The sequence below is a fragment of the Clytia hemisphaerica genome, unplaced genomic scaffold, assembly GCF_902728285.1.
Source record: "Clytia hemisphaerica strain Z4C2 unplaced genomic scaffold, Clytia hemisphaerica genome assembly, whole genome shotgun sequence".
In the NCBI taxonomy this organism is placed as follows: domain Eukaryota; kingdom Metazoa; phylum Cnidaria; class Hydrozoa; order Leptothecata; family Clytiidae; genus Clytia; species Clytia hemisphaerica.
The window spans coordinates 1,742,186-2,001,473 of NW_027104389.1; the positions used below are offsets into that span (position 1 = coordinate 1,742,186).

Here is a 259,288-nt window from a genome sequence, read left to right on the forward strand (position 1 = left end):
TTTTTCGAAAATCCTTTTCAAACAATCAAACAAATAAAACAGTTAGTTTAGCTTATTGCTAAATAGAATAAATGCCCTAAGAAATAAGAGATATTCCAGAGTGAAGTTTATGATGAAAGAAAAACAAGTTCAGAAAAAAATCACCAAACATAGAATCTAGCCCCCAGGTCCATCTGAAAAAATTTAGGTGACCCCTAACATGGTTAGTCCCCCCCCCCTAGCCACAGGCTAAAATCAGGTACCAATTGCTGCTTGACCGTTTAGCTCCCCTCCTTTTAGCTTTTGGACCTTGGAAAATTGCTTTATTTAGTTTTTATGATTTTTGGCATAAAGATAGAGCATAAGGTGACTGAAAAGTGACTGAAGCTATCCGCTGTTTTTCCGTTTTTTCGCCATAAAAATCTGTTTTTTTTATTTGAAAATAAATTCCCTGTTCTGTCATTTTTAGGGAAGATGAGCACCTCTCACGATCAGCTTGGTATTTTTTCTATTTCTTGACACAATCATGTAAAAATTAAAATGAGAATATTTAAAATCTGATGGAGTCCAATTTTAGAAAAAATAATTTTTAGGCTATGGGCAAATTTCGGCCAAAAAGTGCCTATTATGTACTTTTGTGTGAAATTGCTTCATTAGCTTTTTCTGATTTTTGGCAAACTAGCTAAAGCCGTTTTTTGCCGCAAAGTTGGTTTTTCTTATTTGGTTGGGGAAACTGAACGTTTCCCTCAAATTTAGGCCAAAAAGTCCCTAAAAGCTAAAGTTTTTTATCGGTTTTTTGTAATTTTTGCGAAACTTGCTTCGTAAGTTTTTTTTCGATATTTTGCATAAAGACAGAGAGCAAAGTTTTCTAAGAATAAGTTGCTGATAAGCCGTTTTCTCTGGGGAAATTTATTTTGACGGTAAAAATCGGATTTTCTTGTTAGGAAAGTCTTTTTTTTTATTTTAGTCAATTTCAAGGGAAAAGTAGCATTTTTTGCGATTAGCTTGTTATTTTCTTCTGATTTTTCGGTTTGTCAGGTTTTTGTCGGTTTTTGTTTCCATTTGTCACCTTAGCAGAAACACCTAACAGAGGTATGCTCATTGAGTTTCAAGCCCGAAGGGCTAGAGGTCAATCTCTAACCTTTCTCAGGCAAGAAAAATTGAAGCCTTAAAATATGCGCCGTATTTTTGATGACGGATTGAATCTAGCAATTCCTTTGTCTTCGAGTGATATATTTTTCGAAATTAAGCGGTAAGTTTTAGTTTCAATCTGTCATTTGTGTAAAAACCAGGCGGGTCGCTCAAGGCCGCGCAACTTTGGTAGGATTTGTTGGCTTCAAATCCTACCAAAGAGATTGACCTCTAGCCTTCGGCTTGAAACTCAATGGGTATGCTTAGTTAAATCATGAAACCATATTTAGATTGCTAAACTGATTCCAGGCTGTAAAAATAACTCGAGAATGTAAAAGAAGGAAAAAAATCGAGTTAAAACACGAAATAACTCGAAACTTTAAAGGAACGAAAAAATAACTCGAGAAACTACAGGATGCAAAATAACTCGAAAATTTACACAAGAAGAAAAAAAACCGAGTGAAAGTTAAGAAATATAACTACGACATTTGAAGGGGAAAAAATAACTCAAAAATTTAAAGGAAACGCCAAAATAACTAGAGAATCTAAATACAGAAAGGAAAATTTAAAAGAACGAAAATAAACCGAGTTAAAAAACGAAATAACTCGAAATAAAAGAAGGAAAAATACTCGAGTTAAAATTCCAGAAAGAACTCGACATTTTAAAAAGGTTATGGAAAAAAACCGAGTTACAAAATCGAGAATGATGTCATACTCATCATAGAGATAGAAGGTACAAAAAAAGTGACGTTAAAATTTCCGAAAAATGACGTCATTACATTAATCGGTTTTTCCGTAACTCGGTTTTTTAACTCAAAAAATAACTCGGGATTTCCGAGCCTCTCCATTAACGGTTTCGTGCTCTTTTTTAAAATCTCTGTTTTGACGTCATCTTCGGGACGAAGACGGTTAAGGAAGAGTACAATAGTTTTAAGTAAATTATATGAATCCCACGAGAAATTATAACGTTATTTTTAGTTCTTACAAAGGCTTTCCTGCATTTAAAATCAAAAATTTGTCCATGTGGTATTAAATGTAGATAAAATCGCATAAAATTTGCCATTTGCTTTTAAGGGGGTAGTCATATGAGAAATTTGAAATGTCATTTTTTAAACTTTTTGTTATATCTTCTGAAGTAGTAAATATTTTTCAATGAAACTTTCCACAATTGTAGCACAACTATAAAGGATTTGAAAAATTAAAAAAAAATTCTAAAAATAGCAAAGACGGGGGTAATATCGTCCAGGGGGTAAAAGCTATAAAAATATTGTGTCAACCTTTTAAGAAAAGCTAAGAAAGCTATTCAAAAAATTTCTTTTGGTGAAGGTTAGTATTATGAAAGTCTCCAGAATGAGTGGAAAATTTTTTCAAAATTTCAAGCCAGGGGGTCTGGAACCTAAAATTTGTACTTTTTCAGTTTAAAAGTCAAAAAATGATTATTTTAAAAAACTGCTTCATTCATCCTGAGGCTCACCATAATGGAAAACTACCCTGAAAATTTCAAGTTGATAGCTTTTCTCAATCCTGAGAAAAGGCTGACAAGGTGCGCGAAAACCCCCTAAAACGTGTTTTGAGAAAACGGCGCAGAAAGTTGAAAATAGTGGTTTTTCTCAATTTTTCTGCGATACATAGACCGTTTTACAAAATTTTTGCTGTGGTTGACTAAAATGGATTGACACATTACTTTTAATGTTGAATAGGTACTGGAAATACTAAAATAGTCCAAATTTTTTGAAAAAAATGGCCTTCCCCGTGCTCCGGGAATCTCCAAGTATTTTGCGTCAACTCTGCGTACGACGCGTAAACATGGCTTTAAAGTCAATAAAAGTGCATTTTCTCATCAAAAAACATATTGCCAACAAAATATATCATCCTTGTGCTCTCTCGAATCTGTTTATATCATTTACATGTGAATTTCAGTGTTGATCTTAGGGAAACGTGTCTTCGGGTTGAACGTCAATCATGATGCAATGCATAGTTTTACTCAATTTTCCAGGATCGCCTCTGGCGCCATGATTCATCAAAGACTAGATTTCCACTGGATTTAAGACTCACAATGGATACATCATTGAATACGTTTGGTTCCTTTTATTCATAGTCTATAGTCCATCACTTTGAAAAGTTTTTTTCGGTGTACAAGTTTTACTGCTCGAAAACATCAGTTCGCAGAATCAAATTGTTGCTTTCACTCAAATTATAGGCTTCCAAAGCTTTCCAAGATGTGAGAAATTAAATGAAACATTCAATAATATCATAATTCAATCCAAAATAAAACATAAGCTCAGTTTCCATGTCAAAAACACAGCTGATTGCCTCCAAAATGTGAATGTTTTGAAGATACCAATTCTTTGGTTACCATCTTTAATTACGTCATATTTAGAAATCCCGGGGAAAAAAGGCGGTATTGACTTAGACGCCCGAAAAGGGCGTAAAAAGAGCTTTCATTTGATATGTCATGATGCTATGTTTAGAGCAGCCATACGGAAATGAGGCCCTAGCAACGGATGCGATTTCCCGTTGCTAAGGAGAAAATTGTATACCAGGGCTCATAAGAAACCCAATATCTCGGCAGATATTTATGCTACTGTCTTGAAATTTTCAGGGTATGTTCAGGAAGGATAAAGGATCCTAAAAAGCTCTAAATCCCGAAATTGATAAATTTTTCACCAAATTTCAAAATCTCATATGACTACCCCCTTAAGATTTACTTCGCGTCTTGCGTTCAAGTCGCCGTCCTAGATGCTTAAGGGCTCTGGTCATAGTGAAAAATCAATTTCAGAGTTATTACCGTGTTTCCGGGCGAGGGGTCTGGCACTAGCAAACTTTTTTGGAGGGAAAAAAATTAAAGCGAGCGCCGAATCTTTGTCCTTGGATTGTCCTTACTGAAACTATCTTCCTACTTTGAAACATTCTAACTGCCTTCATCTGCTGCCCTTGACTTCCTTCTGATTTTTGCGAAGCATAATATTTGAATTGTTCACTGGTGATGTTTGGATATGAACCATGATTACTGGACCACTTTGCAGTAGAAGGAGGAATTTCCAAAGGGTTCAAACTGGACGAAAACTTGTAATGTCTCTTAGCTTTATTCTTCAGCTTTTTTACAAGTTTTGGGTAGCGAATAAAACGTTTGATTCGATTGATCAGCTCATCTTTGGAGCCTGTTGAAGAAAGACCAATGTCTTTTAACCACTCTAATGCTTCTTCTTTGGTAAATTTAGATACATTTTCAACTAACTTCTTCGCGCTCATTCTACCTTCCTATATTCTTTATTTACTTTCGCTTTTGTATTTGGCTGTCGCTACCGATTTGTTTACATTTTAGCTACCATTTTGATTTTTTTTCCCCCCAAGAATTTCCAAGAATCTCTGACCGCGTCACGGGAAACTGGGTAATAAAGAATATATTTTATCTTTAAAAAAAAAAAAAAAAAAAAAAAAAAAAAAAAAAAAAAAAAAATTCTTCTAAGCCCGATTCTTAAAATCGGGGAAAGTAAACAAAAAACGAAAGTGACGCTAGTGGTTACTGGCAGTCGGGGTTAGCTTGGCAACCTAATTTTTGACCTCATGTCCACAGATATCTAAGCCCGAAGGGCTAGATTTGCAGCTTTAAGCTTTCTCCAGCAAAAAAAAGTGAAGCTAAAATTTGACTTTTTAAATTTCGTGCCGATGGATAGGATCTAGCATTTTGATTGTTTTCGGAGCGCGATATCAAAAAAGTTAGGTGGCAAACGCTATTTCACATCTCTCAAACCGGTGAAATTGCATATTTTAGTCACGTGACTCTGGTAGGAAATCCTTCCAAAGATGAGCTTCACTTTTTGAACAAAGCTGCAAATCTAGCCCTTCGGGCTTTACAGATATCTGTGCTCATGTCTGAGGTCTATTATAGCATTGCGCGATGTAGCAGTCAAGTTGAATCCGACTGTTGAACGAGCTGCTGCGCCATCATTGTGTGTCACTTGGTTGGCTTCCTAATGCTTATATTTGATTCAAATTCAGCAGTTCAGTGCCTTAGTGAAAGGAACTCCTCTACTATAGCCTCTGGTGAGTTAACTGGCAAGTCTCAAAAAGCAATTACAGTAAAACTTTCATTTGAATGTGTTTTTCTTTTTTTTACCGTCAACTGCCAAAAGAGCAGCCACTGACTAGGAAGTATGAAATATCTGTTCTTGAGAATTATTGCAGGGCTCGAAATAATGGTCGGACATCGAACATTGTCCGACCCAAATAGCTTCATGTCCGCACAAGTGTTACGTGTAAGCCAAATCGCGTATTACGAACAACCTCTAAGGGGTCAGTCACAAATCGATTCTAGGTTAGAAGAACGTCAATCGACGTTTTAATTGCTGACCCACCCAACCAACCTTGAAAACGTCAAACGCCTAAAATCAACGAAAATCGATTAAAACTGCCTTCATCGCTGTTTTGTCAGCCATCTTGATTTTCACTACGGCTTGCATAGTTTATATTTGAAAAAAAAAAGAAACGGAGATAGTTTCTAAACTTGTTCACAAAATTCCCGTAATTAATTATCTCTGTAATATATACAATATAGCGACAGGCAGAAAGAACGGCCATCTGCAAAAATTCAAGGGCCGTCACGACCCTCGACATGGCCCGAGAATTCTCGGGCCTCTTCAGGCCATGTTCGGGCCGAGAGACCCTATCAATTCTTTTGGCCCGAACTTGACCCGAATCATTCGGGCCACGTTCGGGCTACGACTTAAGACGTAAACTGTTCAACCTATACCTTTGTGCCTGTGTCAGAAGATTCCATTGATTAATCCAGCTTGTCCAGTCATAATGAAATTAAAACGTGAAACTGAAAATGACGTTGAAAATGTGTGAAAATGTTAATTTTAATTTATTTCGTCGCGTTTCATCCAGTTCATCTTGCTAAATGAACTTAACAAACTCCTCGTGGACCACGCTTCAAAGTTTAAAAACAGGACCAGTTTAATAGCAAATATTTAAGTGAAATCAAGTTTTTTTAGAGAAAATATTGAAAAAATACAGTCCTGAAATTACACGCCGGTTTAAATCATGATTTCAAAAGTTAGCCCGCGTGTGGCCCGCGTGAGGCCCGCCCGCGGCCCGAAAACTCGGGCCATGCTCGGGCCATGCTCGGGCTTTATGCGCATTCCAATAAAAGTTTTGGCCCGAGAATTCTCGGGCCATGTTGAGGGTCGTGGGCCGTCCGGGCCGTTAAACAAAGAAAAGACATAAACATCGGGCCGTTTGTTTTGGTTTTCAAAACAAACGAAGCGATCAAACAGAAACATGGCGAGAAGTAATATTTGGCATGGAATGAAAAATCGATGTTTCTGAAAAACGTCAACAACCTTTAACCCACCCACCCATATACGTCAATTGACGTTCTTCTAACCTAGAATCGATTTGTGAAAAATAATCGAAATTCAAAATGGCGGCCAAGCCCACGATGATAACTATTAAAAATCTTTGTTTTTCAATCAGCTATTGCATCTCAATAAATCAATGAAATAATTTGAAATAAAAAGTAAACAAACCTTGAACCTTTCAGAAATCCAAAAAAATAAAAGTATTCATCTAAAGTGAAGATTACATTTCAAAATAAAACGATTTCCAAACCAACCTAAAGTTAGTGTCTGCCAACTAAAAATTTCTCTGCGGGGTCACTGGCAAGGAGTTGCGACTTCAGACTTTAGATTCCAATTCTTGTATAGGCTGCAACTACACTGCCAAATGATCTGTATTACAAATATATACTTCCAAATGGGTCCATAAGTTAAGAAAATGAACTTATCATATAGCAGGGGGTTTTGTTTTTAAAAACAAACTTCAAAATAAAATTGTTAATGAACTTGTTACTTAAAATATCACTTACTTACATAATTTATTTATGATATAACACCCCTTTCTTAAATAAATGGCCTCTTAAAGTCTTTTATGTTTGCCGCAAGAAGGGAGAAAAATTTAATATGACCCCCGGTTTTTTCTTTCGTTTTCTAGCTAGTTCCCGCGTGTTAGTGTAGACACAACTTTAATCCGGGGAAATGAAGCGTTTTCATTGGTCTAAAATCACGGATGGTCATGTGACCAGAATTTTTATCCAGGGAAATGCCGTGGCCGTAATGTTTTGCTTTAGTGAGATTGACCATTTTGTTGTTTAGATTTGAGCGGGCGAAATTTCTGTACAAACCAAAATATGGCTTCGTTGGAAAACCGGTTGAAACACTTGTGTTCGACCCAAATAGCTTCATGTCCGACCCAAAAATCATAATTTTCAAGCTAAGGCGACAATAGACCTTTTCGCCTTTCCATCTGCCATATTGAATTGTATGCAAAAATTATGGTGGCCAAATTGCCGTGGTGAAATTCCCTTAGAAAGTATGCAAAACATATGCAAAAAGAAAGTATTAATTTAAAACTTACATACATAATTGGCATTATATTGAAATGTAATCTTGTAGAAGAAAGATTAAATTTGCTTCTTTTGAAAACTAGAAATAATAAAATTCGCTCATGTCTTAGAACAAGCACTTCAAAAAACTATAACATTAGACATAAACTCAAGCTGAAAAATCACCCACGAAGGTACAAAAATAATCCTTATTCGGCTGACGGTAAATTATTCTCCTGGGAATAGAACCGCCAAACGAACAAATCAAAACATTGAACTGAACCCGCTGAATGTGTGACGTCATAATTACTGCTTTCAGTTTGTGTGTTTTGAAAATTGATGTGTGTACTCCGTCTTCGTGGGATTTTTCAATGGCATGAAAACAGAATATGCTATGTCTTTAAGAACAACTTTCTAAAAGGCTTTTGTTGTTCTGTAAATATTTCTTTTTGGATTAAGAAATTTCATCTTTTATTGTTCTAATGATTATAATATTTTTTTATAAGATGCTTTGTTGGCTTTTTAATCTTTGTGTAAACTTGCATATGTTTTGCATATTTCCCAACTAAATCCAACCACGGCTTTTTCGTTCCTGTATTTTTGCATACAATTCAAGATGGCGGATGGAAAGGCGAAAAGGTCTATCTAAAATATGTTCTGTTCGCGTCATAAAACATCTTCGTATCCAGTCGGTCAGTCGGTCGGTCGGTAGTAAATTTTGTCAGGTTTCTTAATTCTAGTAAAAATAGGGAGGTCGAATTTGCGCGTATTTTCGGCACGAAAAAAAGAAAAATAGTCTTCGAGTGAATTTTTTGACCCATAACTTACCCAATACTTTGAGTTTTGCACCCAAACTTTTTTCCAAATAGTAGAGATTTATCAGAGATAAGAATTTAAAAAAAATCACTTCGATATCTTTTCTCTATGGAAAGTTACATTAAATTTCCCCATCACGCGTTGCCATCTTGAGAAAGAAATGTCACGGCACCAAAAGATTTTTTGATCAAGAAGTAAGCAAACGGCGTCACTATTGAAGCGATGGTCAGTTCGTTCCCATTTCTTTTTTACTGAACGCGGAAAGTTTCAAGCTTTCTTTTGAAGTCTGCTGATGCAGGGTTTAGTCGAAAAGTGACAGAGAAAAATCAAAGTAAGGCGGCAATCACAAATATCTTCATTTTGCGTCCTCGTTGGGTCTAAAAGTGAGTCGGTCGGTCGTAAAAATTTTCAGGTTTTCTTACCTCCATCATCCATTTTTGGAGTGTATTCTTGAAGGAAACTGCCAGCCAGCCAGGAGCCAAAATAACTGCGTGTTATGGGTGGTTTCAAATTATGACCTTTGATTACTGTGACCTCCGACCAAAAATGGCACATGTACTGATAAACAAAGTCAAAATGCTGCGAATGCGCTAGAAATCGCTCGCAAAAAATCGGCAATAATAAAATTTTTGAACGAAGGAGAGAAAAAGTCCGACAAATTTACCGACTCAATTGTACTCAATTTTCGAGAGTCGGTCGGGCGACGCGAAACGAAGATATTTGTGATCCTCCAAGCGATTTTAAGTACATAAAAATCTTTCCGGCAAACATCGGAAAATGATCCGCCAATTTGCCGGCAATAGTCGATAATCGTCCGCTCACTCATAGAATTAAGCCGGTAATTTATCGGTTCACGAAATCAAGCAATTTTTTCTTTCTTAAACCTATAGGCGGGAACTTTGCGGTTACCAGCCGTGACGTCTATTTTTAGAAGGGTGTTTGATACCGGTAATTTGCCGACAATTTGCCGACAATTTGCCGGCCTTATGGATGCCGGTAGACGAAGAATAAAAACATTCTAACATTACGTAATCAATATATGGTAGATATTCCTATATATCTATGTATCTACATATCCACGTATCTATGTATCTATGTATCTACATATCTACGCATCCATGTATCTATGTATCTACACATCTATGTATCCATGTATCTATGTATCTATGTATCTAAATATCCATGTATCTATGTATCTATGTATCTACGCATCCATGTATCTATGTATCCATGTATCTATGTATCTACATATCTACGCATCCATGTATCTATGTATCCATGTATCTATGTATCTACATATCTACGCATCCATGTATCTATGTATCCATGTATCTATGAATCTACATATCTACGCATCCATGTATCTATGTATCCATGTATCTATGTATCTACATATCCACGCATCCATGTATCTATGTATCTACATATCTAAATATCCATGTATCTATATATCTATGCATCCATGTATCCATGCATCCATGTATCTATGTATCTACGCATCCATGTATCTATGTATCTACGCATCCATGTATCTATGTATCCATGTATCTATGTATCTACATATCTACGCATCCATGTATCTATGTATCCATGTATCTATGTATCTACATATCTACGCATCCATGTATCTATGTATCTATGTATCTATATATCTACGCATCCATGTATCCATGCATCCATGTATCTATGTATCTACGCATCCATGTATCTATGTATCCATGTATCTATGTATCTACATATCTACGCATCCATGTATCTATGTATCCATGTATCTATGTATCTACATATCTACGCATCCATGTATCTATGTATCTATATATCTACATATCCATGTATCTATATATCTATGTATCTATGTGTCTACATATCCATGTATCTATGTATCTATGTATCTATATATCTATGTATCTATGTATCTACATATCCATGTATCTATGTATCTATGTATCTACATATCTACGCATCTATGTATCTATGTATCTATATATCTACATATCCATGTATCTATGTATCTACATATCTACGCATCCATGTATCTATGTATCTATGTATCTACGCATCCATGTATCTATGTATCTATATATCCACGCATCCATGTATCCATGTATCTATGCATCTATGTATCTATGTATATACGCATCCATGTATCTATGTATCTATATATCTACGCATCCATGTATCCATGTATCTATGTATCTTTGCATCCATGTATCTATGTATCTATGTATCTACGCATCCATGTATCTATGTATCCATGTATCTATGTATCTACGCATCCATGTATCTATGTATCCATGTATCTATGGCGGGAGGCGGGAGGCGGGAGGCGGGAGGCTGAAAACGAAAGTGGGAGGCGGGAGGCTAAAATCGAAAGTGGGAGGCGGGAGGCTAAAAATGAAAGTGGGAGGCGGGAGGCTAAAATCGAAAGTGGGAGGCGGGAGGCTGAAAACGAAAGTGGGAGGTGGGATGCTAAAATTGAAAGTGGGAGGCGGGAGGCTGAAAACAAAAGTGGGAGGCGGGAGGCTGAAAACAAAAGTGAGAGGCTCATTTATGAGGTCACGCACAAACGTTTTTGGTCAAGGGATAGGTAACAAAGAGCTAAGAAAAATCAGACCATTTATTTTTTATAAACACACACAATCCATCAAAAAAACTATTTCAAATAGTATGTTTATTGAAACCAAGTGTTTTCCTAGGAAGCGTTTCTCTTTATAAAAATAATTTTACATAAAAATATAGCAAGCTTTGTTTCGAAACTGCTGATGCAAGATTTAATTACAAAAAAATATAACATGATAGTTTTCGAGTGTTATATATATTTAGTGCAATCGGCTCTTGCATGTTGGAAATAATCTAAAATCATTTCTTTAAGAAGTCAATACCTTGACAGGGTAAAATTATACAAGTCATGGTAAAATAAAGGTTCAATTATAATCATTGTTCACTTCACATGATATCACCTGCGTGGCCGAGTGGATAAGTCGATGAAACGGCAACTCAACTGTAGTGGTTTTAGAGAGTTTGAATCCTACACGGTGCGACGAAAATTGTGTTATTTTGTCTGTTTTGTCAACATTGATCAAACTTTTTCTGGTTTTATGAGCTCTTGTTGATATTTTTGAAACTTTTTGTTAAAATTTTAAGAAACAAATTGGGGGGAGGGGGCAGTCAGGCAAATTGACCGATGCCGCGACGGGTATCTGCGACGGTTAAGGGTATGTTTTCCAATTTATCAGAAATGCACTGTAAGGGTGGAAATTTCAGCAAATCTATGGGAAAAATTATTGCTCAAAAAATCTTGATTTGATTTTATTTCTACCGACTGAGCTAATTGGACGAATGTACAATGTTTTTGAACGGAAACGGATGATGGAAAGAGCCGATTTGAAAGCTCAGCGGGCTGACCAAAAAGTAATATACTTGTGGAAAGCCCACTTATTCTACTTTTTCGAATGCTGTGTCATGGAATTCTTTAAACAATTAAATAGAACGGGGTTTCCTCTGATGTAAACAAACCTCGAGTCCTATCCTGAAAATTGACATTGAGCGTAGAAAAAAAGACAAATGAAAGTATTTTCCTTTTTAATTCATATTTCCAATGATTAAAGACTAACTTGAAAACACCAAGAGTGAATGGAATGTAGCTAAATGCTTGGAACGCCTTGCGACTTTTTTGCAAAACTGAAAATTTGACCCCGGCTCGAACTACTACCAAAGTCTCTTGACATTGATTCTGAGTCCGGCACGCTAGCAATGTACTATCGAGCCGTTACAAAATTACTCAATTTAAAACTCCTTATAAAAAACACTACTGCATATACGGGCGAACTGACCTCATGGGCTAGGCTAACTGTTTAGATCAATAACATACTCCAGGCTCCGTAAGGTTCCTTATTATAATTGAAAAAGCGTATACTACCAAACGATACGGAACTCGTGAGAGTGCTTTTTAAACCGTTGTCTTTGTTTATCTTCACAAGATTTTCTTTATCTTTGCAACTTAGTTCTCGCTTTCGGCCTTTCGTCTTTTCGTTTTCCGCCTCCCACTTTCAATGTCAGCCTCCCGCCTCCCACTTTCGTTTTCAGCCTCCCGCCTCCCACTTTTGTTTTCAGCCTCCCGCCTCCCACTTTCGTTTTCAGCCTCCCGCCTCCCACTTTTGTTTTCAGCCTCCCGCCTCCCACTTTTGTTTTCAGCCTCCCGCCTCCCACTTTCAATTTTAGCATCCCACCTCCCACTTTCGTTTTCAGCCTCCCGCCTCCCACTTTCGATTTTAGCCTCCCGCCTCCCACTTTCATTTTCAGCCTCCCGCCTCCCACTTTCGTTTTCAGCCTCCCGCCTCCCACTTTCGTTTTCAGCCTCCCGCCTCCCACTTTCGTTTTCAGCCACCCGCCTCCCACTTTTAATTTCAGCCTCCCGCCTCCCACTTTCGTTTTCAGCCTCCCGCCTCCCACTTTTGTTTTCAGCCTCCCGCCTCCCACTTTCGTTTTCAGCCTCCCGCCTCCCACTTTTGTTTTCAGCCTCCCGCCTCCCACTTTGTTTTCAGCCTCCCGCCTCCCACTTTCAATTTTAGCATCCCACCTCCCACTTTCGTTTTCAGCCTCCCGCCTCCCACTTTCGATTTTAGCCTCCCGCCTCCCACTTTCATTTTCAGCCTCCCGCCTCCCACTTTCGTTTTCAGCCTCCCGCCTCCCACTTTCGTTTTCAGCCTCCCGCCTCCCACTTTCGTTTTCAGCCACCCGCCTCCCACTTTTAATTTCAGCCTCCCGCCTCCCACTTTCAATTTCAGCTTCCCGCCTCCCACTTTCGTTTTCAGCCTCCCGCCTCCCACTTTCGTTTTCAGCCTCCCGCCTCCCGCCTCCCACTTTCGATTTCAGCCTCCCGACTCCCGGTTCAGCCTCCCGCCTCCCGGCTCCCAGTTTTCCTGTATGGCTAGATACATAGATACATGGATACATGGATGCGTAGATACATAGATACATAGATACATGGATGCGTAGATATGTAGATACATAGATACATAGATACGTGGATACATAGATGTGTAGATGTGTAGATATGTAGATACATAGATACATGGATGCGTAGATATGTAGATTATATAGATACATAGATACATAGATACATGGATATTTAGATACATACATACATGGATGCGTAGATATATAGATACATAGATACATAGATACGTGGATATGTAGATACATAGATACATGGATGCGTAGATACATAGATACATAGATACATGGATGTAGATATATAGATACATAAACATAGATACATGGATGCGTAGATATGTAGATACATAGATACATAGATATATAGATACATAGATACATGGATGCGTAGATACATAGATACATAGATACATGGATGCATAGATACACGGATGCGTAGATACATAGATACATGGATGCATAGATACATAGATACATGGATACATAGATGCGTAGATATATAGATACATAGATACATGGATGCGTAGATACATAGATACAAAGATACATGGATGCGTAGATATGTAGATACATAGATACATAGATATATAGATACATAGATACATGGATGCGTAGATACATAGATACATAGATACATGGATGCATAGATACACGGATGCGTAGATACATAGATACATGGATGCATAGATACATAGATACATGGATACATAGATGCGTAGATATATAGATACATAGATACATGGATGCGTAGATACATAGATACAAAGATACATGGATGCGTAGATATGTAGATACATAGATACATAGATACGTGGATACATAGATGTGTAGATATGTAGATACATAGATACATGGATGCGTAGATATGTAGATATATAGATACATAGATACATAAATACATAGATACATAGATACATGGATGCGTAGATACATAGATACATGGATGCATAGATACATAGATATGTAGATACATAGATACATAGATATATAGATACATAGATACATGGATATGTAGACACATAGATACATAGATATATAGATACATGGATATGTAGATATATAGATACATAGATACATGGATGCGTAGATATGTAGATACATAGATACATGGATACATAGATACATGGATGCGTAGATATGTAGATACATAGATACATGGATACATAGATACATGGATGCGTAGATACATAGATACATGGATGCATAGATACATAGATATGTAGATATGTAGATACATAGATACATGGATGCGTAGATATATAGATACATAGATACATGGATGCATAGATGTCTAAAATGGCTACTTTTCGTGAGAACGAGGCAAACTATTCTCACGGCAGCCGAAATAAGTGACGCAATCAGCTCGTGCCGATATTTTGCCGCTGTCAAAAATCTGAAGTCGTGCTGAAGATCGGCAATTTAGCCGGCAGATTGCCGGTCTACCATTGAGCGGTAATTTGCCGGTAATTTGCCGGTGATGATTTAAACCAGATCGGCAAGATCGGTAAATTATACGCCAATTTGCCGGCAATAATGTTACCGCTTCGTTGCCGGTAACAATTTCGTGTCTTTGATATCGCTTGGAGGGTCACATTTGTGATTGTCGCCTAAAGAAGAATCCTTAAAGCTTGGGCTTTCTGTTGGTAACATTTGTTTTTCTTCAAATGAATTACTTCAATAGCGATTGCTATTTAAAACATGATGGTTGAGAAGTTTTTAACCTCGCGCAAGCAGACCGTGTGTGTGTGACGTCATCTTTGTAGTCTGCTTCTGCACCCCATTTCGGAATATTTTGGTGTGCGCAGCACTTTCGATTTGGCTTGGAAGAGGTTGGACGAGTTTTGACCAAAACAGTGAGTTCTTTACAATCCATTTTTCTTATATCTTTTGAAGTACTTTATCATTTCTCAAAGGTAACCCCGAATTTTTTTTCTTATGCTTAGGGCTATTATCAGATGAGCCTACTTTTGTTTCTTCTGATTAAGTTTGAAAATTTGGCTGACTCCCCTACTAGTAAATCCCGAAGAATCTAGTTGGCAATCAACAAAATCTCTTGGTCTTGCCGCCATCTTTGATTTGCCAAGTTAAATGTGTGCGCGCATGTGGGAACCTTAAAAGCGGACCTTATTTTCGGCTCTCAGGGGTATTGGCGTTTCCCGAATTTCGACTTGAAAATTTCAATAAGGGTACATGAAAAAACTCAAACGGGACTCAATGTGGGTTAAGTAAACAAAAACTCGTAGCGAATGATGATTCAAAGAAGTGCTTGGCTATCAAAAACCTTTTCTGACATTTTTCCGACTTGTCCGACTCGGGATTTATGTTTTGAAGGTGAGTCGGTCGGGCGACGCGAACGGAACTAATTTTAGATTGCCGCCTAAAGCAACCCTGATTGGACATTTTGTCCGACCCACTTGAAATCGTTATTTCGAGCCTTGATTATTGCCGAAAACAGCAATTTTTACAACGATGAAATGCTGAATCAGCAAAATATGTTGTACTTATATATAAGGGCAAAGATGTCAGAGGTGTTTGAAAATTGTAAAATTGCATCGAGAAGAAGGTTTTTCGGAGTTTCAAAAGTGATTTTTTCGATTTTTCGTTGCTCAATAACATGAAAAGTTCTAAAATAATATGTAAAAAGATCCTGCATCGATGCCAAAACACAGCCAGAAAGAGATCACAAAACCTGACAAAACCCCCGTTGTAAGTTTGTTTACATGTGACTCGATTTTGCTAACTGTATCTCCAACAAAAATGACTTGAAAACAAAACTGAACAAGGCACAGTGGGCTTACTTATCGTGAGGGTGTCAAATACCACGTGTTCAATAATAAAATCAACTTTTCTTTCCAAAACGGCAATATTTTTCATTTATTTACTTTTTTTATTTTTCTGCTGATTCAGCATTTCATCGCTGAAAAAATTGCAGTTTTCGGCAATAATTGCCGAAAAGAGAAATAATTGCCGCTTTTATCTTAAACACCCAACTGTTGAGGTCTGTTCTGTATCCTGGGCTGTACTGACGTACATTGTACGGTGGGTAGTCGATTGTAGTAATTCCGTGTACGGTGTGGAATTTTGTACAGTGGTGTTGTACGGTGTTTTTGGTCTAACCGTACACCCACCAGACGTCTACCGGACTCCACCGTGCAATGTACGACGGTGTCCAGGGTCGTCTGGAAAATTGTATGTGTTTTTTCCTTAAAATGTGCTCCTGAATTTTAAGAACAGATGTCTTTAAGGCGACGCCTGGATTTTACCTGGGTGTTTTGAGGAAAGTCTCTCCTAGATTTATCCATAAAATTTATTCTCCTGGAAATAAAGAACAGATATTTCAAAAAAATCTGCCGGTGACTGCTCTTGAACTGCTCTCGAACTGCTCTAACTTGGGACTATCTGACAAAACATGGAACGGCAATTCGGCCACCATTTCACCGAACCTCCAAAGTCATTTGATTTGAGTTATATAATGGAAACGACGTATTGAAAATACATGATTTCTCTTTCGCACAGAGTTAGGATTTTAAATCGAAATATAAAAAAAATCTGTAGTGGAACACACTCGAATGTCTGGAACAAAGAAGACCAAATTAGTGGCAAACCACGGAGCATTTTATGTCACTTGCGCGGCAAGTTACACACTCGTTATTTGTTTATCCCATTGGGCAATAGGCAGTTAGGCGGCGGGCGTTCTCTAACAGTTAGTTACACTAAAAAATCAAGCTTTCAGAAAAACCAACATCAGTCATCTACAGGATGTATTTGCAACAACAAGAATGAAAGTTTACCTGAGTCAAGTTCGCAAGACAATTAATTAAAACTTGAAAGTTTGAAACAAAATAAAACGTGCAGCAGCCAAAATCAACCAACCAAAATTTGTCATTCAATTCCCGAGACAGCGCTTCGATTTTTAAGGCCTTTTTATACGCTAAAGTAAAAGCAATTCTGCACATGTAAATGTGTCATTGTTTGAGCAAAATTTCCAGGAAATAGCCTATCCGGCAGTGCGCGGATCCAGGTGGGTTCCGTCTCCCCCGTAGATCTTTTTCTTGGGAAGTTGATCTTCAAATTAGTTCTCAAGGTTTGCTTGGCTCAAATTTTTTCATTTATGGCTCAAATTTTAGGCAATTTCTCATAGTTTTTGACTATGTTAATTTCATTATAAAGCGCCAGGCTATTTTTTCATGAATCCCTGAAGTTTTGCGGCGCATTTTTTGCTTGAGAGTCAGGTAAACGATATAGCTTTTTTGCAGCATTAAGCTTTGATACGTATTTCAGCGGGACGCTAGTGTGACTAACTGTCTAATTCTCCAATCGGTGTCCGGTCATTTTGAATGAAAACAAAAGGGCGTGCTATCAGTGAAAGTTACCGTGACATGTTATGACAGAAAGTATGATTGATAAACTTGGTGGAGTTATGAAAACAAATTTGTTGTCGAAAAGAGATTTAACAGTAAGTGAGTGAAAATACAGGCCAGATATCAACAGTCCCATGTTTCGACCAATTGTCCTAAATTAGAGCAGTTGACGGTAATTATTGCATGGCACTTTTGTGATTTATTGGGCAAAATGCAACAATTTAGACATTTTTTCCTGGGGTAAATTTGCAGAAAAGTCATAAGTATAAGTAATAAGGAATTTTCCAAGAAACTATCCCAACTTAAATTTAGGGAGAACTGTTGTAATTTCGGGTGAGTAGGAAAAATCATTTAAAAAATTGAATTTGGTAAGGAACAAGATTTTTCAAATTGATACAAATGAATATACCGATGATATGTGATGGTCAAAAGTTTGTAAATCCAGCCAAAAATTATTAGCATTTAATGGATTCTAATCAACCACAATTTACATTAAATTTGTTAAAATCAACAAAAGGGCACATATTATAGTTGTTTTGGAAAACGTGGCAGCCTATTGAAGAACAAATTACTCCACATACATTACTTTCTCTTAGCCAATAAAAACGTGATAAATTATCTTGTCTCTAGGTAACTGTTGTGGAGTAATTACTTATTCAATAGGCTGTCGTGTTCTCCAAACCAACTATTCTAATGGATAAGGAACGTTCAATCAAGCAACTGACTTTTAATGATGATAATATATTTCAATGAGAGGAAGGCCAGTGAGAACTCTTCTTGACCAGGTCTTAGATAATATTTCCATTAATCAATTTTGCACTCTTGCTCTTGAAAGCAAGTTTTAGAGTTCTGTTTGAGGTTTCTTTTTCTATTTGTTGATTAGCAAAAACCTTAACAAAGTTAACAAATTATAGTTAATGAAATGAAAAGTATTAAAAAATGTAGCCTAAGTTCATAAATAAATATTAAAGCAACAAATAGTAAAAATCAATTTATTCTATATATTTCTAATCTGTGAATAGGAAACCAAGCCATATTCTACAAAGGGTATATATCACAAATGGCCTGGAAACAGGGACACTTCCAGGTTTTGTTCCTTCACACATCTCCCCATCCCACCTAGTATAAAGTTACATTCATCCTTTAAGGATGCAGTAAATTTTATATATTGTATGTGACCTATCTATCTATAAGATAGTTTAGGTAGCATAAGGTCTGGAAATTGTTAGTCTCTGAATCTATTCATTCATCATTTTGAACCAGTTGCCAGTTTTAAATGAGGCACATCCGGGTCTCATCTGTATAATATTGTTGAAAATGATAACATAGATTTTCACTAAGTGTGACAGGGTTATATCAGATCTTCTTTTCATTACGCTTTTCTAAGGAGTGTTCTTCAAAAGATCCTTCGGGACCATTCAAAAATCAGTTCGTACGTACTTTTTGAATGGTGGAGGAGGGGGAGGGTACTACCAAAAGCGTACGAAAGCGTACGAGGGGGAGGGGGAGGTCAGGTAGAAAGGTACGTACGCTTTGACATTTTTCAATACAACGAAATTTCAGTCAAAGTTTGGTTAGCTCTTCTGATTATATCGTCAACAAAGACAAACAGAAGTTGAACTTATTTTAATTTTTCTCCAAATCTCCTAATTTATCTTTGTATAGACTGTTTAATACGATCTAAATTTTTTTGAGGGGGGGGGGTCATTTCAAAAGCCTACGTACGCGAAAGGGGGGAGGTAATGCCAAAGCGTACGAGAGCGTACAAGGGGGGAGGGGGTGGTCAATTTTCACCAATTTTGAGCGTACGTACTTTTTGAATGGTCGAATAATTTTCAATAAAAAGAATAGCAAAAAAGTAAAATCTGAACAACAGCTCTTTGATAAAAGTAACTAGCAAAAATACTTTCTACACTTTAACAATAGTTTTACCAGTACTTTACCAATAGGTTACTGATAGAACTTTCTTACCGATACCAAACAATTCATTGGTAATATTTCAAGCTCTATCAGTAAAAATCAATCAATCACTCTATCGATGATGTATTCATGATATGCACCATTGCAATGTCTTCTGACATTACATCACGGACCCAACAGCTGATTGGTTGTAAGTGACGTAAAATCTGTCAATACATCACTTTCAACCAATCAGCTGTTAGGTCCGTGGAAGACATTGCAATGGTTCATATCATGAATTAGTGAATAAATGGATCGATCCATTTTCTGCAGAAAACAAAAGTGATCCTTTTCCCATGGATGGTCACATTTTCTTTATATGCATAAAATTAAATTGCTTTAATTCTATGATAGTGAATATACAAAAATACAAGACTCTAACATTTTCATTTATTTAAAGTATTTTCAGACCATTATAATTGCAAAAACATTTAAATCCATTTTTATTGCCACTTTATTTCTGCTGTTTTTATTTAAAGCTTGAATCAGCTTGAATGGTTATGCCTCATATCCTAAGTTGGTATGTCTACTTTCGAAATATAAAAACAAATAGGTCGCTTCAAGACCTTATATCCTAGCAAGTTTCTGTGCAAAAATTACATATAGATGTAACCCTCATCATCTTCTTTCTAAGGTAACAATCAACATGAACGATTCATTGCAACTTTTTGAGAAAGAACTATCTCTTGTCACAAAGCCCATTCCAAAAGTCACCAATGCTGATGATGTTTTGATTCGTGTTGCATATTCTGGAATTTGTGGAACAGATCTTCACATTATTGCTGGAGAGTTTCCATCCTCAACAAAAGCGTTGACTCTTGGTCATGAATTCTCTGGAATTATTGAAAAAGTCGGTTCATCTGTGACAACTTTTAAGCCAGGTGATCGCGTTGTTGTGAATCCCAACAATAATTGTCATGTTTGTTCCTATTGTATCCAAGGACAAATTCATTTTTGCAAGACAGGAGGATTAAGATCTACGGTTGGTATTTGGAGAAATGGAGGCTGGTCACAATTTTGCAGAGTTCCCTCTTGTCTTGTTCATAAAGTACCCGATAATCTTCCATTACGCTTAGCAGCTTTAGTTGAGCCATACTCTTGTATCTGTCGTGGTTTCCATCAATTAGGAGAAGTCAACCCTGAAGCTAAAATTCTCATTTGTGGTGCTGGAATTATTGGTCTTTTATGGTCGACATTGTTGCATTTTAAAGGGTTTCGAAATATCGTTGTCAGTGAAATATCTGAAAAACGACGCAACATGGTGTCAGCTTTGAATTTAGGTTTCACAGTCGCTTTACCTGATTATTTGGTCAGTCAACAAAGAGAATCGATTCGAAACGGTGATGACGATTGGGGTTTTGATGTTATCATTGATTGCACAGGTGTTCCAAAAGCCATCGAGCAAGCTTTCAACTGGCTTAGAAGAGGAGCCAAGTTTGTTATCTTTGGCTGCTGCCCAAAAGATTCTAAAATTGAGTTGAATCCTTTTGATATTTTCAACAAAGAGTTAAAAATTATTGGATCACTTATCAATCCATTTACCTTTCCAACCGCAATTCGGTTAACAGAAGATATGGCTGGTGCATATTTGGATTTTGGAAAGCTAGGAATCCAATCCTTTCCATTACACGAGTACTCGTCAGCTCTCACTGCACTGAAAAATGGGGTTGTCTCCAAGGCACTGTTCGTTATTGATGACTCCCTTGATTCAAAGGTTTAACATTTCCCTCGCCACTGAAATTTTTGCTATTCATTGTTTTTGTATTATTTTATGTTGTATTTTTTATTGTATTTTTATTGTATTAATGTCTTCTGATCTCTTACAAAATGGTTAATTTATTTATTAATTTTTAGAGAGATAAACAGTTCGTTTGAGGTCATTGACCTATAAAGATCAGTTATTTGGTGGTGAAAAATTTAATTTTCCTTGACTTTAGAAATAAAAAAGGTCAAAAGATTTGGTTGTTTTACTCAGACCAATTAAAATTTTAAGCCTATGAAATAGCTCAAATCAACTCCCTTTGAGGATAGTTTAAAATCAAGGTTCAGGTTTTATCTAAATATCCCAGAAAAGTGTTTTTACAACATGTTTGTTTTGATTTTAGAGGTATGAGAAAACGAAATGAACGATTCTCTCCAATTATATAATAATGAACTCTCCATCATCACAAAGCCCATTCCAAAAGTCAACAATCCTGATGATGTTTTGATTCGTGTTGCATATTCAGGAATTTGTGGAACAGATCTTCATATTATTGCTGGAGAGTTTCCATCCTCAACAAAAGCGTTGACTCTTGGTCATGAATTCTCCGGAGTTATTGAAAAAGTTGGTTCATCTGTGACAACTTTTAAGCCTGGTGATCGCGTTGTTGTGAATCCAAACAATAATTGCAATAAATGTTCATGGTGTCGTAAAGGGAATCCTCATTTTTGTACCAAAGGAAGAAACCAAACTGCAATCGGTGTATGGAAAAATGGTGGTTGGGCAAATTATTGTCGTGTCCCAGAAAACCTTGTCTATCATCTTCCTCATCAAATACCGTTCAGAAATGGGATTTTCATTGAGCCAATTTCTTGTGTATTGAGGGGATGGAACCAGATTGAATTTGTTTCCCAACAAGCCAGAATCCTTGTCATTGGGGCTGGTATCATTGGTTTGTTGTGGTCCTCCTTCCTCCATTACAAAGGTTTTCGCAAAATGAACTTGAGCGAGATAAGCAAAGACAGAGGAGAAATAGCAAAAAATATGGAGTTAGGTTTAGAAGTGTTTTCCCCTGATCAACTTCTACAGCAATTTGAAGATGGTGGAGATGGGTTTGATTTGATTATTGATTGCTCAGGTTCCCCCAAAGCTATTGAAGAAGCATTTAACATGACAAACTCTGGTGCAACTCTCCTTTTATTTGGTGTGTGTCCTAAAGAAAGCAAAATAAACATCAACCCTTTTGAAGTGTTCATTAAAGAGTTGAAAATTGTTGGTTCGCTCATCAACCCTTTCACCTTTGAAGCAAGTATCAGTGCCGTACAGGCTATGGAGAGATATTTGTCTTACGAGAAACTAGGTGTTGATATTTTCACCCTTCAAGATTATACTGTTGCTTTAGAGAAATTGAAAAATGGACAAGTTTCTAAATCGGTTTTTAAGTTGGATTTTAATGTTGAATAATTAGAAAAGTTTTTAGATTTTACTTTTTTTGTTGTAGAGGTTTGTAACTAGTTTTTTTGATTAGAGTTTTCTATACATGTATGTTTTGTAACGAAATATTTGAATTTCTCGTATTTTTGTATTTTTTGTAATTCCTGAGACTTTTTGTAATGTTCTATTTAAAATGTTTTTCAAAATTAAATTTTATTGGGGAAATGTTGAAGTTTTGTCCGAGGTTATTTTGCTTATCAAAACAAGTTAAAAAATTGAATGATATCTGATACTCTTACTCTTACTCTTTACCCTTTCCAACTTTGTTGGGTTTTTTCAAAATTCGATCTTCGGTGGTTTTGAAATGAAAGCAATTTGCTCTGACTTTTTTTGCTGACTCACTCAGTATAATAAATACATTTGTTTTGTTTTTCCTTTAACAGATGAAGGAAAATAAATAAACATGGGAGCTTCAGAGAGCTCATTAGTTTTGGAACAAAAAGTTACGGAATACGAAAAGTGTATCCTGGTCAACTCGCATTCCACATCACAATATGAAGATGTTTTTCGTTTGTATAATGTTCCACGGGTTGAGAATGAAGAGAAAACAGAAGAACATTTCTTAGAGGATAATTTGTTAAATAACTATGCGACTGAGAAAGATTGCTATGTCTTTGTGCTGGTCAACCAAAGCAAGCCAGAGTATTTGTTGAACTTTGCAAGATTTGATGGTGCTGTCAAAGAAGCTGAACAGAAATTCAAGTTAGAATTTATTTTTCATCAATAGAAAAGACAACCTAAGAAATACAACCCCTAACTCATAGTTCTAGATAATTCAACCTTGTTTTGATGGTTTTACCATTGTTTAAAAGTCTTTCAACCTTTGAAAAAATTCAGTTTTGTTATATTGTCTAAAGTTCTGTCTTGCTGTATGTCTGCATTTTATAAAAATGTTAATTCCCTCGTTCTTTTACAGTGAATTAGTTGACATTCTGTTTCCGTTCGTGGAAGACTACCCAAGCGTTCAAACTCCAGAAAATCTGAAGAATTACTTGAAGTTGAACAAGCAGAATCGTGAATGGGATGATGGTAGAATAGCACAATATCTGAATCTCCCTAATGTCAAAACAAAACAAAACACAACCAAGAAGATACCCTTCAATCGACAGAAGGTATGTTATGTGAACCCTCCTCATGCATTTCTTGGGCTATGGATGAGATAACCTAGCAATCATCTAGCATCTCATAATTTACTTAAACATGTTTTACATTGAAGGTTTTTATGTCAAGAAATGTTAAAGATGTTTATTAACTGTTTCTACACTCGCTTTAAGTGAAAACGGTGTATCTTGAACCTATTTTCTTAACTTAGAAAGATTGGGCGTCAGTGCAGCATGTACCTTCCTTATTTTTCATTTAAGTTTTGAATTTAAAAAAGGGTTTCTGACATTTTTGAACACATTATTTCTAGAGCCATCATCAAGAGGAGACGATTGGTTTGGTGTTGAAAGAACAACCCAGTTTTGCAAGAGATTTGTTAGGGACGTTACCGGTCCAATTTTTCACTGAAAAACATCCGGAACTCTTCGAAAGTGTCGCTGCTGCCGTCGATTCAATCCATAAAACAGGTGACAGGATATTTGATGCTTACTAAGTTATAGTTGCTTTCAGGTTTTAATGATGTTTGGTTCTGTTCGTCTTTTCAAAACTACTACTTTATATTCTACTACTACTTCTACTACAAAACTACTTTATATTCATATGAATTTGGTTCAGTTCCTTGCTTCAAATCTCCCACAGCTACGAAAGTTTGCTCTTCGATGACGATTCATTTTGTGGTTTTTTATATCAAACAACTAGCCTATCAGTTATCAGCCCGCATGGGTTGCGTGTCGTGTATTGAATTCCCGTCCGTGAGTTACTCCAAATTTGGGGTATCCAAATTTCGTTACATCCAATGAAAGAAAGGAAAAAATGAAGTCATTGTGTTGATGTTTTCATAATTCTGAATTTTCATTCATTGAACAAAGAAAAAAAGGAAGTTGTTTATTTGCTATGACGCATAATCAAAAAGGGAAAAAATAGCGCAGCCCTTATATCAAAACATATCAGAGGGGATGTTAGACGATGTTATCGTCCGTTACAGTGATAGTAAAGGCGCGAAAAAATGGCGGTATGGCGTTATGGCGGTATACGGAAAAAAATCGGCGGGAGAGTTTCGAAGAAACGGACGATAACTCTTTTTCTAGATTTTGTGATTTTGCTTCAAGTGCAAAGTAGGACAATGATCAGTCACATTTTTGGACCTACCTGGAGGTCCTATAAATTAACCTGCGTTCGTTCGTCCGTCCGTCAGTTCGTCTGTTACCAACTTTTCTCTAAAACTTTCTCTAGACTAAATTATTTAAAAATCGGTTAAAAAATTACACTTTAGGAGACTATTTTGAAATTATCAATAAGCATCAATACGAAAGATGCTCAATCAATATTAGATACCTTATCGGGAAAAAACTTCGTCGAAGAAAAGTGACAAAATTTTGGCCAAGTGACGAATATTTTTCCCCGACGAAGTTTTCCCCGATAAGGTAGCTATTCTTCTGCAGCTATTTAGACAGGGATGACTTTGTTGTTTATAAAAAAAGTTCAAAGCTTTAGCTACCATTTCGCATTCGAAAAGTTGTATGTATTGCTACACACTCGTATCTATTAAAAAAAAACGGGGGTTTGGTAAATTGTTAGTGTTTTTGACAATGTTGTATTTATAGTAAAAATAATTTCTAAATCGTATTCTGATGTCTGATGAGTTCAAATTCTTTTGATTTTAAGAATTAATATCAGAGTGCCTTTTGAGTTTTACGTGCGTTTAATAAGTATTAAAATTGATTTTTTGTGTGATTTTTTACCCCCGTCTAAGAATTCGAACGTTTTAATATTTACATTCTATTCTATTACAAACACAAAGAGGGAAGACAACATGGCGTCAGAAAGTTCACTGTCAACACTAAGAGTATTTCTTGTAAAACTTTTCTCTATAACTTTGGATAAAGGTATTATTAGAATGTCCAGTAAAGGGAAATGATTTGAGTAAAGTATTAAGAATAAAATGTGCATTAAATTAGATTCTTCGCAGTGAGGTTAACTAAACTTGAAATTTTTGAGGTCCAGCAACCTGACTATTTGGCATAAAAAAGATTTTGCGGTTTTGCTTGGACTAACCAGTGAGACTGGTTAGTCGCTCCGTGGTGAAAACCGCCTAAGTTTAAAGGCCGAGCTTGGTTCAAACGATCAAAAACACGCTGGTCACTGGGAAGAGACACAAGGACAAGATGGATCTATGGTTTTTCTGTGAAAATCCAGCTCATTATGGATTTTTTCTTCCTGGTTCATTTTTTTTATTGAGACTACAAGATAACTTAGTTTAAGGGAGTACTTATTCCTCAAGTATGCTTCTGTAGAAGCTGTTTTAAAATGATTTTTCAACAAGTCTACATACAGCAAAAAGACACAGAAGAACTAAGTAGGTAAGTCAGTTTGTATATTTCTTATGAATCCTATGAATGACAGGCAGTGTTTCATTAGATATGTGAATACCCTCATATCTCCACTCTTAAAAAGTTATTTCCATCTGGTGTTAGCAGTTCTTTGACAACTTTGAAAAATGTCAAACAAAGTACTTAATTTCAATTGTGGACTTTAAAAGACTGCTTTTAACATACTTCTTGTTCGAAAACTTTCACATTTTGATTTGAATTGTCGAGAAGCAGGGGGGGGTCAAGCAGTTAGTACAAGACATCATGCCGGTTAGTACCGTGGTGGTATACCTACAAAATTTTCAAAATCAGTTAGTACTTGATGGTACTAAGTGACTGCTAGGGTGGTGTCAAGTAAAAAATCTAGGAAAACAGTTAGTACAAATGAATACTAAGTGCTACTTTTTTACCTTTTCTAGAAAAATGTTAAAAATAAATACTAAAAGCAATCAGGGAAATCCCCCTCCATAAGAGAAATCAAAGAACCTAAGACATTTAAGTCTTCCCCTTTGGAGTTTGTTTGGTATTACCCTTTAGTTAAACACTATATCAGGGGAATTCCCTAACTATAGATTGATAAATAAAAGAAAAAAGTCAGTTGATTTTCCCCTGTAGAACATTGAAGCTACTATTTTCTTGACTTAGATCGATTTTGAAATTGTAAAAGTTCGTAATCTTGTTCTTTATAAATCATGAAAAAGTATTTTTTTCTGCCTTGATTGAACGCTACATATTATGTTTATGTTTTTGGTTTACGGTGTTTCATTATTGTATCAATTGAGAAGTACTTCGTTATTTGAAACTCTTGTACATATATCGCTGTACAGCGTTGTGTTAAAATAAAATTTTTGATTCATTTTAATTCATCATACCAAATCAATAACTGTTTCAAAACAATTTTGGGAACATGGTTTGACAAAAAGTAAATATCACACTCTCGTTTGATAGGTTTTAAGGGGTGGTCCTTAGTGAATTTCCTTTGAAATCACTTAGTATATTTCATACTAACTGTCAAAGGGTGGTGGTGTGGCCTCTTTCCTCCAAAGAATCACTTAGTAGGCATGATGTCTTGTACTAACTGCTTGACCCCCCCCCCCCTTGCGAGAAGTTCAGTCACCTAGTCGTACCTGTAAAAATTATCAGATTATTATTCTAAATTTTCTAGGTAAATATCAGAAATTCAGAAATTGGATGCATGGGAAAATATGGCAGTAATTTGCAGAGAGCACAATACAGAAATGAAATATTTGGCACAACATCCTGGTTTATTATTGAGATTAAGACTTGCAATATTTCACGACGTCCTGGTATAATTTGAGATTATAAATTGCAATATTTCACTTCACGTCCTGGTTTAATTTGGGATTATAACTTGGAATATTTCACTTGACGTTCTGGTACAATTTGAGATTATGACTTGGAATATTTCACTTGACGTCCTGGTACAATTTGAGATTATGACTTGCAATATTTCACTTCACGTCGTGGTTTAATTTGAGATTATAACTTATTTCACTTGACGTTCTGGTACAATTTGAGATTATGACTTGGAATATTTCACATGACGTCCTGGTACAATTTGAGATTATTTCTTGGAATATTTCACTTCACGTCGCGGTTTAATTTGGGATTATAACTTGGAATATTTCACTTGACGTTCTGGTACTATTTGAGATTATGACTTGCAATATTTCACTTCATGTCCTGGTACAATTTGAGATTATGACTTGCAATATTTCACTTCACGTCCTGGTTTAATTTGAGATTATAACTTATTTCACTTTGATGTTCTGGTACAATTTGAGATTATGACTTGGAATATTTCACTTGACGTCCTTGTACAATTTGAGATTATAACTTGGAATATTTTACCAATGTCCTGGTATAAATTGAGACTGTTACTGAAATATGTTATCATGACTTGCAATTTTTCACTTGACGTTCTGATATAATTTGAGATTATGACCTGGAAAAATTTACACCAGTCTTCTGGAGTTATCATAAGATTTTTCATCCACTACTGTATATTTTTTTATCAAAAAGGAAAGTCACAAATTGCAAGTATTTAAACTGTCAATAATTTTTATACGTTTCCTTTGTCTTTGAGCAATGGTGGTGGGGAGAATATACTATAGCTTTTTATTTACATGGAATTTTATATATAAAAGGGGTAAATATAAAGATATAATCCTCAGGCAAAAAAAAACAAACAAACTTACATGATTTGATGTTTTTAAGAAATTTATAACGTAAAAGTTTAGATAGATATCCTTGTTGCAAAGAAATTACAAACTTATTAAAAAAATGACTGTTCATAAAAATTTGTTTTCTAAGAAAAGAGAGTGTAGTTCCAAGAATATATAAAGGGAATAAAAGGGAGAGGGTCTCCAAAGAGAACTATAATATTTCTTGGAACTGCACTCTCTTTTTTATCTCAGTTTCTCTCCCGCCTCTTTTTTTTTGTTTTGATTTTTTCGAATACCGAACACAGTTGGCCTCGCATACGGAAACTCGAATTTGTACGATTTGGGCTGTTTTTGTATTTTGTGCCAAAATCGTATAGTCTAAGACTGGCAACTCTACCGACTGTTAACTCCTTTCGGCAAAAAAACCCGTTTGCGCGAATTCTCTTCGGCTTTGGGCTTTTTTCTTAGATAGTGATTCGTCTTAGACTATAACATAGTCTAAGGGGATGTGTGCAGCCTAAACAACTGAATATTTCACGCATTTTTTTTTGCAGGACTTGATTTGAAGGAGAGTATTGAAGGGATCACCAGATACACCGAATCTCCCATCCACGTCGCCATCCGTTTGTCGCAAGAAAGTGTTCTTAAGATGTTGTTAGAAAAAGGTGCCAATCATCTCATCCCGTGTGGGCATGCTTATCCCGCACATTTAGCCCTGCAACATGAAAGTTTAGGCTGTTTAAGGATTCTTTTGAAGCACGATGAAAACTGTTTGAAGCTGCAAGATAAGAAGTACTCTGGTTCCTTGTTGCATTGGGCCAAAAATACGGATGTGAGTTTTTTATGTTGTACTGTATTTGTAGATTCAATTGAGATGTGCTTGAATAACCAGTATGCGAGTTTGTGTCGTTAGAGTGCTTCCAAGCTGTTCTATAAGTGAGTTTCAAAACTAACTTTAAAAGCAACTGAATAATTTAAATGACGAAATATCCGAGCTCAGCCTTTTAAAATGCTTCTTCAAAGTCAATAATATATGATTTAAGCTTACCGCACTGACATCCTAATAGTTTGGTATCTTACTATTTTTACATTTTACTGGATAGCTTTCTAGTCAGGCGGCTCAGTAAACCGCCCTATTTTCCATCTTCAGCAAATCGACGTGTTAACAGCATATGATATGATCGACCTGAACGCCCGCAACACCGCCAAAGAAACCGCCCTTCACATAATGATCAAACGACAACGCCTTTCACCCGTCATCTCTCTCATCAGCCATGGGGTGAACATTGATGCACAAAACAAAGACGGGGACACACCTTTGCATTTTTCCGTCAAGGTATGTAGCTCTTATAATGTTCGGAATTCATTCTTTAAAAGAGTTAGATTTTTCTCACCAAAAGTCTTTTCTTCCCAACCCCAAAATTTCTAGCATGTGATTTCTGTAAACAAAATTTCAGTAAAAACAGATAAAAAAAGACAATTTTCTTTTCCAACAACTTTTAAAAGATAAAGCCTTTTGTTGAGATACACATTGTTATCTGTTTCAGGAGAAAGACCTGGACTTGACGAGAGCTTTGTTAATATTGGGCGCCGATCCTTCCTTGAAAAACAAAAATGGTCAAACACCCCTGGAATCCGTGGACACTTCTTCTACAAATTATTCTGATCTGAACGAACTTTTTGGCATGTTTGATTATGAAGGGAAAGGTATCAATGGAAGTTGCTTCTTTCTTGATAGGAAGCCATTTGTCAACGTATCTTACCCTCTTGTTCTGTTATGTTCAATCTAAGAGTTGTTTTAAAGGGATAATCAGATGGTATGAAATATTTGACATGTGGGGAATCCTTCTATTGTTCTGAGCAAAACGTCAAAATATTTTTGTCTAACTATTTCCCAAAGTCAAGATATTTCAGTTGCAAGTTTTTTACTTTTAGTAAAAAACATTAGAATTTAAACGTAAGAACCGTGTGAGAACCCATTTTCAGAAATTTCAAATTGTGACATCTCGACTTTAAAATATAATTAGACAAAAATACTTAGGCAATTTTACTCAAAACCATAGAGAGTTTATTCAGGCGAAAAATCTCAAACAATCTGATTATGCCTTTAATTATTCACGTATAACCGTCCTGTTTCAATTTTCTAATAGATTTCCAGAAAGTGCATGTTTTAGGTTAATGTTCTTGCAAAAATGAATTTTTTTCAGCCTTTCAGACTTGCAAATGTGATGTATTACGATAGCTTTTTAGCCGCTAAACTGACCTTTCGGTCTCAACAACGAATATTTTTCTGTAGAAAATCTAACATTTCATAGTCCACTGAATTTTTATTCATTACAGCCGTACCTGGGTGTCTGGCGCAAACGGAAGAGCGGACACAATCCATCTACCGTGAGAAAACCGGTCATCTTTCACTATTGACGTTAGACGGTGGAGGTATCAGGGGGTTGATTTTGACGGAAATTCTTCTCATGATTGAACACCTCGCACAAGAACCCATTTACAACTTGTTCGATTGGATTTCTGGAACCAGCACCGGTTCATATTTGTCCACCAGTTTATGTAGGGGTATGTGAAGAATTCTAACTTAGGTGTTTTCAGGCCCATTTTCCAGGGTTTATAGGCAATATTTCTGGAGAGATTTGAAGTGCCAAGGTGTGCGAGATTTTTCAAATTTTCTAAAGCTAAGTTTTATGTGTTTTGACTGCATACCACTCCCAATTTTAGTCTAAAAATTTTAATCGAATTATTCCTCCTTTGGAAGTACTTTAAAGCTTTCAATTTTTGGGATCTGGGGACGAGTTTATAGTAGCCTAAACAAACCACAATGCTTTCTTTTGAATTAACTCCGTTTTTGACTTAGACCATACCCATTTCATCAACCCTAGGACTTTTATAACTGCTATTTTCTTCATAGGGAGAAACATCCGACATTGTCAACGAGCCTATTTACGTCTTGGAAGGAGTTGTTTCACAGGAATCCGCCCTTATTCTACTGAACTTATGGATGATTTCCTTCTCAAAGAATTCGGTGAAAACACGCGAATGGATAGCTTCTCTTACCCTAGGTTTGTTATCATATTTGTCCCGAACTATCTAATAGTTTCAGGTGAATGTCATTAACGATTGGCCATTATGCATATTTGTCGCCCTTTCCTTTGCCCTTACAGTCATTCTAATTCGCGTCAGCATTCGGATATTACCGACACAAATGCCGACGTCAATATGGCTTTTGCCGACGTAAAAGTGCTTACTTACTATAGAACCAAGAATTTTGTGCCGACGCTAATGAGTCTGAATAATGAAGCCTTTCTTCAGGTGTATCTATTTTCGCGGGTACTCGCGACTCGCAAAATTCTTTCAATTTCATGTTTTTGCGAGTACTAAATTTTGCGATTGTCACTTTCTGGAATTTTTCGCCTATATTAAATTTCTCAATTCACTTAATTGGATGTTTTAAAGAAAAGGTTTAAAACAAGAAAACGGCTGATTTTGCTTGAAACGTATTAGGCGAAAAAAAGTATCAAAACTGCAACAAAATGGTGACAAAATAGTAACACAATGTAAAAAGAATTTTTGACCTATTTTAAAAATATTTCGCGTGTATTTAATTTACAGATTTTGTGTTTTAGAAAAATTTGAACAGTACTAAATTTCGCGAAATTTTTCTTAAAAACTCGCGAAATTAAGTACACGCAAAAATTTAGGACCCGCGAAAATATACACTAAAGGAAAGTAGTTTAAGGGTATTTCGATGATACCTGCAAGTCATTCATAAGGTCATGACCAACATAAAATTGAGGTTTGCTAAGAAAGCCAATCACCTTCATTTGTTGCAGACTCCTGATACCTGCTGTGATGGCGGACAGGCGGCCCGCCATGTTACATTTCTTTCGAAATTATGACGCCCCGTACGATACTCATTATCAAATGAGAGATGCCAGATTTCCAAGACCTCCACAATGTTCAGGTGATCTCAATATCTCTTCCTCCTTGGGTCTTTTGTAGACAAGCAATGAATGAATAAATATTAATTCACTCATTCATTCATTAATGCACTTTATTCATTAATTCACTCATTCATCCATTCATCCATTCATCAATATTTTCATTCATTCTCCTTATATCATCAGATCAGAAGATGTGGTTAGCTGTTAGAAGCTCATGTTCAGCACCATCATACTTTCGTTCCACGGGGCGGTATCTTGATGGCGGGCTCATCTCAAACAACCCCACCCTTGACGCCATGGCGGAAATCAATAAATATCACAAACACCAGAAAGAAGAAAACAAACTCAAACTTGTCTTCTCTATCGGTAAAAAGGTTTCAATTTTCCTTTTTTTAGAGTACGCATATACAACTCTTTGTCTTTTGATGGACAACGTTTTTTAACGAACAACTATCTTAAAGGAAGAAATTTTGGCAGATTTTGACCAAATCCGCCTAATTAAGTTTCCGCCAAAATTTCAGTCCCTTAAGATAGCACCTTGGGATGAAAACACTTTATGGTCAAAATATTTCAAACCTTGTTCATGTATAAACAACTCAAGTTTTAAGTTTATAGTGTTAAATAGTTCTAATTTCTTACTCTTCTGTGCTTTGATTGTATGGGGTAGAATAAGCAGGGCAGGTGGAACTATGAAAAAAATCATAAAATGGGGGGGGGGTCATAATTACGTGATATTGAAATGATTTTAGTGAATTTCCCATGGAAAATAAAGGTTTTTGACACTTTTTGGCAAAAAGTCATATAAAATCATTGGTTTTCCAACGGTTCTGGTGGCTAGAAGTGGTGGGAAGAGGTGGTTAGAAGACAACACGAGAGCAACTGTATTCACTTCATTGTAATACAAAGAGAAAAATTCATCACTATAAAGTGATTGGGGTTGAAAAAATCGAAAACAATGGAAAATAACCCCCCCCCCCCCCACTTACCACTTACAATAAGCACAGAATAGTATTTCAGTCTATTTCATTTTCTTTCAACGCCATTTCATATTTCAGGCACGGGGCGTTTACCATTGAAAGTATTGCGACCTATCGACCTCTACCGCCCTTCTTCTGTGTGGGACACGCCCGAAGTGGTGGATAATTTGAGAGGTTTCGTTGACCTCCTTATCGACCAGGTAACCATGGCGACATCATCTTGTATCTTTCAAAATTTTGAGAAATGACATCTTCCCCAGGTGACCTTAGCACGAAGACTTAAAACATTTTGGTGAAAACACGATAGTTTCCAATAGCAACAACGCCTTAACAATACTCGCTACTCTGGTATTCAAGATACCAGATCGCGCAATATACTGAGCATTTAATGTAGAATCCGAGAAATTTATTCATTTCATGATGTGCACCACATCCATGTGGCTTTGTAATGACGAAATTGTTTTATTTAAATTAGTTATCTACCCAAAATATCTATTGCCACCGATCAGATTTTGTATATGTGTCAGAAGACGTTGCAGGGTTGTATATTCTGAATTTCTGTTTTAGGTCGCTGCGTGTGATTTTCATGTCTCCGACCGCGCGAACAATTGGTGTGATATGATTGGTGCGAAATACGTTCGCTTCAACCCAATCCTCCAATCAGAAATCGAGTTGAATGAAAAAGATGATCGAATCCTTTTGAGCATGATTATCGAAGCCAGACGGTTTATTTTCAAACACACCGTAGAACTTCAGTCTTTAGCCGACATTTTAACGTGTCGAAAAGTTTCGTAATTTTTACACTTGCAAACAACAGTGTTAGATATAGAGGTTAGACGATGCTAGCGTCCGTTTAGAGGTCAGCAAACGCGGGAAAGAGTTAGGGCGTCAGGGCGGTTCACAGGAAAAAAGTGGCGGCAGAGTTTTGAAACAACAATGTAAACATCTCCGCCACTGCTTAGCTTACTCCATCCCGAATTTATCACGCCTCTCCTAAACTACTCCCTTTTTTAGTGATCTTGTGTAGACGATAGGATTGTCTAAATAGAGGTCTGAAAACTTTGTCCATTGGCTTTCTTGAAGACGATTAGAGATCGCTTTTTAGTGTCCTGTTTACACGAGGCTTCAGTTTAGTTCAGAGTTGTGTTTTATACGACGAGAATTTTTGTAAATTTGATATTAAATTATAATGACGCATTTTGAATGTTACAATATTGTTATGACGATTATAATTCGCAGATGTTTTGCAGAGGGTTGTGCAGGTCACACCACAGTTATCTTGAAAATGGATAATTTTCTCCCGCTAATTTTTTGTCGAGTTAGTACCCTTAACCCTGATTTTTCCGACTCCCTATCTATTAGGTACCCGAGAGTACTTTGTAGTTAGGGACATATTTTTCCCGTGTGAAACCAACTTTTAATATTTTCATTGAGATTAAATTTTTCACTGATAAGTAGCATCTCACCTGAAGAATTCCTCGTCACGTCACTGATTTTAAAGATTTTTGCTAAATGAATTTCTATTTTTTTCAGAGAAATAAATAAAAAGTTAAAAAAATGTCACGAAAACTTGCACTTGAAAGTCTGCAATTATCTTTGGGTTTGGATGGAGACATGAAACAAAAAACGAAAAATGAAAAGAACAATAGAAAGAAGAACAAATCACTAAAGAAGAACACAAGCATCGTTAAGAAGCAAATTTCATGTAAGACTTACTTCGCCCGATCACTATGTAAAACCTGCCTGTTTTTTATTGCCCCCGGACAATATTAGAATCTCCTATTTATCTTTCAAATATCAAAGGTTTGAGTGATATCATTTGTTTACTCTTCAATTTTAATTTACAAGCTTTTTCACATTGAATTGACACGGACGCGGATTTGATTGGTCAGAAAGAGGAAAAGAAAATAATTTAACAAAATAACAATAGGGAGACACCGTCCTGATATGAAATATGTGTCTGATATGAAACGAGAACACTTGTGTAGAAATAAAACCTTTAAAGCGAAAGAGCCATATTTTTTACCGATCTCAACCTTCATTTATCTTTCATTTCCTGGTTTATTTTTAAGACACTCGCCTACACTTAACCCCTGAATTGCTCGATTTCCCAACTTTTCTTTGTTTAATTTGAACAGTGAACAAGAAGAAACAATTGGAGAAAAATGTGAAGAATTACCAACAATCGCTAGCCATTCCCAAAAATAAGCGCTCTGTTGATCAAAGAAAGGTAGACACTTCTTGTGTGAACATTGCTTCCCTTCCCTGGTTTTAAATCCCATATTTTTGTGGATAATCCTGACACTGAGGATCAGAACAATCCAAATTTTTGATTAAATTACAGTGAATTAGAATTCTTGTCGAACTATTATTTGAAGTAAACATTTGAGTATTTTTGTATCATTCTAAGTTATTCCGCCCCTGGGTGCCATGCATGTGTCAATGAACGCATATGAAATTATTCCCCCCCCCCCTGGGTGCCATGCATGTGCCAATGAACTCTATGAAGTTATTCCGCCCCCGTGCCATGTGTTTGTAAATGAACTCGTATGAAGTTATCCCCCCCCCCCCCCCTGGGTGCCATGTGTGTGCCAATTAACTCGATGAAGTTATCCCGCCCCCTGGGTGCAATGTGTGTGCCAATGAAAATTTTTATTGGGTACCAACAAGTGAAACGAAATTAGGTTTGAAATAGTCATGGAAAACAGGGATATTCTATTTGCCTAATACTTATACGAAAAGCTTGAACCATCTTACATCTACATGGTTGAATCACAACTAATGACTAATGACTACTGTGCATTTCAAACTCCTTGAGACAACGTTGAAATGCACTACTTTCTCATTCATCATCTTCCAAGGCGAACATTGATGAGGTTTCGGTAGCATCCACCAGGGGTTTGAACCTGTATTGTCACTGAACATGGTATTGCACAAATAGCCAACTGAGATATCCAAGCTGCTTGAATATAGTTACCTTTTATTGCAGTTTTAGTAACAGTTAGCTAGAGCAAAATTGTTATCTTTCATACTCAAATGTCGCAGTCACCAAAAACTTACTTTCTTTTTTCAGTTATTGGATTTGTTGATGGGTGGTGACACCAAACGAAAACAAAACGCCTCCAACGGCGAGATGGATGATGACATGGATTTCACCAAGTCTATCCTCTTTGATGATGACGTCATCGGTAAAAATACCGGCGCCGACAATGAAGAGGAGGAAGAAGGGGCAGCTTTTGGGGAATGGAATAAACAAAGTCGGAAGAAAGAGAAGACCATTTTTGTTCGCACGAAGTGAGAAACAGGGAAGATGATTTGGTCGCTTGTGAAAGTGTAAGCACATCTTTCACAACGTTTCAAATGTAATAAAATGATGATACATGTTGGATGAATGTCAGTTCCATTGCAGAAGTCTGAATCGTTATTTCATACCTCTAGAAATCGTTTCAAGAGATTTAATTAACACTCAAAGACAATGTCAAAATACTTACGTCGAAATGGAAAATTTTCGCAGGAAGACGCTGGTTTTCTTGAGTAGTAGTGCTTCTTTTCATATTTAGTTTTTTCAGCCTTCATTTATACACCTCTGTCTCAGTGCCCGATACAATTCAGCCTCAGCTCAAAAATGTCAGTGGGGTGGGTTTGAAGTGCAATTTTTCCATTATTTGCCAACTGGGATAAAATCACTGAGGTTGGAATTTCTGGATATTTTTCCACTGGCAACGATTTTCTGTTAATTTTTTGATGGAGAATGGGTGGGACCCGACCGGATCTGTGACCAAGATGTTACCATAGAAAGATGGAGAATGAAAGACGAAACGAAAATTGTATGAGGTAGAAATGAAGGGCATAATATTTTTTTAGTAACTTGATTATTACTTTAATGGGATAAATTTTCGCGGGGATTAAATTTCGCGGTTGAGCTCATCCGCGAAATTTTAAGATTTCGCGGGGATTAATTTTCGCGGATGAGGGATTTCCTGATTTTTCGCGGGGATTTAATTTCGCGGATTGGGGTACAAATTAAAATTTTTGAAAAGGGTCAAAACATTGAAATAAAATTTTTCCAGGAAAATTAAGAATTTTTTTTTCAAGTAATAAGAGGGTGTTTTGGAATAGGGCGAAGAGATATGTATTACAACTATCAAAAGTTGAATTTGAACTTCCATGGTGCGGAGCTAAATTTTCACAGCCTATTTGGGAAAAAATCTTACATATCCTTTTAAATGTTTAATTTCAAGCCAGTTGGATTACCCTCTTGAATTGAAAAGCTTTTAACAATAAGCGATCACTTTAGATAAAAAATTTTCCAATACCTCTTCCAAGTTTGTAAATTTGTGAAGAAAATTTTGAGGAAAACGATTTTTTGCTAACAAGCATATCGAGGATTTGACCTTTTTCGAGGGCTGCCTCATGTAGAAAAAAAAATAAAAAACGATAAAAATAGAAATTTCGCGGATTGCAAAAAAAATTCAAATTTTTCGCGGAAACTAATTTTCGCGGATGGACCTTTTTCAAATTTCCAATGGGACTTATTTTCGCGGATGACACCCAAATCCGCGAAAATTAATCCCCGCGAAAATTTATCCCATTAAAGTATAAATGCTATACAATTTTTGAACTTTTACCGTCAAAAATATGAGTGAAGCTGTAAGAAAAAAATATGTTTCCAATTTCTTCGTTATGCCAGAGAAATGAGATGGAATAGAAAACCAGCTTCTCTGGTTACCCCAACAGTAAAATAAATCCATTAACCGAGCCCTCTTTTCAGAGCGAAAGACCTCTGTTACATGACAAGCCGTATTTCCATTTTTTTCAAGTAGCTGTTTTTCCATCACTTTACACTCATCTGGTCATACTTTGAAGAAACGATAAAAATGTGTTTAGAGGAAATTTTTCTAATTCCCTTGATCTGGGGAGCATGTCGTCAGAGTCGAAGAGCTATTTTTTGTACTTTTTGTGTTGGTGAAAACGTTTATTCTGCTTCTGGCGAAGGGAACTTCCATTCCGAACAAACGAAGTCGTATGCATACTGTCGTTGTTCTGCATTCGAAATTTTTCGTTCTTATGCGGTTAACAAGCCAGCCGACTTCACTTAATAACAATTTATAATCGAATCGATCCTGTTTGGTTGAATCTTAAAATTATGATGTATGTAAATGACCTTGCCTCGTATTCAAACAATTACCATGGTGATCATGACCCTTGAAACATTAAATGATTTTTTCATGAATAGAAAGTAGTTTTAATAAAATCCGCTTGGAGTTGATCATCATGCCAATAATTTCAAAACGAGGCAAGTGATTTTCGTGACGTAATTTATGAGAAGGTCTATTGTTGAGCCAGATAAACCAAGCAAGACTCAGAAAAGGATTTGATTCTTGAGCAGACTTTTGGATAGTTAGCCGTAGGAAGTTTCTTGTCACTTTTACGGAATCTTCCTGCTTTTTTCCCCGTGATAACCGGCATGAGATTGGAAAGCATTAGTTTCTAAAGGTACGAAAAATCTCGTTATTGCTCACGAAACTATCTGACTTTCCGAGCCTCATTTTTCAACTACCCTACTACTCTATTACTTTAGATAGGCGTACAAACCTTCGCGAATACACTCTTCTCGAGATGCATAAATTTATTGTTGTCCTCGTTTTCAAACAGATTTCATTGCTATGAAATTACATATTCACAATGATAATTGTGTTGTTTACACCTCATGAGACATTTTGAACTTCAAGTACTTTTGTTTTAGAGTTAATGTTTGCCTTTTGGGGATTTAAATTGGTTTAAATGTATGATTTCATAGCAATGAAATCTGTTTGAAAACGAGGACAACAATAAATTTATGCATCTCGAGAAGAGTGTATTGCCCTCTCAAGAATTTCCAAAGACATTTAATTTCGCAAAAAGGGCTAAAACTCGCGAAAATCGCGAAAGTTTGTACCCTAAAGTATACCAAACGACGATACGAACTTAATCGGGAAGTCTAATTTGTTTGGCTTACATAGATATTCGAAATAAATAGTGAAAATATTTTACATGGATTTATCCTTGACAGGAAGGAACCAGTGTCAATTGAATAACGTATTCGTCGAGTGATATTCTAGTGACTATGGAACTGAGAATTATCAGTTCATCTGAAAATATTTCGTTTGGACCCAACAATCCCCGAAAACGAGGCTGGAGTGTTCAAGCAAACCTCGTCCCCCACCTGTGTATTCGAGACTTTATTTACGTTACTGATGGACGCGGATGGACGCTAAACTAGAACATTATCTGGCGCTATACTATATAGGCTCTGATAATACGCAGGGAACGATGGGTCCAGGCCTCCCACTGCAGAATCCTTGACGCTGTCTATAGCGGAATTCCGTAATGTAATTTTCACGACTTTTGAAGCTTTAGCATGTGCTTGGATAAAGACTTCTACCTCGAATGCCAAAGAAGAAGAGTGCACTCATCTCACGTTACCACGTACCACCCACACGTACGTCGTATTTTTTCGGATATGAACTATTAATCCACATTTTTGCGGCTCTTGTATCCTGTATTCCGATCGGGAAATTCGGGGAAATCTTCGGGCTCAAATGAAAACAAAGTTGGATAGATAGGTAGGCAGACAGACAAGCAACAACGGACAGGCAGGACTGCAGGCAGCAAGAGAAGAAACTTTGAAGAGATTTTCTTCATTTACCAAATCAAAGCCAGCAACAACTCAATACGAAAATGGAACTGCCTGATAGACTCTACAGCAAAGCTGAGTTCATTGAAACGGTATTATCTTTTAGTAGAGGGCATTTTGTAAAATCGCTCGACTGTTTTGTTAGAAGCACTTGTTATACATTTTTGGAAAGCTAAGGGGTAGGGGAATCGAAATTACTATGTTTCCAATTTTTTTTCGGACACTTTGGTGTGATTTTCGGACAAATATGACGGTCTCAGGCAAAAATCATAGGGTTAAAAATTAATGAAAATTTTAGCTCGAGAAAACGGAGACCTGTTGTATATTTTTGGAAAGCTCTTAAAAAATTAAGATTAGAGATATATTGCAAGTATAGGTGATTTCTGTACCTAACTCGAGATATTAACCCTTGAAAACCGTGTTTTTCAGCCAGAAACAGCTATTTTGTCCAGTTTTTGCGCTTTTTGAAGCTCAATATCTCGAGTTAGGTACTGAAATCACCTATACTTGCAATATATCTCTAATCCTAATTTTTTGAGAGCTTTCCAAAAATATACAACAGGTCTCCGTTTTCTCGAGCTAAAATTTTCATTAATTTTTAACCCTATGATTTTTGCCTGAGACCGTCATATTTGTCCGAAAATCACACCAAAGTGTCCGAAAAAAAAATTGGAAACATAGTAATTTCGATTCCCCTACCCCTTAGCTTTCCAAAAATGTATAACAAGTGCTTCTAACAAAACAGTCAAGCGATTCCAAAAAATCGAACAAAATTCCCCCTACTATTTTACTCTTTTATATTCCAGGCTCTTCCCACCACACTCTCTTTTTTTATCCAGAGTACCCACTGACCTTTATATAACCCTGGACAAAGCTTCTCAATCCCAGCCAAGCAAAAGCTTTGATCGGAGTTTTTTGAAAATTGGTACCCTAATGTCGGCACTACTCGATAGCGGTGTAAATGCATCGAGAGAGCTAGGTCTACTTTCTCTCAAATTCTTTTGATGATGTAGCGGCGTTAGACGTTAATTTTTAGCATTGCAATGGCTTCTCCTTGGGTACCAATTCTAAAAAAACTCCAATCAAAGATGGCAGATATTGTTTGGTCCAGGGTTATATAAAGGTCAGTGAGAGTACCAGACGTACAGTCGCCAGTTTTCATAGTATGGCAGAAATCATCGAGATTTCAAGGGCAGAGATTGCTCACTTTTCAAGGACAGGGACAAAATTTTGATAATATCTACAGTTCAGGGGCAAAATCATTGAAAACTGGCCTGTTTTTCTGGCTTTTTTTAGAGAGGTCCGGTTGCCTCGCGTGCCACAATTTGTGTTTCAACCAGTATTCCAACGAAGCCATATTTTGGTGACCTTTTGGTTTGTACAGAAATTTCGCCTGCTCAAATCAAAACAACAAAATGGTCAATCTCACTAAAGCAAAACATTGCCGCCACAGCATTTCCCTGGATAAAAATTCTGGTCACGTGACCATCCGTGATTTTAGACCAATGAAAACGCTTTATTTCCCCGGATTAAAGTTGTGTCTACACTAACACGCGGGAAGTAGCTAGAAAAAGAGAGAAAAAACCGGGGGTCAAATTAAATTTTTCTCCCTTCTTGGGGCAAACATAAAAGACTTTAACAGTTCCTAAACCAGCATCTAATAACATGAAAACCAGAATATGATTCTTCAATGGGAATCAAAACTATAAAGTGCACTTACAAACATCAATTTGTCAGATCCAACAAAATTAATAACCACACTGTCATCATTGACAATAAAACAAACGATTTTCTGTCAAGAGCCTTGTAAACATTCTAACGACGTCCATCGAAATGATCTATCACAGTTCAGTCTACCATTTTTAGCGCGGTCCGAGGATTGAGCCGAGAACGCTCCGCGAACTCCTGCGCGGGTGGAAAACTTCAATCTGTCAATCATTTTCTCAAGCGAAGTGTACGCGAAACGATTCTAGCTTTACTATAGTGCCGCGGGTCATCAATGGATAGTATTCAATTATCATTATCCCTTTATTTTCATTCCAAGTACTTTTGCAAAAAAAAGGAAAAATAGAAAAGTTGTATTTTTTACTGCTCTATTCACATATATACTGAATTTGAAAGATCTTCTATGTGGCGTTTTTTTGCAAACTTCAAAAAACTGATTTTTGTCCCGCCTTTGCGGGACTTTGGCTTAAGTGCTTGAGTGCAGCATAGGGTACAAAGTCCAAACATGCGTTTTCCGTAATTTTTGTGTGAAGAGTTAGGTCTACACTGTTTTAAGAGGCCATTTATTTAAGAAAGGGGTGTTATATCATAAATAAATTATGTAAGTAAGTGATATTTTAAGTAACAAGTTCATTTAACAATTTTATTTTGAAGTTTGTTTTCAAAAACAAAACCCCCGTGCTAGATGATAATTTCATCTTCTTAACTTATGGACCCATTTGGAAGTATTTGTAATACAGATCATTTGGCAGTGTAGTTGCAGCCTATACAAGAATTGGAATCTAAAAAGTCTGAAGTCCTTGCCAGTGACCCCGCAGAGAAATTTTTAGTTGGCAGACACTGACTTTAGGTTGGTTTGGAAATCGTTTTATTTTGAAATGTAATCTTCACTTTTCATGAATACTTTTATTTATTTGGATTCATGAAAGGTTCAAGGTTTGTTTACTTTTTATTTCAAATTATTTCATTGATTTATTGAGCTGCAATAGCTGATTGAAAAACGAAGATTTTTGATAGTTATCAGCGTGGGCTTGGCCGCCATTTTGAATTTCGATTTTTTTTCTCCTTTACTCAGCAATTTAGAGGTGTTGTTCGTAATACGCGATTTGGCTTGCGAAAGATTGACACTGCAACAACTTCTCCCTCAAAACGCTAATTTTCACACTCTTCCCCTGACCACTTTCGGTTTCGTTTTCAACCACCCACCCACCCATCCAAACAGTCGATCACGTAACTCTGGAACCCCCATCTCAAAAATCCATAATGGCTCCCCCACGGCTCATAGAGAATTCTGCGTTTAGTATATCGAGTCAGCCAAAAATTCTTTCAAAAAACAACTCGATCAATTTCTCCAAGATGTTCCCGACCAGCCACTGCTCCCTTACTCTCCCTTACAGGATGGCTGACTCGAATTCAATTGTTGACATGGTCAAACACTGGACCCCACGGGTTGAGTGAGCAGAGAATTTGCTGAAACACATCAAAGGTAATCAAAGGTAAGGTAGGTATTACAGAAATAGAACCCTAATACTGTGAAATTGGGTAACTTGTATCAGTGGAGGGAAACTTGCATAGCCATCAAATACCTGACCAACCAAAGGAGCAAAATTTCAAAACAAATGTACAATAACAGTGCAAGAACCATGCAGCTCTGCCAGTATAGCCTTTTTTCCCTTTTTTAAACTTTTTTCTTTAATTTCCATAGGTTTACGACAGAATTTCTCTGAAGTAAACAAAAGAAAAACAGGGTTATGTTGCGTGAATACCTTTTTGCATTTCCACCCATCATCTATGCAAATACAATTCTTTTTTGGCTAATGCTAGGAATATAGCACGAAAAAATAAGATCATGTTTAAAATGAAAACATTTATTTGATGGAATGAATGAATTGAAATTAAAGGTTATAGATCATCACAGACTTGTTACATCATTAAAGAACTGTCGAGTTGGGGACAAGTCTTGAACAAAGTGGGGATGTATGTGAGGAAGCTAAATAACAGACCAAGTTTGATATTACTATTACTATATTATTTAGGTTATATTGATGTTATTTTTCTATGCTATTTATCTTGTACATCATGTATTATGCCTTTAGTGTTATACATTACATGTATATTATATTTGTTGATAAAAAGAATAACCAGAGCAGAAGCTTCATGTTTTTGATTTATAGCTAGTTTACTATCATCCCTGGCAGTAGCGATCATTGTTTATACGAGGCTAGTCTTGATCTCTACTGGCCCCCAGTGCACTTCATCTTAGAGTTCCTTGCTGGGAGAATGGGTAGAGTGAGCCCTCCTCCTTTTCCAGAGTTCATTCTCTCCAGCAAGAGAATTTGAGCCTTGAGGCCTGACCATCAACCAGGAAGCAGCATGTGATAAGTTCTTCACACTTTTCTCCTCTGATTGACTAGATATCTCCCAGCTCTTAAGCAAGTTATTATTATCAGGCATAGTATAATTTGTAGTCAATATGTAAAATGGATTATATAAACATCACATGTAATCATTTCATTGTTACCCAATGACCTACTTTCTCACATTTTAGATCAATAATCTTTTCTTTGTTAACTTCAATGATTTAACCTATTTTGACTAAACTGTACTTTTCACTTGAGAAAATGGTTGCTTTTAAAAATATCTGAATGGTAGCACTTAGTTGTGACAGATAATTTTGATGGAAGTTAGACCACACTATAGTAAAAATAATTCTGTACCTGTAAATGAATAATGAACAGCAAGATTTCCAGGAAGAGCCCATTGGGTTGTGTTTTCTCACCTGTAGATCTTTTTCTTGTGAAGTTTTTCTTCAAATTAGTTTTCAAGGTTGGCATGGGCCAAATCTTCTCATCTATCCACAGCTCAAAAGTTACAAGAATTAAAAGAAACACCATCATTCTAAACTCTAGTTGAGTATAGGAAATATATGATTTTTAGCTCAAAATTTAGGTAATTTCTCAAAGTTTTTTAAAATGTTAATTTCATTGAAAAGCACTGGTTTTATTTTCTAAATCCCTTTAAAGTTTAGCGGCAAATTCTATTGCCTACATATCATACAAATTAGATAGTGCTTCTGCAGCATTGATCTTTGGTATACATTTCAGTGGGATACTGGTGTGGCTAACTGACGATGGCCTGTGCTCAAGAGCTGCACTTTAAGGGTCCGATTTTGAAAGTCAATTTTTTTGGCAGCACATGCCGTCGTTTAAAAATTGATTTCTCCCAGGTGTTTTCCTACCCCTTCCACAATAAGTCCCCCTGTTTCTTAGAGTCTAAAAATTTTCACAACCCACCTCCCCCTCCTCTCTCTTCATCGTGATTGTTGAAAGGAAATTAGTAGAACATTTTTAATTTCTTATTTCAGGCTTCTGGAAACAAAGTGAGCCGGCAATCTGTTCTTTGTGGAAGCCAAAACATTGTCCTCAATGGAAAGGTATTACTTTTTCACATAATTAGTTTCTACAGAATTCCAATCATGAATTTATTTAACATAGCAGCAGTCTACATATCGGTCCCAGGTAAAAAATAGGCCTCCTAAGATTTAGGAAGTCTCCCTGACAAGTTAACTCCAGTAATACTTTAAATAACCAACAAGACTTCTAACAATATGAAATATCCTGAATATGTGTTCTGGGAATTCACAAATGTTGAAAACATTTCCAATTATAAACTTCTTGTTTTTTTAAACTTCTTTATTTAATTATAAACCTGCTCTTTGCATTCCCAAAGAACTGGTTTTGACCCAAAGTGGTACAGTACAGAGAGACGTGAAAAAGATGACTCAAAACTGACTCAAAACTGACACAAAAAATGGGGTCTTAAAACTACTTCTGGTCCTGGCCACGGCTTATTTTTCTAAATGAAGAAATTTTCGAATTCTGACTTGATCTTTCTTCAGACCATCATCATGTCAGAGTGTATCGTACGTGGTGACCTGGCGAATGTTCGCATCGGACGCTTTTGTGTTTTGAGCAGCAGGAGTGTCATTCGACCGCCTTTCAAACGATTCAGCAAAGGGTAAGGCTCTTTTTCAACCAGCAAAAAGATTACTTCATTTTACAGAACTACTTATTCTCTACTATTGCATTGAACTGACGTCCATTTTTCTTGACCTCTTTTGAGGTCCTATGAATGAATCGTCCCTCTGCCAGCTTTGCTGTTTTCTTCTCGCCATCTAATTCATGATATTCATGACGTAATGTTTTTGGCAGTAGTGGCAAATTTCATGCAACTTTTGTCTAGCTTAAATTTGCCACTACTGGCTAAAACAGGGGTATTTCCGTAGAAATCATTATGTCATGAATATCATGAATGATGTTCCTCCCCGGGAAAATGTCGATGAAATAATTACTTCAAAAATGGTGCTTATAACAGAACTGCTACTTAAAGTCTCTTTAGTTTCATCTGGATAATGGTTCTTTACACATACTCTTGTGTGCTTAATTGTAGAGGGGGTCATTTTGCAATTAAAAAAAAAAATCGCCCCCATATCACTTTATAATGTCCCCCCTCCTATTTTATGACCTTTACTGTATGCTACGAAGTGCCTAAATTGGCCAAAAACCTTCATTTTCCTAGGGATTTTTAACTAAATCAGGTCAATAGCACTTAATTATGTAATTATGTTTTTTATCTGGAGTACTCACCCCCCCCCCCTACAATTAAGCACACGAGAGTATTCAAGTTTAATTGTTTTTGATAGTGAAAAGTTGAGCACACTTTTCTGCTACTTAATAATTTTCAAAAGTGACGTCACTCACAATGTGATGTGTTTTAATTAAAAAATTTGAAATCAAAATATTGTGCATGATAATATTCCAGGAAACTGAGCGGTCAAGTGAAGGATCGAATTTAATTATTCTCAGCTCTGTTTTATCTCTTTATACCTTATTACTTCGAATAAAAGCCTCCCTTCTTTTAAACGCCCCCCTCGAATAAACGCCCCTCCTAAAAGAAAAATGATTTAATGAACGCCCCCTCAAATAAACGCCCCCTCAAACAAACGCCCCATTCGAATAATCGCCCCTTTAGGAGAGGGGCGTTTAAATTAGAAACTTGTGACTTTAATACTTTACTACCAGAGTTAACTGGGTTTGAAAAGAAAGATTTTACTCATTTCTTGTAACCAAAGAAATTTTGCACTAAAATCCTGATAAAGAACTAGAAAGGGAATATTTGCTCTAAATATTCGACTATAGACCAAAATAATTTAATAAACGCCCCCTTCTTTTAAACGCCCCTCCTGAAATCGAAAAAATTAGATAAAAGCCCCGGGCGTTTATTCGAAGTAATACGATAGTACTTTTCAGTTGTTGACTTTCTCATGTGTAAATTGTAACTTTTCCTCACAATACGTCTTTGACATTGGTTCCCTTATTCCCCTTTTTTCTATTATACAACTGTTGCTTTGTAAGAAAAGCTTTCAGTTTAACCTTCTTAAGAACATAATCCCCTTTCTTCTCGTGCTCATCAGAACGTGGGCAATTTTCTCATCCCTCAAGCGGTGATACATTTCCCACACTTTTCCTCTCATCAATACTAGCGAGTTTATGTATTTGCACTTTTGAGGACGGTAGAGTAACTGAAGCGATTAGGAATAACCCGCAGTTCTGACCCGCAAAATCGAATACGGTAAAAGTGCTGATTTACCTTCGTCCTCAGCTGGTCAGGATCTAGCCAAATTAGAACCTTACCCTCTCCGTCGCTGAAAAACACACATACAAAAACTCGGTACTGTCACAGGGCCAAGGGAAACTGTCTCTCTGATAACAATAAATTTGTATTTGGGATCGAATCTGGAACCCAACGTTGGCAGAAGGGGAGAGCCTTTTAGGCATTGTAGAATTCAGGGCACAAGCATAAACTGACATTAGATGTAATTAGCGACAAATCCGTGGTTGACTTCTTCAGTAATTAAAACTTAACAATTAGAGATTGAAAATGCATTCAAATACAATGTTTTCGCCTTCGAAATCATTGAACAAACGATCGACTTAGAATGTCGAGAGATGCCTGTAGCTTCCTCGATACGATTGTTAAGCTTTGCTTTACACGCTTTTCACTAAAAAAACAAAGAAGTGTTTCAAATTCATTCACTAAGCATCATATCATTTATATTGCTGAATAAGATGGCTACTATCATAGATTTATAAAGCCCGAAGCCCGTGCTTTTGCTGAAAAGTGTGCCGAGGTTAGGTAAGAAATCCTACCAAATTCACGTGACATTACAATGAAATTTCAGCGCTTGACCAATCAGAAACTTCGCGGATTTTCGAAAACAATAGCAGCAATATTTTTTGCGATATTCACTTTTTTATTGCTTGGAAGAGCTTAAAGCACTCCATCTAACCCTTTGGACTTTATAAATCTATGGCTACTATAGCAATAGTTATAAAATGGTAGATCATAAATCCACCATGACAATACTTCATACAATTAGGGGGGGATTGCCCTCTTAATAAGACTTGTTCACTGAGACAGGGGTGTATGAGGGTGTGAAGTTAAATTTGGAACACTTAGAAGTCACTTTCGTTTTAGCCTAGGGCGAGAACATAATTAAATATTTCCCGTTTTCCAAAAGGGAAATATTTATTAAAACGGGCTTTCTCCATAATTTCCCGTGTCAAAACGCCTTCCGTACGCCCTGACTGACGCCCGTTTTTAATTTCACAGCGAAAAATGCACCCAGTGAAGTATAAGTAATGTATCATGATTCGAGTCGACTGATAAACTATATATATAATATATGTTACAAGTTCCTTACGGATTCTCAAGCCCGGTTATAATAAAACTATTACATGTTAGTAGCAGACCCGACTGGCAATTGTTATGTAGCAGGTTGAAACATGAGTTTTTGCTAGAAAGATGCAGTTTGTTTTCACCAAGTTAAATCTTTAAAATAAATCAAACTGTGTGGGTTTCTTTACTTCCAAACAACCTACCAATAGTTTTGGAACACTCCATAATAAAGGAAGATGGCTGTTCTTGTGGATTGACTTTCTGGTTACCCCATATAAACACGATGTGACATGAAATAAAGTGAAGAGACATGATTTGTTGGTTATTGTTTGATTTCTTGACTTGTATATCTCATGGCAAATGGGATAGCAAATGACTTTTCATGTATTGATTGGCTCTACATATGATACCTCTAACTTTGAACACCTCCAGAATGTTGAAAAAAGCATTTTATGAGATAAAGTTTCGATTGTAATTTTCATGGAAATTTTTAAGCGACAGATTTGACTTGGCGTCAGTTTTGTTTGGTTGATAAATCTTTAGCTTCACCATGACCGTGGGATGATTTTCAATAAACTTTTGTTGTTATACACAGTCACTCTTACACATGATGACTCCAGCCATGATTGGTATCAGACGGTCAGAATGTTGGAAATAAAACATTTTACGAGAAATTGTTGATAGAAATTATATTGACTTATTTTTACAATTTTGGTGGTGTGGGTTTTGTTGGTTGATTGTTGTTTGTTGGAATACACCGTTTAACAGTCTCGCCATCTCCACTGTAGAGGCGGTAGGTAAAAATAAATGCTCACTTTAGTGTTCATACGCGTGCGCAACAGACACCTGTTAAACGGTGTATTGATTACCAAAAAAAAGAGAACCTTTTTTTGATAAATACTTTATTTTTTTCATGAACCGTGTGGATGGTTGACATCTTTCTCTAGTCTAGTCTTGTAAACCAATGCAGTGTCTGTTTTCAAATCTTGAATTCTCTATACCTACTGAATTTTTAAAATATGCATGATACAGTAATTATGCATGGCTGTATCATTGTTATGCTGGAGTACATAACTATTCAATATGGCTGCCTCTTTAAAAAAAGGTCTACTGTTTACAACCTATTTAAATGCTTTAAAACTTTGAGCCACATTTTTTTCTTTGTTGCTATTAAAGATAGATTTTTACTTTGTCGTAATGTAAATTTATTGTAAAGTTTTAGTTTTTGAGTTTAGTTCATCTGCAGTAGTATTTTTTCAGTAATCCTTAAATCGTTAAATCTTGTGAATAAAGTAACATTTAACCAGACTTATTGCCCTCATTATATTCAAATTTGTATTTTTTTTAGGACTGATAAGTACATATTTTTAAACACCAAATCAAAGCAAACAACATGCCAGTTCTTTCTGGACAAATATATATGTATACTTTATTATGTGTGCTTTTTTATATATGTCAATAATGACCTTCATTTTTAAGGAAATATTTAGTCGCAATTTTGCGATTCTTGTTTACACCCTTATACACCTTAGGGTGATAGAATAGGGTCCACCCCCAGAAATTTGAGGTTACCAAAATGATTGGGGGTACCTAGATTTTTTGGGGGTACCTGAACCCTGGAGGACCCTATGGGTGAGAGTTCGTTTGTTAAAGGGGATAAATAGAAGGACGTCATGTCATATCTCACGTTTTTATTGAGTGCGGGATTTCAAATTTCAATTAACTACTTACAGCTTTAAAATCTAGCAAGGATTCTCAAAATGACAGTCATAAAAAATTGATTTCAGTGTAATTTTCAAGGGGAAGGAATTTCAGTGTGTTAGACGACTAATTCAGACATAGTAGAAATAAAGCAAAACGTTATGGAGGGAACAAATTTTAGTTAGTTTATACAAACCAAATCCCTTAACTATAATCGTATTATCATATAACGCCTATACTACTGTATTACACGCATTTTAAACGACTCCAGTCTAGATTGGACGATATTTTGACGATATTTTGACGTGATTTTGCAGTCATGATTTCCTTTCCATCTTTCAGTGGAGCGTTCTTTCCCTTACACATTGGTGATCACGTTTTCGTTAAAGAAGACTCCATCATCAACGCCGCTCAAATTGGATCACATGTCTACATTGGAAAGAATTGCGTCATCGTAAGACTTTTCTTTGTCTGCTCCTCCATATCACATTTTCTCTCGTCTCTTCTCGATGGTACAAGAATTTCAGTTAAGTTTCTTGAATTGTTTACAAGGTAACAAAATAGTGAGGCTTTGTTTTGACTTCTGTACAGATCCTCAAGCGAAAAGAGTTTCTCATAGGAAATATATCTGTAGAGGTCTGCGATTCAGACTAGAGTTCGTTTTGTTTTAAACTTCTTAATGTACGTACCTCCTCTCAAACAACTTTCTTGTTGGACCTACCCCGGTGGGGTGGAGGTCCTATAAATTAACCTGTGTCCGTTCGTTCGTCTGTTCGTTCGTTATTAGCTTTCCTCGTGATTGGCTCATTAGTTGTTTCTGATTTTTTGCACAAAGATGTGTAACTATAAACCCTCGAATGTGACGGAGCCCGATTTTCGAAAAAAAAAGTTTTTGGGCAAATTTGGGCAAAAAAACGGCTAAAAAACGGGTTTTTTGGACTTTGTGAAAAATTAAATCATTAACTTTCTCTGATTCTTTGCATGCAAGTTACCATCATAGGTAAAAGATTGCTCAAGCAGACTTTTTCAAAAAAATTTTGTTTTTCAAAAAACGCAGGTTTATCTATAAGAATCACTATTAATAAGCATACATCAATGTTCTTAGTTAAATTACTCAATTTTTTTATGAGATAGATGTTTTTTTTGCTCATGAGGGCTTACTTTTGAAGAATGTGTGTGTTTAGACATGAAATTTTGGTTTCTTGGCGTGTTTTTATAGAAAAACTGGTCAAATTCGATAATTATTCATAAGCACATTATCAATTACTTAGGTATTAGCTTTTCTCGAGATTGGCTCTTTGATTTTTTATGATTTTTTGTATAAAGATGCATAACTATAAACCCTCGAATGTGACGGAGCCCGACTTTCGAAAAAAATATTTTTGGGCCAATTTGGGCCAAAAAACGGCTAAAAACGGGTTTTTTGGACTTTGTGAAAAATTGATATTTTTAACTTTTTCTGACTTTTTGCATGAAAGTAGGGTAAAAGATGGCTAAGCAGATTTTTTCAAAAAAAATTTGTTGGCTCAAAAAACGCATGTTTATCTATAAGAATCACTATTAATAAGCATACATCAATGTTCTTAGCCAAATTACTCAAATTTTTGATGAGATAGATGTTTTTTTTGCTCACAAAGTCTTGAATATGAAAGAATATCGTTTTTTTAATAAGAAACAAATGACTAATTTTAATAGATCGTCACTATTTGTGTTCTGAATGAATTTTTAATGGTCACGCTCACGTAGATATCAATTATATATGTGTTAAATGCATAACCAGGTAGGTCCATAAAAGTATCACTTGTATTTTTCTTCAATCATCCTTTGTTTTTTTTTAGGGTCGTCGTTCAGTGTTGAAAGACTGTTGTGTTATAGCTGACAACACTGTCATTCCGCCCGAAACTGTTGTCCCGCCCTTCACTATAATGGCGGGCTCTCCCGGTAAGTTACCAAGCCCTGCAAACTCTGAATACTGAATACTGTCAACTTTTTCCGAAGTTTGTAAAAAAAATAAGAATCAACTCACCATAAGAAAGCCTGTCCATCTTTATCTTTTCTCAAGCGGAGATTGAAACGTATATTTAAAGGCAAAATATTTGGTCAGCATTTTTCAAGGAAGGAACAAACAACGCTGAGCTCTTTAGAAATTCCTTACTTTGTTCGACCATTCGGCAAGTCTACTGGAGGCACTGTGAAAGTACAGTGGTCGTTGACCTTGGTTGCTGCACAGGCTGCATTTAGAGGATTTTCACCCCTGTGTTCTTATAAGCATTTTCCTTATAAAAGAAAAGCGTGTATGTAGGAATCGGAAACACTTGCTCTCTATGTAAAGGTTGAATATTCCTTAATAGCCTTCGTCAACTCTTTTAGCTGTGTTTTGATCTGACTTGTCCTAGTGTAATTGTTTTTACTCTGCCAACGCGAATCCAGTCACAACGTTTTCTTATTTATGCTCGTTTTTTCCTCACCGTAGCGCGAGTTGTGGGCGAACTACCTGAATGTACTCAAGACAACATGGTAGAGATGACCAAAAGCTTCTTCAACCATTTCAAGGTGGACCCCGCCACTGTCAAAGCTAACACGCCCACGCGGAGGTGAATCGTGACGCCACTCGGAAGATTACACCCACTTTGACGTTTAATGTGGAGTGTGCTCGAAGTTTTTGATGCGAGAGAGACAAAGACACGGCTAGCTTTCAGGGAGATGTCATTTCATTACTTATTCTCAATGAAAAAAAAACAATCTTTAAAAAAAGGTTGAAGTTTTTTTGATAGCACTTGTACTGAAAGCTGATTTTCATCTCTTTTGATCAAAAATTTTGAGCACCTCTTTATGATTCACTAGTGAGAGTACGAAATTCGGGCGACATTTCAGATGAATTTTGCTGGATAAGGTGATGTTTTCGACCACAGAGAGGCTAGCACACTCCAAAGAGAGGCTAGCACACTCCAAAGAGAGGTTTAGCACACTCCAAAGAGGGGCTTAGCACACTCCAAAGAGCTCGAGCTTATCATTATAAACTGACTCTCCATTGAAGATGTGGATACTGTGATTAATTTGGTGGAATGTGTCATTAGTTAGATACATTACCGTTGAAAATAAATGCAAACTTTATGCGTTTGAAATATTCATCACTTATTTATGGTGATCCTCTTTGGACGCGTGAAAAGGAGGAGAAAAGAAAACTTGATTATTTCGTTGCCAGAATATTGTGTTACGAAAACAATGTAAATATGATGAAATATTAATATTCTGAAAAATAAATTCAGATTGCTTAGTTTATTAGGCCCCGTTCTCAACAAATGCAGAAAGCTTTTGTTCATGATATGCACCAATAATAACATCGCATCACGGACCCAACAGCAGGTTGTTTGCAAGTGACGTATTGACTGATTTTACGTCACTTGGGACCAATCAGCTGTTTGGTCTATGGACTATAGTTTGATGTCGAAGACATTGCAGTGATGTATATCATGAATTTCCCTTTTTCTCCCGCGCATACTCACAGGTTTTTTGATGATGATTCCATCCTCACAACAACACCAACTGAGTGATGATGCGCTCCTCTCCTTTCATAAGTCACGCGTGTCTGCTAAAGTGGGCACCCCCCCCCTTGAAAAAGGAGTTGTTTGAGAATTCTACTGAATTTAAAAGAAGGGGGAGGCTTGTGAACATTTCAAATAAAAGGGGTGGCTTGGGCAAAAAGAGGGGGTTAATTTTTTGAGAGGGACAAAAGAGTGTTGTCCATTCATTTTTAAATTTCTCAACAATTATTATATTTCCATTTATATTATTGTATTTTTCATTTTAAAAACCTTGGAATATAGTAAGATTATAAGAGTTTGTGCGTAAAATGTCGAAAAAAGAGAGGAGCTGAACTTAAACCTGGGAAAAAGGTCGAGGAATTTTCACTTTTAAGAGGGGGTTGAGCTAAAAGTAAGTAAGTAAGTAAGTAAGTAAATCATTTATTTGTCAACGAAAGCGAGACTAGCGACCACACTCATAGACATAATGCTAAACTAAGGAGGTGGCCGCACGATATAATTACAACAACAAGTGAAAAAAAAATACTAAGTTTATAAAACGATCATACTAGGGTAATAAAGTGAAATAATTTTCGTTTTTTAATTTCGTTTTTAATAAAAACAGAAAAAAAAAGAAAAAAAAAAACAGATTTAAAAAAGAAGAGAATCAAAAGAGGAGTGTGCCATTTTTAAGGGGGGGGGTCTTGATACCCCTCTGCCCACTATATCTGCTACTACATATATTTTTAACAATTGTAGGTAGATTTTATTTTTGAATTGAAATATAATCAGTATTTATTTCTAATAGTTTTGTTTTGTGAATTCTCTTTGTGTATACCTTTTTTGCCTTTTTGAGGCTCTGCGGATACTGCATCGCAAAAAATATCATTTTAACAACAGCATGATGGATTGGCTGAATTTTGATAAGATTGAAATGAGCCATTTTAGGGTATTTGTATCCGCGACCTCGAAGCCTTGACGAATTCTACCTATACTGCACTTGCGGTCCTCCCGAGATGTAAGGAAGCCCTTGAAGTACTTGAAGTCTTCCCTTCCACCATAGACATACGACATGGTTTTACGTTTTACTCTCGTACTCTTATGTCTATGCGCTCCCACTCACGGACACGCACCTTCTCTATAATACAATCTGTTGTGGCGCAAGATTGAATAAAAACGCCAAACGCCATTTGCGTCTTTTACTCCATGCTAGCCATAATACCATTACGTAATGTCTCTATTTTTACCCCATTTGTTTGCTTATTTTTGGTGAAAAGGTCAGATTTTCGCTTAGTCGGCAGCCCGAGTTTAACCTTCAAAACATTTGAGTAGAGTTTGTAAAATAATGGAGGCGGAAAGTTGGTAAAAAGATAAAAAATTAAAAAAGACACTCATTTATTTGTCAATATCTTGGATAAAATATGGACGAGAATGTTTATGTTTGTGGGTGATTTATCTAGTATTCAGATGTATGATTTTTCGTGTTTTGAATTAGCTTATAATGGAACAGAATCCATACCACAATAGTTTGTCAATAAATATCGATGTTGACCAGCCAACTGCATTTCTGGATACAAGATTATTACAACAGCCTCCACAAGATAGTAGTTTTCAACAAGATATGGGGATTGCTCGCTTCACCCAGAAAAGACATTCACCATCGCTTGATAATTTATTTAGCAATAGAGATGGTTTGTTCATTTTCAAATTTTCTTTCACTTTTCCCTCTTGATACTTGAATTTAATAGAATTTTGCATCATCACGTGGAATGTATTCAATGTCATTACTTAGTTTGAGTAAATCTTAATACATAACAATTTTCACTATGGCTATTCATAAAAAACTCCTAGGTTCCCGTCTCTCCAAAATAACAAAGATTGAGGGTCAGTCATCGGGCGGAAGGCCTGTCTGACACGGTTAGGAAAATGTGAACTCAATTAAACTGAGAGAGTTCAGGTAACATTGGATTTATTGGACCAGCATTCAACTGCGTTTGATTTCTGCTCTAATTCTTTCAGTTGTTCTTTGAATTGTGTTCCATCATCATCACAAAAGACAACTTTTTCATGAAAAGTTACAATTAAGATCAAGAATCACTTTTGTCCCCTTTACTTCAGTTACCATCAATTGCTCTAACTTGGGACAATTAGGCGAAACATGGGATTTGTTGATATCTGACCTGTACTTTCACTTACTATTTAATCTCTATGACAACAAATTTGTTTTGATAACTCTACCAAGTTTATCAATCATACTTTCATAATCATAACTTTCACCGATAGCGCGCCCTTTTTAACTTTTTTGGTTTCATTCAAAATGATCGGACGCCAATTGGAGAATAGAGAACGCCTGCCGCCTATCGCCCAATGGGATTAACAAATGCTGAGTGTGTAACTTGCCGCTGTCAGGGGGCGTTAAAAGAACATGAGAGCCTACTTATTATCATAGACAAAACACACGGATTTTAACAAGCTGTTTGGTATGATTGTTGATTTCTTTTCAATAGAGACTATCTGGAATGCAGTAAATTCCATCTTTTGTTGAATTTTAAAGCTTTTGGTAGGCGCAATACTATTTTGACTAAATAATAAAATAGCTATGAAAACAATTCCGTAATGACTTCACAATCATGATATTCTGAAAGTAGATTGATTTCCACTCTTAATTTTTATCTCACTGTTTTTCATATAATTTTAATAACAAGTGTCTGTGCACGTAGCTTGAAAGTACACAGACAAACATTTTAGTCCAAAAATCTTAAATAGCCTAGCGATTGTATAATTTTTAGCCCAGGCACAGACACTATTACATACCGTGAGAGGTCCTAAATCCGACACCACTGCCTAAATCCGATGGGGTCTTTCAAAGATACAAACTAAAATAAAAACAAACCTTTCGCTGTGATGCAACGAAGATACCAAAGTGTCAACTAAACTGAGAGATTTGATACACTGAACCAAATAACAATAATTGCTTCTTATAACAAAACATATTTTTTTATTGCAATATGCACAACGTCATAAATGACAACAGTAGTAACAGCATCATAAAAAGTAACGAGATGTTTTGATTTTCCAAACCACACGAAAATATAAAAGAGGTCTGTAATCAAGCCTGGTTTTTATTACTCTACACTGACACTTGGCTTGATTGCGGGCCTTCCGTAAATAAACATCCGGACTTATGGGTGGTAAAGAGGGTGGTGATAGTTGCCGCCTCATTGATTCGATGTTTGTTATTCAAATTAAGTGCTACCGCATCCGCCCTTTTTTCAACTTCGTGCCATTTTTGCAATTTAGTCTGTTTGTTTTTTTATGGAAACCAGCCCAAGTTGTTTCGTATTTTTCCCGCACAGGTCACTTTTATTACAAAACTGTTATCGTTTTAAACATGAGCAACTGATTCAGAATAAAAGGTAATTATTTTTACAACTCACACTTTTTAATTACATTAATTGACATCTTCACATTACAGCTATCTTGTTAGATGTTTTATTTCGAGAGTTCTAGCAATAGTTTATCGTTCAACTTGGAGAGGGAATGTTTGTAAACATAGAATTTTTTTTCATAACAGTTATTTGGGGGTCGGAATTAGGCAGTGGTGTCGGATTTAGGACCTCTCACGATAATAGCCATATAGCAAAATCAATATAGATAAAAATCAAGTCCTAAGAAGTTGATCTACTATCAGTCTATTGTGTTGAGTCATTACGTAATGTTTTCACTGCTGGAGCTGGCTGGAGTCAAAATGGTATCGCGCCTAGCAAAAGATCTATCTACTTTAATCAGATTAAATTTCGCAAGATTAAATTTCGCGAGCGATCAAAGTTTTGAAAAATTTCGCGTGGATTTAATTACGCAAATAAGCCTGAAAACAGCTGAAAATAGCCATTTTTTGCCACAAATGGAGACTTTGGACTGGTTTCTCCACTGAAAATGCGATTTTAAAGATTTTGTGGTGGATTTAGTTTCGCGAGTCAGGAATCTCACGCGTTTTCGCGAGTTTTAATTTCGCGAAAATGGCAAAAATTCGCGAAATCACGAAATTTAATCTTGCGAAAGTTAATCAGATTAAAGTACCATAAGTTTTCTAATGTTAACATCCCAACTCTATCTAATTTTTAAGCAAGAAAAAGTGAAGCTTTAAGATTTATGCCTTAATAACAATGATGGAATCTAAACCTTTGTTTGTTTTTGGGAGACATATTATTTTGAAATCTGGGGATAGGTTTTACTTTTAATCTGGCATTTGTGTGAAAGCTACATGAGCAATGCATTTTCAATTTAGCCTCTTGGGGACTTTGAAGTCCATGTTTCCAACAACTTATTTCAAAATGATCTCCTGCATCTAAGTTTAAAAAACAACACGCATGATTCAAGGATTTGGCTGAGAGAGGTGAAAAAGCTTTAATTTGCCAATCATTAATTCTCGAGTGAAGATTACACGAAAGAATTATAGCTTAACAATAAAACTACAGATTATCAGTGGATAGTATTCATTTATTATTATTATTATAATGTAACGAAGTTCTAGGCGCACGAGGGCCTCTGGAACTGATCGTGATTATACGTATTTTACAATTGTCTTGTGTTGAATCTTTTCGGGTGTTTACTCCATGCAGTGTTGAGTCTTTCTTTGAAGACTTTGACTGTCTTTGCCTCAGCGACATCTTTTGGCAATTTATTCCAGGTTGGTATAGTTCGATAAAAGAAGGAATTCGTTTGTACACCACGGAGTCCATCTTTTTATCATTATCCCTTTATTTTCATTTCTGGAACTTTTACAAAAATAATTGGATGAATACATTAATTATATTTTTCACTGCTCTATTCACATACTGAATTTGAAAGATCTTCTATGTGGCGTTTTTTTGTAAACTTCAAACAAACTGATTTTTTGTCTTACTTTTGCAGCAATTTAGATTAAATTCTTGTGCACAGCATTGGGTACAAAGTTAGAGTTAGTGCTATACTGAGAGAGGAGTTATGTTTACATTAGACCAAATTATGGTACCATCCTTACTTTCTACATTTTACAGACCTTAAAATACTGCATTGAAAATTGAAATTATTAATGTTGAAATTAAAATTTTAATCTACTTCTATCACTCTGTTCAAACTTTGTACGGTCAACCAGTAATTAACATTCTTTGAAAGTTTCGTCACTGAAGATTGTTGTAAAAAATTTAATGTGATCTTGACATGGGGATAGAACTTTACAAGTCAGAATTTCGACTCTAATTTTGTATAAAACTATGAATGCATTACATAGAATTTACCATGACATTACACCATCCATTTACGAGGAAATTAGAGAGGACTTTGGGAAGAAATGTTTTCAGGGATTTTGACTTAAACCCAAGTCAGAATACATGGCTCAAAGACAATAATTTCATGCTCAAAATGCCATTCAACTCTATAAAATATGGGAGGCTTAGAAGAAGAAGGTGTTTCTTGACTAATTTTTCAACCAAGGTAACTTTGATAAAGTGAATGGGAACCTTATTCTTTTGTTTTCATTATTATTTCAGTCCAGGGGGTAGAAATGCATAGTTAGTCTCATATTATAGGTCAGGTCAAACTGATCCCAGAAAATCTGTTAAGTAAAAATATGTACCATCAAAACGCGAAAGTGAATCATGTTGATAAAAACACTAATTATATTTTTGGCTTGGAACTTTATAAATTTTGTACTCTTTCATCACTATGACAGTGCAGAGCGCAAATTTGGTGAAGTTCTGAGAGCAATTCGGCAGAGTCAACTGTGTATTTGAAGAACTCTGCTGGTACTTAGGTCAATCAAGGCTTTTCAGTTTTTGAGTGTTTGCAATACTTTTTCGATTTCTGGGATGTCTGGTGGGGCATGATTTATATGAACATTTGCATTTTGAAGAATTTGAATATCTCCAGTATTTCGTCTGTAGCGTCATTGAGATCAGTCATTTAATTGAAGTTTGAAGTTTGATTGAAGTGATCATAAAAGTTGTTTCAGTTTATCTGCATTACATTTATTGCTTCTTTATTTATTGCTTCTTGTTTATCTTTAAATTCTGATTCGTTAAATTTCATTTGTCTGAATATTTCTACCAAGACACACAATTTACTAAGAGGTCAAATTTCAATAAAACTGCCAAAAAACCTTGATTTTTGGCAGTTATTTCACAAAATTAGTTAGTACAGTGTTAGTACACCACCTGTTTTTGCACTCAGTTCACACTGGGTGTAAAAACTGCATTTTGTCAATTTTGAAAGTTGACCGTACCACCGTATAAGTCATAGGTGTCATTAACTGCTTGACCAACCTGGGGATTTAACAATGAATTCAATGTTTCAATAAAAGAAAGCAAAATGAAAAATTATTGACATTTTGAAAGCCTCTTATTCAGTCTACATTAATTCTTGTGTCCTTTTATCCTGAGAAATATTGAAATTCTCATTTTTTCAAACTATTTCAAAATCAGATAGAGATAGAGGTCGAACAAGTGAGCTGGTAAGTTTAAACAAGCAGAGAATCCTCTTTTGAAGTATTTGCATGGTTACTATAGCTTCAAAAGGGAAGAAAATTTCCTTTTTCTTTTAAAAAATGAAGATTTTCAATTTGCTGTTTGCAAGACTATATTACAGATGCTTATCCTTTTTTGTTCTAAGGTTTTATATTTGTTGTCAATGCGTTTTTGTGTGATCTTTTCATTCCTAAATACTCAAAACTTTGGTTTTCATAACATAAGATGAGTTTGTATTGGCTGAAAGTGCAATCAAGACACACAAATTCTCTTTTGGCTCGATGTTTTTTTTTCTACTTCAAAATAGATCAATATGATGAGGAACCTTTTTAAATGCCACCTTTTTAAATTAGTTAGCATTTCAAGAATATATGATTTATGTGAATTTTGTCACTGATCTAAGAGCATTTTGCGTAAAAATATCTCAAAAGCCTTTTAAACTACAGAGCTCTTTTTAAATGGTGATTGATAAATCTATAACAGGACTTGCCCTCCCCCTTTCACAACTTATCAGATTTGAAATATGTTTATAAAACTTCTCAATTATAACTTGTTAGTGAGAAATTTTAAAGGAATAGATTTTACAGTCTCCAGACAGACTATTTGTCTGATAGTTGTCTATAGCTTAAGTTACAAAGATTTGCAGAGAAGAATTAAACTAATCTATTTTTTTAAAGGTTTTATTCTAGATTTGGCCTGATATATATCTTGAACAAAAATTACAAATTAGTATCTGAGAGTAGAGAAATTAGTTTGAGATGTTTAATATTTTATAAATTGTGTTGCCTACTGTGCTGTCATAAGACTGTTTATAAAAACAAGATTTTAGTATACACGAAAGTGGTCTTTTCAGAAAACCAACAATGACGCAATTGCATGGTAAATCACCTCTTTCTAATCCAATCAATTCGATTCATTTGAAAAGGATTTTCAGACAAATTATTTTTCTTTTATCTTTTAAAAAATGTCTGAAACCCCATAATGACAGTTTGATTTGACAGGACTGAAACTTCGAAAAGAGGACATTTGAATTTAGCGACCGAAAATGTTACTTAAGTGTTACTCTTTCTTCCCAAGACTTTTAATTCACAAGTGACAGCAGACGCTAGACAGGCAATAAGAATGGTCTTCTCATACTTGTATTATGTTATTTTTAATGTGAAACTACCTTCGTTGATCGATCCTTAAAAGTCTCGTTTTTTCCACCATTGATTGCTGCGTCCTATAAATTCGGTTGTTGTCTATTCACCTCTCCATATTGCCCTAATTAACTGCTGAAATGACTTCTTCTCTTCTTAAAACTCTTCCTTTTCTATTTTATAGTTTTGGCGCGTCGTTTAAAGAATCGTCCTGACCGCGATGATTTGGTGGATCGCAACATTATTCCAGGTAAGTTTGAACACGACTTTTTCATCCTTTTATCTACCGGACTGCCGTAAGTGGATCAATTCACGTGAGGATTCGTGAACTTCGGGAGTCTCGCGAAAATTTATCCACTTACGGTATAAGATATATTTGGTGTTCGATTTCTATTGAAAATGAAGCCACTCTGTTTTTCAAAATGGTAGACATGTTATGTTCGAGAGACATGTTGCTCCATCTAAAAAGGATAGTTAGAGCTGTTGCATTTGTTGTTAATTACTCTCTTCACAAATTTCAGTCACACTTTTTCTGGAACAATTCAGGGGAAGACATGGAAAAGGTTTTCTGAACACTATTATTTTACCATTCACTTTTTTTACACCTCAGTCTTCTCTCTAGAAACTTTTGTTTACTGATTTAATAATAAGCTCTCCAATTTATGAAATTAGTGATGCGTTTCCAGCTCACTTTTTTGGGACCTTCACGAAGCGGCCCTGCGACGGCAATGTGCCTTAAGAATGTGCCTCGAACGCTGTCTTTTAATGACGGCTCATCATTAAAGAAAGAAAGAAAATTTTCTGCAAATGTCATCAAAATCATTTCCTTGTACGTGCACTCTTTCTCTTATTAGAATAATTTTATTTGAACAAGTCACTACCAAAACTCTTAAAAAAAAAATTAAAACAACGATCTTTATAGGTTAAAGTTTGATCAACGTTAGGAGGCAAGGCATTCGTTATTCATCCATACAGCATACAGGTGTAACAACAAATTCCCGATATTCCAATGAAATTTTTAAAGCTTCATGAGTCCACTTTGAGAGCCGACAATGGAGCAATTAGTACTAGAATATTGTATTGTTTCTAATAAAAAAAGAATGTCTTGGCATGCTTTGCAAGGGGAAATAAGTTGAGCTGGCCACCTCTCCTTGCATGCCCAATTATAGGATGATAAAATGATGAGAGTTTTCAGTATAGCGTGCGTCGACGGAAACGAAGAGGAAATATTCTAATGCGATCTAATTAATGAACGAAATCTTTTCACACTATTCGACATTTGTAATAATGATAGGAAATTTCCTCCTCTAAATGCCAACATCATCACATTTTGTTGATATGTACGTTGAAACGCATTTTTTGCATGACGAGAAAAGCTTTTTAAAGGTTTTTTTGCTCATCCTGGTTTGTTTTGATTCTAGCATTCATCTCCACTTTGAAATCCTAATCTCGTTTGTATTGTAACAGCACTCTATCTTCTCTGCATCTATTTATTTTGACCGCCCACCCGCCATTGCTACACCCGCTAATGCTAAACCTATCATTTTGTCCGACCTTTTAGTTAATTGCATGACTCCCTTTAATGTATTATCTTTGATTTTCATTATTTGGTCAATCAATCAATCAATCAGCATTGATACACGTTTCTTTTATAAGAACATCCACAATTTTTGAAGCCATCGGATGTTCTTAAGTTTCAAGCCTAAAAATGTTCTTAATTTGACCATTTTGTGAGTATTTTTGACCATTTTCTTAAGAAATAGGGTGTTTTTGAGTCTGCAAAGCCTGATTAAAATGTTCTTAACGTGTTCTTAACATTTTGGCCATCGAAGCCTGATGTTCTTATATAGTTTGTTCTTATAAAAAACGTATATACAGTTCTCCCACAGTGCTAATTCTTTCACTTTGTGTACCTACAGTAGTATCTACTCTGTTTCAATTCAATGATTACTTATTAATCGCAAAACTTTTCAATGATTCTAATCATACCCCTTCACAAAAGAACGCCTTACAAAATACTTAATCATTATTGATAAATAACAATGACCAATTAATTTCAAAAAAGATCTCTAATCCCGTTTTCAAGCATAATCTCGTGACATCATTTTGAACCATTTTGATTCTTGATGCGTTGCTAAGCAACTGATGATTCGACAGCCGTTGTTATGAAGGATGACACAAGGCTTACTACGAATTTGTGATTTCTCATCTTAAACAAACTTGGTGGGGAAATCTCACTAATCGCTCGTTTATTTCCCTTAAAAACATCACTCGCTCACTTTCAAAATGATGTTTTCTTCTTTAATAACTCCCTTCGATCATTTCGTAATTATCTCGTGGCTTGGAATTCATTGAATCTGCAGAATTTCACTAAATCAAACAAATCCTCCTCTATTTAAAGATTTTTCTCATGGAAATTCGATTCCAATCGATTTCTACCTGAGCTTGGGTTACTCTTTAAGCGTTTTTCTCCCTTCGTGTGTTTACGAATTGTTCCCGTCACAAATTTGCAGGCGTAATGCTAGCCTATTGTAGACGTCACGGCTATCTTTCTACGTGGTAACGCCTATTCCACTTTGTGACCTTTCGTCGACCATTTGCCGTCTCTTTAATCTTTCTACTGTAGTGAAAATCATCAAAGTGGCACTCACCAAGAAACGAAATGAAATGGCTATATGTTGGCTCTCTCGCTTTTCATTTTTATAGCACTCGGAAGGCCTCCATCAGCATCAAGCCACTATGACGTAAAAGATACCAAATAAAACTTTTTCATAAATTACACCCCGAGCAACACTGACTTTCTTTTCTAGCGATTAAAAAATGCCTCAAATATCTCATTGGAAACACTTCGTACTGGTGATATATTTGCAGATGACAATTAACTTCATCTCGTAAATAAGAATTAATTAGATGTTTCGAAGTATGAGTAGTGATTTGTCATAATATTAATTCAAAAACGACATCATGAACAAAAATTGCGTTCATTTTTTCTGTGATTTTATTAAACAATCGTCGCAAAAAAAAACCCGCGCGGGCGTGCATTCATTGTTGCGTGGTCTAAATAAGAATCCATCCATTTTTCTCTTCATGTTTCCCTCTGGCTTTGCAACCTGATGTACATCACCTCAAAGTTGAACACAAAAAAATGTGTTTTGATTTCATCGTTCGTCACCCGTTGTCTTTTCTAAAAGCGTATCACCGCACGCTGCGACGAACAATGATCTCCTTTCCCGTCATAAGTTTAATTTGTTTAAACACAAAATTCGTTTATTATCTAAGAAAGATTCGTTTTCTTTTGAATGAAACGCAGTCTCCATCTTTCGCCTTCCAATGCAATGGCTTCTCGTCCTAATCACACACATGTGTCGTCTTATTAAAGAAATTGATCGTCTCATAAACGGCTCAATCCCTCTGATAGTCTATTACAACGGATTTCACTCAGTCTCTTAGGTTTTCTGCAGAATGAATGTCATGAATGGTGTCTAGAAGGAGGATTGAGTTGAGCTTAAGAATAACTGCAAAGTGGTTATGCTTTCCCGCAGACTTTTCTTTCGGGAATAAGCATACATGGATGACTTGGGAAAAACACTTATATTGATTCGTGGTTGCAAATGACCTCAACTTTATGGCATTTGTCTTTGATTCGAGGGAGGATAGAAAATTATAGAATCACTTTTTGGATACCATCATAACTTTGGCTAAAGACTTTCAGTGATGATTAACTCGACTTGAAATCAATTCATCTTTCATTTGAAAAAAGAGTAGTCGCCTTATATTCTTTAGCTTCTATCAACAAATGGAGTATTTCAATTTTTTTTCAATCCTTTCTTGAAGCTTTTTTTTAGAAACCGCATAATCCTTTATCCAGTCAACAAAATTGACTGTCAATTCTTTCTGGTTTTTTAGAATCATAAAAAATGTTTTTGGATATCATTATTTTAACGACTGTTTGTTGAATAGCAATTATTGAGTTTATTAGTTGGTTTAACATCGCTGAGATTTTTTATATCCATTTTAGTCTTAAAAGACATTTTGGTTGTTCGAATCTTGACCCTACTCCCGAGGGACTTTAAATAAAACAGTCTCTTTTGTTTAAGTTTCTTGCTACTCCTGATATGTATAAACAACCAGATTTTTTAAAGCTTTGTCGAGTTAATATTTCTTTAGTATCATCGCATTTGTGATGACACTGGACGTTATACTATTTACAAATTGTCTTTCGGTACGTCGTCCGTCCTGTTCAAACAGCGTCTACTAAAAAGAAGTTTTTTTTTCGTATATGTGAAAATGAAAGTTAGATTTAGAATTATTAAATTGATTATTTGTTTTGATTTGAGTGACTTGTGATAGGTTTCCATCTTGTGAGATGCTTGCTGTATGTTATGCAATAAGGATGACGTGTTTTGTGGCAAAGATAAATTTCCTTACTCTTATTTCCAATGCTTGCCAAAATGTTTTATTTTAAGATCTCCCTCCTCGACATTGGAAGTTGGAATATTTAGCAATGTTAACTTTCACTTCTTGATTGACATCAGTTGTCCCCATTTTTCAAATCGGATTCGATCGGGGCATTATCGGGAAACCACCAATTTTCTCAATTCAAATATACCACGCTCACTTCTTTAGAACAATGAGCAAAACAAACTTTCACTTTTTGATCAATATTATTGTTATCAAATCAGATACCAACGGGGAGAGCTCCAATTCCAAATCTTCTCTAGTGACTACAGCGATTTTCCGAAGCATTTTTATGTGCCAAAATACTAAATCTAAGATCGAGCTTTCCAAACTCAATCCAAAATAGAAATGATTTTTCTAGCAAAATTAAATTTTTTTGTTGTTTACAGGCAAAAATAACTAGTATTGTCTACATTTTAAATTTTTTTTGGAAGCTTTGCCCTCTGAACCCCCAGGCGCAGAACCCGAAGCTTCATCAATACACAGTTTTGCTTATATACAGATACCCTTTGGGTATAATAAAATATCAATATTAATTAACAAAGACGGTCCAAGCTCAAAGTGCTTAAAGAAAAATCCCTGGATTTCATTCAGTCATTTCATTGAGCCAATCAGGCCTCGGTTTTACTCTCACAAGGCTTTTGCACTACTACTACGAGTGCGGCTATGGTAGCGACATTTTTGCATTGATAGTGAGTTGTTTGCTTGTGTTTGTTTGCTCCCAGCGGAAGAAGTTTGCGGGTGCTTGTCTATCTATTTGTCGATTTGAATTGTTGCAGAGCTGCTCTTTACATGTTTGGCAGTTTGTTTTGACCATTTGACCATTTGGACGTGTCTTCGAATACTCTTGATTGAACATCATTAGGAGTTTTATCGTCTGATCATTCAGTGGTTTCCATAACCCTGCTGCTGTATGTTTTAAGATGTGTTACTTTAATGCTGAATCATGTCGGATTTTGGACTTGCCTGTTGGTGTTTTCTTAATCTTTGAATGTTCCACCTGTTATGTACACTAATACACCTACCTGCCCCCCGAGTGCGGTGTGTATTAGCTTGAGTACGGTGTGTATTAGCGTGAGTACGGTGTGTATCAACGTGAATACGGTATGTATTAACGCGAGTACTGTGTGTATTAACGTGAGTTAACGCGAGTACGGTGTGTATTAACGCGAGTACGGTGTGTATTAACGCGAGTACGGTGTGTATTAACGCGAGTACGGTGTGTATTAACGCGAGTACTGTGTGTATTAACGCGAGTACTGTGTGTATTAACGCGAGTGCGGTGTGTATTAACGCGAGTGCGGTATGTATTAACGCGAGTACTGTGTGTATTAACGCGAGTACGGTGTGTATTAATGCGAGTACGGTGTGTATTAACGCGAGTACGGTGTGTATTAACGCGAGTACGGTGTGTATTAATGCGAGTACGGTGTGTATTAACGCGAGTACGGTGTGTATTAACGCGAGTACGGTGTGTATTAACGCGAGTACGGCGTGTATTAACGCGAGAACGGTGTGAATTAACGCGAGTACGGTGTGTATTAACGCGAGTATAGTGTGAATTAACGCGAGTACGGTGTGTATCAACGCGAGTACGGTGTGTATTAACGCGAGTACGGTGTGTATTAACGCGAGTACGGTGTTAAAACCTTGGATATCGACCTATGTCAGTATCATAAGCTCCGGCAAATACCTTCTGACATTTTTTACGGACAGTTAGTAAAAGATTAATAACATTTGACTTTGGATTGATAACCGTGATCCTTCAGTGTAAATCTTAATGCAAACTCTGACTCAAGTTATTTTATCAACTGCAATGAATGAGTGAGCTGGTTTGTCGTCAGATGCCAAAAAATATAGTGCAAAGTTTAACTAAAGAATTTGAAATCAATTTTGTTTTATTTATGTCAATTGGTAGTTCAAGTTTTCTTTATACCTCTCCGATTGTATTGTATAAGATGTAGGGTTGTTTGTGTATATCTTTCGTTTAGTCGAGTTACTTACTCCGACGGTTTGACCAGGCATGCTGAGTTAAACTCCTTAATATTATTATGAGTCAACATTTACACTGAAGGTGCAGGTTATGAATCTAATTAATAATATCCATGCGCATGCGTAATTTGAGTGAACTCTATATATTTAGGATAATATCACGCGTCTTAAATTTCACCATTCCAACTCCCAACTCATTGAAATATCCACCAGTTTCGAGTTACTTACTCCATTAAGAGTAGTTAAGCCACGATCGCGTGAAAAGAAGTTTGTTTTTAACATGATTTCTCAAAACAGACTCTCTTAATCTATAAGTTAGCTCAGTCATTTCTATTTGACATTTTTATAAAAAAAGGGACCTTTAGCCGTCTGAGACTGTCGAAGCTTGAAAAGGACTTCCTTTACTTTGATTGTCTTCTACTGTGTTTATTTGAGTCCCGTTTTTTTGCTTTTGTTTTGTTTTCAAACCATCAGACCTGTTATTACTAACTCCGCCATTTATCTTTGTAAGTTTGGTCTGAGTGGTGTGTTTGTTTACCATATGTCATTGATAGAGATTGAAAGAAAGAGGAGAGAGAGAGGGCCTTCAAAACGGTTTGTGGAAAGTTATACAAAAATCTTTAAGCGATTGAAGAAAAAATCTTGAGTTGATTGAAGAGATTGTGATTGTGATTGATTGATGGCAATATAATACTTCTGAACTTTTATTTCGCTGGCAGTTGTTTCGGTTCATTGGTAGAATTCGGAAGCCCTGCTTTATTCTGAATTTTTTGCCGATGGTGGATTTTGTTAATTTGAACCTCGTCGATTGGTCAAAAGTTTCCATAACTCTCTTCTGATTGGTTCAATATTTCCGATCCTTTGCTGTGATTGGTGGATATTTTAAGATGATGGCGACTTTACAAATTCTTCTTCCAGTAGCAGGTATGATATGAACCCATCATAGCATTTCTCTGCTAATTGTCTTTGTTAAGATGAATTAAAGTATTTTCCATTGTACTTTGGGCAAAGTCATCACACTGGTCAGAGAGACCTGACTTCCTTCTTCACTTTTTGAGCTAACCATTTGAAACAGTGACTCATTAAACCTCTCAGCCGAGTAGGATTTAAGGTTAGCCAGGTTTGCCAAAGTCTTGTAACTTCACCAAAATCCATCATTATGGAAGAAAATGTTCGAATTTGTAAAGAATTCGTTTTCAGTAATGGAGGTACTTACGCAATTCAGTCAATCTACAAACATCAAGAGAAAGGAATGAGTTTCAAAAATGTGTATTTTTTTAGTTTGAAGAATGACTGACTAGTGGACATTGAATCTCTTCTATATTGTAAACTTCTCAATAAGATATATTGGTTCAGTAATCAACATGTATCTTTAGGAAATGTTAGTTTTATTGTTATATCCTCTGAGCTTCGAAATATTTGATCTAAATTTATATCTCATATTCCTTCCTTTCCAAATATTGAAAAGGTTCAGGCATTTTCAGAAATCATTGTTGACAGGTTTTGCATAACGTCTGATTGATGGGTGGTGATTTTTTGGAGAGAATAAACATCGAGATGACTTCCACCCTGTATTATTACTATCTTGAAAGTTATGTTAAATTTTTGAATCTCTGGTGTTGTCATTTTCGTGGTTTTCACTTTGTCATAATCTGAAGTTTTGTAAAATAGTCTGATTTGTTTTTTTGAATGAGGCTGATCGCACAAAAAAAACGTGGAATGTTTCAGATTATACCTTTAAAGTTCTTAAGTTGGTCAAAATTGAGACTTTTGTTCTTATATATAAAATTGATCTTTATAAATTAATATTTTGTTACTGGTCTAAATATGACGTCATCTTTATTTACCTTTTATGCTGACTTCGCAAATCTCTTGCACAGTGACGTCAGTGGACCACGTCTAATCTCTTCATCTTAAATTAAGACGGTTGTCAAGGGAACACATTGTTTCTAGGGAGGGAGAATTTCTTGGCACAGATTTTCTAAACACAAGAATTCGTAGAGCAATCCACTTAACTACATAAATAGCGAACAACTTGTCTGTTACAACGAACAACTTTCGTCTTTACTATCAATTTCTTTTACAACTATCAGGAAAACCACTTCTTTAAGGCTTTCATTCGAAGCTTATGTTTGAGGCATTTCATGACCGGGTCATTCAGTAATCTGTTTTATTACAACATATGTTACGATCTAACATAGCATGACTTCTTTATTTTCGTCACATTCATTGGGCTATTCCTGAAAAAAATTGTAACCACCCCTAGTGTTGAGGACTGCCCTGGATTTTTTTTTACAATTTTCAGGACCCCTTTGGGTGTTTTGTTCATTTTTTTGGACCACCCTAGATTTTCCACCTCATTATACTGACCACCCTGGATTTTTAGTCTCGAAAAATCGAACCCCATGGATTTTCTATTTTCCAGACCACTCTGGACGTCACACCTCCTCAACATAGGGGGTACAGACAAAATTCTTATTCAATTTCAAGACTTAGCCCAAATTAAGACGTCTAATAAAAAGCCGTGTAATATAATGATTAGAATGCGTACACCGAGCTGAGTTAAAAAAACAACATGTTTACAATCCAATAAGAATGTCAAAATGATGAAATTTTATATTATTCCTAGGAGCATTTATAAAAGTCAAGCGTTCTCCCTTTGTTTAGCATTCTGGTCGTTTACAAAGTAAAAATTGCCGCTTTAATTAAAGTGTGAAGTTCTCAAATCTGATTGTGAGTGTCAGAACGAAAGTTGATTGAAATCAGGCTCCCGTGTTACGATAACGTCCGCCAGACTTTGGTTCCATTTTGAGGTGAATTGTGGTTAGAATGTTTTTTTTTGGTCCTCCATGTCTTTTTTTTAACATTGTGGAGATAATAATTAAGGAGATGAATGTTTGACTTTTAAATGTTTTCTTACATGGAGAGCTAATGAGTAAAAAATAAACATCTTTATCTTAACATATTCAGTATAAACAAATATGACGTCATCTTATGCATCTATGACGTCACCATGTCATCGAATCAACAACCATTTTGAAATAACAGAAAAAAATTCTTCTTTTTCGCTTGAATTTTCCTTTGAGGTGCAAGCATGAAAAAGCTTGATAACGCTTTTCGTTTCTTTTGCTTTATTTGGCGTTTCGGAGAAAAGATGACATCAAATTTCTAAAAATACACACATAAATTTGTTTGCTGATGGACTCGTTGTAGTAAATACAAAAAAAAACGCGAAACAAAAAGTTTTAAAATGTTTTAAAAGATTAGTATGTCGTGTATGTGCGAAGTGAAATTTCATCAAAAATTTTATGTTTTGTTGTGTTGGACTGTTTGAAATGTTTCCTCAACTTTGTGTGAAAAAGAGTACTCGTTTTACTTCCACACTTTTCTCATCGTTTCTAACTTGGATGGTTCGTCGATAAGCCAGTCATGGGTAGAAGGGTACCGTTGGACTTTGCTTGTTTACTGCCAGCTTTCTGAAGAAGTTTTATTTGGTAAAGAAAGGGTGTGCGAATGAATTTGAGAGACTGGTAGGAAATGAGAGGGTGGTGTTTTGGGAGGAGGGCGGTGGCGCTTTTATACAGGGTATGCAGGGTAAGTAAAGATTTTACATACGAGTCAAGCAGGGAGAGAGAAGGGTAGCGTTGGGCTTTTTGACTTTGCTTGTTTAATGCCAGCTTTTGGATTCGGTTTCATTTGGTAAAGAAATTATAAAGAAGTCTGTTGAATGTTTTGGTAGAAAAAGAGAAAGTGGTTTGTGGGGTCATACAAGGTCTGCTGGATAATTTAAGATTTTACAGCCAGCCAAATTTTTTTCAAGGAAAACGCAAATTGTAAAGAAATATCTGCAAATCGAAGGTCTTGGAGTATTTGCACACCCCACTCCAAAAATAAAGGACCGAAGCTCGATGGGGATTGATCGCCTCGTGTTTTTTATTGCTGACGATTTGAAATATTGATTGGAGTAAATAACATGATATTTTGCAGTGAGGATTTGTTTATTTAATCATTTTAGCTGGGGCAAAAGTTGGACTATAACTTTCCACTTGAAACGATATTTTGGCCAATTTTTCCAGTTGGAGGGAGGTCCCAGCCGGTCTTCGAGAAGGGGGTATCTTTATTTTGTTGAAAATGAACTTTGTACAAGGATCATAAGAAAGTTTCGATTTCGTTATTTGTTGTCAGGTTTTGTGAGGAATAAGCATAACTTTGGCGAAATGTTTGGAAATGGGATTGATATGGTATCTTGTTTTGAATGGCACTTTGATTTTGGAAATACAAAAACAGCTCGAAGAAAATATTTTAAAAAACTTCAAAAATTGATCTCAATCACAGAGATGCATGCAAAGTTTCCAAATATAAGTGTTTAGTTTTGCATCATCTGAAAAGACTGTGTGCTCTTCAATGCACTCTCCACCTCTCACTGGATACAGTTTATCTGTTTCGTTTGAAGATTCTTTCTCGATCAATATTGACGGAAAAATGAATCTACTAAAGTATCCCATAAATCATTGCAAAGAGGAAGGAATATTTTGATCTGTTTCTCTCTTGTCTCGACTGAGAGAAAACGAAAGTGAAAGTCGTTTTCTCGCCTTCTTTTTTGATCAAGCGAATCACACGCACCAACTATCATCAAATCGTTAACCTTCTTATCTCAAATAAACCTCTTTAAAGATTACTGAAATATCTTATTATAAAGCGAACTTAATTCTCAGTTTACTGTTAAACAAATTGCGTGCATTTTAAGTTTGATAACTTTTTTAACGTGTTTCGTTAAGTGCTTCTTTCTTATCCACTTAACCTTTCGTTGAGAACTTTTTCAAGTGCAGTGCTAGATGCAGTGTTGAAAGCTCTTCCAAAGTTCTCAGCGAAGTTTAAGGAGAGGCTTTTCCGTCCCAAAACGTTTCATAATTCATCAAAGTTTCAAGAATACGTGCTAGTTTGCTGTGTAAACCCATTTTCCTTTCTCCTACGAAAAACTTTCCTTTGACCAAATAGACTTCGCTCATAGCTCAGAAAAACATGACACTGGGTGTACAAGCACCTTCTACGAAGACTAGGCTGTAAACTGAAAATATCACAAATAAAGATCTAATAGCCATGAAATAAGATGCTATAAGACCAGTGCGATTCGTCTGAGCTTGTTTGCAGTCACCAGAAATTCATGTTTGGACGCTCTTGAACTGATTTTAAGGTATGATTGACCAGTAGTTTGTCGTTTAATTCTTTGTTCACGGCACCAAATTATTTCAATTCAAAAGTTAATTGCCGACGCATCAATTGATATCGTTCATAATTACCTTTCTTGCTTTGTTTCAAAGGCGAGAATAGAGAAAGCAAATTACTCATAAAAAAGATACATTTTTCTTCTCGGTAACATATGTTGTTGAGATGAGAGACTTTTGATTGAACGAGCTCGAACACGTATGTTGCAAGAAAGAAGATAGATCGGTTTTGTTTGTTCGAAAGTGTCCGAGAAAATAATGTTGGATATCTTGCGTCCGGTCTGTAAGTAACTTTTATCTCTTTGACTCTATTTGGAAAGATTATATCTTTAACTCCATCCACAAAGACACACTTTGGGATGTTATTCCCATACTTGTGACACCTGCTGACAACACTGTATGTATGTATAGAGGAGTTTGCAACTTTTGGACAAGTAACATCTCTTTTGTTACTTTAATCGGATTAATTTTTGCAACATTTTCGGATGAGTATTTTGAAAACTTTTTCGTGGATTTCAATCTTGGCAAATTCTCGATATTCATGACATAAATTTTTATACGGAAACAACCGAAAAACACCGGATGTTTGCCACCAGTTTTATTGTTTAAATTTATAACTGGTGGCAAACGCCCGATGTTTTTCGGGTGTTTCTGTATAAAAGATTACGTTGTGAATATAAAAGATCAGCCAGAAATTTGTGAAGAGTTGCCCAGTAAACGCTAAAAATAGCATATTTACATTGTATTTTACGCTGGAAATCTGATTTTGAAAATTTCACGTAGATTTAATACCCCGAGTCGATGGTAAAAATTCGTGATAATGCGAAATAAGATCTAGCCAAAATTTATTCAACTAAAATAATGCAAGTCCATCGGTATTTGTCGCTTAAATGGTAACTCTCTGTAATTCGATTTCGAGCTAATTGAAAATACTTTAATGGGATAAACTTTCGCGGGGACTTTATTTCGCGGGTGGCACTATTCGGTGACAATATTTTCACGATTTTGTGACTTTTCCTGTCAAATCTTGCATGTTGGTTTCTGAAATACACATTATTTGCGTCTCTTTGATGCAAGTAACCATTCAAATAGTATTTATTTGACATGTTTTGAGTTTTGTTTAGAAATATTTCGCGGATGAGGCCCTTCCAAATTTCCATTGGGACTTGTCCCGAAATCTGTGAAATTTAATCCCCGCGAAAGTTTATCCCATTAAAGTAGTCAATTATTCGAATTGCAGACTTATTTTGCGAGCTTAGGAGTTTAGCTTTATTGTGGATTACGGGTTAAATGCTATTAGCAATACTCTCCACTATTTTTTAAATGCCCTGTATCGTCTCTCGTTTCCCTACAATTGCTGACCTTAAAAAATGAAGCTCTTGTTTAACTGCCACAATTATGACGTAACCTGATGACGTATGAATGAAGAGAGAGATTCGTCTCTTCGTCATTTTACTCGGAGGTCATATTATCGAGAAAATGGTTACACCGCGTATCTTGTATTTCAAATTTATGACTTTCAAGTGAAATCATCACAAAAAAAGGTCAAATATGACAAAAGAAGTCTTGTGGCCTACACGATTTTTTGGATGCACTTTTCTCTTACACAAAACTTGATCCATCCCTCAGTCATGTTTTTGCACTTTGTTTACATTCAATAACATAAGGCAGTTCATTTAATCCTTCTACCGGATTGAATTTAAGTCAACAATAGTTGGCTTGTATGTCAATCTAATGCACCAACAATTCTACATATCTTGTTGATCTTATTATTCGCAAATATATCTGATATTCTCCTACCACGCTGGAACATGATACGGAAAAGTCTCCGTGGAGGAGTCCTCCTTGCCCCTGACACACTACTGAATGACGCTCCGAAGTCTCTCCTTCACAGTGTTTGACTTTCACTTCGAGCTTTCAGTGTTGACTTAACAAGCTATAGCTTAACTTTTTAAAGATATTTTCTTCCCGTTTTTTATCTGCCGTCAACATTATTAACTTTTCTAAAGTTTACCATTCTTTATAATGCAAAATGACTTTCGTTGTTTTTCCAGCACATGCTCACGCTGCTACGCCCGCCATCTTTAATAAAGTTGCCCAGTTGGAAAGAAAAAAGGTACGTGTAATTTTGACTTTATTATGCTTTCTTGGAGCCCCACTTACGAACAGAACAGAAAGTCTCGAACGGAAAATCTCAAATTATAAAAGGTATTTTATGAAGGTTTTAGTTAGCTGAAAATTTAAAACAATCCCTCCTCACAGACTTGGTAGGATTTTTTCAGCCCTTGGGTCTAAAAAATAACGAACTGGATTGATCGCCAGTTAAATAGCCACACAAGTTTTGATTACAGAAACTCAATTGCTAGGCTTTCTTCTTTCTTTTAGACCGGAGACTTTTTAACGAAAAAGATACGCGCACGACCTAGTCGACAGCAGTTAATACAAAGACACATCCTCTCTGCAGGTAAGCACCCCATTTTTTTTTGCTCCCTTTATTTCAGTGTCTTGCTAATTGTGAGTGATTCTATAAGACGTTTTCTTACTTAGGTGCCCATGCTGTTCTCAAGTTGAACCCAACAAACATATCTCATCGCTAGTCGACACATCGAAATTAAAAAGACTTATTATATTTTCAATTTTCTCATGATGGAAGGTTCAGGGTGACTTATCGGAACTAAAGGTAACATTCTTTACCATTAAAAAAGCTGGTAAAGAATGTTACCTAAGAGTGGTTTTATTCAAATTACTGACCAGATTTCACTGGTAAAGAATGCTACCTTGGGTACCGATAAGTGCACTTGATCCTCTTCTTCACTTATGTATGATATTGTCTGTCTGTCTGTCTGTCTGTCTGTCTGTCTGTCTGTCTGTCTGTCTGTCTGTCTATTGATCTGTAGGTTATTGTTTTTTCTGGTCAAGTGGTGCGGGTTGAACAGCCTAACCTGAAGAAATAGTTGGCAGTTAAAAGTACGGAGTGGAAGTTTCATATTAAAGATTATGAGTTCGAATGCTATTTGAGTGTGTTCAGAGAGTGGTGTATATGAAATTAATTGTCATTATAACAACCAGTTAAAAGAAGTAAATGGATTGACGTCACATAGGAAAAAGGGTTTTAAACAATATTTTGCATCGTTTTCATTGACCACAAGATTTGTATTGGAAAAACCTTTTTGGTTGCACAGCGTTTCGTCACAGGAAGAGACTGCTTTTTCGATGTTTGTGAAATTTCAAGAAAATGTGCGGAAATTGTCTGCCCTCCTCTTTTTATAACTTACAAGAGATGATTGGTGATTTCCGCTTATTGAGGTGACCGCAAATGAATTGACCGGTTTCCTTCGTATCCTTCTGATGACGTCAATTCGATTTTGAGGGGGCTCACTTTTTTTATATTATCTTAACGTTCCTTTACAAAAACTTTGAAATGTCATTTTTGACAATTTTGTTTTGATTTTGGAGTGACGCTTTATCCATACCTGTTTATAGATTACTTAACCTCTGATCACATCTCTTAAGTCTGAATCGACATCACAACGCTTGCCTTGTTTCCATGGTAACATATAGATTAAGTCAATTGGTAATTAATGTTAGCTATAGCCATTTTGACTAATGACTGTCCACAAAAAAGCTATTAATATCAACCCCAACCGATAATCAGAGAGTTCTTAGTCTCCTCACCTTCCTTCACTTTTGAAAATTCCATTGAAAGTTCCATTGAAAGTTCCATTGAAAGTTCCATTGAAAGTTCCATTGAAAGTTCCATTGAAAGTTCCATTGAAAGTTCCATTGAAAGTTCCATTGAAAGTTCCATTGAAAGTTCAATTGAAAGTTCCATTGAAAGTTCCATTGAAAGTTCCATTGAAAGTTCCTAAAGTAGCAAGAGAGATACCACACCTGATCTCAGACTTCAATTCCATTGAAAGTTCCATTGAAAGTTCCATTGAAAGTTCCATTGAAAGTTCCATTGAAAGTTCCATTGAAAGTTCCATTGAAAGTTCCATTGAAGTTCCATTGAAAGTTCCATTGAAAGTTCCATTGAAAGTTCCATTGAAAGTTCCATTGAAAGTTCCATTGAAAGTTCCATTGAAAGTTCAATTGAAAGTTCCATTGAAAGTTCCATTGAAAGTTCCATTGAAAGTTCCATTGAAAGTTCCATTGAAAGTTCCATTGAAAGTTCCATTGAAAGTTCCATTGAAAGTTCCATTGAAAATTCCATTGAAAGTTCCTAAAGTAGCAAGAGAGATACCACACCTGATCTCAGACTTCAATTCCATTGAAAGTTCCATTGAAAATTCCATTGAAAGTTCCATTGAAAGTAGCAAGAGAGGTACCACACCTGATCTCAGACTTCGGTTCCATTGAAAGTTCCATTGAAAGTTCCATTGAAAGTTCCATTGAAAATTCCATTGAAAGTTCCTAAAGTAGCAAGAGAGATACCACACCTGATCTCAGACTTCAATTCCATTGAAAGTTCCATTGAAAATTCCATTGAAAGTTCCTCAAGAGTAGCAAGAGAGGTACCACACCTGATCTCAGACTTCGGTTTTCAGCTTATCGCTTCCTTTTGTGTTTTGTGCATTCCTTTTGTCATTTATTCTCTGTTCTGTTAAATGCACATCGGGGTTTTTTGAAGTACAGATGGTCATGGTTAGTCTATTTGTATTTTCTTCAGTCCATATAACTTCATTACGCGCTTTTTTTATAAGAATACACTTTATAAGAATGTCCATGATGAAAATGGCCAAAACATTAAGAATAATGCTGAAAATATCACCATGGTTAGTCTATTTGTATTTTCTTCAGTCCATATAACTTCATTACGCGCTTTTTTTATAAGAATACACTTTATAAGAATGTCCATGATGAAAATGGCCAAAACATTAAGAATAATGCTGAAAATATCACCATGGTTAGTGTATTTGTATTTTCTTCAGTCCATATAACTTCATTACGTTCTACTAACCACAGAAACGCATTTCTGCCGTGATTCAAATGCGATCTCCAGTCGCGAAAGGGAAGTCCTTTTCCTCCAAATGAAAAAAATTGTATGAGTATTTCAAACGTATCTAGAGCAGTTTTGTACATTTCGCCAAAGAAAGGCATGGGACGACTCGATGCAAAGGTGTGGCAAAGAAGGTAATTGTGAGACGACGTTAAGTAAATCTAGCTGACACACATCTCTTGCCTTGTCATAAAAGTTTTTAAAAAATCCTCATTTTTCTGAAATACGGGGAAACTCGAAAAATACATTGGCAAATATCTAATAGGTAATTCAGGCTTTCAATATTTATTCAATAGATTAAGTAATTAATAAATTCTGGTCTAATTTTTCCCGTAATTATCAAATTCAATATTGATAATGAGACGGAGTTACTTCGCAAATTTGAATCGATTGAAAAATGATTAAAAAACTCGCTCCGCATATTGACGTTTTTCCTGAAATCTCCAATTTCATAGTGTTTCCTGATGGATAGATACTGTGGTGGAGCAATCCCTCTCATCAAACAAAAGGGGAAAATATAATCGGATGTTATTAATCATAGCCTTGATTAGCACGTACAATGATGGCATTTTGTGTTCTCTTATTTTGTTCAAGTGTTTTGATACGTACACACATACAAACATATATGGTAGGAGAAAGTCACTTCGAGGAGTGAGAGAGAACTTTTGTTTGAAAGAAATTTCATTGATGTCTTTAATGGAAGCTTACTATTGCTGAGCATCGTCATGACTGTCAGAATATTGCGAAAAAACTCCAAAAACTCTCTGTGTAGGTTCTTATTGGTGATGTTAAGATCTGATTTTTATCATGAACTATTTCTGTTGCTAAAAAGAATTGTTGGTTAATTTATTCATTTCTTGTGTTCATAATTTCCTTTTAGAATACCAAAGAATACACAAGAGATTTCTATTGTAATACACTCGAAACAATCCCACAATGCATCGCCTTTTTAGAAAAATCAAAAACTCCGATAAGGTCAATTTCAAAATGTTCATTTTATTTTATGCAAGTTTTTTCGACCCCGTCACAATCTTTTTATTTCTTCTTGCTTCTTTTTTCAGATTCGCGTGTCGATCCGTCCCTGCTTGAGAAGGTTGGCAAACTCGAACGTCAACGCATCGCTGATCAACTTAACGAGCGTCTTCTTCAACGCCCAGGTCCCATCGAGCTTATACAAGATCGAATCCTTCCTGTCGAATCACCCATACAAAATGCTATCGACCAAGGCAGTGTAGACTATCAACAGACCGTTTCCCCCGCTTCCTCACACGCGGATTCGCCATCCGTCTCCGAATTAGAGACAGGAATTCACACTTTGAATTGTACTTCACCTTCACCGCCCCCTCCGCCACATTCAACGCCACAAGTTCCGCCCTTACCGAACAATTTCTCTGATGTATCCTTCAAAAATCAACTTAAAACCGTTTCCGAATCGGGGAAAACTTCAAACCCGTTATTCGTTTCGGATTCGTTTAAATCTGCACACTCTATATCACTCTCACAACGTGAAAACGAACGTCTCGTCAAATCGGTCAATAAAAAAACACGTCAACAGAAACCGAAAGTAAAAAAATTGAAATTCCACGAATGTCTACCGGGGTCCGGTACCGTGAAAAAAGTGGAGGCGGAAAGTGAGGTCGTAGATGAGCGATACCAGAGACTTTTGGAGCAACAGACTTTATATTTACGCTTACAGGTGATGCAACAGAATGCTGTTATGAACGCTCTGCAGGGCAACCCAGAATCCATGGATCAAGTGAACGAAGAAATTGAACACATGATGCAAAAAGAAAATAATAAAACGAACGATACCAATATTAAATCAATAGACGGTAAAAAATTGGACGATTTACGAGTTGTCGATTTAAGAGCGCAACTCAAACATCGTGGACTCTTAGTATCGGGGGCAAAAGCCAAATTGATTGAAAGACTTCTAGCGTTTGAAGAAGGGAAGTCAACTCCCGCCGATTTCGCTTATTCGGGAAGTAATTTATCTCACGATGCCAGTATTGTGGCTAGTAAGACCACGTCCACTATGGTCCCTTCAACCACAGTGATGCAAGTAGCAACTTACGCTACAAACAGTGGTCAAACATACCAAGTGGTACAAACCGTCCCACAATCCTCTCCCAGCATCATGCAATACCAGGTCGTCCCTGCTACATCTTCTTCCGACGAACAACTCTCTAGACTGGATCAAGTCAACACGGTTCCTGTGATGGCCCTCACACAGCCTAGTGTAATGTCAGTTCAAGAGAGAGTAAGCGACAAGCCACTTCGCGCCCAAGCAACGCCCTCACCATCGCACATCCAATTCCATATCACTCCTCCGCCTCAACCACAAACGCCCACCATCGTTCTCCACTCGGGGCCGCCCCTACAACAAGCTTCCCTCTACCAACGACAGCGACAACAAAAGGTCAAAGTTCAAAAATTACCTGTTATCAGTCAAGGCCAGTGTTTCGATCTTTCGGAAAGCAACGCGCAACCGTTCGGCCTCTCACAGTCCGTACCACCCATGCAACTGAACAATAATTACTTGATGGAAGCGAACCAATGCAACCTCAACTACAACACGTCTCTCAGTAATTCTTCCCTTCACAAAGACGTCAGTGCAGACAACGACCTCTTTAACAACCCCTCAACGCAATTTCGTGGTCGTGCATCCAGTGAACCAGCTTCTCAGTTGAAGAAAATGCATCCACTGAAATCAGATAGTACTAAATCAGTGTTTAGTCACCAACAACAAGACCTTTCCCTTCAATTCCCTAAAATGTCACCCTCCCCGTCACCGAGCCTCAAAGATCATCACCAACTACCCGTAAGTTCAACATTCCCGCATCTACAATATATTGAGAATTTCAGTTTTTTAATGTTTTTTAAGATTTAAAGTCCCGGCGAGAAAGTCGATTTTGGGCTATCTCTTTAATCTAATTGAATATTTCAATTTTGGAGGGGTCGTCAGACTTCCAGGTTATATTCTGAGCCTTATTGGACTATCTTTGAACTTTTGGATCTTCAGATCCTAAAGTCGTAAATGTTAAGTCTAGCGTTAAAACTCAGAGTTAAAACTCTACCCTTCGAACCTACTTTAGAGCACTTTCAAATCGATTGTGGTTCACTTCCCGGTGAATTTCCCTTTTTTCTCAAATATTATGACCTTGATTGTATTTCTGTGTTTTCATCGTCGTTAAATATTGATGACTCTGCTACAATGTTCAACGAGAAGTTGGGTGGGTTTGTTCAACGAGTGAAATCGTTTATCTGTCTGGTCTGAAGTGAATTTACGACTAACAGTTAGAGTGTAGCTTTTAAAATATGTAAAAAGATGACTGTACCACATCTTGCAGATGTTGTATAACTCTGCTGATAACAGAAGACCATTATCTCAAATATTGCCATTCTCTCCATCATAACTTATCTCCACAATATTTTGCTTTTTAGAATTCCATCAAGTCTGAGAATATGGATGACATTATGGACATTATTGGAGGTCAGCTTTTTTTTTTCATCGCTCTATTTTCTCCTGTTGTGTCAAATTTGTACACGTGAACACCAAACTTAGTCTTCTGAGCCCAAACCACCTTTTTCCCCATTCCACAAAATCTACATGAGTGAAGAATCAGTATGGTGATGACATTGAGTGATTTCAATTTAAATGCTTTTGAAAATCGTCCAATCACAAGACTAGAAAGACCTTTCAATCACCAATTTGAATGTTTTTGAAAATCGTCCAATCACAAGACTAGAAAGACCTGTCAATCGCCCGATTCGTTAGTCGACAGGTTACCATCAATTCTAGCGCCGCCAGGGGATTGGGTTCAAGTTTTTTAGCGTCTGTTGTCTTCAAGCGAGTTTATTCTCCAGACATATGACGACATCCGACCATGTTAAATTTGGACTCAACCCCCTTGATGGCTTAGGGCTTGATGTGTGGATCGCATGACATCAATTTTCAATTTATTGAAGAGTTCTTTCTTGTCTGGTTAACAGGAGATGTGTTCAAATTAGTCACGCTTGAACGACTCGCGTTTTTTGTGATCAAAACCTTTTAGCCACTGACATGTTCGGTCAACACACCTGTAGGTGATCAAGCCCCCTAAAATGGACCGACTTTCGCTATGAGCTCACTACTAACTTTCCATGTATTAATTTTTCAGAACTCTCCTCGTCACCAGGCCTTATGAAAGAACCGCCACCTCCTTACAACTCGTGTTACTATGACAACAAGAAATTACTGACGGAGCAAAAACCGTTCAACACTCCGGACGCGCACGATTTGAACCTTTTATCAGGTTCGCCTTCACAGAACTTTTTGAACAATTCTTTTTATAACACGGCTGGTTTTAACACCTCTTCCTCCACCGGAAGCATCCCGCAACAAACCTCACCTACGCCTTTCCGTGGAACCTCTCCCTCACATTTCATGAACACGGCGGCGCTTTCACCCACCAACGCCACCACGGATGACCCAATGGAGTTGGACCGCTTTCCCTCACCAAACATGATGGCGTCCAACAATTCTTTAAGCTGGCTCGACCTTAATATGGAACCAAATTCTCCTAATATGAATTTTCAGACAATAAAAGACAATAATACTGCGAATACCACAAATTCAATGAATATGGATCTTCAGAATGGGATGTTTAGCAACGAGCTGAACAACCAACAACAAACTTTATATAATAATCAAAACAGACAATCGCAGAATTCTCTGTTTTACGGTAGCAGTCCTCGACAGCAAGATGGTTTTATTTCACTTTTTGATCTCGAGGGAGGCGAATACTAACTTAACAATTTTTCTTCACACGCAAAAAATCAAAAAATTCTGTTCTTTCTTTCTCATGTAATGAAAATGTTGTATAAATTTTTTTTAATTTAATATTTTTTTCTCAAGAAATAGTCTTTTGTTTAATTTTCGTAATTTTCACTTCTTTACGGTAAAAAACTTGTTTTAAAAGTTATTGAAAATTAATTAATAAGCTGTTTGTTTCCCTTCCAATCTCCCATTAAACTACTATTATGGCTTAGATGAGTTACAGCAAGCTAGAGAAAATAACTCTAAAGTCATTTCACTCACGCCCTGCCATGTTAATAAAATGTCTTCACCAATTACACAATTACACGCCCTTCTTTATAAAAAGCAGTAATTTTTGGCTGAGGCTACTGGGCTGTTGTTAATTTTTGAAAGTTTGAGTCTTGAATGTTCTTACGATGTTCTTTACTAAAAAAAAAGTTTAAAATCTGTTAAAATCAATAATTTCAGAAATCTTAGGATTGTTCTTAATTTGTCCTTAGGTTTTAGCCAATTTTCACTCTCGTGTTCTTGTGGAAGCCATAAGGGTTTTTTAAAACCTTGAGAGTTGTCTCAAAGGGGTACAAAAAACAATAAAGATTATAGCAATAGATTTTCTTAAAGGGTCCCCAAATTACGAAATTTAAAATCTCATAAAATCTGTAATTTTGAGCTAAAAGTTGGAAAAATAATCTCCGGACCGTCTTGGGGCGTTATTTAGGTGGAATTTCAGTCCCCACAAACACAAAAAAGGGTCGATTTTCGAACTTACAGAACATTATAATTAAAGTGTACATATGTACTTTCCTTTATTTATCCCCTCCCCCTTTCCCCCACATCGACGTACACTTTTTTCGAAGGACCCTCTTCGTCCGAGCAGCAACAAAGAAATATAGCTCCGAGAACGTACTTTGAATAATGGCCCTAGTATAGACCGGTCCTTCTTATGACTTCTAAAAATAGTCTTCTGTAGTGGTTTTGCTGTCGGTGTATGGAGGGGTTTATGTCGAAGAAGCAAAAGAGAATAGTCGGGCTCACTTGTAAAAGATACTAAATACTACAGATACTATAAAGAGCTATTGCGTTCGCTACCCCGGGCTATGCCTATGGTGTATCAGTGTGGGATCAGTCCCGGGGGGGGGGGTACTAGGTTTGCGAGGTGACGGGTATGTCCGAGCCGAAAATCGAAAATCGACCCTTTGAGAGACAAAATTCGGGTTATTTTGGGACCCTTTGAGAGACTTTTTCCTAAATTTTGGTCCATTTTTTCCAAATTTTGGTTTGATTTTCACCAAATTTTGCTCCAAATTTTTGGAAATCGTGACCCTTTGAGAGAGAAATTTTTGATTTTCGTGATTTTGGGACCCTTTCAGAGACTAACTTTTGAATTTGTACCCCTTTGAGAGACTTTTGAGGAATGAGAAAAGGTACCCTTATGGCTCGCACATACCCGGCACCCATTTTGCCTAAGTAACCCCCCCGGGGGATCAGTGTATCAGCAGTATCAGTGATGTGATTGTTATGGACAATATTTCCCAGAATTTTCTCAACTTTAAAAAGTGAAGCTACACTTAAAAGAAATTATTTTTACTAGACTAGTTAGTATTTTTTGTTTTTTTCTGATGATTTTGTTTGGCTTGTCGTAATCCCCATTTGGATTTTCGAAACCTTTTGTAAGATAAAAAATCTGGACCCGACTGTACAAGTAAAAGCACGTTTAAAAAAACGAGACACGAGAAAAAGAAAAGACACAAAAATGGATCCCAAGATTGAAGAGATAGATGATGCAGCTGTAAGTAAATTTCACTGCCAGTTTATTTTTGAGAGTTAGGCCAAACAGATTTCTCAAAAGCAGAAATGTTAGCTGTGAACCTTTGCAGGTCAGTTTGGCAAATTGCATAGATCTTTCGGTTTTTCGCAGCGTTTCCGCAGGGTTGCGCTGCTATTTTACGCAACGCTTCCAATTGAAGCTTATGATTTTAAAAATTATGAGCACCTACCAATTTTCTTCTAAACACATGCAAAATCAGGCAAAAACTTGCTTTCTTGAACAAAGTAGCGCTTTTTTGAACGAAGTAGCCTTACTGTCAAGAATGATGATTGTGAAAGATCGCTAGCTAGGTAGGAAATTAAAATGCTAGGGTGAAAAGTTTAATTTTGATCTGTTCTGCAAAATGCACATTATTTTGGGACCCCGGTCCAGGCCCTGCAATGCCGGTTTTGGTCCATAGCATAGGCCAGGGTAGTCTGGAGATCCATACTCTCTATTCAAACTTACACCACATAAGCAAAAATCCCATCAGAAACTACTCATTGAGAGTATGGTATTTTTGACCCAGTTTGAATTTGTTTACATTTGCTTTGAATTTCGTGCCGAAAAAGCGGTTGATAAGGTTGGCCAATCAGGTTCACGCACTTCCAATCAAAACAATAATATCGCGTGATTTCAACAATTGTTTGACAGCCAATAGAATTCTGCGACCAGATTTGGCATCTACAAAAATACCCGGCTACTCTGTTATTTCTATATTTTTATTCGTTTTAACTAAATGCTATACTCACACGAACAGAGTAGACGGGTCTCCCAGCTAAGGCCAGGGCTGCGGCGAAATTATGCAGTGAGGTTTTCAAAAACAGCAAAAAAAAAAGAAATTTGAATATCCTTTTTAAAAATAACTCTTTTCGAACGAAACTTCACAATATTAATCCTAAAGTAGGTTGAAAAAATTTTTTTTGTAAAATGGGCCAAAATTGCGGAAAATCAAGAAAAACACTATGTTGATAAAATAGCCCACAAAATCATTTTTTTCAGATGAAACTCGTACCAAAAGGGTTTATCCACAAAATATCAAAAATGGAACCAAAATTATTGGGTCATTGGGCTAGAATTGCGGCTCAAAGTTGACGATTTTTTTCATATATGCTTTGATTGAAGCCACATTTCCAGACGGTGTCAATCGAACGAAGCCACATTGAGTTTGTTATTTTTCGTTCCCCTTGGAGACAGATGGACTGTATTCTAAGAATTAAGCTTTGCGGGAAAATTCTATCACCAAGCAGTTAGTCACACTAGCGTCCCGCCAAAATGCGTATCAAAGATTAATGCTGCGAAAACGCTATATCGTTTACTTGACTCTCAAGCAAAAAAATGCGCCGCAAAACTTCTAAAGGGATTCATGAAAAAATAACCCGGCGCTTTTTAATGAAATTAACATTTTCAAAAACTTTGAGAAATTGCCTAAAATTTGAGCCATAGATGAAAAAATTTGAGCCAAGCCAACCTTGAAAACTAATTTGAAGATCAACTTCCCAAGAAAAAGATCTACGGGGGAGGCGGAACCCACCTAGATCTGCGCACCACCGGATAGGCTGTTTCCCGGAAATTTTGCCGGACCTGAAACAATGACCCATTTACATGTGCGGAATTATTTTTACTTTAGCGTATAAACAAGGCCTTAAAAATTGAAGCGCTGTCTCGGGAATTGAATGACAAATTTTGGTTGGTTGATTTTGGCTGCTGCACGTTTTATTTTGTTTCAAACTTTCAAGTTTTAATTAATTGTCTTGCGAACTTGATTCATGTAACTCTCATCCTTGTTGTGCAAATACATCCTGTAGATGACTGATGTTGTTTTTTCTGAAAGCTAGATTTCCTAGTGTGACTAACTGCCAAGTAAGAGTGTGAAGTATATTTGGGTGTTCACCTTGACAATCATCTAAACTGGAAGGTTCATACTTCTTTCGTTGCTCCCACATTGAGAAGGGCAAATGGGGCAATATCCAAACTTCGTCACTATGTTCCAATGCACATCCTTCTAAACATTTATCATGCAATTTTTGCTTCTCATGTTCGCTATGCTAGTCAACTCTTGGGACTGTGTGACAATACTGTCACACATAGGATTCTTACTCTTCAAACACTGCACTAAGACTCATGACCTTTATTGAGCCAAGAACTTCTGCCACTCCCCTGTTTGCTGAGCTTAAATTACTCAAAATCTTTGATCAGGTGAAAGTAATGAATATCTTATTTATTCAAAAATACCTCCAGGGTTATCTTCCATCTGATGTCGAAATTGATCACAAAACTGGCACCAGGGGCAAAGCTATTAAACTACTAAAACTTTCAACGGTCAAAACCACAAATTTTGGACTTAACTCTTTCTCTCGTCTTTCGTCAAAACAATGGAATGAGTTACTAATAAATCATCCTGACACTGATTTTCACAACCTTGATACTGATGAACTAAAATCTTTAGCTACAAAATTCTATTTAGACAAATACAAAGCTGAAGATGAATAATCTTTGTGTGTGTGTGTCTGTGTGTGCGTGTATTGTGTGTGCGTGAACTTAGTGTGTTTGCCCAGGGTGGGAGGGGTGGGTGTTGTAACAGGAAGAACTTTATAGATAAATCTACTCAAAGAAATTGTCATAAAATAAAAGTAAAAATATTTCTTATATTCACTATTTTGTTGTCACTATTAATATTATGATAATAGTTTATTCATTTTTTCTTTAGTTCTGTAATAATTTTTCAGTTTCTTCTAGGTTCCCCATTGTATTAGAGAAATCTATTTTTTTTTTGTAAGGGGTTATCCTGCTGTGTTGCAGCGAAAATATATTCAATTCAATTCAATTCAATTCTAATCGAACGCCAAATCAATTGAACGCAATTGAACGCAATCGAATAATTGCAATTCGATTGTCGAACGCAATCGAATCACAATCGAATATTACCCAGGATTTGCCGTTCGATTGCTTCGATTTCGTTCGATTGCTTCGATTTCGTTCGATTGTATTCGATTATGTTTGATTACGTTCGATTGATTCAATTGCATTAGATTTTATTCGCTTTCGTACGGCACGGTACTTAAGTACTCGGCCGCACACGCTGGAAAGCTCTAACGGAGTGATCCAATTTAATTCAATCGCAATCAAACTCATCGAACATAATTGTAATAGAACGAAATCGAATATTAATCGAATGTAATTGACAATCAATTGAACCAATCTAACCTTACTTAAAAGCAATCGAACACAATCGAATTTTACCCAGGAATCGGCCGTTCGATTGAGATTCGATTACGTTCAACAATCGAATCACAATTATTCGATCGCGTTCGATTACGTTCGATTAATTCGATTGGGATTTTTGTTCGAAGTTGTTCGATTGACATCGTCTGGACATTTTAAGCCCATTGAAAACCCTGCAGCCACAAATTAAACCCATAAGTATCTTAAGACCTTTACCTACCTTTGATTACCTTTGATGTGTTTCAGCAAATTCTCTGCTCACTCAACCCGTGGGGTCCGGTGTTTGACCATTTCAACAATTGAATTCGAGTCAGCCATCCTGTAAGGGAGATAGGCAGGGAGCAGGGCTGGTCGGGAACATCTTGCAGAAATTGATCAAGTTGTTTTTTGAAGGAATTTTTGTAACATTTGGTCATGTCACGTATTTTTCTTGGTAACACATTGAATAGTCTTGGACCGGTGTCTGAAAGGCAGCTCTTCCAAATGTTCTTGTTTGTTGTATTCACTGGTTTGAGGTGGCATTTTCTTCCCAGGCGTTGGTTTGTATATGAATAAATACCGCCTTCCCCTTCACCATAGTTAAAATTTGGCACCAGTTGTTCGATTATACACCATGTATATATAATTTGGTATCTTTCGCGTCTTCTCTCGAGACTGTACACATTGAGGTGTTTGAGCTTCTCCCAATAATTCAAATTGGGTGGAAGTTGGATCCCTTTTAAAAAGGATTTTTGTAGATACTCCAGTTCTTGCATCAGGGATCGCTTTGTAGGAGACCATAGCTGGGAGCAGTATTCCAGATGTTGAAGTACCAATGTCTTCCAAAGAGTGATCATTACTGATTTATCTCTGGACTTGAAGGTTCTGTATATCCAGGCACTTATACCCTTGACTCTGTCAGTGATCGTTTGAATGTGCATTTCATATGACAGGTTGTTTGAGAGTAGGATACCCAGGTCTATCACTGCACTTTTTATTTCGATTGGCTGCTGTACATCTGATTTGTAGACTGAGTGTACTTTCAGTTGTTCATTTTTTCCGTATGCAATGTGTTCGAACTTTTTTCCATTGAGCTCCATATTGTTGATGGATGTCCAGTCATAGACAACGTCTAGATCATCTTGAAGCAGACTCACATCTGCAGCGCAAGATATTGCCTTCATAAGTCTTGTGTCGTCAGCAAAAGATGAGAGGATGGAATGTTTAATCTTTTCGTTTATGTCACTAATCATTACCAGAAACAAGAGCCTTGTGGAACTCCGCTTGTAACTTTCGCTTCATCTGATAGGAACGTGTTTATGGAAACTTTTTGGTATCTCTCAGTAAGGAAGGATTGTATCCAGTTCAATAGTTGTCCTTTGATTCCATTGATTTTTAGCTTGTGTAGCAAGATGTTATGGTCCACCTTGTCAAAGGCCTTGCTGAAGTCAAGGTAGATTACATCAACATTTTCATTGTTTTGTAGGTGAGATATCAGTCTTTCTACATGAGCCAATAGTTGACTCAAGCAAGATCGCCCTGATCTGAAACCGTGTTGTGTTGGATTGTATGTTGTTTTCTCGGTTTTTGTAAACCGCAGGTTACAGGTCGCAGGTTACAGGTTACAGGTCACAGGTTACAGCTCACAGGTTACAGGTCAACAAAGTGCAGACCGGAAAAAAGATAATAAGATCATAACATATACATAACATAACATCAATACATAACGCATTAAATTACAAAAAAGTAATATAATATACATGTTATTTAGATATTATAAAATGACAATTGAATAGAATAACAACCTAGGGACACTTATTTACAAAAATAATGACAAAATCATAAAATATGATGCCTAACAAGACAAAAGCACGAAAAATATTTATTATACAAAATGTGATGTGGATGGTGTGAATGGATAAAAAATGGCACCAAACAGAAGCTTGCAAGGTCCCTAAGAGAGTGGTTTTAGAAGGATGGAACTAATTAATTATTCAGTTATTATTTTAATGTCTTAATGACAATTTTTGACAAAAATATTAACAGAATCATAAAATCTGATGCAAGAAAAGACAAAAACACGAAAAATATTTATAATACAGAATGTGATGTTGATAGTGTGAATGGATATAAAACGGCACCAATCAGAAGCTTGTTAGGTCCCTAAGAGAGTGGTTTTAGAAGGATAAAACTAATTAATCATTCAATTGTTATTTTAATGACTTAATGACAATTTTTGATAAAAATATTGACAGAATCACATAATATCATGTCTTACAAGAGAAAAACACCAAAAATATTTAGCATACTGAATGTGATGATAACAATATGGCTGGATATAAAATTACACCAATCAGAAGCTCGTGAGTTCTCTGAGAAGGTAGTTTTAGAGCGATGTGTTTTATTATATGTAACCATCATATAACATTACAAACATTACAATATGTAATATACCTGTTATTCAAACAGTACGCCTCGCAACCGCTTCGGAATTCAAACAGATGATGGAATCCGCCGAGCGTAGATTGAAACTCATCCAAGAGGATATTGAAGATTTCATAGACGAGAACCCCATCATTGACTTGGTCGACATTAACGAGATAAGCGATTCCCTTAACACCATCGGGACACTCAAGGCATCATTTAAGCAACTGCATGCCGACCTTCATACTGATGACGATCAAAGCTACCAGACCACCTTGCAAATCATCAAAGCATATACCAAAGACGGTCTAGCCAAGAAACGTACCATGAAAAGAGCTATCGCTCAAACCACCCAATCGGCACAAGTTAAATCTATCGAATTTGCTACCAAGAGTATTCAACAAAAACTCAAACTCGTTGAAAGCAAGACATCCTTTGTTCCATCTCAAGCAACAAATACTGAACTCAAAACTGCTCAAAAAGAAACAAGTGACCTCTCCAAATCACTCGAATGTATATCTAAAGATCTTCAACCACTCATTAAAGAATCCTTTGGAACCGCAAGTCAATCCGAAGTTTCTAATCTTCGTACACTCATCTCCCTTATAGACAAAGAAGTCTCATCTCGTGAACTTGAGAAACATTCAAAATTCGAGGACTCTATCCTCAAAATCAAGCTTCCAAAATTCAGTGGATTTGAATCAACCATGGACATCTACAAAAACGATGTCGATCCTGTAAATTCATTTGAAGTAATTTCGCCCAAAATTGGTATGAAACTGTCCAATTCTCAATCATTGCTCTCAATAGTTTTCTCAGACATTCTTATCAAATACTGGTGTTGTCACATTTCTTGCTGCTCAAAGTTCTTTTCAATGCTGAGTCATGAAAGCATTTCAAGCACTTATGTGGTCAATGCTCGTCCTCATTTTACAATGGCATCATTCTTATTCAGAAGCTCAAGGAACATTTTGAACTATTCTATAAACTGCGATTCAAATTCCTATCTCATGGTTTTGCAATGTTATGGATTTTCATCTTCATCAAAATTGTCTCAAGAAACTTGAACTCGATTGTGGCGGGGAGTGTAACGTCATCAGACGTTATATTCATATTCCCATTGAAACGATTTTTTATATTCCCAACGGACTTGCATTTATAACAATCATATTTCTCTTATTATCAAGGGAGCGTCATTATATTTTACGATCTCAATTTTCATAGCATAAAAATGCGTTCAGAAATTTTTACTTGTCAGACTTCATAGAGAGAGTCAAGGATGTTGTCAAATTCAATTTTCAAGCTTTTTCAAGCATTCAAATAAACATTCGAATTAAGATCTTCAACGCAATTCAAGCTTCAATTTATTCAAGTTTTCCAAGTTTTACACCTGCATTTAGCTGTTCACACACTTTTCTCAACACTTACATAGGCTTACCTGGTAGGTTAATTTACATTCATTTTTATATATTTTCAACTTTAAGTTCAATTTTTCAATAATTTTTTCCCAATTATTGACTTTTGTCAATTTTTCCAATCAATAATTTTTCTTCAAATTTTCAATCATATTGTGAGCCTCTTACGACTTTCGTAGGTCACATTTTGTCACATATTTCAATATTATTTCAATAATTTTTCTTCAAATTTTCAATCATATTGTGAGCCTCTTACGACTTTCGTAGGTCACATTTTGTCACACATTCAATATCATTTCAATTTCAATTTCAGTTTGAACGTGTTTCAATACAACCGTTACGAACAATTTGCTTGTGTCAAATTTTCTGTGTGTGATCGCTACAACGTATAATATGGTTTCAAATATTTTCTGGTCTGCGTTATACACGGCGCAAACTGCGAAAGATCGATAAAAGCACATGGTTAAATTTTGATGTTTGAAATGGTTTTATATGGCAGGGTGGCCAGCGATACTGGAAATACTTGAAAATACTTGAATATACTGGAAAAAAAAATTGATACTTGATTATACTTGAAATTTTGATAAAAATGTTATTTTACAAGTATATACTGGAAATGAAAATCTCTAGTACTGGAATATACTTGATTTTATCATTCATGATGCCGCGGAGGTCAAATCCTGGATTGGTGTCCAGCGCGGGATAACTCACCACCCTTTTTCTTTATATTGTTTGTGAAATTTTAGTCGAGTATGTACTTGAATATACTTATTTTTCTTAGTCCAAGATACTTGAAAATTTTGAAAATATACTTGAAAAATGGAAAAAATGTGTAAAAATGTACTTGATTATACTGGAAATTGGATTCCCGAAATCGCTGGCCACCCTGTAATGGATGAAATTGCTTGAGAATTATGTTTTTGATAATTCTTTGTGTTTTCCAAACATTTTCCTCTGCAATGACATTGATTAGAGTCAACCTGTCATCACTGACCTGTGACTTGTAACCTGTGACCTGTAACCTGCGGTTTACACAAACCGTTGTTTTCTTCAAGGTGGGTTTGCAATTTCTCTCTTAAACTACCAATTTCAAGAAAAACGGTTAAAACATATTGATGTCTTAAAGCAGGACAGCACATAAGCCAACCCTAAAAATGCCAACTAATACTTATATGTAACAGCTCAGAAGGTTATAGTTACAAAAAATGATATTTGCAGCCACAAAATGTACACTCTTTCTTAAAATAACACTGTATTGTGTCAGATTGTGTTTGTTTTGCTTTAGGCTTTGCAAATATTCATGTATCGAAAACAAAACCCAACCTGGAATGTACGTAAATTGATAAATTAGTGATTGAAGTATGATTGAGACCACATTTTAAGCCCATTGAAAACTCTGCAGCCACAAATTAAACCCATGAAGTATCTTTATCAGACCTTAAACTACCAATTTCAAGAAAAACGGTTAAAAAATATTGAAGTTTTAAAGCAGGACAGCACATATAAGCCAACTTGTTGAGTGAGCCATAGTGACATACAGCCACAAAGCCTGCCCTCACTTTGCCATCTTATATTTCAAGACTGAATCACTCAACTTCAAAGAGGGCCACATTTTTGGAAAGCTCGTCAATTTCCTTATTTTATAGGATTTTGTACTACACAGCAGCCACAAGAATGTCAACGCTGTGGGCTAAAAAGTGGTTGTGATTGAAAACCTCACTTTTTGGGGTTCTATTTTTGAATGCAATCAACAGTAAAGCTGCGGAATTTCGCAGCGCTGCGAAATATGACAACGCAAAAATTGCAAAATTTCGCAACGTTGCGAATCTGTGCAATTTCCCGAACTGAGGTTTTTTCAGGCAGTTTGCATTGCATGCAAACTGCATCATAGTGAGGTCTGTTAGCACAAAAATACTTCAGATGGTGATAAAAGCACAAAATTTGGCACAGATGATCCTTAGAGGGTCTAAAACTTAATTTTAAACAGTAACACCAAATTTTGCCACCTGGCCACCTGCCAGATGACGTCATCAGGTGGCTGGGCAAAATTTATTTTTTTGAAAATATTCAAAATCTGATGGTTTCAGCGGAAAGAGCATGAAATGCTGATGAAAATCGAGGTATAAAACATGCCGCGAAAAAATCTTTCTATCAAAAGTTATGAAGGTTTGTGATGACGTCATCATAAGCCTTTCCAGGCAAAACCTAAAAACCCCGTAATAACGGAACTTGTTGACCGAATTTGGTGTTTTATACATGAATCCATGTCAAAATTTGAAGTTCCATCTGATGCTTGGGTCTAAACGACATAGGAAGGCTTAAAACATCCAAAAAAATTAGTTGGTTATACACTGTGCTCCTGAAGGGAGAGCGCTGTGTTGATTTGCCTTGTAAATCTCAAAATCTAAGTTTTAGTATTCTGTAGGATTTAAAGCTTTTAATTCACTTTGAACATCAGAATCGGAAAAAGCAATGAATTTTGATATAAATTCATGTATATGTTAGCTCTGCTAGCGGATATCAACACACATTGAGCATCATTATGCGCAAGATTGTTGATATAGCTATCAGCTCCTTGAAGGAATTAGTGGTATATAGGAGCTCATAGAATAAAGACAGAAGAAAACCGTACACACAAATTCTTAGATTTATCGCACCCCCAGAACAACACTTTGTTAGCTCACAAGGCTAACAAATGGAGGTTCTACCGAGATCTTAAAGGATTTGGTATTTGCTGTGTTGTTCTGGGGATTCGAGATTTAGCTTGAGAGCTATAAAGATAAACAAAACAGTGAAACATTTGCATGGAATATTTGAGATGTTTTATGATTGAAATAGTCAAATTATACATCGAGTTGATATGGCTATTCGAAGTTTCTTGGCATTGGTTCATTGACATTGTTTATGTTATTGATATGATTTATTGAAGTCGTAACGTCCAGAACATGACGCTAAACTGATCCCGGGCTCCCTTGAGCAAGGTCAGTACCCGGAAGCTTCCCATGTCAGGGTTACGATGAAGAAATTGTATTGTTATACACGTCCTGAATCCTGAAAGTATGTCTTTAAACTTGTCCTGAGAGATACACAAGAACATTATTGAATAACTATGGTTAAAAATGTCCTGAGAGACATAATTTGATGGTCAAGGTTATCTGAAGTGAAGAAAGGCATGGTTTCACTGAGAAAACAGAATAACATAACGAAACATTATGAAGAAGCTGCCCATGGTTACATCGCAGTAAAAACGATTGCATCGACAGAGGAATGCTAAGTTGATCCATGGTTGTAAGACGCAACGCAGTAATAGTTTTCCGAGATAGTAATGCGTTATCAGATTCCTAAGAAGTAAGGTGAAACATGCATTTAATTCAACAAAAGACATTTAACCTATGGTCAGGAAACCATAGCATCGAAATTTGATGTGATGCTGTTCTAAAAATCGGGGAAAATCAAAAAGGGCATGATAAAGAAATTCTTATATCGTCAAAAGAGCGTGAAAGAAACAGTATCTACCATCTATGCAGCAAAGGAGTTAAATGGCATATTATAAATCATCAACAAACAGAAGAAATAAGCCAAAACAAAGCAACAAGCAATGCAGCATGTGAGCCAAACAAGCAATAAACAAATGAAATTACCACAATATACCCAAGATGGGGTAAACACAAGCTATGAGAAAAAAACCTCAACAAAGGTTAAAAAACAAAGCAATTGTTTTTAAACAAACAGACATTTTCAAACCGATCATTCAATCATACAGAAGTTACGTATAGTAAAATGAGTAATCGAAGAAGCTGAGAGCTCAACAGAAAGTTTATCCAAAATCAACAACAGCGGCAATCAACGGAAGGAAATCAAACTGTTGCAGCTTTCAAGAAAATGTTTGCTGATCAATTAAAAGTGCATATTTTATTTCTAGGAAACATTGAACCATTAGGGAACCAGTAAAAAAAAAAAAAAATTATTTAATATTTATTTTAGAGAATTTTATTAGGAGTAAATGTGGAACATTTTTTTTTTCAACGGGGTTGTTAGCTCTGCTAGCGGATATCAACACACATTGAGCATCATTATGCGCAAGATTGTTGATATAGCTATCAGCTCCTTGAAGGAATTAGTGGTATATAGGAGCTCATAGAATAAAGACAGAAGAAAACCGTACACACAAATTCTTAGATTTATCGCACCCCCAGAACAACACTTTGTTAGCTCACAAGGCTAACAGTATAAAACACCAAATTTGGTCAATTTGTTCCAAAATTACGAGGCTTTCAATTTTTGCCTGGAAAGGCTTATGATGACGTCATCACTAAACTTTCAACCTCCATAACTTTTAATAAGAAGATTTTCAAGGCATGTTTTATACCTCAATTTTCATCAGCATTTCATGCTCTTTCCGCTGGAACCATCAGATTTTGAATATTTTCAAAAAAATAATTTTTTGCCTAGCCACCTGATGACGTCATCTGGCAGGTGGCCAGGTGACAAAATTTGGTGTTACTGTTTAAAATTAAGTTTTAGACCCCCTAAGGATCATTGGTGCCAAATTTCATGCTTTTATCACCATCTGAAGTATTTTTACGTTTTTATACGTGCTACCAGACCTCACTATCCGACTAATTTAGCAGTACGGCAAAACAGAAACAGATTTGAAGCAAAAACCTTCACAAGCTCTACAATCCCTATTTGGTATAATCTACCCAGGGAATGCCGTGATGCTGAATCAATAGTGTGTCTTTCAAGAGTAGCTCCAGAAAACACTTTTTCACCTGATTCTCTAATTATTTATCCAATTATTTATTCAATTTTCCAGTTTCTTTTTGTTACTGTTCCTGACTGTTCTCTTGTTCTGTTCGTAGTGGCCCTTCGTGGAAACAATTCTTGAGCTGTCTAAAAGCTCGAGGATTTTTCGGAGCCAGCCACTTAAAACATTCGTCATTATTATTATTGTTATGCTAGCTACCTTTAATTTAAAAAAAAAAGACAGGCCAACAACCCACAGCACAGTATGACCCGAAGATTTTTGGGTCATGTCCAGGCCAAAATATCAAGGCATTCTTTTGGCCCAAACAATGATGCTCAGGTCAAGTTTGGGCTACAAAAATTAGGATGCTCAAACATGCGGGCTATTCAGCTCGATCATGTGTGTCTTCAGGCGGCAATCAAAAATATGTTCCATTCGGGTCCTAAAACATCTTCAAATCCAGTCGGTTGGTCGGTCGGTTGGTAGTAAATTTTGTCGGATTTTTAAGATCTAGTAACTCCTGATGAATCAAGTTGGCAATCAACAGAATCTTATGCCGCCATCTTTAATTTGCCAAACTAAATGTGCGCGCGCAAGTGTTAACCTTATTTTATCTATCTATATATTTCATATAAAAGGTCCTAGGACCCATTATCCGTACATTTGTTTGTTTAAAAAAAATGAAATATGAATAAATAAATAAATGAAATGTTACAGTAAGAGCAATAAAATATTTAAAAATTTTAATTAATGCTTGATGAAGTGGCCCTTATTTTCGGCCCCTAGAATATTGGCCCTACCGCGTTGCTGAATTTTGACATGAAAATTTCAATAAGGGTACATGAAAAAACTTGAATGGGACTCAATGTGGGTTAAGTAAACAAAGAATAATGATTCAAAGACATGCTCCGTTCGCCCGTGCCCGCCATTATGGGAAAGATCCGAACCTGCGAACAGCGTCCAAAAAAACCCGACGATTTTACCGACTTTCCGAATCGGGTTTTCTTGTAAATAAACAGTCGGTCGGACGACCCGAACGCAACACATTTTTTATTGCCGCCTCAGGACTTTTTCGAGTTCACTCATCAACAGTGTTAGTCACACTAGGAAATCAAGCTTTCAAAAAAAACATCAGTCATCAATCATCAACAGGACTTATTTACATCAATAAGAAGATGAGGTTGCCGTCAACTGATCTAACTTGGGACTATCTGACAAAACATGGGACGGCAATTCGGTGACCATATCACCGAGCTTCCAAAGTCATTTGACATTTGATTTGAGTTAATGAACGGCGTATTAAAAAATACACAATTTCTCTTTCGCATTGAGTAGGCTTTTAAATCAAATATGAAAAATCCGTAGTGAACGAACGAACGACATTTCACAATTATAAGAATGTCTTATGTGCTTTAATTCTATTTGACTTTGAGAGCTTCATTGAAAATGAAGAAGTAGAAAGATAAAAAATGCGCTGGTTAATTTTGTTTAGATAGGTGTGTTCTATCATTGTTGAAAGTTGGAGAAATTTCTACCAACGCAGAAATTGTTTACATTAGCTAATTTAAAGACACAGTCTGAAAAAAAAAATGGTAAAGAAAGACACAAACGTAATTTTTTTATGAATGCGGTTATGATTTTTTTGATTGCAGCCGCGTACAGGAACTTGCCAAATGGTCCGAACTGTGATGGTTCAGCCATTATTCATTAATGAAATTAAATTTGTCACATTATATTCGATAGCATCACTGTTTGAAATATCGAAACTACCATGAGTCAGCTGATTTTTTAAAAATATGGGCGTGGGCAGTTAGTTTTCACATGATTAGCACAGCGAGTCCTATCGTAATTATATCCCAGATATCTTGCTCCGGAACACCGGAACGTTCCGGTGCAGACCAATCAAGGGTTCGAATTATAAATTTAAGGAGCTTCGCTATTTTTCGAGCGAAGCAAGGTAAAAAAGGGAGCACCGCAGGCGAAATTTTTCACTGTTTGCGAAGCATTTTTAGTATTTGCGAAGTTGTTTGGAAGAAAATGCGAAAGTTTATTCAATGCATTTCTTGAGAAAAGCGAAGTAAGACTTGAAATAAGTGGTTGTAGACAAAGCAAAGTATAGTGAACTTTGAAGTAGCGAGTAGATAAGTAGTTAAAGCAATAGATTAACGAATGAAGAAAGTTGCGAGGTGGCGAGTAGATTAAGCAATAGATAAACGAATGAAGAAAGTTGCGAGGCAGCAATTTGATAAAGCAATAGATAAACGAATGAAGAAAGTTGCGAGGCAGCAATTTGATAAAGCAATAGATAAACAAATAGGTGAGTTGTCTTATAATTTTTCAGCTTCGCATTTTTGAGTTGGGAAATCTTTTTTGGTCGCTAAATCTAAAATTCACTTCGCATTTTGCAAAGTGCAAAGCTATAATTCGAACCCTTCGAACCCCTGAAATTTCGTGCTCTAAAAACAAAAAAATGGCACTTGCATTTTTGCCCTGGGAACTCAAAGTTCAGGTGGCCCTAGACTGGGAATCCAGTCGTTTATAACGTTTTTGTTGAAAGCGGGAAATTTTTATGTCGGGATATGGTTAAAATAAACGACTGGGCTAAGATGGTTTCCGTAGCTTACGGGAGTTCCAGCAGGGCCCGCAGATTTCTGCGGGGTGAGAAAACAATCATATACAACAAAATATATAGACAAATAAAAATTTCAGCCAATGAGAGTTTCTAAGTGAAAGAAAATTTTTTATGAAAAGTTTGTTGTGCACAAAATATTCTAGACGACTATATTGATGCTCCTGTCAAGTTTTCACTTCCTATTTTTTACTGAGTTAAGTCGTCTAGCATGCTAGACTAAGGTGGCCCGAAAAAATACATGACTTTTTGGAAAAAAGTTTCCCTGATTTAAATACATACAGTATTAGTCGAAAAAAGTTTCCCGGATTTAAATACATACAGTATTAGTGGAAAAAAGTTTCCCGGATTTAAATACATACAGTATTAGTGGAAAAAAGTTTCCCGGATTTATATACATACAGTATTAGTGGAAAAAAGTTTACCTGATTTATACATACAGTATTAGTCGAAAAAAGTTTCCCTGATTTAAATACATACAGTATTAGTGGAAAAAAGTTTCCCGGATTTAAATACATACAGTATTAGTGGAAAAAAGTTTCCCGGATTTATATACATACAGTATTAGTGGAAACAAGTTTACCTGATTTATACATACAGTATTAGTCGAAAAAAGTTTCCCTGATTTAAATACATACAGTATTAGTCGAAAAAAGTTTCCCGGATTTAAATACATACAGTATTAGTGGAAAAAAGTTTCCCGGATTTAAATACATACAGTATTAGTGGAAAAAAGTTTCCCTGATTTAAATACATACAGTATTAGTGGAAAAAAGTTTCCCGGATTTAAATACATACAGTATTAGTGGAAAAAAGTTTCCCTGATTTAAATACATACAGTATTAGTCGAAAAAAGTTTCCCGGATTTAAATACATACAGTATTAGTGGAAAAAAGTTTCCCGGATTTAAATACATACAGTATTAGTGGAAAAAAGTTTCCCTGATTTAAATACATACAGTATTAGTCGAAAAAAGTTTCCCGGATTTAAATACATACAGTATTAGTGGAAAAAAGTTTCCCGGATTTATATACATACAGTATTAGTGGAAAAAAGTTTACCAGATTTAAATACATACAGTATTAGTGGAAAAAAGTTTCCCGGATTTAAATACATACAGTATTAGTGGAAAAAAGTTTCCCGGATTTATACATACAGTATTAGTGGAAAAAAGTTTCCCTGATTTATACATACAGTATTAGTGGAAAAAAGTTTCCCGGATTTATATACATACAGTATTAGTGGAAAAAAGTTTCCCGGATTTATATACATACAGTATTAGTGGAAAAAAGTTTCCCGGATTTATATACATACAGTATTAGTGGAAAAAGTTTCCCTGATTTATATACATACAGTATTAGTGGAAAAAAGTTTACCGGATTTTAAGATTTTCAGAAAATTTCACACAAAATAAACATCTAGCTACCATAGTTGGCATGTCTGACAGCCAGGAGGTTTCTGCATCATTGTAAATTTTTTGTTGCTCTCCATTGCACAGTGGGCCCAGAGAAAATTTGAATAATCTCAATGAATGGAATCAAAGGAAAAAATATCAAAGGTCCCATTTTAGCAGAATCTGAAATTTAGAGGCCATCCACTAAATGAAATGAACTACCCCAAATTTAACAAAATCCTTTTAAGGATAGAAATTTTATATGAAATCAGCATTTTTAAGTCAAAACTGTTAAAATATCTAAAAATGTCCCATCCGCCAAATTATACAAATTTTGCCATACACCAAATTTAATACCTGTCAAAAATTGCGTTTTGGCCAACCTCCAAAATTAATACATTGTATTTGTCAAAACAAGGATTGAGGACAGTCTGGAGACCTGAAAATGACACAGTTGATTTTCAGCGAGTGTGCTTTTCTTTTTAGAATAAATTGAATTTCTTGAGGCCTGTACTTTTTCCCTGCGTGAAATATTGGTTGCTTTCTTTGTTTTTCAAAACATTAGACAATGATTCGAGTCAAGCGTCATTATCTTTTTCAATTTTTTTTTCAGATCGAAACTCTGCAAGGAAGCGAACAGATTAAGGTGACGTCATCAGTGGAAAACTTCGATGATGTCGAAGACGAAACACTTTCCGAACGTTTGTGGGGTTTGACTGAAATGTTTCCGGAACCTTTACGCAACGGAACTTTGCAAGCAGCCAATCTTTCTGTGACTGGCGTCAAGAAAGCGTACCGATTCACGCGCTCCTCGCTTTGGATCCTGGGGACGTCGTTTGTGATCCTGGGACTTCCGGTCATATTTGAAGTTGAGCGCGTACAAACTGAAGAAGCTGCTCTAATGCAACAGAGACAGGTACTTTTATTATCAAGTTAAAGCAAATGCTCTCCATGTTAAGAAAAATATTCTTTAAATCCGCTAAAAGCGGTTGCTTTTCGACTTTAATAGGCATTAAAGGACAATAATGTGCCGAAAATTTGATATTTATTACAACTTTCGCGAATTGCCCTGTTAAGAAGTTTCAAAGACATTTATTTTTGCGAAAAAGGCAAAAATTCGATATGGCTGTTCGAGTCATGAAGACTCCACGGTGCTTGACTTAAAGAAGAAGGTCATCTTTTGTCTAAATTTCAGAAGAACAAAGGTCAGAAAAGGATGTGCAAAAGATAGTTGATATAATGATTGCACTAAAATTATTCTAGCTTTTTTCGATTGGGAAAATGGATTAAACAGCGCCTCAAAACAGGGATTCGCGTTTCGAATCCTCGCTCCTTCCAATGTTCTGTTCAGTTCATAGATAGCCGATCCAGCAGCTTTTTATGGACCCTGTAAAAACAATTGAGAGGCTGTCTAAAAGTCTCATATCATTGACCGAATCCACGTGAAATATCCCGATATATGTACCTATCAAACTGTGAAACTGTTTTAGCAGTCGCTATGGACCTAAAAGGACTATGCAGATATCGTAGTTTAAATTAGTGCATCCCTCTTGCACAAATACAGAAATCACAAGACATACAAAATAAAAAAGCTTTTGATTAAAAACATTGTCTTTCTCTTTTTTCAGATTTTGTTAGGTCCTGGAGGCGGTGGCCAACAACCGCCCCTCAACCTTCAGCCTCAAATGAGATGACGTCATCAAGAGTAAACATTTTTATATCAAACCTTAAGTTGTATTATAATATCCAAAACTTATTTTTTAGAAATCAATATCACACGATAAAATCGAACCAAAGTTTTTCCCTCTTGTTTCGTTCAGTCAACTTTGAAAAAGATTTCTGGAAAATTTTACCTATAGACTCAATACTTTCAAGGAACATGATTTTTATAAGAATTTAGAAGTATTCTCCCTTCTTCACTGATGCCTTAAAGCAAGATTTTAAATCCTAAAAATGTTCCTAACTTCACCTTTTTGCGAGTATTTTTGTGCAATCTCTTAAGAAATTGGGTGTCCTTGAAGCATTCAAATTTTCTCTACTTGTTCTTGATATTTTTGCGAACGAAGCCTTTTGTTCTTATTATAATCCAACATTCGACCATTTCTTTCGCTTTCGACAACAACGTCATTCTACAAACGTGATTAATCCTTGGTTGCATTTTGATTTTATCAGACGAAAAATGCCTTCTCAAAAAAATAAGCCCTGAGAAGGAGTGCTTTTGTAGTTTAAAGCATTCATAATCAGCACTTCTTCTTTGAAGGTTTTTTTTTCACGAACCCATAATCTGTTTAATCTTTTAAAATACCATTCTCTATTTTCAGGTCGTATAAATTGACTTCCAAATTTTTTATAATGCCTACTTTTTACTTTTGATGACTGCTAGAAGATTGAAGTCACAATTTTTAGTTTTTTGGTCCTCATTTCTTACCTTGGATAGTGATTGTATACAAAGGTTACATTTTTTGTTCAAATTTAATGCGAATTAGTTTGAGCCAACTTTAGCTTAGATGTCTGTTAATCATGAAAAAGTCGCAATACTTCAGACTTCAATCTCACTCTATTCTATGTTATGTAACAATAGTGTGAGAGTCGATAGTTGAAACATGAAGTCAAAGTTCTTTTAACCAACATTGGGCTCTTCCAGAAAAGATTCGTTCATGGGGAGTGGAGGATATATTATTTTTTTCATGAATTACCCCTGGACATTTTGATTTTTAACCCTCTGGACACGGGTTATACCCCCTGGACAAACATCAAATCAACCCCGTGGACACAAAAAATTACCCCTGGACATTGCAATTTTTTGGTATTTTTTCAATACCCCTGGACAATTCATCCTCCACCCCCCATGAACGGATTTTTTCTGGAAGAGCCCATTTCTCGGTATCAATAGAAAGGTTCGATACATAATTTTATGTAAATCAGAGTGTTTGTTTTTGTGAAGTACAAACGTTTGTTGTCACTTTTGTATTTTCGAGTGGGCCCCTTTTTCGCTAAGGTGGGTGTTTTCGTGGAGACTTCTGTGAAACACTGAAATATTTTTGATGACGAGATTGTAATTTGACTCGCATTTTATTACAAATGATATCTCTTAGTTAGTTGTCTCTTGAAAAGTAAGAGATTTTATTTGTCTTTGCACTTTCTCTTAAGCAATGTTAAGCTTTCAGAATTTGTAAAAGTTTGTTGTTGTCGTGTTGTTTAATTAGCACAGAAAGTATATTTCATCTTTTTTCATGTTATCGTATAAACATAATACATTATAAAAGTTGAGAGAGCTCTCAGAATATTTTGCAGGTAAGAAATATTAGTTCGATATCGTTTTCTATGATAAGATCTTCCAAAGAACTCATGATATTAATTGCGGAACGTACGTTTGAGAATGCGCAGACTTCTTCTCTTTCAAGACCTTTTTGTCGTTGCAATGCAAGGGCAGGTTGCTTTTAGATGGTTGTAAGCCAATTTTTAATGGCGTTTTCCTGTTTCGTCCAGGTTGCTTTCAGATGGCTGTACGCCAATTTTTAATGGTGTTTTCCTGTTTTGTCATGGAAATTCTTAATTTCTTTCAAAAAATTTATCTTAAAATTTTCTTAAAGAATTCCTAGGTTTGGAACCTTCTACCAACTCCAAATGTTCTCGTGGAATTCTTCAGATTTCTTGAGCACTGGGAGATAATTCGTAATTCATAGGTGAATACAGCTCCAAAAAGGCAATATCGGGTTCCTTTGTCAAATTCTGTGCTGGTATTCTTAGCCTATTCTCATTTTGTTGGCCTATTTGATAATGATGACGTTCCTAAAACCTAGTATAAAATGTACTTAATTTTATCCTTTTAAGATTGCTCATATTGTTATATTGCGCTGATATAAACAAAAAATGTTTTTCTTTTCCTCTTTCTGATCAATCTTACTCCAAATCGGTATCAATTCAATGTCAAAAAAACTTGTATAGATTAAATTTGATGAGTAAGCAAACGATATCACTCTTATTTAAAAACAAAACCTTAAAGAACTCACAATCCCAGAAAGTGTAATCAAAAAAAGGTAAGTAGGTCGAGGTCAACTTTAAGTGGCATGTAAAGAGCGTCCTCTTTAAGTGACGTTCGCGTTACGGTCACGTTGAATGACGGCATTTGATAGAAGCACGTGCATTATGTTTTGATTTCTCTTCAAATTAAAATGAGTAATTATCAGAACTAATCCACTTAAACGGCACCTCTTTTCAATGAACTCATTAAATTAATCTTCACAATGAAATTTCCGAAGCCTATATTCAATTAGATTCGTCAAAATAGAAAACACGATTAATTGGGTTGCATGCAGATTAATGCTATTGTGAGGGTCAGGGTATTCTTTTTCTCTAAGAGTTGTATCTTAGACACGGAGCAAAGTTTAGTTAGGGTTTGGTATTAAGAACGTACCATTTTTCATGCGATTTGTGAGAATAAAAGTGCGATTGATGACAACTGGTCCCAGCTAGAGATTTGTTTACGTTAGTTAGTTAGATGAAGAGGCGTCAAGGAGACATTCGAGTTATGGAGGTTCGAGTTATGGAGGTTCGAGTTATGGAGGTCCTTGGTTCTACTATATATCAACTTCGCTTCAACACAAAATTAATTTTAGTTTTTTTTATAAATTTCGCCTTACAACGAAAGCTGATTTGTGAGTCAAGTCAATAACGCACTGCCCCTTTAGGTGATCTACAGTCAAAGATTTATTATACACTGGATAGACGACTCATAAAACGATGGTGTACGATCATTGTATTTTCATTGTTCCAGAAAACAACTGATGTTCAAGCTTTGTCCGCAAAGGACAACTGTCATGGCGGCTCGAAGATGTCTGATTTAAAAAATGTTTATCAGTCTTATTTAAAAAAAGTTCTCTAGCTCCTCCTTAAGTTTGAAAGTAAGGCTAGCATACCAAGCTGGATACATTTGTGAAATCTTGTGTGAGAAAATCATCATTAGACAAGAAATTCAGACAAAATGCTTATAGTGACACGAAATTTTCTATTGGAAATATCTTTCCAAGACTGTCCCCAGAAGAGCTGAAATTAGCATACATAAGATTGAGTGTCTTGGCTCCATTGTGGTATGAAAATCCTTTGTAGGCACGTGGTGGCAAGGTGGTTTTTTGAGGTTAAAGTTTGAAAATTTCCGGTGTCAACATTCAATTTCTTATACACAACACGTCTTTTGCATCTTTCTCACAGCTTGAAACGTCATAACGACTTATAATTATCAATTAAGTGGAAGAATCTAACTCTCACAGGAAAGTTTCAAGTCTCTTTTGGGAATTGGATGAGTGGTTTTCGATAAGAAATGCAATAAAAATGCCTCGAAAAAACATTTATTTAATGAGGGAAGGAGAGTGAACAATAATATCATTACTGCGGACATATCTTGTACACGAGAAATCGGCAAAAATCTGTTACTTGTATATCCAGTGTATAATAAATCCTTGCTACAGTCATTCTCGAAATATATTGAGAGATTTTAGTGTATTTTCACGTTTTTCAGAATTTAAAGCTCGGGCGAGAATTGCTATTTTAGGGCTTATGAAAATATTAATTGGTTGGAAAGATATTAGCAAATTCCGTAGATTAGTAATTTGTGGAATGAGACTTTCTTTCATTGAATAATTTGATTTTGGAGGGGTTCGGTGGCTTCTGAGCTATATTACAAGCCTTATTGATTGGAGCAAATTTAAGCTTTTAAATCCTCAGATCCTAAGGTGCCAAGCCTTAAGTCTCGTGTTAAAACTCTACTTTTCAACTGTAGTTTAACAGTCTTAAAAATCATTTGTGGTGTTTTAAAATTTTACAGGGATGTCTCCTTTGTTTCAAATATTTTGTCCATGATCTAGAGTTTACTTCAAATTTTCTTTCGCCTTAAATATTCGGCGAAATTCTCGAATTTAAATCGTTTGTTTATTATGGAAAGTCACGCATTCGCTTTCAATTTCAAAAGGGAACAAAACGTAAATAAATAAACAAACAAGATGGCGGGTACGTTCAAAGCTAGATCACAACATCCCATGGGATCACTGAGAACATTATCAGGACTCATCATGATGGTCAATTTCGTAAGTTCTTCATTCTTGACTATTCTTTATTGATGTTAATGTCACTTCGTCTGAAAAGAATTAGAAATGCTTAAAAAAGCTTAACTAACTGGTTAACAATCTAATTTCCCTAAACTATGGTAAGTTCACTTTTATTCTACGGTAAAATAAATTCGTAATATCTTTTCTTCCGTTAAAACGGCAATCCGTGATCTAATAACATCACCACTAAAACATTTCTCCAGATGCAATGACAAATTCCTTACCCTCTCTTTTAGCTTCTTCTCTTGATGTCGGCGCTCATTTCACTAACATGGCGTACGAACGCGCGGCATTACCCTGAACGATATTTCGACGATTTAAAAGACAAATGGGCGTACCACATTGCAGCATTGGCGGTACCAGTGGGCGGCTATCTTCTTATTCAATTCATTTCGACGTGTTGTTGTGATTGCAAAAATTTTCGAGGATTGGCGGATATTTTGGTAAGTCAGGAGACGATGCATATTGGGTACTCTGGGATGTCTAATAAAAGGGAAAATGGGGGCTTTTTTGATGGCCGGACTGGATGGCACGATGAAATAACTTGGGAGTACAGTACAAAACATAAAAAGCACTATCAATGAGGTCGTTTAAATGCTATAAATCTGGCCAGGTTGTTGGCGCACCACCTTGAATCTTTCTTATCCAGACATTTTGCATGAACATTAAATGATCTTTTGAGGGCAGTGATTAGCTAAAGCAAAACAATGGCACCAAAATCAAAAGTCAATCCATAGTATTGAGGCCAATCATAACCATAATATTAGAACCCAGTCGCTTTCGCTTTCGATTTCGATTTCAAGTAAAAAGCAACGTGGTTTTAAATGTTTTGGCTGAACAACCTGGTCAGATCATCACATTCGCTATATCCCTTTTCAGAGCAGAACGTGGATAAGCAGAGGATGTCTGTTATGAGATTTAGGTTCGCGCCACTCAAACGTGCATCGTTGCCTGCCAAGAGCTCTGTGAACAGAGAACATGTCATTCTTGGATCCTTCAGTAAAGCTTTCTTTGTGGTAAAAAACCTCTAATGTGACCTCTTCCTTCCTTTAAGACGGTTTTCCGTTTCTCTCTAGATGATGTTGCTTTGTTTGGTGTTTGGCGCCTTAATCATCGTCAGCGGAGTTTTTCTACAAATGGCGCTCCATGATAGAGATTGCTTTCAACAACGAAATTGTCAACAACTCAGGGCATCTATTGTGAGTCATTAAATTATTACGTCCAAAATATTAATAAATCATTTGACCATTGTCTTAAGCGTATATATTTTCGTGGGTATTAAATTTTGCGTGTTTTAAGGCAAAATTTCGCTTAATACACACGAAAAATTTTCAAAATAGAAGAGAGAATTAATTTTTTAAGGGATCAGTGATATTTTGTTACAATTTGGATACTATTTTTGCATGTAATATTGTGTGCTTCAAGTGAAATAAGTCTTTTTCTTGTTTTGACCATTTTCTTGAAAGATATCCAATTAAGTGGATCGCGAAATTTAATTTTAACACACGCAAAAATTTCCAGGAAGAAGCGATCACAAATTTAGTACTAAAAAATTTCACGATTCGTGAAAACTTAGTACCTGCGAAAATATATACATTTAAGGTAGAATGCTCTTAGAATTGGTTTAGTGGTGGTCTGCCATTCAGGCTAGGGGACGCGTTCAACGAAAAAAAATTGACAGACTAGAAAAACAAGCCTATTGTTGGGAACGTTTACTTGGGACAAGCTGGAGTTTTTACAAGCTCTTATTTGATTCGGTTGGTCGTTAAGATGTAATAAAAGAATCTATCACTTTAAATGACCAATTAGTGAAGTATCTTGTAAAAACTCCAGCTCATCCCTTAGTTTGATCATAGCGAGTAACTTCAGCCTTGCTAAAATGTCGTGAAATTTTCTTTTTCATTTTAGATAATTGGTTACGTATCGTCGGCTTTTCTTTTTGCAGAATCTTTCTTCCATTTATCAGAAAAAAACATCGTAATGAACGTCGTATGATATCTGTTCGCTTCCGCTAAGCACGCACAAAATGAAAGACTCATAAATAAAGAGGTGTTTTCTATTTATCTCAGAGAGGGTGAAAGGGTGCTGAGTATGTGTGCGTGTGCCTAAAGGATCGAATTTTCATTTTGCTTAATCTCAAGTCAAAGCAAGATCTTCGTCAGAAAAGTAAAATGTATATGGTACATCAAATGAGCGTAAGTTCTAGAAATTTTGATGAATTATACGGAATTTCGAAACGGAAGAGACCGTCTCACCGGATCGGAAGATAGCTTCATTCTGTCCGTAAGGGTTAACAGAACGATAAAAAGCAGTATCTCTTCTCTTTTTTTTTTTTTGCTTTTGCAAGTAAAAATGACATATCTTCAAGAAAAGGATTTTTTTAAATGGTAGAAATCTTTCAAAAACAAAGAACGTTTTGAGAAAAAGTCTCTGGTCAGGGGTTGGAGATTCGGCACGCACATTAACATCCCCATCCCGTTAACCCCCGGGTAATTCTCACGTTGGTGAACTTTGAATTTTCTTTTCGCGAAAGTGAACAGATATTTCATTCGAGTGCTCATGTTTTTCTGATGAATGGATATCCCGTTCAGCCCTGGTTTGAAAATAATACACTTGGGTTGACAATCGAATTTTTTGTAGGACAAAAAAAACATCTTTTATAATTAGTTGATTTATATGTACATTAATTATTATTATCGCTGTTGATATAAAGCCGAATACAAAACTATTTCACAGAGTTTGAAAATGAAAATGTTACGTGTCAAAAGCCGGACTTTGAAAAGCCAGAGGACCTGGCTGCTCTGACCTTCTTCGTTGTTGATGAGAGAGCCAAATAACGCCTCTTCTATCAACATTACAAAATTATCAGGTTTTAAATTGATGAATAATAAACTCTATTGAGCGCCGCACCCAAAAGGCCTATGTGACCTGAATAGATTCTCTAACTATAATGGACCATTCTATACAAGGGGGTGGAGAAACTTTTCCAGGGTTTTATTATTCCAGGGGGTAAAGATCATTTTAAATTTCCAGGAGGTAAAAGATTTTAGTTCATCTAGGCTACGTCATATCTTCCTTCGTTTCGAGCGTAAGACTAGGGCCTAAATGGCCTAAAAGCCTGGAGCTGTCTATTGTGTAGACTAAGTTCGTCCACCCTCACTCTAAGGTATGAAGAATTTTTACAAGGTTTCTTTTGTAAATTTTGCCATGTTCCAAGGGGTAACCACACATTTTCAAATTATTTTTTTCTTGAAAAGGTTCGTATTGATTTTAATAATACACGTCAAACCAGATGTTTTCCGTTGAAATTGGATTAATTTTTAGCATGAGAAGTGGCAAAGAAACAAAACTATGACAGTAAAAATAGCGTTGTTTGGTAGAACTCAAGGGGTTTGCCCTCAAAAGATCGCCCCACCTAAAACCTTGAAAATATAATGATCTTATTTGAGGAAATACGTTAAGCAGTTTATAAAAAAATAATCATCAAGTCGACCATTAAAACCGCACTGAACCTTATTTTCTAGTAACTGATTTTTCGTAACCATGTAGGCACAGTAAGCGTAAGCGAGGTAATAAGAGTCAGTGTATGAAAACAACGGGCTAAAGTAACCTATCATTAAATTTCTAGTATCACCTCTCTGATCAAACCCAAACACTGCTTTTCTCTTGACCACTAAACAATAAAAAGTAAAGTTTAAGTTTGTCTCGCTTTCCCAGCTAGCGTCATATCTTTCACTTCAGTAGTCTGGCTGAACAAGTCCAACGTGACGGCCGACAAAAATGCCGGGATCGAATCTCCTTTTTGAATATAGTCGTTGAACAAGGGGCGCCATTCCCGGGCGTATTCCGTCTCTGCCATCCCTGCTTCGATCACGCCCTCTTTGTTTTTGGCACACTGAAAAGAAGAAAGAGGGTTTTAATTTAAATACTGAAAAGATAATACTCATGTAATTCTTTTGTTAAAGCGAGCATCTCGTGCTACGTAAACAATATACATCGTATGAATATTTAACCTGTACCAAACTCTTTTTCGCTGACTGAAAAGATAACGCGAAATTCGGTTTGTTACGGCTAGGCAACATACTGTGTCTCACACTTTTTTCCACAAATCTCTGAATATCTCTATAGTGGGGCGTAGCTATCTTTAGCATTCAATCTAGCTCAACTAAAGTGACGTCACACCTTTCAATTTTCAAAAGAGCACTCCTACGCTTGTGTTTTCTCGGAATTTGTCCCAGAAAATTGGGACAAACTGAGAAGAACACAAAATCTCGCTAACCGAAACAGACCGACACACGGCACGTTTTTTTCAAACATACACCCCCGTGAGCACAGGCTAATGAATATTGCGCTGTAATGATAAGACTCGTTTCAGGCCTGTTTCCATCGATCGCGCGAGCGTGCACGCTAACACTCCGCGCGATTAATGATTAATCTGTATGTTTACATTTTTTTGTTTACTCAGCAGTTTTTCTCTTTCTTGATTGGTTGAAAAATTATCAATTGAGATGTGCGCTCCTGTACGCTCAAAAAAGTTGAACATTTTCAGCTTAAGGTGTGTTTCCATCGATCGCGCGAGCGTGCACGCTAGGCCAAAATTCTTAAAATAGATTTGGCCGCACACTCCGCGCGATCAATGTTTGATTTCCATAAAAAACATACACAATCTGTATGTTTACATTTTTTTGTTTACTCAGCAGTTTTTCGCTTTCTTGATTGGTTAAAAAATTGTCAATTGAGATGTGCGCTCCTGTACGCTCAAAAAAGTTTAAAATTTTCAGCGTAGAAAACAGCACAAAAGCGTACAAGAGCGTACACTTTTTGTGTACAAGAAAATTTAATTCGTGACGTCAATAGGCTATTTTAGGAAATTTTGCCCTAGCGTGCACGCTCGCGCGATCGATGGAAACAGGCCTTTAGAAAAAAGCACAAAAGCGTACAAGAGCGTACACTTTTGTGTACAAGAAAATTTTAATTCTTGACGTCAATAGGCTATTTTAGGAAATTTTGCCCTAGCGTGCACGCTCGCGCGATCGATGGAAACAGGCCTTTCTACTCAACGCGCACTCAGCGAAAGAAGTAAAGTGACCACACGTCAATCAAATCACAAGTAGGAAACGTAGAAAAGAAGGATCATCTCAACGGGTGTTCTTCCACTGGCGGCTTAAGCTAACAGGATTAACGAAACGTCTAATAAAACGCTGAAAGCCCAAAACTATTCATATAATTTGTTTTCTTCTGAAAAAAACAATTCCTTTCCCCCCAGCAACACAGAAGAAAATCGAAAAATCTTTTGCATTTCCTGATCCGCTTATATTTGCTCTTTTATTCTCTCATACGAGCCCTCGACCATGTATCTAGTGGGTTAGAAAATGCGATGTAGCGGTTTCTCTCCTGTGTTGCTTTGGGAAATAGAATATTTTTCTGAAAAGAAAAAATTAACGTGCAACCATCTCTTCTCATCCAATAATTATATGAATAGTTTGGGCTATTCATCGTTATATCAAAAGTTTAGTTTATCCTGTTAGTTTATTAAGCTGTCAGTGGAAAAACACCCAACATAAAACACTCGATTAATTAACGTTAGAATCGAATATTTATCTGCAAGTGGGTAATTACTGTTACACACTTGGGGATCAGTGAAAACAAATTTCTTTTGAAGGAAACTCATTTCATCGACATTTTCAGAAGAATTGTAAAAAAACCAGATGTAATGATATGATTCTAAGAAACACGAACAGATTTCTATGTTCGGTTCCACTTTACTACCTCTTCGCTAAAGAAAAAAAAACGTATACTCACAGTAAAGAGAAAGAAGTCATCCGGTCGACTGGAGTAAATGCTTTGTACTCGATAAAACCCATCTCGATCGTTCATCTGTTTGAAGCTGAATCCAAAAATGTTGTATACAGCTTCCCGAAAGTCCTTCACCTTCTTCTTGAAGCCCTGGAAAAGAAAACGAGTAGAACCTTAAGTATTGAAGTCAAATAAATTGACCGTGATGAAACAGAGTTTATTTTGTTTGTTTTGGTTTATCAAATAAGTGACATAATTGGAAAGAGTCAGTGCTGATAAATAAATCCCTTGTTAATAAGCGGCGAAGAAAAGAAACCAAGAAAAAGTTCGAAACTGGAAACTTTGACAGCCACGCAAGTACGTTTCAAGCGGAAAACAGTACAATTTCGTTGTCCCTTATGACTGAATGAAATACGTAAAATAATAGTTTGGAAGGAAAGTGACTTTCGAGAAATGTTCCTCTTATGTAGTTTGGAAGCCTGAGATTATTAGTCACACGGTCTTCTCGAGGTGGGATACGGGATATACAGGGTCAGTAAAAACCGTATTGGTGGCGAGGCTTGCCGCGTCCCAATACAGTTTTTACTGATCCCTGTATATCCCGTATCCCACCTCGAGACGACCGTGCAACGGATTTATCCCGTTGAAGTCTCTTTGCATGTGTTCCAAAAGCACGAAAATTTTTCGTTTCCAAGCAGATACTTACAATAAAGAGCAAACTGTAAAAGCGGGATATGTGAAAGTGACATTTTATAGCATCGCAATATCGCACTGTTTTCCACTTGTTTTATTGTCTTTTCAAAACAAAACATTCGAATTTTGACCAAAACATTCGAAAGCGCATTCGTCAATATGCAATGTGTTCTTTTTTTTTCTCAATCGAATGCGAGGAAGACAGATACGGTTTATATCCCACCTCCACGTGATGTCTTTCGACCAATGAAATCGCGAGAATCTTACTGATGCGGGATAAAAAAAATTATCTTACAGCGAGAAGTCTTTGGTTGTTTTTCTTTTCCTCCTCGTATAGTCTTTGAATTTCTAAAGAAAGATTCGACAGCTGATGATCCACTACAAACACCTTCCGAAAAAATTAAGAAGGGAGATCAGAAATTTTCAATAAGGGGAAAAAAGAGGGAGAGTTTAAGAAGGGGGGCTTTCATATATATTGTAGATTATTTTCAAGCACTGTTATGAAATTTGGTCTTCATGAAAGGAAGTTTTCCGTTAGAGTAGTCGAGTCAAAGAGAAGAAAGAAGTTTATTATTTCGCTTTCCCTCTATAAAGATATTTTTGTTAGCTTTATTTGTCCAAAATCCTTGGGGGACAGGCAATTTTAAAGGTTGGGGATGCCAAGAAGGGGGGTCATTTAAGAAGCAGGGGGGGGAGATCTTAGCCTGTACCATCCAGATCAAGACATTATTAGCGAAAAATAGCGTGGTACTGGCTATAGGGACAAATGAGCGAAATTTCGACGATTCGAATTGAATTGAGCCACTTACCGACCATGGGTTTAGAAGTTTTAATGATTTTGGACATGTTCATTGTTTCGTCAATGAAAGAAGTTTGTTCGTTTTCTTGTTGAAGTTTCATCACTTTCTTTCGTAACTTTTCATTCTCTTCGCGTATTTTTTCGTTCTCCTGTTCGTAATCATCGTAAGCGCGTTGCATTAAATTGTTCTTGAGGTGCAGAACTCTCGTCTTCATTGGGTTAAACTCTCCCTTAAAACAAGCAGATGAAACTCTCCCTTAAAACAAGCAGATGAAATTCCCTTAAAACAAGCAGATGAAACTCTCCCTTAAAACAAGCAGATGAAATTTCATAAATCAGCAACATCAATTTATTCTACGGAAAATGATGTCGATAGTGTCAGTGCTCTCATATTGTAAAGAATTTGAAAAATATTACAGGATTTTCAGAATTAATTTCAGCCTGGCAAAAGATTTGAAACATAACACCTTTAGTTTCAGTAGGTTAAATTAATATCTGTTAGCCAAAGACTGTCCCAGGGTTGGAGAAAAACCGTGAAATTTCGCCCCAAGTCAGAGAAAAACCATAAAATTTCGTTCTCGGTTGGAGAAAAACTATGAAATTTTGCCCAAGTTAAAAAAAAACATAAAATTTCATGACTATTCCAAGTTTTTTCATTTTGGTTTTTAAAAAGTTAAAAATAACCCCCTACAATTAAGCACACAAGAGTTTGGAAAAGTAGGTACCTGTAATTCTCGTTTTCTGAGTAACATGTCGACCGTTTCTTTCTCTTCGCGTAGTTGATCCATTTCTTTGCGTAACTCATTCAGTTGTTTCCTGAAGCGCAGAAAGGAGAAAACATTTCAGTATACACTTACCAACCCTTAGCGTGGAGGAGACTGGTAACGAAAATACAAGAAAAATCTTTTCGACGACGGTATCGATAACACAAGTAGTAGAAGTGCTCTCGTGAAAATGTAAGATACCCCTGCATTGAAGCGACGGCCATTCCACAGGCGAAAGTATCATTGGTAATCAGAATCACTGCGCTGTGATAACCATTTCCTATTGGTATAAATTTTTGGATGTTTTGCGTCTAGCCAACGGGAAGCCATTATGGAGGCACAATCAGTCATGATTACCCATGATTCATTTTGATTGTTAAATTGTCTATACTAAAAATAGTTTGCACTTTACCGCAGAGAGACCCGTGAAAATACCTCTAGAGTTTTAAAGGGAGTTCGCTTGGTTTGATTTAGTTGTACCCTAAAAATGCCGTGCACCGAGAACAAGTCTTCCTTGTAAATTCATTACCAGCCCCCAAAAAAGCCGACCGCGTCGCTAAGGTTTGAAAGGTGTGTTGAATCAATTGAGAATGAGAAATGAAGAAAGGAGAGTGATGTCAAACAAGAAGTAAAATGAAACAAACAAATTTGGAAACACAGCAAACGTATCGGTACGAAATTAAAGTTCGATCACTTCTCACTGGATGCAATTAAGCCGGCCGATCTCAAAATCAAAGAACGAAAGCTCACTTCGACTCTTGCAATTGGATGGTTTCGGAAATATTCATTGTGCTCGCATCGTGTTCTGTAGCCTGGCAATAAAAAAGAAACTTAAAACATTATCCATAATTTGCCAACTTTAAAGACATTCTCCTTAGTAACATCTTCAAATTCCTTAGACTTTTTTAGCTCATATATTCACGAATTCTCAAAATTGTTTTCGAAGAAGTATAAGTATATATAAGCTATATTTTTTACAAAGAAAATTGAAAGCTAGTGAACATTACCTTCAGGGAAGAAATTTTGGCGGAACTTAATTTGGCGGATTCGGTCAAAATCCGCCAAATTAAGTTCCCGTCATATACTTCCCTTAAGTTATCTAAAAGGTATAACTAATTGAAAAACACTTAGGCCTCCCTACAGTTAAAGATACGTCACAATTTTCTCCTCACCTTTTATAGCCCTCTTTTGAGAAATCTTTCAGCCCTCGTCACAGTGTCCCCCCTGGACACTAAGTTTACGTTCGGTGGCCCAGAAGACCCCTTTAAAAAGTTTTATTCAGGATTAGCACTGCTGCAATGACATAATTTATGAGCCTGATGATGGGTTGAACACCGAAAAGCTTCCAGAAAAAAAGGGTTTGATGAAATCGTAATACATGTTGTAATTCAATACATGTTTTTCAATATATATTTTCTTTTATAAGCAAGTGTCTGCCCAGACAAGTGTCTGCCCGGCTCGCATTATGCTTAGCATTCTATTGTTCTCAAACAATAGAGCAATTGTTTAGGTACCAAAAACTGAGCCTGCATATGCTTATAAACGTTATGCTTATAAAAGAAGAAACATGTATGACATGGCACAAAGATTGCATGATTCCGTAAAGACATTTACGGATATCGTATATATCTTAGCTACACTTTTTCATAAGAACAAACTATATAAGAACATAAGGCCTCGATGGCCCAAGAATTAAGAACAAGTTAAGAACGTTAAGGCTTTGTGGGCTCTAAAACACCCGATTCCTTAGGAAAATGAAAAAATTACTCACAAAATAGTGAAAATAAGAACTTTTTAGGCTTAAAAACGAAAAAGTTAAGAAAACCCGAGGGCTTCAAAATTTTTGGATATTCTTAAAACAAGCTAGATGCTGAATGGACCTACCTGATGATGAAAGTTAGATAGCAATGCGAGGAGAAAAATGAAAAAAATCAGTCAGAAAATATAGCGTTTAGCGAAAATGCATAACGCAAAAAATTCATCATTGATTGTTGATGGGGGGGAGAGGAAAGGGTTGTAAGGAAAAAATAAATAAAAAGTTCTGGTCGCAAAAATTAGTTGAATTGACAATTGAATCATGCTTGATGGTGAGCATTGTTATCAATAATGTTTTTGAGTGAAAAAAATTGGAAATATAAGGAAAAAATCCAATGAAAATCTGCAAAAACGGCGATTTCCGGCATTTTCCACCGGAAGAAATTTTTCTCAAAAATCGAACTCGGCCATGTTTTGAGCATTGCGAATACGCATATCTCTGCAAAATATCAGAAAAAACAAAAGATGAAAATTCGAGGAAATGTCAAAAAACCGGTTTTTCCGGCATATTCCCGGCATTTTTGGCCGGAAAAAAATGTTTTTCGAAAATCGAGCTCCGTCACATTTTAGGTATTGTCATTTTGCATCAGTGTGAAAAATTTCATAAACTAATATAAAGTACAGCTCGAGAAATTCCAGCGAAAATAGGTTGTTCAGGAGATTTTTAAATAGTTCCGGTGTCACAGGAAATAAGTACTCCCTGAAAAAAGTACTCCCCAGTACTTATTTCCGGGAAATAAGTACTCCCCAGTACAAATTTCCCAGGAGATAGGTACTCCTAGGGGTACTTATTTCCTAGGAAATTCGTACCCTCCTCAGGAAAAAAGTACCCCCTGTTCTCAACTTCAGTTGAGCTACAATTTGACAATGTAGTATGTCCTAAATCTTTGAGGTAGCCTGGAGACTTCAAAAATGGTCGGATTTGGCTGAAATTTTGTACGCTTGATCCTTGGGTGAATATCTGGGGGTGTTTATTTCATCTTTTGAAAACTTTGATTTTTGGGGCCTGGGGACGAGTTTTTCGCCAAAACGAGGCTAAAACAGCCTGGAGACGTCGAAAATGGTTGGATTTTGCTGAAATTTGGGACACTTGTTCCTTGGGTGTGTTTGTATGTTCATTGTTTTGTCGCCATCATGACTTCACTAACTGAAGATATTTTCCACGAGGTTATAGTACTATTTTCAAAACATTCAAATTTTTTTTGAAACATTCGAATAGTCATTAAGGTGCAATGCATAATCTTCTTTTTTCAGATTCAGCAGGAGGGGAACCTTATTTCCTAGGAGATAAGTACTCCCTTACTGGGGGTAAAAATTTCCCAGAGGGGGTATCAATTTCCTAGGAAAAAAGTACTGGGGAGTATATTTTTCCTGGGAGTACTTATTTTTCGTTACACCGGCTTCAAAATTCAATTTTATTGAAAATTGAAACATGCTTGATGGTGGGCATTGCTATTAATAATGTGTTTGAATGAAAAAACAACCATTTAAAAGGAAACAGCCCAATGAAAACCCAGAAAACGGCGATGTCCGGCATATTTCCGGCATTTTCCGTCGGAAAAAATTTTTTCTCATAAATCGGACTCGGCCAAGTTTTGGGCATTGCTAATACGCATCTTTTTGCAAAAAATCAGAAAAAACTAATGATGAAATCTTGAGAAAATGCCAAAAAACCGGTTTTTCCGGCATATTTCCGGCATTTTCGGCCGGAAATAGATTTTTTTCGAAAATCGGGCTCCGTCACATTTTGGGCATTACCATTTTGCATCATTGTGCCAAAAATAAAAAAAAACTAATGAGCCAATCCTGAGAAAAGCTGGTAACAGACGGACGGACGGACGGACGGACGAACGAACGGACATGGGTTAATTCATAGGACCTCCACCGGGGCACCCGGAGGTAGGTCCAAAAAAACGTGTATTATGCATTTTCTGATATTTTCTCTCGATACGTCTTTTTTAGAAGTGATGGTTGGAAAGGTACCTTTCGCTTGAGTTGGTAGTTCTCCTCCCTCAACTTGTTGTGGTTGTCCTGGCAAAGAAAACATAATAAACATACGTTCCTTAATCCACCTCAAACAACTATTCATGATATGCACCATTGCAATGTCTTCCACATCTAACAGCTGATTGGTTGAAAGTTACTTATTGACTGTGTTTTTACGTCACTTATATTGGGTCCGATAATGTAACGAATTTCTCCCCATTCCATCAACACAACGAAACTTGAGAAAGGGACTGCTTTGATAATCATAAAAAGCCACGTCTTTAAAAAGTGTCATGAACTATGACAAATTTCTCTCATGTAGTGAAGATATCAAGAAATTTGAACAAGAAAGGATTTCTTACGCTTAGCTCGTCATATTGTTTTTGCAGTGTATTGATCCGATGTTCCGCCTGTAATGCAAAAAGCGAAACAGTTGAAATTTTAGTTGCTTAAATAAATAACACCCTTTTTACATCTGGACGAAACCTGATTCTTGGCGTACCTTACTTTATTAAAAAAAAGGAATTGCTTAGGCTACATGCATCCGAAATAAAGTTTTTATGATGGATGCAGATCAGATTGTTCCGTTTGGCAATTTTCTTCCAAACCAAGTTTGCGGTGTAACCCATTTCATTAGAATGGGACAAAAAACAAATTTATGACCTTTATGACTGAAACTTGAATGACACTCAGGATTTCTGCATTAAAAAATAGTTGATGATTGTTAAGTGTGTTTTCAGGTCGATCTGGCCGAAATTGAAAAACAACAACGAACCTCTTCAATTTTCAGTTTGATGGCTCGACCATCCTCAACTTCATAACTCGATAAGACACGTCTCAAGCCATCCCTCTCCTACAGACAAAAGAAAGAAAGTTTCCAAGCTTTTTTGTGGTTTATGTACGAGACTTTCCGAAGCTTTTTGACAAGAAGTGGCTTATACGGAATATGAATAACGTTTAATAAAGACCTTGCAGTAAGCATATTACGTATCAAGATTTGGGAAATAATACGAGGATCTCCCTAAATGCAGTAGCTACTATGTGGCTGTCCAATGCGTTTTGATTAAATAACCTAAATAAACAAGATTAAACAAGTTCGCACATTTCCCGATCAAGTTCTTTGTTCTAATGACATTGGAAGGAAGACACATAAGAAAGCAGACTATGGGTGTGGAATGTGGAACTCACCCCAGATACTAACGTCAATCTTCGTTGTAACTTCGTGTGTTTTTCTGTCAATTGTGAATTAGCACTCTGTGGAAAGAAAACAGTGAGTGGAATGTCAGAAAGCGATCTCACTACCTTTTCCAATTGCTATTACTGGCAAATTGGTTGCCAAGCTTCAAAGTCAATTTGGTATAATCTTTCCTTTTAAGTTTCCATGAGAAATGTCAATAGACCTTAAATCGGAGTTATTGATTTTTCTAAAAAAGCGATGCATTTTGGAATTGTTTCGAGTGTATTACAATAGAAATCTCTTAGGAATTTCTCGAGAGATTTCTATTGTAATACACTCGAAATGATCCTACAATGCATCACTTTTCTAGAAAAATCAAAAACTCCGATAAGGTCTATTGCTCGTTACCATAGTAACCAATCAACAATTTACCGAGGCAGATTTTTTCTTTCTAAAAAGTGTCAAGGGACCTAATACAAATATGTGTTATCAAATGGAAAATTACTAGCCTACTTTCTGATTGTGGCCAGACCCTTAAGCTACGTTTAAAGAGAGTCAGAGAGAGAAGGAAGCCTTTGTAGAGAAATTCTTTTCTCCAAACCACAAACCTACTACACAAACATGAGCAAAAATATAAAGATGTTGAACCTCGATTTGAAGTTTTGAATGTTCGACGTCTTTCAGCTCATCCAACTTTCGAAGCAGAGTGGCATCAAGGATGGAAACACTGTACGCAAAAAAAACTTTAATCAACATCAAATTAACAGTTTATACAACTACCGGCCCTAGACGGCATGGTTGACCTTCATAAACCCTGGACTAAGCTATATCCGCCATCTTTGATCGCAGTTATTTTTTAGTAGTACCCGTAAAGAAGCCATTATAATGTTGAAAATTTGCCTTACGACAAAGGGGCTACACCACTAGTGTGCAAGCGGAGTAGATCTTGCGCTCTCGATGCGGGTAACACTTTAAAAAAACTCCGATCAAAATATTTTGCTTGGCCGGAATGGAAAAACAGGATCTATAATAAAGGTCAGTGCTGTAAAGGCTCGGTAATTGTCTTACGCATAAAATAGGGTTCGGCTTGGCACGTACGAGGAAGAAAAATCACACGTACTCGCTTGCAAGTCCAATACACGTTTGTTTATAAGAACATCCAACATTTTTGAAGCCTTTGGATGTTTTTAACTTTTCGAGTTTTAAGTCAAAAAATTTTCTTAAAATGTATCTATTTTACCATTTTTTTAGTATTTTTGTCTTTTTTCCTAAGAAATCTGGTGTTTTGGAGTCGGCAAAGCTTTAAAATGTTCTTAACTTATTGTTCTAAATATTTTGGCCATCGAAGCCTTATGTTCTTAAATAGTTTGTTCATCTTTCAGATGAAAAGCAAATAAGATATTACCTGACTTCAAGCTCGCTATTTCGCTCAGTATTGTTAAGGTTGGTTTTTTGCAACTCAGAGATCATTTGGGTAAGCTCTCCTTCTGACCTGCACGAAAATACAATACAAGGGTCTGAAAGCTCGTTGAGGTGAAGTGTGACAAATCTTATCAGGGAGTTGGAGAAAAAGTGGTAAAAAAGGGTTCTTATAATATAACAAGAACAACGCACCAATGGATGTGGAGCAAGATTCGTCAGAAAGACGAAAAGAAAAACTTTTTTGCTTATATCAGCACAATATAACAATAGGCAGACACTGTCCTGATATGAAACATGTGTCTGATATGAAGACGGGAACACTTATGTAAAAATAAAACCTTGAAAATGATTACGATATTTTAAAAGACAAAATGAAGAAAGCATCACCTTGGACGTTGATTGATGTTCTGTAGCTTTTCTTTCAAGACCTGCAAAATAAAAACAATAAAAGAGAAGAAATTCGAAGAGATTATCCATTACGCCTTCCATACATCTTCATATGCAACAGTCAATAACCTGAGTATAACATTTTTATACTTTTCAACTTTTACTTTTAACACAGACGGCAAAGCTGGAGTTTTTACAAGCTCTTATTTGATTTGGTTGGTCGTTAACCAGTAATAAAACAACTTTGTTACTTTTTCTAAAGAACGCGCCATCTCTATCACTTCAAATGACCAATTAGTGAAGTATCTTGTAAAAACTCCAGCTTATTCCGCAAAGATACCACTTCGACATGAGGAATTAAAGGGACATAAAAGTACTGGCAAAATCTGTAAACAAACCGTATGCAGCGGGATACAAAATCAAAACAAATGTCACATGTCAAAATAAAAGATATGGCTGATTTTGATTATTTTAATTGTTTTACAAGTTTGTTTTGAACACGTGATTTTAATTGTTCTCTTTAATGACACGGGGTTCGCGCAATGTTTACATTTTACTACTTTTATGTCCCTTTAAGGCCATCTCATGACAACATATGTTCCATCTTCTCGATTAAAAAGAAGGGTTGAGCGAGCCATGAAAAAGGGGAAGGAAAATATTTGTTGATGAGTAACCTCGTTTTCGATTTGACATTTTTGTAGACGTTGTGAGGTGCTTTCACTCTGTTGTAATTTCTTCTTCAAATTATTCAACCGTTCTTCGAGGATCAACATGTTTTGTTCACCGTCTCTGTCAAAGAAACAGAAAGAGAGGAAGTGTTCGCTTGTGTTGGACATTTAGAAGTATTTCATTGTACAGGTCACGTATCAAAATCCCCTATCCTTTCATCCTTTTAGTAGTAAAGCAAGTCTGCGACCGCAATCAGAGGCGACTCCTCTTTCTATAGCTATCTACCCGAAGATAGGGGAGGGCGCCACTCTTTATCCCTGGATTGCTCCACTTACCCCTGATCCTTCTCTTAATTGCTGAGCATCAACCAGAGAGGCTACAAGTACCAATTTGGAAATCTTTGTTATGACTAGGCTGGGGGTTGAACCCATAACCTTGCGCACGTTAGCCGGATGCTGTACCACTGCACTACGGTCGCTTCATCCTTTTAGTTTCACTAGCAACTTACTACAAAAGAGTCTGCTTGATGGATGTTTGTGTTCATCTATATACTAACAGAGACAAGGAAACTTTCAAACATGAAAATTACAAACCAGCTTTTTGAAAAGGATTGCGTCAAGACCATGTAAGCAAAATATCAAAAACTATCATCTGACAATCCCTTTCAATTTCACTGGCAACTTACTTCAAAAGTTGATTTTCGTCCATTAGCAGTTTATTTTGACGTTCCATTTCTCGATAGTTGGACAATTCTTTGCGACATTTCTCGTTGATGAGGGTCGTTTCGTCGCGTTGTGATAACCTCTCTTCTAAAGCCTGGCCGAAAGTGAAAGTAAAGTCAAGCTAATAAACTATTGTCTAGTCGAATGCGTAAAGTTATCAGTTCTAGGAAATTTGCCCCCTAGGAAAATTGCCCCCCCCCGGAAATTATAATTGATCTTTGATGTTTTCTTCTTTTCAACACCGAGTTATCGAATTTATCTGCCCTCTCCACCGTAGAGTCTTTCTCTTATGATCATTTATTTATCGAATTGAAGAGTAAAGCTCACTCCTGTCTCACCTGCAGTGATTATGTATGTGATTATAAAGTCACGTGCAAAACGTGTAGAGCAGCCATTTCAACGCTCTTGGAGCTTGAATTGAGTGTCAATTTCTATCCTTTTGTATTTTCGTCATCAAATTAATTAGTGGCAAAATTTGTGCTGGAATTTATATTTAGTAAGCTTTATATTTGATCATCAGATCATTATTTTGTCAAAATAAGTCATTTTGACAATGTACGGACAATAGAATATTTGATGAGATTGATATCTCTAAAACTGGCCTTCCCTGCTTTTGGCTACTGACAATTTCTATCTTTTTATACTAAAGGCATCTCATTCGGTAAAATTAAAATATTTGGTGTAATAAAGTTTACAGGCATCACACTTATTTGCCCTGTCAATATTTTTGTCAAAAAGTGTCACTTGGTCGAGAAAATAACTGGTAACGTCAAAGGTCACTTTTAGTATTCTCAGTTAGAGTAATTCTCAGCCACGTGCTCAGTGGTTCATTTAAAAGCCGCATCAGGACTCGATTTGGACATTCTCTACGGTGGAGAGGGCAGATAAATTCGATAACCCAAATTTATCTGGTCGCCGGTCGTGGTCGCCGGTCGTGGTCGCTGGTCGTGGTCGCTGGTCGTGGTCGATGTTTAGAAACTCCCAGTGTGAGGACACTTAAAAACCGAAAAATAATTTTCTTTTTGTAGCTACATGACATTGTTCTTGTAAAGGAAATCAAAGTAGTCTCTTTTCTTTACAGCGCGACCACATTACATGATCAATTAGAATCCAAATTTAAACCTCCCGAATGTTGAAAATTGTTTTGATTTTCAGAGCTTTTAGAGTTTTGAAATTAAGGGAGGGGTAATCCTCGAAGGACAATTTTCCATGGGGGGGGGGACAAATTTCTATGCTGTGATCTTATTTATAAAATAGATATTGCATCCCTTTTACCTTGACTTTTTGCTCGGAACTCTGACATCGATATTTGAGCTCGCTATAATCACAACATAATCTGTTTGCTTCTTCGTATCGACTGCAAATAAAACAAGACAAAAGGTAGCGAGTTACCTCACAAAAAAACCGGGATTTTTCATTCCGTTTCTTGGTGAGTCCCACTTTGATGATTAAAAAAAAAGGCTTTAAGTGTTCTGACGCAAATTCGATTATTTTGCTATTGTAAGAGCTTAGAAAAATCGAATGTTTGGAGACCGAATCTATTACAAGGATCGGGAAAATCAAACTCCCTGAGCTTTTTCCTAAAGCTTTCATTTTCCAGTATCTGTCTTGAACCCTGCAAGGCACTTCTCTATAGTTTAGATATCTACTCATACAATGGCACGTCAGAGACAGTTAGGTTTGACTCTCCAGAATACTTTTTGCACGGTCGTTTAAAAAAATGAGGCTGCTTTGGTAACTGAAAGAAGAAAATCATTTTTGTGTTCGAAATTGGAAACATTGTTCGCTGAAAAGGAACAAAGACATTGCAGAAAATAATGCAAAAGCTTGGAAAATTCAGTATATTATAAGATAAAGGTACCTTTTAAAGTTACGTAATTGGACATCTACTTCATCCAGTTTGCTTTTGTAGGTCATCAACTCCATGGATTGTCTGAAATAGAAAACACACTTTCTTAAGGCCGGTCTCCACTTCGAGCAAAGCTTCCACGCTATTGGTCAAAAGAAAAATGAAGCAACTCCATTGGCGCGAACCGGCGTAACGGTTGAAAAAAGTTGAAATATGTTCAACTTTTTTTTTCAAGCGCGCGCTACATTTTTATGACGTAATCTTTTTTCCAAGCAAAAAGGATTGAAGCCCAAAAGTGCGATCGTAGCGCGCGCAAGTGGAAACCGGCCTTTACTTGAAAAATAACCAAAGGGAACCAACAATAGTAAACCAAAGAAAATCTAACAAAGACATCAAGAACAAGGGATAGAAGATCTACTGTTTAAGGGAACTGTCTTGGCGACGCCGACGTCGTATTTGGGCGATTAGCCTGGTATAGCGCATTTATAGTGAACTCTGTTAGCTCATAAAAAAACGTAAGAAAACTTTAGATGATGATAAAAAAGCATTAAATCTAGTACAGATGATGATCCTTAGAGAATCCAAACCCTAATTTAAAACAGTAACACCTGATTATGTCAACGCCTGGCCACCCGGTAGAGGACGTCATTAGGTGGCAGCACAAAAAGTAGAAATTCTGATTAAAATTAAGGTGTAAAACATGCCTACAAGCATTTTGATGACGTCATCGTAAGCCTTTCCAGACAAAACTGAAACAGCTTGTAAAGAACAAGTTGACCAAATTTGATGTTTTATTCATATGAAAATTCAATATTCTTTCTCATTTTGATGATCAAATTGATTCAAAAACTTTAAAAAAAATCTTACAAAATAGAAAAGCTTAGATTTTGGTAACTTACAAGGCAAATATTTTACAGTGTTGCCCCTAAAGTTACACATTGTATAACGGCTTAAATCTCTTCGGATGTTTGAAACGTTTTAACGTTAAATGTAAACGCAACAATCAGAAGGGGAGTCAAATTCCGATACGAGTCCATAATATATAAAACATCAAATTTAGTAGTTCCAAACTTACGAGCTTTTTTAGTTTTTGCTAGAAAGGCAGGCTCACAATGACGTTATCAAAAAAAACTTTACTTAAGTTTGGAAGAATTGGCGAGAAATTATTTGGTGAAAAATCAAAAAGTAAGTAAGTAAGTTTACTTTTGGTAAGGCTGAGCTGAGCTGAGTAAACATCTGTTAAGGAGCCGATAATTTAAAGTCCGTTCATTTTCCTTTCGACAACGACTTTCAAGTGCAGCTATATCGGATTATGGCCATGTCCAGGCGTTACGGTTTCGTATCGCTCCGATATGGCTTCCGTTACGAATCGAGTGTTTTCATAATGGTTTCGGAACGTTTCGGAGCAAGAAAACGGAGCAGTTTCGTATGAAAATAGTGTAGCGAAACCGTTTCGATCCGTTTTGCTTTGTAAAGTCTTCTTTTTTGAAGTTTCGAATTTTGACGTTCACACTTGTTTTGGAACCATTTCCTTTCGGAACGGAACAGAACCGTAACGTCTGAAAAGGCCCATAGCTGTAGTTGCAATGAAAAACTGAATCAGAAGGGGATATTTTCTACCTCTGAGATTTCTCCTTCAAATTGATTGATTCGTCTTGGAAAGATGATTTGCACTGCAAAAGACAAAACGATCAGACATTACCGAAAAGACATTTTGAGGCAACATTTCAAGGGAGTCACTAAAATAATCCTTTGAAATAATTACCGGCTTATCAGTATTGTGGGTTCTGATTTATGTGCACAAAATGTTTAGGAGGTTTCAAAGGGGCAAAAATCTGCAGAAATATATAATCAATGTAAAGTTTTGAAAGTTGCAGAACTTTAAATCTGCAATCTTAACATCCACAGACATTGTGTTTTATATTTTAATAACTTTTTCTGTGCCTTCAGGTAGACAATTGTTGATTTAAAGTGATTTGAACTCTAAAATTTGGACTAAGTAAATGCTTCTACCTCGTTCAATTGATCAGTAAGGAAAGTCTTCTCTGTCGACCACGTTTGTTTTGCTTCACTGAACTCTCCATTCAAACCTTCGTATTTGTTCTTCCAATGTTCGAGTTCTGAAGCAAAGGACTCTTTATCACCCAAAACCTGCTTGAACCTTATAGAAAAAAAAACAAAGTAAGCGACATTAACTGCAGTTCGTATTTTTTAAGGGTTCGACCTATTTGCCACGGAAAAAAATGAATATTGGAAGCAACCACAGAGTTTACATTCACAATTAGCTTTATTTTCTGAAAAATATCAGAGTTATAAGTGATATGTATTTACTTTGAGTTGAAAAATGTATAATAATTATGAAAAACATCTTTGAAATATATATTTTAATTATTCAACTGTGCTATTTAATGAAATCTAGTTCAAAATCGAACTTTTAATAAACTTGAATAAACTCTGGCAACTAGGTCGCCATCTCTCTTGTCGGCATAAAACAGTAGATAGAGATGCTCTCTTCGTCTAACTGGCAAAATAACGCGCCATCTTTGGTGAGTAGACCACAATAGTAGACCTCAGTTCAGTACCAGCAATTTGCTCAATCACAACAAATAAATAACTGACATGGCGGGAAACGGCAAGAGAATAGTTTTGTTTGATCAAATTGCCTGGAAAAGACTTATACAGGTGACATAGATGGATATTTTGCTACAACCTGGGGCAGAGTAGCTCTCTAGTGTTTTAGATCAGATTTTTGTTGATGAAACATAGATTTCACTTTTGCTTAAAATATGAAAGATGCTTTTACCTCGGCATAGTGAATGCCATTAGGAGCCCCCTCCCCTCTAGGAGACCTCTACACACAGAAATAAAAAAAAACACACACTTCCCAAAACGTTAACCTTTTTGGAATTTTCTGAAAGCTTAGGTAAAACAAGAGGGGAGGAACCATGCTCAGCCTAAATGAACGATCTCCATCACAACAATGGTTTGCAAATCGGGTGAGTTTAGAGAGTGGCAAAATGAAAATGAAAAGAATCCGCCATCATACCTCAATTCCCTTAATTTTTGCGCGCTTTTTATTTTTCGCGCCTTTTAATTTTCGCGCAGCTCGTAAAATAGAATATTCGCGCATCCTTTAAATTTCGCGCATCTTGCAATTTCTGGGATATTTTCTGAGTGTTTTTAACGATTTTAATTGAGTTTTACTCACTTTCAGCATGTATTCAAGCTAGATTTTACATCCCAGAGGCATATTTACCATGAATCGAGGTCCCATTTTATCAAAAAAGTCCTAAGACGAGATTTCCACACGTTTAAAACAATTACTAGTTCACGCACCCTTAGCTTTAATTTTCCCACGACCAAGTGCGCGAAAATAAAAGGCGCGCGAAAATTAATGGAATTAAGGTAATAAAAAATATTGTGATCAATTCTTTTTGGGCTGAGCTGAGCCCTAATGACTGATTTGAAATCTTAAAATATTCGATTTTCATTGCTTCCTGAAGATCTATCTATAGGATTTCTAAAATGTTAATGAAGCTTTCAATATTCCTATAGCTGTAAAGTCAAAGAACTCATTCTTCAAAGGTTTAATGTATCATTAAGCTGTTCACAATCCCCTCTGATATGTTTTGATATAGGGGCTGGGTATCGTGTATAAAATTTTCGTCCGAGAATTACCCCCTTCTTTGTGTTTTTGAATTTTAGAAACTTGATTAGCTTGATTCGTAAGTGAGAGATCTTTAAATTTCATTAAATTTTACTTAAAAATTTGAATAGCTAGAGGTTTTAATATAATTAGTGGTTTCTGAAGCTTTTTGAGAACATTAAAATAGGTTACTCGGACGGGAAAAATCAATTATGGGGATAAGTGCAGCTTAATCTATCACCAACTAATTGTAAGTAAAAAGGTTTGTGGAGATGTCACTCACTTTCGCCTCAGTTGGTCAGCTTCTTCCACATCAACTGCATGCTTGGAGGAGTTCAGCCTCCGTTGTGTTTCGGATTCGATTTGTTTTTTCTTGTCCTCAAACTCATATTGTTTCAACTCATTCTCTAACCGTACCACTTTGGACTTGGTGGCTAACATCTCAGCACGTTCGTTCTGTGTAAGTTTGGATGTCTCGTTGTGTAAAGGACGCTTTCTAGTGCTGGAGTCTAGTGACTTGGTTCGGTTTAGAGATGAGAAAAGATCTGAAGAAGATGTGTCTGAAATGAAGAAAGAAAAACAAAGTTAGAGTAAAAGGGAAAATGGCAACCCAACAATTCTGATACAGAAAACACCTAGGTTACTCACTTTCACCTGACAATTTCAATTTGTTACTAAAAAAGCTTTGGTTCCGGTAAAAACAAACAGATTTTCATGCTCAGGAGGAGCGTCACAAAATGAATTAAGTACACTCTGTACATTCATAATCATAATCATAATCAAATTTAAAACATCTCTAGAATTGTGTCCATGCTAATTTTGGACTGAAAAAGACGATATATTTTTCTCTGAAAAGTTGACTTCAGCATTATCACTAGCAAGTACTACAATCGAAAAGTCGCAAATAGAATAGACGTTACTCTAACGCGTGGTAAAGGCTAAAATACACAAATTTTCCTGCACTTTAATTCTGAGATTTATAAAATTATTGTAATGGCATTAAGCAGTAAATGTTCACAAAACAACAAAATTGCAATATTATTGAGTATTTCATCTCTTTTGATTGCAAATTCCATTGTTAAAATAAGATCCTAGATTGTCTTTCACCTTTCTTGGGAGAAAATAGATCAAGGTTGAAACCGGTGTCATTTTTCGATGAGGATTTGCTGACAAAGCGTTTATAGTCTTTGACCATTCGGATAACTGAAGTGATGTCATCTGAACTTGATGGGCTGTCCGATAAATTCATTTTTTTTTCTTTATTTAGTCTCCTGTAAAGAAAACAGATGAAAGAAAGTTTAGCTCTGTGCTTCATCGCTCTCTCAGGAGGGGAGACAGACCAAGCGTGCACGTCTGGCTCTAGGACCTTATTAAACGAAAATAACCAAGATATTTTATTAGTTAACAAAAACTGAAAATTAAATAAGCTTTGAGGGTGAAAAAGAGTAAAAGAGTAGTATAGTAAAAACTCGCTTACACTATATTTAAAAAATGTTACGATTGAAAGTCATCAACAGAAATAGTTTTCTCTAGAGAAAAATAATCTCAGAGTCCCCTTTTCTTTTTGGTTTTTGGTTTCTTTTTGGTTGACAAAAACTGACGATATAAATCGGTTGAAAAGCTTCATTTTAGGTTTTATACTATTAGTTACAGTCTTGTCGAGGTGAAGTATTATATGTATGCAAGGTAATGAAAAACCAGCTAGCTTTAAACTCATTTTTCTGTATCTTTATAAAACACAATTCTGAGTTTTCAAAAACTTTAAAATATTCAAATTTGAACAAGACATTCAATTGAATGTGAGGATGGCAGATACGGTATCCCACCTCCACGTGATGTCTTTTGACCAATGAAAACACGAGAATCTTACTATTTAAGAAAAAAGTGAATTCATATTTCATGCTTTCATGTGCATGTTTTTAATGCTCTCATTTTCTAACTTTTAATTGCAATATTTTTTAGAAATAGTGCATGCAGGGTTTTTCTTAGAAGTGACTGCTCAAGAACTGACTGGAATAATAACTGTTATCCTCATTCTTCAACTTAATTTCCTTCGACTAGACAGTCTAAAAAGTAATTTGTTTTTATTCAATCCGCCAAATTCTTTTACATTTTTCACATTTAAACAATGTCAAGAAAAAACCAGAAAAAAAACCATAGATTTATTTCTCATTTTCTAAATTACAATGCTAAATTAATGCTAAAATAAAGTCAAGTGTTTATATATATTAAAATTTGAATGATTTTCTACTTACAAAGTAATGCAGTGATTTCAGTTTTAAACAAAATGCAAGGGTTATAATAGAATACATTATAAAATTAAAGAATAAAAAAGCAATAATTTAAAAAGTCCTCAGTCTTGATAAAATTCAAAATTTGAAACCTTGTATAAATAATGCTACAAACTGAAGTAGTTGAAATTTGAAATTTGTGACATTAGAATTTCATGAAGATTCTATTCATTTTAATTTGACAAGAATAATCCTAGTAAACAAAATAAGAGGCTAAGAAAGAAAAATCTAAGGATTTTAAAATCAAGTTAACAGATAATTTTTCTCAAATTTGAAAGTGTACTTTAAAATCAGACAGTGTTGTTATATTTCTCAGCCTTTCGTTTTTCCACAGCTTCAGAGAGTTCAAGAAATCGTTTGTTGAGAACTGCATGTTCTTGTTGTCCTTCTTTGACATGATTTTCATAATACATTCGAATATGCTCACGGGAATATTGATCAGCTAAGCGAACAGGCTCAGGTATGCGATATAAACAGCAATTATTTACGAGGCGAACAGCTGTTTTCAGTGTAATTCTATTTCCAACTGAGATGAAGACAGGATTAGAGCTATGATCAGTGCTTCGTAAAGCAGTACCATAAACAAAATTGGACTCACCAACCAAATCATAAGTATCGCCTTTCCTTAGAAGCCTACTTTTAAATGCATTTTTCATGACTACACTTTTCTCAAGGCCATCAACATGAAACAGCTTTTTAGCAATTCCAACAGTGGGTACATTCAAAACAACTCCAAGATGGCATGCTAGGCCAAATTTCATTGGGTGTAATAGACCATTTCCATCGACAAAAATAATTTGCGGATAGAGCTCTGGGTTTTGCTGTAGCAATTCCTCGCATAATTTCTGAATTGGCTCAACTTCACGAAAAGCTAAGTAGCCTGGAATATAAATAGATGTCAAATGTACCATTTCACATTTCCTGTACTTCAGTTTTAAGTCAGGATAAGATAGAACAACAAGACATACACATGCACTGACCAGATCATTCTTATCCTTAGGGAAAGAAATATCAACACCTCCTACCAGATGGACTTTCTCTAGAAATTTGGCATCTTCTGTAAATAACATTCTGGATTTGAGAAATCTTTGTTCTGCTTTCCATTTATTGATCAGCAAATCACATTCACGGTCAATACTTGCCAAAATATCTGCCACGCTTTCTTCCTCAGACTGGAGAAGTGTTCTATTTATATCATTTATGGAGATTTCAAAAAATTCATCCTTCTCTTCATGATTGGTGTATGTGTAATTCAAGTCCTCATGGACTCCATTGCCAAAAAAATTCCCCATAAGTGCCCATAACATGAACATGTTATTTTGACGTTTGTTTTATTCCATTTTGTGTTTCAGCCTGGAATGAGAAATAAACAGGCTAGAATAATAGTTTGTAGTAAAGGAGTCTATATATAAGGAGTTAGACAAGGTAGTTCACAGCTTTAATAATTGGTGGGCTTGAAAACAATGATCTATCATTTTGAGGACAATAAAAATTTATCCTATGAATCCTATGAAAGAAGCAAAGGATGAGCAATTAAGTTGTTGTGGGATTTACATAAATACAAAAAAACGAATTTTGCTCATGAAAAGAATGAACGAAAACATTTTCAAAACCACAATTTTTCATAAAAGTATACCCTAAGTAAAAATATTAAAAAGCAATCGTTCTGATAATATAAAAGTACCCCTCCCATCAAATTACATCTCAAATTGGGAGTGGGAAACTTTTCAGTGTTTCTTTTAGTTCTGAGTACAAGTCTTCGTAGTCTTCGTCTTTTTTGATCATGACAACACAAGTCGCACGTTTTGTTTGACTTGCAAGACCAAGGTCAATCCTGGCCGGAACATAACAATATGGAATATTGCTTTCCTCGCACAAAATTGGCATATGTGAATATACATCAAGCGGAGAAACATCTCCAGCCAAAATGACCAGTCCCTTTTCCTTTTTGCGCAAAGCTTTCCCGACTTCTTTGACACCACGTCTCAACTTTTTCTTATTAGCTGCTTTCTTGACAACTTTGTAGATGCGTTTTGTGACTTTTTTGTTTGCTAATGGTTTAGAGATCAAGTTCAGCATGGGCAAAAGTTCATCATAACTTGGTCGCTCAACTTTGATTTCTGACAGTGTGATATCTCCATTACTCTCATCAGCTGTGCTTTCTTTTTTACCCATTTTTTATGTTGTTATTTGTTGTGCAAGCTAAAACATAATCAACAATTACAAAGTATCTGAATTTTCGATGGAGAATGAAGCACTCTTAATTAGGTATATCATACAAAAACAGTCTGCCTAACCATAATAAAACTAGATTAGAGAGAAATTCTTTACCAGTTTTATTGCAAAAGGGAACTTTATGAGCAAAGCAGTTTTGCTACATTGTATGGTCGCACTTTTAACAACATAAGCGAAAATTTTAAAATAAGGCAAATGTGACCTTCCATATGAAAAGGATCACTATCGTTTTCTACAGAAAGGTGTATCCATAGCAAAATTATCAATAGCTTGATCGATTTTATTGTAACTTTAGATTCTTCATCGATGGTTAGTATCGCTAAGGAAGTTCTATCAATAATTCTATCGCTATAAAGGATTATCGATAAAATCTATCTTTGGAAAGTCTTTATTGATAAAGTTTTATTGTTAAAAAATCATATCAGTAAATTCTATCGCTAAAAGCAATGAGGCTTTCTTGCTGAAAATGTAAAATTTGCGTTTCTATTTGATTGGTATTATTTCTGAAATTAGTCTAAAAACAAGTTGATAAAATCAAACAATCGTGAAAACTACGAGGAAAGCGGGTTGTTAAACTAAGCATAAAAGACGTTTGTAAAAGTTACCAAGAAATCGAGTTGACCAGAGTTGACCAAGCAAGGCCCTTTTTTCACTTCAGAATGAAGTATTTTTCAAAGATTTCTTTAAGACTGGGGCGTTTTCCACTGAGGCCTAGGAAGATTTTTTAGAACTCAACAAGACATCATAGTTAGACCCATATCATTATTCATGCCCCTGTTTCATACACAATGTCTAAGTAGAAGAAGGAATAGGAGTTAGTAAGTTATTTTGTCTTCTCCTTATTTCCTTCTGCTGTTGTTTATGAGTGGATAAAATTAAATATTGGGTGCATCTTTTCTCTTATCCACAATCACGAAACATTACTGTGTTTAATTTGGATTTTATGGGTTTTTTCCCAGTTGAAAGAAACTCAACTTTGACCCCTTTCCTGTGTGAACTGGAATTTAATCAGCTCATTATCTGCGTACATAAAATTTCGATTTTGATTGCTGTAATTTTCGTTTAAGTTCCCATTCGGGACATTAGGTACCGTTTTAAATCCAGGTCTAACTGCTGTCTTTCTTGCCTTTCAATGGCAAATTGGCCTCTTTAGAGAATACAGCAATCAAACACAGATGAAACCCAATTGAACACTACCCAGTATTTTGATGTTCTATTGAGATTCAATTGCGTTTGACAATGGAATTTCAGTTGTTCGATTGCGCTTGATTTGGTTTGATTATCAATTCCATTTGATTGTCTGGGCATACAGTATTTTCTTACTAAAACTAAATTTCACCATGGCTTTTTTTTCTCCTGTATTTTTGCATATATACTGTAAGATTACGGATGGAAAGGCAAGAAAGGTCTATTGATTTGTCTTCTACAAGACAGCTGTTGCCTTGAAACAAAATAACTCATCCCATTTTTGCTGCTTGGAGTATTAATTAATTTATGCTGTTATTGGTGATTAGTTGTTCAACAGTGTCTCGTTTTCCTAAAGGTCTACAGCATATTTTCAATACATCTTTCCTGTAACTCGCAAAAAACATATGCGAGCCCATGGACTTGATGCAGCGTTTGCTCTCAAGAGTTAAACAAAAACCTGTTTTTACCTGTATTTCCTTAAGGAAAAGTTTTTTTAGCTTTTCTTAAGTTCTGTCAATCGAAATCCTCTCAAATTTTAAGTACGTTCTTTCTATTCATGATATTATACCACAATGAAGATTTTTTCCCAAAAAAAATATCACTGTCAAAAGTTAGAAGCTGAAAACCCAACTTCCCTTTAACCTTGCAAGCAAAAACATGTACCTTTACTTCTCAAACAATTTTATACACAACGGTGGAGTGAACATAAAACCCCTGGAAATCTTTAGGTTTTGATAAGCAAGATACTTACATACTTATTGTTTACTTTTCAGGTATTCATCCAATCAGAATTCACGCTCAGAAACTTTCAACTAATAAAAATTCAGTGATTTCCATATATTAGAACAGAAAGAAATGCCAATTTGTTAAAGATTTGTTTAAAGCCACCTTATTTTTTGTTAAATATCCCCGGGGCTCAACGTCGAAAGGAAAATAACCATGTAGAACCGCCCTCGTAGTTTAATCCCGGGATTGAAAAAATCTGGAGAAAAACCTTTTCTGTACATAAAATGTAGCTGAGGAATTTTAAAACGCGGCATTTAAATTGAAACTAGATGGCGGAGAAGTTGTGATTGGAAGTTTTTCTATCTATCTATCGATCTCTGCCATGATCTGAGAAAAGGAAGTAACTACATTTTTCTTATTTTGAGATAATTGCATAAACAAGTTGACCTTATTCAAGATTAATGGATTTGTTTTAAGATCAAAACTTTTGCTGATTGTGAAAGACCAAACCCTAGAATAGTATAATTTTTAAAAGAAAGGAGTTAAAAAAGGAGTTTAACATCTTGATTTTGGAAAAACTTACACAAGTTTTACTCTACTCAAGCTCTTTCAAGCTAAAAATTTTAAAGTTACTTCTTTTTGTCAGAAATTAAACTGCAAAATAAAACTTTAGTCCAAAAAAATTGATAAAAAGAAGTCTTTTACTAGAAATCAACTACTGGAAAACACAAGCTGGACTCTTAGGAGTTGATTTTTGTCAAAAATTGATGGTTACTTCCTTTCGTCAGATCACGGCAGATCTGGGCGACTGGTGTTGCGTCGCTGTGGTTTGTGTGGTGTGTTTGGGGTATTATAAGGCTTAACACCCTGTCCCTTTTGTAGGGTGGACAGGCCAAAATCTTTCCCTCTATTTTTAGAAACCAAACAAATTTTATTTGAAAGTCCTTACCTTTGTGAGAAAAATGAGGGGTCATTTATTATAATTAATTTAGGGAAACCATCCAGGATCCTGCCATTCTATAAGCCAGAAAAAACTAAATGACACTTGTAAACTTAAGTTTCTTACTATTTTCCATCAAAAACAACCAAAAACATTGCTACTTCCCAAAGCTGGAGACCAAAACAAATTATCTTCCAAGATTATGGCGCCCTTTTAGATCTATTGTTATGGCCATCTAAAATGGTGGAAAGAGTTGCGGAAAGACAGGGGCGCCCGCTAGCTTCGAGGGTGGTAACGCCAAAACGCCCAATACGATCTTCCAACAAAAGGCGAGTTATTTACCGCGCGAGTTACGTCATACACTCCACTGCAGCACACAACGAACGGTGTTTCAGTGAATATCAATAATTATAAGAATATTTTATGTGCTTAAATTCAGTAAACTTTGAGTTCTTCATTGAAGATTAAGAAGATAAGAAGATAAAAAATGCGCTGGATAATTTTCATTGTAACAGTTTGGTCAATCATAGCTGAAAGTTTGAAAAAGTTTTTCCGACGCAAAAAAAAATTTCAGCCAATTAAAAGCAGTGTGCTTATATTTACTATGTTTGCTACATCGTCTAGGCTAAAAAAAGTGCGAAAAGACACGACATCATTTTTTAATGAGTGTTGCTATGATTTTTTAGATTGTGGTAGCGTACAGGAACTCGCCAAATGTTCCTAACTGGAATTGGTTAAGTATTCCCAAAGTTATTCCATTTTCTAAACACAAAAAAATTACCTTTTCAAAGAATTGCTTCCTTACACCACGCCAGCAAGAAATAATTTTCGGAAGCACCAAAATCGTGCCAAAAATGGTAGATGAAATCTAGTCTTCCGTGTGGCGGGGTGTGGGGAGTTTTGCCGGTGCGGTCTGAAAATCGGCCCGATGACTGTTAAACTTTAGCATATTGCTAATGAGCTGGAAATGATAGCTAAAAACAAATTTCACCACTAGAAAGCTGAAATGTTCAGCTTTCAGATGGTGTATGGCTTAAATGAAAAAATCCGCAATCTTGTTAAAAAATCGCAATTTCTTCTATTTTTCGAAATTCCAGACAGCCTGTAGATTTTCAAATAAAGCGTATTGTGATAAATTGTAGCCTAATAGACCTTTTTTCAAAGAGCAGGCTTCGGCATATTAGGCGTGCGATCGCACGCGCACGCCTCCGCACACGCCTAAAAGCCTTTTAGGCGTGCAATTTATCACACGCCATAAATCATGAAAACCTAGCGAGGCGTGCGATCAATCGCACGTGCAAAAACTTATTCTAGAAATATTTTTTCTGCTTGTTGAAAGAAGATCAAATATCATTTTCTACTTTAATCATAAGAACCAAATAGATGAAAGATAAATTTCCTTTACTCTTTCAAACTGCTATATGTATACAAAATTTCTTATAAAAAAGTTACTCTAATGGATACACATCTTCTCTCTCCTCTTTCTCTCATACTATGCTTTGGTCTTCAATAAACAAGCCTTTCTCAAAAATAACTTTTGCTGCACGATTTTCCATCTCTCTAAAACCTTTTTAAAAAAATCACTTTTGCTGTATGATTTTTCCTCTCTCAAATCTTTTTCCTTCCCTCTCGCATGCTATGTTTATGAGGTCCTTGGTTTATGACAATAAACTAGCTCTTCTTAAAAGTTGCTTTTGCTGCATGATTCTTCTTCTCATTTGTTTTCCTAAAGTAAAGTATTCTCCTTCTTGATTATTCAGTGCTCTTTTGGTTTCTGTTTTTGTTTTTCAAATATGAAGATTGAATATACACTTTCTTCAATTTCCTGTTGTCTAGTTTTTATGTAGATAAAAGAAAGATCATTCTTAGGAATTGTTCAAAAGTTTGTGCCTCATCATTGTTAATGATGTTTATAAAATAAAAGAAAAAAACAATCGCACGCGATCGCACGTCTAAAGAAAATGAGGCGTGCCATGATTCGCACGCCTAAATTACTAAAAATTACTATGTAGGCGTGCGATGATCACACGCCTTCTTTTTTCTTATGCCGAAGCCTGAAAGAGGACGTCCTGTTGAATAATTATGTAGTCCAGCCATAAAAACAATGATAGAGCCATGCATAATTACTGTATCATGCATATTGTAATAATTATGAATGGTTTTATCATTGTTTTTCTGCTGGACTACACTAAGTAAGTAAGTAAGTAACTATTTATTTACCATTTGAACACTTAAAATACATGAGACGGTATCCACAAAATAAAAAAGGAAGGAGACCGCCTTATAGCCTGGACTAATCATAAAGATGCGGCCACCTAAGTGCAAGTAACAATTGTAAAATACATAAATTATTTCAGTAGATTAATTTGATTTTTTTATTTTATTTACGGATTAAAGATAAGCTGTGGGTAGGGGGTGTGCTCAGTATTCCCCAAGACAGTGAGTAAAGGCAAGAGATTTGACAAAGCTAGAATCAGATGAGCTCAGAGTAATATTTGGATAAGATCGCTGAATACTATTCCATTGTATTATGCAGATTTTAGAAAAAGATTTGTTACCAAAAGTAATGGTATTGTAGGAAGGAACAAAAAGGAGCTTCAATCTTGCTCCTCTGGTACCTTGATTATCGTCACCTTCAGCTTCAAGCTGAACCAATTCAAAAAAATTAAGAAGATCTTGGGGTAATCTATTGTTCAGGAATTTGAGAACAAATGAAATATTAAGAGATCTGACTAGGTCAAAGATTTTAAGAATTTTAAGATCAGAAAAGAGTGGAGAAGAAGGACATTGAAAGGAATTAAAAGTCATGAGACGTAAGGCTTTCTTTTGAAGAATAAATATAGGTTTAAATGTGGTGTTTTCAGTGAGGCCCCAGAGCTGACAACCATATTGGAGATGAGAGTGAAATAGAGCGAAGTAGATGTTGACTAGAGTTTTTGTTGGAACGTAGTGCCTGAGCTTAGATAAGATACCATTTGCTCGAGCAAGTTTGGCTGACAAAAAAGTGGTGTGAGCTTTCCAATTGAGATGCGAATCAATCAAAATACCAAGATATTTAATATAGGAGCTTTGAAAGATTTTCTTACCTCCAATTTTAAGAAAAGGGATGAAAGGAAGAGGTTTGCGACAATGTCTAAAGATTAAAAATTCTGTTTTCCCTGCATTAAGGGAAATTTTATTCGCTTTCAACCATGTTTGGAGGGATCTCAAGTCACGATTGACTCTGTTGCATAATGAAAGCAGATCAGGGTTAAAATGTAAGAGGTGGGTATCATCAGCAAAATGAAAAGTTTCACTTGAAAAGATGGCATTGGGAAGATCGTTTATATAAATTAAAAATAAAAGGGGTTCAAGAACAGAGCCTTGTGGAACTCCATGAGGAATTATTTTAATAGAAGACTCAGTGGAGGAGATGGAAACAAACTGAGATCTATTGGATAGATACGATCTAAACCATTCATTAGCTTTGCCTCTGATTCCATAATGATTTAATTTTGAAATCAGAATAGAGTGATCAACAGTGTCAAAAGCCTTTTGCAAATCAACAAACACACCACATGCAAAGTCACCACTATCAAGAGATTTACGAATACGTTCAACAATGTTAAGCAAAGTGTGGATTGTTGAGTGAGATCTACCGGGTGACCCACGAAAAAGTTCGGACAGTTTTCGGCGTCTCGAGGCCGAGCAAATGTCTCAAAGTGCTTGAAATTTTAATATGTAGAAAGTAGATATTCTAACTTAAAGTTTGAGCTATTACTTTTTAAAATTGACCGACAAGTTCCCTACTTATGAGCTTTTAAAGTCAAAATTCACTTTTCGGAAAGAGCGAAATTACGTCAAAAAAGAGGTATCAAATTTTTTTATTATCAATCAATCAAGCAAGGTCGTTAAATCGTTAGAAAAGAGCATGTTAGATATTTTTATTCAATTTTAAAACTTTTTTAGATTCTTTACTTTCCCAAAATTTATTAACAAGTTATTCGTTCAGAAAAGAACCACTATACACTTTCTAGCATATTCCAGGCAAACCCACCCTCTCTGTTCTTTCATAAGACGCGACATTTTCATAAAGAAGGCAAACTTTGCCTATTTGCTAAATATTTTTGATAAAAATATTTACAAAAATTTATATAAATCTACTTCGTTGTTAATTTATTATTTTACAAACTTTAATTACCTACAACACTAATTAACGAGGTCGTAAAACATCAGCTCACTCGAAAAACACAATGTAAAAGATAAAGAAAACAATTATAATTTGATACCTCATTTTTGACGTGTTTTTGCACTTTCCGATAATTGAATTTTGACTTTGAAAGCTCATGAATGAAGAACCACTGAACCAAATTTAAAAAGTAATAGCTCAAAGTTTAAGTTAGAGCATCCTCTATCTTTTAAAAAAAAGATTGAGTTTATATTACTTTTATTTCAGACCCTAGCCAACGAAAACTGTCCGAACTTTTTCGTGGGTCACCCGGTACGAAAACCAAATTGACGTTCAAAAAATACGCCATGAGAATCTAGAAAAGTAATGATACGAGAATACATAAGTTTTTCAAGAATTTTTTCGATGTTGGAAAGTAAAGAAATTGGGCGGTAATTAGAGATCTCAAGAGGGGAGTCTTTGTTTTTGAAAACAGGAATTACTTTGCAAAGTTTAAGCATTGTGGGGGAAAGAGCCACATTCAAAAGAAAGGTTAAAAAGAAAAGATAGCGGTCCAGAAAGATCAAATTTTAAAAGGCGAAGGATTTTTTGGGGGATGCTATTGGGACCAGATGATTTATTTAGGGGAAGGGATTTAATAATTAATAAAACTTCAGCTGGGTTGACACGGTCAAGAAAGATAGAATTTCTGATGCGGTTCTTAAGATAATGGGAAAAGTGATGGTTGGTTGGACCAATTTTGGAGCGAACAGTCTCTGCAATGGATGTAAAAAAGTCATTGAAGCCATTGGCAACAACTTTTGGATCTGAGGTAAGATGACCATTAACACAACATAGTGTCCTCCCCCCCCTTTATAAAGGGGGGGGATTCTGATTTTGGCCCTTTTTTCAAAGTGTGGGGGAAAATAAAAAATTTGAAATTTGCTGGGGGAAAATAAAGAGGGGGGAAAACCATAGATTTAGGAGATTTTGACTGGGGGAACTTCACTGATCTCAAGGTGATCTTGTTGCAAAACCTGTTTAAGCAATAAAATCAGCAAATCTTTTGGGATAAACCAACTTTTCAATACAATTTCATTTTTCCAGCACTTTCAAGGCTATTTTTTCAAGCTTTCCAAAATTTCAAACTTGATTCAAGGCATTTTTATGTTAACCATATGGGGGAACCGCAAAATCTTCAAATAGCTGGGGGAATTCAAAAAAGAGGGGGGAACCGAAAAATTTTGAAATATGGTGGGGGAAATAAAAGAGGGGGGAATGGAGAAAAATTTTAATTTTTAGCGGGGGGAACCAACCCAGGAGGACACTATGCACAAATAGACGAGGGAGATGATTTAGAATTTGAGCCAATGATCTCTCTGATACCTTCCCAGACTTTCAAAATATTAGTAGCATGGACAGAGAAAAATCTGGAATAATGATTATTTTTGCTCTTACGTGTAAGAGTAACTATGAGGTTTTTGTAAGTTTTGTATCGTTGATAATAAAAAGTTTTCATAATTGGGTCTTTGGTTTTGATATATTTTCTTGAGTAATATTGACGTTGAGAAATTGATTTGATAATCCCAGGGGTGATCCATGGTTTAGCTCTGGTTTTTTGTTGGCGTTTTGTCACAATTACAGTTGGAACATGTTGATCAATTAGGTTTTGAATTAGATCATAGAATGTTTTGAAAAGCTTGATCAACATCTGTTATGTGATATAATTTGTTTGCCCAATCAGTGCCAAGAAAGTCTAGAATAAAATTATTTTGGTCAAAATTTTTCCAATCTTTCCTAGAAGATTTACCAGGCTTTGGTTTGTTAGGAGAACCACAGATAAGGTGAAATTGGGGAAGATGATCAGAGATGGAATAAAGCAGATTACCTGAAAAACTGTGTTTTTCAGAAATTGAGGAAAAGATATTATCAATAAGTGTCATAGAGTGGTCAGTAATACGAGTAGGAAGGAAAATATTAGGTATAAGAAAGTGTGATCCAAAGTTGTTCAGGTAAGATAATATGTTAGAATTGGAAGGAGCATTGAGAAGATTAATGTTGAAATCACCAAGAAGAATAATTTGTTTATTTTCTTTGTTAATTTTATTTAAAAATGATTCTATGAGTTTGTTGAATTCATCAAGAGAGAGAAGTGGGTGTTTATAGATTGATCCAACGATGGTGTTAGTGGAATTCGGACAAGATATTTCTGCAAAAGTGGATTCAAGAAGAGTTGGGTAATAGAGCATAGAATCAAGATCTTTGCGAGGTTCATAGTCTAGATTTTTTGAGATGTATAACATAGTGCCACCAACAGAAGCCTCCGTAGGAGTATGAATTGGTACATGAAAGTTCTCAAGATTGAAGTTAAACGAAGGTTTTTTGCCTTTCAAAAGACGGGTCTCGGTAATAGCCATTACGTCAAAATTGTAGTTAAGTTTAGAAAGAAGAGTAGTTAAGTCATCAAAATGTAGAGCTAAGGAAGCAATATTCAGGTGAAAAGAAGAAAAGGAAAAGGGTCCGTTTTCACGAACAAGTTTTTGAAAATCAGAGGTTTTGTAATACTTACAGTCGGCAGTCATCACATTGTCAAGGTCAAGACAATTATTTGAGCAATGATCAGAGATAAGACTAAGATTGCGAGCAATCTCGAGAATTTTAGGGTTCAGAGCACCAGAGGAGGAAGGTTGAATTTCAGGTTTGAAAGGAAGTGAGCCAAGGAGGCATTTAGGACAGTACCAATCTTTGGTACTGTTTGATAAAAAATGGAATTCAGCAAGAGATAACCCTGAGCATTTAAAATGAGTCCAAAGTTTACAGGAATCACAAAAAATAGAGTTGCCTGTCATTAACTGATTTAGAGCATACTGAGCAAGGATATTGTGTGGGCATAAAGTGAAACTTACCAATCTTTATAGAGCCAAAACAAGGTCAAAAACAGAAAAACCATGGAGAAACACCATAATGAGCTGTGAAAGAAAACTTTAAAACAAAAAAGTAAAAAAGTACGCATGCAGTTCTCTGTCAGCAATTATGAATTTTGCGGACCGAGAGAGAGCAACACAAAATCAAAACAAAGCACGCGTACGGGTTGTAATTTAAACTAAAATGAGAAATCACAGCACAACGCGAAATATAGAAATTAGGGGAGTGTCCCCGAGAAGGAAAAAAAATATATATATTTTGACAAAATAAGATCTAAAATATGTAGAAATTTATGATGGAACCTTGGTCTTAAAATCGTATCCTGGAAAAGTACCTTCTAACACACTCAAGTGTTCGATTTTTGACTTTACATCAATCCCGTTTTCTTTGTTTGAAATGAAAATAGTACCATTATATACCCAAAAACGATCAATTAGTTTCTCGTCAAAGAGTTTTTTACATGAGCTCCATAGGAATTTTGTATAAGGAGCCAGATTACAGTTAATGAAAATGTTATTATTAATACCAATTCTTGCCAGTTTCTCTTTCGCAGCTTTTCCCTTAAAATTATTTTTGTTTTGATGTAAGATATCACATTTCTTTCTATTGACAAATCTAATTATTGTTCGTGAGTTTTTGTCTTTTTTATTTTTTTTCAATCTATGACAAGCTTCTATGTCGGATTTGTGGATAACAATGCCAATGCTGTCGGCTATCGATATGATTTTTGATTCCAGATCTTCGTCCTCTTCGTCTGGGATTACGTGAATTTCTACGTTATTTCGCCTTACATATTGCTGTAGGTTTCATATTCTCAATTTCAATCTTTGTCAGTCTCTTTTTTGTTTCTTTCAATTCCTCTTTTAATAATTCATTCTCACTTTTTAGTTGCTTGATAATTTCTGCACTAGCATTAGAGATTTCTTCTGAGAGAGAAGCATGTAGTTTAGCGATCTCTTCAGTAAACATTTCCTGGGTAATTGCTAACTTTAAACGACATAATACATAATAACTACATAATTATTCAACAGGGTGGCCTCTTTGAAAAAAGGTCTATCTTACCCTGGGTTTACTAAAAAAAACGCGATTGAAAAAATGAACCAGCTCAATAGCGACAGCCATTTGTTTTAATGTGGGTCGAGAATTTTCCGGTGCAGTGGTCAGTGCTAAGTCGTGTGGTCAGTGGGGAGACGATAATTACAAGGTCTCAAAAGAAGGTTGTCTATTGCTCATTCCGACATTTTAAATTTTCCGGGGGTTTTGTTGTTTGGAATTGATTAACTAACAGTTAGGTAGGGTCAGGGTTGCTAGTAACGGCTTGTCACTGTGCCGGGTGCATACTCGGCGCCTTGGGCCCCGCAGGGTTGCTAGTAACGGCTCGAATTTCAGTCAGGTGTAAAGTCGATGTCGGAATGAGCAATAGACAACCTTCTTTTGAGACCTTGTAATTATCCTTTTCCTGGTCAGTGCTAAGTCGTGTTTTCACCTTAACGTCAAAAAACATCAATATCTTTGGAAAGAAAATAGATATCGCTACTTTAATTCAAAAGGGGCCTAAGTCCAGGTACCCCCCATTTCAAAAGGGGCCTAAGTCCATTTTTATGAAATTTGAGATCTTTAGTTTTTCTCAATCTCTGGCTCATTTGCTCTTTTTTGATGTATATAACAAGTAGTTTTTGAAGTTAAAACGGTTCATAACTTCATACTGAAGCTCTGATAAAAGTGATGTTTAATTCAAAAGAGGCCTAAGTCCATCATCTTTTTACAATTAAGGGCCTAAGTCCATCATCTTTTTACAATAGAAGGGCCTAAGTCCATCATCTCTTTACAATAAAGGGCCTAAGTCCACCAAAATAAGTTTGTTAAGTTTTAAAGAGGCCTAAGTCCAATTAAATTGCAAATGGGCCTAAGTCCATGCATCCTAAAAAGTTTAATTGATTTTTTCTTTATCTTACTGAGATTGTCTTTCCTCTTTATCTTAAATCTAGGTGTAAGTGGCTTTATTTTGGTGTGTCCTATGTGCAGGTTTTGAACTTTTAAAGACAGAAATTAACCCTCACACATTTTTCAAAATTCATGTTTAATTCAAAAAAGGCCTAAGTCCACTCTGTAAGATTTACTAAGTTGCACCTAGTACGTACAAAAATATCTACTTTCCAAAAGAATGCTTTTTTATTGAAAAAACAAGTTCAAGCTATGGCTTTCAGAAAACATTTACTTCAAAGCTTTACCATCAAAAATGGTTTCAGAATAAAGGAAAAACTTTAATCGAAATTTTCTCAAAATGACCAAAATGGACTTAGGCCCCTTTTGAATTAAGGCTCACAGGACTTAGGCCCCTTTTGAATTAAGGTAGCGATATATACCTGGATGCAGTTTTTTATTGTTTCCCGGATAATACACCGTTTAGGAGTCTCGCCATTTCACGGTACTCCATTGCCAGTGTAGACCTAAAGCTCTAAAACAGCATCTAATAACATGAAAACCAGAATATGATTCTTCAATGGGAATTAAAACTATAAAGTGCACTTACAAACATCAATTTGTCAGATCTAACAAAATTAATAACCGCACTGTCATCATTGACAATAAAACAAACGATTTTCTGTCAAGAGCCTTGTAAACATTCCAACAACTTCCATCGAAATTATCTATCACAGCTCAGTCTACCATTTTTAGCGCGGTCCGAGGATTGAGCCGAGAATGCTCCGCGAACTCCTGCGCGGGTGAAGATTTCAATCTGTCAATCATTTTCTCAAGCGAAGAGTACGCGAAGCGATTTTAGCTTTTACGATAGTGCCGCGGGACATCAATGGATAGTATTCAATTATCATAATCCCTTTATTTTCATTCCTAGAACTTTTGCAAAAAAAAAGGAAAAATAGAAAAGTTGTATTTTTTACTGCTCTATTCACATACTGAATTTGAAAGATCTTCTATGTGGCGTTTTTTTGCAAACTTCAAAAAACTGATTTTTGTCCCGCTTTTGCGGGACTTTGGCTTAAGTGCTTGAGTGCAACATAGGGTACAAAGTCCAAACATGCGTTTTCCGTAATTTTTGTATGAAGAGTTAGGTCTATACTGATTGCAGAGGCCCGGTAAAAATGGTAGGTAAAAATGCGCACTTTAGTACTGTGAAAGGTTAGAGGAATGTAACCATTGTGAATTTTTGTCTCTCCTTTAAAGAGAATGATTTAGATATTTGAACATGATATCAATGATAATTCTATAAGTCTCTCCTGAAAATTTCACAAAAATTCATGAAGAGGAAAAGAAGTTATGATTAAAAGGAGTTCTTTACCTACCGTTTTTCTGCTATGTTTCCTTATGAGAACCAGATGTTTACCTACCGTTTTTTTACGGAGGAGAGTGAATTTTCCGTGATCGCTAAAATCAAAACAATGGAAAATTGGATTGGCGCGTGCGCAGTCGACACTCCTAAACGGTGTATTCCTCTGATTGATTTAAAAAAAGAATGAACAGATTTGGATAATTTAAAGGTAAGTACTAATGCATTGAAGTTCATTTAGGACCCTGCCGACGCACCGCACTGTCCGGTGTATTTGTCCGGTGGTAAAAAGTATCCTTTCGCTACATCGGACGCAATAAGTCCGGTGTCAGTCCGGTGTTGCATGCAGGGAATTGTGGACGCCGGACATTTATAAAACAAAAAATTAAGAAACACCGGACGCACCGGAATGGTCATGTCCGGTGTTTTGATTGTCCGGTGGGAAAAAATATCCTTCTCCGACACCGGACATCCGACTTCCTTAAGTCCGGTGTAGAAATTGTCCGGTGGTAAAAAAATTCTCGTTTTACACTGGACTTTCGCTTGTCCGGTGTTCGTTAAGTCCGGTGCGTCGTCAGGGTCCTGTTCATTTTTGTAAATTCTTCCTCGTTCCACGCAAAACATCCCGACGAGTGCACACCCTATCTTTCTGGGTTTTATCAGAGTGGCCTATTTGTGGTCAAAAACTGATAGAAAACAGGGAATTTCTCCACAATCTCAATCTGCATAATTTATGCAAAATTAAACACCTTTTTGCGAAGCGAATTTATGAGCGAAGCAGTTTTGCTATATTGTGCACGTACCTTTAACTTCTATCCCAAGCGAAAATTTGCTATAAAATTTGCTATATAAATCACATCTTCGAACCGACGATTCTGTCAAAATGACCTTGAATGGTTTGGCTTGAAGCCACGAAAATTTTCTCGGTTTGGTAGCTAGGACTGCGAAAAATGTCGTTTTAAAATGGTGTACCCTAGCAGTGAAAAGCAAAAAAATTACCGGAAGCCGAAACACGGATCTGAAGTTGATCAAGTTGCCGGGCAGGCGGGGGGCGGCACGTATCTAAGCAATCTAAGCAGTGGTGCTTCGGTTTTAAATGTTTATTTTGCTGTTAAATGGAAAAAAATTAGTTTGAACAGTGACAGAAAGGATCTTCATCATTCCTTGACTTTTAACAGCAAGTATCAAAGTATCAAATAAGGTCAATCATTGAGAGGTTTTTTCAAGTCGCAAGGGCGGGTGGGCGGGTGGGGTGCTCATTTAGTGAACGAAACTTACCTTGCAAAACCAAGTGGATATTCTATGATAAAGAAGTACGGAGGTAATCAAATTTGTCGAATTTGTCAAGAAATAAATCGAAACTGTCCAAGAACCAACAAGCCATATTTGTACATTTTTGCTTTGTTTTTTTGTTTTATTTTTATGTTTTGATGATTTCGACAGACGATTCGAATAAAAATGTTCGGTCGTTCGACGAATATCGTTCGATTTTACTAAGGCACCATTTACACTAGAATAACTAGAAAAAGAAAAGAGCGATGCGGGCAGCGGTGGGGCAAGTTTTTTTTCCGTAGACGGGCCTTTAATGGTCAGAACAATTTCAATTGAATTCTCTAGAGAATTAGGTATTTCTTCTATTGACTATGGTTGGAAATATCATAGCCAATCAAATGATATTTCCGACCATCAAATGACATTTCCGACCACTACGCTATATGATATTTCCGACGATTAAAAATACGGAAAAATTTTTTGCGGCGGTGGGTGTTGTGCCGCCGTGGATTATGTGGTGGTGTTTGGGGCATTTAGGCTTACGACCCTGTTTCTTTAGCGGCTTTAGAGGGATTTTTAGAGTGTCTCTTATTTTGCTAGCAACTTGCGAATTAAGGTGGAGTCTGGATCGCTTCGCAACCCTTATACAATACGGCTAGTTCGACCACAAATATGTCCAAAACGCAAAAAATCTAACATTATGCAAAAAAGTGCGGGTTTTTTAAGCTTTATAACATTCAAATTCCAAATCAGCACCCTCTCAAATTGACCCGCCGCACTTTTGGTACCAAAATCAATTCAAAAGCTTGGTCTTGGACATTTTGAATAAAAAGTCTTAAAAAAGTTTAAAGTAGAGATTCTTAGCACATTCTACAATAAAGAAAACCTATTCTTACCGATGATATGCTCACATGAGTAAAGATATAAGATAGATACACCATTGAAACTCCACACCAGCAACACAAAAGTAAAAAGCCGTCGAAAGCACGGAAAATGTTATATCGGATGGCCAAAAGTCACCTCACCTTCTTTTCTTTTCTTTCCTATCTCTTATCCTATTTTTCTCTTTTCTGACTGCCTGAGTTTCTGAGACTTAGTTCCTCATTTCTGACTGAGTTTTCATACCTGTCAATCATTTGTCCATCAATTTCGACCTGTCTAATTTTCGCTCCGAGTGGGGTTCGAACCACCACCAAAGAAAGACCTTCAGATTCGGAAGCCAGCGCTCTATCCGTTGAGCCATCGCCGCACAGCAAAACCACGCAATTCATAACATATTATACCGAACTGGCAAAAGACGGGGGTAATATTATTATAATATGGGTAACAGTACCCCTTTTTTAAACCTGACTGAAATTCGAGCCGTTACTAGCAACCCTGCGGGGCCCAAGGCGCCGAGTATGCACCCGACACAGTGACAAGCCGTTACTAGCAACCCTGACCCTACCTAACCCCCGGAAAAGTGACTATCAGCGATCCGTGGATAAAAAAATAAAATTAAAAAATGAAAGTGACTATTGGCCATCCGATATAAGAGCATCCTCGAAAGCACATTGTCTCCCTACTGTGGCTACCATTTTCAAATGTTTGTCTCGCTCATTTGCCTTTCCTTCCCGCCCACTATCAACTCCACCATCACATACACCGCGGGCGTGCGTTTGCCCCAGGGGGTGCGAGCCATAAAAGCACTCTTTTTGACCTCAAAAGACTAAGTCGGTAAGTACCTCAAATCAAAATGTGTATTAGTTCACAGGTTCAAACTTTGAAAGCCTTTGAAAGGGTCCACGTCGTTGTATTTCGGTGGGGGGGGGGGTTTCAGGGTTACCTTATTTCGCAATTCCGTCAATTTTTCCCCGATTTCCGTCCGTCAAACTGTCCGCATCCGAACAATTTTTTCAAAATTTCCAGAATTTCTCTAAACTTTTAGCTAAGCTCTTCCCGCCTTGAAATTACCTAATTTTCCGTCTCCGACAGAGATATATTTCATTCAGCGAAAACTTTGTAAGAATCAAATCAACCTCTGTTCATATAGATGACACCATACACACCTTTTTTATATATAAGAATGGTGTTTTTTTTTTCATTTCATGACGGTTATTCATAACTTTTTTGGAATAATCATACTAAAATATTCTTAGAGTATATTCTTAGGTTAGGGTTCAATCCAGCCTAATTCTCTATGTAAAATACATGGCCCCCGGCGTGCGTATCGAATTGAGGGGGCCAAAAAAATATGTCGCCCACCATGGTTGGACGATGAAGAAAATTTTCGACTTTTTGCCCTTATTTCACCCCTCTAAACGGTATATATAAGATTTTTCAAAGTAAAAAAAAAATACTTTGCAAAATATTGGGGGGGGCCATGCCCACAGATCTGTAAAGCCCGAAGGGCTAGATTTGCGGCTTTTATCGAAAAGTGAAGCCTAGGTTTGGAAGGATTTCCTACCAAAATCACGTGACTAAAATATGCAATTTCACCGGTTTGAGAGATGTGAAATAGCGTTTGCCGCCTACTTTTTTTGATCTCGCGCTCCGAAAACAATTAAAATGCTAGATCCTATCCATCGGCACGAAATTTAAAAAGTCAAATTTTTGCTTCACTTTTTTTTGCTGGAGAAAGCTTAAAGTTGCCTATCTAGCCCTTCGGGCTTTACAGATATCTGTGGCCATGCCCCCCTGGCCGTGACGGGGGCCATGAAATATACTTCAAGCAAAGATTTGGCATTTTTGTGAAGGCATTGATGCTGGGAGATAATTGGCAATCAACAGGTGAAATGCTCTAGAAAATTGGCATTCTTAGGTCCATAAGACCTCGTTTCTTTTTTAATCAGCCGCAATCAAAAAGAAGAAAAACTTTTGATTTTTGTATCTGTTTTTCCGTGTGTAATGTAAATATATTCGATGTTCAATGGTTTCAATGGAATGAGGAAAGCGTTAATGCGGCCTTATAATTTGCTTACGGTTTTTAACTTTTAAATTTGGCATAAACCGGTGCTGACAAAATGTTGAGATTGGCCAAAACCTAAGATCAAATTAAGAACGATCCGAGGTTCAACTTCAGTGAATATTTATGAACAAACTAAATAAGACTAAGACTGAATTAAGATTATAGAGAAACACTAGACACTGCTAGAGTTACACACAGGGGTTTATTTTTGTAAACTCAAGAGTTATTTAGGCAAAATACCAAAAATTTTAATTTTGGCGAGAACTTATTTTGGCGTATCAACAATTTTTTTAATTTTGGCGAATGACCTAAAAAATTACTTTTGGCGAGAACTAAATTTGGCGAATTTCAAGTTCGCTTGTCAATTTCGCCAAAATTAGTTCTCGCCAAAATAAGTTCCCTTAAGGTAATTGTACCCTCCTTTACATAAAGAATGGCCATTTGAACATGAAAGATATCCACCTCTGTTTTTCGAACACGTTGTAACAGGCCTTACATATCACGATTGTTTCTTTATTTATTTGTTCTAATTATAATAATAATATCAGATTATGGATAATATATAATGATTATATAAAACAATGTACAACACTAAAATATATTGGATGTCATCAATATGAAGGATGACATCTGACATCAAAATGGAGAATCGTTTAATTGATATAAGGAGCTCGAAAAATCGCGTAATGTAAATCCAGTACAAATAATAAAAAAATTTTTCTCGAGTGATTTACCCCTTGAGTAGAAAGTAGATGATTCACTTGTTTTTCCCTCCAGAGAACGCTATCTTATTTACTTTGGCAAAACGACCGACCGACCGACCGAATACCTGAAAAACTTTTTAGTTTGTCAGTAAAATAAATTACAAAAAAAAATTAGCAAAGATATAAATAGGACTCATGTGAAATGAATTAGGTTGAAAAGACAGAAGCCAAAGTGAAAGCAGCAGACAACAAACAGAAAATATCTTTCAAAACTAATGAGTAAGTTGGTCTAATTCCGACACCCTTCTTTAGAGAAAGGAATAATATGAAAGCTTGAATCACTGATTGAAAAAGGATTATTCCTCTCTGACCACTAAGCAAAGAAAAACAGTTTCAACCTTTCTATCAATTTCAGCTGATAAAAAGGGTGTCGGAATTAGAGGAGGGGTGTCGACATTAGACCAAGTTACGGTAATGAGTACGCTTGTACGCTAAGGAAACGTTCAATTATTGCCACAATTGACTTTTCGAAAGTAAAACATCGATGTATCGAAAGACGGAAGCAATGAAACAGGAACAAACGATTTTATAGCAAAAAAATGATTTGTGTGATTGTCCTTTCTGTGTGAAAAATAACTTTAAAGGTAGTGCATACTCCTTATTAATGCTCTACTCTTTCTTTTCAGCAATCTTCATTTCCCATACCACTAGAGTCTAGTTTCGCACTGATATCGATCAAGTATGTTGCATTATAGACTAAAAGGTCTGCTGGCAACGCTTCCAAACCTTATTCAACGGACGTATAAGTGATGAACTCATCAATACGGTTGGACTTGTTTATGGGTAGCTTTCTTCTTTCGTGCTTGCAACATATCGTAAAAAGGATCTCGCGTGATGCTGTTCCTACAATATGGAAAGAATACGAAAAATGTAAACCATCAAAGGGGGAGGAGAGTGAAAAAAGTATTTAGTGAGAAAATGGGGGCGGTGATCCAGATTTAGAACGCCATTGGGCGGTGCACTGACCTTTATATATACCATGGACCAAGTTTCTCAACCCCGGTCAAGCAAAATCTTTGATCGGAGTTTTTTTTGAAAAGTGGTACCCTAATGGTAGCACCCTAATGGTAGCACTACTCAATAGCGGTGAAATGTATCGAGAGCATAGATCTACTTTTGATGATGAAGCGCCGTTAGAATGGCTTCTTTGCGGGCAACGCAAAAAAAACTACGATCAAAGATGGTTGATATAGCTTGGTCTAGGGTGTATAAAGGTCAGTGGGGCGGTGTCACTGTCCACGGTTTCTGATTTAAAGTCGCAAATTTCCGGGAAAGTATTAACAAGCAGAACGGAAGTTTTACCTTAAGTGGATTAAATTTTGCGTGGATTAATTTTCGCGGTTTTCGCGATTTTTGGCCGTTTTCGCGAAATTTTGTCCACGCGAAATATTTAAAATCTAAAAATTGGCCAAAACCTCTAGGAAAATGAAAGAAATCGGGTGAAAAAGAGGCTGATTCGCGAAATTTTGTCCACGCGAAATTTTTAGATTCTTGATTCGCGAAAAAAAGTCCACGCGAAAATTTATCCACTTAAGGTAGTCACACAATAATACCTTGCTTTGCAAAATTCATTGTGCCGAAAAGTTGTGGTGAAAGCACTCTCGTATGATTTTCTGAATTTTTCACTTATTTTATTATTATCAATGTTCCTATTATCAAAAGGGGGGCTATTTTCCACCACTCTTGCATAATATTTGTTTATTAGGTTGTAATTACATCATATATTTGTTATGTTTGCAATCGTAAAAATGAGCTCAAACATTTCTGAACTCAAACCGAACGTTTTGACAAAAGGGTTGATAGATCGGATATTCTAATTTCACCGTACTATTTTAGTTTATACCGAGTCTATGTATGTGTGCTTTTCAGCGACGGAGACGGTAAAGTTCTAATTTGAATAGATCCTGACCAACTGAGGACGACGGTAATTCAGCATTTTTACTGTCCTCGAATTTGCGGGTCAGAAGTGCGGGTTTTTCCAAAACGCTTTAGTCACTTTACCGTCCTCAAAAGTGCAAATATATAATTTCGCTTATGACAACATGAAGAATGGAGAAGTTTTAAGAGCAAGTTAAACATTGTAATGAAAACAGACGGAGATGAGGACAGATTTTGAGTAATTAGCGAGATTATGTATCGGAGATATTCTACGGCTACGGTTGCGGGGCTGCCTTTAAGGGTCGTCAACAAAGGCGACATGTCGTTGTCTACTTTGCTCTGTACGGGAAAAACACCAAAACACCGTATAAGCAAAGTCGACATAATGCCGTACGTCAAATATCGAACTTGCTTTCACCCGCCATTACTTGCCTTACTCGCCATTTCCCTCGCCACTTTAGCAGTAGCCGTAGAGAATTCCAGATACATAATCTCGCTATTGATGATGAAGGACAACGTGACTTACTTGATACTTTTAATCCATTCACCCCTCTCCTCTGCCGATGACGCACAAATCCGATAAATATCATGATGACCTGTCAATCAAACAGAAAAAGAAAGAGTTAATTTCGGAGTTTACATTCAAAGACTTAAAAGACAAAAACATTGAAACTAACAAACGAGCAACCATAGTCCGTATAAAAAACCCCGGTCTGGAAACCTTTTGTTTCTTTCCATTGTTTCGAATTTGAACTTGCGTTGAGAAATTAGTTTGTTTTGTTAACTTTTTGATCACGTGATTAAATTTTAAACCAATCCCAAGAGGAATAATTGGGAAGATTTTTATAATTGTTACTAACAAAGGAAAAAGTTAACAAAAAGTTAAATAACCAGGGTTTTTATACGGACTATGGTGCAACATTTCAAAAAAGGCGATAGACTGTTTACCTGTCACCACTTTTCCATCAGACTCAGTTTTGCAGGCTTTAATGATAGCCCCTCCTGGAGCGTAAATTTCAAAACAGTGCTGAAATAAATTGAGAGAGAAAAGGTTTTATTGAGCTGCTCGTATACTTCAATAAGATGAGTTATCTGTTAACGTTTATATACTCGACACCATGTTTTATCCGTCATCTTTAATCGGAGTTTTTTTAAATATTTTGCGAGGGTCTTGGCATTTTGAAACATTTCGGGGGGGGGGTCTGTTTGGAAAAAATTATACACGTAAATATCTTTCAACTAATAATAATGGCTGCCAGTCAATGTTACGGTAGCTATAACGATTAAATCATGAATACAGCTTGATTCGAACTCGAACGGAAATCTAATTTGTTCGAATAACAGAGAGATTCGAATTAAAGAGAATATTTTACGAGGGTGTACCTTTAGCGAGAGCTGAGAAAAAGTTCTAATTATAGGAGGATTCAAGTAAAAGAAGTTCGAATTAGAGAGAGTATCTATCCCTACCTTGCGCCGAATATCGTTATTCTCACGAACTTGCAAATTCTCCAAAGGGATGATGCCAGTTGGTTCTTTGTCCTACCAGAAAAAAAGAGACAGAATTCGAACATGGATGCTTAAAAGGAGCTGGGTTCGAACCAGACAAAAATAATTATTCCTCTTACTCTCGGGTACCAAATAAACAGGCGCGGTTTAGATAAACCGGGGTTGGTGAAAAAATTCTCTAAACTTAATAAGCAGGGGGTTCGGAATAAAAATGTCCTGGGTGGAAATTTTTGAAAAAGAGGCTAATACAGCAGAATTAGGGCAAAACTTTCAAAACCATTTCCCTACTATTAATAAGCGGGGGGGGGGGGGGGTGGTTGGAATGAGGATGTCGCCCCTCCTTGAGGAGAGGCGTTTATTCGAGGGGGCGTTCTTTAAAAATTTTTCTTTCAAGGAGGGGCGTTCATTCGAACAGTAATACGGTATCTACTAAGCGCAACGATAAAAATGAAAAATGAGAATGTGGCCACACCACTTACGCCTTTGTTTCGGAAATAGAAAAGACAATTATCTTTCAAAATGAAATATCTCGGTTTCCAAGTACGATGAATTCCACCTATGATGAACAACAATAATCGCACGATGGGTTATTTTTTCTCATGGCGTCCTCTCAAAGAGAACAGTAGCGCGGTGGCAGGGGGCAGTACCCCCCCCCCAGCGGCCGATTTTTTTTTTTGGGGGGGGGGATGCGCTGAAATACAAAAGGCGCAAAAAGATGCCTCCAATTACTAATCTCGGCGCCCCATTGCTCTTTTAGACGTTAGATATGGCCGTATTAGGCCAAAAAGAAAAAAAAGTACCCTAAAATTTCCGTGGCTCGCTTCGGTCGCGTAATTTTTATTACGATATTTACTTCTCGTCCTAGGGGGCGCTAAAATTAAAATCTTCTTATATTGCCAATACCCAGTTTGCCCAAATTTTCCTCGACCCACCACGCTACTGAAAGAGAGCAATTAATCCTTACACAAACCCTTCAATGAGGCGCCAATGTTTACAAAACAGAAAAATTGAAAAAAACAATAAAATCACTCGTGCAATTTTCGAAATGCATGAGTTATCATGTCATTACGAGCTAATCGCACAATGGGTTTCGCTACTTTTTTTCTGTTGTGAAAGAAAATTACACTGAAAGTGAGCATGTCGGATAAAAATTTCTGCATCTGGTTGCCAGAGAACACTTACCTTCTTTGGTGAGCATTCCTTCGCGTTCAGGATTGAAAAAGGTTTTTACCAAGTCATTCTCATCGTTGCCAGAGATTTCAAAAGGTTGGTTTGCAATACTGCTGAATAATTCCTGGAATGTCAAACGAAGTGTTGGTCAAATATCAATTAACTTGTCCCATAATAATGCGAGCATTTGGTAATAATAAGTTGCAAAAGATGTTAAATTTGAAATCTTAATCAAATCGTTTTAATCTCTTTTTGCCAAAGTTTACCAAGGTTTACCTCTGAATTTTGGTTTAGATTGGTGAATGCGTGCACAATATTATTTACATTCAACTCAAACTCTTGTAGGAACAGTAGGACACTTTGATACTGCTACTTATCATTGTTAACGACTAGAGCAAAGTAAACTAATGTATCAAGCAATCATGCTTCTCTTTATTTTGATAGGTCGGTTTTTAGCGTTTTGATTAAAGCACTTTCTGAAGGTACCGTACTCATTAATTTGAGTATCTCTTTCGAGCCAACCAAATCAAGGAAAGTCAAAAAAACTAGGAGTTGTCATCAAACGTAAAGGTTTACAAAAATTCAACCCTTAATTTATTCATGACTCAAATCAAAATGAATTCATGATATTCGTGATGTAATCTTTGCGCCTAAACAATAGATGTGACGTAACAACTTTACCGCCATTATTGGTGGCAAAAAATTTGGCCCGCTTACCTATTTTGTATTGAAACCGGGGGTTTACGAAAAAGAAAGCTTAATATCTTGTGACGTAATATAATAGAATTAAATATATTTTGGAAATCTATTGTAGATAATTAAAGACTTTCAATATAAGAATTTTTTCTTTGATTTGGAGTATTTGGACTTCTGTATTAATCTTTTCTTATTTTTTCCGGGGGTCCTTGCTTGGAAAACATTGGGGAACGCATTTGTTTTGTCACCAATAATGGCGGCTAAATGTTTTGATTTGGAGTGTCAATCAACGAAAAGATTACATCATGAATATCAAGAATTGAAATTCCATTCGTAGCACTCTTCATATGAAAGTACTTTAAGCGTAAAAACTTTCGCGCGCAGAAACTTTTGCGATGTCGAAAAATCGCGAAATCTACGACATTTATAATGAAGCGAATATAGTCGCTCTCATGTTGTCTTCTGACCAGCCACCAGAACCGTTGGAAAATCAACAGATCGGGCGAGACTCGACATTTATATTCGCGAATTGACAAAAAAAGATTTTTCGCGAGCATAAACTTTCGCGAATGAGGTATATTTTCACTAGAAAATTCAAATTTTCGGTGCATAAAACTGATGTTTTGATCGTTCACATGTATTCAAACCACAATTGATGGACTTCAGAGATTTCAGAGAGGAAAAAGAGGAAAATTTGAGTAAATTTTCTTTTCAGACTTTTTTTTCACGAGCAATAAGCTTTCGCGAGCAATAAGTTTTTGCGAATTACCCTCTCCAGAATTTTCACAGACATTTACTTTCGAGAAAAGGGCTAAAATTCTGCTCGCGAAAGTTTGTACGTCTAAAGTATTTCATTGTAGATTTACCTCTCAAAAGGACCTCCAAACGGTATCTCATTACATGAAACATTGGAACTTATATGAAAATTTTTAAAAATTGCCAAAATCTGTTCCTAACGATAAAACATAAATTAAAACTTGGCCTTTTAAGGCTTTTTAAGCATCTCAATATGGGACTCTTGATCAAAGTAATCACAGTAGCAATAAAAAACAAAATAAACCAGCTGCGCTGGAAGCTCCGGCTTAAGAGATTAAAAGATGTGAAAGATGAGCTTGCCCACAAACTGCTAATCAGAACAGATCAGAAAGCAAAGTAATAATTCTATTGCAGAGCGAGTATGAGAAATAATCTTAACGAATAAATAAACCAGCTGGAAGTTTAGCTCTTCTAAGTGATTACACATGCACTTTCTTGCCTAAAGAACCAACACCACCCCCGCCCACTCATCCTCGACTAAAAAGTTCAAAATTGGAGCTACATGAGATAAACATTTAGAAGTCAATATTTCCAAGTTCTTGATTTGATTGTCCAGATAAAATTTCGGGGAGAAAAATAGCCTAAATTAGAGGCCACGGGCTTTTAGCTAAGCATTATTTTTTCTGTTGGGATAATACTTGAGGGAGAGTAGGACAAACCAAATAAAATGGTACAATAGTGTGTATGTAATAAATAGTGGTATATTTGGAAAAAACCTGTTTCTGGTTTGAAAAATCTTCAAAAGTAACGGTCGCCCCAGCCAATGAAATTACGACAAAGTCCAAAAAATATAATTTTCAGTTATAACACTGTGAAGATTTCTCCGATCTTGTTCAAATTTACACAGGAATTGTGTTTTAGTATCCTTTACTGAATTCTCATAGTGATATTCTTCTTTGAAATTTTGCCATTCCAAAAGTAAATTTAAAGAAAAACATATAGTGATATGTTTGTAAAAAATCTGTGTCGGGTTTGAAAAATCAAAGAAACGGTCGCCAGCCGCGATGAAATTAAGACCAAGTCCAAAAACGATCATTTTCAGCCATAATACTGTGAAAATTTCTCCAATCTTGTTCAAATTTACACAGGAATTGTTTTTTTGTATCCTTTACTGAATTCTCATAGTGATTTGTTTGTAAAAAATCTGTGTCGAGTTTGAAAAATCAAAAGGAACGGTCGCCAGCAGTGATGAAATTAAGACCAAGTCCAAAAACGATCATTTTCAGCCATACTGTGAAAATGTCTCCAATCTTGTTCAAATTTACACAGGAATTGTTTTTTTTGTATCCTTTACTGAATTCTCATAGTGATATGTTTGTAAAAAACCTGTTTCGGGTTTGAAAAATCTTCAAAAGGAACGGTCGCCCCAGCCAATGAAATTACGACAAAGTCCAAAAAATATCACTTTCAGTTATAACACTGTGAAGATTTCTCCGATCTTGTTCAAATTTACACAGGAATTGTGTTTTAGTATCCTTTACTGAATTCTCATAGTGATATGTTTGTAAAAAATCTGTGCCGGGTTTGAAAAATCAAAGGAACGATCGCCAGCCGCGATGAAATTAAGACCAAGTCCAAAAACGATCATTTTCAGCCATACTGTGAAAACTTCTCCAATCTTGTTCAAATTTACACAGGAATTGTGTTTTAGTATCCGTTATTGAATTCTCATAGTGATATGTTTGTAAAATATCTGTGTCGGGTTTGAAAAATCAAAAGGAACGGTGGCCCAAATAATTATGAATACAAAACAGGATCATATTTAGCCATACACATAACACCACAAAAACTGCTCAGATCGTTTTCAAATTTGCACTGTAATGTTGTAATTTTAGTATTCTCTTTCAAATTCCAATGGATGTGTGTTTGAAAGTTTCATTCCATTGTCAAGTTACAGAGTTTTATGGTTTTGTGCGTCCATAAAACTAGAGAAGTTAGCCATATGCAAGATTTAAGCACTCTAGCAGCTTCATTGACGATTCATGGCCAAAACTTCTCCAAAGTCATTGTTATAGACCAGTATGCATCAAAATTCTCATAAATCATGTCCAAAACATCATGAATAATGATGAAAATGATCACTATCTTTCACTGAGATTTGCAGCTAAGCCCACACAGCCATCTTTATACTTTCGCAATATTATCGAAATCCAGATAATCCGTTTTTATTAAATCGGAATAGATCATCGGATTAGATAACAAAAAAAAAATGTCTTGACCTTGACCGTCGTTGTCGGAAGAGAGAATTAAAGGCTCCTAGGCCGGAGCAAAAATAAGAAAAAGAAACAGGCCAAAAATCAACGACCAGGTGAATCAGGGTGAATAGATGAGGGGGTGGGGTTTCAAAACACGGAAAAAAGATATGGTCAGTATGGTCACACACCTCAAGCATTTCACTTGGTATATCTCCACCATCGTTTATCCCTTTGTTCATTTTGATGAAACCTTCAACAGTAATCTACAAACAAAACAAAAAAAACGAAATCGTAAGTGCTCAATATCACGGATAAGCTATTATGCGGATAAGCTATATTCTACTTTGAATATAAAATGAGTGCCAACATCAGAAATTTCCTTCGCTGCTATTAAATGGTACACCAGATGAAATAAATAGTAATGAGAGGGAACTAGATGAGAAGGCCTTCCCGGTCAAGGAAATAGAGATAAGTGAAATTACCTTATCTTTGACGTTTGGGTTGTGAAGGCTCGTATTCAGCATGATGGTTGAGAAACTCAACACGTAACATGTATCTGAAACATAAGTGAAGTTGTTTATTATCAGCATGATGGTTGAGAAACTCAACACGTAACATGTATCTGAAATATAAGTGAAGTTGTTTATTAAAAATTCTTTCCTGTTTGTACTAAATAATCGTGTATTCCCCAACCAATGAGATTTATATTTACAGTTTCACTAAAGGGAGCATTAAAGTGGGCTTAGTAAAGCTCAAATTGTAGATCTGTATAACGATAAACTTGGTATACACGCACTCACTATCTGGATAATGCTATCACTTTATCTTACTAACATTCTGTTAATTGGTAGTATGAAGGTTTCGATCATAGACTTGCACCGCAATGGACTGTGTTCGAATCCCAAGCACTTCAAGGCAGGGATACGGTGATGATTGAGAGAGAGAGAGATATATGAGTGAATGTAGAGTCACTCATATATTATTCTCAATCCGGCTGATAATGGAATGGAATCGATTGGCGTCAAATGTGCTTAGTAAAGGTCAAATTGCAGATGTAGAACGATAAAACTTGGTATACAAAGCTCAATGAGCACTGATTCAAGCCGAAATGAAAAGCAATGAAACAAATTTTTTTTTGCTTTACATGGTGTCCTGAATAAATGTCGTGTGTCACAACATGACTAAAAATAGAAAATATTTATGTGTGTATGCCAAAAATTAGTTTGAGTGTGTTTTAATATGCTTTACATGGTGTCCTGAATAAATGTCGTGTGTCACAACATGACTAAAAATAGAAAATATTTATGTGTGTATGCCAAAAATTAGTTTGAGTGTGTTTTAATATGCTTTACATGGTGTCCTGAATAAATGTCGTGTGTCACAACAACAAGTGTGTTTTAATATGATGCATTTGTTAATGTCTTTTTAAATCGTTTGAAAGAAACATTTTACTACACAATTGATATTTCATTTTTAATCCATTTCTGCTTCATTGTAACCAGTGTGGCATTAGACATAATACACAAAATTTTTTGTGCTCTTCAGGACACCGTGTCCTTTTTTAACCACCCTTATTTCTCTATTCAAAGAAACCGAAATATAATATTTGATAGTACCTGCAGTTTTGAATTTCCCCGGGTTGAGTAAACAATACTGTTCGGCAAAAGATTCCATCATGCGATCAATCTTTTGAGCTTCTCCTGGCAACCGGAAACTCCACAAAAAATCTCTAAAAGTTGAAAAATTTTGTGGATTTTACGGGCTGTATTAAGTGCGTTTTGTTCATGATACTGAAGGAAAGCTGCGATCACAACTATCAACGGTAAAACGCAAAATTCTGGAGTTGATTCAATTAATCATTCCATTAAACAAAGTTCAATTTAAGTTTTGATATCTTCCACTTTTGGCTTTGTTATCATAACAGACAGACGGACGGACTGACTTACAAAGGTTAATTTAATAGAGGGGGCCTTAAAAGAATGTCTAAAAGTTAGATTACTGGGTTATCCACCCAAAATATTATATACTCTCTAACATACCTGAGTGCAGCATCCAATGTTTTATTTTCGAAATCATGAAGTTGAACAAATTCCTTTAAAACTTTCAACTGTAGGTCCAAACTGAAAGAAAACAAATGTTCCAAAGTCAACGTCCTCTTAACTTCAAGATATCTAAGATCCAGTAGTAACATCAAAGGGTCCCTTTACCCTTAATAAAAAGTCAACAGTCAATTCACACATTTCAAAGTTTATGCTGCTATTATAGGGCAACCCTTAACCCAAGGGTCCCAATAAAATCCCAAAACATTAAAAAATCTCAAAGCAAAGGGGGTTTAAAATTTTAGAGATAGATTAGCACTGCAACGACTTTGAAGTAACTTTAAAGTTACAGTGGTAATTTTCAAGAAGGAGCCATATGAAGATTTAGCGCCAAAAGCGGAGCAATCAGAGGAAACACAGAAATTTGGCTCACATAATCATGCAGAAAACATTGTATTTTCAAAATGGTCAATTCATATAGATAGGGATTTAGAAGACTGCCAGCAAATTTTACCTAACAAGACTGTGAGTTCTCTTACTCCAAGCGAATTATGACAAGAAGTTACTTAATCGTATCACTAAATTGCTCTCCAATTGATTGAAAATCACTGACTACACTATTGAAAATTTTACTTTTAAGAAAAGGCAGGTTAGAAAAGAGTGTGTTTTTGGTGACATGTAAAGTCATTAATTTACAAATTTAAAAATTTATTTATTTATTTTTCTCAGGATCTCGACTCCAATAGGGACGCTTTTTTTTGAAACACCGTGTATTTCCTGAAGAATACCGTAACGTCTTACTTTTCACCCAAATATTCACCAATTTTGACTTTATTTAGACCATCATTTTTGTACAAGAACTTTGCAATGTCTTCAGGTGTTTCATTGATCAAACCATTCTTCGTAATATATTCCAAACCCTGATAATAACAGAATAATAATAATTGATGAAAAATTTATCACTAATTTTGTAGACGTTGGTCAGTAATCGAGAAATCTATTATTCTTCTAAGCAAAGGTAGAGAGTTTATCGCTAACTTCCCTAACACCTTGCCCGGATGTGCATTATTACATTACACAATATCGATGCTTCTTATTATTGTAATGAGAGTTGATTAAATTAAACTAGCCGGTACCCGGCGTCGCACGCCGGTTTAGCTGTTGCTGAACGCATTTTAAAGTCCTTTGGATGTTGGGAAGCTGGCTTAAAATACGATGAAGTCAAAATTAAAGGGAAAACTTCTCTTCAAAGTTTGACTCTGTCCCTCCCAGGCCACGTATCTTTTAACCATATTTTGAAAAAGATTTTTAAATTGTTGCAAAATAAATCAGAAAGGGCGTTATTCAAACTATACCATACCGGCGACCTGCGACGTCCGAAACAACTTTGCAATTAGATTTTTTTCTCGCTTCGCTCGCTTTACATTTGCCGTAGTTGTTAAGGATTAGGAAAACTTTGATGTCAAGATAAGAGGAGTGAAATTATAGACATGACACGAGAATTGTCGAAAAAAGGCAGCCCGTGGGTACTTAGGCAAGAGAAGGATACGGGCATGAGCCGTTCTTAAGGATGCCTTTTTAAAAATGGCAGTCCCTGTAAGGGTTAGAAAAATTAGGAAATCAAACTTCAGTCCCACTAAGAGTCGGTAAAAATAGGGAAAAAAATTCAACTTTTTACCCCCAGAAAGATAGAAATTTAATCAAATTAGTCCCAATAAGGGAAGCAAACTTCACAAAATTTCGCTTGTTTCTTCTTCTCTTTAGTCTCGCTAAGGATCAGTCAGGCAGCTAGGACACACAGCTAGAAAAGCGTGATAGCGAAATTTTATGTTGCTTTTTATAAACTTTTTGAATTCAACAATGAATGATTTAGATTTACAGCAATATAATTATCGACATAGATGTTTATAAGTCCCTTTTTACGAAGAAAGATCTCTTTTTTATACCACCTTTCGAATGTATTGTTAATGTTGCTGTTTAGTTGTTCCAACAAACTTGTCTTGTGATTCTTATGTTTTAACAAATGTTTTAAATTTGTTCTTTTCTATAACAGGTTTTGTTTGAAAGATTTTCTTTTGTTTTGTTTTGAAACGAATTCGAATTTCTCAAATCAAATAAGGTCGTTAATTACATTCGAAAACATAAAACAAAAGAATAGAGAGAAAAAAAGAAAAAAACATAAGAGGCGGCCTCGGGCACGTCTGGGCAGAAATTATAATCTATCAATCAAAACAAACCCTTATCGAACAACTCAAAGTCTTTATAAAACGGCGCGAATCTGATTTAACACATTTGTGGAGCAAGAACTAAAAGTTATATTTTGGAAGAACAAAAACATTGCGTGCGAAAACGAAAGTATAACAGACAAACATACAAAACGACATACAGACTACCGCTATTAATATATAGATTCTTATTTCAAACTCAGAGTTTCAAATCTATGTATAAGAATTGTTAAGCAATCCAGGCAGGTCAGTCAGTTTGTAAGAAAAAATATCTGAAGGATCCAGGCGCAGGGTTCAAAGTATAGCCTCAAACTACTTCATTCATTAAATTATAAGTCTTGCCTCTCAAGTCGTTTGCCACTGTGGTTGGAAACTTACTGATTTGGAAAAATAAATGATAGTAAAGGGAATGCTGAAGGGGAATTTCTTTATTCAACCTGTTCAATAGAACCCCTTTACCTTTTTCACGTTGATATTGAACTTTTTCACTCCCACTGCCAACAGCTTTTCCTTGGAGCTTGCAGGACTAAAAATGAAGCCATCATGTTTTGAATATTGCCCTTTTTAATAATTTTCAATCTTATTAAAACTGATTAAAACAATTTTCAATAAACAAAAACATTTATGATGAGGATGTAAGAAACGTTGAATAAAGCCCAAAAATGCAAAGATTTGATGACTCATTTCAGAATTACAGTTTATTATTATGAGTGAGGAGTAAGACGATTTCTAACCTTTCATCCTGTTGATCCATAATCTCCAGCTCTTTGGATATTTCTGTAATCTCATCATTAATTTGCTGTTGATGGAATAAGTATAAATAATTTATATATATTCATGAGGTGAAATAGAATAAAATTCATGATATGCACCACTGGAGAGTCTTCGAGCTGTTCTGAGAATTTTTTAAATTTTCAACCCAATACGTCACTTAAACAATAGAAAAAGTGATCTATTGGGTGGAACAAAAACAGAAAAGCTACATAATTTCGTGAAGTCATTGCAGTGGTGCATATCATGAATAGTTTGAATAATTTAAATCTGAAATACCCTTGTTTTGAAGTAATTATTCTAGATTTTGGGAACTGTATTGTAAGCATCATTGTGGATTTAATAAAGCCCCCCCCAAAAAAAAAACAATTCAGGGGAGAGGTAAGACAAAATAATGAGGTGTGTCCACTTCTTACCTGTATTTCCTTTAAGACTGTTTCTTTTCTTTTTTGAAGCTCTTGCAAAATGATTTTCTCTCTTGCTGTTAATTCTAAATCGATTTAAAAAAAATGCTGCAGTCTTAAATCTCATCATTGTATTCATGATATGCCATCACTGCAATGACACAATAGATCCAACAGCTGATTTGTTGTAAGTGACGTAAAATCAGTCAATGCGTCACTTGCAACCAATCAGCTGTTGGGTCTGTCATGTAATGGTAGGACATTGCAATGGTGCATATTATGAATTGTGGTTTTTTGCCAAACAAAAGTGAGTGGGCCATAGTAAAGGCCTGCTCAAATTATGGTTTTCGGTTCCTAATTTTTAAAGAACGTTTTCTTTGGCTTTATTTAGGGGAAAATTTCCTTAGCATTTAAGAAAATCTGTTCATAACATTTTATTCCTCTCTAAAATTTAACTCCCATTATAAAAAAAATCAACATACCTTTCTTTGTCATTTTGCCACACAGTTATATGGAAATAGTATTTTGTTTGTTTAATACTTCTCAAGTCATCTCTGTTTTTTTTTACCTGAAATAGTTTAACATTAAAAAAAATGTTTGATTAACAGTATTGCTGTAACCAAATTTAAGTTTAGGTAAAAGCATATTAGTGATATGGAGGAAGAATGGAATGGGGACGCACAAAAATCAAACACCACACACAAGTGTCTTTCTAATCGAGTAGAAACCTGATAAATGTTTTGCTTGTATTATTGTATCCGTACTCTATTCATTATATATATAAAAAGATCTGCTTCAAAAAAGTCTCAAATCAATGACCCAAATTTTTTATAAGACAGGCTTTTTCTTTTACTTTTTATTTATGGTAAAATATTTTCCACCTCTTATTGCAGTCTTGAAAAGCATAAAATAAGAACAACAGGAAGAGGTGACTTTTTTTTGCACTTGAAAACATAGTCTTTTTTACTAAAAAATATATAACGCAAATCTCTTGTTTGTTTTTGGCTGGCTACACTTCTTTTTTTTTTTAAGAAACACACTTTTAAGAAACATGAGGCTCACAATGCCTAAAAACTAAAAAACATCTAAGAAACATGCTGAGGCTGAGAATGAGAAAATAACATTTTTAAAACGGTTAATTTTTAGAACCTTCCAATCTTTGCATGAAAAATAGGCTGATTATGTCAAAAAGTTTAGAAACATGTAAGAAACATTTAAGGCTCAAAAGGCCGATTTCTTAAGAAACATTGAGGCTGCTTGGTAAAACTAGTTTCTTAAAAAAAAAAAAAACGTGTAGTCTATTCTTTTCCTTCGCTAAGTAGAATATTAGTAAGTAGTATAATGGGACTCCCCAAGCAATTTTAAGTACCTGAAAAGCAGATCAGCTAAAAGACTGCACTTTCTTTCACTGGTCTGTGACCAGCATTCTGCCTGTCTGTACATTTTTTTAAATAGAAACAAAAAGAAATGACAAAGTAAAGGAAGAAGAAAAGAATTCAAAGCGTGGTGATGGGTTTTATCTTTTTTGTATATCTACAGTGGGACTTCTAGAAAACCAGTTATTTGCTAGCTTCAAATGCGAGGTAAATAAACACAGAGGAGGTTGCATTGGGACCATTGAGTTTCAAGCCTGAAGGGCTAGAGGCCAGACTCCTGGATGGGAAATAATTTTTGAAGTTAGATCGCCGCCAAAATTCGATCCTTCAAGTCATCCCGTCGTACTAGAAGTTTTCAGAGATTGTTCTGCAATAAAGTTTCCAAAAAGTTTGTATTTATTCTTTCATTGCCGACAAACGCATAGGCCGCAAAGGCTACTTAAAATTGCTTGAGGAGTCACATATAAGACAGGGGATGGAGACAGAAACACCATTAAATACTAGAATTTTTATGTAAATTTAGTAAGTAGTAGGTATAAGTAGTTAGTTAGTTAGTAGTTGAAAAGTTGAACGAAGTAACTTTATATTATTGTTCTCATCATCTTCATTTCTCAAACTTTGTATATGAAATGTCTTTCAAACAGTATATAATCAATTAAAACTTTTAGAAATTGGAAAACAACAAAAGGATTATTGCACACTTAATTTAAGCTAATTGATTTTACAATCTTTAAACCCCACACAAAACTACTTTAATCGAATTAACTTTCGAGAGATTAAATTTTGCAATTTCGCAAATTTTTGCCATTTTTTGCAAAATTAAAACACGCGAGATTTTTGACTCGCCAAATTAAATTCACTATAAAAACCTTTTTAAATTCACATTTTTGGCATACAAACCAGTCTAGAGTCTCCATTTGTGGCAACAAAATGGCCCTTTTTCAACTGTTTTCAGGCTTATTCATGAAATTTAAATCCACGCAAAAATTTTCAAAACTCTTGACTCCAGAAAATTTTGCAATTTTTTTTGCTTGCAAAATTTAATCTCGCGAAGTATGTGATCACTCAAAAAGGCTTTTGAACAAGTATACATACATAACTTTTTAAATGTTATATTTCTATAAAAGATTTGTTATATACTATCAATAATATGGTAGGGATAATTCTTTTATATTCAAAAATGTGCAGAAAACTATACAATTATCATTTGAAAAGTATATTTTATATACATTAATATCAAAAAACCAAAACTTCAAAAGAGGGAAAACTTATCACTAAACATTGATACCAGAGTGCGGGACAAGGTTGGTATTACTGTAACACAAGTATTTCCATTTGATTGGTTCTACAGTGGTAGCACTGTAGTGGTAGATCATTTGGCTAACAGTGCAGTTAAGATTGGGTTCCACCTAAGCTGTTCAAAATGGTACTTGATACCTCTCCACACAATGTTTAGCAATTAAGAGAAGGATCGAGGGTAAATGGAACAATCCAGGGCGCCTTCCCCTACCTTCAGGTAGATAGCTATTGAAAGAGAAGCCTTTGGGTTGTCTCCAACTTTTTTCACCTTAACTTATGGTTTTAACAAGAAACATTTGCTATGACCCTAATTTCACACAAATTCATTGATTTAGACTACTTTCAGCTTCTCCAATGCCTCCCCAACATAGTTTTTAAAAAATCTTTGAACTGAAAATTCTCAAAAATATCAAGAAAACTTTTTTTACTGAGCTTCAGCTTCAGGTCCTGAAAGTACTCCCAGATATGGCTGGTCATATGCAGCAAAATTCAATACTACCATATTTATATTCAATTTTCCATATTTACATTAAATAGCAGGGTTTGATTTTTATTTGCTTAAAAGTACTGCTCTAACTTGGGACTATCTGACAAAACATGGGACGGCAATTCGGCCCCCATTTCACCGATTTTCATTTTCTTTGATTTGAGTTAATGAACAGCATATTAAAAAATACATGATTTCTCTTTTACGTCTCCCCGTTTATCAAAATCTCGAAAATTTTCCAACCCCACCCTCGTTTATTCGAGCCCCCCCCCCTTTATTTGGAACCTAAGAGAATCAAAATATGAAAAAAAATTCGTAGTGGAACACACACGAATGTCTGGGGAACAACGAAGAAGAAGAACAAGTTAGTGGCAAAACGATGATGGAGCGTTTGACGTCATTCTAATTCCTTTAGACAGACATTATGGCTCTTATGTAACAATAATAAATTATTATCCATCCAAATGGATGGCTCTGTGGTATAGTGGTCATTGGACCTTGGTTGCTGCACGAGACTGAGGTTCGATTCCTACTCGCTGCAGTTCACTTGGCAAGTGAATGAACCTTCGCCCGGGTCAACCCATGTCATGTGAGGAGAATTGGGTAATCAGTTCAAAGTGCTAGAAGGGGCGCTAATTGAAGGCGTCTATATTGCGAAAATGGGCCTCAAAAAGCCTCTTGCTTGCTAGAAAACATGTTAATCTATAAAAATCTTATAAACACACAATTATGGACATCAAAGTTTGGTATCATCTACGGCTGAAGACAGAGCTTCATTTTCATTTTCATCCACTTCAATCAAGTCTTCGTAATAAACATCATCTTCCTGCTCAGTTTTAATTTTATTAATCATGCCACCCAAGTTAATAAACTGTCTTGTTAAATCTTTGTCCATTGCTTTTACATCTTGAATATCATTCTTCAATTTGGCCAGCATTTCATCCATTCGGTTCTTTTGTTCATTCCAACTTTCATTTTTTTTGCTGTTTTCATCCTGCTTGTTTTTACTCATAATTTCTAATTTTTCGAGTCTGGGTGCCTTTTTCCCTATCTAAAGTTAAACCAAAGTTGCATACATGTTACAAATGAATCATACTAGCTAAAATTACTATAATACCTTTCATGTTGGCCATGTTATGGAATAGACCTTTTTTCAAAGAGGACGTCCTGTTGAATAATTGTCTAGTCCAGCCATAAAAACATTGATACAGCCATGCATAATTACTGTATCATGCATATTGTAATAATTATGCATGGTTTTATCATTGTTTTTCTGCTGGACTACATAATTATTCAACAGGGTGGCCTCTTTGAAAAAAGGTCTATCAAATAAAAACCCAAAGCACCCAGCAAAACGTTTCTTCGATTTGATTTGCTTTCTTTTTCAACTTTTTTTTCAAAATTCTAGTCTGCTAATGACCGATGGCTTTTACCATTGTTCTCGCTGCGGAAAGGCATGAGCACAGACTATAAAAACGTCTATTATCAGGACGTAACAAAAGACAAAAGTTTATTCATTTTGTTTCAATAAAAGACAAACAGATATACATTTGCTAACAAAAATTTTTAAATAAATATTAAAATTATTATTTAATTCATAATTTTGAGCAATAGATCCAAAAATGTTCCAAATGTTCAAGCAACCAAAGTCTTGTATATTGTAAACTTTGATGAAAACTTTCGGCAGACGGAGGTTTTGGAAAAAGGAAAACGAAAGCACGTGTTTGACGTAAACAAAAATTTATAAGGGCGACGTTGTCAGTTAGTTTGAATTTTGGAACCTTTGGGTGTCTGGGTCTTCATTTCGTTTGCAAAAATGGCAGAAGAGAAGGTTCCTTTCAAGAGAGCACAGGTAAGCAGATTTAATGACGATCGGGTAAGCTAATGAGAAGAGATCTACAGAATAGTTTTATACTTTAAATCGTTCACTAATATAATTATAAGTATTCTAATACCAAAGCTTTTATACGGTTTGGAACTATCAGAGATGACCAAATCTTTCGAATCATTGTAAACACTCAGTTCAGAAATTCTATCAAATCTCTCTGGGGAATATCAAAGCACTCCAACAAAGGACTATCTGTTAACCAACTTGTCCACAGAAAACTTTTCCCCTACGCTGTCACACTTTGTAAACGTATGTAACGAATGTGAAATAAACATTTGTGATGTCCTGCGCTGCTTAGGAAAAAGATAGACTAGAAATAACAAAAGAAAATGTACTGGAAAGTGAATCTAAAGAGAACATACCGTGAAAAAGGGTAACTTGCATCAGTGGAGGCTAACATGCATATACCCTAATTCACAGACCAACTAGAGCAGTATTACTTCTCTTCAAAGTGTTGACATGGAAACATTATGACAAAATTACTTGACAATAGAAAAACGTACCTTTGATCAGAATCACTTTTCTTTTCCCACAACAACATGTCACAAGTTTTGAAGAGCGTGATTGTAAATGTCTTTTGCCTACTCTCCTCTGCACACTCTCCCCCGTTTTCGCCACTTGTTTAAAAAAAATGTCAAAATGGGGTGGTGTCCATAAGGTTGCGTACTTACTTTTTTTTGCCGCCCCTGTCTCTCAAGGGTGGCTGAAGGGTGGTGGATATTTTACCGAGTGGATGGGGAAACCAGGCTCATATCTATCAGCCAATCATATTTTGGACTAATGACGTAATCGCGACTTATTCTTTTGAAAATTCTAAATAACAAGATGTCAGATTACAAAGCGTGTAAAAGTGAGGTCATTTGGAAAATGCAATTCATGGTAATTATAATTATCTTTCCTCAATTAATTACATGTTTCTTAAATTTGATTTTCATATTACAAGGTGAGAAAACCATGACCAGACAAGTCTGTGAATTGGGGTATATGCATGTTAGCCTCCACTGATGCAAGTTACCCTTTTTCACGGTAGTTTATGGCGCGCCAAAGCGGAAATAAATACTATCTTTCATTTCGCGACACTATCTTTCATTTCGCGACACTATCTTTCATTTCGCGACACTATCTTTCATCTTGCGACACTATCTTTCATCTCGCGACACTATCTTTCATCTCGCGACACTATCTTTCATTTCGCGACATTATCTTTCATCTCGCAACACTATCTTTTATTTCACGACACATTTCGCGACACTATCTTTATTAAAACGACACTATCTTTTTTAAAACGACACTATCTTTTTTTAAACGATACTATCTTTCCAAAAAAACATTATCTTAATTGAAACGATACTATCTTTTTTACGGGATACTATCTTTTTTTATGGAAGCCGAGAAGTGCCATCGACAAAAAAATATTTATTCATTTTAGAAAAATAAATTTAAATCTTGAAAAAAAATATTTAGTTTTAGAAAAAAGTATTCAATCTTAGTAAAAAAAATTAAATTTAGAAAAGTTATCAATTTAGAGAAAAAAAATTAATTTTAGAAAAAAAAATTAATACATTTCTTGAAGAGTTAGTCATTTAGTTAAGAACATTGAGTAGTTATGCTTATAAAAAGGGTAATAAAAAGAGTTTGTTATGTAGATTAATTTTTGTTACCGAAATCTAACTCAACCGTTACCTATGATATGATAATCTACTTTTTTATGCAAAAAATCAGAAAACATTTTACCTACTGTACTTTATTCAATATTGAGCAAATCCTGAAAAACCGCATTTGCCCAAAATAATTTTTTTTCTTCAACAAAATTTGGTTCTGTCAACTTTGCATTGTTTGTGGATTGACATCTATGTGCAAAAAATCATCTGATGGTCTTCACAAAGTCACAAATCCAGGAAGTATGGAAACGAAAGTTTACTTTAGAATTTTTTTTCGGACGGTGGACTTTGTGTATGCACGCACGGAATCGGGCAAAAAAAATTTCTCTTTTTTCTCTTTTTTTTTCTGGAATGGAAAAAAAAAATGTTTTCTAAAATTAAATGTTTTTCCTAAAATTAATTTTTTTTCTATATCCAAATTTGTCTCTAAATTTAATTTTTTTTACTAAAATGAAATATTTTTTTGTCGATGGCACTTCTCGACTTCCACAATAAAGATAGTACCCTGTAAAAAAGATAGTGTCGCTTCAATTAAGATAATGTTTTTTGGGAAAATAGTGTCGCGAAATGAAAGATAGTGTCGCAAAATGAAACGCACTCAAAAGAAAAGTTGAACACATTTCAACTTTTTTCAACCGTTACGTCAGATCGCGCCAATGGAGTTGCTTCATTTATCTTTTGACCAATAGCATGGAAGCTCTGCTCGAAAAAGTGCGATCAAAGCGCGCGCAAGTGGAGACCGGTCTTAAGGAAACCAGGTTCTTTTAATTATTTTCGGTTCACGGTAAAAAGGTCTACTAAAAAATTCCTCGCATGCCAAATGTTGTTGTGATTTGGGCATCTTCGTTGAAAGCATGCTAATTAGTTTTTTAGTGATTACTACATCGTTAAAGTGTTCTTTTCAAATATAAGTAATAACAGTTCACATTTCTCATATTATATTAACAATCTGTGACGTGATAGAGAGAGAGTACAATTTAGTGATTGATTGATAATTTTGGTATGTATTTGTTTATGTTTGATTTTTTATTTCGAAGACCAGCCTACAGCTATGTCGAGATTAATGTCGATATTAGACGATCCTACGGTACTGCACTGAATTGGAATAAGAGTCACTCTTCAACTAAAGAGTGATTGGCTCTCGCATGTTGGGAATAATCTAAAATCATTTTTTAAGAATTTTCTTGCTTGACAGGGTAGAATTATACAGGTCATGCATAGCTGTCAACTCTCCCGCATTGGGCGGGAGACTCCCGCATACCAACGTTTTCTCCAGCGGGAAAAAAATTCAGCCAAATCTCCCGCATTTTCAGGATTTTCTCCCGCATTCCCAAAAATTTTCCGATTTCCCGAAAAAAAATTCAGGTTTTGAAAAAATAAAATTGCAAAATTTCCTAATTTTGGAAAATTGGGACAAAAAATTCACCAATTTCCCTGATTTCCCAAAAGAAGTTTCCAATAAAATCGAATTTCGCGGGAAAATTCCTCTGATTTACCGATCTTCCAGTTTGGAAAAATTGGATTATCGGACAAAATTTTTCCGACATGGAGCTCTCCCAGGCTCTCCCGCATTTTTGTTAGGCGAAGTTGACAGCTATGGTCATGGCAAATAAAATTAGTCTATGGTGTGCTAATTATTATTATTATAGAAGTGTATTTCGCAGGTCTATTGACCTCTATGAAACAATCTCATTTAAATTTACAGTTTATCGTTATAATGTAACAAAGTTCTAGGCACAAGGGCCTCAGTAACTGGTCGTGATTATTCTCATTGTACAAGTACTTTTTTCATATAAAGTCGAGTTCTTGGGCTTCCACGGACTTTCCACTGGAAGCTGTCATCGTTCTTCTTCATATTTCGTTCTTTTGCCTTTTGGCACCATTCCTTAACGAGGTTTCGTTCGTTTTTTGACAGATCGTCTGTTAAATTCCGTTAAATTCGTAACGGCGTCTTGAATTGCAGATCCCCTTTAGCACCTTTTCTTTATCTTCCTCACTTTGAAATGTAAGTTTCAATGGACGGTAATGTTTTTTCTCTTCGTTTTCAAGTGTTAGGGTACCGATTATGGCTGGCCGCATGTAGCAAAATTCAATACTTTTTTATTTTTATTCAATATCCATATTTATATTCAATTTTCGATATTCATGTTCAATTTTCTATATTTATATTCAATTTTCAATATTCATATTCAATTATTTCATATTTTCATTCAATAATTATTGTCAATAAAAAAGTATTTGCCAATAAAAAAAATATTTGCCAATAAAAAAAATATTGCCAATAAAAAAGTATTGGCCGTAAAAAATTATTGCCAATAAATTTTCTCATTCAATAAGTTTTCAGTAAAGGTTGAATGAAGGTCTCCACAATAGATATATCACGTGATCACTTAAGGAATTCGTGATTGTTTACTTGGAACCTCAGCCATACAACAATGATTGAAAAACACACAGCGCGCTAGATAAAGCGTAATAAAATGCGCCAAAGTGAATTTTCTACCTCATTTCATTGCTGGGTCCGCATGGTTTTCACACAACCGACGGATTGAAGGTAAAATCGACTATTAATTTGAAATATGTGCTACTGGAAAAGAATGAAACCACCAGATTCAATCCGTCGTCATTTGGTGCACACATTGAGGTTGATTTCACTACCTTATAACCCTGGGGCACTTCATCATTTTATCATCACTGTACTGGTGCTGGCTGTCTGAACAGCATTACCTACTGCACTGGAGGAGACAGATACTTACCCCTGGAGGGTCAAGAAAAGTACCCAATCTAAACTGTTAAATTGCATTACAGAAGGTTATCAAGCAAGTTTACCAACAGCCCGACAGCCAACCAGTCAACTTCCTTCAGTCCTTTTCTCAAGTTTTGCTTTGCAAGAAACTCACATGTTTATTTTTCGTGCGAAAGAATCACAAATTATATCACGTGACCGGTGTAAAAAATGTTGAAATGTTGTCACGTGATTTTTTTGAAGAGACAAAATACATTCAACGTTTGCTAAAAACTTATTGAACGAGAAAAAAATTATTGGCAATATTTTTTTATTGACAATATTTTTTTTATTGGCAATATCTTTTTTATTGGCAATAATCTTTTTTATTGGCAATATTTTTTTTATTGGCAATATTTTTTTTATTGGCAATAATTATTGAATGGAAATATAGAAAATTGAACATGAATATAGAAAATTGAATATAAGTATGGATATTGAATAAAAATAAAAAAGTATTGAATTTTGCTACATGCAGCCAGCCATAACCGATTCTTTCTGATTTTTTTACCTTGATTTCTCCTATATTCAGTTTTGAAATTACATGCTTTTCTATGTAGTCGATATCTTTCTTATCCGCTATCTCTTCCGTGTCTTCCGTAGTTTCATATAGGTGATGTATCATGAGATTACACGAAGTTGCTTCAATCCATTTTTTATCCTTATTTTCTTTTTCAAGGAACTGCTTTATCGTTTTCTTTTGCGACTCAAGATGTTTCTTTGTTATTTCTGAATAACTTGATTTTTCACAAGCAATTTCATTCACAGACGAAGAAAATTACAGAAATTACATGTTTTTCTATGTAGTCAATATCTTTCTTATCCGCTATCTCTTCCGTGTCTTCCGTAGTTTCATATAGGTGATGTATCATGAGATTACACGAAGTTGCTTCAATCCATTTTTTATCCTTATTTTCTTTTTCAAGGAACTGCTTTATCGTTTTCTTTTGCGACTCAAGATGTTTCTTTGTTATTTCTGAATAACTTGATTTTTCACAAGCAATTTCATTCACAGACGAAGATTTCTTGTTTGCGATTTTATTTATTTTGCCTTCCAGCACGTCAATTCTTTTATTGAAGGTGTTTTCAATTTCTGCGACTGCTTTATTCACATTGTTAGTTGACACTTTAGCCTTCAAATTTGAAATATCCTCCCGTTGTGCTTTTATTATGTTCTCACATGCATCGATATCTTTTTGTAAATCTCCAACAGACTTGAAGTTCAATTTCTTTTTCAATTCTGGTGTTATGATCACACAGCTCATGCATTGATAGCTTCTAGATTTGTGTTGAAGATAAAGCTGGATTTGATAAGGAGGAAGCTCAGAGCAAGCCAAATGAACTTGACGTTCGCATTTCTTGCATTGTAAAGTGTCCTTTTTATTTGTGTTTGCATGGATGAGGCAGCTTGATGGGGTACAAGAACCAATTTTCTCGAATTCATTGTCAAACTTTGTGTGGCCGAGTGGATAAGGCTGTGAACTGATAATAGGATGACAGTCATTTTCGAGAGTTTGAATCCTATACGGTGCGTTAAAATTTGTGTTATTTTGTCAACATTGACCAAACTTTTTCTGGTTTTACGAGCTCTTATTGATATTTTTGAAAATTTCCATTAAAATTTTAACCCTTCTCTTAATAATCCAGTATTCCAAAACTTTCAACTAAAAAAATGCATAAAAATCAATATTTTCGTGTCCTCTTTTTATTTTACAAACACTTTTTTTCCAAACCACAAGTGAAAAGAAATGCAAAACTGACTGATATTATACTGCTAAAGAATACAGGTGCCAGTTTGCTTGCGAGGGTTAGAAATTCCCGTGAGCAATCTCGTTATTTATCAGAATGTAAAACAATTAAAATCTGCCATTTTGATGAAGACCCCCCAAAATATTGAATTTTTAGGGCTTACAATTTTGCCTGAAAAATAATATAGATTATAATTTCTGCCCAGGCTTGCTTGTTTTTTTTTCTATTTTCTTTTGTTTTATGTTTTCAAACAGGGGGGGGGGTCAACATTTATAATACCAACCCATAGCCCAAAAACCTGACTTTTGACCTTTTGAGCTAAGTTAACACCACCACCCATGGCGTTCTAAATTCAAGGCCTAGCAAGCGTGCTTTGACGTCAAAATCCTGTGGACCTAATTAATGATGTCATTGCAGTGTTGACGTCAAAAGAAAGAAAAAAAGTCAAGGTTTTACGATGAAACTTCAAATCTTTCAGAGAGATAGCTACGGAAAATGTTTATCTAGACAATATGATTTAGGAATAAGTTAGTTTATCATTTCTGTTATTTTCACTACGATATCCTAAGTACAATGAAATCTGAACACTTTATTTAAAAAAATAGACTATAGAAAATTGAAAGAATTGGATGCACTCAGAGTGTGATGATAGAAAAAGATGTTTCATTTTTCTTTTAGCTTAAGAACTTTCTGGCTCGCTCAGGAACGAGGCGTCTGCGATTTGCAGAAATTGTTCAGAAAGATGTTCGATAATATCATAGCATTATTTTTAGTGATAGAGTCAAAAACGTATGTGTGAGCGATAGACATCAAGACATCAGACAGTGATGTTCGGCAGACGAGATGTCGGATATGATTGAACATTATGTATGAAAACATCGTCCATTGACAAATCGTATCAGTCGGAATTTTCAAACCACCACGGTCAAGCTCGTGAAGATATTTCCCGTACTTTTGAGCGTAAAACATCGTAGCATCGAATAACTCCTGCTCACTCATCTCATCTTTACGAGCTACATAACCGGCCATATATATAAGAGACATTTTTGTTTCGACCGGGATGGACATCTCTTCCTCTTCTAACTGGTTGAGCAAACTTATTCCATCACGATCAAGAGCAAAAAAACACTTGTCACAACAATGACCCGGTTCAGCTCGTAAAACGGACAGGTCGACATTCAACTTTAGCAAAAGTTTGGTTTTCTTGATATCGAGTTTTTCGAGTACTTGTTGAGCAGTGATAAAATACGTTCCTGTAGATGAAGATAAAAGGAAAATTTTGAATTTTTGGTGTAAACTTGTAAGTAATCGAAAAACGCATCGCAAACTAATAATTACGTGGGTAAACAATTCAAGCCGTAAAATGATTAACAATGTTTAAAATGAAGACCTCATTTCAATTAGAAGAAATTAAAAAGTGTTCTCACCTCCGGAACCTTGTCTCAGCTTTCCAAATTCTTTTTCCAATGGATCTGAGCAAAATTCTCCAATCATAACATATTTTTGGTGAGGTGACATAAGAAGATGTTTCGTCAGCTCCACAAGACCATTTAGAGTATGGTGGAGTGCATTTGATGTATCTTTAGTCAATGTTTTCATGCGCTTTCCTCCCGATTTTTTTCCGATTGAGAGAAACCAATCAGCATAATCAATAAGTTGTTGCAAACGAGAATCTTGAGGAGAGTTGATAACGGCTTCTAACGGGTTGTTGTGTCGGATGTCTTTCCCAACGGTTCGAACATTTAAGATCTTCCACATAGTGTTGACTTTTTCGATGAATTTGACAGTGCCGGTGACATTCATGTTTTGCATCTGTGGGTGAACTTTAAGTGCTGCTAACGTCTCTTCACAAAAAACACGGAGACATGTCGATACACGTTGCCGTTCGACCGGTTTGGGGCGTACGGCGACTTCGGTCAACTTTGATAAGCCACGAACTCCGCAGAAGTTTGACATGTTTTCAACTTCGTGTAATCGGATAAGGTCAGACCACTTGGCAACGAATGTATCATCATCTTCTTTGAATGTGAGTTGGCCAGTCTTCTCTGTTAACCAATTATTTCGAATACTTTTAATCAGGTGAACAAAATCGAACAGAAGGAAAATACCATCAGTTGTCAACCAGGGTTTGTCTGTGACCGTATCAAACTGCTTGAAGAAATTCTGGTTCGTTCGATTTCCATCGACGATTATTGATTTGATATCGGCACCAGCGCCACGCAACAGAGCAATAGTTTGCTGAATTTGATCGAACAAAAAAGCAGCAGTCATAGCTTTCACAGGAATCATTTTGAATAAAAACGTTGGACCACCGAATAAGCATTTCACCATAATTCCGAGTACGGAAGTTGCTAAACTGGATGGGTTGTTTTCTGCCTGACCAAAGACGGTTCCGCCATGATAGAGTAGGCACTGTTTTACATACACTTCGTCTGCCATGACTATACACTTTCTCTGGTCAGGTTTTACAGCTTTGATGATTTCGTTGATAAATGTCCTGTCGGATGTGTTGTTGACTTTGGACGAGATGTTGGTTAGCGTCTTGATTGAGGGGAGTTTGAAATCGGATCGGAGCCTTGAGTAGAGTGAACGAGATTGAGAAAAGTAGCCGAATGCTCGCATCAGTACTTGCGGAGAATAGAGTTTTTTTCCGACTTGAGGTGGTTTCATAGATTCTATTTGTTCTTGTAAAATGGTTTGATGCCGAGTGAATTCACTATTTTTCAAAAAGCAAAGTGCTTCCTCAAGACACGACCATGAATCGAGATGAGTGATACGATTTTTCGAAAGGGATTTTATGGTACATTGAACACCCATTTTGTACGCAATGAATCTCAAATCTTTCGATATTTTCAGCGAAAATGATGGTATTCCTGATATATATTCACCAGATTGAATCCACTGTTCACCATTGACTTGAAATGCGACAATAGGCAAACCGAGTAATGTCAATCGATCGGAGTTGGCGATGTCCTCAAATTTTAGTTTGTCGCGATTTCTAAACTCTTCCATCTCATCCTCCTGCTGGCTGCGAGTTTCGAAAGACGTGCGTTTTGTTGGTCTTGGAGGTGGAAGAGGTGTTGGAATGGAACTGGACGGTATATTATCAAAGATTGATGGTGGTTCGATTGGTCGAGGAAGGATGTTCTGACCTAAAGAAAGAAATAAACATAGCGTTTAAGAGTTAATTGAACTTTGTGTTGTAGATTTGTATCTTATGGGCCTATGAGTGAATTATAAATACAAATTTTCAACAAAAACAAGCATCAGATTTGGATTTTTTATAATATCGAAAATATGTTAATGGATAAGCTATGAACAGAGAAAAACTTATCCGAAGACTTTATTTAGCTTGTTCAAATATTCCACGAAAGCAATAAGGTTACACACCTGTTTCAAAAGTAGTGTTTTCTGGCCAATGTTTACGGCAAACCGCTGGTGTATTGTTATTATTGACGATCTCTTCGGTAAGGTACGGAATGGATTTGATCCAGCGCTGCCTTTCATAGAGTCTTTTCTTCTTGCTTGGGAAACCATACATTGGAATTTTACGAAAATCGGCTAATTTTTCTTCATTCCTGATTCGTATATTATCATTTTGCGACGCTTTACTTTTGTTATAATTAGATTTGCAGCCACGCACAATGCATTTTCTACCCATTTTTTCGGTGTTGTTTTTCTTGCACGACGTCAAAAATGGGTGTGAACGTTAGATTTTTTTCTTTCTTTTGACGTCAACACTGCAATGACATCATTAATTAGGTCCACAGGATTTTGACGTCAAAGCACGCTTGCTAGGCCTTGAATTTAGAACGCCATGCCACCACCCCAAAATTGGTATCAATACCAACTTGAAAATCATAATTTTCAGAAAAAGGGGGGACCCACCCCCTTATTTTGGTATCGATACCAACTTGAAAATCATAATTTTCAGAAAAAGGGGGGCTCACGCCCTTAATTTGGTATCGACACCAACATGACTTTTTGAATTTGACAAAATATCATGGGACCCACCCCCTAATTTAGTACCAATACCAATCTGACAAATTTGAGTTTAAAGCTGTTTAAAGGGAACCCACCCCCTGTGGGGTCAGAGATGAGCAAACAGGAGTCAAGAAGGTAGGCGGAAGCCGTGTTCGTAACGGTTAACACTGTAAAGTGCATTGGATATGTTCAAACTGAAATAGAAAATTGAACAAAAACTAAGTCTAATGTATAAATGAAAATAAAGTAAAATTGAAGTTTGAATGACAAAGTTCTATGTGTAAGCTAAGTATAATTGAATGCTAGTAGAAAAATAAGTAATGAAAAATGTATCTTAAACCTAATAGCCACTGTAAGAAAGCAAAAGGCAAAGGAAGGGAAAGCAAAAAGAGAAAAACTCACCAGCTGGCCTGAATGTGAAAGCTGTGTAGGCAGCATGTACACAGGGTGTGTTAGACTAACACCAAGTGTATGAAAAGTGACTAAGTTTGCATTGATAAGAGACTAATTTGATTGATGTTGACTCCTTGAATGTCTCTGTTGAAGTGAGGCAAGTGGCTGAAAATGACCTCTATTTATGCATTCTGCAGAACAGATGCATAAATTACAGACCAAAAATTAATTTGACAAAAAATGAAATAAATTAGTGCAAATGCAAAGTAGATATTGAATTGACATAAATTAATGAATAAAATACTGACCAAACATATAAATTTCACAAAACTAAAGAAAAATACCAAAAGTGGTAGAAAAGTGTGTAAATTGCAGACCAAACTGAAAAATGTAAACAAACATGACAAAAACAAATGAAGACACAGAAAATGACACTGTGAAAAATGGTGGGAGTGTGTTGTTTGGGACTCTGAGATTTTGAGAACTTAAGGTTGCCTGCCTTAACACTCCCCCAACAGAATGAAAAATGTTTTTTTTTTTTTTTTTTTTTTTTTTTGATAATTAATTATAAGCTAAGGATTCAATTCTTCAACCCATACAATTGTGAGGTGATATCAATTTCATCAATACCATGGATCAATATCAATGAACGGACTGAACGATGGGTTACACGTTTGGTTTTCTCGTTATTGTTTACATATTCGACATCAACTTCACGAATCTTTCCATCTCGACCATTGTTGACGTTCTGAATTCGACCAAATTGATAAGTAGATGCAAGACTTGACTCTTGCTTTGTGAAAAGCACGATATCTCCAGTTTTTATGTCTGTGTCGTTGTTGAACCATTTTGGTTGACTCATCAAGTTAGGTACATGAGCCGTGAGTGAGCCAGCACTCAAACCAAGTGTCGTAAATCTTTTTGTTTGTTCTAATGATCTTGTCGTAGTCATTAGACACAGATAATGGTTCTGTCGGTGATCTTTCATTGTTACGTCCAAGAAGTAGACGATTTGGAGTTAGTAGATCTGACATCTCGAAATGTTTATGATTTCCAACAGCTAGTGGTAAATTGTTGATTGTGTTTGAGATGGTTGATGCAAGTGTTTCCCAATGCAATATGGATAGACGTTCTTTGTTGATAGATTTTTCAATTGACTTCTTGATTTCAGATATCTTTCTCTCAACCCGACCATGAACATTATGTCCTCCAACAGGACACGTGGCAAATTCAATGTTGAGCTTGGAATGTAGATGTTGTTGAATATCGACGAGGTTCAATTCCATGGTTTCACATGCTTTTATTAGTTGACTTCCCTCATCCACAAGTAGCTTTTTTGGATAGCCCACTTCACATGCCAATCTTGTAAATGCTTGAAGAAAGGCAAGAGTGTCATAATTATCCATGACCTTGATTTTTGTTGATGTCGTTGTTGCACAGCAAAATACTACCAGCCAAATCTTGACTGTGGTTCGTTTGTGATGCTGGGAGTATGATAAGAATGGACCAGCCAGATCAGTCATTGTGGTGTAGAAAGCAGGTGCAATTTTGAGATTATCCTCTGAGAGAGGACCCATGATGACATTGAACTTCCGCTTTAGCAGGTAGCGACATCGTGGACAGGATGATCTGACCATCTTGACCAGTGATCGTCCTTCTAAGATATAACATTGCTGAAGAACGTAACGCCATGTTGTTTCCTTTCCTGAGTGCATAGCGGTGGGGTGATTCCAATGAATGTCCATAATAATTGAATATGCCAATGGGGAATTCTTGTCGACAAGTGGGACGCAAAAGGTTGAAGCAGTGAGGTCCTTCATCGTGGATGTTGCCTTTCCAAGTGTAGAGATTTGATCGGTTGGCAGGATACGTCCAGTGAAGTAAAGAATTCCATCCTTTTCCTCTGAGATCTTCTTGAACTTTGATCGATCGTTGAAGTGCTTCACCTCTTGTGTTGCCTTCTTGAAGAAGTATTGTCTGGAGTTGCTGATATCCTCATCGGTCAAAGATGGTAATTGATTTAGAGGATTGATTTTAGAAGTTATGGTAAATTTCTTTCGAAGAGCATTGATGTATTTGATGACATATCCCATGATTCTGATGACCGTGTGAAATCTTTTGAAGTTGGGATCCAACAAGTAGCATGATAACTTGTACCTGTCTGATATAGCCTCAGGAAGTGTTAGTTTTGTGGAGGAAATGAAGCAATTGATAACTTCTTTTCGATCATCATCCCTTGATTCCTTTTTCATGAGTTGTTTCTCCTGAGCATTGAGTGAGATTTCCTGAACTGATTGGTCTGGAAATGTTGATGCGTCTTGATTCATCCATGGATATCCTTGGATCCAGTGAGAATTTTGATCTATTTCTTTGATTGATTCACATCTTCTTGTGCCCAAGTCTGCGATCATGTCTTCGGACTTTAAGTATTCCATTCATTGATATCTGTGAATCGGTGTATTTCTGAAACTCTATTTCTTGTCCATTGCTTGAGATTCAGGTTGTCATTGCTAATCCAATATAATGTGATCTGTGAATCTGTGAATTTTATGGAAGACTTGTGCTTGTCTTTGAGGGCTTGTTTGATGGTATGTCCTGAATGAGCATTGATCATTGAAGCAAACAATTCAGCCCTTGGTTGGGTGTACTCTTGTGAAATCAGTTTTGAACGACCAAATATGAGTTGACACGAATGCAATCCATTTTTCCTTTGGAATCTGACATAAATAGCGATACAGACAAGATATTTGCTGGCATCACCAAATTCAAGTGTCTGGATGTCCAAGTTTGCTGCATCGTCTGGGATGATTGCACGTTTGAATCTGACTTTCTTGATTTCATCCATCATCTCGAAATGATTGATCCAGAGACTTCTGAGGTTATCTGGAAGGACGTCATCCCAATCCATCTTTCTTTTGACCAGATCGTGGAGGTCCAACTTCATGGTTGCTACAATTGGAGTGATAAGTCCGGTGATGTCATATAACTCTGCAACTTTGGCAACACATTGACGTCGAGTTAGATCCTTTGGGATTGTAGATTGCAGTGTTGGTTTTCGCCCTCGTGACTTCTTGGCAAAGTTGAGCTGTTGTACATCAAGTGAGATTTCGTCTTCATGAGGGAACCATCTAAGTCCAGCCACTGATACTGTTTCTCCATCATTTGATAGTGATTCTTGTGGTCTTTGTCCAGAGAAAGTGAACCCTTTTAGACTGAAATCACCATGACTGATGACAACTTCAAGATCGTCTGCCAGTTTGTGGGCCAAGTTGACTGTTGGTGCTCCTGATAGGCAATCGTCGACATACACATCATTTGAAACTATTTGATGGATTTTAGGATACTCATCTTTGAACAGTCGTGCAGTTTCCCTCAATCCTCTTTCTGCTTGATTGCCACTTGATTTGATTCCATATATGAGGGTTTTGATCACTTTTTCTTCTGGTGGCTTTGTAGAGTCGAGCTGATCTTGCCAAAGGTAACGCTGAAGACCCCAGTGGCTTGGATGTAGTTTGATTGAATTGTGCATTTTTTGAACATCTGTGTGGAAAACCACGGAGTGACACCTCCACCGCACGAAGATGTCAACAAGACGGTTCATGTTATTCCTTCCCTTGGCGAGATGGTCATGGATGCATCGAATACCACCCGACATGGTGTTGATACTGATGATTCTTTCCAAACAGCGCGCCATGGGATGTAATTTTGTAGATTTGATTGCGCCAATGACTGTTGCATTTCCTTCGGGAGATTTTTGACATAGTCGACGTAGCCAAGTTTTTGGAGTTTGTGTTCGGAGTTAATGATGTCATCTTTGTCATCAGGGTTTTTGACGAGTCTGTGAAGCTGTTGATTATACACTTTGAGAGCAATGCCTCGATTTGGAGATAATCTGCTTGGACTGTCCATGAGTGGAAGAGTAGCAATTGACTGGTGGTTTTGTATGTCCACTGTGACGGAATCATCTATGAATTGTTGTTCAGTTTCTTCTTTGATGCTCATGATCTCGTTGGTGAGGTTTTTGCATTTGGCACATCCTCTGCAACTGACGCAACGAAAAGTTTGTTCACTTCCAGCACGTTCTGCTTCGTTGAAGGTGTTGATTGTTGATTGTTCATCATCAAAATGATTACTCTTACTGTTGAAGACGTCACCAATTTGTGATAGATAACCGAGTAAACGAATGTCTGGATTAACGTCATACCCATTGTGAAAAAGACGAAGTTGGTTTGATACAAAGTGTGTTGATAAGTGTGCTGCACCAATCCTGTTGAAGACCTCATGAGGTCCCCCAATGATGCCAAATGAACCATCTGTGTTGACGAACTGTGATCTGTATATGGTAAGTCCGGATGGTAGTTGAAAGACAGGTTCTGGAAAATAGCGATTGTACTTCATCCCAATCATGAAATCTACATCACCTCCGATTGATTTAGGAACGCTAGGAAGGAATTGAATATTGTTACCTTCCTTGATGTAGCAATCTTTGATGTCATCGTAAACTTTTCCCTGTAGTGGATATTGTGGAAAGGTTTCAGTGATACGATCCATACATGGGCCAATCATCACGGCTTGTGATCCATGGCTGAGTGGAATTGATATTTTGTAGATACCACGTCTTGATACATTCTTTGAGCCACCAACACCATTCATTTCGACTTCGTATGATGAGTGTTTGACAGCGTTGGGTCCCAGGTGTCTGACTGCTTCGAAGCGACTGACAAAGTCACTGCAGCCAGTGTCGTAGAAGATCGTGTACGTTCGCTTGTTGATGCAGATTGACTGTAGCATAAAGATAGCATTGTTTGAGTCATCCACTTGTTGATGATGATTTGATTTGAATGTACTATGATAAATCCTGATGTCCTTTGAATAGGTTGGTAGTGGATGTTTTCGGATGCAAACGTCCTTGTAGTGTTCCAGGATGTCCTTGTTGACTTGTTCCAGCTTGTGTTCGTCGCAGACAAGGATATGCTTCTTGATCTTTTCATTAGCGTGTGACGGATGTTGACAAATAAATCTGTGTTGACATCTCCCTTCATTGTGTTTGCCTGTGCTGATCTTCGCTCCAGGGTAGAGGCATTGATGGCACAGGCTGTTGTCTTTGAGGAACTTCAGACGTTGGTCGGCTGTCATGTCTACGAACGTCTTACACGAGAAGTATTGGATCAGCTTGGTGTTCTTCGGGCCATTGGTCGGAACGTGATCATTGGCACCACAAATGAAGCATGTTGACAATGATGGTTGTTGAGGTGGTGTTGGTTGTCTTGGTTGTTGACCAAAGTAGGATGATCCTCTTCCTTTCTGCCTTCCATCTTTATCCTTGTCTTTCCCAGGGGTGGTGCCAACATTTGAGTGAAGGATGGTAACTTGTTGTTGGATTTTGATCTCCTTCTCCAAAAAGTCGATCATGAGCTTCCATTTATATTTTCCCTCTCTCGGATTGTCACAGCTGTATGTAAGCCATCTCATCAGTCTGCTTTGGCCCAACTTGTTTGAGAGGTGTGTAAGTGCGTCCCCATAGTATAATTCATTCTCGATGTGATGCGTTGAGGCTAGAAGCATCAAATCTCGCATGGTATTGACGATTTTGCTGAGCGATTCTGTGATTGGTTGAGTCTTTAACCTTCATATCAATGGATGTGAGGGTTGCGAGCTTTTGCGAAAGTAGTAGCTTTCGGTCTCCAAAGGCGTCCTTGAGTCGAAGCCAGATTTCATCGATGTCATTTACGTTCTTAACAAGTTCAAACGCATGTTTTCCAAGGTGATTGTTTTTCACAAAGTCTGGTTGTAAGGATGTTGGTACGTGATCAGAATAAAGTTTTTTGAAGTTGTCAATGAATGTGTAAATATCAATCTCAGCTTCGTAACCAATGAATTTGGGCAATTTGATATTTAGTTGAACCTTTTTGAAGGAGTCAAGTTTATCAAGTTCTCGAGATTTCATTTCATCGTTTATGGTCTTTTCATACTGTTGAGCAGATTTGTGAAGTGTGAATTTGTTTCTGAATAATTTGGACATAGGTAGCAACCTCATTAATTGTTGAAGAGTATGGCTTACCATATTTTTGTTCGTAGTTTTCCAGAGATTCTTGATGGTCTTGGAGTAAGAAACGTAGCTCTCTATCCTTATCTCTGTATTCTTGCGGAGCGCCTGGATGTCAGTGATGATGCAACGTTTCATGACATCAGTCGATTGTTTGATTAGAGGTGGAGCAAAGTCTTGAATGATGTCAAGGATTTCATCTTGATAGCCAATGAGCGAGAACAACAATGCTTTAACTTCTGGTTTACCGTCCATTTGGATGACTTGGTCGGACGACGGTTGAAGTTGGTCGGACGACAGTTGAAGTTGGTCGGACGACAGTTGAAGTTGGTCGGGACGACAGTTGAAGTTGGTCGGACGACAGTTGAAGTTGGTCGGACGACAGTTGATGAAGTTTGGTCGGACGACAGTTGAAGTTGGTCGGACGACGGTGAGTTGAAGTTGGTCGGACGACGGTTGAAGTTGGTCGGACGACGGTGAGTTGAGTCGGACGAAGTGAGTCGGACGACAAGTGAGTTGAGTCGGACGACAAGTGAGTTGAGTCGGACGACAAGTGAGTTGAGTCGGACGACAAGTGAGTTGAGTCGGACGACAAGTGAGTTGAGTCGGACGACAAGTGAGTTGAGTCGGACGACAAGTGAGTTGAGTCGGACGACAAGTGAGTTGAGTCGGACGACAAGTGAGTTGAGTCGGACGACAAGTGAGTTGTATCACTTACGGTTGAGTTGAGTTGAGTCTTATTCCCAGTGTTTCCATAAGTCTTGAAGTTGAAACGATTTTTCGGTCTCAAGTTATAACTCATCTACCAAACAGCGGTTGGTCGGTGAATGTTGATTGAACAGTGCGTGATGTGGTGATGCATCAGTTTATGTTGATAACGGTTAGAACTAGCTGGAACTAGAACTAGTTGGCACCTGTGNGGGTCAGAGATGAGCAAACAGGAGTCAATGAAGGTAGGCGGAAGCCGTGTTCGTAACGGTTAACACTGTAAAGTGCATTGGATATGTTCAAACTGAAATAGAAAATTGAACAAAAACTAAGTCCTAATGTATATATGAAAATAAAGTAAAATTGAAGTTTGAATGACAAAGTTCTATGTGTAAGCTAAGTATAATTGAATGCTAGTAGAAAAATAAGTAATGAAAATGTATCTTAAACCTAATAGCCACTGTAATAAAGCAAAAGGCAAAGGAAGGGAAAGCAAAAAGAGAAAAACTCACCAGCTGGCCTGAATGTGAAAGCTGTGTAGGCAGCATGTACACAGGGTGTGTTTGACTAACACCAAGTGTATGAAAAGTGACTAAGTTTGCATTGATAAGAGACTAATTTGATGTTGACTCCTTGAATGTCTCTGTTGAAGTGAGGCAAGTGGCTGAAATGACCTCTATTTATGCATTCTGCAGAACAGATGCATAAATTACAGACCAAAAATTAATTTGACAAAAAATGAAATAAATTAGTGAAAATGCAAAGTAGATATTGAATTGACATAAATTAATGAATAAAATACTGACCAAACATATAAATTTCACAAAACTAAAGAAAAATACCAAAAGTGGTAGAAAAGTGTGTAAATTGCAGACCAAACTGAAAAATGTAAACAAACATGACAAAAACAAATGAAGACACAGAAAATGACACTGTGAAAAATGGTGGGAGTGTTGTTTGGGACTCTGAGATTTTGAGAACTTAAGGTTGCCTGCCTTAACACTCCCCCAACAGAATGAAAATTTTTTTTTTTTGTGATTATAAACTAAGGATTCAATTCTTCAACCCATACAATTGTGAGGTGATATCAATTTCATCAATACCATGGATCAATATCAATGAACGGACTGAACGATGGGTTGCACGTTTGGTTTTCTCGTTATTGTTTACATATTCGACATCAACTTCACGAATCTTTCCATCTCGACCATTGTTGACGTTCTGAATTCGACCAAATTGATAAGTAGATGCAAGACTTGACTCTTGCTTTGTGAAAAGCACGATATCTCCAGTTTTTATGTCTGTGTCGTTGTTGAACCATTTTGGTTGACTCATCAAGTTAGGTACATGAGCCGTGAGCCAGCACTCAAACCAAGTGTCGTAAATCTTTTTGTTTGTTCTAATGATCTTGTCGTAGTCATTAGACACAGATAATGGTTCTGTCGGTGATCTTTCATTGTTACGCCCAAGAAGTAGACGATTTGGAGTTAGTAGATCTGACATCTCGAAATGTTTATGATTTCCAACAGCTAGTGGTAAATTGTTGATTGTGTTTGAGATGGTTGATGCAAGTGTTTCCCAATGCAATATGGATAGACGTTCTTTGTTGATAGATTTTTCAATTGACTTCTTGATTTCAGATATCTTTCTCTCAACCCGACCATGAACATTATGTCCTCCAACAGGACACGTGGCAAATTCAATGTTGAGCTTGGAATGTAGATGTTGTTGAATATCGACGAGGTTCAATTCCATGGTTTCACATGCTTTTATTAGTTGACTTCCCTCATCCACAAGTAGCTTTTTTGGATAGCCCACTTCACATGCCAATCTTGTAAATGCTTGAAGAAAAGCAAGAGTGTCATAATTATCCATGACCTTGATTTTTGTTGATGTCGTTGTTGCACAGCAAAATACTACCAGCCAAATTTTGACTGTGGTTCGTTTGTGATGCTGGGAGTATGATAAGAATGGACCAGCCAGATCAGTCATTGTGGTGTAGAAAGCAGGTGCAATTTTGAGATTATCCTCTGAGAGAGGACCCATGATGACATTGAACTTCCGCTTTAGCAGGTAGCGACATCGTGGACAGGATGATCTGACCATCTTGACCAGTGATCGTCCTTCTAAGATATAACATTGCTGAAGAACGTAACGCCATGTTGTTTCCACTCCTGAGTGCATAGCGGTGGGGTGATTCCAATGAATGTCCATAATAATTGAATATGCCAATGGGGAATTCTTGTCGACAAGTGGGACGCAAAAGGTTGAAGCAGTGAGGTCCTTCATCGTGGATGTTGCCTTTCCAAGTGTAGAGATTTGATCGGTTGGCAGGATACGTCCAGTGAAGTAAAGAATTCCATCCTTTTCCTCTGAGATCTTCTTGAACTTTGATCGATCGTTGAAGTGCTTCACCTCTTGTGTTGCCTTCTTGAAGAAGTATTGTCTGGAGTTGCTGATATCCTCATCGGTCAAAGATGGTAATTGATTTAGAGGATTGATTTTAGAAGTTATGGTAAATTTCTTTCGAAGAGCATTGATGTATTTGATGACATATCCCATGATTCTGATGACCGTGTGAAATCTTTTGAAGTTGGGATCCAACAAGTAGCATGATAACTTGTACCTGTCTGATATAGCCTCAGGAAGTGTTAGTTTTGTGGAGGAAATGAAGCAATTGATAACTTCTTTTCGATCATCATCCCTTGATTCCTTTTTCATGAGTTGTTTCTCCTGAGCATTGAGTGAGATTTCCTGAACTGATTGGTCTGGAAATGTTGATGCGTCTTGATTCATCCATGGATATCCTTGGATCCAGTGAGAATTTTGATCTATTTCTTTGATTGATTCACATCTTCTTGTGCCCAAGTCTGCGATCATGTCTTCGGACTTTAAGTATTTCCATTCATTGATATCTGTGAATCGGTGTATTTCTGAAACTCTATTTCTTGTCCATTGCTTGAGATTCAGGTTGTCATTGCTAATCCAATATAATGTGATCTGTGAATCTGTGAATTTTATGGAAGACTTGTGCTTGTCTTTGAGGGCTTGTTTGATGGTATGTCCTGAATGAGCATTGATCATTGAAGCAAACAATTCAGCCCTTGGTTGGGTGTACTCTTGTGAAATCAGTTTTGAACGACCAAATATGAGTTGACACGAATGCAATCCATTTTTCCTTTGGAATCTGACATAAATAGCGATACAGACAAGATATTTGCTGGCATCACCAAATTCAAGTGTCTGGATGTCCAAGTTTGCTGCATCGTCTGGGATGATTGCACGTTTGAATCTGACTTTCTTGATTTCATCCATCATCTCGAAATGATTGATCCAGAGACTTCTGAGGTTATCTGGAAGGACGTCATCCCAATCCATCTTTCTTTTGACCAGATCGTGGAGGTCCAACTTCATGGTTGCTACAATTGGAGTGATAAGTCCGGTGATGTCATATAACTCTGCAACTTTGGCAACACATTGACGTCGAGTTAGATCCTTTGGGATTGTAGATTGCAGTGTTGGTTTTCGCCCTCGTGACTTCTTGGCAAAGTTGAGCTGTTGTACATCAAGTGAGATTTCGTCTTCATGAGGGAACCATCTAAGTCCAGCCACTGATACTGTTTCTCCATCATTTGATAGTGATTCTTGTGGTCTTTGTCCAGAGAAAGTGAACCCTTTTAGACTGAAACCACCATGACTGATGACAACTTCAAGATCGTCTGCCAGTTTGTGGGCCAAGTTGACTGTTGGTGCTCCTGATAGGCAATCGTCGACATACACATCGTTTGAAACTATTTGATGGATTTGTGGATACTCCTCTTTGAACAGTCGTGCAGTTTCCCTCAATCCTCTTTCTGCTTGATTGCCACTTGATTTGATACCATATATGAGGGTTTTGATCACTTTTTCTTCTGGTGGCTTTGTAGAGTCGAGCTGATCTTGCCAAAGGTAACGCTGAAGACCCCAGTGGCTTGGATGTAGTTTGATTGAATTGTACATTTTTTGAACATCTGTGTGGAAAACCACGGAGTGACACCTCCACCGCACGAAGATGTCAACAAGACGGTTCATGTTATTCCTTCCCTTGGCGAGAAGGTCATTGAGCGAAAATCCAGAGTTGGTGGTCATGGATGCATCGAATACCACCCGACATGGTGTTGATACTGATGATTCTTTCCAAACGGCGCGCCATGGGATGTAATTTTGTAGATTTGATTGCGCCAATGACTGTTGCATTTCCTTCGGGAGGTTTTTGACATAGTCGACGTAGCCAAGTTTTTGGAGTTTGTGTTCGGAGTTAATGATGTCATCTTTGTCATCAGGGTTTTTGACGAGTCTGTGAAGCTGTTGATTATACACTTTGAGAGCAATGCCTCGATTTGGAGATAATCTGCTTGGACTGTCCATGAGTGGAAGAGTAGCAATTGACTGGTGGTTTTGTATGTCCACTGTGACAGAATCATCTATGAATTGTTGTTCAGTTTCTTCTTTGATGCTCATGATCTCGTTGGTGAGGTTTTTGCATTTGGCACATCCTCTGCAACTGACGCAACGAAAAGTTTGTTCACTTCCAGCACGTTCTGCTTCGTTGAAGGTGTTGATTGTTGATTGTTCATCATCAAAATGATTACTCTTACTGTTGAAGACGTCACCAATTTGTGATAGATAACCGAGTAAACGAATGTCTGGATTAACGTCATACCCATTGTGAAAAAGACGAAGTTGGTTTGATACAAAGTGTGTTGATAAGTGTGCTGCACCAATCCTGTTGAAGACCTCATGAGGTCCCCCAATGATGCCAAATGAACCATCTGTGTTGACGAACTGTGATCTGTATATGGTAAGTCCGGATGGTAGTTGAAAGACAGGTTCTGGAAAATAGCGATTGTACTTCATCCCAATCATGAAATCTACATCACCTCCGATTGATTTAGGAACGCTAGGAAGGAATTGAATATTGTTACCTTCCTTGATGTAGCAATCTTTGATGTCATCGTAAACTTTTCCCTGTAGTGGATATTGTGGAAAGGTTTCAGTGATACGATCCATACATGGGCCAATCATCACGGCTTGTGATCCATGGCTGAGTGGAATTGATATTTTGTAGATACCACGTCTTGATACATTCTTTGAGCCACCAACACCATTCATTTCGACTTCGTATGATGAGTGTTTGACAGCGTTGGGTCCCAGGTGTCTGACTGCTTCGAAGCGACTGACAAAGTCACTGCAGCCAGTGTCGTAGAAGATCGTGTACGTTCGCTTGTTGATGCAGATTGACTGTAGCATAAAGATAGCATTGTTTGAGTCATCCACTTGTTGATGATGATTTGATTTGAATGTACTATGATAAATCCTGATGTCCTTTGAATAGGTTGGTAGTGGATGTTTTCGGATGCAAACGTCCTTGTAGTGTTCCAGGATGTCCTTGTTGACTTGTTCCAGCTTGTGTTCGTCGCAGACAAGGATATGCTTCTTGATCTTTTCATTAGCGTGTGACGGATGTTGACAAATAAATCTGTGTTGACATCTCCCTTCATTGTGTTTGCCTGTGCTGATCTTCGCTCCAGGGTAGAGGCATTGATGGCACAGGCTGTTGTCTTTGAGGAACTTCAGACGTTGGTCAGCTGTCATGTCAACGAACGTCTTACACGAGAAGTATTGGATCAGCTTGGTGTTCTTCGGGCCATTGGTCGGAACGTGATCATTGGCACCACAAATGAAGCATGTTGACAATGATGGTTGTTGAGGTGGTGTTGGTTGTCTTGGTTGTTGACCAAAGTAGGATGATCCTCTTCCTTTCTGCCTTCCATCTTTATCCTTGTCTTTCCCAGGGGTGGTGCCAACATTTGAGTGAAGGATGGTAACTTGTTGTTGGATTTTGATCTCCTTCTCCAAAAAGTCGATCATGAGCTTCCATTTATATTTTCCCTCTCTCGGATTGTCACAGCTGTATGTAAGCCATCTCATCAGTCTGCTTTGGCCCAACTTGTTTGAGAGGTGTGTAAGTGCGTCCCCATAGTATAATTCATTCTCGATGTGATGCGTTGAGGCTAGAAGCATCAAATCTCGCATGGTATTGACGATTTTGCTGAGCGATTCTGTGATCTTGGTTGAGTCTTTAACCTTCATATCAATGGATGTGAGGGTTGCGAGCTTTTGCGAAAGTAGTAGCTTTCGGTCTCCAAAGGCGTCCTTGAGTCGAAGCCAGATTTCATCGATGTCATTTACGTTCTTAACAAGTTCAAACGCATGTTTTCCAAGGTGATTGTTTTTCACAAAGTCTGGTTGTAAGGATGTTGGAACGTGATCAGAATAAAGTTTTTTGAAGTTGTCAATGAATGTGTAAATATCAATCTCAGCTTCGTAACCAATGAATTTGGGCAATTTGATATTTAGTTGAACCTTTTTGAAAGAGTCAAGTTTATCAAGTTCTCGAGATTTCATTTCATCGTTTATGGTCTTTTCATACTGTTGAGCAGATTTGTGAAGTGTATCGTAGTTTGTCTTGATTGGACCATAGACTGCTGCACTGGTGTTGAGTTCAATCAGTTCCTTTAGGTTTTCTGAGATAGTGCTAACTTCTGACATGCGTGATTGTAGTTGCTTTTTGCGTAATTTCAAGTCATCATTTGTAACAGTTGTGATGGTGACGGTAAAGACTTTGGTGAGATATTCTATTGCCCGTGTAGCTTCTTCAGCGATAAAGGTTGATTTTTGAGAATTGACAGATTGAGTCTCTTGGTAGTGGTAAGATCAATATCTTGAATTTGTTTCTGAATAATTTGGACATAGGTAGCAACCTCATTGATTGTTGAAGAGTATGGCTTACCATATTTTTGTTCATAGTTTTCCAGAGAGTCTCGATGGTCTTGGAGTAAGAAACGTAGCTCTCTATCTTTATCTCTGTACTTCTTGCGGAGCGCCTGGATGTCAGTGATGCAACGTTTCATGACATCAGTCGATTGTTTGATTAGAGGTGGAGCAAAGTCTTGAATGATGTCAAGGATTTCATCTTGATAGCCAATGAGCGAGAACAACAATGCTTTAACTTCTGGTTTACCGTCCATTGGATGACTTGGTCGGACGACGGTTGAAGTTGGTCGGACGACAGTTGAAGTTGGTCGGACGACAGTTGAAGTTGGTCGGACGACAGTTGAAGTTGGTCGGACGACAGTTGAAGTTGGTCGGACGACAGTTGAAGTTGGTCGGACGACGGTTGAAGTTGGTCGGACGACGGTTGAAGTTGGTCGGACGACGGTTGAAGTTGGTCGGACGACGGTTGAAGTTGGTCGGACGACAAGTGAGTTGAGTCGGACGACAAGTGAGTTGAGTCGGACGACAAGTGAGTTGAGTCGGACGACAAGTGAGTTGAGTCGGACGACAAGTGAGTTGAGTCGGACGACAAGTGAGTTGAGTCGGACGACAAGTGAGTTGAGTCGGACGACAAGTGAGTTGAGTCGGACGACAAGTGAGTTGAGTCGGACGACAAGTGAGTTGAGTCGGACGACAAGTGAGTTGAGTCGGACGACAAGTGAGTTGAGTCGGACGACAAGTGAGTTGAGTCGGACGACAAGTGAGTTGAGTCGGACGACAAGTGAGTTGTATCACTTACGGTTGAGTTGAGTTGAGTCTTATTCCCAGTGTTTCCATAAGTCTTGAAGTTGAAACGATTTTTCGGTCTCAAGTTATAACTCATCTACCAAACAGCGGTTGGTCGGTGAATGTTGATTGAACAGTGCGTGATGTGGTGATGCATCAGTTTATGTTGATAACGGTTGATAGCGGCTCTGTTTGAATGTGGGGTCAGAGATGAGCAAACAGGATAGGAGTCAATGAAGGTAGGCGGAAGCCGTGTTCGTAACGGTTAACACTGTAGTGTGCATTGAATATGTTCAAACTGAAATAGAAAATTGAACAAAAACTAAGTCCTAATGTATATATGAAAATAAAGTAAAATTGAAGTTTGAATGACAAAGTTCTATGTGTAAGCTAAGTATAATTGAATGCTAGTAGAAAAATAAGTAATGAAAAATGTATCTTAAACCTAATAGCCACTGTAAGAAAGCAAAAGGCAAAGGAGGGGAAAGCAAAAAGAGAAAAACTCACCAGCTGGCCTGAATGTGAAAGCTGTGTAGGCAGCATGTACACAGGGTGTGTTAGACTAACACCAAGTGTATGAAAAGTGATTAAGTTTGTGTTGATAAGAGACTAATTTGATGTTGACTCCTTGAATGTCTCTGTTGAAGTGAGGCAAGTGGCTGAAATGACCTCTATTTATGCATTCTGCAGAACAGATGCATAAATTACAGACCAAAAATTAATTTGACAAAAAATGAAATAAATTAGTGAAAATGTAAAGTAGATATTGAATTGACATAAATTAATGAATAAAATACTGACCAAACATATAAATTTCACAAAACTAAAGAAAAATACCAAAAGTGGTAGAAAAGTGTGTAAATTGCAGACCAAACTGAAAAATGTAAACAAACATGACAAAAACAAATGAAGACACAGAAAATGACACTGTGAAAAATGGTGGGAGTGTTGTTTGGGACTCTGAGATTTTGAGAACTTAAGGTTGCCTGCCTTAACAGGCTGTGGTGAAACAATTTTGCACCGGAACAACCCCTGGAAATTTTGGATGACAAACTATCCTCTGGCCTGGAAACTATGGGTTGACAGACCTGCCAACTTGAGATGTTCATTTTGCGTGAGATAAAAATTTCGAAGCAAAATCCGAAATCTTAGTCCGATTTTTCCGATTTTCCGATTTCGGAAACTGGAAAATTTTTTCAAACATCAGAAAAATGGAAAATTTTTTCGTTTTTTTCGGAAAATCAGAAAATCTGGGAAACTTTTTTCAAATAATCGGAAAAACGAGGAAATTTTTTTCAAATGTCAAAAATGCGTGAGAAATCAAACTTTTGAAAAATTGGGTGAGACAGTGTTGGAATGCGTGAGTCTCACGTCCAATGCGTGAGAGTTGGCACCTCTGGGTTGACACCCTTGGGAAGTGAAATTTTGTGAAAAAGGGACTGGAAAATGAATATTGATGTCAGTTTAGGAGGAGAGAACCCCCTGGAAACCTTTAATAACCTTCTTGATTGGAAATCTGAAAAATTAACAAAAGCCCCTTGGAAAATCAAGGCTCAGACCCCCCTGCGCCCTGGAAAAGTTTGTCAATACCCTTATGGTTTAAAAATGGAATAGCCCATTAACCAGCACATTTTTATCTTTCTCCTTCTTCATTTATCTTCAATGAAGCACTCGAAGTTTATTGAAGTTAACATCATAGGGTCCACCCCCACAGAAATTTGGGGGTACCTAAAAAAAAGAGTTAAAAAAGCCAGAAATGGGTTTAGGGCTAAGTCGTGGTGGGGGTTGAGGGGAGCCGAAAGCTCTGAGATATTTGATCTTATCATGCCTAAAAGTTGTTAAAAATTAGTAGAAAACGAGCTTGAATTGCTGGTACTTCAAAGAATGAAATAGTATAAAGTTAAATGAATCATGACAATGAGCCATATTTTAGGAATATTTAACAAGTGACACTTTCTATTTCATTTGTTACAGTCATTACTTCAATACTTATTTTTTCAATTTTTCTCTCATAAGTATATTATGTGAACTTCTAGTTACTACTCTAAGAGAGGGGCGTTTCTCAATACACCTTTCCCGTAATTCAAATTTCTCAGAAATGGCCCGGGAAAATGTGCGCTCCACCGTTGTGTATAAAATTGTTTGGGAGGTAAAAAACGCGTTTTTGCCTGCGAGGGGTTAGGGAAAGTGGGTTTTGAGCCTCTAACTTTTGACAGCGACCTTCTTTTGGCAAAATATTTTCAGGGTGGTATGATATCATGAATAGATTGAACATACTAAAATTTGAGGGGATTTTGTTCGACAGAACTTAAGAAAAGCTCAAAAAACCAACTTTCCCTAAGGGAACGCAGGCAAAAACGGGTTTTTTACCTCCATAGACCAAACGGTGGAGAGCATCAAAATAATGCGCGCGCATTAGTTTTACGAATTACGGAAAGGTGTATTCCACCAATTTTTTCTCCAATTTCCGTCAAATCGTCTAAAAATAAACCGAAATTCCGCCATCAAAAGTTCCTTTGAAATTCAAGATTTTTTTCAAATATTTTTTGCCATTCGGAAATTCCGCAATTCTTTTTGCTAAATTTCGTTTTCCGCACTAAAATTGTCTAGTTTTCCGTCTCCGTCGGAGAACCCAATTTCCGTAATTCTGTCTAAGTTTTGGCCAAATTCTGCCACTCCGTCGCGTCCGAAAAAAGGGCTGCAATATTCAACTTCAGTTATCTTTGAAATCATTTGTAGGCCCAATTTTAAACTTAACGGCTTAAGGAAAATTTTAGCATTTCTTAAATAGGTTTTAGCCTTGTTGAGGCTAAAAACTCGTTCCCAGGCCCCAAAAATGATAGTTTTCAAAAAATAAAAAAATTTTTCCCAAGGAACAAGGGTGCCAAATTTCATCCAAATCTGACCATTTGTGACCTCTCCAGGCTGCCCCAAAAGGTTAGCCTCGTTTTGGTGAAAACTCGTCTCCAGGCCCCAAAAATGATAATTTTCAAAAAACAAAAGAATCATCCCAAAATATTTTCCCAAGGAACAAGGGTGCCAAATTTCAGCCAAATCCGACCATTTTTACGTCTGACAGGCAGGCCTAAAGTTTTAGCCTCGTTTTGGCGAAAACTCGTGACCAATTTTTCAAAAAATGAATAAAGCTCCCCCAGAAACTCACCCAAGGATCAAGTGTGCATAATTTCAACAAAATCAAGGCTCAGACCCCCCTGCGCCCTGGAAAAGTTTGTCAATACCCCTTATGGTTTAAAAATGGAATAGCCCATTAACCAGCACATTTTTTATCTTTCTCCTTCTTCATTTATCTTAAACTCACCCAAGGATCAAGTGTGCATAATTTCAACAAAATCGGACAATTTTTGAAGTCTCCAGCCTGCCCAAAAGTTTTAGCCTCGTTTTGGCAAAATATTGTGACCACACCCTTGAAATTGAAAAATTTCAAAAAATGAAAAAAAACAACCCCAGGTATTCACTCAAGGAACAAGTGTGCAAAATTTCAGCCAAATCTGACCATTTTTGAAGTCTCCAGCCTGCCCCAAAGTCTTAGCCTCGTTTTGGCGAAAACTCGTGACCACTCCCTTAAAAATGGAAATTTTCAAAAAATGAAATTCACCCAAGGATCTAGTGTGCAAAATTTCAACAAAATCAGACCATTTTTGAAGTCTCCAGCCTGCCCCAAAGTTGTTGTGACAGACACACAGACACACAGACACACATTCTCAGATTCTAGCTCTTAACTTAAGTTGAGAACAACATGGTTGAACCACAAACTGCAAATGTACGAAGTAAATAACTGGTACTCTATTATAAAACAGGAATTTTCTTTCTGTAAACAATCCCCCTATATTGTTGGCATATTGCAAATGAAGCTGACAAATTTGATTAACGATAAAATCGCTTTACATTCTATTCACACTTTACGTCGTTATATGGCGCTCAAGGGAGAGCAAGGTGGATGTGTTTAAACCTGCCGTAATGAAAATCGGGCGTTAGAATGCTCTTCTCATCTTAAAGCTTTTGACTTACTTAAGCTAATATCTTATATATCCGCTCCTTACGTCAATACGCCAAAAGTAATTACTGCCTCACGCCGAATATATTCGGCGTACCATACACTAATTCCAGCCTGGACATTTTCACAAGTGGGGGGGGGGGCTGTTGTTTTTGTATGAAGTCATGGTGGCCAGCAACCCTTGAATTCCTTGAAACACCCTTGATTTTTTTCCTGCCATTTGAAAAATTAACATTATTTTGGGACCCTTGAGGTGCAAGATTTATACCCTAGAAACCCTTGCAATGCCAAATTTTGTGGCCATTTTCAGCCATTTTCACTTTCAGAAATACAAACTTTTTTCCACTGCATGGGATACAAACATCAGTGAATTAAATGAGAAAACATACTTTTGAAACCCCTGAAATTCAAGGGGATATTCTACTCTCATTCTTATGGGGTTTACCCTTTAACCCGTTAAGTGAATGTTATTGAGGTTCTGTTCAAAATCAAGGGAATTGAAAAGACTGATTTGTCCAAAAGATGAAGGTTTTTATGATTTTGTTAAAGAAAACATCTTATTACTTTATGCATTTTATTAAGGGAGTTGAGGAACCTTGAGAGTTGAAAATTCAACCTTTCTCCTATTGTTGACATTATTGACTATTATTGATTTTCTTGAAATTCTTTAAAACTAGCAAAGATCAACTAAAAACCCTAAAAAAAAACCCGTGGTAAAAAAACCCTTGAAACCCTGGAAAATTAGTCAAAAATAACCCTTGAAACCCTTGAATTTGTTGAAAAAAAAAAGATGTTCACCATGGAAGTATTTTCAAAGAATTGACAAAAGAGCAGAAAATCCTTTATTGCCATTTTAGCAATAAAAAAGGGGGCAACTCAAAGTTGGGGGGCTACTTTAAAATTCTAAAAATTTTAGGTGTACCAAAATGATTGGGGGTACCTAAATTTGTTATAATGATTGATATTCACTAAAACACCATTCGTTGCACGCTACACGGTGGAGTGCGTAATGTAACTCGCGCAGCAACTAATTCACCTTCTGTTGGAAGATCATTTTGTGGGTTTTTGCGTTACGGACCATCTCAAGTCAAAACCCCCAAAAATCGCCTAACTTTTTCAAAAGAACTATTTTGACTTTAACAAAGGATAAATAAATGAGGTTAACTTATTTTTATTTGCTACTTTACATGCTAACTCAAAATTTATTCAGGTTCACAATGATATATACATTATAGAGGTTAAGTGTTGAATTTAAAGAGATATTCTTGGTCAAAGTAGGGTTAAGAATATGAGGTTAACTTGCACTGAGGTTAACCTAATGGTCCTTAAAAAAGATAGACCAAAATTGGTATGAAATGTGAGGTTAAAGTAAAAATAAATGATTGGGTTTTACTTTTTAATGATTGGGCAACAAGGTAGGCTAGAAAAAATGAGGTTAACATTTCAAGTAGGGTGTAAAATTTGAGGTTATTTCACAAAAACACCCTAATTGCGAGGTTAACAATGATATTTCAGTCTAATTTTGGATATCAGACAAACAGTAGCCTATTATCAAAAACAACTAAACATGAAAAATTATATTTTGGTATAAAAAGTGAGGTTAACTCGTATATTAACTTGAGAGACACAAGTACCTGAGAAAGGGGTTGATTTTAAGCTTTCAGATAACCTCATAAAAAGGGAAAATTGTGTGATAAAAATAGTGGGATCCATTATTCAATGGTTGAGGAACAAGGTAAAGTAGAAAAATGAGGTTAATATCTTAGTTTGGGTACCAAAAGTGAGGTTATTTGTGAATTGGGCTTATAGGGTTTTTTAATTCTTTGTTGTATACTTTAATGACTTATAAATCTGTTTTTGATATCAATACTGAGCTTAAAAGTAAAGCTTAAGTCTTAATTAAGTCTGAATTAAAAATCTTTGAGGTTAACTTTTTATCGTAGTATACCTTAAACATTTTTCGTTCAGTTGTTTAAGTTTGAAGGTATAAGCTAAAACATCCTACTTTTTCAGGTTGTTTTAAAAACCTCATTTTAAGAACCTTTTTGGTCTATTTCATATTTTTTTAGCTTATTTACTTACTTTATGAAAACTTTTAAAAAGTAATTTTGTTCCTGTAGCTTTAATAGAATAGAACTATTTAGGTCAATTAGAGAAGCAAATTTCTCACATTCCTTAACATAGAGTTCTAATTTTAACCTCAATTTTTAACCCTACGTTAGAGCAAAGATTGTCAATTTCATAAAAACCCTATTGATCTAAGCTTCTAGTTTCATTTTACTTTTGTCCCATAACTTAATACACATGCTAGCAGAAGATATGGTTAAGAATGTGAGGTTACTTGTTACCATTTTTTTAACCTCATGAATTGCACCTTCCTTGTGGGAAATCTCTAACCTTTTTTAAACAAGCTTGATATTTGAAGCCTTTTTGATGACTCCCTAATAATTTCTTCCCCAATAATTCAATAAGCGTCTCTATATTTTGAGGTTAACAAAAGTCTATAAATTGTCATATTAACCTCAAATAACAAACCTTTTTCAAGTTTTTTTTTCATTTTTGGGTATAAGCCATCAATTTTGACCAACCCTCAAAATTTCAACTTTTTTAGATAAAAAATGAAGATTATATGGCCAATTATGTAAATTTTCCACTTTTTCCTCAAAAAAAACTTTTTGTTAGGCGACATTTGAGATTGTCCTTACCACCCTCAAAGCAGTGGGCACCTCTGTCTTTCTGCAACTCCATCCACCATTTTAGATGGCCCTAACAATAGATCTAAAAGGGCACCATCATCTTGCAAGAAAATTTGTTTTGGTCTCCGGCTTTGGGAAGTAGCAATGTTTTTGGTTGTTTTCAATGGGAAATGGTAAGAAATTTAAGTTTAATAAAAGTGTCATTTAGTTTTTGCTGGCATATAGAATGACAGGATCCTGGATAGTTTCCCTAACTGTACATTATCGCAAGGGAGATCATGAAAACTGAGTTTCATTGTGTCCCATTCTCACACTACTGTCAGTTAGTCACACGAGTGTCCCTCCGAAATGTGAATCAAAAGCACTAATCGTTTAATTGACTTGTAAGCACAAATTTTAACCCCTTTTTAGACAGATAGGAAAAAATTAATAGGAAGGTGTCGAAGCATATAAGCTAAAGTTCTGCACAAGCGAGACAAAAACCAGTTTTTTGAAGTTTGCAATAAAACGCTTATTAACATAGAATATCTTTCAAAATCAGTATGCGAATAAAGCAGTAAAAAGTATACTATTGTATTTTTCCTTTTTTTTTGCAAATGTTCCAGAAATGGAATACTATCTACTGATGATCCGTGGCATTATCGTAAAGCTAGAATCACTTCTCCTACTCTTTGCTTGAGAAAATGATTGACAGATTAAAGTTTTTTAGGTGTTCTCGGCTCAATCCTCAAACCGCACACAAAATACAGTACAGTCACAAATATCAATATTTGAATTATTACGAAAATTGCTATTTTTCAGGAATTTTTGCTGTAATTGGTTTCGTTTTTAAAATAAAGGTCTTAGCAACGGGTACCCCATGCATAGTTACCGTCAACTGCTCTAACTTGGGACTATCTGACAAAACATGGGACTGCAATTCGGCCACCATTTCACCGAACCTCCAAAGTCATTTGATTTGAGTTAATGAACGGCGTATTAAAAAATACACAATTTCACTTTGGCACCCAGTAGGCTTTTAAATAGAAATATGAAAAATAATCTGTAGTGGAACACACGCGAGTGTCTGTGCACTCTCAGAGGAACGAAGAAGTATGATTGATAAACTTGAAAATGTCAAAAAATGAAGGTCTTCAAATGTCTCTGAAACCTAATTTTCTGGGACGCTATGGTATTTTCTAGCAAACAAAAAAAATATTTTTTAAAGGTATGGATTCAAAATATTAATCAAAAAGCCTCTTTTGCAAGCTGAATCAAATTTATATAGAACTTGGACTGGTTAATAAATCTATGATTTGAGGTCTTCAAATACATTTTTTCATCGACTAGTACTAGGTCAGAGTTTTTGTCACACCGTGACGGAAAATTTTCAATAGGCTGCAAAAATCTATGAGAGTGGATTTCTTTGCTTGAAGAATTGAGTCCATCAGAATATTAAAAAATTGAGTCAAAAATCCAGAATGACAATGAACTGGAGGTCCTACAAGCTAATTTTTTTCATTTTTGATCAAAATGTTACAAAGGCTATTTTCGGAAAAACCTGGCTTTTTTGAAGGATTTATTGCATGTTTTTCACTTTCTAAGTTAAGTTTTCTCATTCTAGTATATATTTATGCAGATTTATGATAACTTGACATTAAAATAATTATATTTCTTACAAATTATGAAAAATAATTTCCTATTTCACATTTGTGATTGGGCAGGTCTAAAACACCTAAAGGTCGTGATAGACGGTAACATTTTTGTGTAACATTTGCTAACATTTCTAAAAATAGAAGATTTCAAAAATGTGCTCAAGAAATGTTAACATATGTTACACGCAAACATTTTGTGCGTAACATTTGATTTTTTTTATCAAAAAAGAGAGAAAAATCGGCGAAAAAAAACGTGCGCACTTGAAGTATTTTTTAGATGGCGACATCCTTTGATTCAAAATGTTAACCATGAGAGCAAATCATTTTTTTTTTGATTTGCTATCTGCGCGTAACATTCGTTAACATTTGAATGTTTCTGAATGTTAATCGATGTTACACGGTAACATTTTGTACAACATTTGCTATTTTTAGAAAATGTTACACAAAAATGTTACCGAATGTTATCGTCTGACAAGACCTTAATACCTACTACTTAGTACTTACTACTTAATACTTAGTACTGACTACCTAATCTGTTTGGATACTTAACAGACCAGAACTTCCAGGCCCTGACTCTCCTTTGCATGTTCAAAATCTTTATTCTAAGTGTAGTGGAATTTGGCTAAACGTTATTTAAACGCTTAAATGTAGGCCATTAATTTTATCCTTTTGTATTATCTGCATCATATCGAGTAGTGTCATAATAATTCTTGAGATTGTTCGCAGGGCTTTATATTCAATAACTATAATATTCAAGTTTTTTTAAAATTTTGTCAATTAATGTCAGTTTGTCAATAATAGGCAAAAGTTCAGTTGGCACCTCCAAATTCTCTCTTTTAGCATTTTCTACTAGAAATTTCTATCTAGTGATATTTATAGCGTCTTATTCAGCACATTAGTAATTCTTACTATAATGAAGTTTAAAAAGGTCATATTAAATGACCCTGTCAATATTCTGGCTCAAAAGGGTCATTTGTAATCAGGTTTGTAATAAAATCAATTCATGTCAAAATACTCTCGGCCATCTGCTTCAGTTACCTGCTCCAATGAAACAGGGGGGCATACTCACTTATTCTAAATTTTCAGATCAACTGTTTCTTATAAATAAAGCTAATATGAATGAGCAAACGAAATATTTTTCTCCTACAAAAAAGTGTGTCTCTACAAAATCTGTGTAGTCTGTAAACTTTATTGAAGAAGGGCGGGAAAATAAAATGATGAGAAAAAAAGAGAGAAAATATTTTCATGTTTTTAAAACGCTATAAAACAAAAAATTGAAATTTTTTTAACACTAAATTTTGAGATTTGGTCGAATTGGCCATACTGATTATTTTAAAAGTATTTTGAGGCAATTTTGAGGTATATACAATAAATATTAAGTATTAGGTAGTAAGTATTAAGTAGTAGGTATTAGGCGTTTTAGACCTGCCCATTTGTGATTTTAGGTGTTACATCAACTTTTGGGCCAAAATTGGACCCTTTTTAGGCCGAAATCCAAACAAACGGCAAAAGTAACCTGAAAATAACCCTATCATGTTATATATCAGTGGAAACAGAATTTCGAGTAGATTTTGAATATCCAAGTTTCATGTCTTAAAAAACAACTTAGCTGAAATTATTATACTTTAATAGCTAAAAAGACATGGGTCCAACCTTTTTGCTTATAGCTATTCACCGGTTTCCTCAATCCCGCTCACAACATCATTCTGCGATGAACAGTTTCGAGATGAAGAGATTCTGATCGAGAACTTTGCGGAAAATGGTTACAATCGTACCCCCTAGAAAAAAACAGTGTTTCCAATCTCATGCCGGGTTATCCTCAGAAAAAATGCAATAAATTCTTCTCAAACTGGAGATATTGGATTTTTCAGGTTTTGATGACTTCATCAACCCAAAAAGTCTAAAATTTTTGTATTATCAATCAATTTTCCCTTCAAAAGAGGGGTTAGCCATCTCCACTCTTCTTTCCAATCTCAAGATATTATATTTTTTCTGTTTTGATGATGATGATGATCAACTGAAAAGGCCCAAACATTTGATAGTCATACTATCCATCTATATCTATCTATATATATCTATATATTTCGTACTAAAAGGGCCTAGGAAAGATTGTGAAAGATTAACACTGCAACAACTTATTCTTAAAAAACTCAAGTTTTCACTATTTTTCCTTGATCACTTTTGCTTTCAATCAAACTGAAACATTTGAAAGGGCTAGACAAAGGCAGAATTGTTACTAAAGAAAAATCAGAATGACAAAAAGTTAATTTACATGCGCAGATGTTTGCCGAAAGAGTCATTAATGCATACCGTAAGTTGGAAAGCCGGAATTGCAATGCCCAATGATGGGAGAAGAATCTCAAAATGTAGCCGAACAAAAATCTTGTGATCCAAGCCACTTCTAATATGAATATCACTTTTTCGAAGTTGTTTAGGAAAACGCAACAGTTTTTTGAATAAAAAATTAAGACGTTTATTCGAAGGGGCATTTAATTGAGGGTGGGGACGTTTATTGAAAATGTTACCTTGGAGGAGGGGTGTTTATTTGAAGTAATATGGTAACGAACTTTCACACTTAAGTAATTAACCCAGAAGGTAATTTTGACTAATTACTAACAACTATATGTTTTTTTAATAAGCATTGCACTTATAAGCATATCTAGGCTCAGATATGGGGAAAAATTAAGCATATGGCAAGCATTACTTTGAGCCTACGAAAAATGTTTTTTCCTGATTTTTGCTTTTTTTGGCTGGAATTTAAGGGATTTTCAGTATTTCCCTAAATTTATGCTTTGGATTTAAGCATTCCTCGAGCATTTTTCAGCCTTATTAAGCTTTCGACCTAAGCATCTCTGAGCCTGTTTTTGGATTTTTGTATGCTTATAAAAAAAAACATGTAATGTAAAAACCCAAGTTTTTCTAGAATGTACTATCGAAAAAAAGTTCCACTACATTGCCTAAAGATTGCACCAGCATGAAAAACCATACAGCAATTGTAAAATAGTTCTTTGTTTCTAGACTTAATGAGATAAATGAGAAAATTTCTTTTTCATCATCATTTTGAAAAATGGTTAATAGCAAACAGCGCCTCTCCCTTCATGAATATTATATATTGGTGAAAAGGACCATTCTTGATTTCCAGGTATTATGTTTTTTTTTTGTTTTTTTTAAGAATAGTTATTGTTTTTTACATTTCCTAATTCATACCAGACTATGTGACAAAAAATTATACGTTTTGATAATTGTTGTTATACAGGAAACTCTTTTTTCTTTCAATTTTGATAATTCGATAAACATAAATGCTTTCAGATGCTTCAACTTGGTTTCTATAATGATCATCTGAGCAATTTCAATTGATCAGCCAGACGGCACAAATCTTTGTATTACTTTCATTTAAATTTTTAGCATAAAAAAGGCTGAATATCGTAAGAAAAATGACATCATTCAATTAACATATTATTAGCTAACAGAAAATTTGTAAGAAAAGTTATTTTTTTAGATCATAATCTGTACATGTTTTTTGTTTTGTTTTAAGAATCCAATTACTGGGCTCCTTCCACCAAGTTTATTTCATGGAAAGTTCAATGAAACGACCAACAGACATTCATGGGTCAGAGATAATGTTTACAGCATTCTAGCTGTATGGGCTTTGTCAAGGGCATACAAAAAGAAGACTGATTTTGATGCAGAGAAATCCAAACAATATGAGCTAGAGCAGGTATTTTACAACCTCGTTCCCTTGTATTATTGGCTTACTGGTTGCACCAGATAATATTAGTTACTCGGCAAGCCTCGACCCCAATACGGTTTTTACTAACCCTGTATATCCCGTATCCCACCTCAAAACGACCTTGCGGATTTATATCGTTGAAGTCCCTTTTCAAGTTTCCCAAGAGCATGATAAAAACTAACAGAACTCTCTTAGTAGATACTTACATCAAAGAGCGAACTGTGAAAGTGACATTCGAAAGCGCATTCGTCAATACGCAATGTCTTCTTTTTTTCTCAATCGAACGTGAGGAAGACAGATACGGTATATATCCCACCTCTATGTGATGTCTTTTAACCAATGAATTCGCTAGAATTTTAGGCAGGATGATTAACTGTTGACTTCTTTGAGGGTGTGTGTTGATATCAAATAAATTAATCCAATATTACCTTTTTTGAAAAGTGTTCACAAAAGTTAATAACAAGCTATTTTGATAGTTTCATTCAGTTTAACTATTGTTTGCCTTCATAGTGGTCCAATAAGGTCTACTTAACTGCTATTAAAAGTACTATTTACGTTAAATAATAAAAAATAACAATCTACAATCCATTTTCAGAGTGTTGTCAAGTTGATGAGAGGCTTATTAATGAGTATGATGCAGCAGGTACGCTATTTCTTTGTACTTAAAGAATAAAATGATTTTCACAAAGAACTTTATTAACCCTAGGTTATGTCATGTCTAACTCTGTTTGAAGCCTAAAGCTCTTCTTCTCTATGAGCTGAGAGCTGCCTAATATGTTAGACTATAGACTATTTTAGCCGTAGTATGCATGGTTTAAAAAGCTTTTTGCTGGTAAAAGCAATGAATGTACTATTCAGAATTAGAATGCTGGTACAGTTAGGAATTGTTTACAAGAACCCTCATTTTTGGTATTATTTTTGTTACAGAGTGCAAAAGTTGAAAATTTTAAGAGATCCCAGCAAAAAGAAGATTCACTTCACGCTAAATACAGTTATGGTATGATTTTATGTTCGTCATTGATGAATTTGTAACTCCTAACCAATAGTAGGAAAACATAGTGTTCTCCTAGGTCAGCCGCTCAGAGGGAAATATTATCGCCAGGTTTTGAAAATAATTCTTTCCCCCCTCCCCCAAAAGTAACAAGATTTTTGATCTCCCGTTCCTTTTTTTTTACTTTCCCTAATTTTGAAAACTGTCACTGCCACTTGCTCTTCTGAAAGTAGTGTTTTTCAAAACAATCAACAAAATATGAACTAATGAAGAAAAAAAAAAGATTTTGAAGCGTTGTCAAAGTATATCATATTTGTTTCTTAACCGTGTGTTTTATAACTTAATATACTGAAATGTAATGAGTAAAAAAAGCAAAATAATGCGATAGAAAAATTAAAGATTAAAAAGTTAAGAATTTCACCACTTTTCGGGAATCCCAACCACACATTTTTGGACCTACCCCGGTGGGATGGAGGTCCTATAAATTAACCTTTGTCCGTTCGTCCGTTCGTTCGTTCGTTATTAGCTTTTATCGAGATTGGCTCTTTGATTCTTTATGATTTTTTGCACAAAGATGCATAACTATAAACCCTCGAATGTGACGGAGCCCAGCGGAGCCCGACTTTCAAAAAGAAGGGGCAAATTTGGGCCAAAAAACGGCTAAAAACAGGTTTTTTGAACTTTGTGAAAAATTGGATCATTAACTTTTTCTGATTTTTTGCATGAAAGTAGGGTACCATCCAGTACATCATAGGTAAGAGATGGCTCAAGTAGATTTTTTCAAAAAAATTTTGTTGGCTTAAAAAACGCATGTTTATCTATAAGAATCACTATTAATAAGCATACATCAATGTTCTTAGCCAAATTACTCAATTTTTTGATGAGATAGATGTTTTATTGCTCACAAGGTCTTGAATATGATAGAATATTTCAAGAGCATGATATTTTGGTTTCTAAACGTTTTTTTTATAAGAAACAAACGACTAAAGTTTTCCATAAGGAAACTATCTATAAGATGCTATCAGAAACATATTTTGAATTTCCTTTGCCAAATACTTCAGGTTAGAGTTGAAAGCCTTGAAGTCACAATTTTTCCATTGTCATAAACATTTTTTTTAATACACTTGTTTTGAATTACTTTTTTATTCAAGAAGAAGAAATAATCAAGGTAACAAAACCAAAATGGGCCCTGGTGGCCAAGCAATTCTACAATTCCTTTTTTCAAATTTTACAGCCCATTCATTAAAAGCCAAAAAACATGACAATGAAGAGCTAAGTTTGAAAAAAAAACAAAAGCCTTCGCAAACCACTAGATGGAAATTCTTGGTATTAGCAGATTCTCATACATTTCTGCAAAAAAGTACCCTTTTTTTTTAAACTTCTGGACTAGATTCAAGATCTCTCATGTAGACATGTATTGATATTCGAAAAACATATTCGTCTCTACAGCATCTGCTTCCATTACCATGAAAAGGTTGAAAGATTTGTAAAGATACAAATTGTGGTTGCAAAGCATGCCATTTGAGAGCCCCCCCCCAGCAGACCTTTAATTCACACAATCACGCATTTTTTTCGACTTTCACACATTCCTGCAATTTTTTTCGAAATTCTTGCAATTTCTATTTACGCGAAGTTTTCCTTTTCACATATTACGCAGCTTTTTAAAAATATTAACCCTTTCATGCAAAAGAAAAAGCCCATTCAGGCATTCATGCAAGCCACTGGGGGCATTTAAATCACATTCTTAATTCCCTGCAAACATTTTGTTTTCTTAGATTCTGGTAAGACAGTGGTTGATGACACAGGATGGGGTCATTTACAAATTGACGCCACTTCTCTCTATCTCCTAACCTTGGCACAAATGACAACTTCAGGTACAGTACAGTTTGCTAATATACCTCATTTGATTGAGTTTGAAAACCAATTTATAAGAATTAAAATTTGATTTGGAACTGATGATGTTCTTTCGTTCGTTCGTCCATTAATGTCTATTTGTTCTCTCATTTGGCTAACTTTCATTATCAGGTAGGTCCGATCATCATCCAGCTTGTTTCAGACAATGACTTTGTCAAATCCGAAAACTTTAAGTAATCTAGACTTTGAAATTCTTAAAACAATAAATTGCATGTGAACAATGTTTTATTCCAAGTGCGTGCCCTTTAACTACCTCGAAATGTTTCTTCAGTAGTAAAGAGACTAGACATCAACAAAAACCCGAAATAACCTACTGATTACTTGTCTAGTTATTAACACTGAATTTTTTCTCTTTGTTCATTTCTTTAGGGTTGCAGATCATTTTTACAAAAGATGAAGTTGATTTTGTTCAGAACTTAGTTTTCTATATCGAAATGGCTTATCGAATACCTGTAATTCTTTATTCTCGTTTTCATTTTCAATTGTGGGTTTTAGAAGGCTACTACCATACTTTTAAGTTTGCCATAATCCTTTTAAACCATCATAAATTACTTCTTGTGCGACAATTTTAAGCGTTAAAACTATTTTTACATAATTAGAAATATGAAAAATCATTTTGAAAATATTTTTTAGGATTTTGGTATATGGGAGCGAGGAGATAAGACAAACATGGGATTACCAGAACTCAATTCAAGTTCTATAGGAATGGCCAAGGTATCTTTCTCTTAGACCATTGCACATAAATGTTAATTTACAAAACATCTGATTCTATGTTTTTTTTTGTTGCAAAATTTATGCTTAAACTGTTATGGTTTAGACAAACAAGGCTTGACGTCAATGTTATTCTATCTGACAGAATCTCAGGCTTTAAACGGCGTTCTCCAAAAGATTCCCATTTTTGTAGTTTTTATAGTTTAGATGCCTTACTTAGGAATGGCTCCAACTTTTTAATTGAAAAATTGTCATTATATTGTCCCAAAAAGATATTTGAAAATTTTCGAAATATTTTGGAACAATTCAAAAAAGTGACAAAAAATCAATACTGGAACATTGGGCTGTTCCATAAAATTTCCATACAGAGGTGTGGACGAACCTTTTCAAGTGAAAATAAATTTCTTGAAAAAGTGTAGATACCCCCTGGAAAATAGCAAATTTTGCAAAAGAACCCTTGGAAAAAATTATTTTTATGTCTTATAAATAGACTAGATTCTACTTCTAGCTGAACTTGCTTTTTGATAATTTTTGATGACGCTGAGTCCAGTGAAGTAGACTAGGAGCGTTTGGCGAGGTCGCCATTTTGAAAAAGAATGTTTAAAATCCAAAAAAAAAAAAAAACTACTTGGAGTTGTAAAGAAATGCTCAAAATTAAGAAACAAGCATCAATAACAGATTTGCAATACCTTATTTTCAAATAAAAAATTAGCTTCATTCTGTTTTCTGTTTAGCTTCGAAAAACAACTAAAATCTGGCGGTCTGTTTTACAGTCCGCCTAAGCAAAAGCATATTACCATATACTGCCGGGCCACTTAATCGCGCCATCCAGTCTATCAAAAAGCTTTAAGTGGACCCCGGGTCCAAAGTGATGGGAAAAATCAAAATTTAATAGCCGCATTCTTCTTCACCGTTCAATATATGTCTTAAAGTGAGGGTGGACGAACTAAAATCAGCTGTTCACCCCCTGTAGATTCAAGAATAACTTTTTTACCCCCTGGAAAAATGAAAAAAACACTTCTTTAGACCCCTGGAAGTTCTTCTCGGATTAACCCCTGGAAATGTTCGTTCACCTTCTCTGTATGGTCATAAAATGGAATGGCCCATTCCTATTACCATAACCTTTCCTATTATGTTTAACACAAACTGCTATAATTGCTAAGTCTGATAGCAAACATGGCATTTCGTATTTTGTTAGGCTGCTTTAGAAGCAATGGACGAGTTGGATGTTTTTGGATCACGAGGTGGCGTCAGATCGGTCATCCATGTACAAGCTGATTGCATCCAATATTGTAAAGTAAGCACCGTAATTTTTGTAGACTTAATCCCCCGTTGAGAATCTATTCGCTTTAAGTTTGAATCTCGTACGTTTTTGCTACCAGACGGAAACCTTATCAGTGTAATATCAGTGTAATAAGACTTATCCACTAAAGAGTACTTTCCACGGGGAAACAAAAAAGAATGCTCGTTTGAAGCGAATGCAGTTTAACACAGTGAACCAATAAACATTTGACTGAAGTGGTTTTTCCAAATTGAAATTGAAACTGTAATACTCCCGAGGGGGGCACTCGATTTTGAAAACGACCGTACGTTTGGCCAAAAATCAGGTCTCTAAAATCGGACCCTTACAGTGCAGGAAAAATTTGGCTGAAAATCGACCCTGTTAATGCAATTTTTCGAAATTTTTTGCCCTTTTCAGGGCAAAATTTTTTGAAATTTCTCAAATTTTACCTCAAAATTTGGTATTTTCTCAAATTTTACACCCTTACAGTGCACTTTTTCCCACTTTCTCACAAATCAACCCTTACAGTGCACTTCCAAAGTCCAAAAAACCTACCCTTAAGGGCCGCACGTCCGGTAGGTCACTTACCTGGAGTGCCCTCCCCCCCGGAGTAATACTGTATTGCAGAACTGACTGCAGGTCAGGTAAATATTTAGCCTTTCCAGTGTGCAATATTTTTTGAAGAATGTGAACATTTTCAACCTTTTTTTTAATCTAAAGCTTCAAACTGTCATAACAGCTTTTAATTTGAGAGTTAGAGAATGGTTTTGGTACTATTAGAAATGTTTTTACTCTTGTTTATAATCGTTCTTTTTAAATCCATCTGTTTTATGCCCTTTTAAATCTAGTGGTCAGGAGTTGTAATCTTAAATCGGGGGCTTCGTATATTGGCTATTTATGAACGATGTATACACGTCACTCAGATTTGAAAGTTAAATAACATGTACCGAGTGAGCTTAACGCCTGTATGGTTAAAAGTAGATATTTAGAATTTACCCCTATAAAAACGAGATAGGTAGGTACCCTATGTGACTATCATTTAATGTTTTTTTGGATAAATCGTTGGTGCTAAGTTGCTATCTCGTTTTGAGATAGCGGTGAGAAAATTTGCACCCATGCCATATATTACATTATTATCCAAGCACTGTTTTGCGATGATGTATTGTCGTCATTAATCGTTCAAAACAATTGAAACATGTGATGTGAAATCGTCACCCAGTACTGCCAACATAACATTTCATAAGCTGGTGTGCAACTGAATAATATGATATTGAGACTTTCAGAAAGATGTTCTATTTTTGAAAAGTGCTCATTGGTTAGTGACGTCGATATGCACATTCAAAAACGAGATCTAAAATAAGATCACTACTGGGCACTGCTATGGAAAAACGATACAAAAAATGTGCTTGCCTACTCACTCCAACCATATCTCCTTTTCAAATATTTAACGACTTTTTAATTGCCTGATCACTTCCTATTTAATAGTAACCGCTGAATGAATTTTAATTAACATTCGATATTATAAGTCCGCTGAAAAGTACATTTTTCTCAAGAATTCAACAGATAGTTGAAAAATATGTGTTTTATTTCAATTGAAAGTAGTAGCTTGTTCGTCGTATTAAAGTTTCTTCTCCCTAGAATCAGCAATAGTTATTCTTTTACAAAATTCTTAACAATAAATGTTTTCTCGGATTGACGAAAAACACTTGAGCTTTAAAATTCTCGTGATAGAATCTCGAGTTAACATGTAAAATTCGATGAAAAAAATAATTCCTATAGATTTTTCATATTTTGATACTATTGATCCTAATGAGCTAAACTTGCTTTGTTGTTGTCACATTTGCATCCATCGACGAGTATCAATCTTGTTTCATTACATGTAAGAGTTTTAAATAACACCGGGTAATTGCAAAGTGACGCCTGTGGCTAACCAATGTAAAGCATGTGCCTCCAGTCTGAATATTACGCAGCATATTTCTTTTTGGTCAAAACGATTTTCTTTTCAAAGAAAACGAAAGATCAATAAAGTGTACTTGTGGAAAGAGTAGAAAGATATACTAATGACATTAATAATGATGCAAATTCTGTTTTTATTATAATTATAAAGTTCATTACTTTTAATACTTAGTCACCCACTCAATATGAATGACTGTCATGTACCCAGTTAGAGTTTTATAAAGAGACATGGGTAAAGTCACATCAAAAGGTCGAAAGCCCGATGATAGCGAATGAAAACTTAAATCGAGACGTGTATTGAGTTCGAGCGTATTATGGCAAGGGTCTTTGTGATTTTATTTTTACTAAACCTTTGAGAAGCGAAATGTTAGTTTTTCTTTTCATCTGAAGATAAAGAAGCCTGTCTATTCTGTTGATTGCGTAATGCAGGGTAATGCGTAGCACCGTCCTACGTAATCCACACTCATCCCTTCTCATACTTCTATACCCATTTTCTATTCTACTGTAAAAAAAGAAATGAGTTGACAATTTAAATTTTTTTGATCCGGTTTTAAAGTTTTGCATTAGGTCCGATGAAAAGTTGTTTGTTGTTTTGCCGTGCCTTTCAGCATCATTAAAACTCCATTTTTCTGTCCATTATGACTAATCTCAATAGTCTATTCAATAGTGTTCCCATCATATTTTGTATGCTACCTTTTTTCTGCTTTCCATTGCAATTTTTAAAAGGAAGTGGAGCGTTTAAGCGTATCCTGCTGGTCTTTAGATAACAAGTCATCGTCATTTTCCCAGACTTGCATTTTCTCTTACTCTCCCTTCATTCCCTTGATTCCTTCATTACCCGTCTCATCAAACTACTCAAGATATCCACTATAAACGCTTAAAAATCGACATTCACCAGTCAAAGCAAAGAAACCAATTCTGAATATTGAAAAGAAGGAGGTACATAGAAGAAGTATTTTATTGTTTCACCTTTAGCTAATGTTAGTTCAGAGAGGCTGATTTTTCTTTTCCATGGCAACATCATGATATTGAATTGTCTTATATTCATTTTTCGCTATGTAATGAAATAGAGTATTGACGTCATTGCGCATAGTAAATGTTCCGTTCCCACAACCTTCTCTCTGTATCATTCCTCTCCTTTCAAGGATGCAATGACATCCGTATTTCCTGAGAAGCCCCTAAACAAACCCCTTCTTTCATTTTGCCGATAAAGACTGTCGCATCGGATTGCATTCAGACATCAAAGTTGTCCATCACCATAGAAATATGAAATGATATTAATTTGAAAATCGCTTTTGCCTGGGGTAATAGGTCAGCGGGTTAGCGGGTATATGCCTTTCAACTTGGACCCCTACAAGATTTGAAACCGAGAAAAAGCCAAAAGCTTTTAATCCTTACAAGGTTTATTTTTGCCAGTAATTCAATCTGAACTGAAATCTGAATTGGTGATTTTCCAATAACCAAACCTAAATCCATTAAATGCCGATAAATATTGGACTTTTTGATTTTTGAAAATCTTAAATTTTGTTTGAACTTGTGGGAGCTGTGCTGTGATTGTAGGTTTAGCAGACCTTAGACCTTCAAAGGGTTATTGACGACACATTGCAGTATATGTGATTTGCATCTCCAAGATTTAAAACCTATTCATTCAGCTTCATCATCTAAAGAAGTTGAGAATTATCATGAAAACTTTTCTATTTTAGGCCGTACTATATTCGATGCTTCCACGAGAGTCAGACTCGAAGGTACATTGTTTTGAATTGTTTCATTGAAGAACCTATGCTAAGATTCATTCTCTTCCTCCTTTTTTGTGAATAATTGAAATGGATTATTTTCACCAAAAACACTTATGTCAAAATATTGCAATACAACACATGCATCGCGCGGTGTCACTTTTCTCCCAGTCTCGGATCGTGCTTCCATTTAACTATTGGCAAGTTAAAGTTATGAAATGATATGGTAGCTAGCTCAGTACTGGCCTACTTTTAGGTAATGGGACGTCTTTTTTAACTTAACCAAACAGAAAGTGGAAAGAAAACGCCAATCACTTTTGTTTATATTTAGGAATGTAGTGCATCGTTGCTCAGTATTATCAGTTATCCAGCGTTTGCAGTTGAAGATACTACCATCATTGATGCTACCAAAAGTGAAATCCTTGGGAAACTTGAAGTATAATTCTATATTTATTCTATAATTGTTTTTTTATTGTGTGTGTTATCGAAATCAGTTTGAAAAATGGACGACTTGGGTAATTTGGGTTTTTCGATTCGATTTGATTTGTATTAGGATCACTCGTCACCTTTAAGTTGTGAAATTGGAAGCCCGTTTGTAATTGTTTTCAACACTTTTTTATTTAGGGTTCATATGGTTGCAAGAGGTTCCTTAGGGATGGACATCATTGTATGAATGAGGTATTCGACAACTTTTTATCCCTGCATCTTTAGTTTACCCGCCCAATATCATTTAAAGGAAGTTGCTATATTTGTTTTGATTTTTACAGGAGATCATTCGTTTAATCAGATCTTCGATTCATTCCAAATGTTTTTAAACTCTCTTCAGGATCGACACAGACTACATTACGAGTTACACGAGCTAAGCAAGTTCGAAAAGATCGAGTGTGAATGGCCTTTATTCTTTTGTTATCTTCTCCTCGATGGCATTTACAACAAGAACGAAGCACAAGTAGGCTCTTATTACAGATTCTCGTTTTGTTATTGACCTTCACCAAATTAAGGGTAAGATTCAGAGTTATGTAAGATCTGATGAAATTGGAGTATATTCATTTCGACATTTTCCTCAAAAAAAGTTCTCGTTTTCAAAAGATGTTTGATCTTTTCCAAAAGTCATTCCAAAATACATTTGTGACTTTAAAAAAAATAGTTGATTTTCAAAGGAAATAAGAATAAGAAAGTTGCAAACAAAATTAAAAGATGCAATAAAGTCTTTTTAAAATGGTGGTTCAAATTTTTCATTTACACATCAACAAAAAAAATTGTAATAATTTAGTTTCTAACTGATAAAATAAATTTTTGTTGGTCTTCTTTTTCTTGACATGCGCAGATTTCATTCATTCGCTCTTTGTTTATTTTCTTATAATTGTTAATGAGACGATAAATGATCCACAACCAACGATATCTTTTCCAACGACGAAGAACATTAACCCACACTAGGACCGTCTCTAAATTTTTTTTTCATTCCTAACACGTAACCAAAACCCAATCATACTTTTATCAATAAAAATATGCCTCATCCGCTCTCTTTGAAAAAAATACCAACGAATCAATGTAAAGCTGATCAATCAATCAATCAATCAATCAATCACCGATAACTACCAATATCTTTTGAACTTCAAAATATCACGTGGTCGATATCCCATGATGGTTCCGTCCTACACTACCTGTGTTATTTTTCAACATATTTTTGTTCTTAAAAGATGATGAAGTATTGTCTATGGAAGATGGTGGCTGTTGATGTTTATTATTTATATTGTTTTGTTGTTTTTGTTTATTTGTGTTGGCTACCACCATTGAATTGTTATTAGAGTCACTTGCAGACACTACATTGGGTGTGCTGTTCGTAGTTGTTGTTGTTGATGCTGCTGTAAAATTTTGTTTATTGTATTCTCTATTATTGTTACTACTTGAATCTGATGTTGAGCGCAAAGTATTTTCACTTCGAACTAATTCTTCCATCCACTTCAATCTTCGTTTTCGAAACCAATCCTGAATACGAATGAAAAAGAAAAGACATCAGAAAAACATTTCCTCGAGTAAACAAACTCTCATTTAGTATTTGTTGGAACTGCTCTCCTAAAGAATAAGACTTTTTCCAAAGAATTAGTCACTTAATGTCAGACATTGTCAGAGGGAGATAGAGATTTGATTAACACTTACCCTAACGTCTTTATACAGAAGGTTACATTCCATCGCAATAATTTGAAGCTGGATATCATCTGGTTTTTGTTTCCTACTGAATGTGTCTTCTAGCTTACATTTGTGGATATCTGTGAAATGTTTTGGACATATGTCATCTTCATCTTCATCATTGTAAAAGTTATGATTAGTAGGAGAAGTTGGGCAGCTAGTCTGTACACCGATTGTGGATGTAACCATATCTGATGTAGCAGAGAAACCAATATTATTCGCTGGTGGCATAAGGGCGTACGAAATTCAATTGTTCTACAATTTCGTTTATTGCTTAAAACAACACCTCCAGTGATTTAAAACCAACAATATTTTTCCTTGAAACTACCACAGCAATCCTTATGGTTTGATAATACTTTCCTCGTTAAAGTTATATTTTCTTTCTGAAATAAAATCGGTAAAAAATATAAAGGAGTGAAATGTCGTACATATTATTTTGCAAGGCTATAAGTTCTCACTATTTCATCCTGTTTTGCATACTTTCTTTTGCTCCCTGGAACCTTGTTTTCATCTCCCTCTCTCTCTCTCTCTCTCTCTCTCCCTCTCTTTCTCCCCTCTACATTTCTGCTTCAATTTTTTTTCTCTATTTTTTCAAAACGTACTTTTCTCTTCTCATTTTTCTCTTGTTTTCCTTCTTCTTCTTCTGTTCCTCTGTACATCTTTCAGGTTTTTTTCACCTAGACCAGCTGCCCTTCACTGTGGACAAAAGAAATCTTCTCTTTATGTTGTATCTTTTAAAATATATATATATTTCGTGTACTCCTACGTCAAAACTTTGATAGAGTAGACAAGAGAAGAAGTGAAAAAGTCTTTGCGGAGAAGAGTTTCTTCATAAATAAAAAAGAAATCAAACATGCAAATAATATGAAGTTTCATTTGTATGAATGATATTTTAGCTTCTTTTTCTACCCTCAGTACCTTTTCTTTTAAGTTAGCTACTCCCGTACTTTTGTTTATCCATAAATTCTAGCGTCCTGTCTTGAAGGACGGCAAATTCCTTTCTTCTTTCTCAGACCATCTTGTTCTCATTGGATTTTAATGTTCAGTTAATTAACTCCAACTAATCGCTTTTTAATTGAACTACATTGTAAAGCCGGCATACTTTATTATAGGTAACTCAATTAATATTAGAGAAAAGGTTTTATTGTGCCATAGCTTTACAAGTATCCACTTGGATAAAAAAGATAGAGAGAGATCTTAAGCCTTAACCGGACTAACTCTTGGTTTAACGATTTAATCTACCGTTAGGCGTCTTTCATCAATTGAAACTTTTTGATTTTTTTCTTATAATTTTTCGAAGTGAAAAACTTCTCCTTGACCTCTTGCCTATTTGTTCATAGAATTCAAACCTTTTTCTTTATCTGAGTCAACTGAAAGACGTACTGATTATATTCTCAGAAAGCGTAGATAAAACTACACAAATTGACAGCAAGCTTTTCCATGTCTTCTTTCCAACGTACTCATGTCTCACATCAGTAAATGAATCGTCGAAGTGAAGTCTGTCCGTGAGGCTGTTCTTGACTAATATATAATGTGTCATTTGGTTGATTGAAGCAAAACAGATATATAGATTTCTAGATATGTCGAAACCCTTCACTACGACATGAATTATTCAAACTTTTCTTCTTTTCTTCTTTATTCTGTTCAATATTCCACTTTTTTGTAGCCCACGGTTTTGGTTTTTTTGCTAACCATATATTTATCTTCTTCCAAATACAAAGGAAAAAGTCGCTGATGAAATCGGCAGAAATTACGTTTTCGAAAAGAAAAAGGAAAGAGATTGGCAATAAAGAAGCAAAAAAGTCGGTACCAACAATGAAAATAATTTAACTTCTCGCTTCTCGTTTCTATATTAAATTTTTCGCCCCCACCGACAACGAAAAAGGGACTTTCTTCTTTTTTTGTTGCGAGAATACTTGATTTTAGGTTGTGTGGGTAGATGGGACAAAACCTTCACCCCACCCTGTATTCGCCAAATTCTTTCTTCCTTCAAAACTCGAATATTGCCATATATGGTAAAACTCCCTTCAAATAAACCAGTTTTCGTTTTTCTTAACAAAAGTATTTGCTCAGATGGTTGGTCTTTCATCTTTCATCAAAACATGCCATTTACTTTATTTGATTATATAATGCTGGCTGACCACCATTTTTTTCTTTTTTGTTCAACCCATTCAATACCTTTCAGGAGCTATCCTTCAATACCAGGAGCTTAAAACCACACATTTCAGTAAAGAAAATTCTCCTTCGCTCGGTTCACATACAAGTTCTTTTAATGATAGAGATTTGCACAGCTAACTTACACTCACTACTACACAATTTGAAGAATGAACTAACTCTCTTCTTCCCTCTAATCAGCATTCATACCAATATTAATGACTTTCAATTATGGTTGTTATGGAAACTACAGAACGTCACTTCCATTTTGGCTCTCTTCTCGAATACTTTCACATACCATATTATAGCGTTCATTAAAAGTGCATGCTCTAAGTGATGCAAATATGGGTGCTCTATCTTCGCCTCTAGCATAAAGAATACTAACTGTCATTTAAAAAAACTTTTTGAGCACTGACCATTAGATTGCTGAACGAGACTGAACTAATACAGTGTGTCAGTATTGAACCAAAACGCATGATTTTCTCAGTGTTTATCTATCTTACTCTAACATTTAATATTCTTCGTGATTTCTGACATGCAACTGTGAATTTTGAATGACTTTCTCCTTACAAAACTTCACTTAATGACTCTATAAAGAAAGGTCACTATCAATAAAATCCATTTCACATCATCAAACCCATGCAATAATCGTACAAGTATTATTTGACGAAAGAGATGAACTTTCAATTGATAGAGGAATGATTTTGGCACGGTGATGCTTTTTTTGAAAGGTTCGTTTCATCATTAAGATAAAGAATCTCATGTTGCATCAATCCTCTCTTCTCTTTTTACCCATCACCATCGCAATGAAAAATTTCTTCTTTCTTGTGTTGTGTATTTTAACCCCCCCCCCCCCTTTTGATTGAAACCACACATCAAATTTGATGTTTGCCTTATACTCCAAATCTTATTGTTTTCTTTTCTTATGTTGATCAACATGGACATACAACCAACTTTTCTTTCTTGAAAATCATTTCAAAACTTATGTAATCGCTTTGAATCGATCATACTTTTCTCCGATGCTAAACTATTAAAATCTATCGTCTCAAATAATTTTATCGGTTTCGGAAATAACAAGTTCCCAAATATCAAATACTTTTCTCAAACAGATAAAAATGTTGTTCTATGCGAGTAAATCAAAGCCGTTTAAATGTTGATTCAACTATAGGAAACTTCTGTAACACCTTCTCTTACGCTGACTTTCTCAAAGCAAAATGCATTTGGACAAGCTACTACTTAGTATCATTCAGATATCACGCTTCAGAACTTCAACAAAATTCTTTCACATTGAGATTTTGTGACAGAGAGAACTGTTTAATCTTTTTCTCCTGTTATGTGACGTCATGTATTTCGAAAGGTTGACTTATGCGAACTAATGAATGAGTAATGAAATACGAACCAAGTTAACTCAAAACCGTATTTTCAAACAATATATCGCTTTATAAACATTCTCGGCTCCGAAATGAAGGCTTTCTTTCAAAGAGTATTGAAAATGGGGGTGGGAGTTTGTGTTTTTGTAACCTTATTAACCCCTTCTCGTTTTTCTTGACAAGTAAATTATAATTATTGAATCTCCTTCAATTCCGTTCTTACAGTTTGATCTTTGAATGATTTTACCGAAGACCTAAAAAACATTATCTCACCCTTTACTTACTACGTAGTGATCGATTGCGTAATCAAGATTTTAAGAATGACGTCTATAGTTCTCAATCTCTCCTACATTTTTCTTTATCAATCTTTCCCTCTTCTTTTTCACTTTTAACCATAGATTATACTTTTTTGATCTCTTAAGATTTTAATCAACGAGTTGTCTAAGGTCATCTGGTCATCTAAGTCGATAATCTATATAGTTATTGGCTTTAACTTGTTATACTGAAAATGATACCTCAGCCGCAGTTGGAGACAATTAACATTATGGTGGCAGGGCGCACCAAAAAGGGGCGTATAGGCTATTTATCCGTTAACAGATCAGACATCTATGGATTTTTTGACAATTGTCTTTTTTATCACTTCACCTTAGAGTAGCTTTGATCATTAAAAAGAAAAAATTGCGACGCGCTTCGATACTATTATATTTTCAACATTCTTTCACAGCCCACTGCTGTACGGAAGATAATCAAAGTAAAAGAGATCGACTGAAAATTCTAGGTGAACCAAACAACAAGTTAATAGTCAAATTTCTTATCCTCCCTCCAACCTTTCTAACAAACAACACACGACAAAACCAGTGTCAAACGAATGTCTGATTGAACAATTTTTCTCATCATTTAACCTATGCTTAACATTATGTATTGCACTAAAGAAGTATTGTATAATCAGCCAATAGATGTATTTCACACAGAAATATGCTTGCGTGCTCTCGAGATGGAACTCGCTGTGACTTTTGTTTTGTAAGCATTTTAAAGTATTTTGTATTAATCATCCCCCTTTTCATTGTTGTTCATTTCAACAAACTATTTCATCGCTCTGCACGATCACAAAAAGATAAAATTTCATTTCTCTGTGAGAGAGAATACAATATTTTCTTGGCTGGATGTCAGAGATCTGCAACAACAAACCCTTCAAAAACCTCTTCAGACTCTGACTTTACTCTTCTCTCCTGTCCACATCTATGTGTGATGTCATTAAAACTTGAAACAATTTTAATCAATCATTCGGTTGCCCTCATTGACATTAAGGAGAATTATTTTCTTGTCGTCATTTTATATACGTCTGAAACTTTAAAAAAAAATATTGAGAAAAGCCTCTTTATCACAAATCCAATAAAAAGACGAGTAGTTGCGTGACGGTATAATAACTCAATATTATTGACCTTGAACTTTATACAAACTTATTATGAATGCACGTTTTCATATTTTATGAACAGCTCGAAAAACAGTTTGCAACAGGGAATCATCATAACCATGAAAAATGATTGAAATTCTTTTTTGTTCATTCGATATCATGTCACGTGATCGCTACGTCATTTCTCTGCTTTTTGGAAAATCCTCCTCTCCAGCTGAAAGTTATATGGGCGTATTCTATAAACCTGCTATCACAATATTCTTCAGCACAAATAATGTCCACGATATACAGACTCCAGTATTTATTTCTAAAGCTGGGATAAATACAAAACGAAATTGGCGTTAAAACATTATCAAAAGAAGCATATTTTTCCTGAAAGTGTAAGACTCTTTATCCTTGAAGAATTTCTTTGATGTCAAAGAGTAACACTGGACGATAAGATAGTGATCAGTGTAATTTGAACGTTATTTCACGTATGCTGTCAGCATCTTGATAAGTGCTTGTCAATGTTGACCTTACGTGCCTTTTCAAATTTTTCGAGCTTTGCCAAGATGTTGTGGTTACACTTCAAATACAGAAAAGATGCATAATAAGTCTGTTATTTGTTGTTGTTTTTTTCCAAAATTATTCAAAAAAGGCATGCTACGAGACTAGGAAAGTTTTCTTTTTTGAGTTTTTGAGACCCTACCTTTGACTATTGGAAATGAGAAAGGGTTCTCTGATTGACCAGCGGCACTCTCCAAGACACTGCGGTCATATACCGCTATTGTCTCATCCAAAACATTTCAACTACCCTTAAAATAATGCACCAGCTTTAACTTGCTTTAACAGTGATGTTTTAGTTGCATAACTGAATTTTGGCAGGCATTGTTTTGAGTTTGAACGATGATTTTTTATTGTCCGTTTCAGAGAAGTGATCGATCAAAAGACGGATTTCGAGTTATCGAAAGATCTAGCTCTTTCCAAAGAAACAACCAGACGTTTTTGAAAGGAAGGATTGGTGAATCGTAACTTTCTTAAACATCAACTAAACATGCTAGATAAACAACTTCATCCATTCCTCCCTCTTTGCTCACGTCTACTTTCGGGTACCTAATAAGCGTCCCTCCCGCTAATTAATTTTTCGAAAATTCTTATTCCAATTAAATTTAGGAAAAATGTTTTTGAAAGTTTGAGAATTTAATAAGTTTGAGAATTTTTTCAATCACCCCGCTTATTCCAAACCCCCCGTTTATTAGGTACCAGAGAGTAGTGAAAAACAAAACGATGGGTCAAAATATTTTCGTGTTGAGTCATTGATCATCCTGCTTCCTCCAACGGAAATATTAATCAGATTTTGGAAAAACATTTTGTTGACAAGAGGGTATGCAGATGTTGCTTAATTCTAGATGATGATATCGCTTATTGCTTAATTGTCCATTCGCTAATTGTCCGGCAGACAGTTCAATTAATCCATCATTCCTCGTCTCTCATCAAGTTTCGTCCTCAAAACGAAAATCCATCTCTGATTTTGAAAATTCATGCCAACCAAAATTTCATTTTTAAGTCTTTGTAAATCCAATGTAAATTGTGGAGTGGTAATTCTAGGCTTTGCACGACCGTACGATTTATTCTTTGTCGAGGTTGGTTGTGCAATAGCTGCGGTTTCGGACAGATCAGTTTATTGTTGATGGGAATCATTAATATATGACTGAATTGATGAGAATTAACGACCACGTTTAATTAATTGGCATTTAAAGGTTGTTAATTCGATTTTTGCACGTTAATTGAATGAAAGCGCCAACGGTATTTTTTCTTTGTGTATTTAGATTTCGAATCAGAAATATTTGACGCAGATGCCGTCACTTTTCGTCACTTTCCGTCACTTTCCGTCACTTTCCGTCACTTTCCGTCACTTTCCGTTATGTTAACACTAAGCTTCAACTTGCGATTTCGAAATCACCCTCTCAGCCGTTCTACGCCTGTCTTTAGTAAACGCCGCACCTGAATCTTTCACTGTTCAATCTAGAGTATCCACTGGTGTAAATTGGAAACTTTGGCTAATGTAATGCTGGCCCTTGATCCGCTGCAGTCCCAAAAAGTAATGCTAATATGGCTGGCTTAAAAATGTCCGATAAAGTAATTTGGTTATAAATGTCTCACATAGTGACCCTGTAAGCTTTACTCATGGAGTTTTTCATTTTCTTCCACATCACATTTAGGGTTTTATAGGAAGGATTTGTACGTGATATTTTGATGGATCTCGTGAAATTGTAGACTCAATCTAAAATTAATAAGAAATATGTTGTTTTCGAATGTCATGAGTAGGAAGTTCAATTTTGCATTCACAGTGTAAGGTAAGAAGTGGGAATATCAGGAAAGATTAATTTATAGATCTGTTTGTAGGCCAGCACGATTTTCATATTGAAATAATATTTTGCGTGATCATAAAGTTCTTCATTTCCTTCATTTAACATTTTGGTTTTTCCTCAACTCCTCCTGTTTGTACCGTTCACGTGTTTTCTAGGGAACAAACGCATCATCTGGACGTTTACTAAAATCATCTCCGGGGTTTTCAGGCCAGTTTGACTGATTCAGACTACTTAAAACTGAAGTCCAAAAAAAAAGCAAATACTCGTGATCGTGATCGCTCAATAAATTGTTTACATGAAGAGTAAAAATTCCTGTATGATGTACGTGAGTGGTTTTCAAGCCATAAAAAGGTCGTTAGTGTGACATTATTTCCACTTACAAAACTTTTCTCCTTCATATTATGTCATGGAGATTGTTTCCAATATATTAAAGGGGTTAGTGTTAAACCTCTCATTACAAACGCATAATAATAAAGTGTTTTCCCGGGTCCTTTGTTCCTTCCATCTTCTTAGATAGCGAGCTGATCATGAACCATGCGAACCTAAACATTCAGTGTTAGCGTCTAATCTACACTAGTGACTGGTCCTAAGACACCTTCCATTCAAACAACTAAATTCTTCCCCAGTATTGATATTCAGGGGATCTTCAAATGAAATAACCAAAATACGATTGTAAAGATCACGCCAAAACTTTCTGTCTTCACGGCAATCTTTACGTTGAGATTCTGATGTAATTAGTACTAGTAATCGTATGGTTTGGAGTGCAATTAACGATTAATCACGAGTAACAAAGGAGAAAATAGTAATTTGCACGAGTCCGAAGGACGAGTGCAAATTACGGTATTTTCTCCTTTGTTACGAGTGATTAATCGTTAATTGCACGACAAAACATACGATTCCGAGGTAATCGTCAGTAAATCGTCAGAAAAGAATAAGGGGACAAAAGTGTCCCCCCGCCGAAGAGTGCAAAAAGTGGTAATAGTGCAATTAACGATTAATCGCACTCCTCTAAACCAATCAGATTCGTGTAATTTTGCACGGCTGACGATTATTGTAATAATGATTTCTCGATAATTACTATGTATCATCACGACACATTTGATTTTAATTAAAGGAAGATATTATCGCCGACGCACCAGAGGAACTTTTTTTCCCGCTATGAGCGTGCCACTGAAAACGTATTTGTCTTCTGCTCATATCTACGGTTCTAGAAGGAGTTAGACGTTCGTTCACAAGTCATTAGATAGCTTGCAGCGGTGCCAGCGGTGAAACCTCAAATCAATTATTAGATAGCAGAATTTCACCCATTGCTAATTACGATCAAATCTCAAAAATGTATTTTTTTGCTTTGTTTGCTGGAATGTCGGTCACAAAACCATTTTTCAATTTATTTTCTAATGCAAATGGGGTTCTAAAGTTATCGCTGAACCATGAAGCAGAAAATACAGTTCTATCGAATTCTTCTGAATGAAATTACGGTTTTGAAATCAAAACGAGGGTTATAATTATCTTGCTCTCCAAGGAACCTGCGTCCTACTTCAAATTTCATGTCTACCGACATCGACGTGATTTGATCATGGTAGGTTCGACCCTGGTCAATAGCATAATATCCACTTTCTCCAGTGGGATGATGACACCTAAAAATGATAGTTTTCTTCTCGGAAAGATGGTTCCAAAAAAGAGTAACGATGGCCTCTTTGTCTATACTGTTAACAAATGACAAGCAAAGTGAAATATGTATATGTTCTCAATTAAAAGGTGGAGAAATACAGTCGATTGTTGGAGAGACTTTTGATTCAAACTGAAGATGGAGTTTACTTGTTACCAGAACTATTCTACGTTCCTCTGGAGAAGGTAAAAAAAGCTGCTCCATATTTTTGGTAAATTACACAGTAGCTACACCATTATTGTTATCGAACTTAATCAGATAAAGGATCAAGTCGTCCGAAACTTCTGAATCTAAATAATCATCTACTCGTTTAGTAAAATGATATTTTTCTAAAATGTCATTTCGATAAAACTTTTGATGAGTTTTTTCTTTAGATTTCGGACGCTTGAAATTTTGTCCGAAATCTTTTTTTGAGACCTCAAAAATTTATTTTTAAACAAATTGGAAAGTATCTCTCAAGAAAGAAATGTCTGGTTACTTTGATTAACCTTGAAAAGAACATTTTAGTAATTTTCATTTTGCATTTGTTGTTTCAGTTGGATGCAGAGCGTGAAGAACCAAGAAGTCAACAACGGTTGTGTGGTGATCATGTACCTCACCTGTGGACACAATCCCTTTTCATCCTTGGCTTGTTATTGAAAGACGTATGTAACTCGTTACGATTCCTTATCTCGTATCTGATACTTTCATCGTAAGGTACTGAATATTAAGGCGGCTCTTACAAAATATGAGTTGCTCGATTTAAACTTCTCTCACAAATTGTCTGATCAGTTTGGGAACAGTTGTAGTTCTCTCGAAATTTTATTTGTTTATAGTTTGACTTTTAATGACTTTCTTTTTAAAGGGTTTTGTTGCTGCAGGCGAATTAGATCCACTGAACCGGCGATACGTCACTGCACCCAAACCAGAACTCGTTGTTCAAGGTAAAGGTGTTTCATTATTTAAGAATTGGATTGCGTGTTTATAACCAAAGCCAGTACTGGTGTCTCTTTCTGTAAAGATGTTCGGTCTTTGTTGTTATTTGTACGTTGTACGAAATCCCTTATCATTATCATAACATCCGTTGAGCTACAATCTGCCCTATTCCCTTCAAAACGCTCCAATTTGGCTCAAATTATTTCCACTCGATCCTTGGGGGTATGTATGACGAGCACCAAAACAAGGCTAAAACTTTGGTGTACAATGAAGGTCATGATATTTGAGAAAAAAGGGAAATTTCCACGAAATCTCATAGCCACAAACGGTTTGGATGCGCTCTAACTTAGGTTGGAAGGGTAGAGTTTTAACTCTTAGTTTCAGCGTTAGAATCTGAGGATCCAAAAGCTCAAGAATGGTCTAGAATATAGCCTGGAAGTTTATAAATCTTTCCCGAATTGAAATATTCGATTAAATTTAACAAATTGCCCAAAAGCGACTTTTTCGCCCGAATTTTAAATTTCTAAAAATTAGGAATTAACCAAAATTGTCAATATATTTTGACCGAGATTGTAGTATAAATATTTATATAACATAGCCCCATCAGCAGAAACAACTAATGAGATTATGCTTTCAGATTAATTACTTGCTTTAGCATGAACACTGACGACCTTCTTTGATTTTTCTAGTGGCACTGATAGCAGAAGATGAGGAAATCAAAGATTTGTTAGCTGAAAAAGGAATCGAATCGCAAACTGTTGAAGAAGTTTCGCCCATCAGAATTTTGCCAGCTAAATGCCTCGTTCGTCTTTACAACAACCTAGGTGACGCTTTTTTCAACTTGTATAGTGAACAGCCTCATTTTACAAATCGATTACTCCTAATTAGGATTTATGAGGAACAAGTCATCACAATGCCAAGCGTGTGTCGAAGTGATTTTTTCATTCTATTGTATTCTATTATAACTGAAATGCGAATATTCTTGCTTTTAAAGGTCAAAATGCAAAGCTGGGTTTAAGTGGAAGGTAAAATAATTCTTTCATGCTTATTTGTGACACAAAATCCTAACGGGAAGGCTACTAAATTATTTTGGCCATATACGAGGGTTCACCTTTCGAATAAAATATCACGTTGTGATCAGACCTCTCACTCAAGAAAAACGAAACATTCCATGAAAAGGAAAGCTTGCGTTTCTAATATTTTAACCCAGTTAGTCTTGAAGCATTGCTTTAGCTTCAAATATCCATACTTTCTTGTAGGCCTAATTCAAGTTTGGGGATATTTGGTATCGGAAGTTTGTACCGTTCAGATGGTCACTTATTAGCATTTACTCCACAAGTAAGATATACGCTTCTTTATTTCATTACTGTGATTTTAATGATAATGGTATTTACATGTTCTACACCTAATTATATTTATCTTCGCATTTTATACACATAATGATATTATTAATAATTTGCGATTAGATATTCATATATTCAAAGACAACTTGTATAAGATAATGATACTAGCTTCAACACAAACGAGATAATTAGTTTTCAATGACATGGTGATGGGTTTGAATGTTTAGTGGATGTTTGCTAGTCAACTTCCACTTGTGGTTCACGAATGAAACAGCCGGGCTACCAATGCCAACCCAAGGACGGTGAGGATTGAGATGGTGATATGAGAGGAAGAGCTGATTCCTCCGTCGAACAAATTTTTCTTCATGTTACACTTTGTTTTGTAACAACAATCTTCGCACGTTCGTGTACTCTCTGCTCCGACCGTCTGCACTGCACAGTTGTTTTTGCAAGCATCAATTGCTGCACAACCACGTGTAACATTTGTTGATTGGCTTGATTCGTTGATATAGACCATTCTTGTGAAGCATGTTCCATTGTTTTGCGCTGTACAATTCGATGTGGTGGTGGCTTCCATATTGTTGTAACATTCAGACACACCGAATACTGAAAAGCATTGAAAGAAAATGTCATTTGACTGTCGTTCTCTTATTGGGAGAAGGCCGGTTTTCATTTAGACTGCAGATTTAACAATCATGTTAGGTAGAAAAACTTGATTTAGAAGAATCGAATTATATTCATCAGATAGTCGGCCTTAGTGAGCTTTGAAAGAAGAAAAGATGTTGCGAGTTATTGTTTATCGATTTGTTTCAAGTTGCTTGAAATTTTAATAGTTTGAAGATGCGACTATACATAATAGCAAACTAACGACAGCAAGCTCCTACCTTCGTGCGTGACAGCCAAAAAAGTTGCAGTGTACAAGAAAAGACGCATTTTGACGCGCTTACGAATTTGAGGTGGCTTGAGTAACACAATCGCTTTTCAGTTCCAACAGAAACTTGAACTAGACAACAACTCTCTCTCTTTTTGTTTTCATTTTTCGCTTTTCTCTTTGACAAGCCTCTTTTGATATGAATTATTCAGCATCAGAATGCGTCAGTTTTCAATGGACAATGTGACAGTCTTTCTTGTGAATAATCTAACATTCATTAATTTATGATCAATACGTGGCATTGTTTATGGTTTTTTTGTGTTGTTTGTAAATTCCTGCTGTTTTTTTATAAGTGTTAAAATATCGCAAGGTTTTTTTAATGTAATCAATTGCATTGCAGCATGCTCAAGGCCCCGTCCTAACGATGTCTTTTTTTGGAAAGTGACTCCGTCGCGTTTCATGATGTGAACCCGCAAACCTGGTCCTCTCCTTAACGCTGATGTTGAATACATGTCCCCCTATTATGGTTTACTTTCTGCACAAATGAAAGTTTGTCATAGAAAGCTGTAAATCAAGTAATAGCTAAAACTGAATATTTTCTTTGGTTCCATTGAGCTGTCTAGGTTTGAAGTTGTAGCATTGAAGTTGAGTAGAATCAAACAAAGAGCCTAATATTTGATATCATCTAAAATATTTTTCTAATCAATTTTAGTCAGAACTTAACACCAAACTAAGGACTGACATCTTTCTTTGTTTTTTTTCTTGTAGTTTTTGGATTACCGTCAATTTTATTTGTGCTTGGACAACGAGCTGGTGATCGACTCTTTCAAAACAGAAATCGAATATCTTCGTTCCAACTGGAAACAACTTGGTCGACCGACATTAACTCTTCCTATTACCCATGCTCTACTAGGTAGATTTTTGCTATTTTGAAAAAATATGCTAGACTTTTCCTCTAACTTTTGAACCGCATACTAAAACCTAAACTTCTTGACATCTCTAAAATTCATTTTAGAAAATTGATTTGTAGAAGTGAATTTAGAATTCCGCCCAAGTCCGCCACAGCGATTGCTTGTTCTGTGGTAACCGCCCAATCTGCAGAAATTGTAAACTCGATAAATGATCAAAATGTCAAAATGATCCTAAATTTTGTACAATGATTCACCATCAGATACACCCCCTTCTCACAGACTCACTGGGACCCCTTCCTACTCGAAAAGTTGACCAAGATATCGTCCCCAGTGGAAAATTATAATCTAATTTTTTGGACCTACCCCGGTGGGGTGGAGGTCCTATAAATTAACCCGTGTTCGTTAGTTAGTTAGTTAGTTTCATTCAATTTTTCTGATTTTTTGCACAAAGGTGCATTACTATAAACCCTCGAATGTGACGGAGCCCGATTTTCGAAAAAAAATTTTTTCCGGCCGGTAGAACCGGAAATGTCCCGAAAAAAGCGGTTTTTTGAGATTTTCTCGAGATTTTATCATTAGTTTTTTGCGATTTTTTGCACATAGATGCACATTAGTACTGCCGAAAAGGTGTCGAAAACCGTTTGCCGAAAAAAAAATTTTTCCGGTCTGTAGAACCGGAAATGTGCCGGAAATCGTCGTTTTTTTCACATTTCCGTCACATTTTTTCAACTTATTTAATTGTTTCTTTACAGAAAAATGTTCTTTATGATGATGCCCAAAATTTAGCATTGTTTGATTTCCAAAAAAATCATCCTTTGAATCCGGAACTCCTTAAAAATCGCCGGAACAGCCGAAAACCGGCATAAAACGGTTTTCCTTCATTTTTTCAACTTATACTCGACAGATTTTCATGATTTTTTGCACAATGATGTAAAATGGCAATGCCCAAAATGTGACAGAGCCCAATTTTCGAAAAAAAAATTTTTCCGGCCGCTAGAACCGGAAATGTCCCGAAAAAAGCGGTTTTTTGAGATTTTGTCAGTTTTAATTTTCTCTGAATGATTGATTAAAGTGTCGATATTATTTTTCTTTCACCGTTAAACATCGATGCGTTTCTTAATTGCTTTCTCCGTTCCAATAGATATATAAATCGAAATTTAAAATTATACATTACTTCCATTAAATTCTAATTATTCGTTTTATAAATAGGTAGGTCCATTAAAGTATTACTTGTTTCCCGCTGAAATAAATACGATGAACAAATCCATCCCCATCGAATTTTTGGTCCGTTATTCTTACTCCCACTGGCTGAAAAAATCTTACTGGGTCTGTGAGAAGGAGAACTGTGAAATGATTTCCATGAAAATACTTGTGTCGCATGCTCAATCTTTCTAGACAGGCTAATGACTACGAACTACTCTTCTACCAGTAAAGTAGAATGAGGGAAGAAACTTTCAGATTGCTTTCGCCATTTATTTCTGAGAGGCACAATTATTTTCCAATTTTTACGTCAAAAGCTTTCACGTCAATTTTTATGTCATGTGGTCTTTTTCTTTCAAGTTGTTCTCTATATAATAGTGGTCGTTGTGGGAAGTTTCGCGGAGATTGCAATTATTGTCCCCTCCCCTGAGGCAACACAAGGGGAAAATAAAGTTAAAGTCGAAGAAATATAGCCGGATGATTTAATTCAAGAAGATGGAATACCATTTTAGTTCGAAAATTTTGGTTGCGATCACAAGATTTGCGAAGAATATTCTTTCCAACAATTTGAGAAAAATAATGCCGTGATTTTCGCTATTTTTCCACCCCACGAAAGTTTGTACCCACCAAAGTTTGTACGTCTAAAGTACATAAAAAAGTTTCTCTATTGCTGAAATTCTCCAGGTGAATAGTTTTAAGAATAAAAGCTATGTACGAGCTGATAATGTCATTATTCTCGTTCATTACGCTGATATTATTATTATTATTATTATTATTATTATTTTGTTTTGCGCCTGCAAACAAATGTGACAAATAGGCCATTCACTTTTTTCGTATTCCTTTTTATCTTGTAGAGGGTTCATTGGATTCGACTGCTGGGAAATTTTTGTTGCAAGTCAACAGTGGATATTTGTATAGTGTCAGGTAACTCATTATCATTATTTGGTCCTCCAATTTCAAACTTTCATTCAAACTGCAAGCTATTTCATTTGTTGAAAAATTGGGAAATGGCCCAAGAAACAGTAAACCCTCCAAAAGGCAGTCAGTCTCAAAATAGTAGACACAAAAAATGGCGACATTTTGATAAGCGGACCCTACTGTCTCATCTCTCCCAACCCTTTAGGTCACCGCTTTTTGAAAGTGAACTGTATTTACAACAACTTTCCCATCTCATTTCTATCATATCTATTTTGTCTGTCGCTCATTTCATTGTATCGTTTGATATCCTCATAGGATCCGAGTTGGTAAATTATCGGAAATGCAAACACGATCCAGTATCAAAAACATTGATTTTGTAGATTCTGAAATTCTAGAAGGTAATCTCATATTTTTTGCGTCCATCAAATTCTGGAAGTCTTTTTGAAGAACTCCGAAGACTTTTTAAAAGTCCCGACTTTTAATTTTAGATTTGATTTCTTTTGCACCTGATCCAACGAAATCCACGAGACCTGGTGATCTCCCTTATTCACAATCAAAACGTGGCAGAGTAAGTATTGCTTGGTAGTATCTTTTATTTGTTTTTGTCGCTTTATTTAACATAGCCTTGTTACATATGGATACATATTTTGAATGCTCTTTTCTTTCACAGCGCAACAGTCACGATCGCCGTTTGAGTGTTCATGGTTCAGTCATTCGAAGTCGTTCCATCAGTCGTGCTGCATCATGGGGTGCCTCCTCCTCTGATGAAGAAAGTATGCTTGCTTTCACAAAAGTGCTTTTTGCGGCTGAGCCATTACCGCAAGATCAGTTATCTTACTGGCGGTAGCTCTTAGCTCTCATGGTAAAGGTTCCGTCATCATTATGACGGTTCCCTAGAACTTGATGGTGTCGTGACGGGGCTCTAAACACTCAATTTAGACGAATTTATCAGGAAATTTGTTCAACTATCGACCATTCGATTGAATCCGGAAAATGAGATTGACCTTCACACGCGACATTAGTATCACTCTCGATTTTCGTTTTTAGATTCAGTGGCGGATTTGGTACGTGGTTTTGTATTGGACGGTATGCGATCACATGACCAAGAAGTTTGTGATGGTGAAATGGAACAAGAGGAGGAGGTGGATATAGAGGTAGTGAGGGAGCAATTGGAAAATTCCACCGATATCAATGAACAAGCCGATATACTACAATTTCTGTATAAAACAAGGTTCGTGGTGATATCATCCGGGTAAATTTTCCGTAACTGGAACCTCTATGGCTCGAATCTCTCTACAACACTTTTAAATGACCATCCTGATATTCTTAATTAACATGATTCCAACAAGTTTACTTTTCCACGGATTATTTCAATTAAAGGGGATTTTTGGACCTACCTGGAGGTCCTATAAATTAACCTTTGTTCGTCCGTCCGTCCGTCCGTCTGTTACCAGCTTTTCTCGAGATTGGCTCATTAGTCGAAAATGCCGGAAATATGCCGGAAAAACCGGTTTTTTGACATTTTCTCGAGATTTCATCATTAGTTTTTTCTGATTTTTTGCTTAAAGATGCGTATTAACAATGCCCAGAACATGGCCAAGTCCGATTTTTGAGATTTTTTCCGGACGAAATATGCCGGAAATCGCCGTTTTTGCAGATTTTCATTGGGCTTTTTCCTAACATTTCTTTGTTTTTTCTCAAAAGAAAAACATCATTGATAGCAATTCCCACCATCAATCATGATTCGATTGTCAATAAAACTGATTTTTTCTCAAAGAAGAAAATATCACGGTAGAGCGCGATGGTTTGATTTTTTTAGAAACCTTATTTATTAAAGCTGTGTATTTTTCTGATAGTGGATTGTTTTTATAAAGAAAAGCGTTTATAATAATTTTTTTTTAGCTTTTTCAATAGGGTTGATAATTTCTCCCAATAGACATGCTTTCATTATATATTTTTCTATTTTGTCCAGTTATGTCTTATGTGTTTCATTGTTTCAATGTTCATTGATTAGTTTTGATAACCAGGTAGGTCCATAAAAGTATCACTTGTTACTTTTTAGAGGATATCATTTTGATGTTGCGTTGAACGGCAATCCTGGTTGCACTGTCGAAAAGCTTCTCAGGGAACTCTATGAAAAGGTCAGCTCTCTTCTTTTTTATTTCGTCTACTTATGCAAATATTCTTTTATCATCATTGAAAGTTAGGTGATCAGAAATATCAAGTGAATTGTTGTGAGGTATTGCCTAATTTGAACCAAATTGAGATTGATATATTCATTAGGTAGTCTTAACGTTTTGAGGGTGATTGAATTTTAGAGTGATTAGAATTCTCCAGGATGTCGTATCTTGGTGTTATAATGACGGCCTTGGTTGATTAGGGCTATGCACTCTTTTTTCTATATTAGCATATGAGACAATCGGGTCGAGGCTAGATATGCTCAGCAAAATCTTATTGTCAGTCTTATTTTATGCTTAGACTTCGATTTGTTGATTTTCTTTGGGTCAAGAAGATTTTGTATTTCTAAGTCGGAACATTGATTCTGCTCGAAGAATGAAAGTTTTAAATGAAATTTGGCGCCCCAGGCGAAAATCTTTGGTCCAAGAAAGCTCAAACAGTTTTAAAAGCAACCCTAAAAAGGTCAGGGTTTTAGATAAGCTGCACAAATGTTTTGCATTTCAGCTTGGAGTTATTTTTTGCCGAATTTGAGCCTAATTGTGCCCCCCTGTTGAGGATATTGGATATTCAGGGGGTTAACGATTTTTGTTCAAAAGTGGATATCCAGGGAGTTAAATATCTACAAGGGAGCGGATATCCAGGGGGTAAAGTGTCTTTTCAAGTAAAAAATACGATATCCAGGGGTAAACATCTTTATAAGAGAGGATATCCAGGGGTCTTTACTAATAAAATAGGATATCCAGGGGGTTTGATACTTCGAAAATCAATATCCCACACAGTGGGGGTAAAATCTTTTTCTGGAAAAGCCCATTGTGGTCTTTATACAGTCGTATACATGATTTCCCGTAGGAAAAGGAAAGCTTTAAAAAAATAGGTCGTTTAATTCTTCAAATGGTTTGGAAGAAGTCGAAAAGAGTAAAATGATTAAAATACTCTTGAAACTCCTGAAAGCCTTCTGAAATGTTTTTTCTTTTTCATTTCAAGGCATGTCATTTAAAGTCGTGGGGATTGATTCGGCACATCTCTGGTATGTTACGGAAACAAGTCGAATACCTTGGTCCAGTAAGATATTTCTGTCGTTATTCTTTTTTTTCTTCTCTTAATTTATTGCATCTATGTAATCCATAGTTGTCTAAGTTTATTGGTTGTGAAACATATTGTTCTTATTGCTTTTTTTGAAATGATTTTCTTTAAGTTTTCCAAACATCCTACTTTCCAAATACATAATACTATGTAATGTTTAACATTTAGAATTGCACAGAGCTGTTAGTTCACCAGAAGCAAATTGGTGTTGGGTTGCCACATCTACAACGTGAAGAAATCATCGATCAGTAAGAATGCTCTACTTTAATTTGTAATGAGAATCATGGAACTATTGTCTCTTCCTATCTAAATGTCCTAACCTCTTTTAGATTTGAGACTTCGATCGACACAAATTGTTGGACCTACCCCGGTGGAGGTCCTATAAATTAACCTGCGTTCGTTCGTTCGTTCGTTCGTTCGTTCGTTCGTTCGTTCGTTCGTTCGTTCGTTCGTTCGTTCGTTCGTTCGTTCGTTCGTTCGTTCGTTCGTTCGTTCGTTCGTTCGTTCGTTCGTTCGTTCGTTCGTTCGTTCGTTCGTTCGTTCGTTCTTTCGTTCGTTCGTTCGTTCGTTCGTTCGTTCGTTCGTTCGTTCGTTACCAACTTTTCTCAGGATTGAATCATAGGAATCTTTTGAGATATATGTTTTTTTTGCTTACGAGGGCTTACTTTTAGAGAGTATGTGAGTTTAGACATTAGCGAGGTTAATCAAGAAGCTATCTATTACGTACGGAATCTATTACGTGAGTTTTTCGCGGGCTAGAGCCCGAATCTCAAGGCTAACTCTGTCCCGTGAAATTTGACCTGTACGTCATAGCTTGGGGAGTGGATCTATTGCGCGAAATTCTCCAATCTCACGTAATAGATATCGATTAGGATATAAGCATGATCCACGGGAAATTTACCTTACGCAGATTGGGCTGAATCGTTTAGGATCAAAAATCACCCGAAAAAAGTTTAAACAGAAAAGAAACTTTGGTAACTTTTTTTGATTTCTGAGAAGTTTGAGCTGAGAAAACTAACAGTAGAAATTTTTAGAATCACATCTGTGGAAACTATGATGCATACAAACAAAGTGAAATGATTTATTGCACAAAAGAAGGTCAAGATGTAAGTGTAATAAAATAATCTTTGCTGACTTTTTTATCAAACCAAAACGAACAGAAGTTTCTTTCTGGTTCTTTTGTTTTTCTTCTCTTTTTTATCTTGCTTTTTATATGCTCTCAAAGTCCAAATACATTCAAAGTAACCATTACAATGAACAGCATGTAACCATATTTCTTTTTCATGTTTTTCAGTGTTTCTTTGGTGCCACCATCAAGTGCGAAGAAGCCAAAGTTATAATGTCAAATGTCACCCACCCAAAGCAACAAACACGAAAAAGACTGCTCTGCCGCCAAGCTCAAATAAATTTACCCTTCCACCCGAAGCATAACAGAAGAAATCTTTATTTATTGTTCCAATTTCAACTGCTACAACTAAGCAACGAGATTCAATTTCTGCTCATATTGTACGTACAAATCAGCCTGAGTAAGAACCTGATGTCACACAACCGCTGAACTTCAAACCGCTCTTGAAAATTATATAAAGCTCTATCTTCTGGACAACCGCTACTGCTTTAAGTTCTCAATCCTTTACTGAAAAATGTTTATTGACTGGTCATCCTTCAACTTCTTCGACATTATAATGTTATAACGTTCCAGAAAGTTTGGTTGATTCTAAAGAGACATCTCCCTTCCTAAAAAGGCGATATCGATACCTTGGAATGTAAAGAAGCAGAAGAAGGAACACCTGCCGGATATGAAACTCGAGACCTGGTTTGCACACTTTTTTATAAGAGTGTTTTTATTGGTAATGCTAATGGTGAAGCATTCATATAGAAATGCAGCTAAATAAGGATGACAGACCGTACACTATGCTCTTACAGATTATTGTTTTGTTTATAAATAAAGCAGTAATTTTTGATTGGTACCTATGTAAACTAGGAATGAAATTATGAAATTATATATTTCTATTGCAATGTTAAGATGCTTGTTTTAATTTCTGTGAAAACATTTGTCTTGGGATTAAGATTGAAAGTAAGGGGATTTTATATACCAAACCACCAACAAGAAAGCTGGAAAAGAAAGAAAGAAAAATAAAATTTTATAAGTTGGGGCCGAAAGTGAGATACGGAAAAATAAACATTACGTCATATGTCATAGATCGCCTTTTTGCTTAACCACTTTTTTTTCTATGCCGTGAAGCTTTAGGAATCAGGCTAAAACGCCTCGGATCCAGTCTAAAAGCTCACGTAATAGATTCCGTACGTAATAGATAGCTTCTTGCTTAACCTCGCTATTGCGTATGTTTGTATAGAACACTGGCCAAATTCGATATTTTTTTATAAGCACATTATCAATTACTTAGGTATTAGCTTTTCTCGAGATTGGCTCTTTCATTCTTTATGATTTTTTGCACAAAGATGCATAACTTTAAGCCCTCAAATGTGACAGAGCCCGATTTTTGAAAAAAAATGTTTTTGGGCAAATTTGGGCCAAAAACGGCTAAAAAAGGGTTTTTTGGACTTTGTGAAATATTGGATCATTGTTTTTTTCTGATTTTTTACATGAAAGTAGGTAAAAGATGACTCAAGCAGATTTTTGTGAAAAAAGAATTTTGTTGGCTCAAAAAACGCATGTTTATTTATAAGAATCACTATTAATAAGCATACATCAATGTTTTTAGCCAAATTAGTCAACTTTTTAATGAGATGGATGTTTTTTTTTGCTCACGAAGTCTTGAATATGAAAGATTATTTTAAGAGCATGAAATTTTGGTTTCTAAACGTTTTTTTTATAAGATCGTCACTATTTGTGTTCGGAATGATTGTTTAACGGTCATGCTCACGTAGATATCAATTATATTTGTCAAATGCATAACCAGGTAGGTCCATAAAAGTATCACTTGTTATTTAAAAAATTGCTTAACCATTTCAGTTTTATTATTTTCTAGACCGTTACCACCGCGTGCTTTGAAAAAGTTGATTTACAGTTCATGTGGATGTGATAGCAGCTCCGCCGTGTTGACCCAAGTATGTCCATTTTTTAGTTATCATTGTGTTAAAAATGATAAAATATTGATATCTACTTGGAACATGCTAGGAAAGCTTTTTAAACAAATGTATATTTGCCACTGGATCAGCTGGTGCGTGAATAATATGCTCTCCAATTCATTTTTTGTTCCACTTTCGTTAACTCTCTTAGGAACTATTGACTTATTTGGCGATGTTCGTGAAAACACACCCTGCTTTATTCGACGGAATGTTGCAGATACGGATAGGTTTGATCATGGAAGTGATGGCAGCTGAGTACGCACGAACAACTGGTCTGACAGGTAACTTGCATGCTCGTCCATCCACGTTAGTTTGCCACCTAAATCTTACTTCTGAGACAAGAAGCTTTTTGTGTCACTACAAAATGATAAGTGAATCAATATCATTGTAGACAATGTTATCGTTCGTTACAGGGATAGTAAAGGCGGGAAAATATAGATGTGCAGAGTTTGCAGTTGTTATGGCGGTACAGTGGAACCTCAAATTAGCGGACACCATCGGGGAATAGGTTTAGTGTCCGCTAATTAGAAATGGGAAAAATCGTCGGGAGAGTTTCGAAGAAACGACTGGCTGTAAACTCTTTTCGGAAAAAAACTCGTTTGCGAATTTTCTTCAGCTTTGGGCTTTTTTCTTACATAGTGATTTGTTTTGGACTATAGCATAATCTGTTTGTGTAGCAGAAAACTTTTTTAACGAATATCGTCATACTATGGGACCTGGTATCTTTTGGGTGTTGAGTGTACCGCGTAAGCTCCTCATCAAGGATAGTGAAGTGATTTCCTTTGATGCTGAGCTCATTGCAGTATGTAAATCCCATATGGTGCTTCGGGATCCTATATGTATTCTCTGAAAATATCATTGTTTTAGGGGAGGAAGCAGCCGACCAACTGATGAGTTTGACACCTTTCCAAATGAAATCATTGCTGTATTATATTCTGACTGGAAAAGAATTCGGTGTTAAAATGGGTAAGAGTGTTTCTGGTTGTCAAATTCTTTCTCCGACATAAATACTTCGAATCAGAGTAGCTCTTGTTTGTTGATTTTAAATTATTGATATTTTTCATCATGGAAATCGATAAATAAATTCTTTGGGTTTCAGACTTGAACAAGTCGGTGGTGATCGACACAGGAGAATCATCTCATTCCGGACTTGCTATGTTCCGAACTGCTGTCAAGGTAGCTCTTCGCTTTTTTTTTTACATACACAAGATGTTATGTCTTGTCAAGTAAAACCCATTTTATCCGTCTATTTGAGAGTTTAGAACATGTAACGTAGTCAGGAAGATCGCGTCATCTTTTTAATCTGGGCCCACTGGCTTTTTTGATGTTTTGCGTAGAGTCATGAAGCTTGCTCTTAAAACTCGATGCTTTACCTTCAAACCTGATTCAAAAGTGATAACGATTTTAGGACAATGCCTCGTCACAATCACCCCCATAGAGCTATCTTCCTTTTCATAGCCATAGTAAAGTCATTGATTTTTTCCAGAGGATCAGTCAAATTTTGCGCATGAAGAAGAACGAGGTGGGAGGTGGAGACAACGAAAACATGCATCCACGAAAGATCGGGCAGTGGCTGCGAAGGCGTTGTTTGGATGGTGCGTTGAACCGCGTGCCTAGTAATTTCTACGTCAAAATATGGCACGTTCTGACACGATGCCACGGTCTATCAGTTGATGGGAATTTCTTTCTAGAGCACAGGCTCACACAAGAAGTAAGTATAAAACTAGTGAAAGAAGAAACTACCTTTTTCAAGGGCTCAATACAATGTTGGATTAAGCTTGCAGCAGACAGCACGGCTTTTCCTAGGCCATGATAACATCAGTGGGTCGGTACTCTTAGGTGCCAAATAAACGGAGGGGGTTTGAATAAACTGGAAAAAATTTTCAAATCAAATAACCGGGGGGGACCTAATTACTGGGGGGGCTAATTACCGGGGGGGTGGAAAATAGACTTTTAAAAACCCTAAAAAGGGTCAAAATAGACTAAATTTAGGCTTTTTAGAGTAAAACAAGAAACTTTCCTTTTGGGAGCTGGGAATTTTTTCAAAAATTAATAAACGGGGGGGGGGGGGTCCTAATAACGTCTGGGGGGGTTGGAAAAAAAATCGAAAAATTAACAAGCGGAGGGGGCCGTTTATTTGGCACCTAAGAGTAGCTTGACTGCCATAGAATAGGATTTCTCGTTTAATAATTTTGTCCCAAGAGATTAGTCATTTTCTATTGAAATGCACATTTCGCTTTGTACACTTTAGAATACATCAGGGGAGATGAAGTTCGCATTACGCGTAGAGAACGAGCTGAACAAGATTGTGTATCCTGAGTATCGACAACTTGTGGTGGAAGTCCTGATGGTGCTCTATGTGTTCATGGAACGTGATATTCATTTGAATGTAGATAAGATGATACCGTTGAACACTTTCGTTTCGAAAGCCAACAAGTTGTTCTTGAACGAGCAGGTAGGTACATGTCGCTTTTCTTTTCCTTTACATAATCGGCCCTCCAGCACCTTTTCATTACTTTATATTTGTTTTTGAAACCTAAGAATTGATTTTGGCCAGAGTTTGTTTTGGTAATACTAAGGCCATTACTTAGGACCCGTAACAACAATTTTAAAGTAGATTTTTCTGGTTAATTTAGAGATTTTTTTGAGTTTGGGGATTCGTGAATTAGCCCGGTAGATCCCTCCGGCGTTACAGACAAATCTCAAAGGAAAAAAATACGTGAAGAGGAACAAGATAACTGGTTCTAGATAAACTACTTGAAATGTAAAGTGTCCGCTTTAAGGCAGATTTAAGTTTTTTTTGACTAATTTGAGTGGAATGAAAGATTATCCAGAATAAATTGTAGGAATTTGTATATATAGTTCAACTCACCCTAAATCGTTTGTATCTTTCAGCGTGAAGGTTTCGGCGATGCTACCCTTTGTTGCGCTTCAAGGGAAGAAACGAACACGACAACACCGTGCAACGCAAGTAATAACATCTGTCGATACTTTTACGACAGTGCACCCAGTGGTACTTATGGAACTATGACATATTTCACCAAAGTTGTCTTACAGTATCTTTATAAAGACCGAGAGCATTCAAATGACATATTCATATGATGCGATAGAATAAAAATGATTTTTTTTTTATATTCAAAAGAAATGATACGACTGTTTGGCCCAATTTAAGTATCTCAAGGGAACCAGTTTAAAATATCGTTTAAAATTAAGCTTTTTCGTAATTTTACAAACTCAGAATGTTGGCCGTCAAAATTGGTTTCTTGAATCAAGGAACTTGCTTTAATCTGAGTTCTCTTTAATAATTAATTAGCGCTTGAGAAAATGTGTCAAATCATGCTCGCCGAATTGATGCGTACTTAAAATTTTATATCTTTCTATACTTATGTTTGTTATAGAATTTGTATATTTTTGTATATCCGAGAAATGAAATGAGAATTTAAGATAAAAAATAACGGAAATTCATGCGTTCCAAGAGAATCAAAATTCACGTAAAGGTTTTTTTTAAATTCCGTTAATAATGCAAAAAAAATAGCCCTGGTCCCTCCTTGCAAAAAGATCATGTGAACTAGGGATTTCACTCACATTCGCCTAAAGTCCGTCTCAAAAATGTGTGGACTCTTTTTAACCATAGAAGTATTTTTAAAGTTCGGGCGAAAAAGTCGCTTTTCGGCAAATTGATAAATTTATTCGAATATTTCAATTCGGGAGGGGTTTATAGACTTCCAGGCTATATTCTGAGCCCTATTGGACCATTCTTGGACTTTTAGTTCCTCTGATTCTAGGGTCCTAATTCTTAAGCTTAGCGTTAAAATTCTACCCATCCAACCTAATTTAGAGCGCTTCCTAATCGTTTGTGGTTGTAAGATTTCGTGGGAATTTCCTTTTTTTCTCAAATATTATGACTTTGATTGTATGTTAAAAAGTTATACATCATTGGAAAGAAATTCTCTAGGGGAATTATCTAAAAATAGAAGGTGAAAAAATTAAATGGGACAGACTTCAGTTATCGGGGAACGGAAAATTTCAAATTTTGATGAATTGGGGTCTGAAGGCTATTTATCGTAAACAATATTGTTGAAAAAAAATTGAAAAATCGAAAAAATATCTGGAAGTATATAGAAAGTAGCTGGAGAATCAGTGGCGTATCCTCTGGGAGGAGCGGTCGCCCCCTAAATTTTGCGTCTAAGTTCTCCCAATAGAATGTGAAGGGGTATGTAGTTTTTGTGACCTTCTTTTGGCTACTTTTGACCTTTTTAAGGCTCCTTTAATCTGTTTGACACTTCTTAGACCAAAATGTTTGCACTTTTTGTGATCTTATTCTCGCTTACTTTGACCTTCCAATGCCTCTTTTTACTGGCTATTTGAGATTGCTTTGAGCAAGAATTTACGCCCGCGGCAAATAATAAAAGTTCCCCTAAGAAATGTCAAAATTTGTCCAATCTCAAAGAAAAAAGATTGGTTTTATATATTTGCTTTATTTTCAAGTGATCTGATCTTTAAAACTTCCTAAAACGTGCACTGTTTTTCACTGCAAGGCGTATAAGCAGAGAATAAACTTGTTTGAGAAACTAAGAATTTATTTAATTAGAAAGAAACTGATTGTTTTTTCAACAACCATTCATGCGTATCTGAAACAGTTCGTTCGGAAAACTGATTTTTTTCAAAACACAAGTTCGTAGTTCTGTTTGTGAGTTTTTGTAAAACAAGAGAAACAGATTTTTACTTTTACTCCCACAAAAGGATTAGAGGACGCGACTAGTAGATTACAAAGATAAGAGGTAAGTCATACTCGTTCTTCTTATTGAATTCATTCGTTGCGAGGCTGTAAAAAACTTGAGGATACCGACAAAAAGAAGCCCACTATTGTGAATCGGTCTGAGTTGGGAAATGCCTAAAACCTTAGCCCAATTTTCAATTTCTGTTTGAAAGGGCGGGGGTAGAGAATTCAATTGGGCGGACTTCTGTCTATAGTCTACCACACAGAAAAGTTATTTTTTATTTTAGGAAATCTGTATCGGTAAGCCTATACTTTCCTTCCGTAGGTATAATAATCTCAGGAGATTTATTCGACTACCAGGAAAGATGCGAACTCATTACCTACACATAACGGATTTGAGCAAGGCAGACGGACACCAGTGCGCATTGAGGAGGTTTTCTCATCAATCACTTCATCCCAACAAAATCTCTAGCATCCCTGGATTGAATCCCGAGTCAAATCTAGAGAGTGAAGCAAAAAAACAGCCAACTATATCCTCCTCTGCGTTCGTTCTACGAAATGGATACAAAAAAGTTCAAATAGTGCAACCGGGTAGCGAGAAAGATGAAATCCCATTGGTGGATCAAATTATCAACAACCGCCATTCACAAAACAACATGAGACCTGATATTCTACCTGTCGATGAAAAAACAAAACTTTATTTTGCGTATAATCGCAAGAATGGTACAATATCGAAAGTCATTGCTACCGCACCCAGACACGCGAAGATTTTTGCTAAAAAGTGAAATAATTTAATTGTGGTAATGTAGTGAATATTTACTTGGATGAGTTATTTTTTATAGATAAAGCTGTGCTCAAAGAAATCTAGGTTGCTAAGACTAAAAAAAATCCCAAAACTCAACAATGCAAAAACCAGAAAATTTGAAAAAATCCCATAAATAAGGACTTCAGGCTGCTTCACGAGTAATCTCCCCCTCGGGTCATATGTTTCGAAATGGACGCGTGTATTCCGTTGAATGATATACTGTAGCTCACTTATGTTTAGAATCTAGAAGTATAGAAATATTCTGTCAATTGTTAAATAGCTAATTTTACCTATTCTAAAGGTACAAGAAATATATAAAAATGTAAACGAATATGTTTAGAAAAGCGTCAAAGAAAGTGAATTTAAACTTTGATTAAATTTTGCATCCTTTTGTTATTTCGAGACAACACTTTTATCTGAATTGCCGATTAAAGATTAAAGGTAAGTCCATTCGATTTACTCCAACGAATTATATACCGTAGAATAGAAAAATTAGAGCACTTTCATTTTTTAATAAATATGAAAAATAAAGAAATCTTTTCATCCTTTGAAACAGAGGTATTACTCTAGGGGCTGAGTTAGGTCTCGTATGCGCATCGGCGTATAGTCATTTTTTCTTTTGATCATGAAAGTATAGTCCTTGAAGAGTCAGAAAACGTGTGTGGCGTTATTTGGATAAGGCACAAATTTCCATAATGGCGGATTTTAGATTTCCAACCCTTTTTAGCCCTCTTGCTTGAAAAAATATTTTTTTTAACTTTAAACATAGACATATTATATACCAATCGATCACAAATTCTATGCTGATTAAGAAAAAGGTCAGAATCATGGTCTGAAAATTTCGTTATCTGGAAATATGAAGTACTTTCGATTTCGATTTTTTGAAATGACTTCTTTTGGTTCCAGATTTGCGTGGCTGTAACATTTGATTGGCTTACTTAATTTACTTGAAATTTTCGGATGGTCTTGCCTACCGTTCAAATAATAAAATCCAGGAAAAGTTTTTTTTCTACATGAATTTCGAAATCCATAATGACGGATTCAAAATTTTCTTTCGTCACATGGGCTCTTAGGCTCTGCTAGCCTAAGAAAAATATCTTTTGAGCTTAAAACCCTGTATATTATATACCAATCGATCAGAAATTTTATGCTGATTAAGAAAAAGGTGAGAACCATGGTCTGAAAATTTCGTTATCAAGAGATACGAAGTACTTACGTTTTCTAAGTTTTGAAAACGAAAGTACTTCGTAGCTCGAGATAGCAAAATTTTCAGACCATGGTTCTGACCTTTTTCTTAATCAGCATAGAATTTGTGATCAAGTGGTATATAATATGTCTATGTTTAAAGTTAAAAAAAATATTTTTTCAAGCAAGAGGGCTAAAAAGGGTTGGAAATCTAAAATCCGCCATTATGGAAATTTGTGCCTGATCCAAATAACGCCACACACGTTTTCTGACTCTTCAAGGACTATACTTTCATGATCAAAAGAAAAAATGACTATACGCCGATGCGCATACGAGACCTAACTCAGCCCCTAGAGTATATCGAAACTTGTAAAGAAATACAAAAGTTATCAAATCACCTGATTTCCTATTAATACCGTATACTTAAACCTTAAAAACGGTGTGAATCAAAAAATATATCTAACATCTATCCAAGTTATAAAGTGAAATATAACAACATTATAATACTTAAAATTCAAATCATCTTCCCATCGTCCTGTTTATGCGAATATACGTTCCAAGTTTCATCTCCATCGCGCACAGTCACAACAAGGTCTGTGCCACAAATAAAAGATAGAAATCACATGGAATTAATTACTAACAACGATCTCTATTAAAAAGCATTTTTTGCATTATCTAAGATTGTAAGGAGTTTTTCTGACATCGAGTTTCTGCATGTATGCATACCACATTGAAAATCAAAACAACGTCACTTTTGAGAGGGGAGGTATCATTGTTGCAATAATCGAAAAGAGTGTTTGTAATGTTTATTATATGTTTGTAAAGAAAATTTCGACGTCACTTTTTATTTTCTTTGGGGAAATCATCTCTCGCTTCTTCTAGTTTATAAGATTGATAACGTTCCATTGCACTCGAGTGAGTACTTGTAAACATAACTTGTACGAGTAATGAAGAAGTTTCTGTCCAAGTCGTTTGATGACAACTACCAACGCAACGTATTCGGGTACCAGATGAAGTGGTCTACCAAACACAAACCCAGGACGAACCAAAGTCTACCTTTCACCACGGGTAAGAACAATCTTTTTCAAACAACCGCGACGCAAAATGGTTTGGAAATATCAACGTTTTTTGGACCTTCTGACAATTTCCCAACCGTCTTCATCATATTCTTTTTGTTTGGAGTTTTGCCCTCTATCTCCATTGCTGCTGCTGCTGGCACCTGTACCCCCTTCATCCATGTCTTAAAGAAAAGTAGAAAACCCATAATCAAATAAAAGAAGAGACATCAAAACACAATATGAATAAGATGAACAAAATAGAAATCCAAAAAGACCTCTTTCAATTTAACACCTCTTCATTTTAACCTTGAAGTGGAGAACTTAATCCAATTTTCACTACACGAAGTTAAAAAAACCTTATTTATTATACAACGCATATATCAGGGAGAGATATTGTTCGAGTTGTAGCATTATCTTTAAGACCATCAATTACGTTGTTGGGCTAACAAGAAACATAAAGCTTTGATGTGATGATAAAATAAATCTTATTATGAGCAGTGAAGCAATTACACTTCACATATAATGGTTAAAAAAGATTTAAGAGATTACTAGTTAAGTTGTCATTTGAAAATAGATTAATTGCACTCTCAAATGCTACGTCTGTATTACAAGATATTGTTGTGTATCAATTATTTGAAAACATGTTAACTTGGTTTTATCAAAGTAATTGCTGATGTGAGAAAATCGAAAGCGGTTTGCCAAACAGATTTTTATTTGATAAGAATGCTACCAAGGAAGAGAACTTTTGTCATTTCAAGAAAGGGTATGATCTAATGATTGCCTTGCAGCTTTGTTTAATTTACGCTAGTCGCTTTTTTTTTGCAAAATCTTTTCTTTAAAAAACTCATTTTCGATTGTTTTAAAAAGTAAGTTTCTCAAGAGCGTAGGAAGCGAACACAAGCAAGATTTACAAAATCTTTCGAAATAAACAGCATATGATTTGTTTATGTTATGATAGAAAGTTTTTCCTCCTACTCTTCTTAGAGGGAAGACGAATCAAGAATTCGCTGGCGAATGGCAAAGATGTGATTGATCTAGGTAAACAATCTCTATTCATTACTCACCTACATCCATTGTGAAAGAATTGACATTCGTCTGAAACAAAACAAGATCAATAGTAGTAAATATCTGGATAATGTTTTAAAAATGGCATCTGGAGAAAACAACCAAAAGATTTATTACACATACAAATATGTAATAAATGACTGAATTTTTAAAGATATTTTGTCAAGTGGATTTACAAGGCTGTCAATCCGTATCCCAACTGGTATAAGAATTCTAAACGAATTGGTGTAAAAAAAAGTGTAGAAAGATGAAGTATTTTTTAAAATCGAGACTGCTTTCAATTGTTCTCAATTCTTATTCATTCATCAATTCTAATCGTGAATAAGTGTGGGTTCATTACCTTTTTGTCATCGTCATCGTCCTCACTACTTTCACTTTCGTTTTCTTCCTTTTGTTGTTTTGATTCAACTTTGGGTTGAGTTGCTTGCATCTTTTGCACTTCAGCAGCTACCACAGCAACATTACCTTTCTTGCACAAGTCGTAATATCCACATAACTTAGTGCAAACCTTGAATGGATATAAAATTCATTTAGAAGGTTTCCAGAAAAAAAAATAAAAAGATATCAACAAAGATGTCAATTTGGAAATTTACAGGCTTTGTTTTATTAAGGTGAAAAAAATACCTTAAAAGAAGAAATTTTGGCGGAAAGAAAATTTGGCGGATTTGGCGGATTTGGCCAGAATCCGCCAAATTAAGTTCCCACCAAAGTTTTTTTTTTCGGCCATCCGCCAAATTAAATTCCCGCCAAATTAAACTTTTTGAAAATGTGATCTCTTTTAAGGTGTGTCTGCATTTTTTTGCTGTTTTTACGCCATTTTAAGGATAAATTTTTCAGCAAACGCCAAATTAAATTCCCGCCAAATTTAGTTTTTTCGTCCATCTGCCAAATTAAATTCCCTCTAAAAAACTTTTTCGGCCATCCGCCAAATTAAATTCCCGCCAAAATTTTCTTCCTTTAAGGTAGAAATTCAAAAAGACAAATATCCGTTGCAACTCAAGGTTTACAATGGTAATCACTTTGTGAGGCAACTTACTTCGATTAACGAGCCATCTTCAACAATTGTGTCGAATTCATTGTAAAGCGCTTCACTGACAAAATCTTCTAATTCATCTGGATAAACCAAATCTAAATAAAACAAAACAAAAGTTCCATCATAATTAAAAGCACGACCAGTTTTATTATAGCGTGGACACAGGTTTTTCCTAGCAATTCTTTTTCCACCCAAGTCAAAAAACTTAGTTTCACACAGCATATAATAACTACAAGACTTTTAAATTATTCTTTGGGATTCAGCCCAAGGTGTATTTAAAAAAATTCACCACAACATCAGATATCCCTGCTGGTCTCAAGCTCAAACTTAAATCAGGTGCCAGCAACCCCTTGACCTTTCAGCCTGTTTAGGTTAAGGGGCAAGCAATCTTCATCAGACAAACTATGACTAATGGAGAATTAACTAAAAGGAACAAAACAGATCACCAACAGAACACTCTCTTTTTAGAAGATTTCTGCACATTTTTGTTTTATTTAGAAGACCACTTCAAATTCAAACAACCACTTATGCTTTTTCGAATGAAATTAGATTTGGTAAATATAGTGTGGTCGTGTTACAAAAATACAGGCTGTTTGTAGGAAAAAAATAAGATCTAGCTGAAATCTCCAGACCTTCTCTATAGGATGCTTATACCTCAGGAAAAATTCCTTTAAAATCCCACTGGTGGAACATCCCTTTTTTGGGACATTTCTATTTTCCCCAGGCAAAATCCTAAGGGCGAAATTTTTTGAAAATTTCAAATTCATTTCCAGACAATATCATGTATACCATTCGAAAGCTCTCGAAAAACTATATAGAAGACTTTTAAACGGTTATAGCTGATTTCCTTACCCAACTCGAGATATTTCATGCACAAGTTCCACTTTTCGCCACACTTTGGTCAAAATTGACCATAAATAGCATCTTCTGAGTGAATTATCTTGAGTTAGGTAATGAAATCGACTATATCCGTTTAAAAGTCTTCTATATAGTTTTTCGAGAGCTTTCGAATGGTGTACTTGATAATGTCTGAAAATGAGTTTGAAATCTTCAAAAAATTTCGCTCTTAGGGTTTTGCCTGGGGAAAAAAGAAATGTCCCAAAAAATGGATGTTCCACCAGTGGGATTTTAGGGGAGTTTTTCCTGAGGCATAACCATCCTATAGAAAAGGTCTGGAGAAAGTTTCAGCTAGATCTTATTCTTTTCCCGTAAATTATGTTAAACGACTCCACTAATAAGTAAACCTTGTATGCCTCAACATTTCCTTCTAGTTATTTTAGTTGTATGTTTTGTCATGTGCAAGTATGTATTAATGGTCATTTGAGTTATTTTCTAATAGATCTATGCCTATAAAAATTGTTTCTTATAATTATAAATAATAATACAAAAATTAGACTAGGACATACTCAAACAAACTCCACCTATTTCAGTAAAGTACCAAAGGAAATTAACAATTTCAATCAAAAAACTAGTTTTTTTTTCAATTTTGTGCCTATAAAAACATTGAGAAATGGTCAGCTTCTTATCAATAATACTTATGGCCATCCAAAATACCAAACCTAAATACTACTTTAGGCGACTGTCTATTGCATAACTAATTACTCCATACTTCAGTGGATGTAAGTAAAAGTGGGAAATTAGATAATACCTATGAAAAAGTTTTGTTCAAATTGGCCCGGTAACGTAACATTCTCCTGAATTAGCATCTAATAATGCTGCGAATCTTCCTGCGCGACGCCCTATAAAGTATTAGCTCGAGTATTAGGGTAATACAGAGCATACAATGGCTAGAATAGATGGAGTAATTTAATATGTGGAACTGACACAATAGGTTGTTGTGTTCTCCCAAACAACTATACAAATTCTTTTTTAAGTTCAATGTAATGACCCAAAAACAGCCATAACATCAAAAAAATTATAATTTACTGTCAATGGCACTAACTTGGGACGATTGGTTCAAACATGGGATTGTTGATATCTGGCCTGTATTTTCACTAACTGTTAAATCTCTTTGATAACAAATTTGTTCTGATAATTCCACCAAGTTTATCATTCATACTTCATAACTAATGATAGCGCACCCTTTTTAAGTTTTTGTTTTCAGTCTAAATCTAAATAGCCGGACGCTGATTGGAGAATAGTAGTAAGTAGCTAGTAAGCAACTATTAATAACACTAATAATACATAAAACGGTATCCACAAAATAGAAAGGAAGGAGACTGCCTTATAGCCTAGACTAATCATAAAGATGCGGCCCTCGCTTAACTGCCTACAGCACAATATGATGAACAAATAACCAGTGTGTAACTTGCCGGGGGAGTAACGACAAACACTCCCTCATGTTGCTGCTGATTTATTACTCTTCCGCAGAGTGCGCAGACAGTCGCGTTTGTTCCACTACAGAATTTTTTTGAATTGAAAGGTGCAAAAGAAAATTTGTTTATATCTAATTTGCTGTTTGCATTGAATCAGATTAAATTACTTTGAAGGTATGGTGAAATAGTGACCAAGTTGCCATCCCATGTTTTGTCAGATAGTCCCAAGTTAGAGTTACTGTGATAGTTAATGTGCGAGTTGTAAAAGTAATTAGCTCTATTATTCTAAATCTGTTGCTTGTGTTTAAAACGTTAACAATTTTGTAATAAAAAATTATGTTTTGTATAAGAAGCAATTAATGTTTTGGTTCAATTGGTTCAGTGTATCAAATCTCTCAGTTTAGTTGACACTTTGGTATCTTCATTGCGTCACAGCGAAAGGTTTGTTTTATTTTAGTTTGTATCTTTGAAAGACCCCATCGTATTTAGGCAATCAAGGCTGTTGGATTTAGGACCACTCACAGTAGTGATTCTTATAGATAAAGTTCTAATTCTGAGGAAAAAGTTTTTTTTGCAAAAATCTGCTTAGGCCATCCTTTATATACCTAAGATAACATTCTATTCAAATACAAAATTCAGAAAATCTTTAAAATGCTTCAAACTTGAGGAATCCTAAAAAACTCATTTTGGGGCATATTTTGGCCAAAATTTGCCCAAAAATCTTTTTTTTTCAAAAATTGGGCCCTGTCGAATTTTAAGTTTTGCAATGTTACATCTTTGTGCCAAAATAAAAAAAATCCTATGAGCTAATCTTGAGAAAAGTTAATATAACTACCATGAGATTGGGTAACTTGCATCAGTGGAGGCTAAAATGCAAATCCCTCAAATGAATAAATGGCTGGTCATTAAAATACAAAGTTAAATTTTGATTTGTTAGGCCTAGCTTAGGGGTCTTCGACAAAAAACTTTCAAATTTTTTATCGGCATTAGGCTGATAGCTTCAGACCCCCTCCACCCTTGCTCTTATCGGCAAAAAATTTTCAAAACCAACTTTTACATCTTCGAAAACATAATTTTCTCCAATCATGTCCGCCATTGCGTTGATCTCACCTTCCCACCCGTCATTGTTGAATTTTTGTCTATATTTGCACCAACATTGAGTTTGTTCATACCCGCATTGACATTGTTAATCAAAACAAAAGTTAAAAAGATGCGATGAAGTCGCAACATTTCAAAGGAAACAGCAGCGCGCTGGCCAATGAAAAAAGAGTTTTTTATCAAAGCTAATTCAAAACTGTACTTTTAAAGTTGCGAATCTGTGCGTGAAGGTGAAAGTAAGCAGAAGTGAAATTGTATGCTTTCAGTGAAGTTTGTGGACAAAAAACAGAAAGACATGCGCTTAACAGATTTTCGTCCTAATACTTGTTTTTTTATCGGTATGTAGTTGAACCCCCACCCTCTTATTAGCCCAATGCTGATAAAAAATTTGAAAGTTTTTTGTCAAAGACCCCTTATACACTAAAGTAAAAATAATTCTGCTCATGTAAATGGGTCCTTGTTTGGGGTCCAGCAAAATTTCCGGGAAATAGCCTATATCCGACCGTGAGCAGATCTAGGTGGGTTCGCATGGCTCCAAATGGGGTTCTAGGTCCCCCCGCCAAATTTAGGTCCCCCCTGAGAACAAGGTCCCCCCAGCCTGATAAAATTTTAGGTCCCAGTATAGGGGAAAAATTTTATGGCATTCACAAAGCTCTATTTACATGTGTGTGCACTTTTATAGAGAATGCAATAGAATTTTGTCTTCATTTTTGCATTTTATGGATCAGATCACACTTTGTATGAAAACAAAAAGGTGTCCAATCGAACACCTATCGAACCGGGAAAACTTTCGTAAAGTTTGATGACTGTTCAATTATACAATTATAGTTCGATTGCAGTTCGATGAATACGATTGAGGTTCGATCAGTTTGATTAAGATTGATGAAGTTCGATTATCAAGAAATTTTCGTAAAGTTTGATAGCTGTTCGATCGGGTTCGGTAATCGAACAGCTATCGTTCGATTTTGTTTGATAAAGTTCGATGGTTCGATAACGAAAATCGGTTTGATAGGGTTCGGTTGACACCGCCTGGGATATAGCGCTTTCGCAGCATTAATCTTTGATACACAATTTGGGGGGACGCTACATAGACTGCTAGAGTGACTAACTGCAAATGACAGGGTTTTTAGAATTTTGCAAGATTTTCCTAATTATTTGGTCATCTGTATCGGACAGTTACATCAATGTGCCTTCTTACCTGTCTTTAAAAATATATATAAATAAAAAGTAATCACGGAAAAGGACGCGAAAAAAAGATATAAGTGGTGCAGGCTTTGTCATTTGAAAATTCCAGGCGTGTGGTCAATCGCACTCCTAAAAAGTACTTTAGGCGTGTGATAAGGAGTGCTATGCATAACTTTAAGTAGTAAAATCCAAATTTATGGCGTGTGATTAATCACTCTCCTCAAAGATTTCAGGTGTGTGTGGAGGCGTGCGCGTGCTATCACACGCCTCAAACGATGCAGCCTGAGTGTGAGAACAGAGTAATCAAACTCGTTAGAAAAAGTACCATTAGAAGTCATAAAAAATCAACCTGAATAAATGCAATTGAAATTCCAGAGAACTTCATAATTCCCCAAACAACATTACATTATGTCAAACTCCCATCACATAAATTTTACAATTACGTCAGAGAAGACTACACTCGCCACCGAAGAGGTTTATTTGGAAAGGGTAATTATATTTTATTGTTCGCTTCTTTTTTAAAGATTTGCCAGGTTGGAAAAGTATGAATTTCTTTGTACATATTTTACCTACCCCAAATATTTAGGAGGCTGAGTTTTAAACGGATCGTCTAAGTTGAAACGAACGATAAATGTATCAAGGTCTGTTTTATTTACCCCTGGTGACTTAACAAAAGAGACTTACAGTAACTCGATGTTACAATCCAATTATTGAAAGTTTGTCTCGGCCTTTTTATAATGAGCGAGACATACGTTCTCTGATTACGCAATTTTCATATTGACATTTTCGAGGCATTTTGATGTAACTGTCGGAAGATCCACAAAGTTTGCTCTATTTCCTTGCTAAGTATAATGAGCATGAGTCTGCTAATGTCACCCATTTTCGGTTTTGTTAACTTTTCAACTTTAAGGCTCCAGTGAAAAATCTAGGTGCATGCAATAATGATACCAGCTGATGTTTTTTATCAGTCTTGATACTGGCAAGCTTAAACAGTCACTTTTTTCACTTTAGAAAGTACACAATTTTTTCAGGACAGCTTTTTACATCAGAATGTGAACGGAAAATGAGGTTTTTAGCAAATTGTCTAAGTTCATTATTTAATAATCTAGGCCAATCATGTCTGATCATACTTAATTTTTCTTTTTATTACAGCCAAGGGATATGAAAAACAAAATCTACAAAAAGATTTTTCAAAATGAAGTTTTCCCAGAATAAATGCAAAAAGTTGCGGACATAACTTTTTCCGTTGACAAAGTTATGTCCGCACACAATTGATTTGCTAGAGATGTGGAAGTGTTAATATCTATAGTTATTTGATTTTTAACCCTTTCCATCCATTAGAGAACCAAACCAAGTAACACTAAAATACCAGTTGTCCTTCATTGAAAAAGATTCCATTTTGAAGTGAACAGGGTACGATTTCCGTTCACAATTTTGAGTTATGTCCGCACATTATTTTATCCTTTAAATTTTCAAACGAGTTATTCTTACTCAACTGAATCATTTTTCTATATTTGGGGTCATTTTATACAAATTTGAAGTCCCAAAGGCTATTTGTTGGGAGACGGTGAAACAAAATAGTTTCTCCAAAAATTAGTTACGTCCGCAACAAAAAGTTATGTCCGCAACAAATCATGAAGTTTTCTCAGCCCCCAAACACCATTTTTAGGTTTCTTTGACAAATTATTGCATTTGAGGTCATTATAAGTTGGTTAAAACCAGAAAAAAGTCTGATAATTTTCCATTGGCAAGATTTCAGTTTTTTCACCTCATATCATATGTATTTCATGTTGCGGACATAACTATTTCATCTAAAATGTTGCTGATGAAGTGTATTTGCAAGCTGGCATGATGATTTATTATATGGAAGTGGTGCTTAGGCTATTAGAAATAGAAAACAAATACTCTGATACCAAGTTGAGGTCCAAAATTAAAATTTTAACAGAAAAATAACCTTTTTGTTTCTTTGAAAATGATGGTTCTGAGCCTGCGAGCTTGAATAAAGGATAAATCATACATTAATTTGCATATTAAATTCATTGTGTAGTGTTCACACAACATAATCTACTACACATTCACTTACAGACTGGTTAGAATTGCTCCAATAGTTCAAAACAGAGTCATATTCTGTAGCAAATTGTATGTTGCGGACATAACTATTGAAGTATTTTATCAGATTTTTGACCCCCTTAAGCAGTTATGCTAACACTTTGACAATACTAAAGAGTTACATTTGTAAAAACCATGCATTTCCTTGTTTTTTTAATTTTTTGTGTCCTCTAGAGGGCCGTTCTTCTATTCATGAATTCCATGAGAAAATTAACATCTAGGTCAAAATTTCAAATTCAGAAATAACATAAGTTTTCATTTTCTCTTGAATATACATGTGTTGAAGTGTGAGAATCCAGAAAATCTTTCTTTAAAGTCCATTTTTCACGCTTCGGTGCTGGGGTGAAACCTTTAATACAAAAAAATACAAAATTGCTTGAAAAAACCAAGAACTTTGCGAGAAACTTTTTTCATCCAAATATGATTGTATCAGTACACAAATCTGTGATAGAGTACTGACAACCATTATAGAAAACATATCAATAATCAAAATCTGCTTTGCTTAACTCCTATTTGGTTTTTTTCTGGCTGTTATGCATGCCTACCCGACTGTCCGTTAGTCACACTGATAAGAAGAAAAGTTCCAATGAAAGCCAAGGGAAGCTGCATGTTTCTTTTATTTTTGTCTTAAAAACAGAAGTACTATGACCATAAAATAAGTGCAAAATTTTAGCCCTAAAGGTTGAGTGGGTAGCTCACAAGAGGCTCATCAAGAAGTGTCCGTTAGTCACGAAAATCATCCTACCTGAGATGAAATTTTCATAAGATCACTTTTTCAAAATGGTTGGTTTCTAACACCTTATTGCAAACAAATTGAGGCTAAACTTACCAAAAATGAAGTATTTTTCCACTAAAAGTTGTTTTCTGTTAGTAAACATGGCAATTGTCCGTTAGTCACGAAATAGATTTAAAATTCAGAGTTCGGAGAATATAATAGACGGCACTCGCTTAAAAAACCATGTATTTTGTTCTTATTAAAGCTATTTTGACTATATTTACCCATTTTACCCATAGATATATGTAAAATAGTCAATCCTTTCTTTGTGTGTGCATTTTACATTTTCGTGACTAACGGACTAGTTGTTATAATAGGGAGAATAATCCTTTTCCAAAGTAAATAAATAAAATACCCTTACCCAATTTGTCTGTCGTTGTCCTGATTCAACAAAGAAACAATGCAGTGCAAAAACACCTATAAAAACTCAACAGATCTTTATATTTCAAAATTTTCAAATTTTCGGGATCTATGAACTTGACAGGAATGGTACCACACAGAGAAAAATGAGAATTCTTCTATTCTTTTAGGCTTTTGTCATTCTAGTGATATAACATTTCACCCCTAAAGCACAAAATATAGGAATGGTTGGATTGCCTCGTCAGAATCATTAAAAAACCGTTTAGTCCGTTAGTCACGTTTTTAAATGTCCGTTAGTCACAGCATTTTTTGCCCAATTTTTGTCATATTTTCTTACTTTGACAATTTTTTTTCAAAATTAATTTTGAAACATAAAATTCAACCTTTCCTCTAGTGAATTTAAGCAAAAAACCCAACCTGTAGCTTTAGGAACAGCACTTTACAGCTGTTTGTAAACGTGTCCCATTTTAGATGTTAATTTTTGTGTCCGTTAGTCACGGGCCTATTAATTGCAATTTCTGACCAAGTGAAAGTCAAGAGAAAGGGTTTTATATGGTTCTTGAAACTTTGATCCCCACTGATAGTTACCACACCAAAAGAAGTTTTATTCCTATTTTCAAGCTTGACTTCTAGCCTGCTAAACAGTGGAAATGTCCGTTAGTCACATATGGAATTCATGTATTAGAAATATGAGAAAGTTCTAATATCATTGATAAGTCTTCTTTTATTCTTTTCAAAGAAAAACATGTAATAAAACTGAAATCAAACCAAACCAAATCTTTTGGTTTTATATTGATTTAGTCTCTATAATATTCCTTAAATTTTGGCAATAGAAAAAGACACTCCAAAATCTTTAATTAATGATGTATAATGTTCTATGGTTCTACCTTAAGAAGAAAAAGTTATGTCCGCAACACAGCATTATTATACATTTAACCCTTTCTATTGAAAAAGTTTAGTGACTCTCAAGGAAAAATCATATTTAATGATTATGAAAATGTACAACAGTTGATGTCAAGCTCAAATCTTAACTTTTAAGATTAGATTTTAACAAAAAATTATGTATGATTGGATTTTCTTTTACAAATAAATCTTCAATTTTCAGGAAATCATAGTTACAAAGACCTTTCAAGACAACAAATTTCAATGATTAAGTTTTGGTTCAAGTACAGCAAAGTATTAAAAGCCAAATAATAACTCAATTTAATGTTTATTGCTGATTTTAAATCAAATTTAACAAAAAGTTATATCCGCAACCAACAAGGTTTCATTTTCTAATTTTATTGGCTAACTGAAATATAGCAAACTTTCGGTTTTTTGGAAGCCTTGTGATGAGTCCTTCAAATCTAGAATGAAATTACCTGACCATAGCCAGTTTTCTTTTCATGAAGTCAAACTTTATGGGAGTATTTTTTAGTATTTTAGATTTTATTTTGAAAAAAGTGTCAGAATTTGAAAAATATGCCATACTGGAGGGTAAAAATTGCTTTTCAATGCAGCTTAATATATTATAGCCATGAACTGAAATCTAAGACAAGTATTAGATAATGCATATTTTATCTCAAATAAAGTGTAAACTACAAAGAGTTTTTTGCCAAATTTGTCTGATTATAACTACTCTAGGTTAAATTTATGGACCAAGCCAGTTTGATTAAGCCCTGATACTTATGTTTTCTGAAAATTGAAGTCTTTAATAAAAGAATTATCCAGGAATAAAAGTGAAATTCAAAACTTTATTTTTTCCAATTTTTTTCACCTATTTGGGTGACATTACCAGCCTCGAGCTCATATATTGAAAAATCCAAGAATTTTCAGTCAATTCAGCGTCCGCACGCTGTCGCTGAGTCACATTTCAGTCAGGGGGGGGTCACGCAGTTACTACAAGACATGATGTGTAGTAAGTGCTTTTTCAACACTTTTTTTCAGGACCACCACCCTTTGCAGTTACTACCGTGAGATTGGGTAACTTGCATCAGTGGAGGCTAACGTACATACACGTTTTTTTTTTATTAGAACACCTAAAATTTGGCTGAGCCTGGATGTGCTTTTTTTTTTAGCAATTTTCAGCCTAAAATGTTCTTAAATGCGTTCTTAATTTTTCAGACTACTCTAAATCGACAATATGATACAAAATAAAGAGCACTTAAATTTGGCAAAATTTGGACAATATTTGACTCTCGATTTTTGAAGATCCACCCCTAAATTCGGTTAAATTAAAACTGCTTAAAAAGAGGAAAAAATTGTAGTTTCTTGTCATTTTTTTCCAAACTGAGGCTGGGCATGTTCTTAAGATGTTCTTAATCTTTTGACGAATTTCAGCCTATATGTTCTTATAAACTAGGTTCTAATAAAAAAAAAATGTGTAGCCCTCAAATGAAAGACCCAGCCCTCGAAATTCAAGTAAAAGTAAGTCGGCACGGAAGTGGCGTCCAAATCCGGCCGAAGGCCGCCAAAATTTTGCCGACCTAAGCTTGTTTTTAGGTCGGCAATGCCGATCTGAGCTATATTTTAGGTCGGCAATGTTGTTTAAAGGCTACGGCAATGTTTGTTTTTTTATTTGAGTGCGATAT

At 35.9% G+C, this 259,288-nt stretch overlaps 18 protein-coding genes and 2 long non-coding RNA genes across 23 annotated transcripts; 10 read left to right on the forward strand and 10 right to left on the reverse strand.

The window, feature by feature from the left end:
* Positions 1 to 20,223: 20,223 nt before the first annotated feature.
* Positions 20,224 to 21,415, forward strand: LOC136819569 (D-altritol 5-dehydrogenase-like). The gene has a single exon (XM_067075806.1). The coding sequence runs from the start codon at positions 20,234 to 20,236 to the stop codon at positions 21,305 to 21,307; it is 1,074 nt and encodes a 357-aa protein (XP_066931907.1). The 5' UTR covers positions 20,224 to 20,233; the 3' UTR covers positions 21,308 to 21,415.
* A 279-nt stretch (positions 21,416 to 21,694) lies between these two features.
* LOC136819570 (D-altritol 5-dehydrogenase-like) lies at positions 21,695 to 22,901 on the forward strand. Its single transcript, XM_067075807.1, has one exon. It carries the CDS (start codon positions 21,710 to 21,712, stop codon positions 22,751 to 22,753), a length of 1,044 nt encoding a protein of 347 aa, XP_066931908.1. The 5' UTR covers positions 21,695 to 21,709; the 3' UTR covers positions 22,754 to 22,901.
* Positions 22,902 to 23,166: 265 nt separating this feature from the next.
* LOC136819571 (85/88 kDa calcium-independent phospholipase A2-like) lies at positions 23,167 to 34,643 on the forward strand. The gene is made up of 12 exons (XM_067075808.1): positions 23,167 to 23,485; positions 23,700 to 23,895; positions 24,195 to 24,351; positions 28,994 to 29,271; positions 29,590 to 29,775; positions 29,987 to 30,146; positions 30,780 to 31,007; positions 31,357 to 31,507; positions 32,279 to 32,409; positions 32,573 to 32,755; positions 33,445 to 33,566; positions 33,934 to 34,643. Exons 1-12 carry the CDS (start codon positions 23,187 to 23,189, stop codon positions 34,159 to 34,161), a joined length of 2,319 nt encoding a protein of 772 aa, XP_066931909.1. The 5' UTR covers positions 23,167 to 23,186; the 3' UTR covers positions 34,162 to 34,643.
* Positions 34,644 to 34,899: 256 nt separating this feature from the next.
* Positions 34,900 to 37,238, forward strand: LOC136819583 (uncharacterized). Its single transcript, XM_067075817.1, has 3 exons — positions 34,900 to 35,071; positions 35,505 to 35,596; positions 36,440 to 37,238. The coding sequence occupies exons 1-3, from the start codon at positions 34,924 to 34,926 to the stop codon at positions 36,662 to 36,664; spliced, it is 465 nt and encodes a 154-aa protein (XP_066931918.1). The 5' UTR covers positions 34,900 to 34,923; the 3' UTR covers positions 36,665 to 37,238.
* Positions 37,239 to 39,981: 2,743 nt separating this feature from the next.
* LOC136819532 (dynactin subunit 5-like) lies at positions 39,982 to 53,147 on the forward strand. Its single transcript, XM_067075766.1, has 6 exons — positions 39,982 to 40,134; positions 45,132 to 45,200; positions 45,666 to 45,784; positions 50,549 to 50,660; positions 52,045 to 52,147; positions 52,680 to 53,147. Exons 1-6 carry the CDS (start codon positions 40,087 to 40,089, stop codon positions 52,802 to 52,804), a joined length of 576 nt encoding a protein of 191 aa, XP_066931867.1. The 5' UTR covers positions 39,982 to 40,086; the 3' UTR covers positions 52,805 to 53,147.
* A 1,882-nt stretch (positions 53,148 to 55,029) lies between these two features.
* LOC136819573 (myocardin-related transcription factor B-like) lies at positions 55,030 to 82,961 on the forward strand. 4 transcript variants are annotated; one of them, XM_067075810.1, is made up of 7 exons: positions 55,030 to 55,421; positions 61,557 to 61,622; positions 75,102 to 75,163; positions 75,433 to 75,511; positions 79,108 to 80,867; positions 81,491 to 81,539; positions 82,207 to 82,961. In XM_067075810.1, exons 1-7 carry the CDS (start codon positions 55,232 to 55,234, stop codon positions 82,833 to 82,835), a joined length of 2,835 nt encoding a protein of 944 aa, XP_066931911.1. In that variant the 5' UTR covers positions 55,030 to 55,231; the 3' UTR covers positions 82,836 to 82,961. The 4 variants fall into 4 exon arrangements, with proteins under 4 accessions (XP_066931911.1, XP_066931912.1, XP_066931913.1 ...); XM_067075811.1 differs by lacking the exons at positions 55,030 to 55,421; positions 61,557 to 61,622 and adding an exon at positions 68,323 to 68,746; XM_067075812.1 differs by lacking the exons at positions 55,030 to 55,421; positions 61,557 to 61,622 and adding an exon at positions 73,133 to 73,330.
* Positions 82,962 to 84,505: 1,544 nt separating this feature from the next.
* On the forward strand, positions 84,506 to 102,259 carry LOC136819588 (mitochondrial import receptor subunit TOM22 homolog). The gene is made up of 3 exons (XM_067075821.1): positions 84,506 to 84,633; positions 101,077 to 101,379; positions 102,092 to 102,259. The coding sequence occupies exons 1-3, from the start codon at positions 84,598 to 84,600 to the stop codon at positions 102,155 to 102,157; spliced, it is 405 nt and encodes a 134-aa protein (XP_066931922.1). The 5' UTR covers positions 84,506 to 84,597; the 3' UTR covers positions 102,158 to 102,259.
* A 4,172-nt stretch (positions 102,260 to 106,431) lies between these two features.
* On the forward strand, positions 106,432 to 108,646 carry LOC136819652 (uncharacterized). Its single transcript, XM_067075896.1, has 4 exons — positions 106,432 to 106,546; positions 106,804 to 107,010; positions 107,644 to 107,766; positions 108,476 to 108,646. Exons 1-4 carry the CDS (start codon positions 106,463 to 106,465, stop codon positions 108,560 to 108,562), a joined length of 501 nt encoding a protein of 166 aa, XP_066931997.1. The 5' UTR covers positions 106,432 to 106,462; the 3' UTR covers positions 108,563 to 108,646.
* Positions 108,647 to 110,260: 1,614 nt separating this feature from the next.
* LOC136819651 (mitotic spindle assembly checkpoint protein MAD1-like) lies at positions 110,261 to 129,559 on the reverse strand. The gene is made up of 21 exons (XM_067075895.1): positions 129,400 to 129,559; positions 128,576 to 128,852; positions 126,660 to 126,807; positions 126,267 to 126,319; positions 124,659 to 124,730; positions 124,073 to 124,154; positions 122,761 to 122,891; positions 122,081 to 122,195; positions 121,407 to 121,447; positions 121,003 to 121,089; positions 120,246 to 120,324; positions 119,609 to 119,674; positions 119,196 to 119,273; positions 118,783 to 118,830; positions 118,418 to 118,465; positions 115,370 to 115,431; positions 114,581 to 114,671; positions 113,866 to 114,085; positions 113,352 to 113,404; positions 112,370 to 112,513; positions 110,261 to 110,462 (listed from the first exon to the last, which is right to left on the reverse strand). The coding sequence occupies exons 1-21, from the start codon at positions 129,539 to 129,541 to the stop codon at positions 110,262 to 110,264; spliced, it is 2,238 nt and encodes a 745-aa protein (XP_066931996.1). The 5' UTR covers positions 129,542 to 129,559; the 3' UTR covers position 110,261.
* A 936-nt stretch (positions 129,560 to 130,495) lies between these two features.
* On the reverse strand, positions 130,496 to 131,946 carry LOC136819527 (endonuclease V-like). Its single transcript, XM_067075760.1, has one exon. It carries the CDS (start codon positions 131,894 to 131,896, stop codon positions 130,874 to 130,876), a length of 1,023 nt encoding a protein of 340 aa, XP_066931861.1. The 5' UTR covers positions 131,897 to 131,946; the 3' UTR covers positions 130,496 to 130,873.
* A 341-nt stretch (positions 131,947 to 132,287) lies between these two features.
* Positions 132,288 to 132,758, reverse strand: LOC136819558 (H/ACA ribonucleoprotein complex subunit 2-like protein). The gene has a single exon (XM_067075793.1). The coding sequence runs from the start codon at positions 132,756 to 132,758 to the stop codon at positions 132,288 to 132,290; it is 471 nt and encodes a 156-aa protein (XP_066931894.1).
* Positions 132,759 to 150,700: 17,942 nt separating this feature from the next.
* Positions 150,701 to 165,289, reverse strand: LOC136819660 (cytohesin-2-like). Its single transcript, XM_067075906.1, has 15 exons — positions 165,199 to 165,289; positions 164,729 to 164,802; positions 164,276 to 164,340; positions 164,001 to 164,067; positions 162,118 to 162,236; positions 161,317 to 161,397; positions 160,894 to 161,006; positions 159,760 to 159,833; positions 159,466 to 159,540; positions 155,583 to 155,694; positions 154,880 to 154,956; positions 154,362 to 154,433; positions 153,843 to 153,921; positions 153,421 to 153,490; positions 150,701 to 151,859 (listed from the first exon to the last, which is right to left on the reverse strand). Exons 1-15 carry the CDS (start codon positions 165,209 to 165,211, stop codon positions 151,775 to 151,777), a joined length of 1,176 nt encoding a protein of 391 aa, XP_066932007.1. The 5' UTR covers positions 165,212 to 165,289; the 3' UTR covers positions 150,701 to 151,774.
* Positions 165,290 to 168,614: 3,325 nt separating this feature from the next.
* Positions 168,615 to 179,145, reverse strand: LOC136819560 (uncharacterized). The gene is made up of 4 exons (XM_067075794.1): positions 177,386 to 179,145; positions 176,911 to 177,211; positions 175,001 to 175,691; positions 168,615 to 168,929 (listed from the first exon to the last, which is right to left on the reverse strand). Exons 1-4 carry the CDS (start codon positions 178,968 to 178,970, stop codon positions 168,615 to 168,617), a joined length of 2,892 nt encoding a protein of 963 aa, XP_066931895.1. The 5' UTR covers positions 178,971 to 179,145.
* Positions 179,146 to 181,201: 2,056 nt separating this feature from the next.
* Positions 181,202 to 182,746, reverse strand: LOC136819561 (uncharacterized). Its single transcript, XM_067075795.1, has one exon. It carries the CDS (start codon positions 182,744 to 182,746, stop codon positions 181,202 to 181,204), a length of 1,545 nt encoding a protein of 514 aa, XP_066931896.1.
* An 11-nt stretch (positions 182,747 to 182,757) lies between these two features.
* Positions 182,758 to 183,864, reverse strand: LOC136819562 (uncharacterized). Its single transcript, XM_067075796.1, has one exon. It carries the CDS (start codon positions 183,862 to 183,864, stop codon positions 182,758 to 182,760), a length of 1,107 nt encoding a protein of 368 aa, XP_066931897.1.
* A 22,192-nt stretch (positions 183,865 to 206,056) lies between these two features.
* LOC136819572 (phosphorylase b kinase regulatory subunit alpha, liver isoform-like) lies at positions 206,057 to 242,471 on the forward strand. The gene is made up of 34 exons (XM_067075809.1): positions 206,057 to 206,178; positions 206,572 to 206,754; positions 207,362 to 207,409; positions 207,694 to 207,763; positions 209,533 to 209,631; positions 210,041 to 210,123; positions 210,305 to 210,385; positions 211,581 to 211,679; positions 215,324 to 215,365; positions 215,685 to 215,789; positions 215,978 to 216,031; positions 216,180 to 216,302; positions 226,591 to 226,686; positions 227,038 to 227,145; positions 227,346 to 227,424; positions 228,106 to 228,240; positions 228,411 to 228,441; positions 228,676 to 228,754; positions 230,399 to 230,543; positions 232,596 to 232,665; positions 232,975 to 233,057; positions 233,148 to 233,227; positions 233,330 to 233,432; positions 233,707 to 233,890; positions 234,722 to 234,800; positions 235,822 to 235,899; positions 236,089 to 236,168; positions 238,911 to 238,989; positions 239,162 to 239,291; positions 239,878 to 239,976; positions 240,110 to 240,186; positions 240,497 to 240,721; positions 241,262 to 241,465; positions 241,906 to 242,471. The coding sequence occupies exons 1-34, from the start codon at positions 206,104 to 206,106 to the stop codon at positions 242,110 to 242,112; spliced, it is 3,513 nt and encodes a 1,170-aa protein (XP_066931910.1). The 5' UTR covers positions 206,057 to 206,103; the 3' UTR covers positions 242,113 to 242,471.
* Positions 216,544 to 217,928, reverse strand: LOC136819576 (probable serine/threonine-protein kinase DDB_G0276461). Its single transcript, XM_067075814.1, has 2 exons — positions 217,514 to 217,928; positions 216,544 to 217,342 (listed from the first exon to the last, which is right to left on the reverse strand). The coding sequence occupies exons 1-2, from the start codon at positions 217,772 to 217,774 to the stop codon at positions 216,977 to 216,979; spliced, it is 627 nt and encodes a 208-aa protein (XP_066931915.1). The 5' UTR covers positions 217,775 to 217,928; the 3' UTR covers positions 216,544 to 216,976.
* Positions 228,756 to 229,780, reverse strand: LOC136819577 (uncharacterized). Its single transcript, XR_010848451.1, has 2 exons — positions 229,644 to 229,780; positions 228,756 to 229,365 (listed from the first exon to the last, which is right to left on the reverse strand). It is a non-coding gene; the product is annotated as an uncharacterized lncRNA (long non-coding RNA).
* Positions 242,472 to 243,649: 1,178 nt separating the features above from the next.
* Positions 243,650 to 244,913, forward strand: LOC136819578 (uncharacterized). The gene is made up of 2 exons (XR_010848452.1): positions 243,650 to 243,791; positions 244,056 to 244,913. It is a non-coding gene; the product is annotated as an uncharacterized lncRNA (long non-coding RNA).
* A 1,193-nt stretch (positions 244,914 to 246,106) lies between these two features.
* Positions 246,107 to 248,971, reverse strand: LOC136819563 (pre-rRNA-processing protein TSR2 homolog; the record flags this gene model as incomplete). Its single annotated transcript, XM_067075798.1, has 4 exons — positions 246,107 to 246,960; positions 247,843 to 247,873; positions 248,184 to 248,351; positions 248,880 to 248,971. Coding segments are annotated over 4 exons (413 nt in total), but the record flags the coding sequence as incomplete, so codon positions are not given.
* Between the last annotated feature and the right edge of the window lie 10,317 nt (positions 248,972 to 259,288).

Excerpts from the sequence above, each read along its gene's own strand:
- LOC136819561 (XM_067075795.1), bottom strand. The coding sequence starts at position 182,746 with ATGATCGCAGACTTGGGCACAAGAAGATGTGAATCAATCAAAGAAATA.
- LOC136819562 (XM_067075796.1), bottom strand. The coding sequence starts at position 183,864 with ATGCACAATTCAATCAAACTACATCCAAGCCACTGGGGTCTTCAGCGT.
- LOC136819569 (XM_067075806.1), top strand. The coding sequence starts at position 20,234 with ATGAACGATTCATTGCAACTTTTTGAGAAAGAACTATCTCTTGTCACA.
- LOC136819560 (XM_067075794.1), bottom strand. The coding sequence starts at position 178,970 with ATGGAAGAGTTTAGAAATCGCGACAAACTAAAATTTGAGGACATCGCC. Across the intron at positions 177,212-177,385 it reads GCTGAGACAAGGTTCCGGAG|GAACGTATTTTATCACTGCT; the intron begins GTGAGAACACTT and ends CTTCATCTACAG. Across the intron at positions 175,692-176,910 it reads ACGATGTTTTACGCTCAAAA|TTCACAGCCTTATCCACTCG; the intron begins GTACGGGAAATA and ends TCCTATTATCAG.
- LOC136819572 (XM_067075809.1), top strand. The coding sequence starts at position 206,104 with ATGGTTAATAGCAAACAGCGCCTCTCCCTTCATGAATATTATATATTG. Across the intron at positions 215,790-215,977 it reads AAATCCTTGGGAAACTTGAA|GGTTCATATGGTTGCAAGAG; the intron begins GTATAATTCTAT and ends TTTTTTATTTAG. Across the intron at positions 236,169-238,910 it reads CGTGAAGAAATCATCGATCA|ACCGTTACCACCGCGTGCTT; the intron begins GTAAGAATGCTC and ends ATTATTTTCTAG.
- LOC136819570 (XM_067075807.1), top strand. The coding sequence starts at position 21,710 with ATGAACGATTCTCTCCAATTATATAATAATGAACTCTCCATCATCACA.
- LOC136819583 (XM_067075817.1), top strand. The coding sequence starts at position 34,924 with ATGTCACGAAAACTTGCACTTGAAAGTCTGCAATTATCTTTGGGTTTG. Across the intron at positions 35,072-35,504 it reads CGTTAAGAAGCAAATTTCAT|TGAACAAGAAGAAACAATTG; the intron begins GTAAGACTTACT and ends TAATTTGAACAG. Across the intron at positions 35,597-36,439 it reads GCTCTGTTGATCAAAGAAAG|TTATTGGATTTGTTGATGGG; the intron begins GTAGACACTTCT and ends TTCTTTTTTCAG.
- LOC136819588 (XM_067075821.1), top strand. The coding sequence starts at position 84,598 with ATGGATCCCAAGATTGAAGAGATAGATGATGCAGCT. Across the intron at positions 84,634-101,076 it reads AAGAGATAGATGATGCAGCT|ATCGAAACTCTGCAAGGAAG; the intron begins GTAAGTAAATTT and ends TTTTTTTTTCAG. Across the intron at positions 101,380-102,091 it reads CTCTAATGCAACAGAGACAG|ATTTTGTTAGGTCCTGGAGG; the intron begins GTACTTTTATTA and ends CTCTTTTTTCAG.
- LOC136819527 (XM_067075760.1), bottom strand. The coding sequence starts at position 131,896 with ATGTTCATGTTATGGGCACTTATGGGGAATTTTTTTGGCAATGGAGTC.
- LOC136819651 (XM_067075895.1), bottom strand. The coding sequence starts at position 129,541 with ATGAATTTATCGGACAGCCCATCAAGTTCAGATGACATCACTTCAGTT. Across the intron at positions 126,320-126,659 it reads TTACTGATCAATTGAACGAG|TGCAAATCATCTTTCCAAGA; the intron begins GTAGAAGCATTT and ends TGTCTTTTGCAG. Across the intron at positions 112,514-113,351 it reads ACAACCAAAGACTTCTCGCT|GGCTTCAAGAAGAAGGTGAA; the intron begins GTAAGATAATTT and ends TTTCTTTTCCAG.
- LOC136819576 (XM_067075814.1), bottom strand. The coding sequence starts at position 217,774 with ATGCCACCAGCGAATAATATTGGTTTCTCTGCTACATCAGATATGGTT. Across the intron at positions 217,343-217,513 it reads TTCTGTATAAAGACGTTAGG|GATTGGTTTCGAAAACGAAG; the intron begins GTAAGTGTTAAT and ends ATTCGTATTCAG.
- LOC136819573 (XM_067075810.1), top strand. The coding sequence starts at position 55,232 with ATGGAACAGAATCCATACCACAATAGTTTGTCAATAAATATCGATGTT. Across the intron at positions 55,422-61,556 it reads TTTATTTAGCAATAGAGATG|TTTTGGCGCGTCGTTTAAAG; the intron begins GTTTGTTCATTT and ends TCTATTTTATAG. Across the intron at positions 61,623-75,101 it reads GGATCGCAACATTATTCCAG|CACATGCTCACGCTGCTACG; the intron begins GTAAGTTTGAAC and ends TTGTTTTTCCAG.
- LOC136819652 (XM_067075896.1), top strand. The coding sequence starts at position 106,463 with ATGGCGGGTACGTTCAAAGCTAGATCACAACATCCCATGGGATCACTG. Across the intron at positions 106,547-106,803 it reads TCATCATGATGGTCAATTTC|CTTCTTCTCTTGATGTCGGC; the intron begins GTAAGTTCTTCA and ends CCTCTCTTTTAG. Across the intron at positions 107,767-108,475 it reads AACAACTCAGGGCATCTATT|ATAATTGGTTACGTATCGTC; the intron begins GTGAGTCATTAA and ends TTTTCATTTTAG.
- LOC136819532 (XM_067075766.1), top strand. The coding sequence starts at position 40,087 with ATGGAACTGCCTGATAGACTCTACAGCAAAGCTGAGTTCATTGAAACG. Across the intron at positions 45,785-50,548 it reads TTCAAACGATTCAGCAAAGG|TGGAGCGTTCTTTCCCTTAC; the intron begins GTAAGGCTCTTT and ends TCCATCTTTCAG. Across the intron at positions 50,661-52,044 it reads TTGGAAAGAATTGCGTCATC|GGTCGTCGTTCAGTGTTGAA; the intron begins GTAAGACTTTTC and ends GTTTTTTTTTAG.
- LOC136819571 (XM_067075808.1), top strand. The coding sequence starts at position 23,187 with ATGGGAGCTTCAGAGAGCTCATTAGTTTTGGAACAAAAAGTTACGGAA. Across the intron at positions 24,352-28,993 it reads CGATTCAATCCATAAAACAG|GACTTGATTTGAAGGAGAGT; the intron begins GTGACAGGATAT and ends TTTTTTTTGCAG. Across the intron at positions 32,756-33,444 it reads CAAACTTGTCTTCTCTATCG|GCACGGGGCGTTTACCATTG; the intron begins GTAAAAAGGTTT and ends TTCATATTTCAG.
- LOC136819660 (XM_067075906.1), bottom strand. Across the intron at positions 164,068-164,275 it reads ATGGATCAACAGGATGAAAG|TCCTGCAAGCTCCAAGGAAA; the intron begins GTTAGAAATCGT and ends CTTCATTTTTAG. Across the intron at positions 159,834-160,893 it reads GGGGAAATTCAAAACTGCAG|ATACATGTTACGTGTTGAGT; the intron begins GTACTATCAAAT and ends CTTATGTTTCAG.
- LOC136819558 (XM_067075793.1), bottom strand. The coding sequence starts at position 132,758 with ATGGGTAAAAAAGAAAGCACAGCTGATGAGAGTAATGGAGATATCACA.